This window comes from Balaenoptera physalus (assembly GCF_965194825.1).
Source record: "Balaenoptera physalus genome assembly, chromosome: 4".
Taxonomy (NCBI): Eukaryota; Metazoa; Chordata; class Mammalia; order Artiodactyla; family Balaenopteridae; genus Balaenoptera; species Balaenoptera physalus.
This window is the reverse complement of record NC_138891.1, coordinates 128748855-129037212: the sequence shown is the minus strand read 5'-3', so window position 1 is coordinate 129037212 and position 288358 is coordinate 128748855. Positions and strand designations below refer to the sequence as shown.

The 288358-nt window shown below is 35.2% G+C and overlaps 1 long non-coding RNA gene across 25 annotated transcripts; it reads left to right on the top strand.

Annotated features, from left to right (window-relative positions):
- The first annotated feature begins 84074 nt into the window (after positions 1–84074).
- On the top strand, positions 84075–271551 carry LOC309660117. Of its 25 annotated transcripts, XR_014263143.1 has the most exons (10): positions 84075–88596; positions 208277–209128; positions 212143–212264; positions 221243–221404; positions 226847–226943; positions 241630–241710; positions 250115–250200; positions 250831–250960; positions 252639–252898; positions 266409–271551. It is a non-coding gene; the product is annotated as an uncharacterized lncRNA (long non-coding RNA). The 25 variants fall into 25 exon arrangements; XR_014263144.1 differs by lacking the exon at positions 241630–241710 and having other exon boundaries at positions 226847–227012; XR_014263145.1 differs by lacking the exons at positions 241630–241710; positions 250831–250960 and adding an exon at positions 225874–225955 and having other exon boundaries at positions 266409–271550.
- Positions 271552–288358: the final 16807 nt, after the last annotated feature.

Below are 288358 nucleotides of genomic sequence, written 5' to 3'. Positions count from 1 at the left end.
GTTCGGGGGGGGCAGATATGTATATGTAAATTGTAGGTTTGTGTCTATTATTTATTTTTATAATTTTGTGAGTTATGATTATCAAAAAGGGGAGTGGTTTGAAACCAGACTTCTGAATGGTGGATCCCTGACCTCCTGCCTTTTGAAGGAAGTCAAAATTGCCACCTTTTTATACCTAGTCACCCTGGCTCATTTGTCTGAATACATCCCCTCAGGATAATTTCTTTCTATAAAAAAATTAATTCTGGCATAATATACATTCCCATTTTCCTTAGTCCCATCACACACACTCTCATACTCTCACACACACACTCACACACAAGTGATGAGGCTTGAGTGAGGCAATAGGATGTGAAGTTATACATATGCTGAAGCAATGAGGTAAGAGAGAAATTCTTTGTACAGAGAAAACAATAGGCAGAGAGGTCACCAATTTCAGGAGCACTATCTGCTGCCATACTCTACTTATTGTTGACTTTCCAAGAGATGTCTAGTATGTTTGAATTTTATTTGTCATCCATATCTGAACTTTGACAACATCTATTATCTAGTAAGCCATAGAATTCAACTAATTGCATTTAACATTTATGTACTAACCATATTTTTTTTAACTTAAAATGATAGATAAGAATGTTAGTGTTTAAAAATTATAATCCCGTCAGTGAAAAGTCATGGATTTCTTGGTCTCCATTATATTATTCCAAGGTAAAAGTTCATTACAATAACAACTGAATCATAATTTTTACAACACAAAGCTCAGAAACAAATTCTTTTTAACATAAAATTCTTCAGCAAAATTATGGTGCAAATACCCATCTTGAAATAATTATCAGAAAGCAAATTAATATGTTCATATACCTTAGAGCATGTGATTTTCATACTAATCTCATGTGATAAATAGGTCATTTTCTTCCCCTTTTAAGACTAATAAAATTGAAAATTTCTACCGAAGGGCACACAATAATTATGTGATAGAGAGAAACCTAGAATTTATGTCTCCTGAATTTACAACCAGGCTTCTTTTTACTACAGCTAACTGCAATTTTCTGGAGACTTACCATCCTTGACACCCAGAGTATGGGGTTACTTTATATGTGAAAACTACAGACTGGGATACTTCATAAATGAAACATACTTTGATTGGAATGTACAGTGCATTTTCTTCATGCAAATATTCTTATATAAGAAATTATATGAATTAAAGTTCATTTGAAAGAGCACAACATGGGGTAGAACTTCCAGAATGGTGAAGTAAGGGACTCCAAAAATACACTCCTCCATAAAAACAAGGAGAACATTTGCCAAAATTGCCAAAATCAACTCTTTCAGAACTCTTAACTAAAGGCTTAGAACAGTCCAAGGTTTGTTTATGTATTCAAGTAAAATAGTTGAAACTTGCTACTCAGGTCAACTATGTTCTTACCTATTTTTTGCCTGCTTGATCTATCAAGTAGTGATACAGAGGTGTTGAAATCTCCAACCAGAGAATAGTGGATTTGTTTGCTTTACCTTTCATTTCTATCAGCTTTGTCTCATAAATGTTAATGCTCTTTTTTCAAAAAAAAATTATTGGGGTATAGTTGATTTACAGTGCTGTGCTAGTTTCAAGTATACAACAAAGTGAATCAGTTATACATATACAAATATCCACTCTTTTAGATTCTCCTCCCATATTGGCCATTACAGAGTATTGAGTAGAGTTCCCTGTGCTATACAGTAGGTCCTTATTAGTTACTATTTTATATATATAATGGTGTGTATATGTCAATCCCAATCTCCCAACTTATCACTCTCCCCCATGACCCCCATTCTGTTTTGTAGATAAGTTCATTTGTGCCATTCTTTTAGATTCCACATATAAGTGATATTATATGATATTTGTCTTTCTCTGTCTGACTTACTTCACTCAGTAAGACAATCTTTAGGTCCATTCATGTTGTTGCAAATTGCATTATTTCATTCTTTTTAATGAGTGAGTAACATTCCATTGTATATATGTACCACATCTTCATCCCTCTTTTATTAGGTGTATACATGTTTAGGATTTTATGTCTTTTTGGAAAATTGACCCCTTTCTAATTATGTAACATCCTTTTAATTCTTGATAATCTTCCTGTTCTGAAGTCTGCTATGTCTGACATTAATGTAGCTACTCAGCTTCCTTTCGATTATTGTAAAATAACTGGAAATCAACCAATGTAATTTACCATATCAACAGACTAAAGAAGAAAAATTATATGATTATATCAGTTGAGGTAGAAAAATCATTTGACAAAATCCAACACCCATTCACTGAAAGAAAATCTCAGCAAAGTAAAAATAGACGGGTGGTCCTCAACTTAATTAAAAAAAAAAAAAAAAAACCTACAAAAGACCTACATTAACATCATCCTTGATAAGATACAGCATTTATTCAACTACTGTCAAGAACACATCAAGTTTGCCCTCTCCCATCACTCCTGTTCAACATCATACTGGAAGTCATAGCTAGTGCAAAAGATAAGTAAAAGATATAACAATATGAGATTAAAAGAGAAGAAATGAAATTGTCTTTATTTGAAGATGACATGATTATAGTTAGGACAAAATTAATCTACAAATAAAATACTGGAAAGAATATAGCAAGTTGAAGGATGAAAGATCAATATAAAAATGTCATTCTTTTCCAATATACCAGCAACAAACAACTGAAATTTGGAATTAAAAATAAAACTACCATTTACATTAGCACGAAAAAATATAATACTTAGATGTAAATCTTACAAAATACGTTCAGATTCTTTTGCAGTAAACTACAAAACAATGACAAAAGTAATCAAAGAAGATTTAAATAAATGGAGGGATAGTCTGTATTGTAGTATTGAAGACTCAACCCATCCAGGGTTTCCTCCTTCCATCCATGGCTCTATTATTTATCTTTGATGAAGGTCTTAAAAACCAAATCATATCTTCCCAACTTGATCTATACACCAATGGAATTCTAATCAGAATTCAAGCAAAATATTTTGAAGATACCAAAAATTTGATTTTAAAATTTTTATGGAAATGTAAAGGAGCTAGAATAACCAACACAGTACTGAAGAAGATCATGAAGCTGAACAATGTAAACTACATGGTTCAAGACATAAAGCTAGAGTAACCATGAAAACATGAAATTGGCAAAAGAATAGACAAATATATTAATGGACCAGAATACAGAGCCAAAAATAAATCCACACAGATATAATCAACTGATTTTTGACAAAGGAACAAAGGCAGTTCAATGTAGAAAGGATAGTCTTTTCAACAAATGGTTCTTGATCAATTGGACATCCTTACATGGAAAAGAAAAAAAGAACCTAAACACAGAACTTACACCTTCAAAAAATTAACTCAAAATGTGTGATAGACCTAACTGTAAAATTTAAAACTATAAAACTCCTAAATAAAGCACAGGAGAAAATATATGTGATTGTGTTTGGTACTTAATTTTAGGTACAAACAAAAGATGAAATCCATCAGAGAAAAATAGATAAGTTGAACTTGATTAAAATTAAAAAGCTTCTGCTCTGAGAAAGACACTCTTAAGAGAATATGGTTTCTAAACCATAGATTAGAAAAGACATTAAAAATATATATGTGGGAAAAGACTTTTAACCAAAATATACAACGGACTCTTAAAAATGAACATTAAGAAAATGAACAACCTAATTAAAAAATGGCAAGATATCTGAACAGACACTTCACCAAAAAGATATACAGTTGGCAAATAAATATATACAACAATGTTCAACATAATTTTTCTTAATGTGATACCACTGCACACCTACTGGAAGAGCCAATATTCAAAAAACCAACAATACCAATTGCTGGCAAGAATGTGGAGGAACAGAAATTTTTTTAATGCCAGATGGGAGTGAAAAATGGCACAGCCACTTTGAAAGATAGTTTGACAGTTTCTTACATAGCTAAACATTGTTTACCATACAACCCAGCATTTGTGCTTTTAGGTTGCTACTCGATTGATTCGAAAATGAATGACATATATGGTTGTTTATATCAGCTTTATTCATCATCACAAAACTGTTAGTGACCAAGATGTAGATTAATGAATAAACAACTGGTGGAAAAACTATACAATGAATTATTATTCAGAAATAAAATGAAGTGAGCCATCAAGCAATTTGGCCTATTAGGATAGATATGTGACATAGATTAATAGGGTACTTGTATGGCATTAAATTAGCAAATGTTAGATAATTTTATAAAGTTAATGTCTAATTTTAAGAAATTATTAAATGTCCTTTATAAGAGTATCCATTTAAAATTAAGCCTTCTTAATTAATTGAAGAATATTTAATAACATTAGAAATTCATACTAAATGATCTATTAAATGAAAAAGTTGAGGGACTTCCCTGGTGGCACAGTGGTTAAGAATCTGCCTGTCAATGCAGGGGACACAGGTTCAATCCGTGGTCTGGGAAGATCCCATGTGCTGTAGAGCAACTAAGCCCATGCAGGACAACTACTGAGCCTGTGCTCTAGGGCCTGCGAGCCACAGCTACTGAGCCCACATGCCACAACTACTGAAGCTCATGTGCCTAGAGCCTGTGCTCTGCAACAAGAGAAGCCACCACAATGAGAAGCCCACACACCACAACGAAGAGTAGCCCCCCACTCACCACAACTAGGCAAAGCCTGCGTGAAGCAACGAAGACCCAACACAGCCAAAAATAAATAAATAAATAAATAAATAAATAATAACAATAAAAAAAGAAAAAGTCAAGGTACAAAATTGTAGATATAACATGAAGTATAATTTGTAGAAAATATACCAATACATATAAGTGCACAGGAAGAATTCTGGCAGTGTTTTTGGGTTCTTAACTATCTTTAAACTGTGGGATTGCTCTTACATGTATTGTTCTAAGCTAAGAGGTCTTTAGCTTTTATTCTAGTTTCAGAGGGTTCCACTATCCAAAAAATTTAATGATTGCAAAAACTCTCTTCTAATCCAGAAATTCTCAAGTCCTAAAGCCAGGTTTCTTGCCTCCATGTCTAGTGTCTTCAACCAATTCCTGTTGCTGCTCAGCAGTTTAAAAACATGTCAAGTCATTTAAAATAATTTAGATAAAATTATAGAAAATTTATTTTTCTGTTGATTTCTTTCTAAAAATTAAGCCACAAGAACGTTACCCATTCTTACCTGTAGGATCACATTGTTTTACTTCAGTTTTCTCTTTAAATTTTATTTGCAAAATCACATCACAGATGCTACTTGCTGGAGGCCTTGCACATTTGTTTACAAATACAAATTCTCACTTGATTAAGTGGGCTTTCTATTATATATGGGTAGATAAAGAGATAGAGATGATATAGTTAATATAGATACTGATATAGATGATATGGAAATAGAATCTCACCTCTGAAATTTTGTTTATTAATTGGTAAATCTTGTTTTAATTGATTATGCAAACTTTGTCCTACCTTCTAAATGAATTATACTAATTGCAAGTGAGTTACTTCTAAGATAATTTGTATTTCTCATACATCTAAAAGAATACGCTGATTACCATTACACACAGGCTCATGCTGAATTAGGAGTTATTGGAATCAGATAATGTGTTGCCAGGAATCGATTTGGTTGTGAGGATAACACTCACATAACCAAATTGCTTCTGCTGCTTTTTTTTTTTTTTTTTACTGTGAACAATGGCTACACATTTAAGAGGCTTTTAGATTCATAACTTCTTGCAGAAAGCTTGACTACACATACAAATCATACTGATGTTTATTAATATTACTCCATGTACATACAGTGAAATAAAGCACAGGATTTGAGAGAATATCAACTTTCCATATTCTCTTTCTAAGTATTATGATGTAATGTGAAATTTCCTCATGAGTGAAATGACAGATGTAGTCATCCCTGACAACTGATTTTCAGTAAAGGTGCGGTTGTTGGTAAAGTGAAAGGGAATTCATAAGCCAATGGTGAAAAGCAACACGTGCTGACTGGCAGCAGCGTGTATTAACTAACTGGAATTGCCCCATGTATTCATTGAGACATTCCCCATATGTGTCATCAAAGAAAGTGCCACAAGCCACAGGAAGAACAGGAAATGACTAGGCACCAAATGTAGCATGTCATTAAAAAAAAAATTTAAAAACTATTCTGAAGTAATCATGCTGAAATTTAATCAACTTTGTAAAAGCAAAATTCTGTATGTTCCCTTGATATTTAGTGTGAACAATATGTCCTAAGATCAATGAACTTACCAAATATTTATTGTTCTTTATTTCTTATTTGGTATGTTTTAGTTTTCATGAGAATTTTAATTCTTACTCTTAGGTAATTGCAAAATAAAGAAAACTTCAATTCCATTACCTTTGGTCATTTCCCATGAAGAGATGAAATCATGATATAAGTCCAAACCAAACTATCCCTAACCCTGTTCCTTCTTTCCCCTCTCCTCATCATTCTTCTACCGTCTCCACATGCCCTCTGCCATGGAATATCTGGTCAACCTTACATCTCTGAGACAAGTTAGAGTGCCTTTAACCAACTCTGACTCCCCGATGCATATCTAGCTCCAATCCCAGAAGTGGTAGACTAACTTTTCCTCTTCAGTGTGGCATGGATATCAGCCAATCAGAACAGAGGTCAGCCAAAATTAACTGTCCCTCAGTGTGTATACTCTTTTTGGTTATATTCTATTTCATAGAGCATTTGATACAAGTGAGTCCTCCCACCTTCTTGAAATGTCCATTTCCCTTGGTTTCCAGTATATCAACTTCTTTTGGTTATATTTCTATCTCATTATGTGTTCCTTTTCAGATTCCTCTTTTCATTCCACCTTTTCTCCTATGCTTCTGGGGTAGTTCAAGGCATAATTTTCAGAATTTTTCTTTTCTCTGTTGATACTTCTTAAGAAATTTCATCTAACCTTATGCCTTTAGATACCATCCATACATTGAACACTTCTACAATGCTCACCAATTAAGTTTCTTAGGCTTAATTATACATTCATACTCAAAACAGTATCATAAAACATATTTGATATCAGTCTGCTCAGAAGGTTATCAAACAGGAACCACAGCATGGCAGCAGCTCAACATCAAACATTCCTTGCAGGAGTAGCTCTTTCAGCAGTCCATGAAACAGTCCACAGACTCGCCCAGAAGAAGTCAACTCAGATGACAGTTCAGGTTCATGGAGGTGAGACCACTTTGGGTAGCTGGGGAAACTTCTCTGGCTTAGAAACCTCAGGTCACAGAGGAGTTAATATCCCTATAGGCATAGCTTCCAGGGTCCCTGAAAGAAACATGCCAGTTCCAAGAGTCACTGACCAACGTATAACCCCAAGGAATATTCATAGTTCCTTATCCAGATGCAAATTTACAAATCAGGTGTAATTTCTGTTTTAAGTAATGTTGCCTGGAGACGGCATTCAACTCTTATCAGATTACCATGGGAACAAAGCCTGCAAGTTAACGGAAGGTCATATCCCCATGTAAAACTAGAAACTCTTGGCTTATCTTTGCCTATATCTCTCAAATTTCTGTCTTCTGCCTAGACTTTTTCTCTACCTCACATAGCCACAACTTCTTGCCAGTCATTGCAATAAATAAATTACTCTAAGGTTATTCTGCTTCAGAACCTCCTTCTAAGCTATTCACAATAGGAGTCTGAGTGATCTTTTAAAACTAAAGTAAAGGGCTTCCCTGGTGACGCAGTGGTTGAGAATCTGCCTGCCAATACAGGCGACACGGGTTCGAGCCCTGGTGGGAAGATCCCACTATGTCGCGGAGGAACTGGGTACGTGAGCCACAACTACTGAGCCTGCGCGTCTGGAGCCTGTGCTCCGCAACAAGAGAGGCCGCGATAGTGAGAGGCCCGTGCACGGCGATGAAGAGTGGCCCCCGCTTGACGCAGCTAGAAAAAGCCCTCGCACAGAAGCAAAGACCCAACACAGCCAAAAATAAATAAATTAATTAATTAATTTAAAAAAAAAAACTAAAGTAAAATTTTATCACTCATTTATTTAGAACTGTCCATTGGCTTCCTACCCCCTCAAAATAAAATACTATTACTTTCTTATACCTATAGATTCTTCATAATCTGTCTCCACCTGCCTCCCTGCCTTTAGCTCATGCTACTCTCAACTTGGTGGCCTCCTGGTTGATCACTGAATACCCTAAGCATGATTTTACTCAGAACCTTTGCAAAATCTGTTCATTCTGCCTAGAATTTTCTTCTCCAAAATATCCTCATGTTTGGTCCTCACAATTTTAAGTTCTTACTGAAATGTCACTTTATTAGAAGGCATTAGCCTGACATAAAACAGTACCCTGCCCTGAAATCCATATCTCCTTCATAAATTTTATTTATCTTCACAATAGTATTTACCTTCTAATATACCATGCACTTACATTTTTAGTTTGCTTGTAAATGGTATGTCTTGATCACTAAAATATGTTCCCTGATGTAAGAAATTGTGTGCGTGTGTGTGTGTGTGTTTATGGTGCAAATATTATATCTAAATCAGAATCTGGGACAAATAGTTTCTCAATAAATATGTGTTGAATAAATGATTAAGGAAATGAGTGAATAAGTGGTATGAAATGTTTGTGTGTCTTTATGTGTCTGTGTGTGTATCTGTTTTGAATTCATCACTAAGTATGAAAATATTTGACACAGTCCTTTACCTCAAGGATTATATCTCCATGGGACTGCAACCTCTAGATAATAAACACTTAAATCATTTCTTATACATCTATCTCATCTGGCAGCTACTTAATCTGGGCCTTTTAAGGCCCAAGTCTCCTTGCATGGTTCTACTGAGGTTAATTCTTAATAACATGGGTTGGTCATCTGTCAAAACATCTCCTGAATTCTTGAGCCTATAGTTTGTTTCTCCTCCAGGGTCCTATTATCTCATATTTTCTTTGTTAAATCCAAATTTCACATTTTTCTTTCAGAATTCCTTCAGAGGAACAACTTATAACACTGTGCCTTCTGAAAGTCTACTGGCAACATAGATATTGTTATAAATTTTCATAAATAATGGGTAACCCGTGATGGCATTTTTGGCTAGAAAAACCACAATTTGGAAGGGTGTACATTGGTTTCTGCCTTCTAAGGAATCAACATTTATCTTTGGAGTAGACTTACCTGTATTCTGAGAGAAGAGTTGCTTAATATCATGAACATATAAGGTAAAAACATAATTCGGGAAAGAACCCAAGTAGATGCTTTATATGGAGATGGTAAATATTCTACTTCATAATAAAAGTTGGGAGTAATAACTTGATCACATGATAGAATTGTTGGAAAAACTCAATTTGAAAAAAAAAAGTTACCAAATGCTTATTTAGAGTACACCGAGCACATAAAAATACATTTTTAGGAGTATTATGTATCTTATGTCCTTGTTTGTTTTGGCCTCAAAGTAGTGTGGGAGCTAAAAGCAGATGAAAGTGGGAAGTATTTTTAGGTTTAATCTTACCTTTATTGAATGCTAGAAGAAAAGCCATGCAAAGGAGATGCCTGAGTCTGGTTAGAAGATAACCTGGGCCAAAGGAGGATGATATACATACCGTATAATTAAGATGACATTAATAAACTTTGCATAATGTAATATCAACTACTATATTTGTTTTTCTGAACCTTGGATGCAGGCAATTTCCTGTTGGGAGAGACTCCCAAAGGGAATTGATTTATTATTCTTCATGAATTATGTAACATCTGGGGGCACAAAATGAGGTGGGACTTGAAATTGGAAAGAGAATAATGTTTTTTTGCTGTTGTTGAAGATCAGGAAGTTGAAAGAAAAGATTCCTGTTGATCAGGCTGAGCTGGGCACCTCTACACACAAACCTTCCAGAAGTCTAGGATTATGGGCGTTCAGTGTGGATAAAAGTAATTATAAACTACTTTTCCTTTTTACTTCCATTCTAAGTTTTATCAAATCTTATTAGAAGGTATAGTATTGTCTCTATTGTATTATGGAGGATTAGGGAAAATAATGATCCCTTCCCTCCATCAGAGGTCACTGGAGGGCATCAGATGGTCGCTAATAGCTATAAGTCACAAATGTGTGGCTATATCAAAAGGTTTGGCAGCATTGAAAAAATAGCACTATACCATTAAGATAAGAAGACCAGAGGAAAAAAGATTGAGTTCATTACATTTTTTCCAGAAAAAAAGAGGCAGATAGTATGAAATTAACAGAAATAGCTGGGAAGTCAGTTTTTAAAATCAAGGCCAATATGAACTCTGACAAAATAATTTGATATAAAACAGATGCATGAATTAATTCTATAAACATAGGTTAGTGAGGCTCAAGGACAAATAAACACCATTTCTATACAGATTCTATTTAATGACCTTCAGAGTTGTCTTACAGAATTTTTTTTTTTTCAACTCTACAGCATCAACTCTGCTAGATGTTACTTTACCTTCTTTGGTTCAAGAAATGAACTAGAACCCTTACCTAGGCTTAGGTATATATTCATTTCTATAAGGGCTGTTTCAGAGGGTCTCCTTGCACTACTTCTCTCCTTTAGGGAATTGCATTTTGGAATTTCCATGAGACTTGGCACTTTCTAAACATGCTCCCCTATAGGACCTTCATATTCTCATGCAAGATCCCTCTTGAGTACAGTCCTAGAAACCAGACTGCCCAAAGGTAAATAAATCACTCTAAACAATGACTCCGTTTGATAGTAAAATATGCAGAAATCACCTCTAAACCATTTCAGTGCTATCAGGATATATTTTTTAAAAGGTAATTAAAAAAATTTTAAACCCAGAATCATACCTGAACTATTAATTTATTTAATTGTATTAAATGCATGCAATTTTTATGACATTCTATAAAAAAGTGTTCAAGACTGTCATGTCCCAATATTGTATAAATGTGCAAAAATAAGAATTTGCCAAAGTTGTTTCAGAAATCACATATTAAATTAAGAATAAAAGTCAGATTAATAAAATTAACATAATTTGCCTTCCTTTCTAGTTTCTCTCTTATTAAAAATATCATGATGGTAGTTATATTAGTCAGAATTGGTTCTGAGAAAAAATACTTCAATGATTAGCGGAAAAAACAATGATCATATATTTGTCCCTGATTCTGTGGTTCAGCTGGGTGGTGTTTCTGGTCTGGGCTCACTTGGCTGATTTTTGCAGTCAGTTGGTGGCATAGCTGAGAGAGATGGAATGGTTGGATAGCTGGATCCTCCTTCCTACTTTTCTCTTATCCTTCAGGATTCTTGCCTGGACTTGTTTGCATGGTGGAAGAAACATTCTCAACAATGATAGGGCGAGTGCCACGCACAAGCACTTTTCTTTTGTTATTCTCCCATTGTCCAGGGAAGTCACATGGGCAAGCAAAATTCAGTATGGGAAGGTATTCTCCAAGAACATGTATTTAGAAACAGAAGTTTTGGCTATCAATTTGCAAACAATCCCTCAGTAGACATGTTTAACATAGGTGAGCTTCTAGTAAATAAAGAGAAACAGAGAAAAGAGACAACGAAAGTTTGAACATAAACACACCTTATGGTAGAAGATCTTCAAACTCTGAAGTATATTCCTCTCTTCATATTATTTCTTTCCATATTTACATCTAAGTATTTTTATGTAATAAAATCTATGGGTTCAATTTTGGCTAACATGCTCATTACCATACCCAGGGAAGAGTAATTCCATAATCAGTGGAAAAAATAATACTGATAATTAATATGTATAATTTTATTTCACTTGCCTTCCCATGAATCCAAAAGTAATTAATACTGTTACAAAATAATCATAATTAGTACATATATTTTAGACATCATTTGTATGATCATTATTCTTTGGCATACTAATAATACCTAACTGGTTATCTCTGAAGCTATCTTAGAAGCCAAATAAATCTGATCAGAAGAAAAGGTGGTACCAAAATCTATAATTTGAATTGGATATAATCACTATCACTGAAAATTTCATTGTTCTAGAGAGAATTCCGGGTTTCTTTTCAGTTATATTTACGGTTGATGCTGCTGCTAACCTTTGCTTAAGGAGACAGCGTTATGAAACAGATAAATACCATTAATGAAACCACAACTGCCAGAAAAAAATGAGTTAATAAGGGAGAGAAAGTTTGGGGCATGTGGCCGATTTTCACTTGTAACCACCTACATAGCTTGAAGACATAGCTGCTAGACTATGAATAATAAATAACACGGTCTACTTGGAAAACGATGTCAAATTATACCATACCATAACGGTTGATTGTTGGGATCCAATCAGAGTTTCTTAAGTACCATGAGAAAATTTGTGCTGGGGTGTTGTGTACTGCATTGTTTTTCAAGTTGAGTTTAGTTGCGGCATGAGGGCTGGCCTATACAGCGAATGTAAAATTCTATTTCAAAGTATTGAATTCTTGCAGGAAAATATTTAAGCAATGAATGAGGTATAATCCTGGCCAAAAGTATGCAGTATGAAAACAAGATTAAATTGTTAGCTAACTAAGGTTAAATCCATAACCTTGTCTATAACTTCTCTTGGGAAAGTTTACAACTTTTATGGTATGTAGTTTCAAAAAACAGAGAACATTTCATTTCAAGATAGCTGTAACATAAATTTAATGAACTCACTAGAAGTTTCTTCTGGGATTTCTAAATAACACTAATATTGCTTTGTCTTATTTCCACATCATACATTACAGGAATATAAAAATCTTTCAATTCCAACATGAAATGTAGAGAGATCTAAATTTTATTTGTGGACTACTGAAATGATAGTATTTTGTTATACTTCTGTTTAATAGAAGGCTTTGTATATATGAGGGAAAAGATCCTAAACTGTGTTACTTTAATATTTATTTAGATAAATATATGTGCATATTAGTGCATTTATATAAGTTTGAGTCATCAGAAATTTGGAGTCAAATTTTCAATTCTTTGTGATATAAGATAGTAATAACCAAACATTTTCACAAAAGTGCTTCATGAGTTATAATTCTAAAAGTGAAATATAAATTTACATACCAGTAATTGTACAAAACAATTCAAATATAGATCAAATTAAGTACAGTGTACTAGAAACAGTAGACACTTTCTTTTTATTTTATAAATTTATTTATTTATTTGTTTTTATTTTTGGCTGTGTTGGGTCTTCGTTGACGTGCGCAGGCTTTCTCTAATTGCATCGAGCGGGGGCTACTCTTCCTTGCAGTGCATGGGCTTCTCATTTTGGTGGCTTCTGGTTGCAGAGCATGGGCTCTAGGTGCATGGGCTTCAGTAATTGTGGCACGCAGGCTCAATAGCTGTGGCTCGTTGGCTCTAGATAGCAGGCTCAGTAGTTGTGGCTCACGGGCTTAGTTGCTCTGCGCATGTGGGATATTCCGGAATCAGGGCTCGAACCCATGTCCTCTGTGTTAGCAGGCGGATTCTTAACCACTGCGCCACAAGGGAAGCCCAGTAGATACTTTCTGAATGAATCAATTTAAGACCAAATATTATAATGAAGGGAAAACAAACAGAATAAGTAAACCTAGATTTTTCTGTTACCTTTATATGGATGCTTTAAAACTATTTTCTAATGTATAATTTTATTATATATTATATTATTAAGCTAATATATAATTTAATTTTATGTACATATATATGTTATTATATGATAGATATAAAAATCTGTACCTCTTTACTAGGTTTGATTTACTTTCTTACTACTGCTATAACAAGTAAACTAAGGTTCCAAGAGGGACTAGCTTTCGTTATTGCACAACCTAAAGTTTATAATTTTAAATGGGCCTAAGTGACCTGCAAGAATTCTATATTCTAACATAAGTACCATAGAGGATGTTAAGGAAAAATGCCTATTGGTAGATTGGTAATACCCTAAAATAAATGGGTCCCAAGTGTCCATTTTAATTTGTTCTCTTAATAATCTCAAAACATGCAATAACACTGGAATTCTAACTGTATGATTAAGAATTCTATTTTCATTTATTGACTTATATTAGCACTTGAAGAGTTTTCAAGTGCATGCCACATCCAATGCTTTATTTTGACATTTACAGTGTGGATTCAAAACCTATCCATGAAAGGCAAAGTTATGAAATATTTTAATGTAATTAAGAGAAAATTTTATGTCATTGTAGTATTAAAGGACTTCTTTCAAAAGGGAACAAAAAAGGAAACATTATTCAATTTCTGTATACCAATAAATATCATAAAGAATGTGAAGAGAGACACTGCATACTGTCCCAAAAAATATATGATTGACAGAGAATTATTATAGAGAATATGTAAGGAACTCCCACAAATTAGGAAGAAAAAGATGTAGCTCAACATAATAACGGGTGCTGTGTATAAACAGACATTTTGATGAATGTCTCATAATTGTATAAAAGGATTTCAACTTCTTTTGTAATTAGGGAAATTCCAATTAAAACCACAGTGAGATGCCATTTCACACTCATCAGATTGGCAAAAATTAACAAGTTCAAGAACATGAAGTTTTGGCAAGGATGTATTTAGAATAACGGGAACTCATACAAGGCAGATAAGCTGTACATCAGTGCAAATATTTTTGAAAGCAATTTGTCATTATCTAATGAAGCTGAGAATGTGAAGTGTGAATTCATAATCTTACTCTTGGGAATATAACCTAGAGAAATTTTGACCTATGTTCACCAGGAGTCATGTAAATGAATGCTGAATGCTCTTAAAAGTGGCATTGTTTGTACTAGCAAAATAAAGCAAGATTAACTAATGAACACATTAACAAAACACCGGAACCAAGATATGCATTGAAAGGAAGGTAGATTAATACACAGTATTACATTCTTATAATGCAAAACTGCTCTGTAGTAAAAAATGATGAACTGTAGCTATCAGTTACACTGTAACTAAATCTCACAAAAATTATGTTGGTTCATAAAAAGCAAGTTGCAGGAGGAGCAAAGAAATAAAAACAAAGAAATTCAGTTGCATGACCACTACCTGGTTTGAGGGAGAAGCAGAGAGCAGAGGAAGAAGGGATGGACGCTGGTGGTCCAGCGGTTAAGACTTCGCCTTCCAATGAAGGGGGTACAGTTTTGATCCCTGGTCGGAGAGCTGAGATCCCACACGCCTCGTGGCCAAAAAACCAAAACATAAAACAGAAGCAGTATTGTAACAAATTCAATAAAGACTTAAAAAAAAAAGAAATTAAGGATGGGCATAGAGGAAACTTGGTAGTATTATTTAAGTTTGATTTCTTGGGCTTGTTGGTGGGTGTTGGAGTTTGTGTTATATTTTTTAATGGCTTACATATGCAAATATTGACACCCATTTATGTTTTCAGAATTTAATAAAAATTGAGAGTAATGATAAATAGATGTTCCAATAGTTTCTTGCCACCCCTCTATGGTTTATCTTGCTCCATCAACATTTTGATTCACTTTGCAGACCTTCTACCATAAAGGAGTAAAAAGTGATTCAGTTATTAGTCATAATAAAAGAGAAGAAATGTTTAATTTCTATGTCTTTCTCTCTTCCCAGACGTTATCATTTCAGATTCGGTCAGGAAAGCAGCTGTCACTCTGCATATTTTGAGTCAGAAGAGATACAATACAGGGGAGTAGTGGGACAAATGATTGTTAAAAGAGCTAGGGAGCTATTACCAAGAATCTCCTATATGTTCATCTTTTCAGGAAGATGCTCAGAAAGTACTGACAAAATCTGCAGAGTCAAACATGAAGATTAGGGGGCTAGACTACCAGAGACTGTGGTCATTCTATATGAATCTTTAGTTTCCCACGTGATTCTGAAATAAACTATCTAAAGATAAATCTTTGAGAAACTCGGCTATAGATGATTTTTTTTTACTACCTCTGGATCCCTTCTAAGATACTGTAAAACAATGATAATATGAATACTAATACATAGCCTTCAACAGTGACACTAATTAGGAGAGTTTTACCAAAAATGAGTGTTCTGGGCTAGCTGACAACCACTCAGTCTTACTTGGCTCCCTTTATGTAAGGCCTTCCCTTCCTCTTACCTTCTTCCTGTGCTTGAGAATCAGAGATTAGGCTAAATTATTTTGGTTACCCTGACATAACAGATTTTCCACAGAACTTTCCTAGATTATATCACCCTAAGGGCTATATTCAACTCAGATTGGAATTTACAATTTTTCCAACACGTCTCTAAATAAGCTACTGAGAATATCATATTTACATCGAGATGTGGCTCTGAAGTTCCACTATCCATTACCAGGTATCAACTGCACTAGCCACTCTAAGGTGATCACTTACATTTCTGGAGAAAAAGAAAGACGCTAAATTGCAATTTTGGTGAAGTTCTATAAAAATTCAATCTGATGGCACACTGACCAATGTGTCCATGAATTAATAGAGTATTCATATTAAAAAGAAAGTGATTCTCAGGCTAACAATATCTTTCTTAAAGTCAGTGTAGTTTTAGCCAGTGTACACGTCTACTCATTAAATAGATTTAACTCAGCTACTTGATAAACTAAATTATTCTATTTATTAAGAAGTAACCTCTAAAGATTGCTCAGAACAGAGAGGTGGAGAGGATTCAGTAGAAAACTGACAATTTTTCTCAAAAACTATCAGCATACTTAAATTTTTGTAGTCTTTCTAAACTTTTTCTAATTTATTTTTTTATTGAAGTATAGATGATTTACAATGTTGTGTTAATTTCTGCTGTACAGCAAAGTGACTCAGTTATACACATATAGACTTTTTTTTAATATTCTTTTCCATTATGGTTTATTTCACGATATTGAATATAGTTCCCTGTGCTATACAGTAGGACCTTGCTGTTTATCCATTCTATATGTAATACTTTGCATCTACTAACCCTAAACTCTCAGTCCATCCCTTCCCACCCCATCTCCTCCTTGGCAACCACAAGTCTGTTCTCTATGTCTGTGAGTCTGCTTCTGTTTTGTAGATAGGTTCATTTGTGCCATATTTTTAGATTCCACATATATTATCTGTATTTGTCTTTCTCCTTCTGACTTATTTCACTTGGTATGATAATCTCTAGTGCATCTTAAATTTTTCTACCTTGAATTCTTATAAAAGGATGAGGAGAGGAATATGAATATTTAGCTAAACTTTTGCAAATCAAAACAATGACTATAACGACCTGGAAAAGCTCAGTGTTCTACTTATATTTCAAAAGATTTTTATGACTTTACCAACAGTGTTAGACAGGACCTTTATTATCTCCATTTAATAAATGATAATTAGCTTGCTTTAAGGTCTTATAGCTTTTCACAAGCAGAGCTTTAATTCGAATTATGTCCATCTAGATTCACAATAGGATATTTAGGATGCTATGTGAGAGATGAATCCTCTACTGTCTACAGCATATTTATCCCTGCCTCATCTGGGGAGTTGCACTTTGGGGCAGTTTCCCCATGTCCAGAAAAATTTCTCAAACCAAGATAGCCTTTGTTTAGAAATCATCTAGTGATACCCTGATAATGCAGCCTTGTAAACCCATAAACTTTTTCCAGACCCAGAAACCTCTGTTTTCCACAGTCCTGTCTAAACCCATGCCTACCTTCTTATTTTGGCAGCTTAAAAGTGGAATGGTGCATTTCATGATTCTTCACTTGGCTGGAATTCTTTCCCTTGTTCCTTGCCCTATTCTGCCCTCTGTGATCCATTTCCCAACCTGTAAGCCTTGACCATACTTCACCCCTACTCCCTTTGGCCCACTTAACAAACCCCAACCCCCCCTACACTCCTCCCCTCAACATTCCTTTGTCCATTTCTTGGCTACCCACCAGCCTGGCCTGACCTCCAGGGCTGAGTTTCTTGGCTTCGCTCCTCTGGTGGTTGTATTAAATTTATTACTGATATTGAAAGGATTAGTATTCTGGGAAATTCTATTTGCTATTTGAATGTCAAACACCTAATACATGGCTATCCTTTTTTCAAGTATAGTATACATTTTGTTCTTTTCTGAAGAGGCAATTTGGCTAAAAGATTAAACATAGAGAAAGAAACTAGAGTCAAACTGTCAAGGTTGAAACTCCAGGTCTTTGGCTTTCTAGCTGTGTAACCTTAGGCAAACTTTTTTGTTTCTCTATATAGCTCAATTTCTTCCTTTATAAAATAAAATACTAGCCATCATGTCATTGTTGAGATGATTAGATGGAGTTGATATACGGAAACCGTTTAGAAGTTCTTGGCATTGGAAAAGTGCTATATATATATTTTAATATTGTTTGGAGTACCAGAATGTTACAGTGATTTCATCACACATTTTTCATTTATAATTACATTTGCAAATTATATCAAGTAAGATTCTTCATAGCTAAATTCATTTGTCTGTGGTGGGCACCCATATACCATCTCTGACAAATGTACATATGCAGTGACTTAGTGGGATTTTTAACATGCCCATGTCTTTAATGAGAAGACTTTAACGTGACCACTTTGGTTAATGAGGAAAAAAAACTTCATAATTGCAAAAACTGAAATCTGTGTTTTTAACAAACAATGAATAGTACAGCACTTTGCCTTGGCAACCGTGAGAAAATCAGGCTGCCTGCAATGAAGTGTCCACTATGAGAAATGGCTGGAGGTGAGAGAGACTTCCTTGATAATCCAATTTTGACATTTATGTAAGGGAAATGGTGAATGGAGATGAGCAATGCATGATCATGTGCAGTCCAGTAATAGGGCCTCATTTGCATTTTAGGAATATTTCTCAGACAGTAGTGTGAGAATAGCCAGAGTCTTTTTGATCAGGTGGAAGTCATTTTCTGTAATATAGATGTGAAGCAATGATGGCCAGGAATAAGGTAGGGGAGAAATTATTAAGAAATGGAATCTGTAGACCTAGTGACTGATCCAGTGGAGAAAAGTGGATGATTTCTCAGAAGGACTGCTAAATGATTAACAGTTTCTTTTATTAAGTGGGAACTATAGGAGAGGAAACCATTTTTAATGTAAAGTAGTTGATTATGGATTTAGACATGTTGAGAAGGAGGTGACATATTCCCTGTTGTAGACATTCAGTACATTGTTACAGAAACCATTCTTGTACCTGGATGACAATAATTAGACAAGGGCATAGTAGAGAGAGCAGAATGTACTTGCAGAAGCATTTCTCTGCAATACTGAGATGAGAGTTCAAGGCTAAAGACCATGAATTGAGTGTTGTCAACCCCCAACATTTTGTGATATTCTAAACCAGCCCTAAGTAGCTGAGATGTTGAAACAAAGAGGAAGCATAGCTGGCTTTATCCAGCCATAAGATATTTAAAGAATAGGTTAGATACTGCTGGAGGAAGTCATCAGGAGGACATGACTACTGGTTGACCTGTGAGCTAGACCCTGGCAATTGGAGGCATCTCACCCCCTCCCCTGCCCTTGGAACGAATAGTGCACCCACTGTTTTCACAGTAGAAGCCATTTTCAAGGACATAGACTTGAGAGAGCAAGGTGTTTTTTGAGACAATCTATCTGGACTGAATACATGACTGAACCTAGTTGAGACATCTACATAAACTTTTAAGATTCTGGTAGGCGAGTGCAAAAATCTACTTGCCTTGCAGTTGGCCAAAACAAGTCTCCTATGTAAGCTTCCATATTTATTAAACCTGCCACCTACCAATCCAAAGTGGTCTGCCTCTTTCTTTGGTGTTGCCCTTCATGAACGAGGGCCAGTTTTTGAACCAATAGATACACAAAGGCAAGTGAGCCAGGGTTACAGTGAGAGAGTCATTGTAGTGAAAAGACACAAGGTGTGGCCAAGAAGCCACATGGTGCAAAGCAAAGCAGAAAAAGAACTGGCAATTTAGTGTGGGAATGTGGGGAACAGAGACAAGACATTTAAGTAAGCAAGGAAGAGGTCAATGGAGGTAAGAATGAGCCCTGAAGGACAGGAAGATTGATTCCAATACCAGCATATCAGAAGATTAAGATTTTCGATGTGGAAGCAGTTTCAGATTTTATGATATGGAAAGGACATGAAGCTGTATTGCTGAAATGAACAGGAGGATAAGGTCCCTGTCACTAAAGAGTGAATAGCACTGCAAGGCCACTGCTCTGAGCTGTGCTCTAGGAGATTTGCTGGGAGTATAACACTAAACTACTGAAGGTGAAGACACACTGTAGTTGTTTGAAGGTCTAGGGGGACACTGGGGCCACAGAAGATAAGGAGACTTTCTGTACAAGCCTCAGGGACAGTAGATGATAAGTGAGCAAGGTCTGGGCTTAACAGGCACATTTCAGTATACAATCTATAGCCATCAGCTATGCTGAGACACCAAACAGGCACCGAAGAGGGCTAAGCCAACCATTGACATGGTCTTTTAACTCAGATCAAAACTGAAATGACAAAAAAAAAAAAAAAAAAAAAAACTGAAATGACAGGAGACAGGTCAGGCCACATCTGATCTGGTAAAAGGCAACACCTTCAACTATTATTCCTAGAGACCTCAGTGACATCAGATGGCTTTTTCAGTAGTAGTTCACCTTTGGTGGTATTGCATAGGTTTTCTACAGCAGCTCTCTTCTTTGAGGCTTTCACTGTGACAGGACCACATGAATTCAAGAGAGAAATTCCATTGTGCCTGAGGCCAGTGACCATACTCTTTCAGTTTAAAAGTTTTCTGGGATTGGAACCAGAACCCAGTTGTAGAATTACTGGTCCAATTCTGATTAATTCTGCCTTCAGACTGGTTATGTAATCCCAGCAATGTGGCTACTGATCACTGGAATGTCTTGGAGCCACCACCAATATCATCAGTAGAAATCAAAGATGTAGGACCACTCTTCCAAGCAAGCTGCTGCCTGGGTCCATGGGGCTGATGAACATTCTAAGAGGATCCCTGAAGGATCAAAGGAAATAACAGAAGAGGTGACAGCATATGGGCACCATCATGGTACCTATATCATTGAGCCCACGTGGGGATGACCTCAGTGTATCTGAAAATGATGGTTATTTTCTGAGAACGGACACATCCACATTCTCCAAGCCATTTTAAGCCTTCCTGTAGAGATAAGAGCCCCAGTCCTCATTATCTACTTAATCCACTTAATGTACCAAATGGAGAAGGGAGATTTTGCTATTTGATCATTTATTTTTCAATACAAAATAACAGTATCATCTTTCTTTTTAACTCTTTCTGCTGGGCAAAAACCAAAATAAAATCGTACTAATATCTTTCAGTTTTTCTTAGTTGATTTTTTTTCATCAAACAACTCACATACCATAAGATCATGTAGAGAGAAGAAATGATAATTTCACATACACAGTTTAGAGTCTTTTGTATCATTTTGAGGCCATGTAATATAATGATTAAAAGCAAGAGCTCTGGTCTCAGATTGTTTAAGGTTAAAAATCTCAGCTCTATCCCTGCTAGTTACATAAAAAGCAACTTACTTTGACTTAATTTGACTTCACTTTCCTCTGAAGTGGCGTTTGCAATAATAGATCTAATTTGTGAGAATATTGTGACGATTCAATGTAAAACATTAACAATTGCGTCTGAAAAAAAGTAAGTATTCAACAAATGTTAGTCCTTAGGATCAAAATGAATACTTCTATATATTAAGCATATGTGTTTTAGCAACTAAAATTTTCAAGTGGCCACTCACTTTCTATTCATGACTTGTTATTCTTTCAGATGGGATGAATTGAATAGCTAACATTATATCAATAGACTGATTATTATAGAAATTCCTTTGATTTGTGGAGATTATAAAATTTTCATAATTACTGTTTCTCTGAACTCTCCATTTACGTCTGCTGAAAGATTTAGGATTTAAAGCTAAATCCCTTTGAAAGAGAGTTAGGCAGGAAGTTGGGATTAACTGTAAACACAGTGAATAGACTTCTCAATCTCTATAAACCAAGATTTTCTTTGCCCTCTATTATAAACCACAGGGAAACATTTCTCCTGGAGACTTTTAGAGCACTGCATAGTGTTGGACAGCTATGTGCCAAATGACTGGTGTGCAAACAGAAGACATGAGAAAAGCTGCTGGAATTAGTAGCAGAGTTAAAGGTCTTATAATTATACACAACTAAATGCTTCTACTCCTCCATAAATCCTCTCACAGAGATGCCACGATTAGTTTTTCTGGGCTAGGAAAAAATTGGGGTATTTTTTGAAAGATTATAAGGGGACTCCCAGATCCCAATGCAATTTGTGGAGACAGCTATTAAGAGAGGGTCTGGCTGGAAGAATATCAAAGGAATTGAAGTTATGCAAAGTAAGATAGATAATCCCTAAGGGATAGGTTTACAAATTAGAAACTAAAGCAAACAAAATGAGCCCATCAGGCAGAAATATATTCTGAGTTAAACGATCATTAACTATTACATAATTTTCAAGTAGTTTTTTTTTTTCTTTTTTTTCAAGTTGTTTTTATAGAAAGTTTTTCTTATAGATCAAACCCCCATTTACTAATGGGGATTTTTGGTCCACTGCCACTAGATGTAAAATTTTAAATTTTGCTTCTTACTATTGTCTAGGAAAGCAAGATGTAGCCATAGGGCAGGGCAATGATATTTGTTCATTCATTTAACAAATATTTATTGAACATCTGAAACACACCAGGTGCTCTTTTGGGTACTGATACTGGTTTGTATACATTTAAATTATTGATTTCAGCAGATATTTGGGGCTGGCAAAAATGATAATATTACTCATACTCTTTCATAGTAAGTGTCTCCTTAAGTAATTTTGACCTGAAAAGTAAATATTAAAATATATTTTAATTAAAAGAAGGGGGAATTGATAAGCATATTGGAGATAAGTTTATACTCTGACAAGGGGCTTTGAGTATGGGTGAATTTATTGACCTTCATTTTTTATTTATATAAACTATTCTGACCAAAGGAAAGATCTAAAGACAATACAACATCAGCAATAAAAAGTACCCTAGGGCATTATTTCTTCTTTAAACCAACTTGATTGAGGAATTAATAGCAAACAGTAAAATGCACAAATTTTAAGTGTGTAGTTTGATGAGATTTGAAAAATGTATATATCTGGGTTACCAGAAATATAATCAAGATGCAGAATATTTCCATCAGTTCCAAAATGTTTACTTGTCCCCGTTTCAGTCCCTCTCTTCTTCCTACCTTCTGCTGCAGGCAAACAATCTGCTCTCTGTCCCTACAGATTAGACTTGCCTTTAAAGAATTGGCAATTATTTATTGCATATGTATAAAAATTAGCAAAAGAGAAGACACTCAATTATTAAAGCATACCATTTTTAAGGTCCGATTAAGAATTCCAAATTTCATACAGAATGATTTCATGGTAACTGCAACATTACAATTACAAAGCGTGGTCAGTGACTTCATTCAAGAGATTAGATCTACTGGAAAGGCTCATGCTATGTTTCCCTATGGGATTAGCCATGCGAGACTAACCATGAAAAATACATGAGTGGGAGAACCATAGAATATTAGAACAGGAGGGCATATAAGAGAGCAGATTCTAAGTGTAGACAAAGAAGCTAAAATTGCGTCCCTCAAAACCTTACCTAAAGTAACCTAGATAGTAAGAAGAAATAAGTGGAAGAGGAAATTAACTCCAGTTAGAGTCCTCAAACTGCCAATGTGTATTTTGGAGAAGAAGTTAAAGCTCATTTAGTTGGCTCTAGGGCAGTGGATTTATATATATCTAATGCTTTGCATTTTTTTTCCTTAATAATCTGCCATCCCTAATTTCCCATTGTAGCCATTTGTGTAAACTTGAAATGTTTTACCTTGTTTATGGTTTGACCCTTTAATGTTAGGAATTCACACAGTTTATAAATGACTTACTATTACTAACTCTAGTCTGGATAGTGTTTATTGGTAGGCATACAGCCATTATGATACTATAACCCAATTTTGGTTTAATTCAACAAACATTTGTTAATAACACAAACCCCAAGCTTGCATTTATGGAGGACTTAAAATGTTACAAAGCACATACACATACATTGTCTCAAGATAATGTCTCTTTTTACTGAAATGAAAAAACTGAAGCTGGAGACTGGATGAAGGGTTTTCCTGAGATCATGGAGGTGTGAGAGATAGAATGGGGAGGACTAGAATCTCATTCTTCTTACTTCTGGTCTAGGACTTGTCTCAAGGTTCCAGTAGAGATTTCCATCACTGTCAGTCATGTTTAACCCTCCCTGTCTCCCCCAAATTTCCCTCTCTATGCATCAGCTATATAGCTTTCTCTTCTCCTCACATTTCTATGTAGTGACAAGTTGACCCTATGTTATTGATAAATACTTTAAATATATTTGAATAAGTCTTCATGGGTATCAGTCTAAACTTCCGACCATGCAAATATTTTTTCCCTTTTCACTCTGCAACCGACCTTTGAGATTAAGACTGTACTTCTTAGCCAAATATGGCATTTATTTATGTTTTTAAAGCCCATAGTGATATTTATGGCTCAGCGTGATCCAATTTTGATTTTAGGAGTAGGAGAGACTTGGACTAAGATCAGGGTAAGATTAACCCTGCCTGGCATCTTTGTCTCCACTTCTGCAGGGGTTAGGGGCAGCTTTCTGCTCTTATTTTCGTGAGGCCTCTTGAGTTCTAAGCGTATTTCATTTAAGCAACAAAAGGAGTTTCCCTCTGCCCCTGTCGAGAGACTATCAGGAACTTCCAACTTTCTGTTTGACTCTGTATTAACTCCTTAACTCTCTCTCTGTCAAATGGCAATAGACAAACCACATATTGATATAGAGTTCCTGTAATACTGTAACAGCCAAAAAAGACTAAATCAACCCATAGAAAAAAAGTTGTTCTGCAGAGTAGCTTAGACAACCAGCAGACTCTATGGGAGCAAAAGGTAAAGATAAATGTTAGAGGTCTAAGACACCAAGATTTGGAAGTCATTTTACTGTAGCTTAACCAATTCTGTCCTGATTAATATTCCTACTTTAGTGGATTGTTTTAAAAAATATGCTTTTAATTAAAAAGTGGTATATAAGATTATTTTCTTCTTTCTGATATATTATTTATATTAACATATTTTATAACATTGACTCACTCTTAGAAAAATTAATAAAGCTTTAAATATTTTGAATTGTCTACTTAAGAAAATATAATTTTGTCTTACCAGTTGAAGGTACTGTCATATTATGAGACCTGATTTTGGAGTAAAAACAAGATTTTTTAAAAAATAGAAGGAATGAAAGAACAAGGATGCTCAAACATTAAAAAAAATAGATACTGAAAGGCTTTTCATTGACTCTAAGGCATCAATAAATATCATTCAACAACGGACCTTGAATGATGCTGAACCCAAGAATATGGAACATACTTGTTAAAATGTGATTATCCTAGAGTCATATAATATGTAAAGTTGACCCTGGAACAACATGGGTTTGAACTGCTTGGGTCCACTTATGCTGAGTTTTTTTTTTTCAATAGTAAATACTACATTACTATGTGATTCAAGGTTGGTTGAATCAAGGATGCAGAACTGCGGATATGGAGGAACCACCTAGCAGGAAGGCTAACTATAACATATATGGATTTTCAACTGCACGGAGGGTTGGTGCTCCTAACCCTCAAGTTTTTCAAAGGTCAACTGTATATCAAATCTTTTTATTTTGCTTTAAATAAGATTCATTTCATTAATTTTAGTGTTTAATTTTTTTGGTTGTTTTCAAGAACAAATAATTCTATTGACATTTTCATAATATATGGTGGAAATCTGTTATTGTAGCTCATACATTCCCCCTCTGTCATTTGGTAGCAGCATACCTCTTTCTTGTGAAAATCATTGGTGGGACTGACCCTGTCCAATCTTACTTCTTCTGCAAGGTTTTGTGCATGATTCAGGCCTGTGTAGAGTATGACCGGACCATGGCCATAATACATGTTAGAGGGCAAGACATAACAGAAGCAACTGTAAGTAGTATTCTCCATAAAATTCTCAATTATAGAAAAAAGACTTGCTCTTTCTGCTGTGACTGTTCACTAGCTATTTCTTACATTTGGAAGTGGCTTCTGACAACTTGCCTATACTAGAAAAGAACTTGAAGAGAAAAAGAAAGACAGATTTCTGTTGAAACCATTGTAACTTTGATGAGTAAAGAAAACAATGGTGAGAAGGTCAGGGCCTTTCTAACATCAGTTGAATAATTGGAAGGAACCATAACTTAAACATGCTCTGTCTGAACTTCCAAGTTAGTGGAACCAAGCAACTGCTTCTGTCTTCCACCAAATACAAACAAATACTTTTGGCAATGGGGTCCTAATCTAGTGGAGATAAATTTTAACTGTTTGCTATGGAAGATGCCTAATTTATTATTATCATTATTACCATCATGATTATTATATGTTATCTTTATTTTGCACAAATGGGAAAAATGGGGAAACATTCTTTATTAAATCCTAAGCCAGAGATCAAGGAAGGAAAGTAAGGAATCCTTGGAATGTGGGTGATATAAAGTAAAAGAAAAACATAATGACCTAAAGGAAAATAAAATTTCAGTAGAAAATAATAGGGAATTAGCTTGGCAAAATATGCTCTCCTGCCTAGAGTGATGTTGTCTTTTTATCTCTACTGGATTCATTTTTATTGTTCAGATATGATTGTGTTGGGGTATATGTGCTTATACTCTGACATTTTGAGCTGTCATTCACATTATAATCCATTCCCTCCAAATACTGCATTTCTAGTTTATTGTGACTATTTCAGAATTCTGTGTAATTGGATACTGCACACATGTTTGAGACAGTCTTCTCTGAACAATGGGTAGGAGCATTAGCTCATGAATTTTGAAATATCTCATGAGGCTGGACGTATGTATTGTGGCTTATTTGCAGGTTGAGGAAAGGTGAGATCACCCAAGAAGTAGAATGTTCTTTGTATTCATGGTTTTATATACACACAAGAATGTGTGTACATTTATGTGCATTATTCTAGAACATTATCAACATATCAGAAGACCAAAAGTGTTTTTATACAAAACCAAGTCACAATTTTATTCTTAAGTTATTTCAATAGTTAAAATTCCTCAACTAACAATAAATATACGTCAGCTTAATCTCATTTTGTCACTGTTTTTCAAGGAGCACCTAAAAATATTGCTAAACTTTCTCTTTGGCTTTAAAATACTTTTAATATGTCAGATTTTATTATATTAGTCACTTATATTGTAGGTTTATCATAATCATGCTTCTCTATCTTTTCTTAATGTTATGATAGTGGTAACATTATTTCAGTAGTTCCATGATGGCACTAAATACATCTGTAGAACACTCCCTAAAGTTTGTTTTTAATTAAGATTCTTTAGGAATTAGATAACTGAGCATAAGCTCATAGCCTGGACATCTACCAAGAATTAACAATAGTTACGTTAGTGAACTATGTTACTTAGTAACAAAAGCAATAATAGGATTTTCACAACATTTTAATAATACATTCAAATTGTCCCAAAGTTCTCATAACCAAATATATGGCAAAAATACTCACATTTATTATGCAAACACCCTTGTGAAATATGCAGTTTGTCTTTTGTCTCTATGTTCCTTTTGTATATTTTGCCAGTTTTTCACTTCATCCTGGAAACTTGTTCTGTGCTACAGTAGGAACCAAATGGAGAAATAGAAACAATAAAAAAAGTAATTCTAGAATTGGTAATTTTAGAACTGAAAAATATATTTTCTGAAATAAAGAGATTTTCAAGGATGGACTTAATAGCTAATTAGACATGACAGAGGAAAGACTAAAGAACTTCATAATAAATCAATGAAAATTATGTAAGGTAAAACATGGTGAGAAAAAATCAATAAACAGGGAATTGTTTGATGATCTCAAAGAGTACAACATATGTAATTGGAATAGTACAAGGAGAGAGAATTGAGGACAAAAATATTTAATAAATAGTGTTTAATATTTCCCAAATTTGATGAAAAACATATAATTGCAAACATAGAATGCTCTATGGATATCAGGTAGAAAAAAGGGAAAAAAGCCCAAAATAGGGTGCATCACGTTCAAATGGTTGAAAGCCAAAGATAAAGAGTAGATATTGAAAGTAACAAGAGAGAATTAATGTATTATGCAAAAAGAGACAAAATTCCAATCAATGGCTGAGTTCTCACCAGAATCCTTGTAAATAAGAAAAGATGGAAACAACATTTTTAAAGTGCTAGAAGAAAAAAAAAAAAAAAAATCTAGCAACACAAGATTCTATATCCATCAAAAACATTCTTCAATAACAAAGGTAAAATATAAGAATATTTTCAGGGAAAAGAAAACCAGAGGAATTCATTGCCAACAGATCTGCTCTAAAAGAAATATTAAAGGGAAATTCTTCAGGCTGAAAGAAAATGATGGCAGAGGAAGGACTATGTTCTCAGAAAAGAAGGAAAAATATCTGAAATATCTGGGTAGATAGAAAATAATATTTTTTATTTTTGCCATTTTCTTCTTAATTTTTTGATAAAAATATATATACGTTTATACATCTATATCTATATCTACATCTATATCCATAACTATATCTGTCTATCTATGACTATATCTATATAAAACATAGTTTTGTAGGTTTATAAGTGTGTAAATTTAGTGCAACAACTGTCAGAGGATTTTAATGTTTTAGGCAAAGTAGTACATATACTATAAAGTATATTACAGTACATAAATAAAGATTTAAGCTTGTAATTTAATCCTTATTCAAGTCATAAAAAATGAAAAAGTTGTAGCTAAAAAGCCAACAGAAAAATATAAATGAAATTCTAAAACATGTTCAAACAATCCAAAAAAATGATGTAAAAGAGAATCAGAAGAATGAAAACAGATGAAAAGAAGAAAACATAAAAATGTTAATCACAAAAACAATTTGTTAATTACATTAGTTGTTAATAGATTAAGCAATCCAAGTAAAAGCAACATTTTCAGGATGGATTAAAACACAAAGCCAACTACAAGCTATCCACAAGGGACGTAGGTTTAAAGACAATTTTAGTTTGAAAGTAAATGAAGAGAAAAACATATAAAATTCAAGTTTTAAGCATAAGAAGACTGAAATAATTATATTAAATTTAAATAAAAATTTTCAAGACAAAATGTATTACCAGAAAAAAGAGGGAAATTTCATAAATGATAAAAGATAAATTCATCCAAAAGACATAGCAATCATAAATGTCTATGAACTCAGTAACAAAACTTTCAAAGGCATGACGGAAAAACAAAGAATTAAAGGGAGAAATGGGCAGTTTAATAATCATAGCTGGAGATATTAGTTTCCCTTTCTCAACAACTGATAGATTAACTAGAAACAAAATCACCAAATTCATAAAGATCTAAATGATATTTTCAACCCCATCAATCACCTTTACTTAATTGATGTTTAGAGAATAAAGGCAGAATATATATTCTTTTCAAATTCAAATGATACATTTACCAGGATAGACACTATTCTTGGACATGAAACAATTCTCAATACATTTTAAAACATTGAAATCATAGAATATTTTACTGATATCAAAGAGTATTTTACTATGATGGAACTGAATTAGAAAAAAATAAAAATAATAGGAAAACCCCTAATACTCGAAGTTTACTTATAATTAACCCATGGGTCAAAGCAGAAATTGTAAGAAAAATTAGAATATATTTAAAGTTGAATTTTAATGGCAACATCACATACCAAATTTGTGGGATACAGCTAAAGAAATGTTTAAAGGACTCTTTATAGCTCTATAATTCATGTATATTTATGTGGGTCTATATACATGCATATATATAAGTGCTTTTATAATTCTATAAAACTGTTGCTAAAAATCAATGATTGAATCTTTCCCATTAAAAGTTTATAGAACAAGAGCAAATTAAACCTAAAGTAATTAGAAAGAACAATATAAAGATAAAAGACATCAATGACAAAGGAAATGAAAACATAAAGAAAATTAAAAAACAAAAAGTACATTCTTTGAAAAGATTAATAATATTGATATTCCTTAGCAAGTTTGATCAAGAGGAGGTTATGTAAATAGAGATACTATATGTTTTTTAAAGGATTCTAACAGAATATCATTAACAACTTTGTAATATTAAATATGGCAACTTTGATGAAATAAACAATTCATTCAGCAAACACTGCTGTGAAAGCCAGCTTCGTATAGGTTACTGTGATCAACAACTTGCCTCAGGTTGCTTTCTGCTCCAAAGCTTTTTGGATGCTTTGGCTCTCCCACACTCCTGAAAACCAGAAAGTGCAAGTGATTCATATCTATAAGACAACTCTTGACCAGTGAGAAATGAAGAACAAGAGCCAATGGGTATATATTCTCCTTTTTAACTTTCAGGTGACAACTATGGGAGGCATTCTACACAAATTCTCAGATGCCTCAATGGATCTCAGTGGAATTAGGTCTCCATCACTCACAGCTTGATTAGAAACTCTTACATTGGCTTTGTCTTCTTCCCTCTCTTATTCTTCCCAGTTCTCCATTCCAGTTTCCTGGCATTACAAACATAAACAAATTATCCATAAGCAAGTCAAAGTCTCACATTCAGGTTTTGGGGAAAATATGACATCAGTGGGACCAGAAAATTTAAGAAATATCTGCAAAGTAGCAGCTGGGATTGAAAATGACAGGATTAAAAAAAAAAGGAGCAGAACAATCATTTGATGATGATCTCCAAATGAATGCTCACAACAAAAGGATATTTTTCCTTCTCACCTTTACGTACATCAGCACTCAGGTGTAGCTCTGACCCACATTATCTTCATTCAAGAATGTATTTGGAAGGAATATTTTCTCTCTGGAACAATGACAGGGGTCATATCACAAGGATAAGGGAGACATCACTTCCACTCACATTTTATTATACAAAACTTGCCACGTGGCTACACTTGAGTTCAATTGCATAAGATATATAATCCTCCAGCAGAAAGTGATTCCAAATGCTTATAAAAATTGATAGACATTCAATTGAGTAAAACTCAGGAAAAAAGCTAATGGTGGAACAATAACAAAAGTTAACCAACTATTTGGTCACAGGATTACTTTTAGATTTAAAAAATTGTAGATGTTGAAAAATCTCTCTAAATATAGTATGCAAAACTTTAATAAATGTTAAATAAAGTTACCTCAATTTCAAAAGTAAAGCTTTGTTTCCTTTGTGGGGGTTATTTTACTGTAAAAGAACTGATTTACAATGAAATTATTTATACCAAAAAAAAAAAAAAAAAAAGATTTAGCACTGTAAATTTTTCTGATTGTTTTAACAGTCCCAGGTTTTATTACAAGCTTGCTTGTAACATATTTTATTTTCCTAAACTCAAAATCTTCAGTTTGTAAAATGTTATTATAAAAGACATATATTTTTCACAGAGATAAATTGGAAATAACTTTTGACAAAATATGTTACAGTATTTGTGGGCTCCATAAATATCAGCTGAATGCTGAAAATACTTGCAATTTTAAATTGTAATTTATTTCATTGATGACAGTGGTTGCCAATAACATCTGCATTAGGATTTATGCATTCTCATAAGTTAACTAGTTTTCTGAGTTAGTCTAAAATGTGCTTATTTTTATAAAAGAACATTCTTGAAATTTTAATGACAGTTTTCACCCTCAAATTTGCAAAATGAATGATTACATTATTTTTAAAAGGAACTATATTGCCTATAATTCAATTGGTAGCTCCACCTCTAATAGTGCCAGAAAATCACCAGCCTAGGTTGACCTTAAAATGTCGACATGCCTTCATTGTATGAGATTAATTTTGTGTTATATATCCAGTACTGATTTTAGCCAAACTATTAAGGAATTATAGATGTCATCATACTGTTTGAAGACATGCAGCTTCATGTTCCCAACTAATTCCTCAAAGTAGCAACCATACAGATGTCAAATGGATGCAGCTTCAAGCACTTACCCAAAACAATCCATGGTATTCAATTAGTTGTTTCTCTTAATTTCTAACAACCTTGTACATCTACTGGGAAAAGTGAGTATTTATGTTAAAAAAAAAATAAGTATAAGGTTTGTGACTACCACCAGAGAATGTTGATTGAGGCAAGCGTAATGTTGCATGGGAATACATTTCCATTTAATTGTCTTGGGAGGCTTAAGGAACATGCACATTGAAGCTAGGTAGAGGTGAATACTTGGAGCGGAGACTACGAGCTTCTTTTGAGCCAGAAAAGAAGGATAATACGTGTGATTGCAAACCATTTATTTGAACACTGCACTTAATTATACTCCCCAGGGTAAGAGAAAGAAGCTTCCTGTCATAACATCTGCGATACCACGATCCGCCAAGCATATATTTTTATGTAATGGATTTAAGATGCCTTGCGGATATTGCATAACTACCCTAGTCCTTCTCACCAGGGTGGGCTGGTCTGAATTTGATAACAGCTACTGTTGGGATCGCTAAGCTAATAATTTAAGTTTAGCTGGTTGAAACCCGTTCTTTTGTTTTATAACTAAAGTCTGTTTTTCATTTGCATGTGTAAGTTGGCCATCTGCTTTGGTGACAGAGAGGAGGTGCCTCAGAAAAGGTTCTCTGACCAGGCTGCAGTGTTGAAAGTTTTATAAATCGATTGGATTCATATAAACATCCCTAATCCAGATCTGACATTATTGATAATGATTTATTATTATTATTTTTTATTTTCAACGCAAAAGAATGGAGAGGTTTGAAATCGTAATTTATTTTCTTTGCTTGCTGTGCAGTCCCATTCGTCATTGTATTTTTCTAAGTTTCAGGCCTGATTGTTCAGAGTGAGTGTGCCTGGTTAAAATATGTACTTTATTTGAAGATGGTACTTCTAACTCTATCACGATAACTGACCTCTGCAAATATCAGCAGAGAAGACTGTCAGCTGTATATCCCATCATTCTTCTCTCACATTGCCTCTAATTTTTACTTCTTTGAAAATAAAGGATCTAGGGAAGTTTGCCTACAGTTTGGGTGGAATTGTGAAGGATGTTCCTTTCAACTTGGAGTGGGTTCTTTCTCGCTAGCTTCATTTCCACCTGTCTCCTAGAATTGGCTGGATGTAAATGAAAAATAAAATGTGTGATTTCTTGCAAGGCGAAGATGTAATGCTATTTGAAATAATTACAGGTGTTTTCAATGCTCCTCTAAATGAATCTAAATTTAATAAGTTGAGAATCTAAGTCTGGGCTTTGTAAACATAATTGCCTGTCAATGTGTTTATTCCAATACTTTTATTAGATGAAAAGTAGGTTGGCCAAAGTAGTACACTATTTTAAGATATATTCAGTGTTTGATTTCTTACTCATTTACTAAAATATATTTTAGTAAAATAGATTTCAATGAAATGACAGAGCTAAATGTCAGGTGAGAAAAAATAATATCAATTAAATGAAATTTATAATTTATAAATCTATATAGTATATTGAACATTATTTTGTAAAAAAAAAAGAAATCATTATGCTTAAGTCAGCTTTAGTAGTGGGGAACAGAAAACATCAACTTATGGTTCACATTAATAGCAGTTTTCTTTTATTCACTTCAATTATATTTATTGTCTTCTGATATTAGTTTGTCAACCACGTTTTAAAACAAAATGGTACGTGTTAGAGATGGATTGTCATTTAAAAAAATTTTGCAAGAAATCACCTTGTCAAATAGAAGCACCTTAATTTTTATTTCAGTTTTGCTTTTAAGGAAGGAAGATACAAATTAAATTTAAATGTGATATTTGTGCAGCTTTCAAAATACTGAGCAGGTAATGATTAAACAACAATATTTCTGAGCTAGTACTACCAGAAGACCAATTCATGGTATGCAAAATGTTGTTCATCAGTGTAATAGAACAATGAGGAAAAAAATTACAGCTTGGGTCACACAAAGAAAGGAACACAATATAAATAAATTAAAATGTGAAAAGAATTTTAAAGTGATAAAATAGTATTTATGTACCTATTCTTTTATCTTTTGAATATTGGACATATTCAGTCTCAAAAGGCTTCTAAGTAAATTTGAACTTCACTAACAAAACTAAATCAATTACAATATCCAGATAGGGTGTTTAGGGTATTTAAAAATGTTAATAAGAGCAAGAAAGCGTTAAGGTAAGAAAGAGATACTTGAATAAAGTCGAGTGATGTTCTGGGTTCTGTATGGATATTTGATTAGATACATTTAACGTGAGAGGAAATAGGATTTTTTATGAGAATAATTTTTGGTTTAAAGTAAAAAACAGCCCAATACAAAAAGGCTTAAAGAATAGAGATATTAATTGGCTTTCACAAATAACAGTCTGGGCATGGCTTAATCCACTGGCTCCAGCTCTTCTCTGAAATTCTCTTGCCACTACCCTTCTGCATATGATAGCATCTTTCTCATGCTGGTACTAGTTCCAGGCCAATATTTAGGCAACTGCAGTGTACAGAAGAGAGAATTCCTTGCCAGTGGCTCTCCTGAGCGGGAGGGAAAAAAAAAACCAAAAAACAAAAACAAAAACCTAAAAACAAAAAGAACAGTGAGAACATAAAAATTATACTTCCCCCGAATTCCCAAACACACTTCTCTCACATGCCTTTGGCTAGAAGAGTCACATGCCTTCCTGCCTGATCCAACTCCTGTGACCAGGCTAATGCCATGTGCTGACTGGCTTCAGCCTGATTCCAGTGAGAACCAATCACTGGTAAGGACCATAGCATTATTTTAAGATAAATCAAATCATATAAAGAAAGCTGGAACATGCGAGGCTCCCCTAAAGTACATGATATGGTCAGGAGGCGTAATTACAGTTGATTTCTAATCTCTAAGACATCAATATTTAATCAAGTGTGGCCTCACTACACATGCTTATTTTTGGGGGGTGGAATAGCTCATCACTATGTTTTGTAACCATGCTTCTCTGGTAAATATGAATGTATAATTTTTCCTAAGAAATATAGGGACCCCAAGAAAAGTATAAAAATATGTATGTGTGTGTGTGCGTGTGTGTTCATGAGTGCATGCGTGCATCTATTTACACAGCTAAGAAGCTAATCAGCTTTTGTTGTGGTTTTCCATTTATTTCTCACCTAAATCCGTTTGAGGTAGGTATTGTTATTAGCCTAGGTAGATACCAAACTTACATGTAGAGAGACATGAACATGGACATGGATGTGACCATCTCTAACTATCCAGATTAAGTCTTTTAATCCAGCAAATTCCTTCTCCAAACAAGCTGAGTCATGAAAAGTTATTTGCTTCTAATTTGCTATAATTTTCTTGCTCTGGCAAAGCTTCCTAGATCCCACTGATTTACTGCTCAAAGATAAATTGCTCTTTGAATCTGTAAGATATTAGTTTGTGCTGATTTTGTTTGAAGTTGAGTCCATCACTGTCTTAACCTGTGTACTATGAGTTTGGTTACTGTCGTGGCCATGATTCATTCACCCTGTCTAGCTGTTGGCCAAGGCATTATGGAAACTTCTGAGTCTGTACCTTGTGATGACCCATGTGCTGTTGACCAGGTTTCCTGTGGTCTAGACAGTGGCCTGAGGGAAAGTTAATTTTTATTAATGTCTATTCCCTGAGCCATAGTATGTAAATATTGCTTATTTGGTATTTATTCAAAATTATCTCAAAAACTTCTTTTCAATATGTTTGTGAGTTATCATTTAATAAGTTACAACCCTGGATATTTAGTGTGTGTTTCTTATTTAGTAAAGCATATTTTGGAAAGCATTTAATTAAGTAAAATACTTGTCACTTTTTTATCTTTAGTTTTTATGTAACACAATCGGTCATTTTAGAAGTATAATTATCACTCAGATAATTCTGTTTGAAGCATATATAAAACCCAAATATGGACTCTTTTTATAAGATGGTAAAATCTGCTAGTGTTCATTGTGTGGGATTTTTTTATTTGAAATATTGTATTATTTAATGACATCTGTTTATCTGTGCATCTACCTATCTGTCTATCATTCTCTCCCTCTTTGTTTCTCACAGATCATTATAAGAAAACCTAAGATAAAAACTATGTACTGATTTAACAGCCATATTAGAACTGAATCATTCACTTTACAAAATAACTTATTGTAAGTTTCCCTAGTGCCTTGAACAAATAATCAAAGTACTGTAATTTCATTTAAGTAATTTCTTTCAGGAATATCTTAGTTATGTAAACCTTAGCACATTTAAAGATGCCATTAATATTTCCAAGGGGAAAGCAAAACAAATAAGTGTTTGTTCTCTGGGAGTGTAAGCTAGTTAGATCGATAGATAGTTAATATGCAAGTACATCTGTTCAAGTGAATTTTTTCAAGTAATTAAAAAAAAAATTGTGTTTGTCCTCATTACTGCTAGGTCATATGAAGACATGTCTTTTCTTTCTTTTTTTTTTTTTTTTTTAGTCAAGGGATTATTATAGCTTCCTTAATCTTAATCATAACTACTCTGAAACTCTGAAACTCCTAACAATCATATTAGAGTTGAATCATTCATTTTATAAAATAATTTATCGTTAAGTTTTCCTAGTGCCTTTAACAATAAATTTAGGATTTAGAAATTTCTTTTTCCTGTATAAATTCCTGTAATACTGTTGGGGAATCCCCTCTACCTCCTCCTTTTGCCAGGGGAATACCAGGAAGAAACCTCTACTTAACTGTTAGGCACACAACTTTTTCCCAGGAACCCATATCCATTCCTTGGAAATTGTTAGAATCAGCATGGGAAAAAGTAGTTTAGCAAACTAAATACCAAGCTAAGACAGTGAGTTATATTCAAGCCTCAGAGAGGTGTTGCAAGCCTAACACTGGAGTAGGTAAAATGCTGGCATTGAAGAAGAGACAAAAGTCCTAGTATCATCAAATAGAGTCTTCTAATGACATTGTAGCTTTAACATTTAGAATCAAAATTTATTGACTTCCAGACAGTAGATCAACATAGAGATGAGATTGGTTTCATTCAAACACTTGACTCCAAAGAATAGAGTAGAACATCCCACAGGCTTCAGGGCTTGGAGTTTTATCTTTATTTTATTTCCTGTCTATTCAGAGTACTTACACAATTTGATTAGGAAGAAGATTTGACCTAACTCACATTATCTCACTATTTCTATTCATAGTAATTTTGGGAGATAAGGAACAGTAAAACATATTTCTTTATTTCCTGTTTAGAGTTATAATATTTTGCCTTTGTGTTATCACTTCCCCCATTAGAACATTTTCTGCCAAAAGCTTTACGTTTTCTGGCATATAATTACCAATCTTCTCAGCCTCCCATAATACTTAATATTTTCTTTATATTGGGAGGCTTTGTGACAGTTACAGTATTTAAAATCAGAGGAATTTGCTCTCAATTTTATACAAAAAAGTGTCTGAGATTAGTTTATTGTTTTCCCCTGGTATTTCTTGTGAAGCAAACTGGCACCTACAATTTCCAATATCCAGTGGCAATTAGTCATGACTGTTTTCATTACCTAGAGGGAACAATTCAAGCCCCAGAAAGTTTTGTCTCTCCCACCTCCATTGCAATATAATTTATTCTATTGACAGTGTCTCTAAATATTTGATCATCTAGCTTGTGTGCTTCATCTTCTTGTTTCTGGGAAAATAAATCTTAATTTAGAATTTCTTCCTTCACTAATTTGAAATAATACAATCTCATTGATTATAAGCTGATGATGTGCAACTATAAATTATAGGTATAAAGCATTTAAAATTACTTTTTAAAATGTGTCACAAAATCTAATTATTAGAATTTGCATACAATGGGAATAACTACATAGCTTCACATTTAACACAATTATCCTGATAAGCCTGAGACTTCTGATTCAATGACATTATTTTTTTATCTTCTCCCACTATTGTGTGCTGGGTGTGGTAGGGGAAGATATCTTGTTTGTGCATGAAATGCAGTCATCCTGAGAAGACTCATCTGTACCTGGGCTTGAATTAGATCGAGATTATAGACCGTGAGCCTCAGCTTGATGATATATAAGGAGATGAGACTTTTGTAGGATCCCGGGAAGGAGTGAAAGTACTTTGCATGTGGAAGAAATAAATAGAAGTATAGTTTGTGGACAGAAGCCAGACTTTGGTGGTTTTAAAACATGACCACAAATTATTTGATACTGTTTAATCAAGAGATGGGAATATGTCCTTTTTCCCTGAATTTGGGCAGGTCACTGTCAAAGCCAATAAAATGTAGCAGAGGATGCTATACTTTCTAAGCTATATAGCAAAATGCCATGCAAGTTCCACCTTGTTCAGTGAAACAGTCTATATGGGATCGAGTAAGCTTCCATGTAGGAAGACCTGATAACCTAACGCCACCCTGCTGCAAGAAAGCCCAAGTCACATGGCACTTGTGACAGCAGTCCCAGTGTAGGAACTTCAATCGACAGCACCAACTAAGGCTGGCCTTTGAGTGTTCCCAGCTCAGTTTTGTCAGCATACATATGAAAAAGCCTCTAGATGACTCTAGGCCCCAGTTACTCCCAGCCTTTGAAGTCTTCCCAGTTACGTCTCCAGATATCAGACGTCAGAGACAATAAGCCTTTACTTCTGGTGCTTTGTCCAAGTTCCTCACCTACAGTATCTGTTATTGACCTAAAATAAATTGACTGCCAGATATTTCTCCAGCAAGGATGGATTTACTCAGGATCAGAAGAAAGAATTGCAATTTGGGGTCTGCAACCATGTTGCAGCATGAGCAAGTCCCCACATGGCCAGAGAAGGAGTAGCTGTCATTGCGCTACAAAGGAAGTTGGGAGACAGGGCTATAGTCCATGGTTTTTCATTGGCTGAGTTTTCACCAGTAAAGAAAAGGCATCTTTCTTCTTCCTATTGGGCTCTGCTACCCTCGTAGGGCATGAAAGCTCCCCCTTCTTGTCTCCCCACTCTATTTGATTGAGTTTTTTGTTCATTAACTTTTTACACCATGAACATAATAAAATGTTCTTTTCTTTATACCCCAAGTTTAGTTTGATTTGTCATGCAATACTTGGTAACTGGAAGACATATTCAGCATAAATCAAAAAAATGAAGTTCAGGATCTATTTATATATTTCAGCGTTAAAGTATGATTTGACATTTCAGTTATATCTATCACTTGGAAAATTTTTAAAAAAACACCTTTTTTCCTTACCTACACTTACAACAGTATATATTTCTAAGTAAATAGAGATTTTGAATTTTTATTTAATTGTTAAATAATAGTTGTGTATTTTGTTTTAATAATAAATATTTAATGCTAATCAATCATTTTATTTGAGTTTCTCAGGGTTCACTTACTTTTAACACCCAAAGAGTAGAAGTATCTCACAAGGTATTTAATATTCAATTATTTTACAAGAAAAAGAAAGCTGAACTTGAATAAACCTTTTCTCCTCTGTTCTCCCTATTTTTTATCTGACTTCTATTCTAACCCAAATCTCTAACATAAATGACCATAATCTGACATACACAATGTGAAGAATTTTTAAGGATTAAGTCCCAGATTCTAAAGAAAATGAAATATAGTCACACGTATTTATTTACCTCATAAGATTTAAAGAATGCCAATAAGTTCTTTCTAAGTCATTAAAGGCAATCTGAAATGAAATTAAGTATCAATAAATTTTGAGAGACATTAACTAATTATACAAATGTGACCTTATCTGAATATTTAAATAAACATAATATTCTAAATTTACTAGATTTAGAAACTTTTTATTATTAGTGACATTGATGTTTTCCTTGAGAAAATCTTCTCAAAGCCACACTACCCTTAGTAGGAGGAGAAATAGATTTAATTTTTAGCTCTCTTTTGCTTATGGTAAACAATCTGAGGCAACCTTTTTAAAATGACCTATAGATTTGACTGATTTTGTTGTCAACATCTATCTTCCAGTATAAGAACTGCAATGGTACTCAGTAAAAACATAGAACTGTCTTCAGTTAGCAGAGTATGAGTATTCAAAGACTGCTTTTGGAAATTACACTCAGATGGAAGAAATGTTATTTATGCAGAATAGGAAAAAAATGGAATTGCACAATGTTGAATCTTCTTCAGAACCTAAGTATTGGCATAAATAAAAAGTTAAATTCTTTTGGAATAATCAATTGTAATAACTCAGTTGTAATTATTATAGATTGATTTCACTTCACTAAAGCCAAAACTGTCTTCACAAATAACTTTCTAAAACTCACAATTAATAAATCTCATTGCCCATGGTAAATTTCATATCAGTTTCTTGAAACACTGTGTTTTAAAATCCATTATTTTACAGTGCTACATTTGTCACTGAAGAAAAAACACTAAAAGATGGTTGAGTTGTGCCATGTTATATTAGCCCGACTCCACTCCATATAAACTGAATAAATATGTGATATGACAGGCAAATCTTGTCTTTATAGAGACTATTGAAGGTGCCATTTTTTCTTTTTGGTCATGCCTCGTGGCATGTGAGATCTTAGTTCCCTGATCAGGGATTGAACCCATGCCCCCTGCATTGGAAGCACAGAGTCTTTACCAGTGGACCGCCAGGGAAGTCCCTGAAGGTGCCATTCTGAGTGGCATGATCTCTCTTAAGATTTAATATTTAAACTGAGACCTAAAGGTGAGAAGGAAGGAGCAATGAAAAGACTAGAGTCTTAGAGCATCCCTGGTAAAGGAAGCTACAACCATATAGCAACACCCCAAAGGTGGCAAAAACGTGATCATCTGAGGAAAAGAGCAGAACTATGAGGTTCAAATTATGTTGTCAAAATTCTGCCTTTGTCTCTCTGCTCCAGGTCCTGTGAATGTGTGTGTGTGTGTAGTTGACTAGTTGTCATTTCATGGCGGCCCCTAAATCCCCATGCTTACCTCCTTTCACCTTGACCACCCCAGTAGAATGGGGTTTTTGGTTTTTGTTTTCTAATAACTTCAGGAAAAGAACTAACCTGCTTCCCATTGATCAGAATTGATTCATGTAATTGGCTAAACATTAGCTATAGGCTGATGCTTGGAGCAGGTACAAGAATAAACCTAAATAAATCTAAATCATATGAGATGAGTGATGAAAAAGTGGTTCCCTAAAGGATAATGAAAGTTTTATCACTACAGAATGGGTGAATGGACATTAATCAATTAGTGTCACTACAAGAGTCTTAAAACATGAAAGTGTACATGTTAGTAGGCAATCTGGAACTCTAGTGTCTAGATACATACTGGATAATTTTTTTTTAAATGCCATCACACCATATACAAAAATAAACTTAAAATGGACTAAAGACTTAAATGTAAGATTTGAAACTGTAGGAAATCTAGAAGAAAACATAGGTAGTACACACTTTGACATCGGTCTTGAAAATATTTTTTTGGATATGTCTCCTCAAGCAAGGGAAACAAAAGCAAAAATAAACAAATGGGACTACATCAAACTAAAAAGATTTTTCACCATGAAGGAAACTATCAATAAAATAAAAATGTCACCTACTGAATGGGAGCAGATATTTGCAAACCATATATCTGATAATAGGTTAATATCCAAAATATACAAAGAACTCATACAACTCAACATCAAAAAACAAACAACCTGGGCTTCCCTGGTGGCGCAGTGGTTGAGAATCTGCCTGCCAATGCAGGGGACACGGGTTCGAGCCCTGGTCTGGGAAGATCCCACATGCCGTGGAGCAACTGGGCCCATGAGCCACAATTACTGAGCTTGTGCGTCTGGAGCCTGTCCTCCGCAACGAGAGAGGCCGCGGTAGCGAGAGGTCCGCGCACCGCGATGAAGAGTGGCCCCCGCTTGCCACAGCTGGAGAAAGCCCTGGCACAGAAACGAAGACCCAACACAGCCATAAATAAAATAAATAAATAAAATTTAAAACAAAAACAAAAACAAAAAAACAACCTGATTAAAAGATGGGCAGAGGGCCTGAAAAAACATTTTTGCAAAGGAAACATACAGATGATCAACAGGCACATGAAAAGATGTTCAACATCACTAATCATCAGGGAAATGCAAATCAAAACCACGATGAGAAGTTATCTCACAGCTCTCAGAGTGGCTTTTATCAAAAAGACAACCACTAACAAGTGTTGGGGAGGATATGAAGAAAAGGGAACACTCTTGCACTGTTGGTGGGAATGTAAACTGGTGCAGCTACTGTGGAAAACAGTATGGAGGTTCCTCAAAATTTTAAAAATAAAACTGCCATATGATCCAGAAATTCTACTCCTGGGTACTTATCCAAAGAAAACAAAAACATTAATATGAGAAGACACATGCACCCCAATGTTCACTGTAGCATTATTTACAATAGCCAAGATATAGAAACACCCTAAGTGCCCATCAACAACATGGGTGGATCTAGAGGGTATTGTGCTAAGTGAAATAAGTCAGAGAAAGACAAATACTGTATGACTTTACTTATATGTGGAATCTAAACAAAACAAAATAAATTAACATACATAACAAAACAGAAACGGAGTCGTCACAGATACAGAGAAGAAAGAGATGGTTGCCAGTGGGGAAGATGGATGGAGGGAAGAGATAAATAGGTGAAGGAGATGAAAAGGTACAAACTTCCAGTTACAAAATAAATGTCATGGGTATGAAATATACAATGTAGGGAATACAGTCAATAGAAATGGCAGTCATTAACAGATAGATGATACTCGAGAAGTGAGAAAAGTTTAAATAAAGTAGGAAATCGTATAGAGCAGAGAAAATAGCATATGACCTAGCACTATGGAACTCTAATTTAGAGGTTGCATAGATGGTATGAAGTTTGCAGTGCAGTCTAGAAAGGAGTGGTCTGCTCTTCTGTATAGCTGGGGTCTGGAGAGGTACAATAGGCTGCGCACTTCTGTAGATAGTTCTGCATTTGACTCTCCTTAGCATTGCTTCCTGTGCTTTGTGCATGTACACTGAGAGCTTTGAGATTTTCTAGGATACAGTTGGGAAGGATTCTCTCCTGTGTAGTTATCTTCTTGTGCCTATTTGGGATTACACTTACTTTACTCAGTTGCTCCTCCAATCTAACACCAATGCTACATTCCAGAATCTCCTCCAAGGTAGTGAAATGCATTAATAACATACTTCCTTGCTTTCCAGACCACGCTTTGCATTTACACGTTTCAAAATAAATGTTCCTTCCTCTCCACAGGATATTGGGAGGGAAGAAGGTAAATGTCTTTCCTCAGTCGGCCACCTTCCACTAGTAATCTAAACATCATTTCTAAAGTAATTTCCTGAAAGATTTATATATTAAAAAATGTCCTGCTGTGTAAACTAAGTAATAATTTTCCCCTTCAAACTGAGATTGGGAATAAGTAATTGAGTAAAATTAACACTTAACTAATGTGGTTTCTTTCTAATTTATTGTATATTTTAAAGCTTTTGAGGCAAGAGCAGCTCATTTATAATTTTCCAGAACACTTTTATTATAATCAGCCTACTTAAAGTAACACTCTGATATTCCTGGTTTTACCTCAAATAGCACTTTTGCCTTTATACCAAAATAGGAATAAATGATTTTTTAAAGTTTTATCTCTTTGAAAAAAGCGCATACATGCATCCATCCTCTTACTGACTGAGTAGTTTGCTTTTAAAATTCTGGGTAGGATACATCTCCTTAACTAAGTTTTCCTTTAAAACTATAGGAAAAAATTATTCAGCTCAGCTACAGCAGAAATTAGAATACTTGCTTCAAACAGCACTATTGTTAATGATTAGTTATAATTCTGTTATAAATGACTTCTCTGTCAAAAGGAGCTCCTTTATAAAATCTCTTCATAGGATTGTTGCTAGTTCTAGTGTTATAAAGAAGGAAATATATCACAGCAACAAGCACATAGTAGTTACTTAATCCCTGTTTGCTGACTCTTAAATAAAATCAATTTCACAAACAAATTCATGGATTTCTAGTTGGAATATTTTATTTATTATGTATTTTTCACACTCTGTGGAAAAACCACTTAAGAATCTGATATGAAACCAGCGTATATGGCTCACATTCATTTTAAAAACATATATTCTGTATTTCATTTTTTGTTTCTTTTCTGGCACTGCCTAAAACCAGATGATATTACACCATGAAAAATGAATTAGATACTGAGCTTTTCCAGCTGTGAAAAAAGGGAAGAAAAAATCCCACACTTTTTAGGCACTATGTATAAGAAAAACATTTTTATGGCAGGTAAATATATACCATGGCTCTTAACTACCTCCAGGTGAGGGGGTCTTATTTCAAATTATTCTTAAAATGATTATGACACAAATGAGAGTTCAGACAGTCAAGCAGGAATACCTTTTGACTTCATGACTGTTTCTATTTTGACTCTTATCCTTAATGTAAAACAGGAAATTTTTCTCTATGATAAGAAATGATGGTATCTGGCATGAACCTGGCACAATAGCCCATAGTCTGAGTAGAAATAGGTTAATTCTCATTTATTCAATACTGCTGTGTCATCGGCAAGTGCCTTCACCTCCCTAAACCTCAGTTTTGTCATCTCTAAATGTGAATAGTTACAAGCCCACCTCCTTATCGTGCGTGCATGTGTGTGTGTGTGTGTGTGTGTGTGTGTGTGTGTGTGTGTTAAAGAATTTGACCTAAGACAGAGAATAAGCTCATGGCATACGCTATAGCTGTTTTTATTTTTGTTCTCCTTCTTGTTCTATAAGAAAGAATCATGATTCAAAACCAAACTGTTTAGCTCTTCATGAAAACCATTTTTCCTTTGAACTTTGTCAGAATTCTACACTCCAGCTTTTCAAATATCCTATTTCCTAACTTATAGTTGCAAGCTCTTGGTGAAACAATATGTTTTTGCACGTCAAAAAAATAAGCTGTAAAGTTTTGATGAAGCTGAAGCATGCTGTTGTCTTGAAATAAGCCAAAGAAAATAGTAGCCTACAGAGGGAAGAAATTCATAAGCCTTCTGTGTTTTATTTTTGGTTTCTAGGATACAATATCTTCCTCTTTTGGAGTTTCCTCCTTCTGTTTGAAAGACGTATCATTCAAGGTCCTCCTGGGAAAGAGTACGTGGAATGAATTTTTGGACTCATTTATGTCTGAAATATCTTTCTTTTGCTTTCATGCTGGATTAATAGTTTGGATGATGTGTTAGTTCTGTAACACCGTTGTAACAAATTATCACAAATTTAGTGGCTTAAAACAATACAAATGCATGTGTATAGTCTTGGGGACTATTGCTTTGGAAAGTCAACCTCCTCAAGTGTTTTCTGGAAGGTGCCTGTGCCTAAACCTTTTACTGTGACTTCTAGGGAGACTGATAAACCTGAGAGCTTTATTCAAGCTTAAGCTTACATAGATGTTATACATATATATGTGTGTGTGTGTGTGTGTGTGTGTGTGTATGTGTGCGTGTATATATATATGTGTGCGTGTATGTATGCATGTGTATGTATATATATATATATAAAAGAACTGGACACTGGGCCCTGGAATGGCACTCATCAATTTAATCTGCTGCCTGTGTGATCCAATGTGCACCTTGATGCACCTTTTTTATGAAGGATGAGGGACTCTTCTGGGAAACCAATCTACTCACTCCTCCCATATATCAAATCTCCCTATTGAATTGCTGAGATTATTTGCTTAAAGTTTACTGTGAAATCCATCTAATAAAGTTTGTCGTGTTGCATTAAATTGCTGATTTCTGTTCCTTCTGTCTTATTTCTCCATCCCAGGGCAAGTGGAAAGGTGAAGGAAAAAGTGGCTTCGGAGATAAGGGCTAGGTTAGGGAGAAGAAACCATAAACTTAGTGGCTTAAAACAATACAAATTTATTCTCATACTATTCTGTAGATCAGATGTCTAAAATAGGTCAGCTGAACTACATTCCTTCTAAAACTTCTAAAGGAAAATCTGTTTTCTTGCTTTTCCTAGCTTCTGGAGTCTTCTATATTTCTTGGCTTCTAACATCATCTTACATTTTCAAAGCCAGCAGCAAACATCTTGTAATTTTTCTCTCTCAGCTTTCATCATCCCATTGTCTTTTTCTGACTCTCACCCTTCTATTTCCCTCTTATTAGGACCCTTAAGGTTATATTGGGCCTATCCACATAATCCAGATAATCCAGAATTTTTCCCATCTCAAGATTTTTTAACCTAGCACCTCCAAAGTCCCTTTTGCCATGTAAGGTTCCAGGGATTCAGATGTGGGCATCTTGGAGGGTCATTACTCTGGCTGCTGCAGACCCCCAAAGATTCACGCCCATCCTAACATGCCTGAAACACATTCATCCCATTGCCAGATCTCCCAGAGTCTCAAGTCATTATAATATCATCTCAAGTCCAGAATCTCATCTAATTCTTATTATCACAAAGGCACAAATCTCATTATCTAAATCATCTAAATTACATATAGGTGAAACTCACTATATAATCCATCCAAGGGCAAAATTCCTCTCTACGTGTGGATCTGTAAAACTAGAAAATATCTTATCTGCTCCCAAAATACAATGGTGAGACAACAGTAGGATAATAGTTATCAACGTGCCAATTCAGAAAGGGAGAAAATGGAAAGAAAAAACGAGGTCACCAGTCCTAAGCAATTTCAAAATCCAACTGGGCAACCAATCTTAGGTTCCAAGGCCTGGGGATAATCCTCGGCAGTGCTGGCTCTGCTCTCTGAGCCAAAGGCCCTACCTTCTGGCTCAAGCCTCCACACTTGGAGTCTCTTTCCTTTTTCATGAAGGGTAGTATGTGTTTGCAGCTGAGTAGTTTTATCAGCTTGTTTCCTACCAGCAGAATTTTAGTAGTCCAACAGTCTTTCTTCATTTTGTTCTGTTTCTTTCAGTCCAAGGTGGCAGTGTGACTGTTGGCATAGTATTCTCAAGAACCTTGTAAATCTCTCTTGAATGTTTCAGGGATTCACTCCATTAGACAAAAGGTTCATCAGCACATCTTTCTTGGATAATCCCATCTCTATTCTTGGCTTTTGCTTAGATGGCTGAGGGGATCTATGAATCACTAGTCTAATGTCTCAAAGAGCCACATGTGTAATTGAATACTCTCCTCTTTTGATTCTTCCAAAGCATTAGGAAAAGGTTGTCTAGTCACACCCTTGGCTTCCTCTTCAAAGAAGGCTTTCTTGACAGTGACTCTCCTAATGTTAGGATAGGCAATCTGAATAGGCGGAGAGTTTCCCACATCATAAAGTTCCATTTCCTTTTTCTTTAACACTGTTTCCCTCAATCTCACTCTTTCCTCTCATATGTTACTATAATCTGCAGGAAGGAACTAGGCTCTACTTTGAGCATATTGCTTAGAAATCTCCTCACCTAGAGATTCAGGTTCATTGCTTACAAATTCTGCTTTCCACATAACTGTAGGATATAATTCCACAGTCTTCTGCCACTTTATTATAAGGATCCCTCTTCCTCCAGTTTCCAATAATATTTTCCTCATTTCCTTCTGAGCTCTCAACTGCAGTGCCGTTAATATTTATATTTCTATCAACATTCCATTTACGACGATTTATGTATTCTCTAAGATGGATGAACATAGATTGGGTGAGAAATATTTTTTCTCAGGAATGTGCAATTAGTGTTCCCTGTGAGAATTACCATACCATTCTGATTTTTTTTTCTTTTTTCATATGGCCTGCTTTCCATCTGGTGGTTGTTACAGTGTTTTTTTTGTTTGTTTGTTTTGTTTTGTTTTTTAATGTCGTTTAGATATTAGGCCTCCTTGAACTGGAAACACATGTTCTTTAGTTATAGAATTTTTTCTTATATAATATGTTCGAAATACCCTTTTCTTCTGAAACTCTTTTATTTCTGAAACCTGTTATTCAGTTATTGAACTTCCTGGGTTAATCGTGTAATTTTAAAATCCTTCTGTGTTTATTTGTATATTTTTTTCTCTATTGTTTCCTTCTACATATTTTTGTTCAGATTTTAAGAACTTTTACTTATTGCTGTTTTTTAACTTAAAAATTATATTCTGTTGTTTCCTTTGGGTATATAATCTTCTATTTTCTCTCAGGGTATTACTTATATAGTTTTTAGAATTTTAATTTTTCCTACAATGTCTGTATTTATGTGATTTCTTTTAACCTACTTTTTTGGTTTGTTTTGATACATTTCACTTTAAGTTTTCCAAACATATCAGGTGATCCTTATCTGCCCAATCATAATTTAAAATGTAAAGCACTGAAAACACTCTTTGGACACTATGTGTATACAAACAGGGCTTGTTGATTAGTGATCTTTACTAAAACAATCAGGTAAGTTTAGTCATTTCATCATGGTACCTCCAAAACCTTAATATCAGTTTTCTTTTAATTGGAGACCAATTACTATCCCCAAAGAAGAATGTTCTAATCTGCTAGTGAGGCAAAGGAGATAATGGTGGACTTTTACTGGAACGCTTGTTTTTCTTTATGCCATCACATCACCTAAATTACAACCTTCAGCATGTTCCATGTTCCTGAGATGGGAGCTTCAATAGTCCAGTCTCCCCAGAAAGTAACTTTCCATTTTTTTCATGGGGATGAGGTTAGTTATTTGACTGCAAGAGGTTGGAAAGAGATGTGGGACTCAGATTCCCAGCATATATTGTCACTATAGACTTGATTTCAGTCCTATATCATCCCTTTATGTTCAGAGACATCTGGTATCTCCAACAGCTGATGTTTCCCAGAATCAGTGTCAGTTACTAGTAAATGTGATATGTTAGATTTTATGAGGTGTACCTTCCAATAGGAAAAAAAAAAAAAGAAATAGAATTCATTATTTTCTGCTTAGAAATAGATAATTGTTTTTTCCAATGGCACTAAGTACATTTTAGATGATGGCTCAATGACCACTAATTTTGAGAGTTCTTTTAAAAATTGTTATTGGAAATATTGAAATATAGATTGCTTCTACAAGTTAAAAAAAAATAGTGTTCCTGGATCAAAAGATTCAATGTGGTTAAAATGGAAATACTCCCTAAATTCATCTGTAAATCCCACAATATTCTAATCAAAATCCCCACATTCTTTACTTATATTGACAAGTCAGTTCTAAAATTTATATGGAAAATAAAGAACTGAGAAGAGCCAAAACCATTTTAAATAAGAACAAAGTTGGGGGAACTTGTAGTAAATTCCAGCTTCCTCCAGCATTCAGAAGGTAAATTTCTAGTGAGCATTGTCAATGTGTTACCAAACTTCTTTAGTATCCTGTGAGCTATGACTATCCCATCTCTAATGGGGTTTGGTTCTCAGCCCTAGAAAAGGGTAGCCTCTTCCTTGAGTGTTATATTTCAGTCTTGGTGTCATGACTTCTCCCTATGTGTATTGTTATATTCTTTACAGTTCTAGTTGCCTCTTATAAGTCAATCCCTCATTACTCCAATTCCCACATTAACAATTTTTATATTAAAATTATCCTGTTCAAGTTATCGTGTGGCATCTGATTGATACATTGCCAAAAAAAAAAACAAAACCTGGAAATAAACCAATACCATAGAATATTTATCAACAATAAAACAAAATACACTTCTGAAATATGCAATTATATTGGTAAATACCAAAACATTATTCTAAGAGAAAGACACCAGAAAAAAAGACTACCTACTGTAGGATTTAATTTACATGATGCTGAAAAATGGAACAGGGCAGAAATCATATCAATGGTTGTGAGGGGCAATTACTACAAATCCACATGAGGGTAGGTTTGAGGAGAAAGCAGATATTCCATAACTTGTTTGTGGTAGTGGTTCCAGTTGCATACATTTGTCAACTTCACAGACCTATATATCTAAAAAAAAGGTAAATTTAACATACATAAATTATATCTCAATAAACCAGAGCAAAAAGGAAAAAAATAATATATTTTTAGACTGTTAGAGTTAGACAAATACTATTATTACAGAATCAGAGAGTTTGCTATAAATTTATTTTGTTCTCTATAGTTCCAAATTTACAAGTCTTTTGCCCACTTTACAGGGACTATTCTTAGCATTCCTATACATTCTGCAGTGATTTTTCAAAGTTATGACTCATTTTAATTTACTTCATGTCCTCCTACAATTTCTCTCTAGAATTAGTGATTACCATTCTTTTTTCTTATATTTTGCTATTATCATATCCTCAATATATTTTAAGATTTTAGTTCTACCCTCCCATGGAATACCTTTTACCAAAGGCTTTGTTTTCCAGCCTTTGTCCTGATCAAATCTGGACTTGTCCTTTTGGGTCCTCCCTTTCTCTGTGTCACTGGATTCATTATCTTCTGCATCTCCTGTTTTACTTTCTATTGTTTGCTTTAATATTTTTGCTATAAATTCACCATTGATTTCCTAAAAATGGATGAATGTGAGCTAACATTTCTGAGACATTAAAATATCTTTTTTTTCGCTAAAATTTTTATTCATAGTATAAAATTACAGGATGACAGTAATTTCCCACAGACACGTATGTCTCCATTTTCTTTAAATTTCAGGTATTGCAGATGGGATGACTACTGCCAATTCACTCTCATTCTTTTGTCAATTAGCTGTTTTTTTGTTTGTTTGTTTGTTTTATTCTTGGAAGTTTTAGGTTGGAATCTCAAAATTATGTCTTAGGTGTCAATCTATGTATCTACTTTTGTTCATTTATCCAGAAGGTTGATTGGGTCCTTTCACTTTGAAGGCTTGTTTTCTGCTCAGAAAAATCTCCTGTAATGAGTTCTTTAACAATTTTTTCTCTTCTATTTCATGAAAGCTCTTTGTAATCCCCTGTTTTCTGGTAGCATTGCTCCTTTCTAGTAATTATTCTTCTCCCAACACTATCCTGTATTTTATTGAGTTACTATCATATGACGTGACTCAATATGCCCTGACTGCAGTTGGTAGTTCTGAGGGAGACATGTGAACCAAAAAGAGTCAATAAGTTCCTGGGAATTTTTCACACAGCACTAGAAAGGAGTCTAAAGCTGTTTTTATTTCCAGGAGCTGAATTTTAGTTTGCAAAACTCAGTGTTTACATTTATCACGATGCAGAGAAAGTCATGATGAGACATGGGTTATACCTATACCAACACTTTTATCTGTATCTCCATCTTTGTCTACATCTATCTACTTTTATCTATATCAAATCAATACCTATATGAAACACAGATCGATGTCTATATCTTTAGCAGTGATTTTCAACTAGGGGCAGCTTTATCTCCAGGGGACACTTGGCTATCACATTGAATGAGGTGCTCCTGGCATCGAGTGGGTAGAGGTCAGAGATTCTGCTCAGCATCCTACATGCACAGGACAGTCTCCCCTGACAAGAAATTATCCAGCTCACAATGTCAACAGTGCCAGGTTTGAGAAACCCTGATCTAGAGAGATCTTTAGAAAAATGAGATCCCCTAGTTATTTTCCCCAACTAAGTATTATTTACTTCTTATTCTTGTTTTCTGAAAATATCCCATTATTGTTAAAGTTCATTCCTCTTTTCTGCTTAAGCTAATTTAAATGATTTTTCAGTTTATTTCAACAAAGAACAACTGAACTGGCAGTGACTTTTTCTATACATTTTAGTGTGTATTAAATAGTGGCAGGTATCAATATATTTAAATGATACTGTTTCTTCTTTGGTTGCCTTATGTGCTTGTACCTGAAACAATACCAGTTTTTACTGGAATTGAGAAAATAGAGCTGTAAAATATTTACCTCTCAAGACACTGTAGTGTCACTTTAATATTTTGGGCATTCCAATACTTTACTTCAGTTATGATGTAAACATAGTGGTGAAAGAATATTTTTTAAAAACTAAATTAATAGTATACAAATATAAAAATAAAACTCAAACTGAATCACTTTACTGTACACCTGAAACTAACACAACATTGTAAATCAACTATATTTCAAAATAAAATTTAAAAAAAAAAGAAAAAATAAAGCTAAGTGTAAAATTTATAAACATATAAAACTCCTTTGCTTTCAGAACTCATGACTCTCAGTGTCTGCCAGGCTGGAGATATTGGTGGCTATTAGCAGCCAAAATGTGTTCTGAATCAGAAAATAATGTTTGATTATTTTTCCCTAAGATATTTTTCCATAAGAAGGTATTTCTGAACTTTCTACTTCTCTAGTAAGTAATAAACTGTCCCTGAGGTTAGTGAATACAGGATACCCTCACTGTCTGAACTGGAGAAGGCTACAAGCATGAGAAAATATGAGTGTGAGAAATGGAAAAAAGTTATATATTAGTAAGTAGTTCAAAATATTATTCCTCCCGGAATAAAAGAAAAACAAATATTCAAATGTTCTTGCACAGATTACCAGTGCATTAGTGTTATATTTCCTTTAAAATTTTCTACTAAAAATTTAGACCCTAATATCTGCAAATTATCTATTTTTTAAGTAAACACTTCAATGACTTATCAACTAACATGTGCCTTTAGTTGAAAGGAACAGAACTCGATTTGCCTCTAATCACCAGGAGAATGTATTGGCTCACAAAATTAAATGCCCTGAGGTGATGTTACTGAGCTCCTTTTCCTTTCTCACCATTCTAGATTCCAGTGTAAGCGTTATCCTAAGGCAAGGTCCCCAGTGAACTCCCAAGATAACTGCCAATAACCTTGTGGGATAAGGTATATGCTTCTTTGCACTAATACAGAGAGAAGAGAGAGTTCTAGAAGGTATCGCAAAGAGCAAGATTTCTTCCTTCTCATTAGCTACCAGAAAGAACAATTTAGTTCATATGATTACACACTGACTAGCATAGGACAGCCTTCTCAAACTTTTGTGTAAATATGAATGTACATACCAGTCACCTCTGGACCCTTCAAAGTCCGGATTCGTATTCAGTAGGTCTGGGTTAAGGTAGGATAATTTACGTTTTTAACAGGTTCCTATGCAATATCCATCTATGCTGCTGGTCCTTAAGTATTTCAAATGGCCCCTCATATTTTCTCTCTGTCAGAAATAATAGCTTATGATAAAATCTTCCAGAATAAAAATGACCATTACCTGTTTCAAAGAAAGAAGTCAGCATTTAATTCTGCTCTGTCTCCTGATGACTCTTTTTTACTTCTCCACTCTGAGGAAGAACCTTACAAAGTTACCATTAGACCAAGTGCTGCTAACCTAGAACATCTTTTGTAAGAGTTTTGAGAAAAGAGATCTTAAAAGACAACTCGCGCATTATTTCTTACTGTCATTTGTTTGAAAATCATTCTAGAGAAAAAGAAATATTCTGAGAAAATATAGTCCAAGATTTCAGAATAAAGTAATGAAAATGTTACTGTAAAATTTAGTGTTTTGAATAAATTACCTCGTTCTGGTATAACTTTGTAATGTTGACATTAGGAAACTATTTTGGACCCAAATGAAAACTATGTCATAGCCTTTTTAGAGTGCTTTATTTCAGTTGTGACCCAAAGAAGGAATTGAAGTCATTCTAGCACAAGATCCTTTAAGTTCCTCTTCAAAGAATGTAGAGGATATTCATTGTATTGATACGAGAATTGTAGATACTCTCTCTTTTCCAGAACATCATTCCATACAGTATCTTCTTGTATTTCTTCAAATGTTCCTTAATTATTGGCTCCTTTCCTACCACCTTTCTTAACCTCTTCTTTCTCTAACAGCCAAGAGTAATAGAGCTACAATGTGTGCTCAGAGTTTCTACCTCCTTCTTTCCCATCGAATCTTCCATATATTGTAACTTGGCTTGCACTCTAACAATTCCTCTAAACCTGCCTTAAATATCTCCCCAAGGAGCCTCTTTTTGTCAATTCAAGTTCTTATCTAACTTGGTCTCTTGGACAATTTTGCAATCCCTTTCTTATTTCCTCTGATTTTAATCACACTTACATTCATTCTGTGTCTCTAATCATTTATTTCTCTTTTTTCAAGCACTATTACCTCTCCCCAAGGCTTGAAAGTTGTCATTCCATAAAATTTTGTCCTTAGATTTTTCCTCTCCTCAATTGTCACACTTTCCCTAAATAAGTCCTACCATTTTATTTGTTTGAGCTACTATCTGCATCACAATGACTTTAATATTAAATTGCCTATAAAATTTTCACTTTACAGGATGCTCTAATCACATGGGAAGGAAATCCAAAAAAGAGCGGATATATGTATATGTATAGCTGGTTCACTTTGCTGTACAGTAGAAACTCATACAACATTGTAAAGCAACTATACTCCAATAAAAAAAAAAAAATCCAAAGCCAAATTCATCTCCCTCCTCATTTTCATTCTTTTATCCATTCATTCCGTAGTTATTTATTGAAGATCTTCTATACATCAAATATTATTTTTGTTATAAAAGAGCCATGAGCAAAAAAGTCAGAGCCCACGTTCTAATTGGAATGGAGTAGAAGAATGACTTGAGTAACTGAGAGAATAGAGTATGATGAGGGGAAGATTATAGGGTGTACAAGTTTGAGAGGGAACAGCCATTCAGAGTTTGATTTTGTAGAGGATAAACTTGAGGTATCTATTAGACAACCAAGTACAAGTGTCCCATAGAGAGTTAAACATGAGCTTGACATTCACAGGAGAGATCCTAGTTGTATGTAATAAATAAGAGAGAAAGAACTTAGATGTCAAGATTCATGGTATGAAATAAACACTGAGGAGCTGATTATAAATAGGGAATGTCAGATGCCTGTCTGAATTCTGAGACACACCAACACCTGGATGTTAGAAAGATGAGAATGTGGCAGTAAAACGACAGTGAAAGATAGGAGAATAAAGAAAGAATTGTTTCCTGGAAACCAAGTTAAGGAGGTTTTTCAAGAAGGAGGAAATAGGGGTTAAAGTTGGAAATGCAATTCACATTTTGAGTAAGGTAAACTCTGAGCATTTCTACTTGTTGGAAACAAGAAATTCACCAGTGTCCACATTATATCTGTATTAAGGTGGTTACAGTAAAATGTGGAGTGCTAGCCAGTTTGGAATATGTTAAAGAAAAAAATAGAAGGAAAAAATCCATCAGTTAATGACTACCTTTTTTTAGAAGTTTTGTAATTAAAAGGAGTAGTGAAATAAAGCATAGTCAGTAATATACCTGGGGTAAAGAGAGTGATTTTGTTGTGCTTTGTTTTGAAGATGAGTGAAGTACTACAACGATTTAATAGTTAAGAGAATGATTAGATTAACGGGATAAAAAGTAGTGATGCAGGAAAGAGAAGGGGCTTTGCAGGAGTGGTGTTCTTGAATAGGTAAGAGTGGATGATCTCTATCACATAAGTGGGATGGTCAGCCATAGAAAGGAATATGAAATATTCTTTAACAGGAATAGGAGAAAACACCAAAAATGCAGTGAGTTAGTGGATGTGATGGCGTGTGCTTATAGAATTTTACTTCTGAGTTCACATATTTCACCAAGAAACCAGTTACAGTGTCATCATGTGAGCATGTTAGTGGGAAACAGGGAGGAGGGAAGGAATGCTAGAACAGAGAGGTTGCCCAATAGTCGTTTAGGACAGTAAGGGGTTCTGGGTGAACCCAGTAGGGGAATGTCACAGGACTGCCCTGAAACACTAAGGATGCCCTTGAAATTAATGGTCATGAATTAACATGAATCCAGTTGGCGTTGTATTTTGCAGCAACAGACATCTTTCTGGATGTGACCATTGACTAGATATAATGTTAGATTTGACCAGTTTTTATTTTTTTTCCTTCTTCTTCAAGAAAACATAATAAAGAAGAAGTTTGGTAAGTAAGCTGAGGGTGTATAAAAGGAAGTGATGGAAATGTTCACTGCAGCGCTATTTAAAATAGCCAGGACATGGAAGCAATCTAAGTGTCCATCAACAGGTAAATGGATAAAGAAGATGTGACACATATATACAATGCAATATTATTCAGCCATAAAAAAATGAAATTGAGTTATTTGTAGTGAGGTGGATGGACCTAGAGACTGTCATACAAAGTGAAGCAAGTCAGAAAGAGAAAAACAAATACCGTATGCTAACACATATATATGGAATCTAAAACATATATATATATGGATTTGCAGAACCTAGGGGCAGGACAGGAATAAAGACGCAGATGTAGAGAACGGACTTGAGGACACAGGGAGGGGGAAGGGTAAGCTGAGATGAAGTGAGAGAGTGGCATGGACATATATACACTACCAAATGTAAAATAGATAGCTAGTGGGAAGCAGCCGCATAGCACAGGGAGATCAGCTCGGTGCTTTGTGTCCGCCTAGAGAGGTGGGATAGGGAGGGTGGGAGGGAGACGCAAGAGGGAAGAGATATGGGGATATATGCATACGTATAGCTGATTCACTTTGTCATACAACAGAAAATAACACAACATTGTAAAGCAATTATACTCCAATAAAGATGTTTAAATAAATAAATAAATAAATAAATAAATAAATAAATAAATAAATAAATAAATAAATAAAAGGACGTGATGGGACTTCCCTGGCTGTCCAGCAGTTGACTCTGCACTTTCACTGCAGGGGGTGCAGGTTTGATCCCTGGTCCGGGAACTAAGATCTTGCATGCCTCACAGCATGGGCAAAAAGAAAAATAAATAAATAAATAAACTTTAAAAAGATAAAAGGAAGTGATTATAATGAAATCTGAGCTCCGTAAGAAAGGAAAAAAAATGAAGAGGATATGAAGGGTTAGGAAAAGAATCGATGACCATCACTAAAAAACATGGGAGATGAGGTAATCTGGGATATAACAAGGAATAAAGAAGGTGGCAGTTGGAGACTAGACTCTTTAGTCTGAGATTTGGGTATCGTTTTTGGTGATGATACGTTCCAGACAAAGAGTGGAATTGGAGTGGAGAACAAAGTAATTATAGAAGAAGTAAAAGAACTGAGAGGCTCACAGAATAGAAGAATTTTCTAAGTGGATACTGATAGCAAAAGGAATTATAAAATGAACCATATTGATGAGCTTTAAAATAAAGCAGGTGGAGACATCTTCATGGAATGAGAGACAATGTGAACCAAAATCTATAAATAATTAGAGTAAGAACTGTGGTATGTGACACAGAATGATATTAGATCTAGGCAGTATATGGTTTTTTAAAATGAACTATGTTGGTTTACAGTGCTATATAATTTTCAGGTGTACTACATAGTGATGTGACATTTTTATAGATTATACTTCATTTAATGTTACTTTAAAATATTGGTTATATTCCCTGTGTTGTACATTACATCCTTGTACCTTAATTATTTTATACCTAGTAGTTTGTACCTCTTAATCCCCTTCCCTTCCCTTGTCCCCATCCCCACCCCACCCCTTTTTCCACGGGTAACCACTGGTTTGTTCTCTGTATCTGTGAGTCTGTTTCTGTATATGAGTTTTTAAAGTGGAAATTTGGGAGAAAGAAGGGAGTGACAATAGGGTGGAAGATATTATCAAGAGCAAATAAGACACTTACCTAGCATCTATATGTCCAGTCTTATAAAAACTGTGAGAGAAAAAAAGGAAACTGCTTTAAGAAATATATTTCCACAGGAAGGAGAAAGATTTCAATTAGTGAAAGAAGGTGAAGATAATATTCAATAAAATCTTGAGGAGATAGAGGCTTGCTAAGTCTGAACATCAGGAGGAACTAGTGTTTCAGATATGAAGCAGTCCACATCTATGGGTGAGATATAAGATTCCAGGTAAAGAGGACCCTGGAAATCTTGAACGTCTTGTGGCAGTAATATAAAAAGATAATTAAGGTATGATGGAATTAGTCTTTTATATTTTTAGAGATATAGTGGTAATGAAGCTGTGTGTTTGGAGGATAGGAATTGATGGGATTTCACTAGAAATAACCAGAGCTCTGGGACCTTACCTGATTGTATCAATGCTTAGGAAAAAACAAAACAAGAATAAAGCCGTGAATAAAACTCTGCCCTTCTTACCATTTCTGCAAGTAGCTTTCTAAGAGCTCAAAACATAACCTGATATCTTTATAAATTTCTTCCCCTTCCTTCACATTAAAACAACTTTCTTCTGAAAGTGTTTTTCACTCATCCAATAATTCTTGCCCAAGGTTATGCACTTATTCTATTAGCCTAGATTTTTCTAATTGCTTCTTTGGCTTGATCTTCCTTTAAGTCCTGAGCAGCATGTTCTCTGCTCACCCGAAGCCAATCTCTCCTTCATAATGCTAAAGGCGGACTTTTCTAACATGAAAATTTATCAATTCTATTCTCAAGTTCAACATCTTTACTGGTTAAAAAATCTAAATACCTTTCACAGTATTCAAAGCATTTAGTAATCTGGTCTGTACTCTCTTTAACTCAAGTTAACCATTTTCCAGTTCTAACTTTCTGTGGCTAGATGTGGAACCACACATGTACACGTCCCATCTTCTTACAATCTCTTCTTTCTGTTTTCCTCTAAAGTTAAATCTAATTCACACATTTATTCTCAAGTAAAGAATAAATCCTCTATGTGCTCATCCCTAAGTATCCAAACTGACTTAGTTGCCCTCCCTCCCTCTCCTACAGTGCTCCAGGACAGGAATTATCTCTTCCCCTTCTAATTTTCCATTGGCCTAGCTCCATTAATCAGTGTGCTCCTTCAGGAATGATTTCATTTGTTTTTGCCTTTTTTTCCCCCTTGGTAAAAAATGCAATGCTTGTCAAGTAGAAAGCTTACAGTATATATATTTTTTAATTAATTTTTACTGGAGTGTACTTGCTTTATAATGTGTTATACATATTTTTAGGTAAATGATGTACACAAAGAACAAGGTAACTTTAAACATTACCATGGGCTTCATTCAAATATAGGTTTTTATTTTTCAGAAGGAAATATGTGAATAAGGGAAAAAATTTAAAAACCTGGTTAGGGACTTCTAGTTACTTTGTTTTAAGGATAAACAAAAAAGCTACTATTTTTTAAATAGAGATAAATATCACTCCATCATGGCAAATTCTTTTAATTAATTTCAGGTCTACCATCATCAGTATGGAAGGGAGATTTGTCCCTATTGTTGGAAAATTGATTTTTGAGATCATTGTGCTTTCTGTTATTTCAATATTTGGTGTAGAGGTAATGTAGCTCATGGTAGGTATAGGGAATTACACTACTGTTCTCTTCTTTAGTAGATTGGTAGGTTAACCTGAATACAAGTGGATGATTCCTAATTCATCTGTTTTGTATAATTGAATTGGACCATTTCTTCCTGGTTTGTCTACTACATTCTGAAGAAAGACATACAGATAAATATGTGGACTAAAATGAGTTTTCTATGAATAGTTGCAAAATGTCCTTAGTAACTAAAGGTGCATAATTTTTTAATTTCCAGAAGATGATGCCTTTGACAGAGTTATTTTTTAAAATAGACACTGACAAGATTAAGAATTATAGTTAGAATTTATAGATGGTTAGGAGTGTCACTTGATAATTTAGTGTGTCAGGGACATTTTCATTACTTCCTTAACATTCATAACACTGTCTCTGGGTAACTACACTTTTTTTTAGTGTCCATGAATCCTTCACACAATCTGTAGTTTATGAGGGAACACGGGCGCCGAATCTGAGCTAACTGGCGTAATATTAATCAGTATCCATGGGACTCATCAAAGCTCAGCAAATGAGACTAGAGAAGATATTTTTAGAATAGCATGCTCTGTCTGTACCTTTCGAGGTGGTGCACGCTACAAATGTGTATACTGCTGTGGTTATCTTCTTTCCCAGAAGAAAGTCAGCCTTAGGATAAAGAAAGCTCATTATGGAAGGCAAAGTAGACTAATTAAAGAATCCTGCTTCCTGATGAGGTAGCAAAGCAACAAATTTAAATAAAACATGAGCATTTGAACTCTCCTGATAGATGAGCCAGTAAACCCACTTTATTGTTTGAACTAATTTGAGTTACATTCTCCATTACATCAAAATTAAAGACTCCTAAGTATTTTACAGAGGATTATTATAAATTGCCACAGCAAGGTTGTTGCTTTCTGTAGGCTGTTGCTTTTACGGTGTGTTTGAGGTGGTGACAAAGAACACTTTTTACCAAAAAATAAACTTCTTCTATTTGATCAAAGTGCAGAAATTCCATAAAGGCATTAAATATTTTGATGGTGAGCACAGAAAGCAGTCCTCACAGAATGAGGGCAAAGAACTGGTATGTTTTGGTGGGTGGGATATGCAATCTAAAAAGTTGTTAGTTTCACCAAATTCTGTAGGGATTTGGACAATGGGGAGTTGGGGGGTGTCTGAGAGAGATTATTTCTGGGGCATCCAGGGAGCTTTGGATGAAAAGGATGTGTGGGTCCCAATTCACACAGATTGTGTTTGCCTCAAACTCAAAAAGCAGCCCGTATGCCAATATGCAGTGCTTTAAGTTGATGTAGATAGGTGGAGAACAGAAACAGAATTTAACAACATGAAATATTTGTACCAAAATTAGTTTTTTGAGTGTTCATACTCTTTTAGATAGTGGAATTTTTGAAAGTAAGTTGCTATTTTTGTGTTGAGTAAAACAACATATATTAAGTTCTATCAACATTAAAAAAAGGGATTGAAGTGGGTTATAATTGAACCCCCCCTAATATTCTTGCCTATCTTTTTTGAAAACTCTTATTATGAGTTAAAATTATGAATTTCAGGAAGACAGTTACGCATTTCCAGGGGAGACTGAGTCGGGGTTGGAATTTTGATCTTTTTAAAATTCCTTGGGTTGTTTGAGTATTTTTTAGAGTAAGGCCAGACTAGTGAACATTTGTCTTCATAAAAGAGTGTTCTTTATGAATTGATCATATCCTGCCTATTAACTGCTTCCCTCTTTCAATCAATAAATTTTCACAGCATCCACCAACCTAAATAAAAACTCAAACTGCATGACAAGTGCAGATTGCTGATGTCACATGCTAGCTTGTTACAAATGAGGATAAACCCTAAATGACCCATGAGCTCAGAATTTGAGCCACATTTAATTTTTTAACTTTATGTGGAAAGCAGTATTCTGAAGTCCCCTTTCAATTTGTTTATTTATCATTCTGGTGCTTGGAAAGAAATCATACCAATAAATAAAATAAACATACCAATAACATTCTTTTCCATCTGTTAAATATAGTGAAAAAAATCGATATTTAATAAAGTAACACCAAAGTTCTTAAATCAAACTCTCTTGGCACACCATATTTGAAAAAAATTATTCAGTCTGCTTAATACATATTTAATGCTAAGGAAGGTACTCAAATGTTTTATTTCATGGAATTTAATATAAAACACCATGTGTCTTTAAATAACTGATATTAGCACTTTTTTCTTTGTTTTTGTTACATCTATTTTGATTAATTATTTATGTGCAATGATAAAGAGAATTTAACATACCATAAAACCAGATTCAATGTGCCAGTATTTCCTAGATTGATGAAAACGTAAATTACTTAAATAAAGACTACAGTATAATTATACACTTTTTAGCAAAATAAATATGCTCTCAGAAATTTCAAGTCTTTTTCCATTAAATTTCAATTATTAATTAATTAGAATATATTCTGTGGCAAAGTGTTAAATTCTCATATCATGTTGTGTTAAATCAGGATACATCTAGATAAATTTTTCTGCAGAGAAAGATAATAAATATTCTAGTATTGTGGTCCATAAGGTCTCTGTTGCAACTAAACTCTGTTACTTTACACTGGAAAGCAGCCATAGACAATATGTAAATAATTGAGGTGGCTGTGTTCCAATAAAGCTTTATTTACAAAAAAAAAAAAAAAAAAAGGCTGTGGGTTGGATTTGGTCCATAAGCCACGGTTTTGCTGACCTCTGATCTAGATATATAAAACATTGTTTTCTAATTTCTTTTTTTTTTTTAAACATCTTTATTGAAGTATCATTGCTTTACAATGGTGTGTTAGTTTCTGCTTTATAACACAGTGAATCAGTTATACATATACATATGTTCCTATATCTCTTCCCTCTTGCATCTCCCTCCCTCCCACCCTCCCCATCCCACCCCTCTAGGTGGTCACAAAGCACCGAGCTGATCTCCCTGTGCTATGCGGCTGCTTCCCAATAGCTATCTATTTTACATTTGGTAGTGTATATATGTCCATGACACTCTCTCACCCTGTCACATCTCACCCCTCCCCTTCCCCATATCCTCAAGTCCATTCTCTAGTAGATCTGTGTCTTTATTCCCGTCTTGCCACTAGGTTCTTCATGGCCTTTTTTTTTTTTTTCCTTAGATTCCGTATATATGTGTTAGCATACTGTATTTGTTTTTCTCTTTCTGACTTACTTCACTCTGTATGACAGACTCTAACTCCATCCACCTCATTACAAATACCTCCATTTCATTTCTTTTTATGGCTGAGTAATATTCCATTGTATATATGTGCCACATCTTCTTTATCCATTCATCTGATGATGGACACTTAGGTTGCTTCCCTGTCCTGGCTATTGTAAATAGAGCTGTAATGAACATTTTGGTACATGACTCTTTTTGAACTATGGTTTTCTCAGGGTATATGCCCAGTAGTGGGATTGCTGGGTCGTATGGTAGTTCTATTTGTAGTTTTTTAAGGAACCTCCATACTGTTCTCCATAGTGGCTGTATCAACTTACATTCCCACCAACAGTGCAAGAGTGTCCCCTTTCCTCCACACCCTCTAGAGCATTTATTGTTTCTAGATTTTTTGATGATGGCCATTGTGACCAGTGTGAGATGATACCTCATTGTAGTTTTGATTTGCATTTCTCTAATGATTAATGATGTTGAGCATTCTTTCATGTGTCTGTTGGCAATCTGTATATCTTCTTTGGAGAAATGTCTATTTAGGTCTTCTGCCCATTTTTGGATTGGGTTGTTCGTTTTTTTGTTATTGAGCTGCATGAGCTGCTTGTAAATCTTGGAGATTAATCCTTTGTCAGTTGCTTCATTTGCAAATATTTTCTCCCATTCTGAGGGTTGTCTTTTGGTCTTGTTTATGGTTTCCTTTGCTGTGCAAAAGCATTTAAGTTTCATTAGGTCCCATTTGTTTATTTTTGTTTTTATTTCCATTTCTCTAGGAGCTGGGTCAAAAAGAATCTTGCTGTGATTTATGTCATAGAATGTTCTGCCTATGTTTTCCTCTAAGAGTTTGATAGTGTCTGCCCTTACACTTAGGTCTTTAATCCATTTTGAGTTTATTTTTGTGCATGGTGTCAGGGAGTGTTCTAATTTCATACTTTTACCTGTATCTGTCCAATTTTCCCAGCACCACTTATTGAAGAGGCTGTCTTTTCTCCACTGTATATGCTTGCCTCCTTTATCAAAGATAAGGTGACCATATGTGTGTGGGTTTATCTCTGGGCTTTCTATCCTGTTCCATTGATCTATATTTCTGTTTTTGTGCCAGTACCAAACTGTCTTGATTACTGTAGCTTTGTAATATAGTCTGAAGTCAGGGAGCCTGATTCCCCCAGCTCCATTTTTCGTTCTCAAGATTGCTTTGGCTATTCGGGGTCTTTTGTGTTTCCATACAAATTGTGAAATTTTTTGTTCTAGTTCTGTGAAAAATGCCAGTGGTAGTTTAATAGGGATTGCATTGAATCTGTAGATTGCTTTGGGTAGTAGAGTCATTTTCACAATGTTGATTCTTCCAATCCAAAAACATGGTATATCTCTCCATCTATTTGTATCATCTTTAATTTCTTTCATCAGTGTCTTATAATTTTCTGCATACAGGTCTTTTGTCTCCTTAGGTAGGTTTATTCCTAGATATTTTATTCTTTTTGTTGCAATGGTAAACGGGAGTGTTTTCTTAATTTCATTTTCAGATTTTTCATCATTAGTGTATAGAAATGCAAGAGATTTCTGTGCATTAATTTTGTATCCTGCTACTTTACCAAATTCATTGATTAGCTCTAGTAGTTTTCTGGTAGCATCTTTAGGATTCTCTATGTATAGTATCATGTCATCTGCAAACAGTGACAGCTTTACTTCTTCTTTTCCGATTTGGATTCCTTTTATTTCTTTGTCTTCTCTGATTGCTGTGGCTAACACTTCCAAAACTATGTTGAATAATAGTGGTGAGAGTGGGCAACCTTGTCTTGTTCCTGATCTTAGTGGAAATGGTTTCAGTTTTTCACCATTGAGGGCAATGTTGGCTGTGGGTTTGTCATATATGGCCTTTATTATGTTGAGGAAAGTTCCCTCTATGCCTACTTTCTGCAGGGCTTTTATCATAAATGGGTGTTGAATTTTGTCGAAATCTTTCTCTGCATCTATTGAGATGATCATATGGTTTTTCTCCTTCAATTTGTTAATATGGTGTATCACGTTGATTGATTTGCGTATATTGAAGAATCCTTGCATTCCTGGGATAAACCCCACTTGATCATGGTGTATGATCCTTTTAATGTGCTGTTGGATTCTGTTTGCTAGTATTTTGTTGAGGATTTTTGCATCTATGTTCATCAGTGATATTGGCCTGTAGTTTTCTTTCTTTGTGACATCTTTGTCTGGTTTTGGTATCAGGGTGATGGTAGCCTCATAGAATGAGTTTGGGAGTGTTCCTCCCTCTGCAATATTTTGGAAGAGTTTGAGAAGGATAGGTGTTAGCTCTTCTCTAAATGTTTGATAGAATTCACCTGTGAAGCCATCTGGTCCTGGACTTTTGTTTGTTGGAAGGTTTTTAATCACAGTTTCAATTTCAGTGCTTGTGATTGGTCTGGTCATATTTTCTATTTCTTCCTGGTTCAGTCTCGGCAGGTTGTGCATTTCTAAGAATCTGTCCATTTCTTCCAGGTTGTCCATTTTATTGGCATAGAGTTGCTTGTAGTAATCTCTCATGATCTTTTGTATTTCTGCAGTGTCAGTGGTTACTTCTCCTTTTTCATTTCTAATTCTATTGATTTGAGTCTTCTCCCTTTTTCTCTTGATGAGTCTGGCTAATGGTTTATCAATTTTGTTTATCTTCTCAAAGAACCAGCTTTTAGTTTCATTGATTTTTGCTATTGTTTCCTTCATTTCTTTTTCATTTATTTCTGATCTGATCTTTATGATTTCTTTCCTTCTGCTAGCTTTGGGGATTTTTTGTTCTTCTTTCTGTAATTGCTTCAGGTGCACGGTTAGGTTGTTTATTCGAGATGTTTCCTGTTTCTTGAGGTAGGCTTGTATTGCTATAAACTTCCCTCTTAGCACTGCTTTTGCTGCATCCCATAGGTTTTGGGTCGTCATGTCTCCATTGTCATTTGTTTCTAGGTATTTTTTGATTTCCCCTTTGATTTCTTCAGTGATCACTTCGTTATTAAGTAGTGTATTGTGTAGCCTCCATGTGTTTGTATTTTTTACAAATCTTTTCCTGTAATTGATATCTAGTCTCATAGCGTTGTGGTCGGAAAAGATACTTGATACGATTTCAATTTTCTTAAATTTACCAAGGCTTGATTTGTGACCCAAGATATGATCTATCCTGGAGAATGTTCCATGAGCACTTGAGAAAAATGTGTATACTGCTGTTTTTGGGTGGAATGTCCTATAAATATCAATTAAGTCCATCTTGTTTAATGTACCATTTAAAGCTTGTGTTTCCTTATTTATTTTCATTTTGGATGATCTGTCCATTGGTGAAAGTGGGGTGTTAAAGTCCCCTACTATGATTGTGTTGCTGTCGATTTCCCCTTCTATGGCTGTTAGTATTTGTCTTATGTATTGAGGTGCTCCTATGTTGGGTGCATAAATATTTAAAATTGTTATACCTTCCTCTTGGATTGATCCCTTGATCATTATGTACTGTTCTTCTTTGTCTCTTGTAATAGTCTTTATTTTAAAGTCTATTTTGTCTTATATGAGAATTGCTACTCCAGCTTTCTTTTGATTTCCATTTGCATGGAATATCTTTTTCCATCCCCTGACTTTCAGTCTGTATCTGTCTCTAGGTCCGAAGTGGGTCTCTTGTAGACAGCATATATATGGGTCTTGTTTTTGTATCCATTCAGCCAGTCTGTGTCTTTTGGTGGGAGCATTTAATCCCTTTACATTTAAGGTAATTATTGATATGTATGTTCCTATTCCCATTTTCTTAAATGTTTTGGGTTTGTTATTGTAGGTGTTTTCCTTCTCTTGTGTTTCTTGCCTAGAGAAGTTCCTTTAGCATTTGTTGTAAAGCTGGTTTGGTGGTGCTGCACTCTCTCAGCTTTTGCTTGTCTGTAAAGGTTTCAATTTCTCCATCAAATCTGAATGAGATCCTTGCTGGGTAGATTAATCTTGGTTGTAGGTTTTTCTCCTTCATCACTTTAAGTATATCCTGCCACTCCCTTCTGGCTGGCAGAGTTTCTGCTGAAAGATCAGATGTTAACCTTTTGGGGATTCCCTTATGTGTTATTTGTTGTTTTTCCCTTGCTGCTTTTAATATGTTTTCTTTGTATTTAATTTTTGACACTTTGATTAATATGTGTCTTGGCATGTTTCTCCTTGGATTTATCCTGTATGGGACTCTCTGTGCTTCCAGGACTTGATTAACTATTTTCTTTCCCATATTAGGGAAGTTTTCAACTATAATTTCTTCAAATATTTTCTCAGTCCCTTTCTTTTTCTCTTCTTCTTCTGGGACCCCTATATTTTGAATGTTGGTGTGTTTAATGTTGTCCCAGAGGTCTCTGAGACTGTCCTCAGTTCTTTTCATTCTTTTTTCTTTATCCTGCTCTGCAGTAGTTATTTCCACCATTTTATCTTCCAGGTCACTTATCCGTTCTTCTGCCTCAGTTATTCTGCTATTGATCCCACTAGAGTATTTTAAATTTCATTTATTGTGTTTTTCATCATTGCTTGGTTCCTCTTTATTTCTTCTACGTCCTTGTTAAATGTTTCTTGCATTTTGTCTATTCTATTTCCAAGATTTTGGATCATCCTTACTATCATTATTCTGAATTCTTTTTCAGGTAGACTGCCTATTTCCTCTTCATTTGTTAGGTCTGGTGTGTTTTGACCCTGCTCCTTCATCTGTTGTGTGTTTTTCTGTCGTCTCATTTTGCTTATCTTACTCTGTTTGGGTTCTCCTTTTCACAGGCTGCAGGTTCGTAGTTCCCGTTGTTTTTGGTATCTGTCCCCAGTGGCTAAGGTTGGCTCTGTGGGTTGTGTAGGCTTCCTGGTGGAGGGAACTAGTGCCTGAGTTCTGGTGGATGAGGCTGGATCTTGTCTTTCTGGTGGGCACGTCCACATCTGGTGGTGTGTTTTGGGGTGTCTGTGGCCTTATTATGATTTTAGGCAGTCTCTCTGCTAATGGATGAGGCTGTGTTCCTGTCTTGCTAGTTGTTTGGCATAGGGTGCCCAGCACTGTAGCTTGCTGGTCATTGAGTGAAGCTGGGTCTTGATGTTGAGATGGAGATCTCTGAGAAATTTTTGCCATTTGGTATTACGTGGAGCTGGGAGGTCTCTTGTGGACCAGTGTCCTGAAGTTGTTTCTCCCACCTCAGAGGCATGGCCCCTATGCCTGGCTGGAGCACCAAGAGCCTTTCATCCACACGGCTCAGAGTAAAAGGGAGAAAAAATAGAAAGAAAGAAAGAAAGAGGATATAATATAGTGAAGTAAAATAAAGCTATTATAAAGCAAAGCTATACAGACAAAATCTCACCCAGAAGCATATACATATACACTCACAAAAAAAGGAAAAGGGGAAAAATTAATATATCCTGCTCCCAAAGTCCACCTCCTGAATTTGGGATGATTCATTGTCTATTTAGGTATTCAACAGATGCAGGCATATCAAGTTGTTTGTGGAGTTTTAATCCGCTGCTTCTGAGGTTGCTGGGAGAGATTTCCCTTTGTCTTCTTTGTTCGAACAGCTCCCGGAGTTCAGCTTTGGATTTGGACCCGCCTCTGCATGTAGGTCGCCTGAGGGCGTCTGTTCTTCGCTCACACAGGACGGGGTTAAAGGAGCAGCTGCTTTGGGGGCTCTGGCTCACTCAGGCCGGGGGGAGGGAGGGATACGGATGCGGGGCGAGCCTGCGGCAGCAGAGGCCGGCGTGATGTTGCAGCAGCCTGAGGCGTGCCGTGCGTTCTCCCGGGGGAGTTGTCCCCAGATCACGGGACCCTGGCAGTGGCAGGCTGCACAGGCTCCCGGGAGGGGAGATGTGGATAGTGACCTGTGCTTGCACACAGGCTTCTTGGTGGCAGCAGTAGCCTTAGCGTCTCATGCCCGTCTCTGGGGTCCGCGCTGATAGCCGCGGCTCGCGCCCGTCTCTGGAGCTCGTTTAGGCGGCACTCTGAATCCCCTCTCCTTGCGTGCCACGAAACAAAGAGGCAAGAAAAAGTCTCTTGCCTCTTCAGCAGCTGCAGACTTTTTCCCGGACTCCCTCCTGGCTAGCACCAAAGCCCGAGCCTCAGCTCCCAGCCCTGCCCGCCCCGGCGGGTGAGCAGACAAGCCTCTCGGGCTGGTGAGTGCTGCTCGGCGCCGATCCTCCGTGCGTGAATCTCTCCGCTTTGCCCTCCGCACCCCTGTGGCTGCGCTCTCCTCTGTGGCTCTGAAGCTTCCCCCCTCTGCCACCTGCAGTCTCTGCCCGCGAAGGGGCTTCCTAGTGCGTGGAAATCTTTCCTCCCTCACGGCTCCCTCCCACTGGTGCAGGTCCCGTCCCTATTCTTTTGTCTCTGTTATTTCTTTTTTCTTTTGCCCTACCCAAGTACGTGGGGATTTTCTTGCCTTTTGGGAGGTCTGACATCTTCTGCCAGCATTCAGTGGGTGTTCTGTAGGAGCAGTTCCACGTGTAGATGTATTTCTAATGTATCTGTGGGAAGGAAGGTGATCTCCGTGTCTTACTCTTCCGCCATCTTCTCTCAGATCCTGTTTTCTAATTTCTTAATTAGATAAATGTATTCAGTCTACCTTTAGTGCAACAAAATTAGTTATTACATTTTCTGATAATACACACACACACACACATATATATATATATATATATATATATACACATATATATACACAGGCATATGTGGGGAATATTGCGGGAGTGGTTCCAGACCACCACAATAAAATGAATAAATAAATAGAGTCAAGTGAATGTTTTAGTCCCAGTGTATATAAAAGTTACGTTTACACTATACTATATTCTACTAAGTGTGCAATAGGATTATGTCTTAAAAGTGTATATAATTTAATCAAAAAATATTTTACTGTTAAAAAACGCTGACCATCATCTGAGCCTTCTGGGAGTAGTAATATTTTTGTTGTTGGAGGATGTTTTCTCGATTTTGATGGCTGCTGACTGATCAGGGTGGTGATTGCTGAAAGTTTGAATGGCTGTGGAAATTTCTTAAAATAAGACAATGAAGTTTGCTTCATCAGTTAACTTTTCCTTTTATAACAGAGAAGAACAAACCTGACTCCATGTTGGAGCTATTATTCCTTTAGCTCTAAACTTTGTGCTCTGTTCTCTGTGCTTTGTCATGCTGGTTCTGCACCTTTGTCTAATAGAATGGTGCTTATAGCATGATATATACATATAGCCCTCTGTCAAGTCTCTGCCTCTAGGCTGGACATTTAAAGCCATAACACTTTTCATCCACATAGAGATAAAAATTTGCAAAACAGAAAATGACATTGGTCGAGTTGAAAGTTTACAGGGACATTGCGACTAGACCTAAGTGGACAGCTGCAAGAACAAAGGATTATCACATACCCTCTCGTCCAGCCAGCACCAAGAAATCTGCAGCAAACAGTTGCAGCCTCCCACCCACCCCCTTTTAGTATAAAAGAAGCCTGAATTCTAACTCAGGTAAAATGGTGCTTTGAGACACTAGTCTGCCATCTACTCAGTCTGCTGGCTTTCCAAATAAAGTCGTGATACCTTGCCCCATCAGCTCGTCTCTTGATTTATTCACCCATCCTGTGGCAAGCAGTACGAATTTGGACTCAGTAACACTTTCACGAATGATTTCTCTGTAGCATGCAAAGCTGTTTGATACCATTTTTCCCACAGTAGAACTTCTTTCAAAATTGGAGTCAATTCTCTTAAACCCTGCTGCTGCTTTATCAACTAAGTTGACGTAATATTTTAAATCCTTTGTTGTCATTTCAATAATTGACTAAGTTCTCCATTTTATATGGTTGCGATTTGAAGTGCCCCAAAACAATTACAATAGTGACATCAAATATCACTGACCACAGATCACCGTAACAAATATAACAATAATAATGAAAACGTTTGAAATATTATAAGAATTACCAAAATGTGACACAGAGACATGATGTGTAAAAATGCAGTATCTGTGAAGTACAATAAAACAAAGCACAATAAAATGAGGTATGCCTAAAAATATAATTTTCTAATATCTCTCAAAAGGAAAGTAATAGTACAAAGATTAGCCAAAATGTCCCCATTATCATCAAATAAAAGATAAGCAAGTCACTTATTTAGGATTAAACATATGAAAAAAAGGAAAAGCATATTTTAGTAGATTCATGAATTCCATCTTTATACTATTCTTGTAGGAAATCTATAATAAATTTTATATGGCATTTGATTTGATATTTTAAAAAATTTGAGGACAGCACATCTTAGCATAATACATGTTAATGCAACAAATGTGAATATATTCTGTTTCATTTTAAAGTCTTGTGTCCACTTGACTATTATGAAGTTTTAACTTTAGTCTTAAGTTTAACCAATATTATTATTATTATTAACATCAACTTGTATAAAAACTGCTATAATGGAAATATCTTAAAGCATGTAATATCTTGTTGTCTTCTCTAAAACATTTGCCATCAAAATGGATACTGTTAAAAAGTTAGGGTGTTCTCTTGCTAGGTGTAAAATGTAAGGAGCTTGGAAGTCTTCATTGCATATTTATAATAAGAAAAAGCTAAGTAAACTAAAAAATAATGGCTTTTTTTGGACTTATTAGAGAACTAAGATTAAAGGGCAAAACACCACCTTGTAATCTAAAGAGACAGCAAATTTGACAGTCATAGTGAGGTCTCCTAACCTGGGGTAGACACTGCTCAAGCCAAAAACTGGTAGGAACACTTGAATCGGAATTTTGACAAATTGCTGGATGCTGACTGTAGACTAGCATAAAAGTGAGAAAACCTCATGGACCACACTCTTTGGACTTTTATGGGTTCTACTACTAAAAATCTTACCAGATTCTTATAGTGAAGAGTCAAGAAAAATTGTATGTAGATCTGGTAGGGAGAAGGGATAGGAGCCATTAGAAATACACCCAAGACATTCTTCATAACAAAGCCAACTCTCCACTGAAGAGGATTTTACTAGAGCCTTGTCTGAGCTATGGAGTGACACATGCCTGACTCCAGCCCCTCTGCCCTTCCTGTTTCACTTAAGGGTGGGGTCGAGGGAGGGGGAGCTAAGAAATGCTAGTTAAAGTCACAGTTCAAGGTTGCAAGTCAATTTAAATACTGAGATTTAAACATAAGATTATAGAACACACCCTACTCCAACACCAGCAGGGCTCCAGGTTAATAACAGCGGATTACAGATGAAAAAGCTGCAGGATGCAGACTCTTTCTAAGAGAGTTCTCTTAGCAAATCCCAAAGACAACATGAGAGACAAAAATCTAAGACACTAGAGGAATTTGAAGCCTTTGCCACCTACACTGACATCAAACAATATACAAAGCAGCACTCCCAGCCAGATTAACATAAACCAACGCACCAAAAACCTATTTACTCAATACATCAAGTCCAGATTTCAACAAAATTACAAAGCATGCTAAAAGCCAAGACAAAAAAAAAAAAAAAAGCAGTCTGAAGAGACAAGGCAAACATCAGAAACAGACAGATATGAAACAGATGTTGAAATTATCAGATGGAGAATTTAAAATAGCTATGATTATCATGTTATGTACTCTAATGGAAAAAATTGACAACATAGAAGAAGAGATGGGTAATATAATCAAACAGATGGAAACTCTAAATAAAAATAAAGAGGAAATGCTAGAAATCAAAAACACTGCAACAGGTTTGAAGAATCCCTTTGATCCTCTCATCAGTAGACTGGACACAGTTGAGGAAAAAATTAGTGATCTGAAATATATGACAATAGAAACTTCCCAAACTTAAATGCAGAGAGGAAAATGAATAAGAAAAAAAAAAAAAAGACAGAACATCTAAGAACCATGGGACAATTTAAAAATGTGTATCTTGTGTGTAATTAGAATACCAAAAGGAGAAAAAAATAGAATGAAGCAGGAGAAATATTTAAAATATTTAGCCAAGTATTTTCCAAAATTAATGACAAATACTAAACAATAGCTGTAGGAAGCTCAGAGAATATCAAGCAAGCTAAATACTGAAAAATCTACAGTAGGCATAAAGTATTTGAATTGAAGAAAATCAAAGATAAAATATTTAAAAAGACAGAGAAATAACACCTTACTTATAGAGGAACAAAGATAAGAACTATATCAGACTTCTCATGAGAAAGCATACAAGAAGAGTGGTGTGACAAATTTATTTAAAAAAAAAAAGCTACCAATATAGAATTCTTTATCAAGCAAAATTATACTTCAGGAGTAAAGGAGAAACAAAGACTTTCTCAGAGAAACAAAAACTTAAGGTATTCATCAACAGACATGTCCTAAAGGAAATACCAAAAGAAAATTCTTCAGGAAGAATGAAAAATACATAGGTCAGATACTCAAATCTATATAATGAAAGGAAGAACGTCAGAAAATAAATGAGTAAAATAATTTTTAATTATTTCTATTCTTTTTTTTTAAAAGAACCAAGTGCCTTAATTTTTTTTTTATAATTAAAAAAATTTTTTTTTTTGATTTATTTATATTTATTTTTGGCTGTGTTGGGTCTTCGTTTCTGTGCGAGGGCCTTCTCTAGTTGCAGCAAGCAGGGGCCACTCTTCATCGCACTGCGTGGGCCTCTCACTATCGCGGCCTCTCCTGTTGCGGAGCACAAGCTCCAGACGCGCAGGCTCCGTAGTTGTGGCTCACAGGCCTAGCTGCTCCACGGCATGTGGGATCTTCCCAGACCAGGGCTCTAACCCGTGTCCCCTGCATTGTCAGGCAGACTCTCAACAGCTGTGCCACTAGGGAAGCCCTATTTCTATTCTTAATTATATAAAAATTAACTGTTTAAAATAAGAAGAAGAACAATGTATTTCATGCTTATAGAATATGAATAAGTCTACAGTTTAAGAGGCAGGAGAGAATCATGTTTAGGTAAAGCATGAGGGAGTTTTCAGGGCAGTGTAGCTATTCTGTATGATACTCTAATGTGGATACACAACACCATGCATTTGTTAAGACCCATAAAACTTTACAGAAAAAGCGTGACCCTTAATGTTTGCAAATTTTAAAAATGATTTAGGATATCATGGGATCCCAGGATAAAATACTGACAGTGACAAAATAATCTAATTGTATTACAAAACTCTGAAACAATGTCAATGAATGTGGTTGTGGGAAAGATGCCGACGTAAGAAATGCTGGAAATGAGTGAAATATATAATACTAAAAAAAACAGGGGACTGCAAAAATGCACTATAATGTAGTTGATACAGATGTTTCCCATTGTGGTATGCATTAGAAATTATGAAACCGCTGTGCATGTATACTAGCACTGAGCAATTAAGTAAATAGATGGGGATAGTGGAATCCAGATTTCTCTTTGTTGGAGGGGAAGGTTACAGATAACCAAAGGAAAGAGACTAGAATGATCCTTTTGGTAATGGGTTGCATTTGAATAAATCAGTATGAACTCATGTTTAGCTTACTATGGAAGTTTACATGTAGAAATATTTACAGATATGTGTATACACACAGGTTACTGTGTATGCATATATATCCCTGTCTGTCAGCTGAGAGGGCTTAGAAGCAAAGTCACCCCAGTAGCAATGAGCACACCTTGCTCCCAGATCTTCATTTCTAATACTAATCTCCAGTAAAAGAAACCAGCGTTCCTTAGATAAATGACTGATTTTAGAACTGCAGCAGGAAATATACAAGATCAATCCAGAGTATTTTGTAGTTCCAGAAAGTAAGAAAGTACTCAAAACACACAACAGACACATATCACAATGATGAAGTTATGTTAAAGAGACACAGGAATCAACTGAAAGATCTCCCAATGGACAAAGACAAAACAATTTGAACAATAAAATAAATAAAGTAGTATTGGATTATAATCCAAAGTATAAAATAATATCCATGAGCCCACAGTGCTATACATAAATGACTGGATAAATAAATGGGAGAGAAGAGAAAAATCTCTCATAATGAAGAATTTCAAATAATTGCTGTCGATGCACTGCCTCATGGAAGTATAGCATAATACCATATTTCTTAAGTAAAGGCTGTACATAGTGACTTCCTTACAAAAGGTACAGTATGGAAAGGGGAAGGGGGTAACTTTACAGTGAATACACCTGACCAACACCACCTCAGCCAGGTGATCAAGGGCAATATCAATACTGATAAGTCATGTTGATAGTGTGTACCTTTGATATGTTGGGGTGAAAGTGGCACTTCACCTCTACTATCTTCCTCTGAGACATCCCTAACCAGAGTCTAATTATAAAAAAAAAAATCAAATTACAGTAGAAGGGGTTTCAGCTACATACCTGACAAGTATTCCTCAAAACTACCAAGATCATTGGGAATTCCCTGGTGGTCCAGTTGTTAGGACTCTGCAGGGGGCACGGATTCGATTCCTGGTCGGGGACTAATATCTTGAAAACCACCTGGCACAGCCAAGACAAAAGCAAAAATAAAAACAAAAACAAAAAAAAACTACCAAGATGATCAAAACAAGGGAAGTGTGAGAAACTGTCACAGCCAACAGGATTTTAAGGAGACATGAGAGCTAAATCTAATATGGTAACTTGAACAGGATCCTGAAATGGATCGAGGACTTTCAGTAAAAGTTAAGGAAATCTAAATAAAGTATAGATTCTAGTAATAATTATGTACCAGTGTTGGTTTATTTATTTTAACAAACATACCATAATAATATATAATAATATAAAAAAATAATAATAGGGGAATCTGGCTGTTGGGTTATGCAAAATCTATACTATCATCATTTTTTTCCATATATCTAAAACAGTTCTAAAAAATAAAATATATTATAAAAGTAAAAATATTAAATTATGTCCTTCATTCTTAAACTAAGATTTAAGACTTTAAAATTTCAGGGCAACTGACATTCATAAATGTATTTGTTCAGTGTCATTTCTTAACTAGTCAACCACTTGGCATTTCTGCTTATCATTGATGTCATTTTCCTTTTCGATACATCTTATGTGTTAATTAAAATAAAATGAGTCCCAAAATTTAATGCTACCTCCAAAATGCTGGTTAATGATGTTGATGAATTCCCTTAGCATGCTAATGACCCTCTCCTGTATGTCATTAAGTTTCTTGAAACAAAACCTAATGATTTTTATTAAACATACATCACATTCTGATATTGCTATCTGAACTAGGTTGATATGTGTAATATTTATTTCTGTGCTTAAAAGTTAGGCTGAGTGCTGTTTTGTGGCTGTCAGTTAAACCTCATGTTCTCACATAGAGTAGATGTTGTAGTTTTTCTATAAAATCAGATCAGTAGGAGTGAAAAACAGCTCTGTTTAATTCAGGAATAAATGTTCTCCAATGGTTCTCCTTATGTCTTACCATCCCACTTGCTATTTTAATAGCCTAATGAAACAAAGACTAAATTTTTCACATTTGGTGATGGTAGGACAGAAGGCAGGAAAAAAGGAACCTTGACATTCTCAACAAATATTGCTGTTCTTGGGGAAATATAGCAAGTTAGTTTCTCATTGTTGGTGGTGGTGATGTCAGTTGTGATGGTGGTGGTGGTGGTAGTTATAATAAAGGTATTGGTGCTGCTGCCATTCTCGGGGTAATGATGTTAGTGGTGGTGGAGGTGGCAGTGTGGTAGTGGGGATGGTGATCGTGTGATGGTTCTTGGTGGATATTGGTAGTATTTTTGGGGCCAGGGTTGGTAGTGACAGTGGTATAATCAAAAATATATAACAAAACAAACAAAATTCCTACAAATTGTTACAGTCACAAAGGTTAAAAATCACTGAGGGATTGATTTTTAAGGTAAGTTTGCTGGCAAATAAAGTGGTCTCAGAACATGAGTATTGGGCATGGTGGTATTGCAAACTGGGGCTCTGGAAATTCTTTCTTATCCACGCATTGCTCTCAGTGACCTTGACCAATAATGGCCAACATAACTCTATAAGACAAGGTTCTTGTGTTCACATTTTCCAGGGATTCTCCTAGCTCCACTCTGGTCTTTGGCTTACTCCTCCAGAGCAAGACTTTAGATGTAAAAATTAAAGCATCCCACGATTGTTTTTAAATACACTTGCAGTTACATTTTTAGGCTTAGCATGTGTATCTTGGAGAAGAGAAAACAATCAGGCCACTCAGATGGCTGTTGCACATGAAATCCTTTCATTCTGAAGTGTTTCACCAGATGGTCACCACTTGCATGTGATCACCACAAAACTCGCAAACACTTGATTATACAAACATAGGGAAATCATCTGGCAATGTTAAAGCTTTCCTACATCTAATGGGCAGGTGGTAATAGAAGGTCACTATAAAACATGAGATTTAAATGGTAAATACAATGATAAAAGGAAGTGTAAACAAAAACAAATGATGGGACCAAAATTCAAGACCTAAACGTTTGAAAATCAAAAAGCCATTTAAGCACATAAATGCTCTGAGTCATCCTTGTTCCAACAGTAAAATTATTTCCTGTCAAATATGGATAATCTTAGAATACTTTTGAGGATGTTTTTCTGCCTCTTTATAGGATTTTATGGCTTAAAGTAAGCTATAAATAATAGCCAATAAATTGTAGCTGATTCTTTTACTTGCCAAGAATTTATTTAACCATCAAATAAAGTATATTTTGTACATTCTACTAGATTTTTATTCATTTATCAAATATCCAGTGAAAACTAACTATACGTAACTACATCCTAGAAATATGTTGCAGAGGGCTCTGACCTCCACCTGGCTTCTCATAAGTAGTAGCCAAGTTTTAGCGTCTGAAAGTTTCATATCCTGGACCCACCACTTATAAATCATTTGGTTGTGGGCAATTTGTTTATCCTTTCTGTGTCTCACTTTCCTAATCTCTAAAATGAGCCTATTCCTATTTATTCTATTAACTTGTTGGGAATCACATGATACAGCATAACTAAGGAAACTATTAAGACATCTAAACATGATATGCACTTTAAAAATGCCTATCCCTTCACCAAAAAAGAAAAGTGAAAGAAATTTTAAGATGAACTGTAATAAGTTGTGTATAAACCACTAAAGTTTTTATTCTAAAATCCAAGTCTGATAGAGTTACTACCATAATAAATATTTTTTTATGGCTTCTTCCTCATGTTTAAGATATGGTTCAAATCCATGCTCTGAACATGGCCACCTTCACTTCCGGTGATTTTTTTGGCACCCTTTAATCCAACTGCATTGAAATATTAATAAGCATTTGGGTCTCTGTAAAGATGATTCCCTTCCCTTTTCCTCTGAAATAGCTTTTATTCTCACTCATCTTTTATTTGGCAAATCCTTATTCTATAGGGCCCAGGTCTCTTGGGTTTCTTTATGAGAACTTTGTTTCGCTCATTTTTATTACCACTGTCCTTTGTGTATAAACATTTTAAGACTTGTTACACTAAAATACTACAATTTTTAAATGCAAAATAAAGATAGTAATATTTCAAAGAGTAGCTATAAATATTAAATGAGAAAGAGTTTACAAAATGGTTAGCACAATGCTTTGACATGGCAAGTGTTCAATAAATATTACCTAGCCGTATTTATGTGCCTATTTCACACTCAAGTTTGTATATGTCAGGCATGATGCATTATGTCACATTGTATAACCTCTACAAATATTTGAATTAGTGAAGTATAGCAAATATTAATTTATTCAATAAAATATGGAAAACAGCACATTTTATAAAAATTAAAGTCCTTGAATGAATTCCATGAATCTAAAAAGTCAGTTTATTTGTATCAGTACAATATTTAAAAAAAATGAAATGTCTATTTTAAACATATTTTATTAATGCTATTAGCCCCGGATATATTTTCATAAATTCAGTAGGTGGAAATTCTGTAGATTTAAAATATAACTGTTTTTGCTGAAAGGTTTACAGAATCTTTTCAAAATGGGCTTCACCCTGGATTTGGATGGCAGATTGAACACATACTTCTGCCTAAGTATGCCAGAAAAATATTGCATTTGAAATTATTCAATAATAGTGTTAAAACAAGAAACTGTGTCAAGAATAAAGAAGAAAGACTAAGATGTTTCTGGACCATAGGAAGCAGATGGGAAAAGAGCAAAAAAAACAGCAGCCTAAAATCCTTCTAGGAAAGAGTTACTGGAAAGGTATAAGCAGATGGAGAGAAACATATGTTCTCAAAGATGCTAGGATCAGAAGGACTCCTGGAGCCATTCTCAGGGAAAGCAATTAAGGCAATGCTTTCCTACTGGTTCTGTCTAGCTCCCTCCCCCATACCACACCCACCCCCTCAATAGGAATTTACTGGTTACTATAAAGAATAAGTATAACCTCCTCTCTCTACCCAGGTGGATTATTATCTTCTCTGAACATGTCCCACATATGCATATAAACACACATACACCTAAGAGTGTATGAAAACATATAATATTTCACCTAAAATAAGAGCTATGTGCAATAAATTTCAAAGTGTTGGGGAAATTAGATCAAAGCCCCCTTAGGTATCATAGATTTACTATGATTACTATGATTTACTATGATTACTATCCAAAGACAGTCATCTTGACTAATCTATGGCTTATATCATTATGTATGAAGTAAAGAGAGTCAATTTATGCTATTCCACTAGGCCTTCACTTATTTTTAATGAATAAAATATATTATGCTGTAAAAGAAATTTTAAAAAAAATTTTAGATGATAAGCAAGCTATTGACAGAGAATCAGAATTTCCATTCCACTCTGAGAATTTCATGTTTATGCTTACGCTGAAAATTATAACTTTGTGTGAGCTGGGATATTAACATACAGCTGAGGTATCCCCTAAAGTACATTAACATTGCATAGAAAGGCAAAAATTGTAAACAATTTAGAAGTAAAGGATTGATAAAACTAAATAATAATTCTCATCTGCAATGAGATATTACTCATTCAGGTTAAAAGCTTTTATAGTCTGTTGGATTTTATAGTCCTATCAAGTTTCTGGCAAAACAGGAAGAAGAGGAGAGGCCCCAGGCCCCAGATTATTTATTTTATTGTTGGAACAGGGTGTTTTGGGATGGGTAAGTTGTGGCTCAGAGCCTACTAGTGTGAGTAACCTGTCTGCCCACTCTGACCCTTACCCTCTGTTTACATTCATTGATTAGCATAGGAATATTTGTTTTGTAAGTAAGTGACCAAAAGAGAGATTTGTGTGTGTATGTATGCGTGTGTGTGTGTGTTTATGAGGGGCAAGAATAGCATAGGTGAGTGGGGGAGATTATATAACATATTTTCCTTACTTAGTCTCATAATTGGAATTTAGCTTCTTGAAGATAGGACTAAAAGTTTCAAAATATCCAGGGCAAGAGCAATGACCAGAGCTACTGAAGTTATTATGGAGAGATGATGTGAAACTGCAAATTAAACAGAGTTCTTGGCTGTCCAAGTGAGGCAATGTTTGGAAGAAGGCCATCTCTTCTTCCTTTGCATAGAATCTAGCAACAATTGGATATTCATGCTCCATTTGTAGAATATGGGTCACATAATAGCTGGTGACATCTATAACAGTTTTATGGCCAGAGGTATATCGAGATGGAGAGAAAAAGGAAATAACCAGTGGACATTTGGTGGTGATGGTAGTTATAATCCATCAGGATAGGCAACATTGTGTTGAAGTAACAAACACATTTCCCAATCTCAGTAAATTGACATAGCAAATGTATTCCTTACAGATCCTGAATATTCATACTGTTTTAACAGAGGGACTCTACATTTCAAGTTACTCAGGGTCCCAGGATGATGGAAGCTTCATTTTGATATGTGCTTCCATGATCTCTGAAGCACTGGAGACGGGGGGCCACGTGATGAATTGCCAACAGGCTCACTGCTACTTCCATATGTAGTAACATGTCACCTTTGCTCTTATTTCATGGACCAAATCAAGTCAAATGGCCACAACTACCTTCTCTGTGGAAAAAATATTGAAATCTTTTCATATACCTGCAAGACAAAGATATTGAAGTTTTAACACATATAAATTGTTGCTTTCAGTTTGTTCCCAATAGCTAAGAGTCTGGGTTTTGGGTACATGTCAGACCACAATTTTGGATCCCATATGTATATGGGATATCTGTTTTTTGATATATAGGCTCTTTGATAACTCATGCTTTATCTGTTCAAATTAGTGGTCTCTTGTCAACATATCTGGTAATACAAAGAAGTGTATAGTCAAAAATGAATAAGGCCTGGGACATTTGTATTTCATTTGCTTTTGAGATTTTGTCTGAATAAAGATTACTATAGAAAAAATAGAACATCTAATTCGAGAATATTTTCAGAAATGAAGATATTTACATTATTAAAGGATAATTGTGTACAGCATAATTCTACTTTTGTCTCAATATTGTCTTAGTCAAAACCTCAATAGAAAACAAATGGTGCATTTGTGTTGAATAAAGGAGAGGGGATAAGAAAAGGAGTTAACTTGGATCCAACTGAGCAAGATCTTAAACCAGCTATTTATTTCATTCACACTAAACTGACAATGTTTGACCAAGAACTAAGATGCAAAATATTAGGTGTGAAGTGATCAAGGGGGTTGTCATTCATGAAAAGTTATTTTTAAAGTGATGACTATCACTAAACATGTTAGAAGGGACTTATGACTACATCTCACTGTTGGGGGCTAGAAATACAACCACTGAAAAATACAGATCTAGCCATTGATATTAATATAACATATTTACAGAGTATTCTGTAAGCAGGACATATATTATTTAACTTTACAATGTACTTATTTAAATCCTCAAAGTTACTCTAAGGAAGAAAACTTTTGAAACAAACCAGCTTCTCAATCCTAAAATTTCCCTTTTCCTATTCATCTCCACAACACAGAGTCAGAAGGAAAGTGTATTGCCAACAGGTGTCCATTTCTAAGGCATGACACTGTAGAAACCATAGATCAGTCCTGGAAGCAAGTAGAAAGCTGCATTGAAACAATTTGGAAAACAATCTGAATTTCCCGTATTGCATCCTACCTAAGGCCAGAGATACATGGGATGCTGAAATATTTGGGGCAGTCAACAATTCCTTAATGTAAATGTAAATGTGATAACATCCTTATTTCACAGTTACTGTGTATTGACTGTATACTGATTTTTGTTGCTTTTGTTGTCCTTGTTCTGTGAATGCTGTTTTAGACTGTGTACTTTCTTTCTTGGAAACAGGAAGAGAGTTTAGGTTCATTTGACCTATTCACCTTGCTATGACTTGTGTTTGTATCAGAAGATTTTTCCAATGCCTGATTATTGTGGAAAATTTTATGAAGCTGTAAAACTTTCTGGGAACTAATTGGCTGTTACCACAATTTCTATATTTTTGTAACCAGTGTCTGAGTATTTTGTTATTATTATTTGGATGGAAAATGATGCAAAGAATATTAAATATTTCTTTATTTTGCTTAAATGACTGCCAGATATTAAGCAATGGTTAGAATGTATTTCCTTTGGAAAAAAAAAAAAAAAAAACAGAACACACCCCGACAGTCTTCAAGTAATTCTTACCACAAAAGGAAAAATATTACCTCCAGTACAACCTTAAGCAAACACATCTGAAGCTCAAATTTATTTTAGAAAATAACTACAATTAAGAGGCAATGCAGATCTTCCCTCTATTATTGCAATATGCCGATGATATGAATTTCTAATGTTTTTCAATGCTGCAAATGCTACTCTGTTTTATAGAGACATTTGTTACAGAAGTACTTGGAAGGACTTATATTCTCAGAATATATTCTAAAAGTAAATTTCCATTATATAGCAGCTGGACAGAGTCCAAAATATTGGAATCTGAAATTCTTCAGTAGAGGTCATCAAAGTTTATCCAAATGAAAAAGCAGAGATTTGGCTGATTCACTCCGTTACCTTTATAGAAAAATCACTTAGGAGGAAAAACTCCCTGGATACTTCAAAGGATTTTGAAAAGATGTTTAACTCTGAAACAGAAAGTCAAACTCCCACACTATCTCACACACCCTAATAGGAACTAGTGTGTAGCCAGTGGTTACACCCTTTCCCTCTACTATCTGAGGCTTTGGAAATGGTTTCCAGGGTTCTGAATATACTGGATCTCTTCCTTAAAAACTCAAAAGGTATCTCTAACTTTCCAAGGACATATCATGCATATGCTAAATAAGAGGAGAGCATTGAGGACAACTTCATTTCCTAAATATCAATCAAAAATATATGCAGAAGTTATAAAAATGACAGAAGACGCCAGAAAGATGATGTTCTGGCAGTGACCCCAGAAAACTCATGCCTGTGGCTTACAGGGTGGCCGTCTGCTGTAGCTTCCATGAGGTGATGAGCAATGCAAAAGTGTCAGCTTGCTTGCTCCCAGGGCTTCTGTAACTGTTTTCAGATGGGTGTTTGTGAAAAGTTCAAACAATGAACCCTCTTCTCAGAAACTGCTCTCACATCAACTTTCCCCTGAACTGTAGCCACTATAGAGTATTTCTTGGAAAACATGACAGTCTATATACTGGATAACTTACATGAAAAAACATGGTATTTGAAACACTAGAGGAGAGTTAATACTCTGGCCAGGGACTCATTGATGCATCAGCCTGGAGACCTCAGCTTCTTTCCAATATAAGCTGTTGATGAGAAGGTAGTAGGTCAAAAATGTCACAACACAGGGTAGTAATACAGGATGTTACTGGATCTTGATAAAGATCTTACAGGACAATTGAAGAATTCAGTTGGTGGGAAACAAGCCACGCGCTTTGGAAGGAGCCAGAGACCTTACTGTCTTAGGATATTGTTGTTATCATATCTATACAACTAAGCCATAAATATTTTGTTCTGAGCTTTTGTTGTAATGCATTGATAGGTAGAAGTATGGAATTATAGGTTAGCCATATATCATCTTGTCTTGAACAAAGTTCAGAAATGGAAGGCTGCAATTATATATCCCCACCTATTTATCTATCCATTCATTAGTATTACTATAGGACGAGATATAAAATAAATAAATAGGAAATTTTAAAAAGTGAATGAGACAAGTGACTAGTTCTAAGCTGGAATGAAGTGACATTGAATAGTGAATATACTTTATATTTGGTAGGCAGGATAGAACTCCTAGGAGGTGACAGCTAAATTGATTCTGAGGACAGCAAAGCAGTCACGTGAGGATCGGGGACTGTGTATTTCAGGAAGAAGGAAACAAGGTCTTAAAGTTGAAATGAGCTTGGTTTATTCAGGAAGCAGCAAGAAGGGAGAGAATAACAGGCAGAAAAGTGAAGGTGTTCTTTCAAAATAGTCATGAAAAATGGGAGCATCACAGATTTCTCACTATGATGCACTTAAAAATCAACCAAGCCATTACCACAACCAGTATCAGCAACAAAAGCAAACTATCTCCAAGACTGGAACCAACAAGCTGGATTCAAAACCATGAAGCAGGGAAGCAAAAAAGAAAGAAAATAACTATTTAGTGAAGGAGGATTAGAATCTACTCAAGCTAAACTATGATCTGGGCTGGTCAGAATTTTGATTGAAGGAACATCTTATCCTTTCTAATTTTCAAGTTTCTTATTTAGTTCAGAGATGATTTTTTAAAAAATCTGCTTGTATCAGGATGAACTCAGCTGAATATCTGCAGCTTGGAAAGGTGAATGAAACCAAGACTTGGGTCTCAACCTCTACATTACAGGGTAGGTTGCTTAGAATTTTCAGTTTATTTAGAGGTGAGCAGACTCCGGAGAGCTGAATTATTTTAACCATGCTTATAATTCATCTTTTAGGGCACAAGAATGTCAAATCCATTTGGGAAGCCAGGAAAGTACCATAATGATACAGTAAGATTAGAAGGATAACCTTAAAGAAAAATATCTCTAAATAAGATATGAACACAGAAATGCTTTCTTGACTGCCAAGGTCAGGTTCAACTACCAAGATGCCTACAGAATTTAAAATCCCCAAAGAGGACCTTCTAGACATTGAAACAGATGGGCAAATTCTTACCCAAATTGCTTCACATTTCTTTTTTTTTTTTTTTTTTTTTTTTTTGCTTCACATTTCTTTATCAGGCAGTTAGCTATGCAATTTTTCTAGACTTGAGGTATTTTGGTGTACTTATTGAAAGGTACACTATTCTCTTGATAAAATAAATATATTTCTTAATTCCTCAGAAACTTGAAAATGGCTGAACACATGTATTTTGTGTTCAGTGTTTTGGCTAAGACACAAAAATAAAATCCCAGAAAATTATGAGCTGTACCATACAAAAATTTTTGTGGCTGAAAGCACTTTTAAAATTGTAAAACAATATACCAGTGTGAATTTCTAGTATTATTATGCTTAGCTTCTAATAAATGATTGGCAATCACTAATTTTAGCCACCATGGAATCCTGTTCCACGCTGACTCTTCATTACCTCTAATTCCTTGTTGTAAAGTCTTCAGAATCTAAGCTTCATTTTTTATAACTCCTTTGAGGTTAGCCATAAATTTTTACTGTTCTATTCAGATTACTTGTATGACCTACATCTTTCTTGATTCCTCGGTTAGAGGCTCTATCCTCACAAATCAAGCCAAGTCTCCCAAAGTAAACTATTAGCTCCAACATTTCCTGTTTCTAAAATGTCTTTTGTATCTCATGATTTTTTATAAATATTCCAATTTTGTTATCTCTAGGTTATGACAATTTTTTTTTTTTTTGGTCCACTTATTCTAACATTCCTACCAATTAGTAGATTTGGGAATGTGACAGGCAGAATGGCTTTCTAAAGATATCCACTCTCTAAACCTGTGAGTATGTTATATTAAATCACACACACAAAAAAAAATCTGTAGATATAATTGAGATCAGTGACTTCTACATAAGAAGATTATCCTGGATTATCCAGGTGGGTTCAGTTTAATCCTATGAGCCTTAAAAAGTAAAGAACTTTCTCTGGCTGGAGAAAGAGATAAGAAGGCAGACAAGTTCAAAGTGTGAAAACAAAGTGATGTCGTGTCCCTGATTCTGAGAAGTAGACGTCCATGCAAAGATTAGAGAGAAGCCTCAAGAAACCAAAATCAGGACCCATATGACAGCCAACAAGGAGACTGGGACCTCAATCCTACAAGCACAAGGAACTGTGTTCTGCCTGGAACTAAAACGAGCTTGGAAGTGGATTCTCCTTCAGAGCTTCCAGATAAAATCCCTGGCTTACCAACACCTTGATTTTGGCCTTGTGGATTCAGAGTAGAGGATCCAGTGGGCCCACCCAGACTTCTGACCCTCAGAATTGTGAGATCATAAACTGGTGTTGTTTAAAGCTCTAGTTTTGAGGTGAGTTGTCACAGCAGCAATAGAAAACTCATGAAATAATTCACTGTTTCTAAATATCCTTGCTTATTATTCAACAGATTAACTGGATATGAGGGGTGTTAAAGCTACTCGCACTGATTGGAGGTTTTCTACCACTGTGTTCAGAAGAATGTTAAAGAACACAGAAAAGAAGTTTAATAAGAGCCTGAGTATTTTTCGGAAGTCATTTATATTCAGGGCAAAATGTCAAAAGCAATCACTCTTAGTATGTCTTTAAAACATATCTACATCAAAGAGGGTATTTGTTTTGTTCTCATTAAGAAGAATTATGGCAAGTTCATGTAACCTAAAGCTCCACCTCACTTGGTTCGATTTTTCTTTTCAGTAAATGAGTCATTGCTAATGCAATTCTTAAAGTCCCACAGGAAAATAATTAAGTACTTAGCTGACAAGCACTTTTTTTTTTTTTTAAAGTAAAAGGATAAGCAATTCTCTTCTTATTTCAACCTGAACTCCACTACTATGCTGTGTTGGTTTTTCTTTTAAAGCCATCAAAGATAATGATAAAGTAAAAGCTAAAAAACAGTATTTAATTGTTCATATATTTTGTAGATCTCTTCCTTCCAACTTCCTTTCTTTTCCTTATTTAGTCAGCCTCTAACTTGAGACCCTTCTCCCACTTATTCACTTTATTTACTTTTTTCTTTTTTTTTTAATTGAAGTATAGTTGATTTACAATGCTGTGCCAGTCTCTGCTGTACAGCAAAGTGACTCAGTTATACACATATAGACATTCTTCTTTTATATTCTTTTCCATTATGGTTTATCACAGGATATTTAATGTAGTTCCCTGTGCTATACATTAGGACCTTGTTGTTTATCCATTCTAAATGTAATAGTTTGCATCTACCAATCCCAAACTCTCAGTTCATCCCTCTCCCTCTTCCCTCTCCCTTGGCAACCACAAGTCTGTTCACTATGTCTATGAGTCTGTTTCTGTTTTGCAAATAGGTTCATTTGTGCCATATTTTAGATTCCACATATAAGTGATATCATATGGTATCTGTCTTTCTCTTTCTGACTTACTTCACTTAGTATGATAATCTCTAATATAAATTGTACCAAGGTTTTCTTAGGTCAGTCTCCCAAGGCAATATAAATAAAAACAAAAATAAACAAATGGGACCTAATCAAACTAACAACCTTTTGCACAGCAAAGGAAACCATAAAAAAAAAGAAAAGAACAACATACGGAATGGGAGAAAATATTTGTAAATGCTGTGACAGACAAGGGCTTAATCTCAAAAAAATACAAACAGCTCATACAACTCAATAACAAAAAAAACAAACAACCCTATAGAAAAATGGGCAGAAGACTTTAATAGACATTTCTCTAAAGAAGACATACAGATGCCCAGTAGGCACATGAAAAGATGCTCAACATCACTAATTATTAGAGAAATTCAAATCAAAACTACAGTGAGGTACCACCTCACACTGGTCAGAATGGCCATCATTAAAAAAATCTACAAATAACAAATGCTGGAGAGAGTCTGTAGAAAAGGGAACCCTCCTACACTGTTGGTAGGAATGTAAGTTGGTACAACCACTATGGAAAACAGTATGGCGGTTCCTCAGAAAACTAAAAATAGAATTACCATATGATCCTGCAATCTGACTCCTGGGAATATACCTGGACAAAAATATAATCTAAAAAGATACATGAACCCCTATGTTCATAACAGCACTATTCACAATAACCAAAACATGGAAACAACCTAAATGTCCATTAGCAGATGAATGGATAAAGAAGAGGTGGTACATATATACAATGGAATACTACTCAGCCATAAAAAAGAATGAAATAATGCCATTTACAGCAATACAGATGCAACTAGAGATTATCACTTTATTCACTTTTAAATGACTTTATGATACAACAGAAATTAATTAAAAAGTGAAAATTCTGGAGTCAACTGGGTAAATGTTAAATTATTTTTAAATGTTAAGGCAAATTTTATAAATAAAAAATGGATTTTGCCACCAAATGTAATTTTAGAAAAATATATTGGCATTTTGTCAATACCTAATTTTTCAACTTTCCTTTATATAAAATTTCCCATCCTTTTCACATTCCAAAAATACCTATTCTAATTAAATAATAACTTTCTTTTGCACTTCTGTCAAATAACTTTTCTGCTCTTGTAATGTATCTGAATCAATACATGTCATGAAAAAAGTATTAATAAATGCTTTATGAATCTTTAGGATATAAAAGTAAACAGAGCAGGAATCCTGTAACACAAATTCTGCAGACTCCTTAGATTGTTACAAGATAGCTTTGAATTTATGTAGCCAAAGAATGAATAAAAAATTCTATAGTATCATAAATCTATAGCTTCAATTTCTATATCTTTTTATGTTCTGATGTATTTATAATTCTTGCTTATTTAAAAATATAAATATAGTATATAGTATATATACTATATACTGTATATAGTAAAATCAAACTCTTGTTTATAATATTCTTGTCTATAATATTCTTGGACCATTATTTAATTTTTCACTTATTTGTTTATTCATTTATTCAGTAAATATTTATTGAACATCTATTATATGGAAGGTGCTTTTCTAAATTATGGGGATATAGTAAGGGTAAAAAAATAACCCCAAAAATCTTTTCCTCATTGAAGTCACGTTATAATTGGCAGGGAGGTTTCTAATGAGTGTTACAGCATAGCTCAAAAAAGATTATTCATGTGGATTTCTATATACATAATTTAATTTAGTTCATATTCAATTATTGAAAATTTTATTTGGCAACCTTTAGAAAATAAAATATCAATCCCATTCTGCTCTTAAAGTTGGTATTAAAAACCAAAGCAAAGAGACAAGTATGCAAGAACACTAACCCAGAGTACAGCAGGAGCAACTTACAAACGGCTTCACTTGAATGAGGAAATATTATTTTTTCCTATTTTACAGCTGGAAAATGAGGGACAGGCAAATGTGAAGTAACTTGCCTGAGGTCACTCAGTGAGGTTCAGTTGAGTCTGGGCTCTAACTCAGAAGTTCCTGATTCTCTGTGGTTGGGCCACAAGTTCATAGCCGCTGGCTCATAGCAGCTTCCGGAACAGATTGGAGTTTTCCTGTAAGCCCTAGAGAGTTAGGCTGCCACATCAACATGAGTGCCTTCAGAACTCGGGTTCCAAGGAAGGTCAGCGACGGCACGTTCTTATTGCTTTAACCTTTCTGCCCACATTGAGGAAATTCACAGCAAGGTAAGTCTTGCCAAAAGAAGGGAAGCAAGAAAGATAACTTGAGGAAATGTTGTGCCTAATAGCCATGGGTGAAATTTAGGGTTCACAAAGCCTGGGAAAATTAACTTTTTCTGCAGTAGAAGTCATGAAATTAAATTTAACACTCTCGGCAGTTTTCTGACAAATATTTTTGCTTTTCCATTAATCCCAAATGAAACAGTACTAACTCCAAGTTAAAATTAGAGCCAGGGCAGTGAACAGGCTGTGAATATTTATTTATACCTAAGAGTTTAATATGCTATAGACTTAAACAGTTAAGCCCTGGGAGTTTAAAGAATGATTAACTTGGATTCAGGTACAGCTAAATCAATTCCAAAAACTCTGGCGCACAAAATTCAGTTTCCTGCCTTGATGGATTGCAGTGCACTTGGGTGGGCTCAGAATTTATGAGAGAAAAACAAAATTAAATGCTTCTAAATTGACTCAAACCACTGGGCTGCTAACATTCAACACATAAAAATAACCATCCTGCAAACTTACACTGAAATAAAATGCAGTAAAACAAAAAACAAAACAAACAAACATACAAAACATAAAAATCATACTCAGATGACTCAGTCTCTCAATCTGTGGGGACAACAGATTCACCAATGAGATTACTTGGCTGCTGCAGTGACATTAAGAGAAATGGAGCAAACTTTCTTCTCCAAAGAGAGACGGAGTTGTTCAGTTTGCACCAGACCCTTACCCCCAGTCCTAACGTGCAATTACATGTCCAACATACAGAGATCCATTTAACAGCTATTTAAATGTTTAAATATTTAGATTTAATGTGTATCTTTGATGTGCTTAGCACTATTTAGGTACTGGGAAAAAAGTAATGCACAAAAGAGGAAGAAAACACCCCTGTTCTCATGGACCTTACATATAAATTGTACGTATATATGAAGGTTAAATAAGATGAAGCATATCATATATATAAAGAGAGTCAGGTCAATGACGTCTCTAGAATTTCTATATCAGAGACTCAGGGTCAATATTTGGTTACAGGAAGAGTTGGGCAGGTTATCTTAAAGCCGTATGTGTATAGTGACTTCATTGCTCCCCATAGGTTAATTGTGGAAGGAAGTTACTGATGGAGATAATTAGGATGGAGGGGGTTAAAGACCCCCTAAGCACTTCCCTGAATTTATCACTGAATATACCCAATCAGTCCCTTGGCTGGCTGTACTTACTATTTTGGATAAATTGTCATGCATGGGTTTCTTCTGTTAATCATATTGACAGAGAAGGAAAAACATCCTTTGGTCAATCACATCACATGTTCCCTGTGCTTTCATAAAAACAGAAACATTGTTTTCCAGGAGGATTGAAATAATGTGACTAAAAATTTTTTTTTTTTTTTTGGTGTTGTCATTGTTTTATTACTCATAGTTTGCAAGCAATATTATATACAAAAGTCATTTTTAAAACAGCAGGGTTTGCTAGAAAAGTGTCTTTTATTTTCTTTGCACTGTGGGTTTCTGCACCATTCACACCTGGAGCCTGCTACATTAAATGTATAATTTATGCAGGTGTTGGGCAAAAATGTAAGAACCTTTGAGTTTTCTACTCATACCCACCCCAAAATAAATCCCACCCCTTCTCTACTATATGGGTCGCTAACATTAAAAACACTAAGAAAATACACATTCATCTCGCTTTCTGTAAGTCCTTTTTCTCTATTTTTACATGACCAAGATGTTGGCTTGGTTATGAAGTCAAAAGTGTTCCCAAAGTTTTGATGATGATTCGTAGAGAAACCTCTCCAAGCTATCCTCTTCCAAAGTAATTTCTATGAATGTCTTTAGTTTTCTGTGAACAGTAGCTACAACACCCTTCACTTTTGAACTCTTATGTTTACCTTTATTAATAACCAAGATAATGTGTGCAACTATCATCTTTAATTTCTTTCATCAGAGTCTTATAGTTTTATGCATACAAGTCTTTTGTCTCCTTACGTAGGTTTATTCCTAGGTATTTTATTCTTTTTGTTGCAGTGGTAAATGGGAGTGTTTCCTTAATTTCGTTTTCAGATTTTTCATCATTAGTGTATAGGAATACAAGAGATTTCTGTGCATTCATTTTGTATCCTGCTACTTTACCAAATACGTTGATTAGCTATAGTAGTTTTCTGGTAGCATCTTTAGGATTTTCTATGTATAATATCATGTCATGTCATCTGCAAACAGTGAGTTTTACTTCTTTTCCAATTTGGATTCATTTTATCTCTTCTTCTCTGATTGCTGTGGCTAAAACTTCCAAAATTATGTTGAATAATTGTGCTGAGAGTGGGCAACCTTGTCTTGTTCCTGACCTTAGTGGAAGTGGTTTCAGTTTTTCACCATTGAGAATGATGTTGGCTGTGGGTTTGTCATATATGGCCTTTATTATGTTGAGGTAAGTTCCCTCTATGCCTACTTTCTGTAGGGTTTTTTTACCATACATAGGTGGTGAATTTTGTCAAAAGCTTTCTCTGCATCTATTGAGATGATCATATGATTTTTCTCCTTCAGTTTGTTAATATGGTGTATCACATTGATTGATTTGCGTATGTTGAAGAATCCTTGCATTCCTGGGATAAACCCCACTTGATCATGGTGTATGATCCTTTTAATGTGCGGTTGGATTTTGTTTGCTAGTATTTTGCTGAGGATTTCTGCATCTATGTTCATCAGAGATATTGGTCTGTAGTTTTCTTTTTTTGTGACATCTTTGTCTGCTTTTGGTATCAGGGTGATGGTGGCCTTGTAGAATGAGTTTGGGAGTGTTCCTCCCTCTGCTATATTTTGGAAGAGTTTGAGAAGGATAGGTGTTAGCTCTTCTCTAAATGTTTGATAGAATTCGCCTGTGAAGCCATCTGGTCCTGGGCTTTTGTTTGTTGGAAGGTTTTTAATCACGTTTAAATTTCAGTGCTTGTGATTGGTCTGTTCATATAAAATAATGTGACTAAAAATCTTGAAGTCATCATTCATTCCTTCATCTCCTGCATACAATCATCAAGTTCTTTTATCCAATGTTTGTTTTCTCAGCTCTCACCACACACATCACCTTATGATACAATGATTGCAACTAACTGCCTAACCCATCCCACTGGCCCCTTTACTACCTATCATTTTGTCTTCCAATTGTTCTTAAATCCTAATCTTATCATGGAATGTCTCTGTTGAGAAAAATTCTAAATGATCTACTGCTTTCAGTTTAAACTCTACTGTCTGGCACCAATCAACTAAACATGTACTCTGCATTCACAGCTTCAGCTGAACCTTGCTCATTCATTCACTCCCCCTGGAATATAACCTACTACATGGCTTTCCTCTCTCCCTCCCTCCATTCTTCCAGCTTCTTTCATTTCTTTCTTTCTCCATCACTCTCTACTTTCTTTGTTCCTTCTCTTCTCCTTTCCTTTCCTTCCTCTTTTCCCTTCCCTTTCCTTTCCTTATTCTTTCTTTCCTCCTTCCTTCCTTCCTTTTTCCTTCTTTCTTTCTTTCTTTCTTTCTTTCTTTCTTTCTTTCTTTCTTTCTTTCTTTCTTTCTTTCTTTCTTTCTTTCCTTCTTTCTTTCTTTCCTTCTTTCTTTCCTTCCTTCCTTCCTTCCTTCCTTCCTTCCTTCCTTCCTTCCTTCCTTCCTTCCTTCCTTCCTTCTTTCTGTTTGTCTTTGTTAAGGCTCACATCAGGTGCCAAGTCACTTTACATAGATTCAGCATCAATCACACTGATTAACATAGAGGAAAAGGTAATGAATACTGCCAGTTTTCCCCTTTTTTGCTTGGCCGAAATCAAAAAAACTGATACATTCAGGTGCTAAGAGTTTGAGAAGCAGGCACTTATGTAACTGGATTACAGTAGTGCTATTTGGTAAAACCTATTCAGAGAGCAATTTGGTAATAGCTACTGAAAGTAAAGATGCACATGGCCTATGCAAAATCAATGTCGTTTTTAGGATTTACCTTACAAGTGTATGCTCACACATGTGCAATAACGCATATAGTGGTTATTCATTGTAGGGTTTTTTTTTTTTTTTTGCTTTGTTTTTCAGTATAACAAAGATTTATACAGCAAGTATTCATCAAAAGAATCTTTAAATTAGTGAATTTCACACATGGAATGTTATCTGACTAGATAAATATGATGTATGTACTTAAATAACTAAGATTATCTTTTAAACAAGGTTAAATAAGATTTATTTATCTGTAAAGAAAAAAAAAAGAACACAAATATCTTTCTGTGTTAAAGTGGAAGGATACCTGAGTTATACTGATTAGAGAACTTAAAAAAAACAAAACAAAACAAAAAAAACAAGGTGCCACTACGGATATTTTACACTTTATTGACTGTACCATATTTACTTATTCCTGCAAACAAATCTCTGATCAGGTGGATATTTGTGCTTTATTTTTTACTTTAAGTTTGTATATTATATATTTGTACATTCAGTGTTAGGTTTTCAGTACATTCTGCTATAAGAAAACTCTATTACCTGACCATCTTAGAAGAGCCTATGAAGGGTATGTTTACTATTGCTAGGAACGTCATTTGCAATTTTGTAAACAACTGGAATATTATTAAAAATCTTGTATTTTCAAAATTCTAGAGTTCATTTTTAGGCTTTTTAGAAATAATCTTCCTGTTGAATCATTGTTGTTAAATCCACTGTATAAAATAAATTTGCTTAAGAGGCAAAAAAAAAACCAAACAAACAAACAAAAAAAAGGTGCCAAAAACTATATATATGCTGCAATTTTTGAAAAAAAAAAACTGAAGAAACTAAGTGTATATATAAATTTACTTGTATATCTGTAGATATATTATGAAAGAGTATGTGAGAAGTTGGAAACATTACCATTAAAGAAGGGGATTGGGGCAGGGTAGGAGGAAAACTTTTCACTAAATGCCTTTTTGAAATTATGAAATTTAAAAATGTAGCTTTGAAAAAAGAAGTTCTTACTGAACACTGCATCTAAACTGTTTTCTCCTTGTCACCATATGCTCCAATTACTGAAAATTAATGTGGTTTTCATCACTAAGCACTAAGTGTTGCTTCAGTATCATGGTGATCAAAGAGTCCAGAAACTACTAGGACTTAGTTCAAATTTCAAGTGTTATAAATTCTGGTGTCTGGGAAGTTTTTCAACGTCATTTCAATGATTCTTCACGTGGCTCTCGCTCTGACAGGATGTGGCATGCAATATGATGGCAGGCTTTCTCATGGACCATTTCATATCCAGGAATCTACCATTTGTCAGTGAATATTTCTTAATGTTGGTACTTTTATTTTTGAGAATTACCAAACACTGAAGTCACAATAATACCTCCGAAAATTCCAAAAATCCATAATGATTGTAAAGTGGTTTCCAAAACAAAATAAAAATAAACATGAAGAAGAAAAAAATGATGACATAGTATTCATAATATAATCCATTATGATTACGGTTTAAAAGTCAACATATACATTTCCAAGAATTACAAATTTCACAGATAATTAAACATTATTCTGGATATGAAGGGAGAAATTTGTTCTCTGGATAGTTTTCATTTTTATAAATACCCTTAAATCAAAAAGAAAGCTTCTACTGGATGAAAATTTTGTTTACTTGATTATTTATATTTTATATATTTTAAGCATGTATTTTTTTCAAGGGAATTTTAAAAAATATTTTCCTTTTGGACTGAAGGACTTAACCTAAATTTTCAATCCCTCTAGAAAATTTCATGGCATATCTTATTTTGGTTGGCATTATGTAAACACTGAGAATATTTACTGAATGGGAACCAAACCACAACGTTCTACAGCCAACTTCAAGACAAATTAACTCATAGAAGCTTCAATACAGCATATTTTGCATGTGATTTCTTTTGAATCACTTATATACTCTTGTTTTTATGTCTCATTGCAGTAACTTTGAATGCAAAAGTGTATGCATGCAGCAAAATAGAAAACAATGTTTTAATTTATATAGGAAAATATTTAAGAATTACACTTCTGTTTCATCAAAGACCAAATGACATCATACTAAGCAATATCTTGATCTTAATAAAAGGAAAGTTTGATAATATGCTGCCATAAATGATGTAAATTTTAAAAGTAAATCTTTCTGGTAATCTGATGATTTTACCATGAATTTTTGCTTTCCCCTTTGCTTGCTAGTGTTTAGAATAATTTTAAAGATATATATATATGGAATTATTTACCTTTTATTTCTTCTAACTAGCCATATTGAGAAATATAGATTAGCCTACCTAAAACTAATTCTTTTATGTCACTTCTTAATCCTAATTTTGTTGATGTTTAAAGTGTAATTTCAAAATGTCTAAAAATAGATACACACAAAATCATTGTTTTTAAAGACATACACGTAGTTCTTCTTTTAATATGTAAAACACGTTATATTTTAGAGGGTTGTGACATATGAGATTTTTTTTGCATGAGGTGGAGTGTACAATTATAGGAGGAGCTGAGTTCATGTACCATGACCAAATTTCAGGCAGCAGTCGAAGCCATGCTCTTGCGAATTGGAATTATTCCCCTTTAACATTGGGATTATGCTTCATTAGTCTCTTCTTAACGTCTTGAAAAAAATGTTAAGGATTGGTAAATCCTAAAGGTTTAATTCTCATAGGTGTATTTAAATAAAACCCATTACTTTAAATATTCCCATTGAAGGGACTCCCTTAGCTTTAATGGCAACAGCCTCAGCAGAAGATACAGACATCACTGTTGTATTTCTCTCTGACTTTGAGTATTAGCTTTGCCATTATAGCCAGAGTTTCACCTTCCTTTGTGTCTCCTCTTCTCTCAAAAAGACTCAAAATTGACTGTCTGCTTCTGCAACTGGAGACACCCAACCCCTGCCATGTTCTTCAACTGCCCTGCTTCATGGCCATAGCCTCACTCTGGTGCTCAGAAGCCCAGTTCACTAATGCTGAATATTCTCTACTCGCCTTGTAATTTGACAGATACTAGATACCACCGTATCCAAATATGTCTAGAATGGCCTGATGTCCAATGGAAATGGCCAACAGAAGGTCTGAAAGAGCTTCAACTCAGAGGTCATTGGTTGTTTGGCTAAGAGCATCAGGAATATAATAAGAGAGAGTGGTGGCCCATCTCCAGAACTGCTAGTATCTGAGATTTTCACCAGACCCAGAGAACTGGTACAATGTCTGCAGGGAATAATGGTTCAAAATCAATAGCTAGTGCCACTTTGCTCCTATTAGTACATTGAAAATGAGCCACTCAAGAAATTTGCATGTTCATGAAAATATACGCATGCAAATAAGAATGACATGGACTCTCTGAGTTAGAAGTTGGTGTTGATTATTAGAGTTTTAGACTTCCTATTCATAGCTGACACTCAAGAAAGCCGAGATGACTGAAACTTGTAGAGACAATTGCCAATTTGTCTGTTGCCTGTTGAAGCATCACAGTTGGCCCATTTATTCCTTCACATTTCAAGTGTCTTTATTTTAATCACAGACACCCCTTCCAGCTTTATTACGATATAATTAACATATAACATTGTATGAGTTTAAGGTGTACAATGTGTTTATTTGATATACTTATATATTGCAAAATGATTACCCCCAGAGCTTTTGTTAATACCCCCATTGGGTCACATAATTATTATTTTATTTTTGTAGCGAGAACGATTAAGATCTACTCTCTTAGCAATTTTCAAGTATATAGTACAAAATTATTAACTGTAATCACCATGCTGTACATTAGATTTCCAGACTTGTCTTATAACTGAAATGTTGTACCTTTTGACTAACATCTCCTCATTTCCCTGCCCCCACCCAGTCCCTGGTAACTACCATTCTACTTTTTTTAAATTCCACATACAAGTGATATCATACACTTGTCTTTGTCTGACTATTTCACTTAGCATAATGCCCTCAAGGTCCATCCATATCAGAAATGGCAGGATTTCGTTCTTTTTTTATGCCTGAATAATATTCTATTGTGTATATATACCTTCATCTGTTGATGAACACTTAAGTTGTTTCCATATCTTGACTATGGTGAATAATGCTGCAATGAACATGGGAGTGCAGATATCTCTTCAGGGTCCTGTTTTCATTTCCTTTGGCTATATACCCAGACGTGGGATTGCTGGATCATATAGTAGTTCTATTTTTAATTGAGAAAACTGTATACTGTTTTCCATAGTGGCTGTATTAATTTATATTCCACAAAAAGTTCAAAAGGATTCTATTTTTCCATAACCCCACTAACATTTATCACTTGTCTTTTTAATGATAGTTATTCTAACAGAAGTGAGGTGATATCTTATTGTGTTTGATTTGCATTTTCCTGATGATTAGCAATGTTGAGCATCTTTTCATGTACTTGTTGGCCATTTGGATGTCTTCTTTGGAAAAACGTCTATTCATTTCTTTTGCCTATTTTTTTAATTGATTTTTTGCTCTTGAGTTTTATGAATCTACATATTTTGAATATGAACCCCTTATCAGATATATAACTTACAAAAATTTTCTCCCATCCCATAGGTTGCCTTCTTATTTTGTTGATTATTTCTTTTGCTGTGCAGAAGTTCTTTAGTTTGATGTAGTCATCATTATTAATTTTTGCTTTTGTTGTGCTTTCAGTGTCATATCCAAAAAAATGATTGCCAAGACCAATGTCAAGGAACTTTTTCCCTATGTTTTGTCCTAGGAGTTTTATGGTTTCAGTTCTTACGTTTAGGTCTTTAATTCATTTTTAGCTAATTTCTGAAAGTGGTGTATGGCAGGGGTCCAATTTTATTTTTCTGCATGTGTCTATCCAGTTTTCCCAGCACCTTTTAATAAAGAGACTATCCTTTCCCTATCTAGTATTCTTGGCTCTCTTGTCAAGGGAGGGTTTATTGTGGGTTTTCAATTATGTTTCATTGGTCAAAGTGTCTATTTTTATGGCAGTACCATATTGTTTTTTGGGTTTTTTTTGTTTGATTGTTTGTTTGTTTGTTTTACTATAGCTTTGTAGAAGAGCTTGAAATCAGGAAGCATGCTGCCTTCAGCTTCAGTCTTCTTTCTCAGTATTGCTTTGGCTATTCAGGGTCTTTTTTGACTCCATACAAATTTTAAGATTTTTTTTTCTACTTATATGAAAAACACCATTGGGATTTTGATAGAGATTTCATTGAATTTATAGATATCTTTGGGTAGAATGGACATTTTAACAATATCAATTCTTCTTATTCATGAACACCAGATATCTTTCCATTTGTTTGTGTTTTCTTCAGTTTCTTTCACCAACTCTTGTAGTTTTCAGTGTACAGATCTTTCACCTCCTTGGTTAAATTTATTCATAAATATGTGTTGGTTTTGGTGTTACCATGAATTCCAGGCCTTAAAAATCGTCTCAGAGACATATTTGAATAACCGTTGGCCCCAAATCTCATTTTGAGTCTTTTATCCAATTTTGAGACTAAGGGTAAGAAGAAATTTTGCTTTCAGTCCAATTTGTCTTTCTAATTTCCATTTCTCTCTAATTCTGATCACAAACTAAATATTTATTTTAGAAGATCTCTCCTTCTTCATATCTTATCAAAGAAAACAAAGGAAATCTAATGACACTTTCAATATTCTACCTGGAAATTATCTTGGCAGGGTTCACAAGATACTTTTGCTAGATGTTTTGGTATATAGTAGTCTATAGTAGTCTTTTCTCTGCTGTATCAGCCTCCACTAATAAACTTTTTCTATCATTTTTCAGACCTCAGCCAATAGCTAGCCAATCATGAGAGGCAAAGCTACCTAGCCAATTATGTCAGCTATCTGCAGATATAAGCAAGCCCAGCTAAGAACAGCAGAGGAACTACATAGCCGAGCACAGTCCAAATTGCAGATACATAAATTTATGAGCTAAACAAATATTTTCTTAAACATTAAGTTTTCCAGTGATTTGTAACCCATATAATCAGTGAAAGTATTATTCTAAGTAAGCTATTCTCATCCCAACATTTCTAGTTCTAATACATTATTTGTTAATTTTACTTATACTTTCTTTTCTGTGGCATGACATAAGTCTCTGAAATCATGCAGATTTGAGTTCTTGAAGGTCAGTTCTATCAGTTATCAGCTATGGACAATGGGATATGTTAATTAACTTTCTGCTTTTTCAATATTCTTAACTATAAATTAGGGACACTACATGTCACATAGAGTTTTTACGATGATTAATAAATGAAGTAAGATATGTAAAATACCTGGAATATAATAGTCACTTAATAAATATTAGTCTCTCTTATCCTTTCCTCCTTAAATAAATATTTTATGGTAGATACAAAAAGTGGCCACAATTTTTTTTTTTAATCTCTGTATTCATACCCTTTTACAATATGACTTTGCTGCTCCTCCCATAAAATAATAGGGTCTAATTCTTCACTTTCTTGAATTCAGTCACACTTTTTGACTAATAATATGTGGTAGAAGTAATGTTGTAGGATTTCAATGACAAGCTTCAAGAAACCTTGCAATTAGCATTCTCACACTGTTAGAAGCCAGTCACTAGTCCAAGCTGGCCTTGAAAGAGAAGTGGAGTGACCTTGCTGACAGCATGAGGTAGTTTCCAGACATGTAGGCAAGGCCATCCTGGACCAACCAGCCCCCAACCAACCTGCCCCCTTACCACAAATGCATGAGTGATCCCAGTTGACACACATGAAGCAAAGTTGAGATGCCTCAGCTGAGCCCTACCCTAACTGCAGACTTACAGAATCATCAACACACACTTTTTGTTTTACCACTGACTTTAAGAGTATTTTTGTTTACACCAAAAGCTAACTGAAATATATTTACAGTACACATTGTTATTAAAATACATGGTATCATACTTTTAAAAATTAGACAAATGTAATATCCTTATGTTTGAAAAGGAAATGTCATACATTTTACTCTTTGAACTGTTAGAAAGATGTAAAATGATAATACACAGAAAAGTACTTTATAGACCACAAGTATATTCAACTATTTATCAATCTATTGTTTCAATCATTCTTTTTTAATACATATCTCACATAATTGTTCTGTGCCTATTTATATAATTGCTTGTTGGTGTTATAATGTTCAGTAAGAACATTGGTACCATGAAAAAGCTCCAGAGCTAGTAACAGACACAGACAATTAAAGAGTGAATGAAAATGTTGTAGGACAAATGCTCCAATATAGTACTGTGTCTGCAAGCAAGAGAGGGATCTAACCCAGTATTATAGGGATAGTAGAAGAATTCTTCAAGGTGGTAATAATAATCAAAAACCTGCAATGCAGAAAGCTTCTTATTTGGGAGGAAAAAGTCGTACAGTGGAGGGAGGTACATTATGCAAACACTACAGTAGGACATATACAATCTATAAGATATTAAATAGCTGGAGTGGTCATAATTGTGTAGGATTCAATGAAGATAAGTTAATAGTATCTATTTCTTCTCCTTCCCAAATCAAGGCCCATGAATTGACAGCTATAAGAGATATAGTTTGAAATAAAGTTTATTATTGATAGAAGCTGGATTGGAGATGTGATTTAAAAACCTGAAGAAATATTTAAGCTTCCCACTATATTACACAGAGTCTGGTCCAATCACAGGCAAAACTAAGACAATTATGGGTTTCTGCCACAGGGACAGAGCTCTCCTCACTAAGATTAATGCAAGACAAGAGAACAAATGCAAATTTTTGCCCCATAGATAGGCTGGTTATGAAAAAAGAGAGCGAAAGGGGTTGGTATGCTCAGTTTCTTCCCCCAAGCTTACCAATTAATTAAGTCATTTCATTTCCCATGGAGAGAAGTAAATGACAATTATAGAGAGAAGTCAGGAATGTTATTCAAGCTGAAAAGTCTTCCATCTATAAACATGAAGCTCAAGAAATAAAGATACCTTGTTAATAATAAACACATGGATACCCCAATTAAAATTAGGTCAAATAATATTAATTCATAAAATAAAGAAGGAAATGTTAACAATAAATGTAAAAGTTAGCTTAACAGAATTGTTCACTTGAAGATAACTACCACAAGTGTAAGTTTCAGTGTATATCTGTACTTGGTACCTTCAAGATCCCATTTCATTGGCTTTGAAGTTAAGGTAGATGCAATCCTCTGTTCAGGCTTAAGTAGTTAGCCTACTCCAAAACCTGGGTAGCAATCAGTTCTACCCAATCATGAGCGCTGAGAAGTAAATCCAAGTGTTACTACCTGATGGGAGAATGGATGCTAAGTGGTTCAAAGAATACGTGTCTACTAAATCATTCTTCACAAGAAATCAATTAAAAGAAAGCATATTCAAAATAGAATGGCAAATATATTAAAGATTGGAAAATATAATTATTCTTTGTAATAATCTATATCATAAATCAATGGTATTTTATGTTTTGATATTAAAATGCATATTTCTAGAATATATTCTTTCAAGAAAACAATTTTTTTACCTTAAATATATTTACATATATATATACATATATATAAAGAAATATAATCTCATATATAGTGTTTAAAAACTATTTGGTATTGAAGGTTTAAGAACCTCAGACCTAAGTGCATTTATATAGTTTAAACATGTGTTCTGATTTTTACAATTTACCCATATTTAGATGTCTATATGTATGCATATATAGCATCTAAGCTATATTTTGAAAGCTAGGTTGACTATAAAAGGTAAGTTTTGGAGTAAAAAAGAATCCTAAAGAATTGACTTCATTGAAAATGTTACTTTCTCAAAGTTTCCATGCTGCCTCGCTCTAAAGACATACCATTAAAGATGTGTCACAGACTTAGTTTCACTGATGATTGACAACAGTTATATACTTAAAAAGGAGAAGCACATTCACTGAATGCATTCTAACTCCACCTCTACTTTTTACATGAAATAGGAATTTATAAAACACCTTATAACTAATAGCTCTTTGATATAGATGACTCATAACCAACACTGCTAAGTAAAATACCACTTATAAGTTGAACAGTGTGAATCAGGAGGTGAAAATTTCATATGTGAAATTTCCTCTATAAATTAAGAATAGTATATTCTTAGGTAGAGAACAGGTCATATTTCCCTAATGGACGTTGTAAACTTTTAATGTCAGAGAAATGTGTGATTCTTGTCAGAAATATTTAGTTACATTTCATTAAAAATATGTGTGTATGGTCTTAAGATGTTTCTAAAAATACATATACATGTACACTAAAGCAGATGTAACTTATCAACTGGATTTTTTTTTTTTTACCTCCTCAATCATTTAAGTACTCCAAACAGTCATTTTGATGAAGTAATTAAAAGTCTAAATTAAATCTGGAGGAAAAAAAAATATGTAGACTATATAGAAACAGAATTCTACAAGGAAAGACAAATGGTTTATTTAATTGTAGTTAACTAGCACATAGTTGCGTTAGTACATATTCCTTTAAGAAAATATAATTACTCAAAGGAAAAAAGAAAAAGAAATGTTTGTTTTACAAGTCGTGATAGCAATAGAGAAAACCACCATTTTAAGACACCACTTTTAGACACTATGTCAAATTTTTACTACTTACTTTACTTCTCTGCTCTATTTCACAACTTTCATGTCTTAGGAAACAACTTTGCTTTACATTCCAAGGTGAAAACAGATGTCATACGCTACAGCATCCCTCCATTTCCATTTCTCCTACTTCTATGGTTACCTCAGTAGCTCCTATACTTAGTAGAACTCTTTCATATGTACATGTGGATCCATTTGCCTTTCTCCTTATATAATTTTGTTCTTCACCAAAGTCGTATCATCTTTGAATTTTTAATCTTTTTCTTCCTGATGACTTATTTCAAACAGTAAACATGCTCAAAAATCTTCCAACTGAAAAATAAAAATCTAATAAATAACCTTTTTATTAACCTACCCTCTGTTTCTTATTACAGTCTCTCCTGCCCCCCTTTCTTTTCTTTGTAGTCAAATTTCTTGAAGGCGTCCAGAATCAGACAGACGTACCCAGCCAATATCAGGCAGTATTGGCTTAGATTAAAGGTCTCAACCTATAGCAACCACCTAGACTACAGAGTTCATTCCATGGCCTTGAGCAACTATTACCTGTGCTATCTGTGGACAGACTGGCTCTCAAAACAGAAAGAAAATGGCAAAACAGAGCAAAGCTTGCTAATCCTGAACACAAACTCGTCAAATAACCCCATCGGGGGAAATATAACTGAGGGGTTGTGAAAAGCCAGAGATGTCTCACTATTGGAGCACCCTTCATGAGGAGGGAATGACCAGGAAGGAGGAAAACATCCCCTCCCACCCAAAGGAGTGTTTAAATTTGTTCTCATAAGACATTGGGCTTCTCTGCTAAAACTATGGTCAATTGAGTTTGTGGCTAAGAAGAGGTTTTATGTCCATGTTGGAATACCCATCCCCTCCATCTCCACCTCCAACTCCATCTCCATCTCCACCTGCAACTCCATCTCCAACTCCATCTCCATTTTCATCTCCATCTCCTTATTGTCTTCACCGAATTCTCTATATTGTTTCATGATCCCAGGCCTCTGAATATTTTATTCTGCTGTTTCAACATCCCTTTCTTCCTTTCCTCACTTAACCACCTTCTACAAGCATACCTCGGAGATACTGCGGGTTTTGTTCTAGACCACTGCAATAAAGTGAATATTGCAATATAGTGAGTCACACAAATTTTTTTGGTTTGCCAATACATATGAAAGTTATGTTCACATGATACTATAGTCTATTAAGTGTGTGGTAGCTTTATGTCTTAAAAAACCCAATGTACATACCTTAATTAAAAAATACTTTATTACTAAAAAATGGTAGCCTTCATCGTATCCTTCAGCAAGTTGTAACTTTTTGTGTGTGGAGGATCTTGCCTCCGTGTTGATGGCTGCTGACTGATCAGGGTCGTGGTTGCTGAAGGCTGAGGTGGCTGTGTCAGTTTCTTAAAATAAGACAACAATAAAATTTGCCACATTGATTGCCTCTTTATTTCATGAATGATTTCTCTGTGGCATGCAATGCTGTTTGATAGCACTTTACCTACAGTAGAACTTATTTTAAAACTGGAGTCAATCCTCTCAAACTCTGCTGCTGCTTTACTGGCTAAATTTATGCAATGTAATAGGGAAAAACAAATCTGACTCCATATTATATCTGTTCCCTTTACTTTAACCTTATTTTATCCTTTGTGCTCTGTTGCCTGTGCTTACTCATGCTGGCTCTGTACCTTTTGTAAAAGAATGTTGCCTATAGCTTGAAATATACAGAAACATCATGACCTGATTGTGACCTAACCTAAACAGAAAACAACATTTCTCTTGTTGGAGGTTTACAGGAACATGTAACCTGACCATGACCTGAACTATGTGGACAGCGGCAAGAACAGAGAATCTGGCACCAAGATGTTTGCAACAACCAGCCATGCCCCTCCTTCACCTTGCCTTTTAAAGGGCTTTGTTGAAAGCCTTCGAGGAATGAAGAGTTCGGGCTTTTTAAGGCGTGAGCCACTTGTCTCCTTACATGGCCCTGTAATAAACTTCTCCAAACTCTGATGTTTCAGTATTGTTTGGCCTCACTGTGTGTCGGGCACATGGCCTTGCATTCAGTAGCAATATCCTAAATCTTTTGTTGTCATTTCAACTGTTTTCACAGCATCTTCACCAGGAGTAGTTTCCATCTCAAGAAACCACTTTCTTTGCTCATACATAGAAGCTCCTAATCCCTTAAAGTTTTATCATAAAATTGTAACAATTCAGTCACATCTTCAGGTTTAACTTCTAATTCTAATTATATTGCTATTTTACCACATCTGGGGTTACTTATTTCACTGAAGTCTTAAACTCCACAAACCCACCCATGAGGGTTGTAATCAACTTTTGCCAAACTCCCATTAACTTTGATATTTTGACCTCTTGCCATGAATCAAAAATGTTCTTAATGGCATCTAAAATGGTGAATTCTTTCCAGAAGGTTTTCAAATTACTTTGCACAGATCCAACAAAAAAAATCACTATCTACAGCAGCTTTACCCTTACAAAATGTATTTCTTATATAATAAGACTTGAAAGTCAAAATTATTCCTTGATCCATGGGCTGCAGAATGGATGTTGTGTTAACAAGCATGAAAAGAACACTAATCTCATTGTATATCTCCATTAGATCTCTTGGGTAATGAGGTGCATTGTCAATGAGCAGTAATATTTTGAAAGGAATCTTTTTTCTGAGCAGTAGGTCTCAACAGTGAGCTTAAAATATTTAGTAAACCATGTTGTAAACAGATGTGCTATCATCCAGGCTTTGTAGTTTCATTTATAGAACACAGACAGAATAGATTTGGCATAATTCTTAAGGGCTCTAAGATTTGGGGAATGGTAAATGAGCACTGGCTTCAACTTAGTGTCACCAGCTATATTAGCCCCTAATAAGAGAGTCATCTTGTCTTTTGAAGCTTTCAACTCAAGCATTTGCTTCTCCTTTCTAGCTATGAAAGTCTTAGATGGTATCTTCTTCCAGTAGAAGGCTGTTTCATTGACATTGACAATCTGTTGTTTAGTGTAGGCACCTTCATTTATGGTCTTAGCTAGATCTTCTGGATAACTTGCTTAGCTTCTACATCAGCCCTTGCTGCGTCACCTTGCTCTTTGATATTATGGAGATGGCTTCTTTTCTTAAACCTCATGAACTAACCTTTGCTTAATTCAAATTTTCTTTTGCAGCCTCCTCTCCTCTCTCAGCCTTCATAGAATTGAAGAGAGTTAGCACTTTCTCTGTATTAAGCAATGTTGTGGCTAGTGTGATCTTCTATCCAGACCACTAAAACTTTCTCCAAATCAGCAGTAATACTGTTTTGCTTTCTTATCATTCGTGTGTTCACTGGAATAGCATTTTAATTTCCTTCTAGAATTTTTTTTTTTTTGCATTCACAACTTGGCTAACTGTTTGGCACAAGAGGCCTAGCTCTTGGCCTATCTCAGCTTTCAACATGTCTTCCTCACTAAGTTTAATCATTTCTAGCTTTTGATTTAAAGTAAGAGATACCTGACTCTTTCTTTCACTTGAACACTCAGAGGATGTTGTAGAGTTATTAATTAACCTAATTTCAATATTGTTGTGTCTCAAGGAATAGGGAGGCCTGAGGAGAGGGGGAGAGGCAGAGAATGACTGGTCGGTTGAGCAGTCAAAACACATACAACATTTATCCATAAGTTCACCTGTCTCATATGTGTGGGATTCATGGCTTTCCCAAAACAATGACAATAATAACACCAAAGATTATAATCATAGATCACCAAAATATTGAAAGAATATTTGAAATATTGGAAGAATTACCAAAATGTAACTAAGAGACATGAAGTGAGCAAATGTTGTTGGAAAAATAGCATAGATAGACTTGGTAGATGCAGGGTTGGCACAAACTTTCAATTTGTAAAAAAAAATGCAATATCTGTGAAGTGCAATAAAGCAAAGCACAATAAAACAGGAAAACGAAGTATGCCTGTATTTACTTTTTAGTTCCATCTGTGCAGTAAAGTTTTTCTTTTTTTCTCTAACCCAATCCTCCATCAACACATTATACTTATTTTAACTCTCCTGTGTCTCTCCTATGCCATGAGGTGTCTATAGCAGAGAACTGAAGATTATATTTGTTGACTAGGTGGATTTTATATTCAGTACAATTTAAATGTATACAATTTAAATGTATACTCAAAATGTTCAGTGCAATTAGATCCAGGTAAAGGCAATTTCATTAAGATAATTAGTGCTAATGCTTGTTTTTACATTTACCTTTCCAGTTATTATAAAAAGTTTACATTTTATGTTCACCTATTAGATGTAAGATGAAGTTGTACAAGTTTGGCATTAAATTTTAGAGAAAAAAATCAGAAACTCTGATTTGAAAGACAGATTTATAAATGCCAGTTGTTTAATCTTAACTTTCTCTGAAAATTATGATCAATATATGAATTTTGGCTAAACTCTTTTTTAAAGAACATTTGTTTATATTCTACCTCTAAGTTTTCTTTTATTAAAATGTAATTTTTATATTGATTCTACTCTCTTTTATTCAAGTTAATGTTATTTTAGTCAAAATCACATTCCTTTTGACAATAAGTAATTTCTCATTGATACTTTCAGTGTGGAAATCATGAGACATAAAATTTTAAATACTTAGCTTTTCTTAATGATTCAACAGATTATTCATTGGGGAAAAACCACTTTAAAAGTCATTCCTAAAGAATTATAAAATTTTCGAAGTAAGGATCTATGACCAAAGACATCCCATGATTCTCAAAGGGAGGTGGAAAGAAAATGTGATAGGAGTGGCTTGGAAAGAAAGAATTCTCCAAGGAAAAAAGAAATAGTCACACTGCTAAAGAATTGTTTTGTTGGTTGATGCTCCTGTGTCTATTGTCATTTGTGTATTTCAGGTGTTAGAACACTATGTATTTCTACTCAATCTTTGGAAAACACACACACACGCACACACACACACACACACACACTTTTTACTTTTTTTAAATAAACCATATGGAGAAACTAGTTCTTTTTCCAGTATGTGTAGCCTAATTGCAGAAAAAAACATAATGGGATTAAAAATAATCACAGTTATATATCCTGTGGTGAGAAAATTTCACCCAAGCAAGGTAAATCTATTTTGAAAAGGTTAGAATTTGCTATTAAAGCCAGGTAAAAACTATAAAGTCAACATGTTTTATCAGCCGACTCCTGCAAAGTGTGTCAGCATTTCACTTGGTTTGGAATGGGCCTGAACAGCCATTTTGATTGTGTGGGAACGATTATTTGCAAATAATACCCCATTATCAAGAAATGGTTCTTAGACAGTATCAGGTAATGTATAATAATAGTTACAAAGACCATAAGTAGCCTCGTGTTACAAAAGATTAAAGGATTTAGGGAAATTTTTGATTAAAGATCTATTGGTTTTAATCAGCTTCCTATCTCATCTTTATGACTGTGAGATGGAGGGTAATATCAATTGAAAAATAAACAACCTTGAAGTCATACAATGAAGGTGCCAGATGTTAAAGCATTTTGTTCAAGCTGGAATAGGTAAGTAAAGGCTAAACTTACATATTTTACCAACTAGACAAAAACCACAACAGCTGTGAATGAAACATTATTCACACATTTGAGGTTCTGCCATTCATTCTTCAGCAATGTGGAGTTTTCCACTTGTGTGAGCTTGTTTTGCTTTGTTGGTGTTTTTATCCAGGAGACAATTTGACTCACTGATGAAATACTCTAGCTACGCAGAGCCTTCTTCATAGGAGCCTTCTTATGAAAGTTAGTATATCCAAATAAAAGAAACTAATGTCATTCAGTGATACCAACAAGTCCGTTGTTAGGTTGATGATGACTGATTGTATCTACTGTAACGTTCAAAAAACTCCAAGAACTTTAGGGGGAATATGAATAATTGTCAATAGCGAGGAAAACTTAAACTGTATGAGGTGTTATTCTACAGAGTTAATCAGTAATAGAGTGCAAAATTTCCAATTGATAAGTATGTTCTATATTTACAGTTTTTCTCACACTGGAGATTGCAGAATTATAGAAAAGAAGATGTTATAAAAAGTCATAAAGAGAAGCAAAACCAATTAAAGAAAAGATTTTAGAGCTAGACCATTGTTTAAAACTTATGGGTTTTAGTCTTACCTACTGGTTTCAAACTTTAATCACTCTACCTGTGATCCTTAAAATGATATAAAATTTGATTTACCAGTCGACCTATTACTAGTAATGCTATCCTTCAATCCTTAAATTATGATAAATCTTTTTAAACTCATCACGCAAGAGAAAAATTTAAAGCTGTTCATTACTCAGTGATGTCAAGTAATCAAAAGGAGTCATCAAAAAAAATCTTATGATTCCTCTATAATCTTAATATATTTATTTTAACCAATTGATTATCAATACACTGACTTCTAGTAGATTGATAGGGAGATTATTTAAAACATTAGTTTCAAGAATGGTACATGTGACCATGGAAGAATATATTACTCCCCTGATGTTACACAATTTTACATATTTAGCATCAAGAAATGCTCTGCTCTTTGAATGTGTGACCCACAAACCCAGATGGGAAGACTATTAGCCTCTAGTAGGTAGGTTAAAGGTGTGGAGTGAGGCAAAGACATGACTTGGCATCAGGTTTCTTGCTGTTTGTTTTCATTCCTTACCTCCATTCCTGCATGTTAGTTCTCTTAGCCAATCAGCATTTTCTGCTGCTTTGGGTTTTCCCATTGTGTTCTGTGTTAGTGTCTTAAATCTGCCATTAAAAAGTACCATAAAATGAGTGGATTAAAAGAACAGAAATTTATTCTCTCATGGTTCTGGAGGGCAGAAGTCTGAAATCAAGGTGTTGGCAGGACCATACCCCTTCCAAAAGCTTTAAGAGAGAATCCTGCCTTGCCTCTTCCAGCTTCTGGTGGGTCCTGACATTCCTTGGCTTGTGGTAGCATAACTTTAATTTCTGTCTCTACCTTCTCACAGTCTCCATCCAGAATCCCTGTGTTTCTGTGTCCTCTCTTCATCTTATAAAGTCACCAGTCTTTGGATTTAGGGCTCATGCTAAGCACAGAATGATTTCATCACAAGATCCTTAACTAATTACATTTGAAAGTATGTTTTTTCCCAATGAGATCACATGAGATTCTGGTGAACTTGAATTTGGGGGGAACACTATTCAATTCTTCAACATGTTATTGTTTTCTTCTCAGTTATTTAGAATTAACTCAGCAGAATTCTCAAGATCCTTTGTGTAGCTCCAAGTCTGTGGAAAATCAACAATCCACCTTTGGCAAAAGACTGTACAGAGGTACCATTTTCAGTTCTCTCTCAGGAGAAATAAAATAAACACTTTCATTTATGCCACCCACACCACTGTTGGGATATTAAGTTGTGCCTGTAGCTGGTATTTGGATTTCACATCCTGAGAATTCTTATTGCACGATGGAATGTGCCAGTTGTCAGGCCTGCAGAATTGTAGCTCCTAGGGCAACAGCTGCATCTTGATGTGTTCCCCCAACTGGAAGAAGGGCTCAAGAGCAGAAATTCTTAACTGCTTCCAAGATAGACTAAAGGAAGGAATCAACATAGTCGGACACAAACATCTGCTCCTGCTGAAAGCAGTGAAATGAGCATGTGACTTGGCAGGGCATTTGTGTCTGTGCAGTGGTAGAAGGGTGATGAGTTAAAGCACCCCTAGAAAATAGAGCCAGAAACAGTTTATGTGGTAACACTGTGGGCAGGGGTGCAATTCTAGGTTACAAATGTTTGAGGGATAAAAAATCACATTCAAGGTGGCATGTTACTAAGCTGGCCACAAGAAACGCAGATGTTTGCTGAGTGTTGCTCAGTCAGTGGAAAGGCAAATTGAAATATTTTCCCCAAGATGACTCTTTGAGGATGAGGGAGGATGTGAGTAAATGTGAAGAAATTATATGTTGGCTTCTCCATTCCTCCTGACTCTCAGTGACCATATTTTATCCCAATAGTCTGAAATCCCCAATACTGCTGCATTGTGTTAACTAGTTCCCCTGAGAGTAACTGGGGAGGCCAGAGTCTCCCTGAGTTCAGGAAGCTTTGCTCTGGGCACTGGAGTTCCTACAGCTTCCACCACAGTGGGTAAAAATGATGCAGTGCTCTGTCTAACCCATGCCATAGAGGGGCTGAGATAGCCAGTGGTGTTATGAGATGAAGCATGGACACTGATGAGATTCTACATTGAACAAGTAGAAGAGGCCTGGGAAGAACAGGCAGGATTGAGCAAATACCTTGGAAAGTACCACCACCCAGGGATAAGAAATAAGGGGCAACTTCTAGTCAACTGCTCAATCCTTATAAGAAACAGTAGGACTTGCCATATGGAAGATAACTCTCCATATTCATGCTCTATGAACCAGAATTGGTCCAGCAGGTCTAGTTACCAACTCAGCCCAAGTCATTACTTTGAATGAATTTTTACACTGTTTACTAGATCTTGCTACTGGAGTACCTTTAACAAGAAACCTCTTCCCTAGAACCCAGCAAAGGCCCCTCGAATCAGATAGTGCATGGCTTAGTCAATTTGGGCTGCTATAAGAAATGAATGTACCATGGGTGGCTTAAATAATAAATATTTATTTTTCATAGTTCTGGAGGCAGGATGTCTGAGATCAGCGTGCCAGCATGCTTGGGTTTTTGGTAATGACCTTCCTCCCGGTTCACAGATAGCTAACCTCTCACTGTATCTTCACATGGCAGGGAGATAAAGAGAGAGAGAAAGAGAGTGAGAAAGTGATATAAAGAGAGAGAGAGAGAGAGAGAGAACTCTCTTGTCTCTACTTATAAGGTCACTAATTCCATCATAAAGCCTCCACCCTCATGACCTTATTACCTCCTAAAGGCTCCATCTTCAAATACCATTACACTTGGGGATTAGGGGTTCAACTTATAAACCTGGGGAGGACTCAAACATTCAGTTCATAGTAATAGTCTCTAGCATCCATGCCCATGTTTCCTTTGGTCATCAATGTCTCCTGGAGCTGCTACCTCTATAATACACAAACTTCATCTCCACCTATTCTTTTTTTCTTTGTCCTTAACCTTTTCTCCTTTCTGACTCCCAGCTGTGATGGACACAACCATCACAGATTGGAAGAGAATAAGATCTATGATGACTAAATACAACATAGTATCCTGTAGTGGATCTTAAAACAGAAAAAAAAGAAAGACATTAATGAAAGAAACAAACAAAAAAGTGGTGAAATCCAAATAAAGACTGTAGTTTAATTAATAGTGTTGTACCAATGTTTATTTCTTAGTTTTGATTAATGTACGATGTTAACATAAGGGAAGTAGGTGAAGAATAAATAGAAACTCTCTGTTCTATGAAACTCTCCTGTAAATCTAGTTATTTAAAAATTAAAAAACAAAGCCAAACAAAGCAAAAAACACTTCATTAGCTTCCAATGGCTGTTTTAACAAATGGCCACAAGCTTAGTGGCTTAAAATAACAGAATTTTTTTTTCTCACAGTTTTGGAGGCCATAAGTCTGAAACAAAGCATTGTACAAACTGTATTTCCTTTGTAGGTTCTAGGGGAAACTCTGTTCTTTGTCTCTTCCAGCTTCTGGTTGTTTCTTGACTTGTGACCACATCAGTCCAATCTCTGCATCTGTCCTCACACTGCCTTCTCATCTTCTACTTGTGTGTCTCCCCTGTGTGTCCCCTGCAAGGACACTTGCCATTGGATATTTAGATTTTGGAGCCACCTATATAATTCAAGAAGATATCCTCATTTTAAGTTCCTTTACTTAATTACATATGCAAATACAATTTCCCCAAATAAGGTAACATTCATGGATCCTGGAAGGCCACCATTCAAATCAGTACAACTCCCTATCCCATTGTGGCCGGAGTTAAATAAATTAATGGTAGAGTTATCTTTTAAAAAATGTTTTCTCTGTTGAGAATTATTGGTCCAAGGTTAAGCCTATGAGTCAATAAGAATCCTTTTCTTGGCTTCTCATACTACCAGTTCAGTGGAGAAAGCTTATGGAGAAAAGAATCAAGCTGACAGCCAGTGAGAGGTAGAAATGAGAGATGGAGAGAGACAGAGATCTGATAATGTTTAAGTATTTGGTTGCTGGTATCCCTAAGTTTAGCTTCCATCTGTCTTCCTCATCAGTTTGTTATGTGAGATGTGAGCCAATAGGTAACTCATGTTTTTTAGTGGGTCTTGGGCATTTTCACTATGAGTCCTGATTGATGAATATATATTTTGAAGGACATTGTCAAAGCAGATGATATATTTCTCTGTTAAAAAGCTGCCTCAAATTGGAAGTACAACTGGAAAATACACCTGGTAGATATGTCCATGCCATGTGTCATATTTATTCTAGGAGCTAAAGGCCCTTGGAATATACATGAAAAAATATTTCATGATGAGAGTGTATTTGACGTTCAACTTCCCTTGATACTTTTCTAAAGATTTAAAATAAATTACTAGATTTTCCAGGTTTATCACCGCTTCTATGAATAATAATAAGAGGCTTCTAAATGATTCCATCAACTTGAGTATCTGTACCAACTGAGACAACTAAAACTTGTGCTTCAAAATCTTATGGTAATATCTTAGACTGAATCTTGGCTGGCCAGTCCCTGTACATTCAAATAAAGGCCTATTTTCAGGATGGACTCTAGGAAATCTCCTGGACTCTGAGCACTGAGCTCTTGGAATGCTTTGTTTGATAAGGATGTTTTTGCATGCCTAAGGTCTTGTACCATGCTCTACCTGTTTGAGTAGATAGTTTATGCGGTCAGTGTGATTTATGGTGAATACCTGCTTTTTTTCAAGTTGTGAAGCTTGATATGAGAGCTCTAGGTCTCCATGATTGAACCCCAATAAAAACCCTGGACAGCAAAATTCAGGTTAGCTTCCCTAATTGCCAAAACTTCATGCATGTTGTCAAGCACCATTTTTGTGGGAATAAAGTATGTCTTCTGTGACTCCACCAAGAGGCATCACATGAAATCTTGCACCTGATTTCTTCTTGACTTCACCCTTTGACTTTTCCCTTTGCTGGTTTTACTCTGTATCTTTTTATTATAATAAACCATAAACATTAGTATAACAATTTCTGAGTCCTCTGAGTCCTTCTAATGAACCATAAAGTCTGGATGTGGCCTTTGGAATCCCAAACACAAAACCCAAAGTGGGGAAACTAGTCTTTTACATAGAATTAGACAAGATTAAATTCTAATGGTGGCATTGAATTTGCAATGATCCTTTCATTTTTCAGCCACCAGTTATAAGAAATCCTCATAGCATTTTGGTCAAGGTTGAAGTACCTGAATGACATTCTGATGTACTTGCTAAATTTTGATCGTTATGCACCCAAATGGTGGGCCTTCTTACATTGCCTTCAGCAACATCTCCTTTAAGGATATACTTTTGAAGGATGAGATATAGATTCCACAGTTGTATCCTGTCCAACAGATCATGCATAGAATGAAATACTTTCTGCCTGGCATAGCAAGGCTTCTGAACACCCGTAAACTCTCAAATGTTCCTAGATGTCACCAATTACAATACTTATATCACCTGACCCTTCTCCCACATGTCACACACATACAATTTTTCTGATTTCCTTTCTTCCTTCTTCTTGCCATCATCTCTGCCAAGAAATAAGTTCAGAATCAGGTAGAGATTTGAGTAAAATTAAAGTCTTGAGAATAATTTTCTCTATAATTCAAAGTACCATTATCCTCCTCTCCAAATTCTGGTTCACTTTCACATTGCACTATCAAAATAAATAAACAAACCTTTAGTGAGTCCTTCAGCTTTAATGAAATCCAGTCTTGGATAAGGGGAAGAAGCACCATTTGTGATTGAAATCAAGCATCACTGCTGCTTCTCATATTTAGAAACATCTACTTGAGAGGTTCTGTGGCAGTCTAACCTCTGCAGTCAGATTTTTGGACAACTAGAAAGTCGAACCTGCATGGAATTATCACTTTTGTTCCTTCTTTAAAACATATGTTCCCTTTTTACACCACATTGAGTAGCAGAAGATATCAAAGAGATCTTGTCGGGTCTCATCGTCAACTGCAGTTATGGAGCCAAAGCTGGTTTAACTCACTTGAACTAGCATGAGGAAGAAGTCACTTGTTATCCACCAGAGTATTTCCTCAAGATTAAGAGCTATACATGGGTGCTCCCAAAGGTGCCAAGCAATAAGTCTTATTCATCCAGAACGAATAGTTATGCACTGTGGTTAGACAATTTCAACTTCAAGTTTTGGTTCCTGAATATAGGAGATGCATTACCCTCTTTGTTTCTCATATACTAGGCATGTTCTTAAGTTTCTTTGCTTACTTGTAATTACTGATATGAACAATATATGGGATGCTTCAAGTCAAGAAATAATATTTTAACATTTTGGACTTAGTGAAAAGTCTTTATGGATATAATTTTTGGTCAAAATCTAGATTAGGTGTAAGCAAAATATTTAGGTAAAAGTCAATCATATGAGAAAGTCAAATAATTAAACTGATGAAAATATGTCTCAAGAATGTAAAACTAAGTCAGGCATAGATTTACTAAAACAAGCTTCACAGTCTTGCATATGTGCAGATGCTTATTTCCATCCATATTACCTGTAAGAGGCAGAGTAACTCCGGTTATATTAAAAATTGAAGATTCTTGTCTCTAGCTTGACAATCATGGCACCAGTGACTGCTTCTCCCAAACAGATTTTCCTACAGTTTTTAGTTCCTGCTCCTTCAGACCTTTGGGGGACTGTATTCTTTTCCCCAGCCACTGGACCTTTCAGAGGCCCATTCCCTTTGGGGTTTAGGACTTGCCTAGGTGCAGTTGTGGAATGTCGAAGCACACTTGTCAACTTTACATTCAAATTTTTCTATATGCATCTATCTGTGTTCTGCCCCCATCCTGTTCTGGATTTCTAACTTCTCATTCTCCCAACTCTTCCTAGCCATTCCCTTCCCAACTGAGAGAGAATTCCAGAATCTTCTCTTTCCAACTAGTGCTCTCTCTACCCTTAGTGAAAATCTCTTCTCACTGACCAGACAAGCTAGAAAGAATCTGACATTTAGTTTAATTTACATTGATATGTACTCATAAATATTTATTATACTTATATTTATTTTGTTTAAACCAAAGTTTTAATATATGTGAACTGTTTAATTTATGTATATGTATTCATCTAGAGATATTTATATATTAATAGAGTAAATTGCCTTTACTTAAATCGATGTTCCTCAAAGTAGTCTATACATCATGGATACCTGGGGAATTTTTTTAAACTACCAATGTCTAGATCTCACCCCTAGAAATTCTGATATAATTGTTGTAGGGTGTGGCCTGGACATGTACCTTGTATAAAAATAATCCTAGTGAGTCTAATGTGTAGTTAGCATTGAGAACACACAACTGCCCTAAAGAAATATGTCTCTCTAAATGGATTTTCTAAGCACCAGCCTAGGCACCTATCCTTTCATTTAAAGAATCTCTGTGGCTCTTCAAAGTAATTTAGAAAGTTGCCTCTTCTAGCAACACAGAAGATGAGCTGTACTGGGACGCTCCCAATTGATCTCCTTCTGTTTCTTTTTTCTACTTTGAGATGATGCCAAACGAATCACTGCTATAATCAAAACTACTACATTTAGCTTTTCTGCAATCCCATCACTATATGAAACAGATTTAAATAAAACTTCCAAGAAAGTATAGACAAACTTCTCAGTTCAAGAATCTCTGCCTCTGTCATGTCTGACTTCTTGTCTCCAGGACTCAAATTTGGCTGATAACAGAGAAGGAACAAGAAAATTTTATCCTGTAAAAGGATGCCTGCATGAGTTTCCTTCTACTATTTCAGATAATCAAGGTTACCTACATAGGAAAAAACAAACAAACAAAAAAACTATTCAAAGAACTTAACTTATTCATTAGTTTTACAAATATTTATTAAGCAACTATTATGAACCAACTATATTTGGTGCTGGGAAGAGTGGCAGCAATAAAGACACAGCCCCTGATCTCAGGGAGCTTACAGCCCAGCGCTGGAGGGTGGCCAGCTGGGTGGGAGGAGGTGAACATTCAACAAATAGGTAAGTATTTCAAAGTAAGTGTGATAAGTATTAGGAGAAACATAGGAAGTTGTTAGAGGAAGGTGAGGTGATCAGGAAAAGGCTTATTTGAGGAAATGACATTTAAATTGAGAACCTATGGGTGAGTATGAGGCAGAGGGCAGTATGGTGGGGAGGGGAGAATCACAGAAAAAATAGAAGATGTTTGGATTTGAAGGTGGGAACGAGCTTGGTGATTAAAGTTAATATATGGTAAAAAAAAAAAAAATCTAAAAGCAATGTGATTGGAACAGAGTAAACACAGAGAGGGCTGGTGAAAGATGTGACTGGAGAGCCAAGCCAAGGCTGGAACACGCAGAGCCCTAGAGGGCTCATGAAAAGTTATGCATCTTAGTCTAAGAGTAATTAGAATTAACTGCAGTTTTTTTATATAAAATATGACACTCTTAAATGAAAATAAAAGATTTTTAAAGGTCATTTATTCCTTCCTACCTTCCTTCATTCATATTTTGCTCAAATCTCACTTTCTCAAAGAGGATTGTGCTGGCTCCTCTACGTAATACAACAACCTGTTTCCACCCTTACTCTAACCTTCCCAAATGCCCTAACTCCACTGCATTTTTTTCTGCCTCTCACCAATCAAATGACTTACTTATTCTGTTTTCTGTCTGTTGCCAGTCCTAGTCACTAATGCAGGCACTAATACAAGGATCAGAGAGATTTACTGGTGTTTACAGCTGTGTTACAAGCAGCTTCTTAGGGGCACCTTGTCCATGGGAGAAAATGTGCTTGATAATTATTTACCCAAGACATGAATTTCCCTCTTGGCTAAATCACGTATTAAACTTTTAACCTTTCTCACAAATTCACACTAGACAGTTTAAACTTAATTGAGTAGTACATAAAATAAGCTGGGTATTTTTTTTCCCCCTTTAGATTTTTTGCAGTGAAAAATCTTGGCATTTGTAGCTTTGTAGCAGACATGGCTACATTCTCAGGAGAGAGGTCATGGACCAAATATTCTCATCCAAGAAGATATTTTCTTTAGATCAGACTCAAGAGGTACAATATTGGCAAGTCAGCATGTGTGATATTCTTCTGGGCCTGTTCTCACATATCCATTTCTGTTAACAGCCCACAGCATGAACTTCACATTTATAGGAGGTATTGTTTTTTAAGTTCACATAGCGACCCCTCAAATATGAGCTCAATCTGCCTATAGATTCTGTAGCAGAAACACAAATATTTTTTAACTCCTGAGATATCAGAACTGTCATTGCCCAGAAAATGGCAGGCTTGTATTTCTAAAAGGACATTGGCCTTTTCTCCAAAGGGTTAGAAATGTTGACCAGTAGAGGGCAGCTGCAACTCTTCAAAACTGGCTTCATGTCCTGACCATCAGGAGACACATGCTTCACTCGTTTATAAGGAAGTTATTATTGCTTTTAGCTTATGTTTATTCCTTTCCTAATCATACAAGATTGTTGATTTTTATACATGAGTCATACATAATAAAAATAATCAGGTATGCAAAAAGAGAAAAAGAAAATCACTGATATCATCATTATCCTGAGACAGCATAACAACTATTAATATTGATGTATTCTAATTATACATGCATATAACTTTCACTAATTTTCCAAAAATGAGATCATAGAGTGAACACTAATAATATCTTTTAAAAATAGAATAAATATACACACTGATGCGGCAATGTCAAAGGGACAGAGGAACCAACTGAAAGAGCTCTCAGTGTCCAAAGCTGAAACATTTTGGGAAATAAAATGAAATAGTATTGGACCACAATCCAAGGTATAAAATAAACTTCTGAGTCCACATGGATAGCAACAATGATTGAATAAATTAATAAATATAGAGAAGAGACAAATTTCCTTTGTAGAAAAATCCCAAATATTTGGAATAATTTCTCACTTCTTAAGTGTGAGCTGTGCACAATGACTTTCTTCTAAAGAGTACAGTTTAAGAAGAAAGGAAAAAGAGTAACTTTACAGTGGAGAAACCTGACATATACTACCTTAGCTAGGTTATCAAGGTCAAAATCAAAAAATCATGTTGATAGTATGTACCCTAGATATATTTGAGGCCCTTTACATCTGTGATTGTCCTCCTAGAACTTAATAACCTAGAGGAAATGAAGACCTGAAAAGACCAAAGGCAAATTTCAAATTGGCTGTGTTTATTGATTAATTAAGTATTGGAGAGAGGGCTGAGACAGTTGAAGTCTCTCAAAAGAAAGTTGACAATGGACATCTGGATGCAAGCAGATTGACTCTATCGACTTGTGAATGGAATGCACAGTCACATGCACATAAATGTTGGCTGTGATATATACAAACACCAGATTCCCTGAGAGACAATGCTAAGCCCATTTGATGGATAGAGTATTGGAATGTTCTAAGATATCACCCGAGTCATAGAATATCAATACTCTTGCTGTAAAAGATACACAATCACCTTTTAAAAAGTAGATATAAGTGAAAAAAATCATGGATTTTCAAATTAGAAAAACTTGGAGTCAAAATCCAACTCTGCTGTTGTAACTTTGGGCAAGAAAGTGAATATGCAAAGTGGAATAACACAAATTTCAGATTTGTTATGAGAACTGATGATATTATACAGAGAGTTATAAGAAATCAGATCTCCCTCCCAAAATTAGAACCAGAGAAGAAATCACTATGATTATTATTAGCTGTCAGGAATGACAAAAGGAATCTGTTTCTGGTTTCTATTAATATGCGATGATGAAAGATAAACTGTATCTCCAAGCCACCCTTCTACTATGGGTGATATTTGTATGTTGGTCCTAAATTTAATAATCTTACTTTAAATTCTCTGGTTACTGAAATATATCTTCTATCATAAAAAATTATTAAGGCTTCAGAGGGTATCAACAGTAGTCTTCTGGGCCTTATGGCAGAGAACAGAAAAAAAAATATCCTTCTAAGCTTTTGAAGGATTTTTTTTTTTTAATGACTATCTTTTATCTAGCCAATATCTGAAACCCTAGTCAAGTAAGCAAACATTTTCTATAGCCAAACCAGATTATTTAAAATAACATGGACTTCTTGGTCACTATGCCAAAATATCCATTCACAAGTGGCAGATATTCTAAAACCTGGCCATAACTGAACAGGCAGCAGGAGCATGACTGAGTGCAGTAGGTTCACATGTACAACCAAAGGTGATGGGAAAAAGAAACCCTGAGAAAAGTGTGATGGGAAATATCCAATCAGGTTACTTCTCAAGTAGGGTGCTACCCTTAGGCTGGTGCAAACTTTCTAGTTGCTATAGTAGAATTCAATGTGTGCGACCTATACCCTAGAGTCATTCTATTATATTTCTATAAGTAGGTGCAGAGTTGATGTGATACTATTCATCATGGGAAATGGGTAACTATTTCCAAAATTAATCTGGGAATTTGTTGTAGCCAGTAATGATTTCCAAATCATATTGGAAGAAATATGTCCTTAGGAGATGATAGAAGACTCTGGAGAAAATAAAATATAGGGACTAAAAACAGGTCAGTGGTGGCAGAGTTTGGAGAAATGTCGAGGGGCTTAATTATAAAAAGCTATTCCAAGAAGATTTTGAGGGTGATGGAACGCCTCTGTGTGGATTTTTGGTGGCAGATACATTGCTGTATGTATTTGTTAAAACAAACAGGACTGTACACCACAAAGGGTAATTATTACTGTATGTAAATGTTGAAAATGTATCAGTCAGCCTATGGAGGAAAGATGGAATGCAGATTGTGACAAATGAATCAAACTGTATTACAAGTGAATCACATAACTACACAAAAGTGGATGGGGAAGAAAGAAGCTCTTCATGGCAACTTTGGAAAATAGTATTTTGATTGAATATCATATGGTTAAAGGTAAAATAAGCTACACAACACTGTAGTTGGTAATGGATTAGCAATTTTTAAGCTACTTTATTTGTATACAGTGGTTGAAAAAATAAGGAAATATGCTGTTAATAATGACAACCAGGTTTCTCAAGAAGTTATAAATAAAATAGATGAAAGTTTAGAAGGAACCCTGTGGTGTGAGAATGAATTATGTATGTGCATGTGTGTGTGTGAATGTATGTATTTAATATACATGCATATATTTCCTGTCTCTGTTCACTAAGAGCTATTAAAAACAGTGACACCCCACTAGCAACAAGTACACTTAGCACCCAGTTCTTGGTTTCTAATAGCATTTTTAACAAAAGGAATCAGAACTTCATGGAGACATGGATGATTTTAGGGCTTGGGTAGGGAAATTATACAATGATCCTGGAGTATCTTGTGGTGCTAGAAGTTGAGGAAGTGCTCAAAGCAAACAAACAAGGAAACAAAAAAAGGGTAGCATCATGCCAAAAGGGCACATGAGCCAAGCTGAAAGACCAAGCTGATAGAAGTTTTGTTGCTCCAGCTGAACAACATTAATGACAAAAACAAAATGAAAAATAGTCCAAAGGATATAGCAATCATACATGATTCCATGCTGATACAAAGAAAACTGAATAAAGAAATAATAAGGGAGAAGGAACACCTCTTTTTTACAAAATAATTCTAATAATTGTAGAAGAAATGGATAAAATAGAAAACCATTATTAAAACACTACCATTGCAGACAACATCTACCCATGGATAATGAAATTGGTGGGCAAAAGTTTAAGTGAGAACAAAATACCTACATAGACTCAAAGAATTTTTCCCAAATAGTTAGTAAGTACAAAGGGAAACACAGTGATTTTAATTGTAGAACCTTAGCAAATATCATTTTAACCAAGAAATTGAAGTTAACATCCCTGTACTGTAATACATATTAACATTATGTGCCCACTGATGTGATGCAGAAGGAAGGACATATTACCTCCATAGTATCTTTCTCAATAATGCATGATGTCAGCATAATAATGGGAAAATATAAGGGAGGTGCAAATTGATAGACATTTTATAAAATAACTGACCAATACTAATTAAAAGTTTCAAGGTCATGAAAGACAAGGAAACACTAAGGGACTGTCATAGATTGAAAGCACATAGGAGACATAAATAAATACAATGCTAGATTGGAGCCAAGAACAAAAAAGGGGTATTAGTGGGAAAACTGGTGAAATCCAAATAAATCTGTAGTTTAGTTAATATAAGTGCACCAAAGTTATGTTCCTTGTTTTAACAATTGTATGATCATGTAACATGTTAATGTAAGGGGAAGTCCGGTAATGTATATACCAGACTTCTTTGTACTGGTTTTATAAATCTTTTACAAATCTAAAATTATCTCAAAATAAATAATTAAAAATATTTAAGTCCAAATTACTGGCATTTTAATTATTGTTTTAAGAAGTCAAGTGTTAGAAAAACCTTTGTAATAATGATGTGAAGCTTAGTAGAGTATCTTGGCAACTGTATTGAACATGAACTGGGCTTCAAAGGAATTCTTTAAAAGTATACTTTTAATTTCTTTTCCCAATTTCTTTTCTAGGATAAGGAGAGCAAAAATAACAATAAAGTTATAAAAGTGTAATGGCATTTTAAAAATATATTGTTAGTAATATATTCAACTAACTATGCAAATGATATTCAGTATTACTCTTTCCCATGGATTTTGTACTTACAGAACACCAGGAACATTTGAAATCACACCACAATAAACTTGTGTGATGAAGATGGTGGGGGAGAAACAGTTAATTTTTAAGGAGTCTAATGAAAAAAAAAACTGTACCTATGAATTACATCTCGTCTTGCTCTGGAGACATTTGAGTTCACTGTAATTATTAGAATGGCAATTTTCTTATATCCATGTAATGAAAAATAGAAAATGGTTTTAGAAACAAGTAGTATACTGTTGCAGACATATTTAACAAAGCTCCATGGAAGTATATTTTATTAGGGTGTTGCTCTATTAGGACTTACCCAGATCACTGTTAAATTACATCATGGAGCAGAAACAATTAAAACTGAACTTTTCATTCCAACTATTCAGAATATATACCTAGGGTACAATAAACTGCATTAGGAAGGTAGAGGGAAGAGTGCAAGGAGAGAAAGCAGCCAAGTACCAGAACAGAATGAAACATAGCAGTGGTTTTCAGCTTCGGATGGGTCAAAATCCATTTAAGACTCTAATAGAAAACATAGATCTTCTAAACAACCTTCCCACTCCCCCCCCCCAACAAAATATACACAAGCTTATCCCATCAGAATTTTGCAAGCATTCAAAAGAGTTCAGAAACACCCTGAGACTCATCCTTGGAATTAGGCTGAAAAACTCTTGGTATAAAGAAAGTTAGTATGTTATTAACATGTTAAATCAGCACTTTGGAAATATGCAATTTCACCATTTCACGAACATAGACAGCATGGCAATGTTTTACATCAAATTTTAAGCTGTGAGTGCTACAGTTTTTAAAAATGATACTCCAATAATCTAAAATGTTGATTCAGCTTGTCTGGCTGGCAAGATGGATGTTTCATCTTCATAATTCTTCTCACTGCCAAGTTGGTGCTTGACATAGAGATCCACCATCCCTAAAAGAATAGAATTGCTTTGGACAAAGATATAACTGTTCTTTTGTTCTCCCATTGTATCCTCCATTTAAACTTTGGAATTTTTGATGTCTTTCTAAAACTTATCCATGGTACGTGAACACTGTGGATATTTTAACTCCAAGTTTGGGAACAAAGATAACAAGCATATTATGGGCTTTGCAGATGTCTCCACATCATTAAAAGGGGGACTTTTTTTCACTGACCTCTAATATTACTAAGAGATAATACAGGACTTTGGTGTAAAGGTCTATTTTGTGATTGATGATACTTAATTTTATTATAGTATCCATGCTTCACTGACACTTGGTTACATAATTTTTTGTATAAATATGTTCTCTATAGCAAGACAATGCTTAAAGTCAGGGTTTTCAGTGTAATGAAACTATACTTGTTGAGATTTGGCTGAACAACATACACAGTTAAGGCAATCACACATTTGGCAAACATTCTAAGATCCAAATATAGCAGACATTTCAGCATAGTTTGGTTTATGACCAGATTTTCCTTAGACTAGGAACACTGCAAGAATTCTCTGTTTTACTTTATGACCTAAAGAAGACAGCTGATAAATATGAGATGTTTTGCCACAAGAGCCAAGGAGATATTTTAATATGAATATCACAAACAAATTAGGCTAGAAGAAAATATTTCTCTTTCCCTTTAATATTATTAAAACCACCTACTTAATGTTAAGTCCCTATAGTGTATCACAACATCACCGTTCTAAAATATTACATATTTATTGGATCCTATTGTCTACTGATCAATAATGAAATATTCAAACATGTAAAGTAACAAAACTTTTGATGGAGGAGCTATTACTCTGAACTGAGAAATAAACTGCAAAATCTGTAATCGTCCTCCTAGAGTTAATTTAAAATCATAAGTGAATTCTTTCAATTAAAAAATAATAATCTTTCAATATAGTACTTAGTGTGCAAGGGCATAGCTCATATTTTATAGATAAAATAATCATAAATAAGAATAAATAAATTTAACTTGTTTTTTGTAATATCATCTTTATACATACTGAAATCTGAAAATATAATACTTTGGGTTTCATTTTTAAATCAATGAAAACCATGTCTTGAGCATTTTGATGGTTTTATCTGGTTGAAGACCAGACATCTTTTTGTCACTTTATTTTTCACAAACAAAAAACCCTTTTACATACTTTCCTGACTTCACATAATGAGCTGGAAGATAACCTGATGCATCTCTGTTCTTGAATTCTGAAAGTAATTAACCAAAGATGAGTCACATGTCTTCCATTTTGAAGTAAGATGGCACTTTAGACCCACTAGTAACCTGCTATTATATTTAGACTACACATTTTCAGGTAAATATTAGATGATGGATTTGAATGCATAGTTCTTTTTTTAAGAGGTAGATAGTCAAGTATGAAGTCATTTGAACACTGTTGGAGGTTGATCAAAAGGAGTTTAGAGTCTACCTTTTAATAGGACGATAGTAAAACTACAACAGTAATTGATGACGGAAGTAGAGTGCTCTTTAATAAGTGTAAGTCACATTAATAACTAAATCTGAATCAGACAAGAGATGAATGACATATCCACCACTCTAGCAAACAACTTCCAAATAGGAAGGGTTACATAGAGATTAAGGAAATAAAATTATTCAAAGAGACAAAAGATATAATGTTCATTCCAACGAACAATGTGTCCTTTTAAACAATTTAAAATGTCATAATCTCTACTTTTTTCCAAAGTGAAGCAAAATTTATATTAAATGAATTTTTTTTGTTGTTGTCAAAGGAGTTTCAAAAATTCAAGACTCACAAGAGAACATATTTACCAAGAATACATTCATTTGTCCTTGGAAATTAAACCTAAATATTAATAAATAATAGAATATTATTCCTTTTATTGGTTATTAGCCTGTTTTACATAGCATATGATTTTTGGAGTGTGTGATGGAGGTGCTTTTATTGTGTTGTACATTATTTTTCATACTGGAGGAACACCACAAAGAGATGGTAAAAACCGTGATAGGGCTGTCCTAAACTGAACAAGTTAGAAAGAAAAACAAACTGGCAGTCAAAGACTGAATAAAGTGACATATAAAGGACAATGCCAGATGTCCTGATGGGGACTGCTTTTTCTAAATGTACTTGAAAGTGGGAACTCTGCAGACATCCAAGAATAAAAACCAACCAGGGCAGAGTTGATATCAACATGTAAACATTTCAGCTCATAAATCTGAACAGCCACTGTACATGAGTGGGACTAAGTTTTATACAGTCATAATCTAAACATAATAAGCTTTGTTCTTGGCATTTGGCTAATACTCATTTCTTCCACTTAGAGAGGTCTTTGCAGCTTTCACCACAGCACCACAGTCTCTTCTTAAACAGAGCTAGTAACCAAGAGGGAAGGCTCTAAATGGGATCAAAAACTCAGAAAGTATCTGAAATAAACCTCAGGAGTGAAAGTAATTCCCTGGTCTGATTCTATATTTGACCAGATGAATAAAGTTTTAGAAGTAGGATAAAGAAATTTTTACATATTTTATAAAAGTAGATGGACTCTTAATATTTTATTATGCCTTTAAACACTTTTAGTTGAACATGTTACTCTCAGAAACCAGAAGCAAATGTGATTTTATAAGTACAACTCTGCTGTGTCATTCACAAGCATTTGGTTAGGATGAATGCCAATCTGTGATCTCCTTCTCCTTTACCCACTTCTTTCCCTTCTCCCTTGTCTTCTTCTTTCTCTTTATTTTCTTCTTTACTCTGAGAACAGCAGGCATGGCTTTCAACCTTGTAATCTCAGCTTCAACGGTGGGCTTCATGAGGCTCTGTTTATCTTGCTTATTTAATCATACTGTTCCTAAAATCCACATTGCTATAAAAGTCAGAATTTTTTATTCTCCCTCTGGAATACATAACTACACATGATAGAGAGAAAATTCCTTTAATGTCTGCTCTATCCATCTAGTTCAGGTCTGAACAACTTCAAACCTCTAATCTCACACGATTAAAAAGATGAGATATGAAAGAAAATTTCAATCCCCTGACATATGCTTATTACTAGTATCCAATGTCTCTCACGTTCACTCATGATACCAATAAATTTTAGGGTGAACATAGATGGCCTAATTCACCAAGTCTTGACCCAAAGTAAAGATTTAATCCTTTAATGCACGTAGAGGACATGAGATAAGAAACCAGACAGAATAGAAGTCTTGTTAAATATATTTAGAAGACTAGAAGACAGAAACATGAACAAGGAATCACACAAACATGTACTGTTTTATCTCTCACCCTGAGTATGACTGTATGGAAATTAGATTCTGGTTTCATCACAGTACTTATAAATTGAATCTAATATTATTTATTCACACCAAACAAATGACCATGTTAAAATGTTCAATGTCTCTAAAAATATTTGGAGTTTCTTAAAATTTGCCCAGATTTTGAAATTTCTGAACTCAATGGAATGCAAACAAAACTTGCTTTATTTTTTTCTCCCTGCATTAATTCCCATGGAGTGATGTCAAATCTCTTTTCTCTGTCCCTGGATGATAAGAACCCAGGAGAGTCTCTGTGCTTTGGGGTCACATTCAGTTCAAAATAAAAGTTTGCTTTTTGATAATTACCTTTTTCTTCAGGGATTTAAATTGCAGATCTAAACCAAAACTTCAAACATATCTAATTCAAGGCTTCTTCTCTCTCCTGTCGTTGAGGTCTAAGCATTAGCTAGTGAACTCACGGTGGAGGATGTGTTAAAACCCTGGGTTTTGTTTGTCTGTAGGTTTTGTTTTGTTGTCTGCTTCTCCTCTCCTGATATTCTGGATCCTCCCAAATTGAGAGAAAAAGAGAATGTTTAAAGGAAAAGGGCAAAATTCTTTACATCTAGGTTGGATTATTTGCAGATTTTCTTTCATCGTCAATGTCTCCGAGTGTGGCAAGCACCCAAATGCTGTCTCTTCCAAGGGCAGTGTTAATGGATTCTACAAAATTTTCCCTGTGCAGATATATACACTGTAATTCCCTAATATGAACTCTCTGGTCAGTTCTTGTAACTCACCTTTAGCTTCGGCCCTCTGGAAATCTCCCTCCAGTTAAGAGTCAGCTCAGACAGCTAGCTCTCCTTGGTGAGATAACATTAAATGATGCCAGTTACATGCCATGGCATTTGCTTAACCCACAGGAAACACATGAGTTCTTGCCAGAGCGCAATTACTTTATAGCTTATGGGATTGGCTGTGCACTGAACAAGTTGAGGGAATGACCCTACCATTGTGTAACAGGGTGCTGCTTCTTGCCATGGCAATCACTGAGAATGAAGGCAGCTTCCTGTCATTTCAGGAAGCTCCAGAAAATCTTCCACCTGGACCCTAGGGAGAACTAAGAACAAATAGTTATGTTCATGCATAATCTAGAACCTCTTCTAAGGGATGAAGGAAGGTGGTACGTTGCTCTTTAATCGATTTAAGGAAAATTACATTTAAGTAAGTCCTGCGTATTAGTATCTAGCTGTACATCTCTTTAGAATATTGGTGTGCTTCTCTAATATTCTTGCTCTTTCAGGACTTTGACAGCCAAAACTTTGACAAAAATAACAAATACCCCATTCAGCACCCATCTATATTTATAAATTAATATTATAATTTTGGCAGAGTCTACTCTTGCTGCATGTATTATGTTTCGTTTAAATCTACTTTATGAGTTTAAAGCTAATGCTTCAAATATTCTGGCACTAATTATGTTAGCTTCAAGTGTCAAGTGGATGGTTTTCTCATATACCCCGAGAAAACCATAATTTAAAAAGAATCATGTACCACAATGTTCACTGCAGCACTATTTACAATAACCAGGACATGGAAGCAACCTAGGTGTTCATCAACAGATGAATGTATAAAGAAGATGTGGTACGTATATACAGTGGAATATTAGCCATAAAAAGAAATGAAATTGAGTTGTTTGTAGTGAGGTGGATGGACTTAGAGTCTGTCGTACAGAGTGAAGTAAGTCAGAAAGACCAAAGCAAATACTGTATGCTAACACATGTATATGGAATCTAAAAAAAAAACAAAAACAAAAACAAAAGGTTCTGATGAACTTAGGGGCAGGACAGGAATAAAGACACAGACATAGAAAATGGACTTGAGGACACGGGGAGGGGGAAGGGTAAGCTAGGACGAAGTGAGAGAGTAGCACTGACATATAGACACTTCCAAATGTAAAATAGATAGCTAGTGGGAAGCAGCTACGTAGCACAGGGATATCAGCTCAGTGCTTTGTGACCACCTAGAGGGGTGGGATAGGGAGGGTGGGAGGGAGACACAAGAGGGAGGAGATATGGGGATATATGTATACATATAGCTGATTCACTTTGTTATACAGCAGAAACTAACACAACATTGTAAAGCAATTATACTCCAATAAAGATGTTAAAAAAAAATCTGAAAAAATCTGCTCTTTTTTCAGATTTTAAAAGTTTCATTTGATTCTACTTTTCATTTTTTTATTATAAAAAGGTGTTCTTTTTTTAAACGTCTTTTCTACATCTATTGAGATGGCCACTTGTGTTTCAACTATTAGGTCTATTAATGTGGTGAACAGCATTTATTCATGTTAAAAAATATATCAATCAGGAGTGCTGTCAGTTGCAAAAAACCAGAAAACAAAACTAACAACAACTTAAGCAATTTTTTTTCTCACATAAGAATAAGTCAAGAGATGGCTAGTAGATGAAAGTGATTCATTTCTTAAACATGGAGTCAGGGATCCAGGCTTTTTTCACCTTTTCACTGTGCCATCCTTAGCTTACTGGGTTTCATTTTCATGCTTTTACCTAATAGTTCCAGGATAGCTACTAGAGCTTCAGGCATCATGTCATCATTCAGGAAATGAAGAGATGGAAAATGGTGACTTTGAAACCTCTATCCCTTTTCTTGAGAGAGAAACAGTTTTCCTCTCAGATGCTCCAGTGGATTTGATAACATTTCATTGGATACAACTGTATCAAATGGCATCCTTGCAAGGAAAGATATGAAAGTGAAATTTAAAGGAGAAATTACTTAATAAATAAAATTTTTATTAGCAAGCAAGAAGAGAGGAATGGATATTAGGGAGGTATATAACTAGTCTACAAATCCATCCTTGAATTATTAGGTTAAAACAAATTGGTTAGCATGGATTTTTATGTCAATATTGTTGATTTTTCTTGTATGTGGAATATTTAATTATTTTTCAGAAGTGAGATTGACCTCACTTCTTTTTAGTTACACATAGTTCTTTTCTGACTTGTGTATCAAGACTATACTAACTTTATAAAACAATTTTGGGAGTGTTCCTACAGTTCTATAGTCTCAAAGGCTTTAAATAGTCCTGGAATTTTACTTCAAATAATAAGTGAGTCAGCTTGAAATACACTATATCTCAGGGATGAACATAATGCATCCAACTTTTTATGGCCTTTTCTTTTTTTTAAAACTGTTTACTTTGTTCCCTAAAAATAAGGATACATTTATTTAACCTTCCATTTTTATAATATGTTCCAAAGTATTTGTTCACTTGCCTTTCAGAAAATTGGCTTTCTAGCATGGCTAGATAGAAAGATCCTCGGTGAAATAAAACATGTGGTTTGGTTTGGTTTGGTTTTCTCTAAAAAAAAAAAAAAAAAGGAAAGAAAACTCCACATTCCTCTCCTTGTCAAGGCTAGAATCATACAGTGACAAACAGTTCACAAGGCAATTTAATCAAACTCTTCATACTTTTCCACCTCTTTATGTCAACTAGCGATGTAAATACATCTTCAGTAGACAGGCAGGAATTACACTAAACGTAGCGCAGAAGCTAAAGACAGTTGATTGAAGAGGGGGAAACAAAAAAGGATACCCAGTGATTTATTTGTCATATGATCATAGATGTAGCTGTGTTATAATTCAGCAGAGAAAAATACTCAAAGCACATACAACAAGACCAAAACACCGGAGACCAGTTTCTGTCCTAATGTCATCACACTCTTTAATCTAAACCATACATTCTCACCCCTGGCTAACAAAGAACATGCCTCTGCACCTAATTCAAACACCAGCATTTTTAATTGTTCCCATGTTTTATCTTTAAGAAGGAATATATTTCTCCTAGGGGATATAATAAGGACTGAGATACCCATAGCACTCTTATTGAGTACGGATTGGGAGGAGAATATAAAGAGGACTACTGCTGTTCTTGGTCATATTTGACATATATTCATGACTGCAAAATAATTGCAAGGGCTCCTAATTTTCTGTTTTGTGCCTTGGCATCTTGTAGGCCAGTGTATTCTCTGACTGCATTTTTAGCTTTTTCACCTTCTATTCAATATTTGTCATAGTAGATGATTCAACCTGTCCTTAAATGTATGTTGACTTTTCACCTTTGCTTATTAATTCCCTTGAGGCTTAATTTAAAAAAATGCTTTCTATTTGTAGACAATTGAAATTGTATGTAGTTTTAAAGACCAAACTTAATGTTGCAGCTTTTCAAAACAGTCTTCTACTCTACCCTCTCTCTATGCTTATAACCTAAGATTTTTTCTGACTTGGTCTCTAGCCTTAGAGATCTCTAGCAGAAGAGATCGGTCTTGCCAAGGCATTCAATACTCCTTGGAATTCTACAACACTACAACTCTTTGTAAAACACCAAAAATGCCCTCTGGATCTCACATTTTGTCTTTAAGGGATTAAGTGTCCTCAGTTCTTCATTATTTCTCTGCAGGATGTCAATGTAACTTGTTCCCACCACACCCTTTAAATGCCTGAATCACTGCATCAGGAAGGAAGTTCTCTGCTCCTGGGGATATTTTTCCAAGGTAATATTTCAGCATATTTTATAGAATTAGGAAAATTTTTTCCAACTTTTCAAGCTGGAAGATGAGTGATCCATTTGCAAAAAAAAATCTCTTACTAGCTGTCTGGTCACTTTTGCTTCCAAAAGCATTAATTCAGGTCTTCCAGGAAGCAGACTCCACAATGAAATGAGAAATAAAAGAGATTTATCAGAGAGACATTTGTGAAGGGTCTAAGGGAGAGGGAGCAAGAATAAACAGAAAGTTCTATGTTTTATACGTAGTACTGTGTATATGTTAATCCCAATCTTCCAATTTATCCCCTCTCCCCTTACACCCTGGGAAAAGAATCTGAAAAAGCGTGGATATATGTGTATGTATAACACAGTCACTTTGCTGTACAAACACAACATTGTAAATCAACCATACTCTAATAAAAATTTAAAAAATAAAATCATAAATGAAAGAGAAAAAAAAAAAAGAATAAACAGAAATATGCCATAGGTCATGATGTAGACCTGAGACTTGAGACAGGAGAAAGAAAGAAAAAATCAAGGGTCAGTTTGTGAGAGTCTCAGACTGCAGCTCTGAGAATGTCTTGGGCAGGCTACTGCGAAGTGCCAAAGCAAATATTGCCCACTCCAGGAATCCTTAGTGGGGTAGAAATGGCCAGGTTCTTGCACCCCACTGCAGCTACATTGGCTAGGGGCAGCTCAGGCACCACGTGGCTTCAGTGAATGCTGGAGGTGAGGGTACCCAAAGGCAATCAATTGCTTACATTCTTCACAGTGGGGTTTCCTCTTAAAAATCTGAGCAGCATACTTTCATAGCTTCCATACTTCCTTACACAAAAGTGAACACAACGAAAGGAACAGCTCAGTGAATAATCAAAAAAAGAATGCTTGCAAAACAACTAGTTCAAGAACTAGAACTTTGCCAGTATCTGAGAAAATCTCCTGTGTCCCCATCCCAGCACTATCTTTTTATTCTTGCCCACAAGTCTGACTTTCAATCCTATGCATTTTTATCAGCTATTATGGGACTTTATACATAAAGCGTGCATTCTTCTGGGTTGGCTGATTTCATTTAACATTATTTTTGTAGACTCACATATGCTGCTGTATGCAGATATCATGGATAAAATTGCTATGAAAAATCATGCCAATGACTTGAGTTCATATGCCCACATTTCTGTTGCGGCTGTTCGTTAGAATTGTTGTGTCTTAAGGACTGTGTATCTTCACCTTCAGTGGCTAATGTTAAAATATTTTCCAAAGTGGCTGTGCCAGGTATACTTCCTTGGCAATAAGAGAACGGTTGCTCCGTATCTTTAGTCATTTCATGAGTGTGTAGTGGTGTCTCTTAGTGGTTTTAAATCATATTTTTAAGCTGGCTATTTGTATGCAGTCAAATCCCTCAGTCTTTTCCTTTTGACTAATTCAACATGTTTAGATTTTTCTTTAAAAGCCTACTATATGAAGGTCAAATCAATATCAATATTTTATTTTAATTCAAATAGCAATTGCTATTCTATTTTGATTTCTTAATTCTCCCTACAGTTTGTTTCCTACAGAGAAAAATACTTTAAAATTTTCTCTGAAATAGCTGACCAATTTTACCACATCATTTATGAAAATACAATTTTTACTCCTCCAAATTGTGTTGACTCCACTATTTTGTTAAGTTTTTATGTGAACTTCATAAGGTTTCAGGATTATTTCTTCTATTTCAATGATACGTCTATGATTCAAAGTCACGTAATTTTATTTATTGTAATTTTAACATATTCTTTAGTATTTAATTGTTGCCATTTAAGTAATATTTATTATATAGTCATACTATAACAACTGTCCTTGTTTTATTCTCACTTAAAAATAATTATCAGCTCTTTCACCTTTTTATTTTATATGGATGTTACGTTTTAAAAGTCTGGATTTCACTTTGAATTACATTAAATCTATTTTGGAAAGTGTTTCTAATATTAAATCCTCCAATCCAAGAAAATAGCAGTTTTCCCAATATTCTCAAGTCTTTTTTAATTTCAATCCGGAGGCTATAATTATTGATTTTGTTTTGTTTTGTTTGCTTTTAATGCGTATATTGAATATTTCTTGTTGGATTATCAGAATCATCTTGGCAAATGATTTTCTGTTTGTATAGTGGATTTCTACTGTCTGCTGTCCTCCAACTTCTTTTATTGAGACTCCAGCTGATGTCCAGAAGTTTTCTTGGCAAATGTTTAACATGGACAAACTGAGTAGGTCATCACAACTCAGTCTTTTATTACTACAAAATTACTTTGCATGGCTCCCGCAAGGGAAAAAAAAAATCACTGCAATAAATTCTAATAATAGTTAAAAACTACTAACTGATTATTGTGTACTAGACACTGCACTAACTGCTCTACGTCTAATAACTTATTTATTCTTCATTATCATGAAGTTTGCTATTGCCAGCCCCATTTTACAGATGAGAAAAATGAAGTACAGAAAAATTAATTAACTTTCCATGTTTCATACAGCTTGTAAATGATGAGGACAGATTTTAAAGCTAAATTGACTTGTGCAGTTTGTGTGTTTCTAATCAGTACACTGTATGTTATTTTTGTGCTTAAAAACATATACAGGATACACAGATTTTGTAGCCTTAAAATTAGACAGAAGAGGATAAATTCAAGCACAATGGAAAGTATGTCTGGAATGGTACAGGTTTCACTCAAAGAGGAGGTATCTTTGAGTGATAAAACCCATTATTATGGGTAACAAAATAATGATTAGTAAGAAATTAATAATTTCTTAATTCTTAAGAAATTAAACATTCTTGAATTGGAAAAACTCAGGATTGTAGCAAAATAAAGATCAGGTGAATATTGGGGAAATATCATGTTGAGAAGATTGATGTTCATTTCTATCCACGCCAGTTTTGAAATAAAATAGATGAAACCACGGATAGGTCATGGTGAATTACTTAGGAAAAAACATAGATGTATGCAAAATTGTAATAGGAATAGATAAAATTATTTTTTCAAAAAATATAGTTTCCTACCTGAAAATAGAAATATAAAAACAGGAAATATAATAATGTAATATTTAGAGTAGTGGCTTTCTCATCTAGACCAGAATCCACTGTAAAAAATCCATTTTACATCCTGATGCATGTCAACAGCAACAAAATAATGCAGGAGAAAATAATACAAACAAGAAAAAAAAATATGTTTGGAGTCTTAAGAATAGCAATTCAGAAGGCACAGATGTGTGTAACCCCAAAACAGTGTTTCAAGGAAGAGAAAGAGTCAGGGGCTTATAAAGACAAAAAGCCATGAGGTTGTTAAAAGTTGCCTGGCAAGAATTGTGATTGATCCTGATGTGAGTTAGAAAATATTCGTCCTTAAGGAATCATGAGTTATTTTAGGGTAGGGGTTCAATAAGGAGATAGAGTGTCACGGATTTCTGGCAGATGTTCTGGATGATGTCATTAGGTCAAAAGGTTAGATTTCATCCAAGCTGAGAGGTGCATAAGTCACATTTCCTTAATGGTCCTCCTGGCTTCATTTGAGAGAGCTCTCTTATCAATACTGACTCCATTTTGATTTTCCTTTTACATTTCTCCCTTTTGATTGAGATCTTTCTTTAGAAAGCATTGATTATTAATCATTTGGTTATTTGGCATCAGCGTCAACTCCCTTGTCACTGGGAAGGCTCATTCCCAGAGAGACATGTCCCAAGGAGGAGAGGAAGAGGTGGTTGTGAGAGAGATATGCTTTTAGAGAGTTTACGTCCACATTTGAGCAACAGGGGGCCATCTAGGAAGTGAGTCTTAGGCAACATTTGAAATGGCAGAAATTCATGGATCTTCATTAGGAGGAATCATATAAGGGTGGTCAATCATCTCCAGACATCAAACTCTCATTATTCCTGTGGAGGGTGTCATAGTATAGCAGCAAGAGATACAAAGTGTAAACTGTTTAAAAACAAAAAAGAGAGAACAAATTACAACAATGATTAGTATAATTAGTTGCAATCTGGATCACAATAAGCCACCAAGCTCAGAGGGGAGCCAGCTGAAGATTTCTGGATGTCAGGGTTGAACCCTCTTTTGCAATTTGAAATGTCTCTGACAACATCATCAAGTGTTTAGTTAAAGGGTGGTTTTAATTCTCAATGATTCCAATAAAAGAATGCAATGAAGACTGGAAACATTAGTTTGGAGAGTAATAGCCACATATTGAAGAAAATCTATCAGTAGAAGAATTCAGGATCTAGTCCGGTTTATAGGTAAATACCAACATTTTAAAGACAATTAAGAGTACTAGAACCTAATATCCACAAAGGTATATTACTAAAACATATTTTTTCTCTCTAAAATCACCCTCATTTTTACCAAATATAACCAAATTAAAGCTAATTCATTTGCAAAGTAAATCTGTTTTCGGTAAATGTGGCCTGATTATTTAGATAAGTGTTAGCAGGAATAGGGACTTATCATATAGGCTCTTTTAAATCTGCTTTACTGGAACTTTTCATAAGGAATCTAAGATTGAAATTTTAAAAGGCTTCTTGAAGCCAGGAAGCCATGCTAAAGACTTGCCATCGTATTCACCTGTAATACCAACAGATTTGGGTAAATTTCTCTTTTCGCAAGGTCTCCAAAGTATCTTGAGATTCCTGCACCTGCCAGGAAGTGACCACTTTTACTTAACTGGTAAGGCTATTTGGAATCCTGTACATATCAGGATATTTTTCCAAGGGTCTTCTTTGGCTCCATAACGTGTCTTAATTCCTTAAAGCTGTATGATCATATCTGAGTCTATGTGTGTCTCTCTCAAATAAAACATTCCAGTCAAAGCCTTGGTAATATAACCAATGTTTCCAAGTGTGTCCTGTTAAAAGGAGAGCAGATTCTTATTGAACTTACACAAATAACTATATTGCCATGAAAATAAGACAACTCACTTAGAGTTTCCAAATTCTGGAGGGATCAAGTAGGAGAAAAATATAAATGTTTAATCTTTGTTTACAAAGGTATACTTTATCAAATTCCTGCTTGAGAGAAAGGGTTTCCATAAATCAGGAAAAGCAAAACATAAAAGAACAATGTTTAAAATAAAAAGCCATTAAAATTATAATCATTCTCATCAGTTCATTCATTCCCATGGAATTAATTCTTGATCTTGATCATTTGTTAGCAGTTTATGAAGACATCAGTTTCTTCATTAGAGTTCTGTAATTCTCACCCAGTTCAATGATATGATTTGAAAGTTTATTAGAAACCTGTATTCTAGAGTGTCAGAGTCTTTTCCATGAATTTTTCTAAAGATGAAATATATTTGTAAATGCTTCAGAATAAAACAATAACTGTCTATAAATTACAAAAGACTTAAAATGGCATGGTTAAAGACCTGATTACAATGCAACTGACAAGGAAATTGCTATTTCTGTGACATACAACGTTTTGAGATAGCTATAATTAAGACTGATAATATTATACCGGGACATATCAGATTTCCAGAAATTTCACATAGTTTCTGAAATACTTACACTATATACCTATACAGATATAACATAAAGAAGGCTTAGTATTACCTCTTATTTGACAATGCTTCCTATGTAATTTAACCTATCAAATAACTCTGATTAGTTTATTTATAAGGACAGAAGCAAATCTTTGAGATATTTCAGGGGTATAAAAAGTTTTTGAAAATGCTTGGTTAAATAGGATTATAGGTCATTGTAAAACAATGCTTAGTTTCCCATTTTACCAAAGTAAAGATTAAAGACTTCATAGGGCAAATATAAAAGGTTATGTAGTTGTAAAAACCCTAGCTACAAAATATAGACTCTGTTTTTCTAGACAGATTACATTAAAGGCAAAAGAAAAAAAAAACTTTGTTTACAATTTCTCATTAAGACCAGACAAAATGTAAGAAAACTTTGTTCTTTTAACAGAGAGAAAAATGAACACTAAACTTAATTTTGCATTAGCTTACTTTTCACATTAAAATTCATTTACTTAATTAAATTCATTCCAATCTTGACCAATCCTGACAAAACATACAGTTCCTTTCTAAAGAATTCTTTTTCTCACAAGCCTTTTTCAACTTTCTATATCCATTTTAATGTGTTCCTTGTTATGCTTCTCATTTAGAAATAACCAGCTTTAGGACAAAATTACTTTATTTTCCATTAATAAAATGCATTTCCATTCCTTATACTTTTTAAAAAAATTTTCCTTGCATATGAAAATGATTTTCTTATTAATTTTAGCAGTATTAATGACATATATTAATGAAAAATTTTAGCACTTAGAAACCTTAATTTCTAGTGAAAACTAAGAAGTAAGCAATTATGAAGACTTTTACATTAGCAATCTATAGATTGGCAAACTTAAAAATACTTTTTATAATTTCTAAAAACAGGGTTTCTTATAGAAAATTTCTCAGTGTGGCACCAAACATATTTACTAATATTCCCAAATATCTTTAGTTCTCTGTAAAATGGAGCTTATGTTCAGTAATTAATCTCTCAGTACCTTATTTTACTTGGGAATGATCTAGATATTTAATAAATTTTCATCATTTAACTTAATTTATCAAAACTCTAAAGTTTTAATTTACCAAAAAGGTTTGGGGAAACTATTTTTAAATAAAACATAATTGTTTTTAAAGAGTTCACTTAAAAATTTGTTACATTTACATTTACTTAATCCATTTACATTTATTTAATTTACTTAGAAAAATATCTTACCATTTTTCTTGCTGACAAATTTTATAACAGAGATAATATGAACTTACTTGACTTTTAGTAAACCTAGGTACAATAAAAGTATTATACTTAATATTAATGCTTCTAAAGACATGCCTGTATTAATTAAACCAACAAATTAAATTAGCTTTAATACTGGATTCTAGTTAATACCTAATATTTCTCATTTCATGTGAACATGAAATTCATTTTTGTTAGTTTCTATTATATTTCTGAGAATTTATATAAGCACTTACTTTTTACGCCAATTAAATAGAGCTCTTTTACAAATTAACTTTGTTAATACCGTCTGAAAGTTGAAACATATCACATCTACAATGCACTTACATACATGCAGATAGACACAGACAGAAATCTCATAGTTTTTATTTTGAAACTTTAGTTATAAATCAGGTACAATATAAAACTCACTAGTTTATAAATAACAGTTGGAATAAATTAAGTCTACTCGCTCAGATGGCTAAAGTGTTTTCTTATTTATGGAAAAGCCATTTAAGATTTATATTTGCCCTTGACAAGCAATTTTAAGGAGGCAGTTTGGGCAAGAGAGTTCTTTGAGCAGTTTTAGTTTAAAAGGCTTCTTTTCCACTTTTCCTTTTTCAGTCTTAGGAATTAGAAATGATCTAGGTAAGAGTTCCCAGAGAAGACCAGGTAGAACATGTACATCTCAAAGGCAAAGAGAAAGAAATGCAAGCTCCTTCTCAAAGGACTTTTTTCCCTTAGAGTCATAATTTTGAAAAAATAATATTTTTTTCAGAATGGTTATAATAATCATAGACATTTCCATCAAGTCATCAGATATATTGTTACCTTCTGGGGGAGATCAATGTTAATGTTATATAAAGGTAATTCAGAGAAAGATGGATAGCAAGGAGAAGAGCCTTCAGAGGAACAGGAAAGAGCAGAGGAAGACAGGGAGAGATAGAGGTCTCAGAAACCTCAGAGAATTTTTCCAATTTGGAAACCTTTGTGATAATTATGAGTTAGTTTTTCTGAGGGAAGAAAATGTGGATTCATAATTATGTGTGTGGGCCTCAAAATACCAGTTGAAATATGTTTCCATTATTGTCTAATATTTTTTAGCTAATTGACTACACAGATAAACTAATTTAGGAATTTCAAAGGAGCCCCAAGTCAGCCAATTTAATTGTAAATCATTCCAGTAATCATAGTCCAACAAGACAAATACTTAAAGACTGGGGCTCATATTTCTTATACATAAAACCAGCAGAAAGTTCCAGAAGGAGACTGCTCTGCAGCCTTGCCTCTAGAGAGTGAACTTCCCATATTACAAGAGAAAAAAACTAAATAAAACAAGAAATGAAATCCTGAGAACAGAAGTTGGCAACAAAAACTAAATTGGAAAAGAAATCTCGAAGGCCACTCCTACAAAAATTGGAGGCTAAATCCCAAAAGCCACTTAAACAAAACGTACAAAATGGAAAGCAAAATCCAGAAAGCCATTCAAATAAAAACAGGAAGTGAAATCCTGAAGGACACTTAAACAAGACAAACAAAACAGGAAGTAAAATCTCGAAGGTCATACAAACAAAATGGGAAGTGAAATCCCAGAAGCCACTTAAACAAAAGAGACAACCCAAAGGACCTTTAAATAAAACAGGAAGCTAGATTCCAGTGTACAGTAGCCAGAAACAGAGGATACCCAAATAAACTAGAACCTTTTCCAAAGCAGGAGGTTTGAGAATAGGAGGACTCCAATGACACAGTCTGGGACCACTGAGGAGACAATATAGCACAGTGAACTCTTGTAGGTACCTTACATGAATCTAAGGTGGTGCCAGTGCAGGGGGTGGGGTGGGATGGGGGGCGGTACACAGAATGCTCTGTATCCCACTTCTGACACTATACAATGTTAACAAAAAACTAATGCAGAAGGGTGCAAATAAGAAAAGAGTTTATTTGTGGTCTTAAGAATTGCAGTTTGGGAGACGAAGACTTGGGTAACCCCAAAACAGTGTTTCAAGGAAGAGAAAAAGTCAGGAGCTTATAAAGACAAAAAACCACAAGGTTGTTAAAAGTTGCCTAGTGAGAACTGTGATTGACTCTGATGCAATTTGGAAATATTTGTCCTTAAGGAATCACAAGTTGTTTCAGGGTAGGGGTCTGATAAGTAGCAAAACTATCATGAGTTTCTGGCAGATATTCTGGATAACTTCATCATGTCAAAAGGTCAGCTTCTATTCAGGCTGAGAAGTCCATAAGTCACTCTTCCTTAATAGCTCCTTGGCTCTATTTTAGTGAGCTATCTTAGCAATACTTACTCAATTTTGATTTTCCTTTCACAACCAGTACACATAGAAACACCACACAATAGACCACACACACACACACACACACACACACACACACACTTCACAAAGCAATGATACTCTTACCATGTGCTCTGTATTCTATTTTGATTCTATTTTATTTTATTTTTATTTTATTTTTTTTATTTTTATTTTTTTATTATTATTTTTTCACTTTGAGTTGCAGTGTATTTTGCTAAAACTTTATAAACTTTACAAGGTTTGTTTTTTTTTTAACATCTTTATTGGAGTATAATTGCTTCACAATGGTTTGCTAGTTTCTGCTGCACAACAAAGTGAATCAGCTATACGTATACATATATCCCCATATTTTATTTTTTATACTAATCACACTCTATTTTACTGAAGTAATGACTTCCTAATGGTTTAAATGGCAGTACAAAAAGCTCTACAGGAAAATGACAGAAATAAAAGAAAAAAACAGGGGAAAAGCGGAAAAATATTAAGTGGTATTAAACTCAGTAGGATTGAAGATATACAGAAATCTATGCATTTGTTAAAAATCTTATGGGAAGTTTGCAATTAGAGCTGGACTGTAAGCTGGAGAATGTCAATAATAGATGATAAGAAGTAGACACATGAATTGTTATATTATGTACAAAATAATCTGACCAAGGACTGACACAGAATGGTAGATAATATCTTTAGAACTCTGGCTTTCAGCATTTTTATACCTTAAAATATTTGAGGGACAAAATACATGGTCTTTGCAACAGTGCAAGAGATTTATTAACTAAGCCAACAATTCTTAAGAGTGAGATGCATGAACACTTGGGAAATAGAGAGCTGGATGAATGTGAATAGAATTTTAGGGAAAACATTCCTTTAAGTGATCTTTTAGACGTTTAAAGGATATGCATTAGTTTCCTCTGAGGTCGCTGCCATAAATGCACCTGAATAGAAGCTGAGGTTGATTGAGGGCAAGGAAGTAAGACCAGAAAGCAGAGTTTTAATAAGCAAAACGGGACTTCAGCAACTATTATCTAAATTTTTTGAATATTTTCAGTAAAGACATTTTCTTTTTTTTTAATTGAATTATTATTATTATTTTATTTTTTGGCTGCGTTGGGTCTTCGTTGCTGTGCGAAGGCTTTCTCTAGTTGCAGTGAGTGGGGCTACACTTCGTTGCGGTGTGTGGGCTTCTCATTGCGGTGGCTTCTCTTGTTGCAGAGCACGGGCTCTAGGCACACCGGCTTAAGCAGTTGGGGCACGCAGTCTCAGTAGTTGTGACTCGCAGGCTTTAGATCACAGGCTCAGTAATGGCACATGGGCTTAGTTGCTCCGCGGCATGTGGGATCTTCCCGGACCAGAGCTCGAACCCACGTCCCCTGCACTGGCAGGCAGATTCTTAACCACTGCGCCACCAGGGAAGTCTCAAAGACATTTTCCAAGATCATTATTAAATGAATGACCTTTGGGGTTTTTTTTTTTTTTTCTGATTTCTTTCTCTTTAATAAAATATATGCCACAAATAATCATCAAATTTTTATCCTAAATGAGTCTGACCTGCTTTGTTTAACTTTCATTTCAGTTAACTCTATTTCAGTTAACTTTCTTAATGAGTAGGTTTATCTCATTCCAAAGGAATGTAAATACTATATGGAATTTTACTCTATTTTAGCCTCAGTTACCTTTCGAGGTAGTGATTAAATTTTGATTAAATGGTAATTGTGAATAACACCACTTCATGAAAGCAGCCACATGAGACTAGCTCCAACTACTAGCTATTAATAAACTGAAGGGAATGGACAGATCTTATCAAGCAGGGAAAGTTTTTGTGATTGTTCTCTGTGTTTATAAAATATGTTAATATTTCCTCTGAACTATTCTGAAATTACCCTTTTATAGTAAACTATGCATATTTAATCAGAACACCAACAGCAAAAAGTGCTGATTTTGATCAAGTTCTGAAATTCTTTAGACTACAGAAAAGATAAATAAATATACATTCAATGGAATCAAACTTTTACAATATGGAAGGCAAAGGGAAGTTTAGACTCTATAGTGTTATTTTATCACTGAAAACATGTATTATTGTAAATTATTTAAAGGATTATAAATGAATATCTAAGGAAATTCATGACGCCTTACTTCTTAGATTATCGAAGACTCAGATATAACAAACTCAAGGTAGTAAATCATTGTACTCAGTTTTATTTTTATAAAAATTGCTTCTGAAAAGCAGATTAGCTCCTTGGAGCTGGATATTTTTATATGGAATGGGACAACTAAATACATTCACACATCAACCTTAACTTTTTCAGGTTCAGAAGAGTAATGGAATCAATGGCTTTCTAACGCTTCTGAACTTGAAAAATCTCTCTGTGCAGTCTTGAGAAAGCCTCAAAGTGTTCAGCCATCAAACAATTTTAGGAAGAAATGAGCATAGTTGCTACATTAACTGTCACTAATAGAGATGCTAGATGAGGTAAGAGTTATAATACCAGAGTGTAAGTAAAGGATAAATAGTTTTAAATGCTGTTGAACATTTACAACATATGACATATTTTTTCCATATTTAAAATTTTAATAATAATTTGGTTTCACTATAAATATGATTATATATGTGGTACATTGAGAGATGTAAACTAAGTTTATAAACACAATGAAGTATAACTGTTATACTAATTCTCCTTATCTTATAAGCTTCTGACACTTATGGCTTTAGATCATGTATGAGGAATTATCTGTCTTGGCTGTAAAAGGAAGATCTCTTCCTTTCCTCTCACACCTCTTTCCTATTGAGAACTGTCTATGCAGTAAGCAAAAAAGACCACCTCATGGTTTCAAATAATATCCATATTGAACAATGTGTTTTTAATGTACTGCTACTTAGCTCCCCTTGAAGGGGAGGAAGAGAAAAAGTTTGATAGCTCTAATCCTACACTGCTTTTATATAACGTCTCTCTGTTAATGACTTCTATTTGCCTGGCAAATAAAATGCATGTCCCCACCTCTTCCACCACCATCTTAACATTTAAGGTCCTAAACTACAAGTAACTGCCAGAGGATTCAGTGTAGCCAGTGCCTTATGGGTATCACCACATTTGATCTTCCCAGCAACACACTGAGGCAGATACTCTTGTTATTCCCATTTTTCAGGAATCTGGGTCCCAAATAGGTTAGGAAACTGAGTTAATCATAAGCTTAGTGAGAGACACAGCTAGTTTAGAATCCAGATTTTGTCTGGTTTAGTTTCCTCAGGGTGAACTTCTTTGCCTTTATTCATACTGTTCTATTTCCCATTGACAAAATTTTAGCAACCACTCCTATTCATGATTTTCACGTGTTTTCTCTCATTCCTTTTGGCTCCATTGAGGTTGTTTCTCATCTCACTCTATCAGACATTAGGATCCAGTTTGCCTTAGTTATACCCAGGATGAGTCGGGCTGCAACTAACTGATATGAGTGGCATGAAAACTCTATTTGATGACTAGTAAAGACTATTGTGTTGGTTAGCAGTGCAATAATGACAACAAGTAACCAGGTTTTTTGGAGCTTTGGATGCTCCCATTTTTAAGGTATCCTTAATGCCTCTGCATATGTTTTTTTAAAAGCTACAGGGTTTCTAAGCATCATGCCCTCAAAAACCAATTTCTAAATGTAGGAGGGAAATGAGCTCTTTCATATTTCTTACATTTTATGATGGAATCCCTCTTCTCAGATTGCCCAAGATGTTCTATTGGCCAGTATTAATTAGTTCAACTAATTTTACATAGATTTACTTTAACATATATTTCTTAAGATCTTAGTATGTAAAAAATAAGTACTGTTATAAGCAGTGAGGATACATTCATTAACAAAACAGACACTCCTTTTTTGAGGTTTGAATTCTAGTTAGCAAAGACATACTAGACAACAACAAAACACATATATATGTCAGGTTGAAATAAGTGATAAGAAGGAAAAATACGTAAATAATAGGCTATACGAAGATGTTAGATGCACTAATAGTATTCAGACATCAAGTAATACAGACTTAAAATTTTAAGTGGAAAAATTGGGAAATTAAATGCACCAACAGTGGTGAGAAAAATTGTAAAGGAAAAGTAAATGCAAATTAGGTTTGGAGAATAAAAGGACACAGGAGGGTTCAAGGAAGAGTCCTTCATTCTGCAGTAAAATGCTTGGGGAGACAATGATACTATTGATGGGGAAAACTGGAGGTCTTCTCTCCAAAGAAATTGGAGGAATTCACTGGGATACACAAAGAAAACTATTATAGATATCAGTGCCCAGATCACAGCCAGCCATCATATGGCATTTGTCCTGCCCATATGCTCTCCTGCCCATAAAAATGAATTTTGACATTCGACAAACTCTTGTCATATAATTAGAACCCTGTTTAACCTTTACACCATCTCATCCTTTAGTCTGAAAGGAAAAAAAAATAATTCTTAGATATATGTGTTAGACTGTCCTCAGAGACCAAAATAACCTAACATGAAAATAATGACCCCAGTGAAAAAAGAAATAAGACAAAAGAAAATAACTCAAAATACCTGCAAATAATATCCAATAGAGGCTTCCCATATTAGTTTCTCAGGGCTGCTATAGCCAGTTACCACAAACTGAGTGGCTTCAGACAATAGAAATTTATTTCATCACAGTTCAGAAGGCTAGAAATCCAATTTCAAGGTATCATTAGGACATGCTCCCTAAGAAGGCTGTAGGGAATAATCCTTCCTTGCCTTTTCCTAGCTTCGGAACATTCCCAGCAATCCTTGGTGATCCTTGGCCTATGACTGCATCATTCTATTCTCTGCTTCTGTCTTTACATGGACGTTTTATCTGTGTATATATCTGTTTGTCCTCTTCCTTCCTCATAAGAACACCAGTCATTGGACCTAAAGACAATTTTAATCCTTTGTAACCTCATCTTAATTTAACTAATTATGTCTATAAACACTATATTTCCAAATAATATTCTGATCATTCTGAATTTCCAGCTGAACATGAGTTTTCAACTAATTACACTTGTGAAGGTAAATATAAGATCATAATAAGATGAAAAAGAACTATCAGAGAATAGAAAAGAATACATACATTTAAAATATAAATGATTAAACAAAAATTAAATGGAAAAGTTAAAGATAAGTACATCAAAATAGCTCTGGGCATGGAACTAAGAAATAAAGGAATAAGACATAGGGAAAAAATTATAATTTAATTAAAAATAGACAGTCATTCTAATGAATAGAAGTTCTTTTTTTTTTTAAACATCTTTATTGAAGTATAATTGCTTCACAATGGTGTGTTAGTTTCTGCTTTATAAAAAAGTGAATCAGCTAGACATATACACACATTCCCATATCTCCTCCCTCCCGCATCTCCCTCACTCCCACCCTCCCCATCCCACCCCCCCAGGCAGTCACAAAGAACCGAGCTGATCTCCCTGTGCTATGTGGCTGCTTCCCACTAGCTATCTATTTTACATTTGGTAGTGTATATATGTCCATGACACTCTCTCACCCTGTCACATCTCGCCCCTCCCCCTCCCCCTATCCTCAAGTCCATTCTTTAGTAGGTCTGTGTCTTTATTCCCATCTTGCCACTAGGTTCTTCATGACCTTTATTTTTCCTTAGACTACATATATATGTGTTAGCATACTGTATTTGTTTTTCTCTTTCTGACTTACTTCACTCTGTATGACAGACTCTAACTCCATCCACCTCACTACAAATACCTCCATTTCATTTCTTTTTATGGCTAATATTCCATTGTATATATGGGCCACATCTTCTTTATCCATTCATCCAATGATGGACACTTAGGTTGCTTCCATGTCTTGGCTATTGTAAATAGACCTTCAATGAACATTTTGGTACATGACTCTTTTTGAATTATGGTTTTCTCAGGGTATATGCCCAGTAGTGGGATTGCTGGGTCGTATGGTAGTTTTATTTTCAGTTTTTTAAGGAACCTCCATACTGTTCTCCATAGTGGCTGTATCAATTTACATTCCCACCAACAGTGCAAGAGGATTCCCTTTTCTCCACACCCTCTCCAGCATTTATTGTTTGTAGATTTTTTGATGATGGCCATTCTGACGGGTGTGAGATGATACATCACTGTAGTTTTGATTTGCATTCCTCTAATGATTAATGATGTTGAGCATTCTTTCATGTGTCTGTTGGCAATCTGTATATCTTCTTTGGAGAAATGTCTATTTAGGTCTTCTGCCCATTTTTGGATTGGGTTGTTTGTTTTTTTGTTATTGAGCTGCATGAGCTGCTTGTAAATTTTGGAGATTAATCCCCTGTCAGTTGCTTCATTTGCAAATATTTTCTCCCATTCTGAGGGTTGTCTTTTGGTCTTGTTTATGGTTTCCTTTGCTGTGCAAAAGCTTTTAAGTTTCATTAGGTCCCATTTGTTTATTTGTGTTTTTATTTCCATTTCTCTAGGAGCTGGGTCAAAAAGGATCTTGCTGTGATTTATGTCATAGAGTGTTCTGCCTATGTTTTCCTCTAAGAGTTTGATAGTGTCTGGCTTTACACTTAGGTCTTTAATCCATTTTGAGTTTATTTTTGTGTATGGTGTCAGGGAGTGTTCTAATTTCATACTTTTGCATGTACCTGTCCAATTTTCCCAGCACCACTTATTGAAGAGGCTGTCTTTTCTCCACTGTATATGCTTGCCTCCTTTATCAAAGATAAGGTGATCATATGTGCGTGGGTTTATCTCTGGGCTTTCTATCCTGTTCCATTGATCTATATTTCTGTTTTTGTGCCAGTACCAAACTGTCTTGATTACTGTAGCTTTGTAATATAGTCTGAAGTCAGGGAGCCTGATTCCTCCAGCTCCATTTTTCGTTCTCAAGATTCCTTTGGCTATTCGGGGTCTTTTGTGTTTCCATACAAATTGTGAAATTTTTTGTTCTAGTTCTGTGAAAAATGCCAGTGGTAGTTTGATAGGGATTGCATTGAATCTGTAGATTGCTTTGGGTAGTAGAGTCATTTTCACAATGTTGATTCTTCCAATCCAAGAACATGGTATATCTCTCCATCTATTTGTATCATCTTTAATTTCTTTCATCAGTGTCCTATAATTTTCTGCATACAGGTCTTTTGTCTCCTTAGGTAGGTTTATTCCTAGATATTTTATTCTTTTTGTTGCAATAGTAAACGGGAGTGTTTTCTTAGTTTCACTTTCAGATTTTTCATCATTAGTATATAGGAATGCAAGAGATTTCTGTGCATTAATTTTGTATCCTGCTACTTTACCAAATTCATTGATTAGCTCTAGTAGTTTTCTGGTGGCAGTTTTAGGATTCTCTATGTATAGTATCATGTCATCTGCAAACAGTGACAGCTTTACTTCTTCTTTTCTGATTTGGATTCCTTTTATCTCTTTTTCTTCTCTGATTGCTGTGGCTAACACTTCCAAAACTATGTTGAATAATAGTGGTGAGAGTGGGCAACCTTGTCTTGTTCCTGATCTTAGTGGAAATGGTTTCAGGTTTTCACCATTGAGGACAATGTTGGCTGCAGGTTTGTCATATATGGCCTTTATTATGTTGAGGAAAGTTCCCTCTATGCCTACTTTCTGCAGGGCTTTTATCATAAATGGGTGTTGAATTTTGTCAAAAGCTTTCTCTGCATCTATTGAGATGATCATATGGTTTTTCTCCTTCAATTTGTTAATATGGTGTATCACGTTGATTGATTTGTATATATTGAAGAATCCTTGCATTCCTGGAATAAACCCCACTTGATCATGGTGTATGATCCTTTTAATGTGCTGTTGGATTCTGTTTGCTAGTATTTTGTTGAGGATTTTTGCATCTATGTCCATCAGTGATATTGGCCTGTAGTTTTCTTTTTTTGTGACATCTTTGTCTGGTTTTGCTATAAGGGTGATGGTGGCCTCGTAGAATGAGTTGGGGAGTGTTCCTCCCTCTGCAATATTTTGGAAGAGTTTGAGAAGGATAGGTGTTAGCTCTTCTCTAAATGTTTGATAGAACTCGCCTGTGAAGCCATCTGGTCCTGGGCTTTTGTTTGTTGGAAGATTTTTAATCACAGTTTCAATTTCAGTGCTTGTGATTGGTCTGTTCATATTTTCTGTTTCTTCCTGGTTCAGTCTCGGTAGGTTGTGCATTTCTAAGAATCTGTCCATTTCTTCCAGGTTGTCCATTTTATTGGCATAGAGTTGCTTGTAGTAATCTCTCATGATCTTTTGTATTTCTGCAGTGTCAGTGTTTACTTCTCCTTTTTCATTTCTAATTCTATTGATTTGAGTCTTCTCCCTTTTTCTCTTGATGAGTCTGGCTAATGGTTTATCAATTTTGTTTATCTTCTCGAAGAACCAGCTTTTAGTTTCATTGATTTTTGCTATTGTTTCCTTCATTTCTTTTTCATTTATTTCTGATCTGATCTTTATGATTTCTTTCCTTCTGCTAGCTTTGGGGTTTTTTTGCTCTTCTTTCTCTAATTGCTTTAGGTGAAAGGTTAGGTTGTTTATTCGAGATGTTTCCTGTTTCTTGATGTAGGCTTGTATTGCTATAAACTTCCCTCTTAGAACTGCTTTTGCTGCATCCCGTAGGTTTTGGGTCATCGTATCTCCATTGTCATTTGTTTCTAGGTATTTTTTGATTTCCCCTTTGATTTCTTCAGTGATCACTTCGTTATTAAGTAGTGTATTGTGTAGCCTCCATGTGTTTGTATTTTTTACAAGTCTTTTCCTGTAATTGATATCTAGTCTCATAGCGTTGTGGTCGGAAAAGATACTTGATACGATTTCAGTTTTCTTAAATTTACCAAGGCTTGATTTGTGACCCAAGATATGATCTATCCTGGAGAATGTTCCATGAGCACTTGAGAAAAATGTGTATAATGTTGTTTTTGGGTGGAATGTCCTATAAATATCAATTAAGTCCATCTTGTTTAATGTATCATTTAAAGCTTGTGTTTCCTTATTTATTTTCATTTTGGATGATCTGTCCATTGGTGAAAGTGGGATGTTAAAGTCCCCTACTATGATTGTGTTGCTGTCGATTTCCCCTTTTATGGCTGTTAGTATTTGCCTTATGTATTGAGGTGCTCCTATGTTGGGTGCATAAATATTTAAAATTGTTATACCTTCCTCTTGGATTGATCCCTTGATCATTATATAGTGTCCTTCTTTGTCTCTTGTAATAGTCTTTATTTTAAAGTCTATTTTGTCTTATATGAGAATTGCTACTCCAGCTTTCTTTTGATTTCCATTTGCATGGAATATCTTTTTCCATCCCCTCACTTTCAGTCTGTATCTGTCTCTAGGTCCGAAGTGGGTCTCTTGTAGACAGCATATATATGGGTCTTGTTTTTGTATCCATTCAGCCAGTCTGTGTCTTTTGGTGGGAGCATTTAATCCATTTACATTTAAGGTAATTATTGATATGTATGGTCCTATTCCCATTTTCTTAAATATTTTGGGTTTGTTATTGTAGGTGTTTTCCTTCTCTTGTGTTTCTTGCCTAGAGAAGTTCCTTTAGCATTTGTTGCAAAGCTGGTTTGGTTGTGCTGAACTCTCTCAGCTTTTGCTTGTCTGTAAAGGTTTTAATTTCTCCATCAAATCTGAATGAGATCCTTGCTGTGTAGAGTAACCTTGGTTGTAGGTTTTTCTCCTTCATGACTTTGAGTATATCCTGCCACTCCCTTCTGGCTTGCAGAGTTTCTGCTGAAAGATCAGCTGTTAACCTTATGGGGATTCCCTTGTGTGTTATTTGTTGTTTTTCCCTTGCTGCTTTTAATATGTTTTCTTTATATTTAATTTTTGATAGTTTGATTAATATGTGTCTTGGCATGTTTCTCCTTGGATTTATCCTGTATGGGACTCTCTGTGCTTCCAGGACTTGATTATTAACTATTTCCTTTCCCATATTAGGGAAGTTTTCAACTATAATCTCTTCAAATATTTTCTCAGTCCCTTTCTTTTACTCTTCTTCTTCTGGGACCCCTATATTTCGAATGTTGGTGCATTTAATGTTGTCCCAGAGGTCTCTGAGACTGTCCTCAGTTCTTTTCATTCTTTTTTCTTTATTCTGTTCCACAGCAGTGAATTCCACCATTCTGTCTTCCAGGTCACTTATCCGTTCTTCTGCCTTAGTTATTCTGCTATTGACCCTGTCTAGAGTATTTTTAATTTCATTTATTGTGTTTTTCATGGTTGCTTTGTTCCTCTTTAGTTCTTCTACGTCCTTGTTAAATGTTTCCTGCATTTTGTCTATTCTATTTCCAAGATTTTGGATCATCTTTACTATCATTATTCTGAATTCTTTTTCAGGTAGACTGCCTATTTCCTCTTCATTTGTTAGGTCTGGTGTGTTTTGACCCTGCTCCTTCATCTGCTGTGTTTTTTTGTCTTCTCATTTTGCTTATCTTACTGTGTTTGGGGTCTCCTTTTCACAGGCTTCAGGTTCATAGTTCCCGTTGTTTTTGGTATCTGTCCCCAGTGGCTAAGGTTGGTTCAGTGGGTTGTGTAGGCTTCCTGGTGGAGGGGACTAGTGCCTGTGTTCTGGTGGATGAGGTTGGATCTTGTCTTTCTGGTGGGCAGGTCCACCTCTGGTGGTGTGTTTTGGGGTGTCTGTGGCCTTATTATGATTTTAGGCAGCCTCTCTGCTAATGGTTGGGGTTGTGTTCCTGTCTTGCTAGTTGTTTGGCATAGGGTGTCCAGCACTGTAGCTTGCTGGTCATTGAGTGAAGCTGGGTCTTGATGTTGAGATGGAGATCTCTGAGAGATTTTCGCCGTTTGGTATTACGTGGAGCTGGGAGGTCTCTTGTGGACCAGTGTCCTGAAGTTGGCTCTCCCACCTCAGAGGCACAGCCCTGATGCCTGGCTGGAGCACCAAGAGCCTTTCATCCACACAGCTCTCATGCAGTGGCCTTGCTTAAGCTCAAAGCTGACAAAGTTGATGGAGAAGCTGCAGAACAGAGAACCTCCCACTGAGGGCAGAGCAGGTAGTCTAGGAGAAGGTGCAGTTGGGTTTTCTTGAAGTCATGAGGTAACAGAGTTGTCGAGATCAGTGGTCCCCATGCTCGTCCGTTCATCAGAATCACCTTGACTCTGGGCGGTTTGTGGGAACCAATTCCTTTCTTGCCGCCGCTCTCTGGCTGGAGTTTCCCGGGGTCATGGACCTTACCCACCGGGGCCCTCCACCCACGGCCGGGCTCCAGCAGGGGAGCGACTCTTCCCCGGCTGACTTCGGGGGCAAAGGTAGGGGGACCCTCCATGCTTCCAGACCGGCTCCTGGAGGGCGGAGCCCACCCGAGCCTCAGGCAGGACGCCACCCAGACAGGAGGCACGAGGCTTGGGCTCCGAGCCAGCGACCAGCCGGGCACTGCCGTTCGCCCCACGTGGCCTCACCTGCCGCTCCCCGGAAACCCGGACGCCGCCCCGCCCTCCCCGCGTGCTCGAAGTCCGGGTCCCGGGCCCCAGACAGCAATGGCGCAGCCGGAAACTGGCCTGAATAGAAGTTCTTTAAAGATTAATCCAACCAATAAGATTTTTAGAAATGCCATCTAATAATTCCATATTGTAAACCTGTAATTTTAGAAAGATCAAATAATAGAATATCTCTAAAGATTAACTAATAGTTTTAGAAATCCAAATAACAGGAAATCTAAAGAGATGAGGAAAAAAAAGGAATATTATTAAATGAAATAAGAAAACCTCCTACAGCACCATGAATCTTCAAACATAAATATTCTACAGATTTATTGTTAGAATCAATAAACAAATTAATTAAGGAAATCTCCTAAACATTTTTTGGAGAGAAAACAAGTCAGCTACAAAGAAATGAGAAACAGATTAGTGTAAAATTTCTTATCATCAAACTGGATGCTATAATTCCACTGAGCTTTGCTTTCAGATTTCTAAGAGTAAATTGTTTTCAGTTAAGAATTCCATAAACCATCAATCAAGTGCAGGGATGGAATATGAAAGTTTCCCCCATGCATTTTCATTGGAAGATATTTGAGGATATACTCCAATAAAATTTAATTTGAATAAACATAAAAGTTTTCACTAAGGTGGCAACATTTAAGCTGAAATCTGAAGGACAAGACCTCAGTTATATAAAAATTCAGGGAAGAATATCCTAGGCAGAAGATATCTAGCTAGTTATGTAAAGAAGTTGTATAGCATGAGCACATGCTCAGAATTGGTGTGGATAAGGGGTAGAAGTTTCAGAAGAGTGGAAGTGCTTTGAGTGAGGATAAAATAAGAAAAACATGTCAATAAATTGGATGCTGAGAATCAGCAAGAGCTCATATGAAATTAATTTGCCACTGAGCCAATTTAAATGGTATCCCACTTCACTGAAAATAAAGTCATAAATACTCTGCCCAACTGTTAATTCAATCCACTCTTTCTCTAATTGGGATTAAGTAATAAGAATCATTGGTATAAAAACTATGTAAATAAAATCTTGCAAATGATTTCAATAAAATCCTTCATCCTTTTTTTTACCAACACAACATTCTAAATTACAGTTTAAAAATACCCATGCTTAAGATGGCACAGTTATTAGGATTACAATTTAATTCAATTTAAACAGAAGATATTAACTGATTTGAAATTTCAGAATCATTACTCCTAAATGAAAAAAAAAAAACGTGTTTGGTGGAATGGGGAAAAAAGAGCTCTCATATTATCATGACTCCATAAATACACACTTTAGAACAAACTCTGGATAAATGTACATTTTCTTCGATACGGTTCAAATTTTAGAATGACTTTCCCACTTAAAAGACAATGTTGAAACTGAGTAGTTTATCTCTTAAAATCCACCAGTTGCTCAGAATCACTGACAATTAATTTAACTATATATCTGGTCTATTCTACAATATTTTGTATTTTTCTTGCTTTCAAGATTTCTAACTGACTTTCTTTGCCATATTGGGAGAAGGAATGCTTGCTTTCTTAACCAAATTCTTAATATTATTTCATCTTAACATCAATTTTTTCCATCTCCTATCCATTCCATCTTTTCTTTGGAATTTATAGGCCAATGGGCTTCCTTGACAATTTGACTGATTCTTTAATTTTTGTATCATAACTTTCTCATTTGACTTCTTGGAATTTTTGTTTCTTTCTCTCTCTCTCCTTTTTTTTTTTTTTTAAGTACCTTTATGCAATGCTGAAGATGATTAGTTTTCAATTTTTGGAATCTTCTTTAAAGAAAGCATGGAAGATTTAATTATGCTTACAGAACACAGTGTAAATGAATTGTTATCAAACTTGAAAAATAAATTAGGTTCCTAGACCCAATTCCAGTGTTTGGAGTTGAACACCAGCAGGGTGTCTAAGAATTTAACTCACTTCTGACCCCATCTACCTGGAAATAGAACCAAGTTTTATAGGGTAAGGGCTCAGAGCCACAAGACTGCTCTCCTCCGCCACTTCAGATGCCAGTCACAATCCCAGGTTGTTACCCGTACTTCTGACCCATTGGCTATAAATCAGATCTTCCCAAGTCCCCCTCCTTGGGTTAATTAATTTGCTAGTGCAGCTCACAGAACTCAGAGAAACATTTTACTTACTAGATTACCAATTAACTATAAAAGGATATACTCAGGAACAGACAGATGGAAGAGATGCATAGAGCAAGCAGTGTGGCAAAGGGCTCATAGCCTACATGCCCTCTCCAGGTGCACCCCTCTCCCTGAATCTCCATGTGTTTACCAAGCCCAAAGCTCTCCAAACACCATCCCTTTGGGTTTTTATGGAGGTTTTATTACATAGGCATGACTCGTTAAATCTTTGACCATTGGTGATTGAACTCAATCTCCAGTGCCATTTTCCTCCCCAGAGGTCAGGTGTTTACCCACCCCAAAGTTCTCTAAACGCCAGCCATTTGGATTTTTATGGAGGTTTTATTACATAGGCATAACTCATTAAATCTTTGGCCATTGGTGATTGAACTCAGTCTCCAGTGCCTTTTTCCTCCTCAGAGGTCAGGGGTTGGAACTTTCAGTTCTAATCACATGGTTGGCTCCATTGGCAACCAGCCTCCATTCTTAAAAGGTTTCCAAAATCACCTCATTCACATAACAAAAGACACCTTTATCAACCTCAGCACTTAGGGAATTCCAAGGGTTTTGAAAGCCAAGAGCCAGGAACCATGGATGAAGATCAAACATATATGAGGAATATATTTTGGTCATCTGAATGACCAAATATATATTTCTTATAAATCACAATATTACAACAACAAAATGTCTACTTCATAGAAGTTGGAAAGAAAATGTGGGAAAAGTGGAAACAGAATTAAAGGACCTGTTATTTTCATCTTACAGATCTACTCTAGATTCTGTCTATAATTGATAGAAAAATATTTACATATAGTATTAACTTTTCAAAGGTAGTCACAAAAGTCTAAAATATGAATATAGATGCCTATGTGATAGGGCAATAGAAGATGGCAAAAACTGATAAATCATACACAGTGATAACAGCATATTTTTTAGCTAGATGGATATAAACAACAACAAAAGTGAAGTATGGATGGTTTTGTAGAACAGGAATAAGCATTAGGAAACTATTGATTTACTTACAAGCCATTCTGTATTATTGGATATTTTTGAAATTTTGTGTGTGTTTTGATTTCGTACACAAACATTTACACACAGGCACACACGCATAGCACAGGGAGATCAGTTTGGTGCTTTGTGACGACCTAGAGTGGTGGGATAGGGAGGGTGGGAGGGAAGCTCAAGAGGGAGGGGATATGGGGATTTATGCATATGGCTGATTCACTTTGTTGTACAACAGAAACTAACACAGTATTGTGAAGCAATTATACTCCAATAAAGATCTATTTAAAAAAATGTTATAGAGGTAGATTTTGGCAGATGAATGTATTACTTTGGATTTTCCCAGAGGTTGACAGAGTGGGAAAGAGTCCTCTATTAAATTAATAAATCAATATTTAGTAAATAAATATTTAGTGCATACATATTCCATATAAAGGCAATATATCAGTGCTGGAAATACAAATTTACATAAGCAGAAACCATGCTCTTAAGAAATTAATAACTGTGGATGAGTATGTATATTAACAAATGCCACACTTGTGATAAGCATATAATACAGTTAAGAGTGGAAAAGAATGAAAACATGCAACAGGCAGTGGTTAATTCCTAACATATATATTTTGAGGCTATGCATGGCCAAATTATCATGTCACTCTTTTAATAATTTCCTTCATTGCTCTCATAACTATCTAATATTTTCTTTGGTTTATTATTTACTCATTTATTTATTGTGAAATTTTTCTTAAAAATTAAAACTTTCTGACAGTGGAAACTTCATCCATTGTCGGTCTTCAACACATAGAGCAGTTTCTTTGGTAAATAGTAGGCTCTCAATAAGGCTTTATTGAGTGAAAAAATTATGTCAATTGGAAAATGCTATATATGCATGGCATAGTATGGTATATACAAATAGAAATTATATATATATTTATTTATATAATACATAGATTATTTACTTTAAAGATAATATCTTGTACATATATACATTATATATATATAGAGAGAGAGAGATTATTTATATTAAAGGAAGTGATTCACCCGACTGTGGGAATTGTCAAGTTCAAAATATGTAAGGTAAGCCAGGAGCAGGCTGGAAATTCAGGTAAGAGTTGATAACACATTCATTATACCCCAGTTTTATTGAGATATAGTTGACGTATATTATGTAAGTTTAAGGCGTACAACGTGATGATTTGTTATATGTATATATTGCAAAATGATTACTGCAATAATGTTAGTTAACATATCCATCACCTCACATAATTTTCATTTTGATTATTGTGGTGAGAATATTTAAGATCACTCTGAGCAACTTTCAAGTATAAACCACAATATTGCTAACTATAGTCATCATACTGTATTAGATCCCCAGAACTTATTCAACTTAAAACTGGAAGTTTGTACCCTTTGACCAACATCTTCTAATTTCCCCGCAAAGCCCCTATTCCACCCCTGGCAACCACCAATTAACTCTCTGTTTCTATGAATTCAGCTCTTTTAGATTCCACACATAAGTGAGATCATACAGTATTTGTGACTTATTTCACTTAGCTTAATGCCAAGTTTATCCATGTTGTCAAAAATGGCAGGATTTCCTTCTTTTTTATGGCTCTGTATTATTTTATATAAATATATGTATATACAATTTCTATTATATATAACACAGTTGTATATATGGATATAATATATATATAATAGACAAGAATATATTTATGTGTGTGTGTGTTTTATCCATTCATCCATCCACAGACACTTTGTTTTCATGTCTTGGCTATTGTGAATAATTCTGTAACAAACATGGGAGTGCAGATATCTCTTCAAGATTGAGATTTCATTTCCTTCAGATATATACCCAGCAGTGGAATTGCTGGATAATATGGTAGTTCTATTTTTAATTCTTTGAGGCGGCCTCTGTATTGTTTTTCACAGTGACTGTACCAATTTACATTTCCTCCAATAGTGCACAAGTGTTCTCTTCTTTCTATATCCTCTCCAGCACTTATTTTCTTTTGTCTTTTTGATAATAGCCATTCTAAGAGGTGTGAGGTAATATTTAATTGTGGTTTTGATTTGATTTTCCCTGATGCTTACTGATGTTGAGCACCTTTTCATGAACCTGCTGGCAATGCATTCTTGAGACAGAATTACCCAGGGCAGACCGAAAAGGCTAAAAAATCAGGTAAGGGTCCTACGTTGCAGTCTCTAGGGACCTCAGTCTTTGCTCTTAAAGGATTCAACTGATTAGACAAGGCCTGCTCACATTATGGAGGGTAATTTGATTTACTCAAAGTCCACTAATTTAAATATTAATTACATCTAAAAAATTTTTATCGCAGAAACATCGACACTGCTATTTGATTAAAAAAAAAAAAAATTGGGCACAATGACCAAGCAAAATTGACAAATAAAATTAACCATTATGATATATAATAGGAAAAATGCTCTCAAGTTTTAAAATTGAAATAAACACTTATGTAGAACAAATACTGTTCTAAACCTTATAAATATTAGTTAATTTAATCATCATACATCATATATCTCTATAAGGTAACAACTACCATTTCCCCCACTTTAAAGATTTGGGGGGGGGGAGTGGGGTGTTGGTTAATAACTTGTCCAAGATGAAAAGATAGAGCTGGGATTCAAACTCAGTCTTGCTTCAACTACCATACTGTATTGCCTCCTGGATGATCAAGCTTGAAACAACTGTCTCTTAAGAGCAGAAATAAAAATTAGAAGCGTTCTCTACCCTTCTCATTAAAGTATATATACACACATAATATTTGAATCTGTATGAGACTGACTCCACAGGAAAATCTATATTCCAAGGACATTTCCAGTTCGTCAAGAAGTTGAAGCACCAATGGTTAATCTAACTCACTCTGTTCCTTTTTACATATTTTAAATTGATAGCAGCATTTTAAAGTAAAAGGACATCCTTAAAATAGAGTGGAAAAAATAAAACCAAAGTGGCAGTCACTGAGGAGTAGCAAAGGGTTGGGACTGCATCAGTCTCCACTCCATAGCTTAGGTTGCCCAAATGTTATATATACTCTTGCTAAAACAAAGTTCAATTTGCACAATTTGTAGGTTTAAATCATTGTGTTCTTACTGTTTAGTATGAAAATAGAGAATTAACTGTGTTTTTTTCTTCTTTTAGGGGTGACTGACATTGCCAGCAATGCAATCTGTCCTCCTACAAAAGAAGGAAAAACATCAGATGGCTCTATATTTGGCTGCATATAAAGTTCACTGAATGTGATAATTTTTTGCTTTTCTTCTTTTATATTTGTTTTATTATGTGCCTGCTGTGTTCTCAATGTCTTGGACCTGGATCCTCTAAATTTAGAGTTTTTTTAATTTCAATTTATCTTCTGGGGGGCATTTCAACTCACACTAAGACAATCTAAACTTATGTTTCGTTCACTTTGACTGACACAACATATTTATTTTCTTTACTACTTTGGTACAATTTCTTGTCCCCCAAGTTTATAACATCAGAGGTGCTGGCAGGAAGTATCCAAAATGACATCACCCTCAAAGATCACTAAAGCCATATGTTATCTGTTCCTAATTGAAAACACTTTATCATGCCAGATACAGATTGAGTGTGCTCTGCTTCCCAAGTTTGATTTTATGTTTTCTGAAAGTCAGGTGCATCTGGTGGTTATATTCTGACAGAAGAGCTTCTTGTATTCCCATGTAGCATTGTATAGACATCATAGATTTACAGTGTATTGAAATGGACGCAACTGACTCTTGTTTTTGTTCAATGTTAAAGACAGTATGAGTAAAGCAAACTTTTCCAAGTGTTTATAAACTAGTAACACATGGCATGAAGTTGTTCCACTCATTTACTTGTATCAGCATGTTTTTTAGTACGAGATGGAAATTAAATAATGAAATATACTAAAGTCATTGAAGATACACGTTTCTTAATTTAAAATATCGTGAAGTTCCTGAGATTTCAGAATGAATCCTAGGAACAAAACAGTAAACAAATAATTAATAGCCAAACTTTCTCTTACTGAAAAGAATGGTGGGCTGTGGTTTTAGAATTTAATAAAACATGATTCTTTATGTAGACTGACTCTAAGGTTTGTTCCAAGGGTATAACTTAATAATGTTATACTTATTGCCCATTTCTCTCTGTTACCATTGAGACAATATTTTTAATTAATTTTTTTCTACATATTGTGTGTGCACTTTAATCAAATATATCTAAACAACAGGTAGAATATTTTGTCTTCTTTAAAGAAAAAACATCCTGATGATTTCTTATGAAGAACCAACTGCTATTTAATCATTTCTAATTATATGACTGATACTGGAAACTTTTAAAACGATCACCTTAGTGGAATGAGGAGTAGAACAATTCTCCCTTGAGGGACTTATCCACCCCTCTACTGTGCCTAAATTATTTCCTCGTAAGTGGCCTCCTATCACCTATTTTTGCAGTCTCGCCACATGTTCTCTGAATGCAGCCTGAGTGATCTTTATAAGAGAGAAAAATCTGATCATGTGACAGTTCTGGCAAACTCCTTTTATAGCTCTTCATGGCCTTCAGGATAAGAATTGAAATTCCTGACACACATACATGTTCTGATTCCTGCCCAAATCTCTAAACTCAAATTGGCACCTACTTTGCCTTCATCTCTGAAGGTTCAGTACACTGGCCTCTACTTCGCACTCATCCACAGTTCATTTGTATTAAAACTTCAAATTTTAGTTCAAATGTCACTTTCCAAGAAAGCTTTTTCTGACTCATTAGATTAACGCAGTGTTCTCAATTTTATGCCATTATTTTTACCTTCATATTATTTATCACAGTTGTCGTTAAGTTAAAAAAAAATATCGATTAAGAGCTAGTCATCTCAAAGGACTATAGGTCCATGAGGGCAGGGTCTCTGTCTGATTTTCGTGATTTCCTATAACCCAAGCACCAAGCACAATGATGGTCACATATAAAACACCTAATAAAAATGAACAGAATCACTATGCAGAAAGAATAGGAGGTTTGGGGATTCTAGGTGACTTACCCAAAGTTATGTAGCTATACATAGTGGAACCAGGAATTATATCCAGAACTACCTGACTAAATTTCTAAGCTAGTTAATGTGTGATTCCACCTCAAACACTAATTGGTCATGATGTCTTTATTTTAAAATGCTTTGGCATAGACATAGTGATTTTAATCTGTGCTCATTAATTGAAACTTCAATGCTAAAGTAATTAGTTGTCTAATTGGGTGTTCCCAATCTCAGAATAGACAATTAGTATTATATCAGAAACCCAACACACATGAAGCTTCAGCTACCGTATTCACATAATACTTCACATTTTACAGGAAGTACATTTAAAAAGAGCTTTTATTGTTGGTTAAAAATGTATTCAAACTATGAATTTTAGTTAAAATATCTTAAAGGCATTTTCTACTCTTGCATGAACAGGATAGCAATCTCCAATGTGATGTGTAGCTAGAACATTAGGGTTATGTCTCTAAGTTTTGTTTTCTTTTTTTTCCCCAAGTCATTGAATTACGAGGATTTCTGGATGCCTGATGCAGAGAATAAGGGTAATAAAATACTGTCTCTAGTGAACCTTTAATGTAAGGATATGGATGGAGCCCCACAGAAGGACAAAGACCTGTAACTTCATAGAGCTCACAAAACACATATTCTGAACTAGTTTGTGTATTAGTCTTCACATGAGGCAGAATATGGTCTTCAAGCTTCTTTCCTTATAACCTTCTAGTAAGGTTGTGGTAATCTCTCTCTCATCTCCAAAGTCTTTGGGGAATGTCATTATCTTCCATATAAAACCTAAGAGATGTGTACAAACAAACTGATTCAGATAAGTCTTAAACTACTGTGTCAAAAGCCCTGGGCTAAATGCATAATAGGACCATCAACCAATATAGGTCTTCACAGGGCAAGAATAAATTGGTGGGAGAGATTTAAGCTTGTTGAATTTTAAGTCTGTTTTGAAAATCTAGCTGAGAACATTTTGAGTTAGACATATGTGTATGGAACTAAAAACTAAAAAGCTCTATTTAGAGATTTGAAAAATATTAATAAACAAGTGGATACAGAAGCAGCTAGACTCTCCAGGGAAACTGCTAATAATAAGAAAAGATAATGGCCAGAGACCAGGGGTCGCCAATAAGATTGTTGTTTTCCCAAAGTTAAAGACCATGGTCTGTTTTTAATGGAAGCATTTTAAAAAGTCTAAGACATTTTTCAAAGTACTTAATAAATGTTTGTAATGAATAAATAAATAAACCAACTTAGCAACAATTAAGAGAGAATTAATTGGTCTTTATTACTAAACAGAAAAGTTTGCTGGAAAGTCTGTGTAGGTAAGGAGTCATTTTTATGATATTATATTGCTTTGATTATAAAAAGTCTTGATTTTGTATAGCAGCGAATACTTTTTAAAACCTTTTCATTTGTATTTAATACTTTACTTGTACTGTTAAAATATTTTATTTACTAGTTCAAGTGTATTTGAAACGATTTGTTATATTTTAAATTGAAAAAAATATTTCTCCACTCTGCATTTATTGTCCCAAAGCAGAATTCATGTGAGAAATCACATTTTAGTTCAGAAATATTAAAAGAAAAAAAAACTATGCATAAATCATTTTAACAATGAAAAGTCATTAACTTAAATTGTTGTGTATATTTCTTCCTAGCTAGGCATTTTAAAAAATATTATTGAAATAAGTAAATAAAGATGTATTTCTGATCTAGATAATCAGAAATGTAGAAGACCAAGAAGAAAAACATTATAAAAAGCTCAGGCTGTTATTTTAATTTTCAAATTATTAAAAATAATAATTGTTTTTTAGCATCCAAACTGCCTCTGTACAGAAAATTATACTTGCATGAGAGTAGGCAAAGTGTTTATACTATTCCCAGAGTAAAGTGGATTTATATATCTAAGATGCATGTGAAAAAAATCACAGTCTCTGTCAATGTCATGGACCTAGATCAAAGTATTTAATTATTAGTGTACCAGCATACCTCAGTATAAGTCGATCTCACATAAAAAGTTGTTCATTTGCATGAATCTCAAAGTTCACATTATTTTTAAAGCCTAAGATAATGAGCTAAATTTAAAATGTTCCTTAAATTGTAGAGGAAATTGTTATATTATTTTGCTCAACTCTTAGACTGTATGATTTTAGGAACTACAGTCAATATATATAGCTTAAAGGAAAGATTTTGATTTTAATTTTTACCACAGTGTGTGTATAATCAGTACTATTATTATTTGTTCCTGTATTAAGATTTTACTGAGATATACTTAGCACTGTGCTAGGGGACTGCAGTTTTAAAATTGAATAAAAAGAAATATATGATTTTTTTCCCTCAAGGAGCTTACACGTGGAAATGTCTTTAGTAGACTGGTTCTGTGTGATTTTAAACACAAAGCCTGTATACTGGAATTTCTCATACTCAGAAATCCACACTCCAACAGTTGCACAGTTCTGAAGAAGCTTGATGCCCCAAATGAATTAATATTTTAATGTCTGATCAAAAGCAAAACTTAATTTCTAAACACTGTTGAATAATTTTGATTTACAAAGGGTTGAATAATGGCTCTGGTTACCTATTGCTGTGTAACAAATCACCCCCTAACTAAATGGTATTAAAAATAATCGTATTTTGCCTATAGATTGTATGGGTCAAGAATTCATAGAAGACAGGCAGGACTTTGTCTGGAAGAAGATAGAATTTTGTCTGCTCCATAATGATTGGGGCCTTAACACAGAAGACTCAGATACTTGGATGTGGCTGAAAAAGCTAGAGGCTGAATGATCTAGAAGTTTTTTCACTCACATGTCAACTGACTGGGTTGGAATACTTTGAAGGCTGAGCTCAACTGGAACTCTTTACCATAACACCCATATGTGGTCTTTGCTTATAGTCTCCTCCCAGCATGGCAGCCTTAAGTTATTTGGATTTTGCATATCATGACCTAGGCTCAAAGAGTGAGTGTGCAAGTAAATAAGATAGAGCTGAATGGCCTTTGCCCAGCCTAGGAAGTCACATAATGTCACTTCAGCCATACTTTATTGGTTGAAGTTTTATAAGCCAAGCCAGATCCAAGGGGAGAGGACATAAACCCCACCTCTAGATAGGAAGAGTGTCAATTTCTGGCCATACTGTGAAACATACATACTCTTTCTATTCAACACTTGCAGAATATGTTATTTGTGAAGCTGATTAGCCCTCCAGAGCTGGAATAATATAAATTTTTATGCTGTGGTATGTGTTTGTGCTGTCCACCACATGAGTTGTTTTTCTGTCAAAGTTGAAAAATGTTTACTTTCTTTTGACATCTATTTGTGCAACAAAAATAAATAGCCAGATTACTTGGCCTGAAGGTGTTTTGGGAGCTGTCTACAAAGATGGAATAGCCATAGTATAGTGGCTATTTATTTGGGGTCAAACTCTCTGAGTTTAAATATCAGCTTGGAAAATAACTTGGAGAAGTTAAATTCTTTGTTCTTCAATTTCCTCACCATTATGTTGGAAGCTTAATTAGTACTAAATGCAGGGTTTCTGTGAGGATTAAATGAGATAGTATTAAAGGCACTTAACACAGCACCTTGTACTTGTAAAGAGCACAACCAATAGGGGCATTTCCTGGGTCAACAATACGATTCCCTTAGCAAGAGGAATTCTATTAATGAGCACAGATAAATAACTAGAAATCAGCCAACCTTGCACATTCTCTCTTCAGATTTGAAAGAAAGGAATCTATGCAGAAAAGAGCCTACAGAAAAACAGTTCTCTCACCTTAAATTTGGTTAGACTTTTATTTGAAACAAAACAAATTCCAATATCATTGAGAACAAAGTCTGGGCTCATGGAATGTCTTAGCTATTGGCTTTACTTAAAGTGTGATTTTTACATGTTTACTCTTCATTTGCCTCTGTGATTGAGTCTTGCTGGGTCAAATAGCTTCTCAATATGCATTTGGTCTACAGGAATCAGTGGCCGAGTATTTTCTTTATAATAGTTAACATATTGTAAAGTCTTCACTCCAAATATTCAGTTGGTTGAAGTTTACAGGGTGAATTTAGCAAATGTAGATCAGCCTGGTTGAGACTGTGCATACCTGGTGGGCAAAAGTGGAAAAGACTCCACAAATAGGCCGGCAGAGCTTGCCATTGGGAACTGTCTATGGAACCCGAATTTTTGAAATAGTGAACCACACCTATAATCAGCAAGTGCCTTACACTGTACTTTGGCATCATTGAAGTCCTTAATACCATCTGGAAAGGAAAGGAGCAAAAGGTTTCCTAGTAGGTGGCTTATAAAACTCTTAAGATATTTAGTGATCACATGTAATGTTTAAAATATTTAAGGCATATTTAAAGGAGCTATTTGAAGCACTCCAAATGATTACATCTCCTAATTCACCAAGCACTGGCAAGATTACGTTTTTAAAAAGCAAGACTGGTTTTGATTTATGAAGTGCAAAAAAGGCACCTGAAAAAAATATCTACTTGAAATTTTGTTTCTTTTTACAAAGACCTGAAAGACAGTTTTGTAAAAAATAAAAATAAAAAATAAAAAAACATAAAATAACATAAATTCTCTTGAGCTAATATTTTACATGCCAAGTAGAGCCCAGAGCTCATTTTTACAGCTGTTTTATGAGTCTTTAAAATAGTGATTTATAATGGAAAAAGTGACACAATCTTAATTATAACATGATGTACCAGGTATTATAATGAGCAAATATATTTTTCTCAAACATGCATAGCATTTAATTTTTGTGTTCCTTATGATTATAATTCTCAATTATGCCTAGATCCGTATCTGCAGAGTTTCTTTTCTTAATAACTATTATCTTCCCTTTAATTTTCTTTTTCTCAGTGATGAAAATGCTGCAGCAAAATATTCCTGAAAAAAATAAGACATCTAGTCTAACCACATCATAATATCAAAATATTATTAGGCAGTACAACATGCAAAATTCAGCAATTACACTATGACAATCATTTTCTGATTTTATCTTATAATTGTCCATTTTATCTACCAGTATTAGGCTCTGAGGTAGCACTAGCATACCCTTTCTAACAGCAGACATTGGTCATCTAACAGTGAGGTTTGCCACGGGGGGCATAAATGCTCTGAGAAGCCTTGATTTCCAGGGCCCTGACAAATACTGGGGACAGAAGGGCAACCAGAAACAGGACCCTGTTTCTTAAAGTAGAAGACAATCCCCATTGGTCCATCTACTTGCATAGGATCAGAACCAGCGAGGGAACTATAAAAGTATACCATTTGCATGGTCAGTATCTGCAGAGCATGTGTGATGTACTGGATTCTACAGTGCACAAATGTCTTAGTAACTAGAAATTGATTAGTAAATAGAAAAATCTTAGTAAAAGAAAAATGATTGTTAATGTGAGTGTCAGTGAATAGAGGCTTTATTTGTTGTGAAATTAGCAGTACATACTTCCATGATCTATAAATGAGTTAATTCCATAGTAATGCATATCCTACAATGTAACATTTTTTCCTTTAAAAGAATGCCATAATCACCATTCTTATAATTCCTAAAATAGAAATGGTTTTATGGAGTGCTTTGGTGTGAATATGGTACTAGTTTCCTTCTGTAGAATAAACCATTAAACGGCATGATTGTATATAAGTAATATGGTAATTCCCTCTGTGAGCCATCCTGAAATATAAAATAAAAATATGGTGTGCTTAATCATAACAAAATACAAACATTTAACAAAATAGAGGCATGCTTCTATGTATAAAACTCGAGGACTCAGAAGCTTATTCTTACAGATAAGTATTTTCTTACAGATATTTTCTTACTCAGTTTGGAAAGCAATGTTAATTGACAACTATTCTAACTTCCACAGAATGCCTCAGGTCATTTTGTAGACCATATCCTAGTTTCCTACCCACACTATTTAAATGTAGCCCAAAGCAATAATAACGCATTGCATAATAAAAATGTAAAAATATTTGTATAAAGCATCTTATTGTTAAAGCTACCAGCAAAACAATGGTCATATTATGGGTAGTCTGGATAAAGTTGGTTTGCAATGGGAATGCCCCTTAATTTAGTCATGTTTAGAGAAATGTGGGTAAATCAGATAGTTTTTCTGAACAATCTGTAATTCACTGAGTAGACTTTTAATTACTGATTAAGATCAGGAAATTACAAAGACTAGTTCAAATCATGGGAAAATATAAGAGAAAAAAAATCACCAATTTTTATAAGAAAAATTTGGATAAATATGATTTGAATTTTTCCATGGCAGTTCTATTTGCTGGTCTTCTGCAATTTCACTTCAAACACTAATACACTGTGGAGAACTTTTACAGTTTTTAAGTAGTGAATCTTTTATTTATTTATTTATTTATTTATTTATTTATTTTTTCCTTGATAGTACCTTTTTTTTTTTTAACATCTTTATTGGAGCATAATTGCTTTACAATGGTGTATTAGTTTCTGTTGTATAACAAAGTGAATCAGCTATACATATACATATATCCCCATATCTCCTCCCTCTTGCATCTCCCTCCCATCCTCCCTATCCCACCTTTCTAGGTGGACACTAAGCACTGAGCTGATCTCCCTGTGCTGTGCGGCTGTTTCTCACTAGCTATCTATTTTATGTTTGGTAGTGTATATATGTCCATGCCACTCTCTCACTTTGTCCCAGCTTACCCTTCCCCCTCCCTGTGTCCTCAAGTCCGTTCTCTATGTCTGCTTCTTTATTTCTGTCCTGCCCCTGGGTTCTTCAGAAACAGTTTTGGTTTTTTTTTTTTTTTTTTAGATTCCATATATGTGTGTTAGCATATGGTATTTGCTTTTGTCTTTCTGACTTACTTCACTCTGTATGACAGTCTCTAGGTCCATCCACCTCACTACAAATAACTCAATTTTGTTTCTTTTTATGGCTGAGTAATATTCCATTGTATATATGTGCCACATCTTTATCCATTCATCTGTCAATGGACACTTAGGTTGTTTTCATGTCCTGGCTATTGTAAATAGAGCTGCAATGAACATTGTGGTACATGACTCTTTTTGAATTATGGTTTTCTCAAGATATATGCCCAGTAGCGGGATTGCCAAGTCATATGGTAGTTCTATTTTTAGTTTTTTAGGGAACCTCCATACTGTTCTCCATTATGGCTGTATCAATTTACATTCCCACCAACAGTGCAAGAGGGTTCCCTTTTCTCCACACCATCTCCAGCATTTATTGTTTGTAGATTTTTTGATAATGGCCATTCTGACTGGTGTGAGGTGATACCTCATTGTAGTTTTGATTTGCATTTCTCTAATCATTAGTGATGTTGAGCATTCTTTCATGTGTTTGGTGGCAATCTGTATATCTTCTTTGGAAAAATGTCTATTTAGGTCTTCTGCCCATTTTTAGATTGGATTGTTTGTTTTTTTGGTATTGAGCTGCATGAGCTCCTTGTATATTTTGGAGATTAATTCTTTGTCAGTTGCTTTAAGTAGTGCATCTTAAATGTCTAATATATGGCAATATTGGTGAGAGGTAATAAGGACATACAAAGGAAAGAAAAAATTAGGCAAAATCTCTGTCATCAAGAACTCAGAATACACTGGCATTTCTCTCAACACATGACTCAACAGCATTATTTACATCTGTCAAGATATGGAAGCAACTTAAGTGTCCATCAACAGACTAATGGATTAAGAAGATGTTGTGTATATATATATATATATATATATATATATATATATATATATATATATATATATACACACACACAGTAGAATACTATTCATCTATAAAAAAGAACAAAATGTTTCCATTTGCAGCAACATGGATGGACTTGGAGAGCATTATTCTAAGTGAAATAAGTCAGACAGAGAAAGACAAATACTGTATGATATCACTTATATGTGGAATCTAAAAAAATAAAACACGCTAGTGAATATAACAAAAAAGAAGCAGACTCATAAATATAGAGCAGGGATCTCCAACCTCCCGGCCGCGGACCTCTATTGGTCTTTGGCCTGTTAGGAACCAGGCCGCACAGCAGAGGCGAGAAGCGGGCAAGCAAGCGAAGCTTCATCTGCCGCTCCCCATTGCTCGCATTACCGGCTGAACCATCCCTCCCACCTGACCTGTCCATGGAAAGTTTGTCTTCCACAAAACTGGTCCTTGGTGCCAAAAAGTTAGGGACTGCTGATATAGAGAAGAAACTAGTGGTTACCAGTGGGGAATGGGGGAGGGGCAATAGAGTGGTGGGGTAGTGAGAGATACAAACTATTGGATGTAAGATAGCTTACAAGGCTGTATTGTACAACACAGGGAATATAGCCAATATTTTGTAATAACTGTAAATGGGGTGTACTCTTTAAAAATTGTATAAAACTGCTGCAATAAGAGTAACATAAAAATATTAATCATAAGTAGAATTTTTTTTTAATTTGCTTACCAAAGAACTTCCACATTTAAATATAATGTAGAATGATTAATACCATGTCAATCCTTTGCCCTTATATTTTGACTTAAGACAATGACTTGTTTTTTTCTCTCACAACCTGTGTGTTGAGTGGACTCAGATGGGTATTTATTTGCACTTGGAGTCTCTCTCATGTGGCTGGTATCAGATGGCAGCTGGAATTGGGCTGAATGTCCAAGATGGCATACTCACTTGGCTGCCAGCTGATGTTGGCTTTGGCTGGGAGTTTAGCTCAGACTACAGATCAGAGTGTCCACATGTACTTTCTCCACATCACGGGGACTTCTCACGGTATGACGGTTAGTTTCCAAGAACTAGTATTCCAACAATCAGAGCCTATGGAAGCTGTCAGTCTCTGAAACTGTGCAGACTGGCACAGCTTCCCTTCTCCCATATTCTATCAGGGAACTTCCCAGATTCAAGGCAGGGGCATATAGACCCCTTCCTTTCAATGGGGAGTGGGGCATGTGAAAGGATTTGTGGCCGTGTCTAACCTACAACATCCTGAATCAAACATTTTTGTTTCCAATTCGGAGATGCTCTAGTTCACTTCCTATTCCAGACACCGATGTGCTGATTTGTTCCAGATGGGAACAAATCTAGTTTTTCACAGGCACAACCTGACAACATCTTGCTGTGAACCTCTCACTTCCTTCCCTGGGCTTTTGTGGTACTATTTTGTGGAAGGCTCATGAGAACCCCACTCAGCATGAACCCATGTTTAGCATGGACATGCAGGAGAATTAACACACTGCAGCAAGTCAGTGGGGGATAGGGGTCAATAGAAGCTTCCAGCTTTCTTCTCCCTTGGTTGATAGTTCTGAGATACACATCAGAGTGTCCTGTGGGATTAAGCAACCTGTTGCTCCAAGTGGTAGTGATAATGACAACTCCGTGCTTATAGACAAACCACAAATAAAACACTAAGGTCATGTCTGAATAAGAAAGCATGGTGCTATAGGCTGATGTGTGTCTCCCCAAAATTCATAAGTTGAAGCCCTAATCCTCAGTGTGACTATATTTAGAGTAAGGAAGTAATTGTGGTTAAAAGAGGTCATAAGGGTAGGATCCTGATCCTGTATGATTAGAGTCCTTTTAAGAAGAGACAGCAGAGAGCTCACTTTCTCCTTCCCCAACATGTGATGACACAGCTAGAAGGTAGACATCTAAAAGCCAGGAAAAGAGCTCTCACTGGGAATGGAATCAACTGGCTCATTGATCTTGGACTTCCCAGCCTCCAGAACTGTGAGAATATAAAATTCTGTTGTTTAAGCCACTCAGTCAATGGCATTTTGTTGTGGCAGCCTGAGCAAACTAAAACACACTAGCAGTAACAGTCTGCTTATATAAATGGTTTGAATGATTTTTTTTCCTTCAGTTAAAATTCTCTATCTCTTATTGTAAAAAAGGTATCTTTGTAAATTCTCTCTAGGTTTGTAGCATGCACTAGTACATTTCTTAAAGAATGATGGCATAAGCTGATCTTTTTTTTGAAATGGAGAACTGCAATGTGACATAGGGACTTGAAAGCAAGCCACTATCTTCTGCAAAAAAAAAAAAAGACTTCAAATATTTCTAAGTCACTAAAACTGACTTGCACACAAATCTTTACCTATCATCCTGTAATATGTGCTATTCGGTTTTCATTCTTCACCATGATTGATGCACCCACTGGCCACCTGAGCTAACCTTGTGATTCCCAGTGTCCGATATGATATTCCAACATTTAATCATAAAGCAAGATAAAATGAATAAAATGATGAGCCCATTGCAACTGTTGAAGTTCTGTAAAGTAAAAATTCCTCCTTCAGTAACCAAAAAAACACTTAAATGGGTACTTCCTTAGTATTTAACAGCACATTGTTGTTCTTAAAGCTTTTATAGAGTTGTGGAAAAAATATATTTTTCTCAAATCCTAAGTAGAGTCTCCCTAGTATGCTTGTCTGTGAAGCCTAACTATTTTCCAGCCACATGTTTGGCATATATTGCTGGTCATTATCAGATAATTCAAGTTTATAAGACAAGAAAAATAAAGGAAATCCCATAAATCCAATTTCTCCCTTCTCATCTGAGGAATCCAAGGCTCAGAGAAGTATGACCAAGTCATGGTACTAGTTAGTGACAGAAGCAACTTGGGTATTTTAAGATTAAAACCAATACTATTTCCACTGCACCATTCATTCCTTCTTCCACTGGCTAGGATTATATTTGGACTATATGAGAAAGAGAGAAAGAGAGAGAGAGAGAGAGAGTGTGTGTGTGTGTGTGTGTGTGTATTAAATGGCTACTGAAAGAGAGCATTAGCTCTGTGTGGAATTCCCCTTCTGGCTTTCCCTTAGGATTTGCTTCATTTTACCACTTGGATATCAGACTATTACATCAGTAAGAGTATAGACACACGTAGTACCATTTTCTTATATTACACTGAAATCTGTGTTTCTAGATTTTTGTGTCGTGTTTCTAAGAAGGAAAATATTTAAGAACAGACATAACAGACATTAACACTACTTAAGTAAAACAGGGTTTAATATCCTCTACAGTTCATATTCATCTTGCAAAAAAATAAATTTTTACATTTATTCAGTAGTTATAAACACAAAACAATTTTCTTACTGCAGTTGAACCTTGGAAAAACTGTTTATGTGTAAAAGTGGTGAATTTGCAAACTTATTTTTGCAACTATATTCTTTTTCCATCAAGAGTTCTATTCTAAAATAATTTAGAAAACTATTAATTTTTCATAGAAATCCAATCAGCCATATTCTAAATCTAAAAAATGTTTTGATGGTGGTGTGAGGCAGAAGAGTGAAGTCATTTGAGCTGTTTAGAATTAAATCTCCTGGAAGTGTCTCATCTTTACAACTTCTCCACTGGCTGCAGAGACTTTGATCAGGAAACCCCCAAGGCATGAGTGTAACCTCATGTATCCCAGACATACTAATCTTGAACACCAAACCATGTCTCTTTTGATCATTTATATTTGAAATTAAGAATTTTTACCATGTTATCATTTTACACCCACTCTAAAAATGAAGAGCTATTACCAACACTTGTTCCACCAATCAAATGTTTCATTTATTATCAATAATAATGTCTCATATCTTTTCATTCCTGTTAAGGCTGCTAAAAATAACACCACCATCAATCACAAGAAAACAGGTCATAAAAAATGAATATGCCAAATTTAGGTCAATACTAGGATTGGTTGAAAATCTATGCAATTATATTCAAATTTCTTCACAAATATTCACAAATTTCTTTAATTAAAACCTTTAACAATAGAACTATTAGATATAATTTGCTTTTGATCATATATTATTTGTATTTATGTAGTTTTCAAAGAAAAAATCATAAAATAATAAAGTCCTTAAGATGCTTTAATTTATATTTAGTATTTCGTGACTCTGCCTCTTTGAAATTAAAAAAAAAACCCTCTGTTTATAAAAAGATTTCAGATTATTGCTCATCATGCAGTAACTAAGTTGGACATGTTAAGACTTCATGTTTTAAATCTTCAAACAATTACCCAAGATTAATAACTAACAATTAATAGTAGTATTTAATGTACATTTAGATCACCTGAGAGATATTAAGTTATGCTTCAACCCATGGTTCACAGCTCCTTGTTAATCTTTGTTTCTGAAGCAAGCCCTGATTTACTTTATCCAGTCAGGATCTAACATACACCTAACAGTATCTGATGGCCCCTGGGAAGATGGAGCAGAATCAATGCTATCAAGAAGTTGTGAAAGTCACTGGGGAAACAAACACTATTGGGAATAGAGGAAAAATGTATCCATGAAAATAAATAAGAATCAAAATAACAGAGCAGCATAACTTAAAACTGAGGTAGGTCATCCTAAAGGGGTAGAATTTTCAAATCCTAGTTGAGGAGTTTCCAAAATGTACTTTGAACAGACCACAGAGCATAGCAAACCATATAATCCTTTTTGGTGAGATAGTGTTGGTGATAAACATCTATTCATCAGTGAAAATCATCTTTCAAGCTGGAAATCAGAAATTTACTTTTCATAGACTTAAGTGAATTATTTTTTCTTTGGTCTATTCAACAATAAAACAATTATTAAGCATTTAAGTGTATTTTTAACATTGTTTTTTCATGTCAGCATACTTTGTATGATAAAATAACACAAAAAATTTACCATAAATAATTTTTTCTTTATTGATGTATAATCGACATATAGTGTTATATCTGTTTCAGGTGTACACATAATGATTTGTACGTACTGTGAAATGATCACCACAATAAGTCTAGATTTCCCTGTCACTATATAAAGTTACATAATATACAACACCATATTGCTGACTATAGCCATGCTCTACATTATATCCCAATGACTTGTTTATTTTACCACTGGAATTTTCTACCTCTTGAATACCTTCTCTCATTTTGCCTATCCCTAACCTCCTTTCCCTCTGACAATCACCAATCTCTTCTCTGCATCTATGGGTTTTGATTTATTTATTGTTTGGTTTTGTTTTGTATTTTAGATTCCACATATAAATGAAATCATACAGTATTTGTCTTTCTCTGTATGATATTTCACTGAGCATAATACACTCTAAATCTATCCATGTTGTCACAAATGGCAAGATTTTATTCTTTTATATAGCTTAGTAATATTCTATTCTATATATATGATATATATATATATATATATATATATATATATCATATATATATATATATATATATATCTCACATCTTCTTTATCCATTCATCCATTGTTGGACACTTTGGTTGTTTCCATATCTTGGCTACTGTAAATAATGCTGCAATGAACATAGGAGTGCAAGTATCTTTTCAAATTAGTGTTTATTTTCTTCAAGTAAATACCCAGAAGGGGAATTGCTAGATCATATGGTAGTTCTATTTTTCAGTATTTTGAGGAAACTCCATACTCTTTTTCATAGTGGTTGCACCAATTTACATTCCTAACCACTGTGCAGGGGGGTTCCCTTTCATCCACATAGTTGTCAACACTTGCTATTTCTTATCTTTTTGATAATAGCCATTCTGACAGGTGTGAGGTAATTTCTCATTGTGGTACTGGCTTGCATTTCCCTGATGATTAGTAATGCTGAGCATCATTTCATGTGCCTCTTGGCCACCTGTTGACATTTTCTTTGGAAAAAATGTATATTCAGATCCTCTACCCATTTTTTAATTGGATCATTTGTATTTTTGCTATTGAGTTGCATGTGTTCTTTATAAATTTTGGATATTGACCTCTTATCAGCTACATGACTTGCAAATATCCTCTCCCATTCAGTAGGTTGCCTTTTTGTTTTGTTGATGATCTACTTAGCTGTGCAAAAGCTTTTCAGTTTGATGTCATCCCCTTTGTGTATTTTTGCTTTTGTCATCAGGCCTTTGGTGTTAGATCAAAAAAAAAAAGGTAGCAGTCAGGGAGTTTACTGCCTGTATTTTCTTCTAGGAGATTTATGGTTTCTGATCTTATATTCAAGTCTTTAATCCATTTTGAGTTAATTTATATGTATGGTGTAGGATAGTGATACAGTTTCATTTTTTTGCATGTGGCTTTTCAGTTTTCCCAACATCATTTATTAAGAAGATTGTTCTTTATTGTATATTCCTGCCTTTTTTTGTTGTAAACTAATTGACCATGTATGCATGACTTTATTTCTGAGCTCTCTTTTCTGTTCCATTTGCCCATGTGTCTATTTTTATACCAATACCAGACTGTTTTGATTATTATAGCTTTGTAATATAGTTTGAAATCAGGGAGTGTGATGCCTCCGGCTTAGTTCCTTCTCAAGATTGCTTGAGGTCATTCAGGGTCTTTTGGGGTTATATACAAATTTTTAGAGTTTTTTATATTTCTGTGAAAGAATGCCATTGGGATTTTGATAGAGATGGCATTGAATCTATAGATTGCTTTGAGTAATAGGGACATTTTAACAATATTAATTCTTCCAATCCATGAGCATAAAATATCTTTCCATTTATTTGTGTCTTCCTCATACTTCTTCAATATTTTATAGTTTTCAGTGAACAGGTCTTGCCTCCTTAGTTAAATTTATTCCTAAGTATTTTACTCTTTTTCATGCAATGGTAAATGGAATTAAAAAAAATTCTCATTGTGATAGTTGGTTTTTAGTGTATAAAAACACAACAGATTTTTGTATATTGATTTTAAATCCTGAAACTTTACTGAATTTGTTTGTTCTAACAATTTTTTGGTGGTGTCTTTACAGTTTTCTATATATAAAACCATGTTGGTCTACAAATAGTGACAGTTTTACTTCCTCCTTTCTAATTTGGGTAATTTTATTTATTGTTCCTGCCTAATTGCTCCAACATAGTATTACTTCAAATACTATGTTGAATAAAAGTGGTGAGAGTGAGCATCCTTTTCTTGTTCTTAATCTTAGCAGAAGAGCTTTTCAGCTTTTCAGAGTGTGATATTAACTGTGGGCTTGTGATATGAGGCCTTTATTTTGTTGAGGTACATTCCCTGCTTGGTTGAGAGTTTTTATAAGTGGATGATAATTTTTTAAATGCTTTTGCTGCATCTATTGAGATGACCATATGATCTTTATTCTTCATTTTGTTAATATGGTGTATCACTTTAATTGATTTGCAGATGTTGAACCATTCTTGCATCCCTGAAATAAATCTCACTTGATCATGGTGTATGATCTTTCTAATGTATTTTTGAATTAGGTTTGTTAGCATTTTGTTGAGAATTTTTGTATCTCTGTTCATCAAGGGTATTGGCCTGTAATTTTCCTTTTTCATGAAATCCTTATCTGGTGTTTGTATGAGGGTAATGCTGACCTCATAAAATGAGTTTGGAAGCATTCTCTCGTCGTTAATATTTTGAGAGAGTCTGAGAAGTACAGGTATTAAATCTTTGAATGTTTGGTAGAATTCACCAGTGAAGCCATTAGATCCTGAACATTTGTTTATTGGTAGGTTTTTGATTACAGATTCAATCACCATGCCAGTGATCAGTCTATTCAGATTTTCTAGTTCTTCATGATTCAGTCTTGAAAGATTGTATGTTTCTAGGAATTTATTCATTTCTTCTAAGTAGTCCAAAGTAGTAGCATATAATTGTTCATAATAGTCTCTTATGGTCTTTTGTATTTCTGTGGTATCAGTTGTAAGTTCTCCTCTTTTATCTCGATTTTATTTGTTTGAGCTCTCTTCATTTTTCTTAGTGATTCTAGCTAAAAGTTTATTAATTTTGCTTATCTTTTCAAAAAACAACTCAATTTCATTGATCTCATCTGTTGTCTTTTTATTCTCTATTTTATTTATTTCCACTGTGATCTTTATTATTTTCTCTTTCTACTAACTTTGGGCCTGGTTTGTTTCTTTTTCTAGTTCCTTTAGGTGTAGAGTTAAATTTTTAATTTGAGATTTTTCTTGTTCTTTGTGGTAAGCTTGTATCACTATGAACATTTCTCTTAGAATTGTCTTTGCTGCATCTCATAGATTTAGGTATGTTGTATTTTTACTTGTTGGTACTTGTTGATTTCTCCTTTGATATATTTGTTGTTTAGTTGTATGTTGTTTAATCTTCACATATTTGTGATTTTTCCAGTTTTCCTTTTATGATTGAATTCCAGGTCCATATCATTGTTATCAGAAAAGATGCTTGATATGATTTCAAACTTCTTAAATTTATGGAGACTTGTGTTTTAGTCTAATATATGACCCATCTTGGAGAATGTTCCATGCACACTTCATATGAATGTGTATTCTGGTGCTCCTATGTGGAATGTATTGCTTTGATTTCTCTCTTTAAGCCTGTTAGTATTTGCTTCTCTATATTTATATGTTTACATATTAATATCTATACATTTAGGTGATCCTATGCTGGGTGTATAAATATTTACAAATGTTATATCTTCTTGGTGGATTGAGCCCCTTTTTATTATGTAATACCCATCTCTGTCTTTTATTACAGCTTTTGTTTTAAAGTCTATTTTGTATGATATAAGTATAGCTACCCAGCTTTCACTTTGTTTCCTTTTGCATGAGACATATTTTTCCATCCCTTCACTTTCAGTCTGTGTTTTTCCTTACATCTGAGGTGAGTTCTCTTGTAGGAAAATTCTAGCTGGGTCTTTTTTTTTTTAATCCATTCAGCCACTCTGTGTCTTTTAATTGGAGACTTTTGGACACTTACATTTTAAGTAATTATAGATACATATGTACTTATTACCATTTTTAAAACTGCTTTCTCTTTTTTGTAGTTCCTCTCGGATCTTTTCTTCTTCCTTTGCTTTCTCTTCTTGTGGTTTGATGGCTTTCTCTAGCATCATGTTTAGATTCCATGCTCATTATCTTTTATATATCTATTGCAAGTTTTTGCTTTGAGTTTGTTCTCAAGAAGTTTACATATATCAGCCTATATATATGTCAGTCTATTTTAAGTTGATAGTATTCTAAAACTCTATATTTTTACTCCCCTCATTTTTTGTTTTTGATGTCACATTTTACATGTTTATACTTTGTGTATCTCAACTATTGGTGTAGCTATAGTTATTTCTACTTCTTTTGACTTTTAACCTTCCTGCTAGCTTTATAAGTGGTTAATCCACTATGCTTCCTATATATTAACCATTACCAGTGAGATTTTTACTTTCATATGTTTTCTTGTTTCTAATTAATGCCCTATCTTTTCAGGTTAAAGGAGGTCCTTTAGCATTTCTTGTAAGGTGGTTTAGTGGTGGTGAAATCCATTAGTTTTTGCTTATCTAGAAAACTCTTTATCGCTCCTTTAATTCTGAATGATAGCCTTTCCGGGTAGAGTATTTTGGGTTGGAAGTTTTTTGCTTTAAGTCCTTTGTATATATCATGGCACTCATTTCTGGCCTACAAAGTTTCTGTTAAAAATCTGTAGATAATCTTATGGGGGTTCTCTGGTATATGACAAGTTGCTTTTCTGTTGTTGTTTTTAAGATTCTATTTTTAAGTTATGACATATTAATTACAGTGTGTCTTGGTTTGCATATTTTTGGGTTCATCTTATTTGGAACTCTCTGAGTTTCCTGGATCTAGATGTCTGTTTCCTTCCCCAAGTTAGGGAAGTTTGCAGCAATTACTTTTTGAAATAAATTTCTGTCCCTTTCTCTTTCTTTTCTTCTTCTGGGACCCTTATTATTTAAATGTTGTTCCACTTGATGTCCCATAGGTCCCTTAAGTTATATTCACTTTTTAAAAATACTTTTTCTTTTTGCTACTTTGGGTGAGCTCCACTGCCCTTTATTCTGGTCACTGATCATTTCTTCTTCTTCATGTAGTCTGCTGTTGAGCCACTCTAGTGTATTTTTCAGTTCAGTTATTGTATTCTTCAACGTTTTGACCTCTGCTTGGTCCTTACATTTTCCATCTCTTTGTTGAAGTTCTGTCTGTGATCATCCATTCTTCTCCTGAGCATCTTCAGTAAGCATCTTTATAACCATTACTTTGAACTCTTTATCAGGTAAGTTACTTATCTCTGTTTAATTCAGTTTTTTCAAGGGGAGGGTATTTTATCATGTTCTTTCATTTGTAACATATTCCTCTGTTCCTTCATTTTGCTTGACTCTTTGTTTCTATATATTAGGCTAAACAACAGTCTCTTCCAATTTTGAAACAGTGGTAACAGAAACCCTGGGGGAGTGTGTTTGTCTGCCGTCTGTTCAGTGTTCTTGGGGTGGTAGCCTGCCAAGAACTGTCTCTCTTACTGTTTCAGTGGAATGGGACCCAGAAAAGTAAGCCCCTCTGGCCATCAGAGCCAAGCATTTGTGGAGCATCCCCTGGGTGGGCTGCCTGCACCCACTGGCTTTTGTGGGGCCTTAGGGGTGCACCAGGTGAGGCATGACTTTCAGCTGGATTTAGTGGGGCAGAGATGCAGGAGGGCACCAGGGTAAGGCAAGTGTTACCAGCAAAGTAGAAGAAGAAAGAAAAAATGGTGCCTGCCAGCACCAACACTAGCAAGGTGGAAGAACAGTCCAAACCTGACACTCACCTATGCCTCCATCCCCAGAAAGAGTTCCAACAGACCCCTGACCCTCTGGCAGATGCTTTAAGATTAGCTGATGAATCTATTTCACATATTGTCTAGGTGCTTTTCAACTTGCTGCTTTTGCACTGGGTCATAGGGTGAGTGAGTCTGTACACAAGCATTTTAAGATCAAGATCTCAGTTTCCTACAGCCTTTTGGGGCTCCTGGACATAAGCACTTTTGGTTTTCAAAGCCAGGCATTTGAGGGCTTCTCTCTGGTGCATGTCCCAAGGGTTGAGATGCCTGACGTGGGGCTCAACCTTCTTGCTCCTCAGAGGTATGATTTGCATTTGTGAGATCTCTCTCGTTTGTGGGTTGCTGAGCTGGAGGTGGAGTTTTTGGCAACACCACTTCTCTGCCTCTCTTACTCATCTTGATGTGACTTTTTATTTTTTGTTGTGGAGAAGCTGCTCAGCTAAATTTCAGATCTGTTTCAGAGAGAATTATTCTGTATGTAGCTCTAGATTTGGTATGTCCATGGGAGGAGGTGAGTTCAGGTTCTTCTTGTGCCGCTATCTTAAACCCAGATAAACAAATTCTTTATTTGAATATAATTATTACACTTTTTCAAGATTTATGTCTATTTATTTATTTTGTTTACTGAAAACATAATATCAGTATTAAAATTTTAAACATATAACTCAAAGCAGTTCTACCAAAGTATGTTTATTCCTTATTTTATGTATATATATTACATATATATGTGTGTGTGTATATATATATGTGTGTGTGTATATATATATATATATATATATATATATATATATATATATATATACTGAATGAATGATTTTGACATTTATGAGCTTGGACTACTTTAGCTAAAATATTTTAATTGTGCTCCCAATTCCCAATTTCAACTTCCATTGCTTACATTTCTTGCCAAATCCTAAAACTCACAGTGATTTACAACTACCACTTTATTGGCTAGTTTCAGTTTTCTGTTTCCAGTCTCATCTTCTTCTTTCCCACTTTCTTTCCTTTAAGCAAAATTTTTTCTTTTGATCCTAAAAACTATTTTTATTTCCAGCCTATTTCTATGGACTCCTTATTTCCCATTCATGTACATAATTAAGCCATATAGTTCACAACATCAGAGGTTTTCTAAGATTTATGTATACTATGTCAAATGGAAAGAAATTAAAAATGCTTCAGAAGTTAAGTCATTTTTCTCTTGGTAATTGCTATCAGGAATGTTACATATGTGTATAGTTTGTTTATATTTCACATCTCAAAATATATGGAGTCCATACAAATTCAGTGTGAATGAGAATTGATAGGTTAATTATTCCACAGGTGGCACAATGACACTGGTTCAAGTTTTCCTTTCACAATAACTTCTTGAACTTAGTTTGGGAAGATAGGAACAAAAATAAGTCACTGGGTCATCTTCTAGTTTAAATATCACAGTCAGAATGGATAGCAAATCATATTCTCTGAACTTGTGACTTCTTACTTGGGAAAGGCTTAAACTTGCAATATTTCTCCCTCAGTGTCAAATCCATTTGTTTATTTTGGGAAGAAAACATTTTCCTGCCTCTGAGTTTCACCCCAGAATCCCTTTGGAAAATGATTGGATCAAGATGATGCATTCTTGGTAAATAAAGCAAAGTCCATAGCTAACATACTTGGGGTTTGGTGTACATCCAAGTTTCAATAGCTGTCTCTTAAGGTAAGTCCTGAACTCATTTGTTCAGAGGCTTGGTCTTTTTGATGGCTAAGGGCAAAGAGTTATGCATAGCTGGCTAATGATTCTATGTGTAGGTGGCTCTACCTAGAGTTGGCACTAATTGGCAGGAAGGAAAGGATTCCAGAATTTAAAAGCGTTTTATTCACAGAGAACAGTTATGAAAAGAACATAATTTTCAGTACATTCAAAGTGATCCCCCTTAAACAACTCTATAGTAAAGAGTCTAGCAGACGGTCACAAATTAACAAATTTATGTTTAACAAATGAGACTGACTCTAGCACATGTATTATGTCACCGTAGTTAATTCTTTGTAACATCATTGCAAGGAATGAAAAATATGCCTTAGTGTTTTGATGTTAAATTGCACTGAATATTTTTATACCTTTTCCTTAGCATATACTTCTTTGCCTCTTTTCCTATTTCTAAACCCAAAATGGGTTTGCCACAGGGATCCTGTTTCTTGACCAGCTACAAAAGTGGTTCTATTAATGAATCAAAAATAAAATGACTGTTCCCTATGCCAACTGATGGGAAAGAAGGCAGATTTATCTGAATAGAGAGACCAGACATATTCCCTTTATATTTATACTCTTATATTACATATTGTTTTGGAGCACCTACTTAAAGCCAGGCAGTGGTAAGTGCTTTAAATGAATCAACTTAGTCTATCTTCTAGTAACTCAGTGAGGTAACTACTACAAATTTACAGCTGAAGAAATTGGAGCTTAGAGATGTTAAGTAATATCATGAAGTAACAGTGTTGATAAGTGTAGGAGTGGGATTCTGATGCCAAACCTGTAATTTATGCTGCAGCATATGTGCTGAGCTTCCTTTAAGGTTATATCACTGAATGAGATGACACAGATATTTTTTATTTTAACCATCACTTTTTAAAAATAGATGTATAGTTCAATTTAATTAGTCAAGATATTTCAAGTGAGCTATGTTTTGCTGTCCCAATACTTTTTTTTTCTGCATTCAGAGGCATTTTTACACTAAAATACTAATATCCTTTGAAATTCATTTTGGTAATATAATTACACATTTCAGTTCCTTGAGGTTGTAATTATAGGTTTAATTTTCTGGAGTAAGACAAGTGAAAATATGTACTTTTATCATTTAAAATGAGTTAATACACACTTGAAAATATAATTGTCACATCTTGAACTCAAAGTAACCATGAAGAAGATACATCAATATAAAGCATAACTTTTTCAGAAACTCTAATTTTATTCAATCAAAAATTTCCTAATGTTAGTCTTCATTTAGATTCTTTGAAGGTGCCCTAAGACCTCCATTTGGAGGCACACAAATTGTTTGAAAAGTTTGGGGGCTTCCCTGGTGGCGCAGTGGTTGGGAGTCTGCCTGCTAGTGCAGGGGACACGGGTTCGAGCCCTGGTCTGGGAGGATCGCACATGCCGTGGAGCAGCTGGGCCCGTGGGCCACAACTACTGATCCTGCGCGTCTGGAGCCTGTGCTCCGCAGCAAGAGAGGCCGCGATGGTGAGAGGCCCGTGCGCCGTGATGAAGAGTGGCCCCCACTTGCTGCAACTGGAGAAGGCCCTAGCACAGAAACGAAGACCCAACATAGTAATCAATCAATCAATCAATCAATCTTTAAAAAAAAAAAAGTTTGTTTGCCCTCTTCAGAGTTTTCAACCAACAAAATTATTGTAAATTTCATAAATATTTTCACTAAAAAAACTAGCACTCCATAATATTTTGATTACAGTTGCTTATGTGTAACAACAACACAATATTGAAAAATTCTTAATCCTGATCCAAATCCTATAAAAACAAAGATCAGTATATATAATATAGTAGGCTTCCCTGAAAATAATGAGAAATTAAGTGAGCTTCACCACCTTTATGAATGCTTTTACTGTATAAATATTTGTCTTGCTTGGTGTTTTTTCATTTGTTTGTTTTTTGTTTTCTACTCTTCTGGTTATAATTCATCTCATTAAGTAAGACCTAATACAGGTGTGAACATTAGATGTGAAGAAGGGTCCCAAGTTTGCAAAACAGGAACTAGCCACCTCTTTGGCGAAGATTATCTTTGATCTATTATGCTAAAATGGTGATAGAAAAGCAAAATGCTAAACTAAGTTAAAAACTACTTCACATAATTATAAGAAAACCAGGCTTTACCCTTAACTTGGTTGAAGTATTTTAATCTTTTTCAGTGTATAGTCAGATTTAAAAGAGAAAAATTCATTTCAGAGTTTAAGGATTACAAAATATTCTGTTTTATGAAATCAGATGTTGTTTGGTTGTATATATGTAAGCTTAAAATACCTTTCATGTTGAAGTCCAAAGAAATTATCCAAAGAAATTGAATTTAATAATGATATAAAAATAGTCTAACTACAAAAAATATGGTGAAAGGAATACATTCTTCTTGTAATGGAAAAGTATAGGCAGAGTGTAGCTAACTCCTCTGACACAGTGGTGCACTAGGGTATTTTCCAAATCTCTGTAAACTCCATTTATTTCTTTCTAGGACTTTAACATAAGCTATAGTGTATTAGCCAAAGTCATATTACTTTTTCATGCAAGACAGCATAATTTTTTAATTAAATTTTATTCTGAGATAATTATAGATTTATATTCTATTGTAAGAAGTAATACAGAGAGATCCTATATATACTCTTTACTCAGTTTCCCTTAAAAATAATATTTTGCAAAACTATAATATAAATATCTCTACCAGAATATTGATAGGATATAGTAAAAATACAGAACAACTTATCATCACAAGAAGTCCTTATGTTGCCTTTCTACAATCACAGTCATTTCCATCATGCCTCACTCCCTTCCCTCCATCCTTAACCTCTGGCAACCATGAATCAGGTCTCGATTTCCACAATTTTGTCATTCTCAGAATGTTATATAAATGTAATCATGTAGCACGCAACATTTTGAGATTTTTTTTCACACAGTATAATTCTCTGGAGATACATACAAGTTATCATGTATATCAATAGTCCAGACCTTTTTTTTTTTATTCTGAATTGTATTCCATGGTATGGATGTACCATATTTGGTGCTTCCAGTTGTCTGTTATGAGTAAAACTGCTATAAAAATTTTGTATAGGTTTGCGTGTGAATGTAAGTTTTAATTTCTCTGGAAGAAATACCCATGAGTGCAGTTGCTGGGTCATATGGTAGTTTCATGTTTAGTTCTTTAAAGAAGATTCCAAAGTGTTTTCTTGAGTTGCTGTGCCATTTTACACTGCTACCAGCAATGTATGTGCATCCAATTTCTCTGTATTTTCACTAGCATTTGTTTTCACTTTTAAAAGTATTGTTTTAAACATTATGATAGGCATATAGCAATAACTCATTGTAATTTCAATATAAATTTTCCTAATGGCTAAAGGTGTTGAATTGAATTTCCATGCATTTATGTGCCACCTGTATATCCCATGGAAATGGTCGCTCATGTCTTTTTCCTGTTTTCTAATTAGATTTTTTTTTTTTTTTACTGCTGGATTTTGTGATTTATATAATCTAGAAACTAGACTTTTGTCAGGTATGTGGTTTGCAAATATTTCTCCTAGTTTGTAGCTTCTTTCTTTATCCCTTTAACAAGAGCATTTTCAGAGTAAAGGCTATTTAATTTTCAGAAAGTCCAAATCAATTTTTCCTTTTATGTATTATATTTTAGACATCCAATTAAAAAAATTCTTCTTACCTCTAGATCCTCAAGATTTTCTCCTATATTTTAATAAAAGTTTTATAACATTATGTTTTACACTTAAATCCATGTTTCATTTTGAATTTATTTTGTATAAGGTATGAGATTCAGGTCAAGGTTCACTTTATTTATTTTGTTTTTTGTTTTGCCTATAGATACCCAATTGCTCTATAATCATCTCTTGAACAGGCTACCTTTCCTCCATTGAATTGCTTTTCACCTTTATAAAAAAAAATCAGTTAGGAATAGTGCGTAGGTCTACTTGAGGGGTCTATTCTCTTCCATTGACCTATAGGTCTATACTTTAAGTAGTATCATCCAGTCTTGATTACTGTAGCTAGATAATATGTCATGAAATTGGGCAGACTGATTCCTGCTACTTTAAATCTTCTTTTTCAAAATTGAATATTCTTCACATACCATATGTGTTTAACATGAATAAGTCTTGATATGTTAATCTTTGCCTATTTTTCCAACTACCTTATTAGATGTATTTTTTCAATTCAGAGCAAGCCATAGTGCCTCAAGGAGATGCAAGATTATTATGACAAGAATAATAAGACAACAATCATGGTTTTATGATTTTATTACTTCTGAAACAGGCTTAGGAGAAGGAAGGGCAAAATGGGAGCAGAGTAAAAATTCTATACCGTAATGTGGAGCTGGAAATAGAAGAAAGGAAGAATTAGTCCACTTCATGTCACCTGCCCCCCTGGGACCAGAGATGATGAATGATTTTCAGGAGGGAGGGATTACGAAAAGAGAAAATTCAGTCCGCAGAGACCCATGGTTATTTTCTTGCACAGTGGCAAGCAGTTCTGTAGCAGCCTACTCAACACCTGGACACTTTAGTCTGTATCTACAGATCATTCACCTCCATTCAAGGGAAACTTCAAAGATCCACATTAGCTGTTCATCTGTTCATTGTGGAGTATGGACCTTACATCAACCGCTGCCTGCTTATCGCCTGTGGGCTGTCCACAAAATAGTGTACATTGATGGGGCATACAAGCTACCTTGTGTAGAAATGTTTCTTTGAACAGTGAAAAGACACCCGTAGGTACATGAATAGAATGTAGAAAATCTTAACCCTCAGGGGTGTGTGACCATGGCTGGCACAGAAATTATTGTCCTAACAAGAGCCACACCTTTGGGGTTGGATGCTCTGAAGTTGTTGCATATCTGAAAAATTTTTAATAATTTTATCTTTGAATTTTTGTTTTGTAAGTCACATCTGATGGAACAATGAAACATTCCCTTAAGGCTTAGAGCCTCAGATCACATATTGTGCTGCTTCTTTCCACCTCTCTGCGGTGTGTTCTTGGAACACACACCGAAGGAAGAGCTTGTAGCCCTTCTAAAACGGCTGTTGACAAGGCTTTCTCAGTTCAGTCTTTTTTTTAATTTATTTATTTTTTTTTATTTTTGGTTGTGTCAGGTCTTTAGTTGTGGCATGCGGGATCATTCGTTGAAGCATGCAGGATTCTCTCTAATTGTGGCGTGTGGGTTTTCTCTCTACAGTTGTGGTGGGCGAGATCCAGAGTGCGTGGGCTCTGTAGTTTGCTGCACGTGGGGCTCTCTAGTTTAGGAACGCGGGTTAGTTTGCCGGTGGCATGTGGGATCTTAGTTCCCCGACCAGGAATCGAACCTGCACCCCCTGCATTGCAGGACAGATTCTTTACCACTGAACGACCAGGGAAGCCCCATCAGTTCAGTCTTTCTTTTTTTTTTTTAGCATCTTTATTGGAGTATAATGGCTTTACATTGTTGTGTTAGTTGCTGCTGTATAACAAAGTGAATCAGCTATACGTATACATATAACCCCATATCTCCTCCCTCTTGCATCTCCCTCCCTCCCACCCTCCCTATCCCACCCCTCTAGGTGGTCACAAAGCACCGAGCTGATCTCCCTGTGCTATGCAGCTGCTTCCCACTAGCTTTCTATTTTACGTTTCGCAATGTATATATCTCCATGCCACTCTCTCACTTCGTCTCAGCTTACCCTTCCGCCTCCCCATGTCCAAAAGTCCATTCTCTACATCTATGTCTTTATTCCTCTCCTGCCCGTAGGTTCTTAAAAGTTGTTTTTGTTTTTGTTTTTGTTTTTTTAGATTCAATATATATGTGTTAGCATACTGTATTTGTTTTTCTTTTTATGACTTACTTCACTCTGTATGACAGTCTCTAGGTCCATCCACCTCACTATAAATAACTCAATTTCATTTCTTTTTATGGCCGAATAATATTCCATTGTATATATGTGCCATATCTTTTTTTCTTAAACATCTTTATTGGAGTATAATTGCTTTACAGTGGTGTGATGCCACATCTTCTTTATCCATTCATCAGTCGATGGACACTTAGGTTGTTTCCATGTCCTGGCTATTGTAAATAGTACTGCAATGAACACAGTGGTACATGTGTCTTTTTGAATTATGGTTTTCTTAGGGTATATGCCCAGTAGTGGGATTGCCGGGTCATATGGTAGTTCTATTTTTAGTTTTTTAAGGAACCTCCATACTGTTCTCCATAGTGACTGCATCAATTTACATTCCCACCAATAGTGCAAGATGGTTCCCTTTTCTCCAAACCCTCTCCAACATTTATTGTTTGTAGATATTTTGATGATAACCATTCTGACAGGTGTGAGGTGATACCTCATTGTAGTTTTGATTTGCATTTCTCTAATGATTAGTGATATTGAGCACCCTTTCATGTGTTCATTGGCAATCTGTATAACTTCTTTGGAGAAATGTCTATTTAGGTCGTCTGCCCAGTTTTGGATCGGGTTGTTTGTTTTTTTGATATTGAGTTGCATGAGCTGCTTGAAAATTTTGGAGATTAATCCTTTGTTAGTTGCTTCATTTGCAAATACTTTCTCCAGTTCTGAGGGTTGTCTTTTCGTCTTGTTGACAGTTTCCTATGCTATGCAAAAGCTTTAAAGTGTCATTAGGTCCCATTTGTTTATTTTTGTTTTTATTTCCATTTCTCTAGGAGGTGGGTCAAAAAGGATCTTGCTGTGATTTATGTCATAGAGTGTTCTACCTGTGTTTTCCTCTAAGAGTTTTATAGTGTCTGGCCATACATTTAGGTCTTTAATCCATTTTGAGTTTATTTTTGTGTATTGTGTTAGGGAGTGATCAAATTTCATTCTTTTATATGTAGCTGTCCAGTTTTCCCAGTGCCACTTATTGAAGAGGCTGTCTTTCCTCCATTGTATATTCTTGCCTCCTTTATCAAAATCCATGACCATATGTGCATAGATTTATCTCTAGGCTTTCTATCCTGTTCCATTGATCTATATTTCTGTTTTTGTGCCAGTACCATAGTGTCTTGATTACTGTAGCTTTGTAGTATAGTCTGAAGTCTAGGAGCCTGATTCCTCCAGCTCCATTTTTCTTTCTCAAGATTGCTTTGGCTATTCAAGGTCTTTTGTGTATCAATATAAATTGTGAAATTTTTTGTTCTACTTCTGTGAAAAATGCCAGTGGTACTCTGATAGGGAATGCATTGATTCTGTAAATTGCTTTGGGTAGTATAGTCGTTTTCAAAATGTTGATTCTTCCAAGAACATGGTATATCTCTCCATCTGTTTGTATCATCTTTAATTTCTTTCATCAGTGTCATAGTTTTCTGCATACAGGTCTTTTGGCTCCTTAGGTAGGTTTATTCCTAGATATTTTATTCTTTTTGTTGCAATGGTAAATGCGAGTGTTTCCTTAATTTCTCTTTCAGATACATCGTCATTATGTTTAGGAACGCAAGAGATTTCTGTGCATTAATTTTGTATCCTGCTACTTTACCAAATTCATTGATTAGTGCTAGTAGTTTCCTGGTAGCATCTTTAGTATTCTCTATGTATAGTATCATGTCATCTGCAAACAGTGACAGTTTTACTTTTTCTTTTCCAATTTGGATTCCTTTTTTTTTTTTTTTTTTTTGTCTTTGATTGCTGTGGTTAAAACTTCCAAAACTATGTTGAATAATTGTGGTGAGAGTAGGCAACCTTGTCTTGTTCCTGAGCTTAGGAGAAATGCTTTCAGGTTTTCACCATTGAGAATGATGTCGGCTATGGGTTTGCCATATATAGCCTTTAGTTTGTTGAGCTAAGTTATGTATACTTTCTGGAGAGTTTTTATCATAAATCAGTGATGAATTTTGTTGAAAGCTTTTTCTGCATCTATTGAGCTTATCAAATGGATTTTATACTTCAATTTCTCAATATGGTGTATCACATTGATTGAGTTGTGTATATTGAAGAATTCTTCATTCCTGGGATAAACCCTACTTCATCTTGGTGTATGATACTTTTAATGTGCTGTTGGATTTTGTTTGCTAGTAATTTGTTGAGGATTTTTGCATCTATGTTCATCAGTGATATTGGCCTCTAGATTTTTTCTTTGTGACATCTTTGTCTGGTTTTGGTATCAGGGAGATGGTGACCTCGTAGAATGAGTTTGGGAGTGTTCCTACTTCTGTTGTATTTTGGAAGAGTATGAGAAGGATAGGTGTTAACTTTTCTCTAAATGTTTGGTAGAATTTGCTATGAAGCCATCTGGTCCTGGGCTTTTGTTTGCTGGAAGATTTTTAATCACAGTTTCAATTTCAGTGCTTGTGATTGGTCTCTTTATATTTTCTATTTCTTCCTGGTTCAGTCTCGCACAATTGTGTTTTCCTAAGAATTTGTCCATTTCTTCCAGGTTGTCCATTTTATTGACATATAGTTGTTTGCAGTAATCTCTCATGATCCTTTGTATTTCTGCAGTGTCAGTTGTTACTTCTCTTTTTCATTTGTAATTCTGTTGACTTGAGTCTTCTCCCTTTTTTTCTTGATGAGTCTGGCTAATGGTTTATCAATTTTGTTTATCTTCTCAAAGAACCAGCCTTTAGTTTTATTGATCTTTGCTATTGTTTTCTTCACTTCTTTTTCATTTATTTCTGATCTGATTTTTATGATTCCTTTCCATCTGCTAACTTTGGGATTTTTTGTTCTTCTTTCTCTAATTGTGTTAGGTGTAAGGTTAAGTTGTTTATTTGAGATGTTTCTTGTTTCTTGAGGTACGCTTGTATTGCTATAAACTTCCCTCAGAATTAATTTTGCTGCATCCCATAGGTTTTGGGTCATCGTGTTTTCATTGTCATTTGTTTCAAGGTATTTTTTGATTTCCTCTTTGATTTCTTCAGTGATCTCTTGGTTATTAAGTAGTGTATTGTTTAGCCTCCATGTGTTTGTATTTTTTACAGATTTTTTCCCTGTAATAGATATCTAGTCTCATAGCATTGTGGTCAGAAAAGATACTTGATACAATTTCAATTTTCTTTAATTTAGCAAGGCTTTATTTGTGACCGAAGATATGATCTATCCTGGAGAATGTTCCATGAGCAATTGAGAAGAAAGTGTATTCTGTTGTTTTTGGATGGAATATCCTATAAATATCAATTAAGTCCATCTGGTTTAATGTGTCATTTAAAGCTTGTGTTTCCTTATTGATTTTGGTTGATCTCTCCATCTGTGAAAGTGGGGTGTTAAGGTCCCCTACTATTATTGTGTTACTGTTGATTTCCCCTTTTATGGCTGTTAGCATTTGCCTTATGTATTGAGGTGCTCCTACATTGGGTGCATAAATATTTACATTTGTTATATGTTCTTCTTGGATTGATCCCTTGATCATTATGTAGTGTCCTTCTTTGTCTCTTATAATACTCTTTGTTTTAAAGTCTAATTTGTCTGATATGAGAATTGTTACTCCAGCTTTCTTTTGATTTCCATTTGCACGGAATATCTTTTTCCATCCCTTCATTTTCAGTCTGTATGTGTCCTTAGGTCTGAAGTGTGTCTCTTGTAGACAACATATATACGGATCTTGTTTTTGTGTCCATTCAGCCAGTCTATGTCTTTTGGTTGGAGTATTTAGTCCTTTTACATCTAAGGTAGTTATTGATATGTGTGTTCCTATTACTATTTTCTTAATTGTTTTGAGTTGTTATTGTAGGTCTTTTCATTCTCTTGTGTTTCCTGCCTAGAGAAGTTCCTTTAGCATTTGTTGTAAAGCTGGTTTGGTGATGCTGAATTCTCCTAGCTTTTGCTAGTCTGTAAAGGTTTTGCTTTCTCCATCGAAACTGAATGAGATCCTTGCTGGGTAGAGTAATCTTGGTTGTAGGTTTTCCCTTTCATCACTTTAAATATGTCCTGCAACTCCCTTCTGGCTTGCAGAGTTCCTGCTGAAAGATCAGCTGTCAAACTTATGGGGATTCCCTTGTATGTTATTTGCGGTTTTTCCCTTGTTGCTTTTAATATTTTTTCTTTGTATTTAATTTTTGATAGTTTGATTAATATGTATCTTGGCATGTTTCTCCTTGGCTTTGTCCTGTATGGGACTCTCTCCACTTCCTGGACTTGATTATTTCCTTTCCCATATTAGGAAGTTTTCAACTATAATCTCTTCAAATATTTTCTCAGTCACTTTCTTTTTCTCTTCTTCTTCTGGAACCCTTATAATTCGAATGTTGACACGTTTAATGTTGTCCCAAAGGTCTCTGAGACTGTCCTCAATTCTTTTCATTCTTTTTTCTTTATTCTGCTCTGCTGTCATTTCCACTATTTTATCTTCCAGGTCACTTATCCCTTCTTCTGCCTCAGTTATTCTGTTATTGATTCCTTCTAGAGAATTTTTAAGTTCATTTATTGTGTTGTTCATCATTGTTTGTTTGCTCTTTATTTCTTCTAGGTTCTTGTTAAACGTTTCTTATATATTCTCCATTCTATTTCCTAGATTTTGTATCATGTTTACTATCATTACTCTGAATTCTTTTTCAGGTAGACTTCCTATTGTCTCTTCATTTGTTTAGTCTTGTGGGTTTTTACCTTCCTCCTTCATATGCTGCATATTTCTCTGTCTTCTCATTTTGCTTAACTTACTGCATGTGGGGTGTCTTTCTCACAGGCTGCAGGTTCATAGTTCCATTTGTTTTGGTGTCTGCCCCCAGTGGGTAAGGTTTGTTCAGTGGGTTGTGTAGGCTTCCTCTTGGAGGGGGCTTGTGCCTGTGTTCTTGTGGATGAGGCTGGATCTTGTCTTTCTAGTGGGCAGGAACATGTCCGGTGGTGTGTTTTGGGGTGTCTGTGAACTTAGTATTTTTTAGACAGCCTCTTCACTAATGGGTGGTGTTGTGTTCCTGTCTTGCTAGTTGTTTAGAATGGGGTGTCCAGCACTGGAGCTTGCTGGTCTTTGAGTGGAGCTGGGTCTTACTGTTGAGACAGAGATCTTTGGGAGAGGTCTTGCCAATTGATATTACATGGCGCCAGGATTTCTCTGGTGGTCCAGTGTCCTGAACTCGGCTCTCCCACCTCAGAGGTTTAGGCCCAACACCTGTCCAGAGCATTGAGACCCTGTCAGCCCCATGGTCAGGTACGTGAGGAGTTTCTTACCTTTTGGGAGGTCTGAGGTCTTCTGCTAGCATTAAATAGGTGTTCTGTAGGAGTTGTTCCACATGTAGATGTATTTGTGGGGAGCAAGGTGATCTCCACGTCTTACTCCTCCGCCATCTTTAAGGTCCTCCCATCTACAGCAGTCTTTTACTATATCTCCTTAAAGGTACTACCTCCTCCATAGATTCTATGAATGAAGGATATGCAGGGAAAAACAAGTCTGGGACTATTTCCCTGTGAGAAAGGGATCCATCCAAGATCGCTTGAACTTCAAAAGAGTATTTTTAAGTGTGCCACGGAGGTCTCATGATACTAGTGGCAGCACTGCTTAGAAATTATCCAATAGTTACAAACACATTCATAAATCAAGCAACTGTTTGGGGAGGTTTTCTACAAAGAAGTCCCTTTACTTCATGGAGTTTATACAAGTAGGACACTATCTTAAGCAGTTGTCAATAGAAGAGTGAGAAACAGAAATAGTCATATTTTATTTGCCACTCAAATTAGTTTTTCTTCAACAATGATTTATTAAGGACCTAAAATAGACCAGGTCATAGGTTTTGAGGATAGAGCAGCAAACATGAATAAAAATTCTCCTCTACCACACACCCCATGGAGCTTATATTGAAGTGGGTGATAAACTTATATTTATGTTATAATTCTACCTAAGATATACTCCAAAAAATAATGGCCCTTATTAGCAACTCCTCATGTATAATCTGCATACAATTTGCATTAACATCATCCATAATACTCATTAAAATGACATATTTCCAACACACACCCTGGAGCTTCTGATTTCCAATATCTGAGAGTGGGCCTGGAAATATGCATTTGCAAGCCCCCATGGAATTCTGAATCACAATATCTGAGATCCTCTGGCCTAGGTAAAATGGTGAAGAGACAGGTTTAGATAATGATGCAGAAAAACAGGTGTGGCTGATGATGAAATGAACAAAGTGTGAATATAATTTTTTTCATTTTAATTTACTTTTAAACTATAGTTAATGATACTCTTTCTACATATAAGTAATTATGAGTGACCAAAACTATTTCAGATCAGAGCAAAATTTACTTTGAGTTTGGAACATTTTTAATATCTGGAAGATTTCTCAAGGTAAGTAAAATCTCCCAGGAGAAAATATTTTTCACAGGAAAGACAATGTGGTACTTAGTATTTCCAACAATATTAAGAAATGTGTTTAGAAATAGTTTATGGACATCCACATAGAATTAAGTAACACATTGGATTAATTAATATAAACAGAAAAATGTTCTTAAATTATTGCCTTAACTAACTCTATGTGCTTAAATAAAATAGAAAAAATTAGCAAAATTCAACTTAATAACAAATTAGATAAAGTATGTGGGGGGAGCAAAACTTGGATTGAATTGATATAATTTAATTTATAGAATGCAATTTAATTGGTAATTCATCATAAACTTCAGAGATTTAGAATGAGAAAGCCATCAGATCAACTAAAATAGATTTAATCCTTTTTCTTTAAAAAATAGAGATAACACATGAGTAACGTCATTTATAATATAAACACTATAATAATTTTCTGTGGTTTAAATTAATTACAGCTGCAAAGCAGAAAACAAACACATTAGCACACCACTTTTGAGGCTTTAGCAGAAAACCAATTATTTTGTGTTTCAGGAAGATAAATTGACCCAGATGAAAGGAAATTGGACTCCTATGCTATACACAAGCTGAAAGCAATCAGGAAGTCAACTGAACTATGTGATCAAATTCAAGGTCACTTTTTCCAAATGAATGTTAACCCTTCTTAATCAAGGAGAAACATGTGATGCACACAAACTACAATGTACTCTATCCATGAAAATGAGCAACACTCCTTCCCAGGACCTAAGAATAATCCGGGTGGGTCTAACAAAAATCAGGCAACTGGTTTTGTGAGGAATTCCTATTCTTTTAATTCCTTCTGAGTTACTTTTCATGGGAATCTGCATTTATTGGGAGGATTCTAAGGGTGTCAAATGCAGGTTTACATGTATGTTTTAAAATTTATTGATGGAGATACTAATAACAGGATCAGACAGAGTGGGCAGTGACAGAAACTCTTTTGTGAAAAGCTAATCTCAATTTAATGACCCACTGAAAACTCATTTGCAGGACTCTAAGGAAAGCATTTCCTTTTCCCATGTTTTATCATCTCAGTGTCATATCAGTGGTTTTGACTTCCTTTCCACAACATATCAAATCCCCTTGATGTCAAATTTAAGACTCACTCCCTTCTTCTAGATAAGATTAGGTTCTATATCACTATCAAATACCATTCTTCCTCCAGTCGTTCATTCAGAGTACCAGTCAAGTCCAGCTCAAATTTGTTCTTTGTAAACTTTTCAAAATTTTTCTCTCATATGTCAGGTGAAGATGTATTAACTACACATGTCATTAGGTTAGTATTTTACACATTGTAAGCAACTAGCAGTTGTAATCCTTTTTCAAACTCTAAAATCACATTAAAGTGGGTAAGAAAAACTACTAATCATTAGCAAATATATATAGAAAATATATATGTAGATATAAATATATATGTTTAAATTTCATTTTGAACTCTCAAACTTAGGAAAAATTGCATAAATAGTAAAATTGATCATCGTGTACTGAATATATTTTAACATATATGTATATTACATTTATACCCAAACACTGATATTATGCATGCATTACAATAAGAATGACAATAGATTTAGAAGCTAATATGTTGCTGTAAATGGTTGTTTTTCTAGATTCCTGAATAGACTGTTTAAGAAATTTACCTTAAATAAAAGTTTCTCTTTTTCTCCTATCTGTTTGGTAGTAGCTTTCCCTACAAAAAGTCATATATCATGCGTTGTCTTAAATTTAATATGAAGGAAGTTCCACCTGCCTATGATCAATAAGATTCTGGCAAATGACATTATGTTTTAACTATGTAAATACAATTCATGTACTAAAGGCATATTCATGTGCTTTCTCTATTCTCCCTACATAAAATCCATATACATTACAAGTATGTGTATATACAGCTCAGTGCTTACCACTAGTAAATAACTATTCACTAATTGTTTCTGCCAATTTTAAGGCCACTACAAATAAATATTTGAATTAAAATAAAAATGAATGACATGTTATCATATATTTTAGAATGTATTTGTGAAATCACTCATGGTCTAAAAATTAGCAAGACTTAAGATGCTCAAGATTGATATAACATTCACAGAAATTTTAAAAGCAAATACCATATATATCAATGATAAGACAATTTGTGTTAATATTGCATTACCATTTGTAAAGACAAAAAAGGAAGTTTGATCTTTTCACAAAGAACCGACAAATTTTCATGTTAAAAAATTATATTTGGAGAGAGGAGAAGATGGTGGAAGAGTAAGACACAGAGATCACCTTCCTCCCCACAGATACATCAGAAATACATCTACACATGCAACTGCTCCAATAGAACACCCACTGACGCTGGCAGAAGACGTCAGACCTCCCAAAAGGCAAGAAACTCCCCACGTACTTGGGTAGGGCAAAAGAAAAAAGAAATAACAGAGACAAAAGAATAGGGACGGGACCTGCACCAGTGGGAGGGAGCTGTGAAGGAGGAAAGGTTTCCACACACTAGGAGCCCCTTCGTGGGCGGAGACTGCAGGGGGCGGAGGAGGGAAGCTTCGGAGCCGCGGAGGACAGCGCAGCCACAGGGGTGCGGAGGGCAAAGTGGAGAGACTCCCGCACAGAGGCTCGGCGCCGAGCAGTGCTCACCAGCCCGAGAGGCTTGTCTGCTCCCCCGCCGGGGCGGGCGGGTCTGGGAGCTAAGGCTCAGCTTCGGTCCGATGATCGCAGGGAGAGGACTGGGGTTGGTGGTGTGAACACAGCCTGAAGGGGTTAGCGCACCACAACTAGCCGGGAGGGAGTCCAGAAAAAAGTCTGTAGCTGCCGAACAGGCAAGAGACTTTTCCTGCCTCTTTGTTTCCTGGTGCGCGAGGAGAGGGGATTCAGAGCGCCGCTTAAAGGAGCTCCAGAGATGGGCGCGAGCCACGGCTATCAGCACGGACCCCAGAGACGGGCATGAGACTCTAAGGCTGCTGCTGCCGCCACCAAGAAGCCTGTGTGCAAGCACAGGTCACTCTCCACACCACCCCTCCTGGGAGCCGGTGCAGCCTGCCACAGCCAGGCTCCCGTGATCCGGGGACAACTTCCCCGGGAGAACGCACGGCGCGCCTCAGGCTGGTGCAATGTCACGCCGGCGCTGCCACCGCAGGCTCACCCCGCCCCCTCCGTACAGCTCCCTCACCCCCCCCCCCGGCCTGAGTGAGCCAGAGCCCCCGAAGCAGCTGCTCTTTAACCCCGTGCTGTCTGGGCGGGGAACAGACGCCCTCAGGCGACCTACACTCAGAGGCGGGTCCAAATCCAAAGCTGAACCCCAGGAGCTGTACGAACAAAGAAGAGAAAGGGAAATTTCTCCCAGCAGCCTCAGAAGCAGCAGATTAAAGCTGCACAAACAACTTGATGTACCTGCATCTGTGGAATACCTGTATAGACAACGAATCATCCCAAATTCAGGAGGTGGACTTTGGGAGCAAGATATACTATTTTTTCCCCTTTTCCTCTTTTTGTGAGTGTGTATGTGTATGCTTCTGTGTGAGATTTTGTCTGTATAGCTTTGCTTTCACCATTTGTCCTAGGAGTCTGTCCGTCTGGTTTTTTTGTTTTGTTTTTTTTTTTTTTTACTTTAAAATTTTTTTTTTTCTTTTTTTCTTAATAATTATTTTTTATTTTTTTATTTTAATAACTTTATTTTATTTTATCTTCCTTTATTTTATTTTATCATATTTCTTTCTTTTTTCTTTTTATTTTATCTCCCTTTTATTCTGAGCTGTGTGGATGAAAGGCTTTTGGTGCTCTAGCCAGCCATGAGGGCTGTGTCTCTGAGGTGGGAGAGCCAACTTTAGGACACTGGTCCACAAGAGACCTCCCAGCTCCACGTACTACCAAACGACGAAAATCTCCCAGAGATCTCTATCTCAACACCAAGACCCAGTTTCACTCAATGACCAGCAAGCTATAGTGGTGGACACCCTATGCCAAACAACTAGCAAGACAGGAACACAGCCTCATCCATTAGCAGCGAGGCTGCCTAAAATCATAATAAGGCCACAGACACCCCAAAACACACTACCAGACGTGGACCTGCCTACCAGAAAGACAAGATCCAGCCTCATCCACCAGAACACAGGCACTAGTCCCCTCCACCAGGAAGCCTACACAACCCACTGAACCAACCTTAGCCACTGGGGACAGATACCAAAAACAACAGGAACTATGAACCTGCAGCCTGCAAAAAGGAGACCCCAAACACAGTAAGATAAGCAAAATGAGAAGACAAAAAAACACACAGCAGGTGAAGGAGAAGGGTCAAAACACACCAGACCTAACAAATGAAGAGGAAATAGGCAGTCTACCTGAAAAGAATTCAGAATAATGATAGTAAAGATGATCCAAAATCTTGGAAATAGAATAGACAAAATGCAAGAAACATTTAACAAGGATGTAGAAGAACTAAAGAGGAACCAAGCAATGATGAAAAACACAATAAATGAAATTAAAAATACTCTAGACAGGATCAATAGCAGAATAACTGAGGCAGAAGAAGGGATAAGTGACCTGGAAGATAAAATAGTGGAAATAACTACTGCAGAGCAGAATAAAGAAAATAGAATGAAAAGAACTGAGGACAGTCGCAGGGACCTCTGGGACAACATTAAACGCACCAACATTCGAATTATAGGGGTCCCAGAAGAAGAGGAGAAAAAGAAAGGGACTGAGAAAATATTTGAAGAGATTATGGTTGAAAACTTCCCTAATATGGGAAAGGAAATAGTTAATCAAGTCCTGGAAGCACAGAGAGTCCCACACAGGATAAATCCAAGGAGAAACATGCCAAGACACATATTAATCAAACTACCAAAAATTAAATATAAAGAAACCATCTTAAAAGCAGCAAGGGAAAAAAAAAATAACACACAAGGGAATCCCCATAAGGTTAACAGCTGATCTTTCAGCAGAAACTCTGCAAGCCAGAAGGGAGTGGCAGAACATATTTAAAGTGATGAAGGAGAAAAACCTACAACCAAAATTACTCTACCCAGCAAGGACCTCATTCAGATTTGATGGAGAAATTAAAACCTATACAGACAAGCAAAAGCTGAGAGAGTGCAGCACCACCAAACCAGCTTTACAACAAATGCTAAAGGAACTTCTCTAGGCAAGAAACACAAGAGAAGGAAAACACCTACAATAACAAACCCAAAACTTTTAAGAAAATGGGAATGGGAACATACATGTCGATAATTACCTTAAGTGTGAATGGATTAAATGCTCCCACCAAAAGACACAGGCTGGCTGAATGGATACAAAAACAAGACCCATATATATGCTGTCTACAAGAGACACACTTCAGACCTAGGGACACATACAGACTGAAAGTGAGGGGATGGAAAAAGATATTCCAGGCAAATGGAAATCAAAAGAAAGCTGGAGTAGAAATTCTCATATCAGACAAAATAGATTTTAAAATAAAGACTATTACAAGAGACAAAGAAGGACACTATATAATGATCAAGGGATCGATTCAAGAAGAAGATATAACAACTGTAAATATTTATGCACCCTAACATAGGAGCACCTCAATACATAAGGCAAATACTACCAGCCATAAAAGGGGACATCGACAGTAACACAATCATAGTAGGGGACTTTAACACCCCACTGTCACCAATGGACAGATCTTCCAAAATGAAAATAAATAAGGAAACACAAGCTTTAAATGATACATTAAACAAGATGGACTTAATTGATATTTATAGGACATTCCACCCAAAAAAACCAGAATACACATTTTTCTCAAGTGCTCATGGAACATTCTCCAGGATAGATTATATCTTGGGTCACAAATCAAGCCTTGGTAAATTTAAGAAAATTGAAATTGTATCAAGTATTTTTTTCTGACCACAACGCTATGAGGCTAGATATCAATTATGGGAAAAGATCTGTAAAAAATACAAACACATGGAGGCTACACAATACACTACTTAATAACGAAATGATCACTGAAGAAATCAAAGGGGAAGTCAAAAAATACCTAGAAACAAATGACAATGGAGACACGACGACCCAAAACCTATGGGATGCAGCAAAAGCAGTTCTAAGAGGGAAGTTTATAGCAATACAGGCCTACCTCAAGAAACAGGAAACATCTCAAATAAACAACCTAACCTTGCACCCAAAGCAATTAGAGAAAGAAGAACAAAAAAAACCCAAAGTTAGCAGAAGGAAAAAAATCATAAAGATCAGATCAGAAATAAATGAAAAAGAAATGAAGGAAACAATAGCAAAGATCAACAAAACTAAAAGCTGGTCCTTTGAGAAGACAAACAAAATTGATAAACCATTAACCAGACTCATCAAGAAAAAAAAGGAGAAGACTCAAATAATTCTTAGAAATGCACAACCTGCCGAGACTGAACCAGGAAGAAATAGAAAATTTGAACAGACCAATCACAGCACTGAAATTGAAACTGTGATTAAAAATCTTCCAACAAACAAAAGCCCAGGACCAGATGGCTTCACAGGCAAATTCTTTCAAACATTTAGAGAAGAGCCAACATCTGTCCTTCTCAAACTCTTCCAAAATATTACAGAGGGAGGAACACTCCCCAACTCATTCTACGAGGTCTCCATCACCCTGATACCAAAACCAGACAACGATGTCACAAAGAAAGAAATCTACAGGCCAATATCACTGATGAACATAGATGCAAAAATCCTCAACAAAATACTAGCAAACAGAATCCAACAGCACATTAAAAGGATCATACACCATGATCAAGTGGGGTTTATTCCAGGAATGCAAGGATTCTTCAATATACACAAATCAATCAACATGATACACCATATTACCAAATTGAAGGAGAAAAAACATATGATTATCTCAATAGATGCAGAGAAAGCTTTCGACAAAATTCAACACCCATTTATGATAAAAGCCCTGCAGTAGGCAGAGAGGGAACTTTCCTCAACATAATAAAGGCTATATATGACAAACCCACAGCCAACATCATCCTCAGTGGTGAAAAACTGAAACCATTTCCACTAAGATCAGGAACAAGACAAGGTTGCCCACTCTCACCACTATTATTCAACATAGTTTTGGAATTTCTAGCCACAGCAATCAGAAAAGAAAAAAAAATAAAAGGAATCCAAATAGGAAAAGAAGAAGTAAAACAGTCACTGTTTGCAGATGACATGATACTATACATAGAGAATCCTAAAGATGTTACCAGAAAACTACTAGAGCTAATCAATGAATTTGGTAAAGTAGCAGGACACAAAATTAATGCACAGAAATCTCTTGCATTCCTATACACTAATGATGAGAAATCTGAAAGAGAAATTAAGGAAACACTCCCATTTACCATTGCAACAAAAAGAATAAAATATCTAGGAATAAACCTACCTAAGGAGACAAAAGACCTGTATGCAGAAAATTATAAGACACTGATGAAAGAAATTAAAGTTGATACAAATAGATGGAGAGATATACCATGTTCTTGGATTGGAAGAATCAATATTGTGAAAATGACTCTACTACCCAAAGCAATCTACAGATTCAATGCAATCCCTATCAAACTACCACTGGCATTTTTCACAGAACTAGAACAAAAAATTTCACCATTTGTATGGAAACACAAAAGACCCCAAATACCCAAAGCAATCTTGAGAACGAAAAATGGAGCTGGAGGAATCAGGCTCCCTGACTTCAGACTATATTACAAAGTTACAGTAATCAAGACATTATGGTACTGGCACAAAAACAGAAACATAGATCAATGGAACAGGATAGAAAGCCAAGAGATAAACCCACAGACATATGGTCAACTTATCTTTGATAAAGGAGGCAAGCATATACAGTGGAGAAAAGACAGCCTCTTCAATAAGTGGTGCTGGGAAAACTGGACAGGTACATGTAAAAGTATGAAATTAGAACACTCCCTAACACCATACACAAAAATAAACTCAAAATGGATTAAAGACCTAACTGTAAGGCCAGACACTATCAAACTCTTAGAGGAAAACATAGGCAGAACACTGTATGACATAAATCACAGCAAGATCCTTTTTGACCCAGCTCCTAGGGAAATGGAAGTAAAAACAAAAATAAACAAATGGGACCTAATGAAACTTAAAAGCTTTTGCACAGCAAAAGAAACCATAAACAAGACCAAAAGACAACCCTCAGAATGGGAGAATATATTTGCAAATGAAGCAACTGACAAAGGATTAATCTCCAAGATTTACAAGCATCTTATGCAGCTCAATATCAAAAAAACAAACAACCCAATCCAAAAATGGGCAGAAGACCTAAATAGACATTTCTCCAAAGTAGACATACAGATTGCCAACAAACACATGAAAGAATGCTCAACATCATTAATCATTAGAGAAATGCAAATCAAAACTACAATGAGGTATCATCTTACACCAGTCAGAATAGCCATCATCAAAAAATCTAGAAACAATAAATGCTGGAGAGGGTGTGGAGAAAAGGGAACACTCTTGCACTGTTGGTGGGAATGTAAATTGATACAGCCACTATGGAGAACAGTATGAAGGCTCCTTAAAAAACTACAAATAGAACTACCATACGACCCAGCAATACCACTCCTGGACATACACCCTGAGAAAACCATAATTCAAACAGAGTCATGTACCAAAATGTTCATTGCAGCTCTATTTACAATAGCCAGGACATGGAAGCAACCTAAATGTCCGTTATTGGATGAATGGATAAAAAAGATGTGGCCCGTATATACAATGGAATATTACTCAGCCATAAAAAGAAATGAAATGGAGGTATTTGTAGTGAGGTGGATGGAGTTAGAGTCTGTCATACAGAGTGAAGTAAATCAGAAAGAGAAAAACAAATACAGTATGCTAACACATATATATGGAATCTAAGGGGAAAAAAAAAAAAAAGCTCATGAAGAACCTAGTGGCAAGACAGGAATAAAGACACAGACCTACTAGAGAATGGACTTGAGGATATGGGGAGGGGGAAGGGTAAGCTGTGACAAAGTGAGAGAGTGTCATGGACATATATACACGACCAAATGTAAAATAGATAGCTAGTGGGAAGTAGCCGCATAGCACAGGGAGATCAGCTCGGTGGTTTGTGACCACCTAGAGGGGTGGGATAGGGAGGGTGGGAGGGAGGGAGATGCAAGAGGGAAGAGATATGGGAACATATGTATATGTATAACGGATTCACTTTGTTATAAAGCAGAAACTAACACACCATTGTAAAGCAATTATACTGCAATAAAGATGTTAAAAAAAAAAAGTACATTCTATGCTTAATACTGAAAGATTATGTCTTATGCTTTGAAGTTAGCACCACCACTTTATAATGTAGCTTCCATTTATAGAAAAGCTATTTAATCCCAGACCTAAAGCAAAACCATTTCAATCAAAATTTAGTTAATTTAAAAAGAAATTAGGCATATGTGAAAATATCTGACAACCACACAGTAAATCTAAGCATAGCCTCTCCAGGCACAAAAACCTGGCCACCAACCAGCCAAACTGAAGTCCCTTGATGAAGGCCATTGGTAGTTTGCCCATTACAGCATCAATTTCTGCCTGAGATGCAGCTCTAAATGTTGCATTTTATTCTCTACAGAACCTGGTATAATACCACAACCACAACAAGTTGTCAGACAGTAGCTTCCCAGACATCTAGGACCGAGGAACTTGACTGTGAATCTATAGCTGGGATAAGAATCTGAAGGGCACCCAACTGAGCACTGGAATGCCATTTGGTGACTTTTTTTATTTCAGGAATACCATCCCTAGATCTCAACCAGTATGAGGAAATACCTGGTGTCTCAGAAACTCCAGTTCTGACACTATTTTACCAATTTTATCTGTAGCAAGTGAAATAATTTCTTGGAGATTCCAGAGTCTTTTTCTGTTATTAGGAATGTCACTCACCACTAGACTGGTTATGTACTACACAGCTTTAGGAGGTGCCATTCAAGGAGTAGCCTACATGAATCGTGTCCCAAGAATTGTACAGTGTACAACTTACACACCTCTACATTATGGCTCTGGTAACCCTCACTATTCTCTTAGAAGCATGATTGTTCTTGAAATTAATGGGCTGCCCCTGGGAATATTTCACATGCAAGGATATTAGCGTGTTCTTTATGTTCTCTTTTCTTTATTTTTTAACTGACAATAAACAATTACTTTGTAATGACTAAGTATTACTTGCTGGCTATAATAATTCAGGAAATACAAAGTATCACCAGTAAAAGTTTAGTCCTTCTCTCTTGCACTTCGAGTTCAAGTTCCTGAGGTAATAATTCTAGCCATTTGATATGCATCACCTTAGATCTTGTAATTTGTTAGTACACGTTTATTATATAGTTTGACCAAAATCAGGCACATTGCACGTTCTAATTTTGCATTTGTTCTATCCCTTTTTTAAAAAATAAAGTATATCCTGGGCTTTTTCCCAAGTCATTATAGTATATTGATCTGCTTTATTTTTTAAATTACTACCGTCTGTTAATATCACAGATTGAAAGGAGGTAAGGAAAGAAAGAACTTGGAACCAGGGAGTGGAAGTGTAAATTTGTACAGCCACATGGAATAGTCATTCAGCAATGTTTACTGAAGATGAAAAGGCCTAGAATTCTGATCGTGTGGGTGTGCCACGGAGAAATTTCCATATATTCTCACCAGAACACATCTTCAAAATAAGATCCATCATATAAGGTAATAAGCTACAGTAGTTAAAATGAATGAACCACATTCATGCTTGTATTTATTACTAATAGGTAGAAGGATAGAAAGCAGTGTTGATTGAAAATGCAAACTGCATAATTAATTTTATAAAATTAAACACGTGTATAAGAAAGAATGCAGTACTATTGATTGTCAATGGATGCACATATGCCCCCACCCACACACGCAGCAAAAATGTAAAAACATCACATGCTAAGTAGCTAAGTGATTCCAAAATTTAAATTGGCAAATGAATTGAATGTCAACATACCAAAAAGAAAGCAAAGAAAAAAGTTTTAAGTAGATATATATTAAATCCAACAGCAGAATGAATGTTTACAAAGCCACTCCAATTTATATTGATGAAATAATCAGGTTCAGAAATGGAAGCTAAGTGTTTTCTTGTTTAATTTTTATAAGCAAGAAAGGATAGTCTGCTTTCAGTGAAGGAAGAAAATAAGTGTTCTTACTCTATTGTCAAGTATAATATATTTAAAGAAAGGTAAATGAAACCTATAGCAATTATAGAACAATTTATAACATCAAGAAATCAGTCTCTCACCCACGCTTATGCTGTTTCTTCTCTGTACATAAATAAAGTAATACAACACAAGGTCTTTTTGCAAAAAATAACATCAGAAGAGAAAAATAAAAATCTTAAATGACTATTATCTAAACAGTAAATGAAATACACCTGAAGCACTTTTGAAAGCCATTTTAAAATTGTTTACTTTCCTACTTCTTATTTTTGTTTGCTTTTAAAATATGGGACATTTAAACATGTGTAGTATTATTAAACATGTGTAATACCACTAAACATGTATAACTGGGGTTTAGATAATTGCACATTTTTTTAATAAAATTTTACCTATTTTTTCTTATTCTTTTTATTGCGTGTTAGAAAGAGCCAAAAGAGAATGTGTGTGTGTGTATATATATATATGTACATATATATATATTCATTCAGTATACGTCTTATACATATTCATTCTGTACTAATCATGGTTATAAAAGTAAAAAATCCCTTCTTTCTTTTAACAAGGCTTGAGTGTCACTCATTGGAAGGATAAATGCAGAATGAGTTCCGAGGTAATATTTATGAGAACTTTATTTGTGTGTTTCTTTTAATCTGTTATGAATATAATTGACAGAACAAACTGCTAGATATATGCTTGTAGCAGGAATTTAGGAGTGTCCTCCTGCAGAATAAGGTAAAGAAAGGAGCTCAGAAGCATTTTAACAATATAAACTGGAAGGTTTGCTAAATGCATATGCAGTTTTGCTGTTGGAATTCACATGAAACAAGTTAAAGTTGTTTGACTTTTCTTTTTCCAGTGATGCTAGTGTAACTCCAATCTACCAATCACTTATCTCCTAAGTATGCCAGTAAAGGACATATAATGGAAAGCTGTTGATAAACATCAGGAAATAAAATACCATACATAACTATCTGCTCAAGAAGTAGAGTATAAAAGTTGTCTTCCAGAATATTTGTAAACCTTACTTAAGTCAGAGCATATATAAGAGCTAAAAGTCAAAGAGTAAGTATAATTTTTCATTGGCAGTTCTAACACAGTTGTGACATATTTCAAGTCATCTTTAGCTGAATGGGAACCAGATGATACTATATAGATGATTAAGAAAAACTATGTGTGAACAGTAATAGATTAGAGAACATACATTAAAATTTGGGACCTAATAGTCATCCTCCAATGAAAATAAACATCAGTGCACTCTCGGCTCTTTCTAAATTACACTTCATTGCTCAATTCAACTTGCCAATTTGGATTCATAGATAAACGTTTCCTATGAGTAAAAACTTTTAAATTAGCCTTTCAATCCAGGTACATCTTGTGAATGGAAAAATAAGTTTTCCTATTAATTACAATAAAGTTAGTATATGTACACACACACATTTTGGTGGTGGCTGTTTGCCAATCATGTTCTCTTTAAATAAATTCTATCCTCTTCATCATTTATGTCCCCGACTATAGATTCCATATGCCTTCACTGAAAATTATCATGTCATTATATATTGTTTAATTCTAATTTAACTGAAGGATAGGAAAAGGAAACAGGTCTGTGAACATATGTAAAAATGGATTTTGTATGTGTGGATAGACTTTGGGACTCACAGTCTAGAGAACAACACATTCTCAGCATGACAGCAGAGCTTCACTCAGTCATAGAGAAATTGCTAAGAGTTCCCTTTTTCTCAACCATTTGTCACTAAAGTCTAAGACCTGCACATGAGGAATATTCAAACCTACTGGATCAGAAACTTTCGGGGAAAGACTCAGAAATACACATTTTAGTAAGACCTCCTTATGGTGGCTTGTGCTCAAGTTTGGAAATTTCTGTCCTGAGCAACCTGTTTTTGTAAAAGTAGTCAGAAAATGACCAGCATATGGCAGTGTGTCCAGAAGATTCTAGATATTTATCTATTCCATACTCAACTGTGTTATACCTCAACTGCTTTGGAATACATTTCCAGACAACTTATTCTCAATGTCATTTGTTTTATCATTGAGTATTTTCCAAGTTTTCATACCTTCCATCCCCTGGTAGCTATTTTCTTGGCAGTCCCAAGTCTCCCTGTCTCTAATCTCTTCATCAGGTTAATGGTGAAGCCGGTAATTATAGATCGTTCAGAAAAGCACAACTATTACAGTGAACTTATCATTTAACTAACTTCTTTTAGATATCACCTAAAAAGGCAACTCCAAAATTCATCACATTAAGTGATAAGTTATTTGCCATTTTTGACATGAGTATTTAACATTTATATTTTGAACCAATGATATAAGGTAAGAACCTAAAAAAAGTGTAAATATTGAAAACAAAATAACATTTTTTAATTATTTGCAGACCATATAATTTTTACGAGGAACAGCCAAGATAATCAGTGAAATGTCAACTATAACAAAATTTACAATTGTTTTCAGGTACAAAACGGTTTAAAAATCTGTAGTCTAAATATAGACCCCAAACAAGCAATTAAAACATAAATTGGGAAAATCCCATTCATAACATCTAAAAATATTAAAACTAAATGACTGGGAATAAACTTAAGTAATAAATATTATTTAAATAAAGACTCAACATAATAAAATAACATAAAAAGATACAAAAATAATCAAAGAAAAATAGGCTGTCCTTGGATGGAACATTTTAATCTTGCAAAAGTGACAGTTCTCCTCCAAAATATTTCATGTTTTTAAAGCATTACAATTGACATTCCAAAGATTTATTTTTTGAAAGTTGACAATATGACTGGGTATGAGTTTCAGTTAGAAGACATGAGAATAGAACCAGGAGGATTACCACCAAGGACAGTGATGAGAATGGACTGGCTCCATAGCACTGGCTGTCAATCTTGGCTACACATTTGAATCATTTAGGGAACTTAAAAAAAATACCAATGCCAGAGTCTGTTCCCCAGGTTTTTTATTTAATTGGTTGGGGTCAGTATGCCCTGGGCACTGGGATTTTTAAAATCCCCCCAGATGATTCCAGTGGGCAGCCCAGGTTGAAAACTCTGCTCTACAAGAGTTGTAGAGAATATATAAATGGTGGAATAAACAATCAACCATTATAATTGAATATACATATATTGATTTTGTAGATTATAACAGTGGAGACAGAGCACTTTAAAGAATACACGGTTACAGGGTGTTAAAATGGAATTCTTCACATCTCAGGACTTTGGCAGCAGCTCACAACAGAACAAGAAGGGCCAAGGACAGAATCTTTTAAAAAATGTGGCATCAAGAAAAATGGTCTCCAGATTATGCCTTGTTTGCTAAGAATATTTGACCTTGGAACAGTAATGTAAGAGGTTCAACTGCCCTGAGTCCTTGCTGTTATAGCGGCCACAGGAAGGAACCAGATATGTGAGTGAAAAAGTGATCTGGGAAGTATATTCTGCAGCCCAAGACGTGGGCTATGCATGACACATGCTGGGTGCAAAATTTAAAATGTATAAACAAAGGTGAAGGGTCAAGAGAGACCAGGAGGTGCCATTACCCCCATTAGATACCTGCTACTGAAATGCCTAATAGAGACTTTTCTCTGAGTAACTTAAAAAGCATTTCATGAGAGAAAGACTTGACGTTTAGATATCTACTGCATTCAGTGTAACAATGACAGATTACAATTTTGCCTGTCAAGTGAGATCTTTTCTTCCCCTTCCCCTCCTCCTCGTCCCTCTTCTATTTTGAAGTAAGTTGCAGAAGCATCTGCACCACTTGGTATATTGGAAAAGTATAAAATTGAATGAGAGTAGAGATTTGTTAATACCTAAACTTGCTTCTTTAATACCTGGATTAGATTCTTTATTATCTGACCATATAAAGTGCTGTTACCAATAAACAATACAGAGTAGAAGAATTCAATAGAAAAATAGGCAAATAAAATGAATATGCTGTTTTAGTCAGTGTGAGTTGCTATCACAGAACACGATGTGCTGGGTGGTGTAAACAATAAACATTTATTTCTCACACTTCTGGAGGCTGGATGTCTGAAATCAGCATGCCAGCATGGTCTGTCATGATTAAGGTTCTCTTTCTGGTTTACAGTTGACTGTCTTTTGGTTGTATTCTTACATGGTGGAGAGCAGAGAGAGAGAGAAGGAGGAGCAAGCTCTCCCATTTCTTCTTGAAAGAGCACTAATCTGATTCATGAGAGATCATCCTTGTGACCTAATTACCTCCCACAGACCTCACCTCCTAACATCATCACACTGGGAGTTAGGAATTAAACAATATGAATTTTAAGGACACAAACATTCAGTCCATAACAATCCTAGTCACCGAAAGTGAATAAATTAGGTATTGAGTTGCAATTACTTTTTGGTAGTGTATTCACAGTAAGAACCTTCAGAAAATCTGCTGTGAATGTCCTGAAAGTGTGTGTGTGCCCTGAATGTTCACTGTATTTGTTTTTTAGAGGTCACTTGGTTATATAAACAGACCCTTAAAAATTATGGAGACAATTGGCTCAAATATTTTTGCTTTTTGTTCTTATTTCATATTATTTGAGCTGAGACAGTTTTTAAGTCTGTTTCAAATGAATTAAAATTATGTTGCTGCAATCTATTCTTTAAAACAATTTTTATGCAATAAAAGGAAGTATTTATTCTATCTTCAAGTAAAATATCAATGGTTATATCTACATAGATGTTATCAAAATGAGGGTAAAGGATATAACCCTGATTTTTAAAAATGTGAATGATGTCTTTGGAAATGAGCTGTTAATTACTAAAAATTAAATTGAGTTGTTTTTCTTTTAAGAATGTTTGACCATTTCACTCATTTTATACCAAAATACACAAATATACCATATAGATATGCTTAGAGGGTGTAAATGAATTTATTTTAACATTCCATAAATTTCCCCTGTTGCAAACAACAAACATTCTCTGGAACCACCAAACCAACATATCAGTTTCAGGGGTATCTTGGCAATACCTGTTCTGTACATCAAATAACATGATTCTGCCTGAGCTATGGGGAGCTGGTGCTCAGTTTTACCCATTCATCTTCTACCTCCCCAGGCATGGAACTCTCCTTACTTTAACCACGACTCACTCTAAGATGTTTGTTTAAACTCCCTCCCCAACCCCCACACCGATTTACCTCTTATTAAATGTATGATGGTGGAAAAAAATAAATAATGTTTTAAAAATTGGAGCTTTTCCAAGTGCAGGGTTGAATGGGAAATGGCACATTTCTCCACAAAGTGGAGAAAAACCTTCCAATAAATTTTCTGTGATTAAAAGGCAGGGGGCAGAGACATGAGAAGTGGTCAAATTAAGATGAAAGGTATTGCTGTGTCAAGTACAGATACCACAATAGAGAAGTAATCAACATCATCTTACATTTTCAGAGTGTTTGGAAATAAGTCATCTTCCTTAGCATCGTCTTACAGTCAATGAAGACACTAATTGAGCAGCTGAAGACTCATGGACTGAGAATGTCAACTACTTCAATGGCTCAAATACTAACAAGAAACCATTAACATCAAAACATGATACATAGGATGGATCTGATGACTGGTTTATCACGTTTTCATTTTGTGGGTGATGTACATGGATCATGATCTGAGGTGGAATCATTTAATCTCATCTGAACATTATTTTTTTCTCAAGTGTCCTTCCTTAAATCTTTTTTTTTTTTCTTCCAGATCAGTAGCACTTCATCATTAGTGAAGATATTTATTTTCTACTGTATTTTCTAGGAATTGGTTGGAGGGAGGTATGGAGGAAGAAGGGGAGGGCTATATAGGGAGAATATGCTGCCTCACCAAAATGAAGTAGCTCTCTGAAAACGGAGGGAAAGGTATCGACTTTTCTAGTGGATGTAATGCTGACACTGACTCAAGAATAGATACTGCAGAGCATGAGTGGGTACACTGTATTTTTACTTAATCAATATTTTGAAATTGTTTGATTCAGTCTGTCACATTATTTCCCTCAGCAACAATTTTTGCCAGTAACACATTGCCCTTTGTGGGATAAATTCATCCCAGAAAATAACTATTTAGCATCTTCTAAATGTAAGGAGCTTTAGACAATACAAAGATAAAACAGAACAGAGGTTGCCTTTTAAAAAATGTGTAGTGAGTAAAATAGCTAAGGCATCTGGCACATAAACATAAGGTGTTATGGACTGAAAGAGATGTTCACACTATATCAAATACTATAGCATTTCAGAGGACTGAAAAGTTTTCTCCAAACTGAGGTAAGAGATTTATAATGGAAGACTTCATAGAAATTATAACCTTTAACATTTGAGATATGGCTTGAGGGGTAGTGGAATTTGGACATTTGGTGATAAGAAGGAGAAGATTCCCTGTAAAAAAGAAATATAGAAATTTATGGTGTTTAGTCAGAAACACTCAAATCTAGGCCCATCCAAGAATGACAGATCCATGATATCCAAGGCTTGATATAGGGACACATGTTCTCAAAACTCCACAAGTAAATCTAAGATAAATCCAGGGTTAATAATTGTGACTCAGAAAGAGATATGACAGTGAGTATTTGGAGACTGATGCCAGGAGAAGTGAACCAATTTGTCTGAATGAAGTTTATATGGTGATTTTAGTGCCTTAGGCTGCCTCAAAATATTCTGCTTAATTGTATATACACAAGCTACAGCAAAATGTGTGGTCACTTCAAAGTCTAGTTCCTGATTGCCATCGAAGGTGTTTGACTGTTGGGAAGAAAGGTGATCTGGAGAAAAACGTAGAAATGTAGAATGGCTTGCAAGGATAAGACATGCGAGTAGGGAGAGAGGAGACTGGAGTCTACCTTTATAATAATGATCGGTCATGTGCCGTGGATACTTAAGATTAGGTGGTGACAACAGGAGAAGTGTAACAATTATTTGAATGTTTGAACTTAGATCTGATAGGCCTTAACTAGTATTTAGATTTAGAGAACAAGAAAAATAAAAGGAAAAGTCAGATATCCTTTCGAGGATAGAACATAGTTAATAATATAGGAGGAAGCAATTGTGTGAGTGGAAAGGTGAGAAATTCAATTTTGACATGTGTTAGAAAAATCTCATGAAGTCGCTGGTTACCTGGAGACTGTTTATGAAGAAATTAAATATTATTTTATTATATCAATAATTTATTTTCACAATTATGATACATTCTCCTTTGCTATATCAATTTTTCTAACACATCTAGGTAATTGGAATGAACAATATATGTAAATAGGCAGTTGGCTGGCAAATAAATAAAAATTAAGCAAATTGGCAAAGAGTTGAAATTTTGAGTCAGAAAGTTGACTTAAAATTTTTCTCTGTGGACATTCTTAATTTCACAAACCAAAAAGTCCTCAGAAGTCTGTGGGTTTTTTAGTTTTCCAGATGTTTTTGCACACATTGGAGAAGAACCATGATTGAAGAAAATGTGCCAAAATCAACTATAGGTCTTGCAAAAAAATAAATGAATAAACTGATTTAGCAATTTAAACACAGAAATGTAAGGGATGATGAATAAGATTTGAGCACTTATATTTAACAGTGAAAAATGGTTGTATTCTCACCTTGTCTGTTGGCAAATATATATATAAATCTAAACAACCAACTGAAAACAATATTAAAAATTAGTTATTTCTTTAATATGCATAATGTCAAATAGGTAATTTTAGTTAGTTTTTCCTCAGAGATGTAGTCATTGAGAAGAAAATTGACAATAATTACTTATGGCAAAATTACAGATAGTGAATTGCTTAGTTTTAGTTTTTTTTAGAGACATGGTTATTAATAATTATTATTTATGGTAAAATGAATTGCAGGATTATTGCTTTTATGCTGATCTCCTCTTGATTTCCTAGGGAGTTTTTGATTTAATTATTTAGCATTAAAAAAATTCCTTACAGAGTAGTAGTGACCTTTGCATGCTATTTTCCCTTCATTCTAAGATGCTCAGCTAGAATCTAGAAACTGCAATGTACTCAGCCAGAATGCAAAATATATTTTCTGCAAAATGTATGCTAAATTTTCATAAATGTGTGTTGGGAGAGCAAAGAGGAAATACATCATAGTTCACAACCAACAATTTTAAACTTTAAACAGAAAATTACAGGGTAAAAATCTGTAAATGGTCTTCATCTTTTGGAGGGAAAATGCTCTATAAATAAATAAAGAATAATCAAAGTAATTTAGTTTGAGAAATAGTCATAACTCTCTTGACTGTTATAGAGAAAATCAATTTAGACTTAGCAAACTTATACTGAAAAGTAAGATGCTACTACATTTTCCAAGTACTATTGTCTAATAAAAAGATACTACAGAACCTCTTCAACTTACAATGTGATTACCTCCCAATAAACCCATTAGAAGTTGAAAATATCATAATTTGAAATGCATTTAATACACCTAAACTATGGAACACCATAGCTTAGCCTAGACTACGTTAGGTGTGCTCAGAACACTTACATCAGCCTACAGTTGGGCAAAATCATCTAACTCAAAGCCTGTTTTACAATAAAGTGTTGAATATCACATGTAATTTATTATTTTTTAATACATATTTATTGGAGTATAAATGGTTCACAATACTGTGTTAGTTTCTGTTAATGGAAAAAAAAACTGCCTAAGAGTAAATATTTCTGGTAGCCTCTGCTTATATTAGGGCAGGGTCATTGGCTCAGCAGGTGTGGAGACATCTTTGATGATGATGACTACGCCAGAATCCAGTTCCACATTTTATATTGTCTCACTCTGAGATTTGAGCTCCTCTGGGGAATGGTGTTACCTCTGCAAGAGTAACCCGGTTGTGTTCTGACTTGTGCTTTATGCTGGCTTTAGAAGTATTTCAATATTTTATTATGAGATTTCATTTTGCACACTTCTTATATTCACCATCATTATGGCTTATTTATGTATCTATTAATGTGTTCATTCATTCATGTGTGTATGTATGAGTACATATATTTAGTCAAGCATGCATTTTTACTATCGTTTTAATGAATTTTTGGTTTACCAGGGGGACAGATTAATCTACTTGTTTAGTCTTTCATCTTGAAGCAGAAGTCACTTCTAGATTTTTTGAAAAAAGGAGGAAAAAAAGGTGGAGGCTGTCTTAGGTCTCAACCTTGGATGTACAAGAGATGTAATTTCTTTATCTTATGTTATTTTAGTGTCTAATTTGACCTTCATTATGTTGGGTGGCAAAAACTTTAATTTGAGTTAATTTAGGTCTCGCTGCCCCTTCCCTCTGGTGTCCATTGATGTTCTAGGTTCTACCAAGTACTCAGGTATGGAGGAGGAGGGTTATCATCTCGGGCATCATCTGTCTACACACTGGCATCTGATGGGACATCTACCAGCCCACCAGTCCTCACTTGCTGATTCCACAGAGGTCTGTGATTTGTTATTTCTTGTTCTCATCTTTGGCTCCAATTTTTTTAGTCTTGTTTTATCTTAGTCATTTTTATTACCATTTTAGATGGTACCGTAATATTTGGTTTGAAAAAGTCACAGATGTCTCAGGCTTTCTGTCTAGACATGTAACACAAGTCCTTTCTGGTATCACGTTAAGACCCCGGGCTTTAGCCAGAAAGGAAGACACAGCTACCTCTAACTTTTATCATCCACAGTAGGCTAGCCATTCATTCCAAGTTAAGGTTAAATCTGATGAAAAAACACTTTTCCCTTTTTTTTTTTTTTTGGCATTTTCTTAGTTTATTTTTATTTATTTATTTTTTGAACATCTTTATTGGAGTATAATTGCTTTACAATGGTGTCTTAGTTTCTGCTTTATAACAAAGTGAATCAGCTATACATATACATATATCCCCATATCTCCTCCCTCTTGCATCTCCCTCCCACCCTCCCTAACCCATCCCTCTAGGTGGTCACAGGAATGCTCCTTTGACTCAAGGAATGTCATGGTTTATGCTTGAAAAGGTATAGGATCAAAAAGTTTAGAAAATCTCACAAAAATACATCTGTTAAATTGCAAAAGATTATCCTGCTGCATGTGTAATTAGGTTCATCATGCATAAAACTTAACTTTTCTTGTGAACTCTTCATACTTTTATGTAAATATAAGAAATATAGCTTTTCAGGAACCAAGCTGGCAGAGTAGAAGGACGTGCTCTCACTCCCTCTTGTGAGAACACCAGAATCACAACTAGCTGCTGAACAATCATCAACAGAAAGACACTGGAACTCACCAAAAATGATACCCCACATCTAAAGACAAAGGAGAAGCCACAATGAGATGGTAGCAGGGGTGCAATCACAGTAAAATCAAATCCCATAACTGGTGGGTGGGTGACTCACAGACTGGAGAACACTTATACCACAGAAGTCCACCCACTGGAGGGAAGGTTCTGAGCTCCACATAAGGTTCCAAACCTGGGGGTCTGGCAAGGGGAAGAGGAATTCCTAGAGAATCAGACTTTGAAGGCTAGTGGGATTTATTGCAGGACTTTGACAGAACTGGGGGAAACAGAGACTACACTCTTGGAGGGCACACACAAAGTAGTGTGTGCATCAGGACCCAGGGGAAGGAGCAGTGACCCCAGGGGAGACTGAACCAGATCTACCTGCTAGTGTTGGAGGGTCTCCTGCAGAGGCGGGTGGTAGCTGTGGCTCACGGTGAGGAGAAGGACACTGGCAGCAGAAGTTCTGGGAAGTACTCCTTGATATGAGCCCTCCCAGAGTCCGTCATTAGTCCCACCAAAGAACCCAGGTAGGCTCCAGTGTTGGGTTGCCTCAGGCCAAACAACCAACAGGGAGGGAGCCCAGCCCCACCCATCAGCAGTCAAGTGGATTAAAGTTTCACTGAGCTCTGCCCACCAGAGCAAAAGTCAGCTCTACCCACCACCAGTCCCTCCCATCAGGAAAGTTACACAAGCCTCTTAGATAGCCTCATCCACCAGAGGGCAGAGAGCAGAAGCAAGAAGAACTACAATCCTGCAGCCTGTGGAACAAAAACCACATTCACAGAGACAGACAAGATGAAAAGTCAGGGGGCTATGTACCAGATGAAGGAACCAGATAAAACCCCAGAAAAACAACTAAATGAAGTGGAGATAGTCAACCTTCCAGAAAAAGAATTCAGAATAATGATAGTGAAGATGATCCAGGACCTCGGAAAAGAATGGAGGAAGAGATTGAGAAGATGCAAGAAATGTTTAACAAAGACCTAGAAGAATTAAAGAACAAACAAACAGAGATAAACAATACAATAACTGAAATGAAAACTACACTAGAAGGAATCAATAGCAGAATAACTGAAGCAGAAGAACGGATAAGTGACCTGGAAGACAGAATGGTCGAATTCACTGCTGTGGAACACAATAAAGAAAAAAGAATGAAAAGAAATGAAGACAGGCTAAGAGACCTCTGGGACAACATTAAACGCAACAACATTCGCATTATAGGGGTCCCAGAAGGAGAAGAGAGAGAAAAAGGACCAGAGAAAATATTTGAAGAGATTATAGTTGAAAACTTCCCTAACATGAGAAAGGAAATAGCTACCCAAGTCCAGGAAGCGCAGAGAGTCCCATACAGGATAAACCCGAGGAGAAACATGCTGAGACACATAGTAATCATACTGGCAAAAATTAAGGACAAAGAAAAATTATTGAAAGCAGCAAGGGAAAAATGACAAATAACATACAAGGGAACTCCCATAAGGTTAACAGCTGATTTCTCAGCAGAAACTCTACAAGCCAGAAGGGAGTGATATGATATACTTAAAGTGATGTTAGGGAAGAACCTACAGCCAAGATTACTCTACACGGCAAGGATCTCATTCAGATTCGATGGAGAAATCAAAAGCTTTACAGACAAGCAAAAGCTAAGAGAATTCAGCACCACCAAACCAGCTCTACAACAAATGCTAAAGGAACTTCTCTAAGTGGGAAACACAAGAGAAGAAAAGGACCTACAAAAACAAACCCAAAACAATTAAGAATATGGTCATAGGAACATACATATCGATAATTACCTTAAGCGTGAATGGATTACATGCCCCAACCAAAAGACACAGGCTTTCTGAATGGATACAAAAACAAGCCCCATCTATATGCTGTCTACAAGAGACCCAACTCACACCTAGGGACACATACAGACTGAAAGTGAGGGGATGGAAAAAGATATTCCATGCCAATGGAAATCAAAAGAAAGCTGGAGTTGCAATACTCATATCAGGTAAAATAGACTTTAAAATAAAGAATGTTACAAGAGACAAGGAAGGACACTACATAATGATCAAGGGATCAATCCAAGAAGAAGATATAACAATTATAAATATATATGCACCCAACATAGGAGCACCTCAATACATAAGGCAACTGCTGACAGCTATAAAAGAGGAAATAGGCAGTAACACAGTAAGAGTGGGTGACTTTAACACCTCACTTACACCAATGGACAGATCATCCAAAATGAAAATAAACAAGGAAACAGAAGCTTTAAATGACACAAGAGACCAAGTAGATTTAATTGATATTTATAGGACATTCCATCCAAAAACAGCAGATTACACTTTCTTCTCAAGTGCGCAGGGAACATTCTCCAGCATGGATCACATCTTGGGTCACAAATCAAACCACAGTAAATTTAAGAAAATTGAAATCATAACAAGCATCTTTTCTTACCACAACGCTATGAGATTAGAAATGAAATACAGGGGAAAAAAACGTAAAAAACACAAACACAAGGAGGCTAAACAATACATTACTAAACAACCAAGAGATGACTGAAGAAATCAAAGAGGAAATCAAAAATACCTAGAGACAAATGACAATGAAAACACGACAATCCAAAACTTATGGGATGCTGCAAAATCAGTTCTAAGAGGGAAGTTTATAGCTATACAAGCCTACCTCAAGAAACAAGAAAAATTTCAAGTAAACAATCTAACCTTACACCTAAAGCAACTAGAGAAAGAAGAACAAACAAAACCCAAAGTTAGCAGAAGGAAAGAAATCATAAAGATAAGAGCAGAAATAAATGAAATAGAAACAAAGAAAACAATAGCAAAGATCAATACAACTAAAAGCTGGTTCTTTGAGAAGATACACAAAATTGTAAAAACTATTAGCCAGACTCACCAAGAAAAGGAGAGAGAGGACTCAAATCAATAAAATTAGAAATGAAAACGGAGAAGTTACAACATACATTGCAGAAATACAAAGCATCCCAAGAGACTACTACAAGCCACTCTATGCCAATAAAATGAACCTGGAAGAAATGGACAAATTCTTAGAAAGGTATAACCTTCCAAGACTGAACCAGGAAGAAATAGAAAATATGAACAGACCAATCACAAGTAATGAAATTGAAACTGTGATTAAAAATCTTCCAACAAACAAAAGTCCAGGACCAGAGGGCTTCACAGGTGAATTCTATCAAACATTTAGAGAAGAGCTAACACCCATCCTTCTCAAACTCTTCCAAAAAATTGCAGAGGAAGGAACACTCCCAAACTCATTCTATGAGGACACCATAACCCTGATACCAAAAACAGACAAAGATACTACAAAAAAAGAAAATTACAGACCAATATCACTGATGAATATAGATGCAAACATCCTCAACAAAATACTAGCAAACAGAATCCAACAACACATTAAAAGGATCGTACACCATGATCAAGTGGGATTTATCCCAGGGATGCAAGGATTCTTCAATATACTCAAATCAATCAATGTGATATACCATATTAACAAACTGAAGTATAAAAACCATATGATCATCTCAATAGGTGCAGAAAAGCCTTTGACAAAATTCAACACCCATTTATGATAAAAACTCTCCAGAAAGTAGGCATAGAGGGAACCTACCTCAACATAATAAAGGCCATATACAACAAACCCACAGCAAACAACATTCTCAACGGTGAAAAACTGAAAGCATTTCCTCTAAGATGAGGACCGGGACAAGGATGTCCACTCTCGCCACTATTATTCAACATAGTTTTCAAAGTCCTAGCCATGGCAATCAGAGAAGAAAAAGAAATAAAAGGAATACAAATTTGAAAGGAAGAAGTAAAACAGTCACTGTTTGCAGATGATGTGATACTACAGAAAATCTACAAACAGCAAATGCTGGAGAGGGTGTGGAGAAAAGGGAACACTCTTGCACTGTTGGTGGGAATGTAAGTTGATACAGCCACTATGGAGAACAGTATGGAGGTTCCTTAAGAAGCTAAAAATAGAATTACCATATGATCCAGCAATCCCACTACTGGACATATACCCAGAGAAAACCATAATTCAAAAAGACACATGCACCCCAATGTTCATTGCAGTACTATTTACAATAGCCAGGTCATGGAAACAACCTAAATGCCCACAGACCGACAAATGGATAAAGAAGAAGTGGTACATATATACAATGGAATATTACTCAGCCATAAAAAGGAAAGAAATTGGGTCATTTGTAGAGATGTGGATGGATCTAGAGACTGTCATACAGAGTGAAGTAAGTCAGAAAGAGAAAAACAAATATTGTATTTTAATGCATATATGTGGAACCTAGAAAAATGGTACTGATGAACTGGTTTGCAGGGCAGAAACTGAGACACAGAGGTAGAGAACAAACATATGGACACCAAGAGGGGAAACCGACGGGGGTGTGGTGGTGGTGGTGTGCTGAATTGGGAGATTGGGATTGACATGTGTACACTGATCTGTATAAGTTGATGACTAATAAGGACCTGCTGTATAAAAAATAAACAAAATTAAATTCAAAAATTCAAAAAAAAAGCAATATACTGTTATGCTTAGGAAGTAGTTGAATGTCTTGAAATAAATCAAACGCACATAGGGCAAACTGTGATGCTAAGTGTTCTGTTTGCATGATAAGTTGATTTATCATCAACAGAACCATTACTCTGCAGAACTGACAAATATTGTGGTAGTTTTTCTAAATCTTGTCTCAAAGTTATTGCAATTGAAACCTTAGCCCAGGAGAGCAGCAGTCAAGAGGTGATAGCAGTCAGTAAGTGTTGGAAGATGGAGGGAACAAAAAGTGCCCACAAAACTGAGAAGGTATCTTGAGATCAAAAAAGAAGGTAGGCAGCTCCATATAATCAGTGGATCCATTTTTGATAGGGTAACTAACTCAGAGGGTAGGATTGGGTAGACGATAATCTGGAAGCATTCACAGCTGTGCTCTGCACCACCAAGGGGCCAATGGGATGATTTTATAGTTAACCCAGGGTATGGGGGCACATGCTTAGAGACAGGAAGTCTATTTCTAAGTCAAGATTTATAAATGGGTGGCTAGTCTCATGGGCTCCAAGAATGTGTCAGGGAAGGTCTTCATCATTGTTTGGAGACTAACAGAACAGAGAGGTCACCTGGACCTAATGATCATTAAACAATATCTATTAACTACAAAGCCCTTAATGACAGAAGCATTACTATGCAATATAGCCCTAGATAGGGTCAATGGAAGAACAGGAGGAACTGAACAGGCCTAAGATGGCATCAGTTATGCTAACAGCCATACAATAAGTATGCTTGGCCTACCATAACTTTCTCCACCCGCCTTCCCCTATGTAAATAAAACTATAAAAGGGAATAGGACTGGATTTGGTGCAGTTTAATCTTTAATGGACAAGGATTGTCCCACATTTACTATTGCTTAAGACTGAATAATAATATTATGGTCTATTTTCATTATTGTTGAAGCCACAGGGAAGAATTAGTCTTTGTTTGAGGGATAAGAAATCACATGAGGGTAAGAGATAATTCACTGTTCATCAGCCTGGTCCTGAAAGAGGGACAGAAGAATTTTGTCTTTTTTCTGGAACTGAAAAATCACAGACCTAGATTTCCATGTGTGGCAATACCTGCTGATTCCCACTGATGGAGAGTGAAACTACCAACCACATGAGGGACTTCCTGAGGTCAGGGAAGAAATCAGTGTTCTGGTTTGTTCAGAGCACCTAAAGGAGCAACCTTTTCTAATATAAGTTGCAGTCACTCTTGCTTATACGTACTTTATTCCTGTGCTTTATTAATGTTCTGTCCTCAGTTGTGCTGTGGGGAATTAGGGAAGGAATGCCCTCTTCCAAGCCTTCGGCAGCAACACTACTGGCAATGGCCAAAGAGACAGCTCTGTCTCACAACATTATCTCACAAAAGTAATCTGCATCAAAGACAGCCATAGGATTTCATGACACATTTGTCAGTTGCAAAGAACTTAGGAGTACACGTGATCTAAAAGCAAGGTGAAATACTCAGAGGAGTTGGGGACTTGGGTTGAGTACTTGTAAAATGACCTTCAGGCATGAAAAGGAAGTGACAAAATTGTTGGATATATACTGGTGAGATTAGGGAAAGACGGGAGCTATCTGTATGTCTAAATATTTGTGAATACATATGTGAACACATGTACACATGTATACACATACACATATCTATGTGGTTTAATATGAAGGATCTTGTACTATATATTTCTATTAACTTCTATGACCTTACATAGGCTATAAAAGTTATAAATAGAACCATATAGTTACCTTACAATCGTATTGTCTTAAAATATGCCCTGGGCATTATTACATGTCAATATCTAAATATATATATATATATATTATTTTACTGACTGTAGTATTGTGTGATTTAGGACTGTCTTGGTTGCAGAGAACAGAAATCTGTTTGCAATATTTTAAATAAAAAGGACACTTTTGCTTTAAAACATCATGGGGCTGCCTGATAGAACTCATTGGCTGGGGTGTAGCTTCAACTCTTAAATGGAGCAAAATCAGGATTCTTTCTTCATTTCCTGTCTAGCATTATTTCTCTGGAGTAAATAACCAAACTTCTGGGACTTCCCTGGTGGTCCAGTGGTTAAGACTCTGTGCTTTCAATGCAGGGAGCATGGGTTTGATCTCTGGTTGAGGAAATAAGATCCCACATGCCCTGCGGCCAAGACATAAAAATAAATAAATAAATAACCAAACTTCTGCCATACTTGGTGAAGGAAAAGCAGTGCCAGGTAGACAGAACAATTGTTAAGCACTTCAACAATATTCTTTCCACTGGTTAGAAATAACAAATTATACTAACACTCTATTAATGAACACTTAGATGTGTTTTTTTTTTTCCCTCCAAATTGTCAAAGGTTTAAGCAATGTTCCAAATAAAGCTGCATAAATACCTCTTTGCATGTGAGTCCAACTTTTCATTTGGAAAATTCCTCAGATTGGAATGCTAAAGAAAAGGATATTGATAGTTAAATTTTTAATAAGCATTGCTGGATGGCTCTACTGGAAAATTGAAACAATTTATTCCCTCATTAACATTACTCTTAAGTACACCTTATTCCTCACTCTTAACAACAATGGAAAATTTCGCCTTTTAATCCTCATGATCTCATTGTTGAAAAGTAATTCATAACATTAAATCCTTGGATTATTAGCAATACTGATGAATTATATTTCTCTGCTTTCCTCTGTAATTTACTGGTTCATGTCCTTTACTCGTTTTATTGGAGTATTTTCACTTCAATTAATAATTTATAAATGCATTTTTATATGTTAAAGATACTAAGCATTTATTTGTATACATTGCAGAATCCTTCCCATTCTTGACTTTTGCCTTCTTATTTGATTTGGTATGCTTTGACAAACAAGTTTTTAAACATTTAAATCTGTTGAACTACAATTCTCTCTCAGTTTGGTCTTTGGTGTTACATTAAGCAAAGCCTGCTAGTTTGCATATGGTTTCAGTTTTTATGTTTAGATCTTTAATCTAGTCGGAATTTATTATTTATAAAAGTTGGGAAACAGGGATAGAATTACCATGACATCTCCTCCCAAGTGTACAGCTAATTTTCACCACCCCATTTATTGAACAATCCATGCTTTCCTCATTTTTGAAATGCCACTTGAATAACTCATTAATTCAGATATATGCAGTTGTACTTTTCTGAATTCTTAATTGGATTATTTTGAGCTATTTGTCATTCGTGTCTCAATACCACATTGTGCTAGCTATTTCCGTTGGATCTGGTAAAAGATGTACCCCTTTAGCAGAAACAGTTTTAATAAATATTTGAAGCCCATCTCTATACAAGCCACTAAATCAGGGAGTAAATTATATATGCGTACCGTGTATCAAAGACTGTGTATACTTCACAAAGGCTTTGCCTTATGGATTTCACACACATATGATAGGCTCTTAATATCTTTATACTACTTTCAAGAATAACATTAATAGCTTCTCTTTTATAATTTTATAGACTCTTCCACTGGTTTCAAAAGATTTCTTTAATAAGAAGAGAATCCTCATTAAAAACAAAGTATCACTTATTGCTTTTTTCCTTAGCTAATATCTAATGACCCAAGAGAAAATAAACTCTCTTTTGCAGGCAACAAGATCAGCCACTAGAGGAAGTTAAGTGCTTTGCGGTGCTGGGCAGCAACACAGGAACTGACTTATGAAGGAAAGTCGCTGTTAAGATTTCTTTCTGCCTCTTAGAATGTCCAGAAGCTCTAGAAAACGGACTTGGAATTCATAATTTAGTAACCAAGTGGTATATATAATTACATGCTTTAAAATAACTACATTTGACTGAAGGCAGTTATGAGAAAGTTCCTCATAGTATGTAAAAGGAATAAACATCTTGTCATCTTGACTAGATTATACACCTTCAATTATTTAGTTGATAAAAGGCATTCAAAACTCTATATTTTCCTATTAATAAATTTTAATGTTCTTTAATTTAATTTTTATCCAGATGACTGTAATTGCTAAAAAGACAAAAGCCAAAACTCAAAACAATTTGCTTAACTGAAACTTAGAAATAGTGGATTTGCAGGAGAATGAAGAGTGGGGTCATAGCCTCAGTACTCATAACAGTTTTAACCAAGAAAGCATAAAAATAACCAATGTCCTTCTGATATACAACCTGGATGTGCAGCATCTATAGCAAATAACATAAAAAGAAAGAAAGGAAGAAAGGGAAAGGAAAGAAAAGAAAAACCCACCAAATCCCAAACTCCAGAAATTAACATTCACTTAAGAACACAGTGGTGATGACTTTTGGAAGTGAAATCTTTACAGTTCTTAAAAAGAGGGTCTTCTAGAGTACTTCTTCAAATTCAAAAGTTAAAAAAAAAAAAAAAAATGAGGAAGGAACAGTAACATTAGCTTAGAAGAGCTGTCTCCCGTCAGGAAGATGACATTCAGTCCTGCCTCCAAACACAGTGATAACTGGTGATATTTTTTCCTTCTTGGGAGTTCTATGGGAGCCTCCAGGGGAGTCTTAAGATGAGAAACACTTGGGGGCCCTGGGTTCCAGAGGCCCCTCTTGCCTATTAAAATATATAACAATTAAAATGGAATTTTATGAACTCACAATGAGGAAAATTGCTTTCACTATAAACATGACATGAATAAGTTGCCAGGAATTGAAGTATTAAGTCTATTTTTTTAATTAAAAAAATTGCTTTCTGGTCTTGAAGGCATTTAAATATGCATCAGGACACATGGATTTTAGACTGCTGCAAACTGAGAGAAACTGAAGAAATATGTGCTTCTTATTTGTGCTCAATTGTCTTTATTTACAAAATGGGAATCATGCTACAACTTAAAATGTATTCATTATTTATTAAATGATAATCACGCACAGTCTTTGATGGGCTGTCATGACTAAAAGGAAACTATGTTTATTCATTAATAAATACTTATTTAGTCACATTTAATGCCTCCCATATGCCAGCCATTGTGTTAAACATTTAACACATGGTCCAATGATATTCAAACTTTATTTGTTCACACACTGATTATGACTAGACACCTCACCTATTCCCTGCCATTGGGAATTCTTTTCCTAACTACTAAGTATTGAGCAAGTGATTCCTTTTGCCTGACACAATCCTTCCCTCGTCAATCACTTTGCTTGGTAACTCATTTATACTTGAGGTGAAAATTTCAATATTTCTTCTCCTAAGGAAATTTCCCTAGTTAAGCAAACATAGTTAAATGTCCGCTTATAAGATAGCACCCTCATTTCTGAACCATGGCATATGGTATTATGATGGCCTGTGTAATCTTCTACAGCCTTCCACTAGATTGTAAATTTCATGAGCGCATCATTCAGCCAAAAATATTTATTGAGCATATACAAAGTACCAGTTATCAGACTAGCTGCTGGGAATATGAGTAGAAATAAAATAATAAAATAAAATTAAATGAAAATAAATATTTATCATGTTTAACAGAGCATAAAATCTATTGCAGGATCTCTCACATTGTGTAAATGAACCACAGGCACCAGCATCTCTTAGAGTAGTTAATAAAAGGACACATTCCTGGACCATACCCCAAGCTTGTGGGTCAGAATATCTGATGATGTATCTCAGAAATCTACATTTTTGTAAAGTGCCCCAAATGGTCAGTATGCATGCTGAGGCTGGAAATTCACCAGTCCTCAAAAATGGAGAGACCATGTTCTGTTGCATATACTCTTGCATCCTCAGCATGGAGTAGAGTGCCTGGCACAAAGTGGGCTCTTATTAATTGTGAGTTGAGTGAAGGAATGAGTTGCTGACAGCCTCAAGTAGTTTACATAACCCATACACCACAGAGAACAGAGCAAATTCTACAGAAGCACATAGAAGGACATGACTAATTCTTTAGAGAGATCAGAAAACTTTCACAAGATCTGTGATTTATATGATGAAGGGCAAGAAGTCTGGGAAAAATCAGAGAAATAGTATTCCCAACAGAAAAGAGGCAAGAACTAAGGCAAGAGGATAAAAAGCATGGGGTGTTCAGGAAATGTTGAGTATGTGTGTGTTGCCTGACACTATGTGGATGGACACAGGAGAAGTTAAGATGAGTGAAAAGCCTAATAGGCATTCTGACCTCTACTGTATGCAGTAGTAAGACATTGAAATCAACAAATTTGTTTCTAGACAAATGAACCTTGGCAATGATGTACAGAACAGATTGTCTGTTAGGAGAATATAGGAGAAAGTATGAAGATAAATGGTCATCAGTTATATAAAGGGGGTGTCATAAGAAGGAAGAAGGACAGCATTGTGAGATATTTATGAAACAGAATCTACCAGATATGATGACTGTTGTGGGAATATGGAAAGTGTAACTGATGTCAATATTCATGAGAAGATGCTGATAATTGCTACAATAAAGTTGGAAATTTTAAGAAATTGCTTATGATTAACATTAAAATAAGAAAGAATTCAATAGTTGGAACTGAATAAATCCTCAAATTGTTTATGGCTCTAATATAGTTTTTGTTTACACTACTGGTAGCTTACTGAGTGGATACAACATAGTTATCACTATAAGGACAATGTTCCCCTACAGTTTTACTCCATTTTTTTCTAGAATTTTTTTTTTTTTTTTTTGGCTGCACCCCATGGCATGTGGGATCTTAGTTCCCTGACTAGGGATCGAACCTGTGCCCTCTGCATTGGGAGCGCCACTGGACTGCCAGGAAGTCCCTCTACAATTTTATTATGTGCATATTGTTGATTTCATTGAAGTGGCCAGATAAAAGACCAGCATCTTTGACCTTAGCTAGTAGTTTTAAAAATGGAAGTAAATATAGACTTTCAAAAAAGTTTCTTCTTTAAAAATCTCTTTTAAAAATTGCCCTTGTCAGCTCCATGACAACCTTGATAAAGTATTTTTATATAGGATGAAAAATCAGAAGTCTTTAGATGGAATTTTATCTCTGGTTTCTCTGGATGAAATACACAGTCTAAGTAATGTTCATTGATGGAAAATGATGTTGCACAAAAAAAAATACATCATTCTGTCCTCTTTGGAAGACAGAATTTAGGTGTTCTTGACTAGGAAAGAAGTCATAATCATATTTAACCAACAACAAAAATGGAAGCCCAAATATTGTCACCACCTCTTTCTGTTGCTTTTGAAATGTGTTGATTTCACTTTGCTATGCAGAAAGCACTGAGGACAAACAAGAGGAGAAACCACTTCAAGACTCAGTCAAAGAGACAAGTTTAACTTGTACTTTCATTGACATTTCATCAAGAAAAATTGAAAGTCTTGTTTGTGATGATTTTGTCTGACTCACTTCTTCATTATACAAAGCACTTTTAAACTATGGTTTTCAAATCTCAAGAAAAAAAAAATTGCTGGCTCTACAGGATAGTCTAATATTAGGAGAAAAACCTGAGTTCTAAAGAGAAATGTGAATTAAGAGCTCTCTCTTTATAATGCATATACATATACATGCATAATTTAAATGCTAATGAAGTTGCCCTAAAAAAGTGAGTGAATTTAGAAACATTTGACTTAGTGCTTTGAAATGACTTTGGTGACTTCAGAACAGACACTGAGAAGAAGATAACGGCACATATTACCAATTGTTCTTCTATCCTCTCTACCAGGACTGTAAAGTTTCATATTGACGTGTTGAATGAAACTCTTTCCCATCTTGCTTCAGATAACTGGTGCTTGCTTAGAACCAAAACACCCAAAGCAGATGGAGTTCCAACTGTTTACAATATACAATAAAGATACCCAAACCTCTTGTATACTATGTCTTTCTTTTATCTTAATATGCAGGTTGAAATAGATATTTTTAATGGTCATGTAAAGATGTGCCATGTTAGTAGTTCAAATTTTTAAATTCAGTTTTCATCTGATAGAGCCAAAATGTGTATAAGAAAGTGGATTTGGGTGAAAGTTTTATTTCCTCTCAAAGAATATGTAAAATGAAATAAAAATATGCTTATCTACACACTTTTTCTCTTTGGCTCCTTATAGAGTTCCCAATGGCTTTTCCCATGACTATTAAAGACCATTAATTTGGAATTTAGTTAAGATTGCCTGATATTGTGATAAATGGAGCAATACTGGAAATCATAATTTATTTAATGAACTATTAAGTGATTTAAGAGAAGTTTTCCACCATTAATTAAAAACAATTTGTGCTCATGGCATAAGATTGGTACTCCTTGCTTCTGCACTGTGTCAGATCCTCTTAGCTTTGCTTGTCTACAGGGACTTTTGTCACATGGTACTGCAGCCACCATTGAGGCCATGGACCCTGCAGGTTTTCCTCCCAACAGGGGCACAGTTCACAGTGAGTTTCCTTATGCCTGTGCTCCATGTGTCTCTACTCACCATCTACCCCAAAGCTTCCCATGATGTGAAATACCATGGGACCACCTTAGCGCCTACTCAAGAGCAGCCCAGAAGTGCTATCTTGTTAAGGCACCATAGAGTATAACTTTCACAAATGAGACACTGTAATAACAGGTAAATGCTTTCCCGTTGTCTCCCAGTGGAGAACCCAGGGATGCCACAGTACTCCAACTTCCTAGAAGATGGTCCCAGGAGACCAAGCACCCTGATGTGTCTGATCACAGATGGTAGTCAAATCAGAACAAGCCTTTTTATTCACTTGCCCTTCTTCCCTGCCTCTCTCCTTCTCTTTGAACACCCTTCCTTGGAATTATTCTCCCTAATGAAGTGTTAGAACATAAGATTTGCCAGGGATCTACTTTCTTCAGTTCCACACTGAGGAATTATATGAATTAGGGTCTGCTGCTTAATTTTCACCCTATAAAAAAACCTCACAGTCTGCATTATCAGAAAGACCACCCCATTCTGATGAATCTCTACCCACTTGATGTTCTCATCACTTGATATATTATATAATTCTTTATTATAATTGCCTGTCTCTTCCCATTAGAATATAAACAGTAGAGACAGACTATTTTGTTCATTATATATCCCCACAAGCTAAAATATGTTTGACTGTCAATAATATGTGTTAAGTTTTGCTTGAAAGTCACCTCTACCAGATCTACTCAGACCTTTCCATTTGAAATTATAACCAACTCCTCTGCCCCTCTGCCTTGCCCCCAGTCCCCTTGGCCATTGCTGTTTTTCCATCATTAATTTTAAAAACATCAATTAAAAACAATTTGTGCTCATGGAATAAGATCAGTACTCCTCTCTTGTGCATCAGATGCTCTCAGCTGCAACTGTCTTTAGGAATCTTGGCCACCATTGATGCCACTGACCTCGCAGATTTTCCTCCCAACTTCACAGGGACACAGTCCACAGTGAGTTTCCTCATGCCTGTGCTCCATGTGTCTCTACTTACCATCTACCCCAAAGCTTCCCTGGTGCAGGTAAGTTTTTCTAAGTTACTGTGTAATATACTTTTTTTGTGTTTTTAATTTATAGTGATCACCCCTCACCAGCATGCAAGCTTTACAAAGTCAAGTTTGCTTTGTTTTGTGTTCCATGCATCCCAAGTGCCTAAAACAGTGCCTGGCACATAGTAGGCCTTCTACTGAGTGGATGAGGAGTGCTTAGCCTCAGATGTATGAAAATAGTATATTGGTCATAGTCTCCACTGAACTAGAGAATCTGTGAGTTTTGTTCATGTAAATTGATTTGCCAAGACTAGACCCACACATACAGAAAGTTCAACTAAATTTAAGAAGAGTAGAACCAACTCAGTAGATGCTAGAAAAATACACCAAAATATAATGTTATTATCACCACCACCCCTCTCCAAACTACTCTCCAAGACTTTTCTTTGATTGTATTTTTTTCTTCTTCCCACCTCTCTCCTATGTTTAGTTCTAGTGTTTCAGCTCCTTCTATAAAATTGCCATACAATGAACATAGAACTGGGACTTAATCAATATTGTTCTCATTTATGAAGAGACTCTAAAATAGTCTAAGCTGTTTTCTTCTTTTACCTTGATATGTAAGTTGGAATGGATATTTTTTAATGGCAGCATAAGCTATGGTTTCAACCTATACAAGCTAGAAGTCTCCCTCCAAAGATTTTGATTATATCAGGCATAGTATAAATATAAAAAACTTCATAAGAGTATAACCAAAAAAATCCCAAAACATTAATTCTTCAATAGTCTGCTTCTTCACCTGTCAACAACTAGCTTCCTTTAGTTTCTGTTCTACTTCAAGTTGTGCTCTGGATTTCAAACACTACAAAGTTACTTGCTTCTCCTTTTGCACCAAGATCCAGTGAGGCTCTGATCTTAATTTTGTGCTTTGCTTGTTCTACTAACCCAAGCAGATGGGAGTTGGAGGTGCCAGAACACTAACTCAACCATGGGCAGGAGACCTGAAGCACCAAACTTTTTCCTCAAGCCTGTCACTGTAATGAAGGCTGTTGCCCCAGGATCATACCTTCTGTCCCTCCCTCAAATAGAAACCAATTACTCTAAGTTTCGAGAGGAAGCTGCAAAGAGGAAAAAAAAAAGAGGACTTGTTAGAACCAACTAAGCCCAAGATGGTGGAAGATTTGACTTCCAGTAGACCTTGAACCTCATTATAATGATAATACATTAGCATGCTAAATGACACACCCACCAGTGCCATGACAGTTGACAATTACCATGACAACAACTGGAAAAGCCCATTCAAGGACTGAAAAGGAGTGTTGCATTTCCAGGTCCAAACCACATCCCTGTTCTCAGATAACTCATGAGTATTCCTCCCACTCTTTCCAAATCCCTCTCTTTTACCTCGACCCTCCTATATATTTGGTGTTTCCACCTGAATTGGGTTGAGAAATTGATTTGTGAACTAGGATCCTGCTTCTCCGTTCATTGGCCGTTGAATAAAGCTTGTGCTGTTCTAGTCTAAGCATCAGTTTTGTTATTGGCTGCATGAATTCGATTGGAAAAAGAACTTTCCTAACTGAGACAGGTCGTCTTGGCCAGGACGTGGGTCAAGTTGACCAGTTCAGTAACATCACTTGCCATATGTACAAATAGCTCTGCTAAGGCTGACATCCTCTCTGAAACCTCTGATTAATCCTTGAGCGTTGGCAACCCTAACCACCCTAGAAATCCCTGCGTATTTCTGTTCTAGGGTGCATATGAAAATGTGATTTCATATTTTGAGTTCTTGTATCATTTCCTATATCATCCTAATGCTTGTGAGAGCAGCTCCCAGTTTTGTAACTACCTTCTCTTTAACACAAGAAGTCAACCATGCAATCTCAGTGTTCAGTTTAAATTGGTTTCTATTTCCTATCACTTTAATTAAAAACTTTGGGTCTCAAAAGCAGGGACCAGAATTCCATCTTACTTTTTAACCTCCTACTCCCAATACAGGTTGAGTGCTCTGTACGAATTGTGGGTGTCAGAATAAAGTGTTGAAAACTTTTCTTTCTGAGGATGGTTTGAAAACACTAAATGTTTCTCATATGATTTCAAATAATAGGGGATTTCATTTTTATTTGTTTCAGGATTAAATATCTATTGATAACCCGAAGAGGGGAGTGTTGCTAATGATATTTTTATGTTATGAATAGTTAATTGAGAAATGCAATACCAAATTGGGACATATATAGGACTCCTGGCATAATTATGAAGATAATCTTAAATCATACTAACTTTAAAATGGTATTCTAGAGTGTTTACTATGTTCCAGGAACTGTACTACAAGCTTTAAGTACTAATTATGTAATTTAACAAATTATATAAATTAACAAAACAAATCTTTAGATATTATCTTCACTTTATAGATATTGAAAGTGAAGCTTAGGGAGATTAAACAAATTGTCCAAAATCATACAGGTATAATGTGGCAGAGCTGAAGGTGTATATAGGGTGGGCACTCCAAAATCCTTGCCCTTTACCACCATTTTGTGTGGCACTATTGACCTTCTGAGCTTGAAAGGTTTTCTGTGGTGGGGGACAGTTCTGTGTCGTGTAAGATGCTTATCAGCATCTCTGGATTCTACTGCCTAGATGCAATTAGCACTGCCCTGCTGTAACAACTAAAAATGTCTCCAGACATTGCCAAATATCTCCCCTGTGTGTATGTCAGGGGGCAGTGAGGGGAGGCAGTTTTCCCCTTTGCCAGCTTGTGAGTCACTGCTCACTGGCTACCTGCATAATAACATTAGTGGCCTAAGTAATAAAACTTGATGTAGATTACAGAATTTATGTGTTGATTTGCAAATCTAGACTGAGTCCACAATAAGCAAAAACTAAAACACACTGGCATAAAAAATTAATAATGGAATAATAAATCATCTTTTCACTACAGAGAAAATCTCTGAAATTTTTATCTCTTGCATCAGACAAAAAAATGACTGAGGTGACTAGCTTTTTGGTATTTAACCTCATCTCAGCAAGTTTGCATAAGCGCTCTTTTCTAAACACTAGTGAAGTAGAGGACTAGAATTTTCTTACAGCTTTGTACAAAAGCATAGTTTCTCAACCCTGGAAAGACAAGCTAATCCTCATTTGGAAGACCAGGTGAGGGAGGATTATTGGGTGAGTGGTAGCCGGTAATTCAGACCAGATCACCAGTCAGCTGACCTAACTCTAACCCAGTAATTATCTGCCCTTGGGTCACAGTTTCCTCAGCTAGCCCTTGTGTTGGTTGTATTTATCATGTGTTTAAGTCTATAGTTTTGTAGCTGGCAAACATAACTCTACATGAATAAAAATCATGAAAAAACTTGACCATCATTTCAAACAGAGTAATACCAACCAAACCAGTAATTTTAATTTATTTTTTAATTTGAGTTTTCTATCTCTTGTATTTCGTGGATTTGTGTAGAAGGAAATGGGGTAAATAATGTTTTGAATATTTCAATATGAAAAAGAAACATCAAAAGTAAGGTGTTTCATAATCATTTATGTTATAAAATTGGTTCACACCTATAGGGATTTTCTGTTAACTCTTCAAAGTCATTTTTAAAAAATGTTTAAGAGTATTTCAGTATGTCTTTATAAGAGAAAAATATAGTTACATTAAAAAAAAATAAATCTTAGAAACTTAACACATGCCTATTTTAGGGAATACTACCATCTCAACAAATATTTATTGAGCTCATATGATTTCCAAGGAATTTGGCTAAATATTGTGAGGAGCTACTATGAAAAATAGGACACTGTACCTATATTCAAGGGATTTATGCTGAGATAAGACCAAAAGAGAAATACAGAAATGACGATGATACAAGTTTGTATAAGTGCCCTAAGATATGTTCAAACAGAGAGCATTGGGGTTTAACATCTGCCTCAAGAGACTGTGTTGAACTGGAGAACCAGAAAGACTTTATGGATAGAGTGGTACTTAAGATGCAATGTGGAAGAATCATAATAAGCAAAGATGAGTGGGAGGAAAATGTTAGCCTATGTGAGCAAATAAAAATGCAATGAGAGTACCAAGTTCAGGCTGCATTTAAAGAGAAGTGTGTAGATTGTGTTGGCTAGTGATTAAGGTATATATTTAAAAAAAAGAGGAGAAACCAGCACTACAAAGATAAATTAGACTCTACGAGGAAGGCCAGGTGACGGGTAAGTGGCCTAGGAGATAATTGTGGGCTCTTAACAAGTGAAATGATAAATCATCAAACTTGCATTTAAGAAAAATGATTCTGGTAGCAGGGAGTGTCCTGGATAAATTGATTTGAGGAGAAAGTTGCAGAGACACCAATGATCGGGTTTTCCTAGATTACCAGTAAAATAAAATGAAGTTGAGTTTGCAAGAGCTGTGGTGAAGTAAAGAAAGGAATCTAGTCAAGAGACCTTGAGGAAGTAGAATCCAGGTCACTTGTTAATTTGATTAACTATATAGAAAGGAAAAAAAGATTATCTGGCTGAAGAAATATGTTACTTGACAATTACTTCTTTCAATAAATATCAACTGCATAAGTTAATTTGTAACTTCATTAGAAATCTCCTATTTAAGGTAGACATGTTGAGTAATATATTTTAAAGTGGTTTCTTAACTACCAGTGCTTTGGCTATTTGGGAGTAAATTTCATATATATAACATATATATAGTATCTATACACAAATATTATGTATATATACACATACACATTATATATACACATATACATTATTCATTTATTTATTCATTCATTTATTTATTTATACATTTATTCATTAATGTATACAATCTACAATTTTAATCTCCACTGTTGTCAGAAACTAACCCCATTTTAGATACATTAGAAAAATTATGGTGAAATTGTCACTACGCTATGGGAAGATCAAACCTTGAAAATAGTACTTATGATGGCAATTTTCAAACAAATAGTATTAATAATAATACAAAGCATTTGCTGAATATTTTCCATGTGCCAAGAACTATTCTAAGGACATTATGTGGAATATCTCATTGAAACCTAACAGCAAGTCTATGAGGGAGAGACTATTTTAAGCCTCACTTTATAACAAAGAGAGGTTTAAGTAAGTTGCTAAACTCACAGTGGGTAAGAGAGAGACAATAAGAAATCAGGCAGTTGAATAGAAAATCTGTGCTGCTGATCTGACCAGTGGGCTATTCTAGGTATCGGTGTTTAAGATAAAGAGAGGTAATCCAGGGAAGACTCACAGAAGAGCTGCTAGCAGAGTGAAGAAATGACATAGATTACATACAGAACAATTAAAGGGAACTGGGAAGTTATGTCTGGGAAAGAAATGTCTTAGACAGTAGGACGGGTCACACTGTACATTTCTTAATACTTCACCTAATGTGTTCTGTCTTGCTTCTAGAAAACAGACAACTAGGGAAACTAAAGAAAGACAGAATTTGGCTGAATTTAAAATAGTTTTCCAACAGGTAAAACTGTTCTAAGATAGGGTGAGCCATATCCAGAGGCAGTTAGTTCCTTGTGCCTGAAATATTAAATTTGGAAGGGACAGTGTACAGAAGGTTCAAGCTTCACATTAGGGTTTCAGGTAGATGACCTTTATACTTTCTTTAAATCCTAATTTTCCATAATGCTATAATTATCAGTTAAGAGAATGATCTCAATAAATAGATAGGAATTTACATGTCACTGTCAAAGTAATTAACAGGTAAATTTACCTTTTAGGGATATTTTCAGGGATATGGGATATAATATGTGCAAAGCACTTGGCACATTGCCTGGCATATACTAAGTGCTCAATAAATATGGGCTGTTACTATACTTTTTATTAACTACTCATGTTATTTTGTGTAAGCTAATCTTTAAGAGGGTAAGGCTCTAAGACATCTAATTTTAAAATGTGTGTGATGCTATTTTCTTAAAAAAAATGCTCTTGCATATGTGATTCAACATTATTCACATGAATAAAAAGTTAAAATATAATCCTAAAATATAGGATATTTCTAAAATGGTGTACATGTTTTAAAATATATAAGTAAAGTGTACAAGTTAAACAAACAACCTATCTTTTTAAAGAAATAGAGATCACGCCAGTATTTAAAATTAACCAGATAACACCATGAAAAGCATCCTCTGTCTCTTCTTTTGATTTAATGTTAACTATTTATTAAACTTTATATTATTTTCCCCATAGTACAAGCCAAAGCACACATGTAGAGAAGGATTAAAGTGTTTAGACCATAGCGCTATTTTGTGGTGATAGATTGGTTTCAAGAACAATGTGTGCATTATTTCCAGCCATAAACAGATCAATCTTCGTGCTGTGATGGGAGTGACTGGTATTTCCACTACTGTTTGATCATGCCATTAACTAGCTGATTCACTCACTATCTAACATTGAAATCAAAATTATTTTCTCAGTGCCATGGGATTACTGTGCTTCTGTGCACATCTCATTCAACCACGCTAAGAATAAACACAGTAGCCAGAATTCACTATCATGTGTTTCAAAAACACAAATAAGTTAGAAGGTGTCATAGAATTACTCCTTGAGTTTAGCTTATACAAAATAACTTTAGAGTAATTAGTTTAAAATTATATTTTGAGCACTGTTTATATATCAGGCAACGTGCTAGGTGTTTTATATAGATTATTTCACGTATCCCTGAAAATAGCCTTATGAAGTAAATACTATTTTACACCTGGTAATTATGTAAATGTCTGTTTAGTTATTGGTGAGGGGGGAGTATAATTCTTTTACTGATATTACACAATAGTAGAAAATTAGAATTTAAACAAAATATAAAGATCATCTACTTGAAACCCTAATGTGAGAAATTTAATATTTGTTCAAATTTAATATTCAAGCATGGAGAACTCATTTCCTCTGGTGCCACATGGGACAGTGGTAGGTTGGTGATGATTTTTTGAATTAATAATTAGGAGTGAGGAGTGGTATTTAGTGGGAAAAAAAGGAGAACAAGAGATAAAGATATATATATATATAGATTTATAGATATATCTAGTGAGGATATTTACTGAGGAAAAATCACATGGAAAAGGAATTAGATCTTTTCTGCTTAGTTCCAGAAGAATGATTTAGAACTCATATATAGGTGTAGCTGTAAGGTTGATTCTTTGATGTCATAAAATATAATTGATCCTAAATTCTACTCATATAATCTGTAGAAAAAAAGGAAGGAAGGAAGAAAGGAAGGAAGGAAGGAAATGTGTCACCTTGTAAGGTACTGAGCTTCGGCAATATCCCAATTCATTTAGATGTTGAGAGTCTATTTAACTGACTGTTATGTAAGGTAAAGTTTCTTGTGGGGTTAAAACCAAGAAACTGATAGTGTCCCTTTGAAATTGAATATCTTATATGATTTTTTTAATAGCACTAAAAGCCTGAAGAATTTTTTGTAGTCAAACGAAAGAATTTTTTTTTCCTCTAAATGCCTAGGTCTTTTAACCTAGACAAATTAAAGGAAACTTTGCTAACAGTAAGGAGTAAGATTTAGAAAAATCATACTTAGTTGGCTTTGAAAGCAGAAATTTTATACATAGGTGAATTTCCAAGATATATAATATAGGATCAAGATTATGTGCCACCATTGTTGACTATCTCAGTATATATATATATATATACAAACACCATCACCACTACCACCACCAAGGACAACATACAGGGTGGGTACTCAGCCTTTGGTTATTTGGCCCAGTTATTTGTTTGTATATTTGTATTCTTCCGTGTTTCTGATGACTGCATGGTCAGGATGAGATTTTTCCTCTCCCTTTGTACCATCAGTTTACTACCGGGCTGCTCACTTTCCTTACTATGCAGTTTCATGAAGGCTTGGATATATGGAAATCCCCCTGTCTTTCCACTTTTGTGACAAAACGACTCTAGCTGAAGAACAGTATAGTAATTTAGTCTACCATTCAAAGACCACCTTTCCTCATTTTCAAGAATGTACTTTGGTCAAGCAGAATTACAATAGAATTTTTTTTTTCTTAGTCATAGGCTTATAACTATAGGTTGACCAGTCTGCCAGGATTTTCCCCAGGGGTCTATCAGATGGAATTAAAGAAGAAGCGTTTCCCATGTTTGATTGCTAGAACATTCATGCATGGACTAAGAACAAGAAAAACTCCTCACCAGCAACAGAAACCCCAAACCAAACAAGCCAAAACCAAATTTGCTTCCAAGTTCCAACTTAGCCCATGATCTCGGTCCAAGCAGTGTGCTAATCAGATGGGAAGGGGGCAGGGCACAAACTTTAAAAGAATGACATAGCCCGAAGACAGGACATAAACTGGTTAGCACCAACTAGGTCCAAGGTGGTGGACGAGTCAACTTCCACTAGACCTTGAGCCTCTGTATACACTCATTGTAACACATCAGCATGCAATGACACACCCACAGGCGCTATGACAGTTCCAAGGCTTACCATAAAAGGTCAAAAAGTGGGCAGTGGCTCAATTCCTGGAAATCCCCACCCCTTCCCCAGAATAGTTGGAATAATTCTCCTACTGATTAGCATATGAAATTACCCACGCCTATAAAAACTGACAACCATGTACCCTGGCGCCTCTCTCACTTTCCGAGATGGCCCACGCTCTGTCTGTGGAGTGTGTATCTCCGTGAATAAACCTTCTTTCACTTTACTATGGCTCGCTCTTGAATTCTTTCAAGAGTCAAGCACCCACACTTGACGGCCGTCCCAGGGACTCGCCTGAGACCTGAGACGTGACCACCCTCTTGTACCCCATTTTCTTTCCTGCAACACCTTCTAAATGGGATTCCCCGGAATCCCCCAAATAGGAACCAAGGCTTCCCCAAACAGACAGGGCCAAACAGGCCCTCAGAGTGCATACAAGGGACTTATCACATGCTGGCCAAGGTGTCCTAGATGCTACTCTTCTGCTTCCCCAAAATAAGTCCTTGGAGTACCAGGACGGTCCAAGCAGGAGGAAGAGAGGAACAGCCTCACGGCAAAGATGGCCTCAGCAGCTGCTAGGGTGATCCTTCTTCCGCCGTCTACTCCTGCCCCAGATTTCCAGCTGCTGGGATGGCGGACGGGGTATGACTATGGCTCGGGCTTTCCAGGCAAGAGTCCCAGGTGATCTGGCCTCTATAGGAGTTCTCCAACTCTCCACTCCCTAGAAAGAGGCTAGTGTGGAGAAAACATTGGAGCATCCTAACAAGCCAAGGGACATCCCCACCCCAGGACCTTCCCAAGTCGGCCCCACGTTGGACGCCAAAAATGATGCCGATAGCTTAGCCTCTCTGCACCGGTGCCAGGTGGAATCTTGGAGACAGAGTTTTGGGTGAAGTAGAAAAGGATAGCTTTATTGTTTTGCCAGACAAATGGGGACACAGCTGGCTCCTGCCTTAAAAAACTATGTGTCCCAACCCAGGAGGATTTGATGAGGAGTTTTATAACAATACTTCAAGGGTGGGGTTGATGACAAGATTAGGATGTGTGCAGGGTCTCAGATGATCAGTCTCCTAATTTTGATGAGCTTCTCTGGTCCCTTTAATCTTGCCTCAGGTGGTTTGTTGGTTGTTCCTCCCTTGATTAGAAACTGTTTAAATCTGCCCTTTGAAACTCAAGGAAGGTCATGGAGGCTGAACAGAAAGGCTCCTTGTGCCCAGGAGCCCCTACAGCAGTGGTCCCCAACCTTTTTGGTACCAGGGACTGGTTTCATGGAAGACAATTTGTCCACAGACAGGGGCCGGGGGGATGGTTCAGGCAGTAATGAAAGTGATGGGGAGCAATGGGAAGCGGCAGATGAAGCTTCGTTCACTCACCCGCCGCTCACCTTCTGTTGTGCGGCCCGGTTCCTAACAGTCCACGGACCCAGTACTGGTCCATGGCCCGGGCGCTGGGGACCTCTGCCTACAGGGTATGCTCTGTTTCAATTCTGGAATCAAGTACTCAAGAAAATTGAAGGGTCATTGAGACACACAGGTAGAATATCTTTTTTTTCCTGGTAGTATTATTTCAGCTGCAAGGTGGGTTAATAGGTCATAATGGTTGATCTGTGAGATCTAAAAACATTTCCAATATGTGATTTACTATTTAAAATGAACAAAGACATTTCCTAAGTGTTTCAAGTTCTAAGTATAAATTTTTCAAACACCTTTTTGTAATCACCTACTTATAATTTGAATAGTAAGATAAGTTCCATTTAACATATTTATTAAGGTGCTTATAATATGAGAAACTATGTGCTTGTCAAATGCAAAGGTGAATAATACAGAGCCTGTCCTCAAGGAATGTACAATCCAGGCTGCACAGCAGTCAGAGCAAAGACATGGAGAGACCAACGGCTGGGGAAAGTAATAATAGTCTGCTTGTGAATTTGAAGGAACAATTCCAAAAGAATGTCTGGGAGGCTACTAAAAGAATGAGTATAGAATCTTGATTGCCCAGAGCCAAGAGTAAATAGTAGTGAGGTTGGGAGAGTAACATATATTCTATTTTACATCTAACTTTATTATAGAGTACTGAAAACATCCTCTATGTAAGAATCAAAAGCAAATTTTTCTTTTTATAAATGGTTCAAAAAATTGTGTGTATGAATCCAAGTGTAAAGGTGCTCTATCTTCTACGTCACATATGGGACAGAGTTTTCTGGGCATTAAGAGCTACAGGTTTAAGGACCAAATTCTAGTATTAGTACTAACCGAGCTTATTCAGGTAGGTATCCTCAGAAAACCATGTCTGGAAGGCATTGTATGATTAACCATGACAGGAGTAAAGTCAAAAAGGGAGGTACAGTCCTGGTTCATCAGAAGTAATTAATAAGTCTTCCTGGGTGAGAAAGCTAGAAGGTAGGATTCAAAGTTAGAATGTAGGAGTTTAGCAGTAATATTAGCCCTACAATAGCTATTATTTATTGGGTACTACTCTATCTAGTACTGTGCTAAATATAAATATATTCATAGTGTTAGTCAATCTTCAATAATTTTATAAGGCCTATCTCTATTATAATCATGTCCATTTGAGAGATAAGTAACTTGCCCTAATTAGCATGGGCAAGTGATGACATATGAGTGAAGGTCTTTGGAACCCCAAAGTTCATACCCTTAATTAAAATACTTTATTGTTTCTCATACAACGAAGGTATTAAGTTGAACCATATGAAATTGTCAAACTGGTGTTGACCTAAAAAGAATGGCAATTTCATGTGGTATAAACTAATCAAAGCAGTCTCTCAGAACACTCAGTAATGTCTTGAAAGGTTACTTGCATTCTAAGATAATTTATTATAAGTATCTCAGAGTTATCTAGTCTGTCTTACTTCCAGAATGGAATTTTCCTGGATGATAAAAATCTCAAGCTAGCTCAGGCAGGTTCTCACTAGGGGAAGAGAGATACTCTTAATTCATCCAGGAACACTTAGAATACTGGAAGGGTGTGGACCCCTGGCTGAAATTGCAGCTCTGCTATTGTCCTATCAGGGATTTATTCTGGTTGATTTCTTTGTTATTTTTTCTTTTTATCATAATGTGAATAGACCCTAACTTACTTTTCCACCACATTTTTACTTTAAGCTTTTGATGTCTAGTTATGGAACACAAACTTTTGCCACACACACACACACCCAAGATTAGTTACTAGCAGGTAAAAAAAAAAAAAAAAATTCCAGGAGAGAGATGATGAGATCTTCTTCTTAGACTCCTAAGGTTATAGGTTTTGATAAGGTTACTGATGAAGTTAAGCAACATGTAATCCTTTATTTCCCAAAGTCATAACAGAACCAGAAAGGGTGACATATCGCTCACCTATCTGGACAAAGTTGTGGTGTGATAGGAAAGATTATACTGATGATAAGTCAGAAGACCTCATTCCTACTGCTCTGTGACTTAGGCTCAGGAAAATTGAGTGATTTACCATAAGTCTCCTCAAAACTAAATTAGGACTGATAGTAATAATACCTCCATTTCAATAAAGCTATGAGGCTCTTTGAAAATGTATAATGAAGACACGTCTTCAATGTGGCTGTAGTCTAGATCAACGGATGTCCATTATATAAGTAATAAAAGAATAGCATATGTTGAATTTCTTTTAGAATATTTATAACCTGCTATATTTCATTAAAGATTCAAATGTATTACATTTTCTATACATTTAAGTTGATCTGCTTAAGAAAGATATATCAAAGAATATAGATTTCCTTTGATAATTTCCTAAATGGATAGTATTTCATTTAAAACAGACTTAAAGGTAAATAGTTGTTGAACCTCTAACTTCTCATCTTCTGATCTGGTTGTGGTTCAAATTTAATCTGTAATAATTTGTGCATACACTTTAAGGAAATATTTTAGTTCACATCTTTGTTAGAAATGCCAGATACCTTCTTCTCATGATAAGTTTCTTTAGAAACTACTTATTGCATTATTTTTTGGTGTGGCTTAAATAAATATCCTTTGAACTCTCTGCCAAATGAACTGTATTTTGTATCACCTGAATTATCTGAGTAACATACTGATTAAAAATGAGTATTGTCTGAATTCAGACTTTCAGTCCCAGCCCTAAATTAAATCAGTCTCTTGTACCTAAGGGAAAGACATTTCGAAATAGCTCTACCTTTTCCTATAATTATCTAAACAATCTAAAGAAAACACATTTTAATAAAAATTTGTCATCTATTTCCAATCCCTCTTGCAAAAATGAGTCTGTTAGGGTGTGAAAAGTCTGAGTCACCAAGGTCATGAATGAGAGTGCAAATTCATTACAAGAACTAATAAGTTGCACCCATTTTATTGTTACGAGTAACATAGTTCACATTAAAAAGTTTACTCCTTCCAGAAGGTTTTCCTGATAGTACAAACAGATGTGTTGAACGTAATCTGTCTTGTGTTACAGTTATTTATATACTTATCTATTTTTCCCTAACAGATCTGAAAGCCTTTGAAAACAAGTTAAGTGTATGTCTCAGTTTAGAGTTCCCAACAAAATGTATTTAAATAATTTATATATATGATTAAGAAGTATGAACTAATATTCAAACAACAATAATTATTTAATTAATTTATTAATAATTTAAGTAGATGGGTTTTTATCCAATTAAATATTTACTTTTGCTATTAACAACAAAGGGTAATAGAAATTATTTAGTAAAAAATATACACTAATATTGGGAGAAGGTAAGCAAATATACTTCTATATGATACTGTATTGAATTATTTGCCAAGTAACACTTCTTAGTTAGTTCTATATTAATTGTAGTTTAGTTAAGCTGAGTTGAAATAAAGAGGGAGTAATTTTGAGAAATTCTAAATTCCTGCCTTCTAGTCAATTCCTTAGACTTTCTTTAATAAATTAATAACACTGTTTTCAGCATGTGGTCCTGGAACCACTGTGGGTTTTTCAGTAGATCTATGTGGACACAATTCTTTTTAAAATAATGCTAAGACATAATTTGTCTCTTTCACTCTCATCCTCTTACAAGTATATAGTGGAGTTTTCCAGAAGTTACATGATATGTGATGGTGTCATCACTTTGGCTGATAATGGACGGTAATGCTTGTGTATTTTTGTATTTTAAAATCATCAAGAGTGTAAAGGCATCTTCAGAACAAAAGGTATAAAAACCTACTGCTCTAGAAGAAAGTTTAATTCAATGAGAAGTATTATAATAGGAGGTTAATAGAACAACTATGTTACTTGACATTTACTTCTTACTTCTGAAGATGGAGGATCCTGGTCTTCTAAAATTACAGAAGGTACTTGAGAATGATGCTTTTCCCCTTTTTCCCCTTGTGACAGCTATAACCAAGAGTTGTTAGATGATGTTCACTAAAACAGTAGACATGCCTGATAAAAATTTGTCTGCCAAAAGAGAAATGCATGTGCTAAGGGAAAATTATTTTTCTTATATTTAATATAGATTATAACATTTTTAATTTCAATGCTTCATCTTTTGTTCTCAAACAGATGAAAGACAAACTTCTCATCTTGCCAACCCCAAACCAACAGAGTTGCATCACTTACCCCAGCCCTAATATTCTTTTAACTATAGATGTGTCATACAGAAATTGAAGTAAAATATTAATTTGTTTTAAAAACAAATCTGAAACCGCAGTTTCTTTTCCACTATTTAAAATCTCCCTTCAAGAGAAGGAAACATCATGTCCAAAGCACTGGCTTCCTCATAGTGAAAAATTGGAGGGATCACTTTATTCCATGGTGACAATATCCAGACCTCTATTACTTCATCAAAGAAGTGGGTCCCTTGCCATTAGCCAGACTTGAGTGTTCCAAGTATCATACCATGAATTTTTGACAGAAAAATCACTTCTTAAGAATATCTGAACATACTTGGGTACACTTTCAGGTTTTCAAGTTATAGTTATTGACTAATGAACAGGAATTATTTTTTCTCAAATGGGTTGTGAAATTATTATCAAAGAAAATAAAACCAAACTCACTTTTATTACTAAAGTTTGGAATCTAATTTCCTTTTATTTTATGGCTACCACTCTGCTTTAGTTGAAGCTTTCGTAAGTTCTAAGTCTCAAAAGTACTCTGCAGATATACAATTAATGAGCATTTGCTAAAGAATATTTCTTTTTAAAATTATATCATTGATTCAACCCAATCGATGGTAATCAGCATTGTTACTGGCCTTCCCAGATGTCATTTACTACCCTGGCCACTGCAAGTGCTGGGAATGGTGTGCAGTACACCTTGACCTCTTCAGAGAATTGCCTTAAGGTAATGGTTGTCTTCCTGGGTGGTCACATCTGTCCTTACTAGAGGCCAACATATGATGGTGCAAAAACCTTGCCCCCTTAGAAATTCCTCTGTGATTTATATCATACTAAATTCTGAAAGAAGATCAGGCATGGCTTACAAATATGGTCAGCTCACTAAGTTAGCCAGTTCACTGAGTATCTCTGCCTAAAGTTGCATTAACAGTGATACTAATCCGTTAATCAGCAGACGATTTCTTGAGCCCTTATTGTGTGTCAGACAGTGTAAGGTATTGGGGACAATAGTACAACAAACAAAAGACCTCTGCCCTTGTGGAATTTAAATTCTAGGGAGTGAAACAGACAAAAACATAGAGGTAAACAAAACGAATATCCATTGTGATGTGATGTGAAGGAATCTTAACAAGGGATTAAGTGAATAATAGGAAGAGAATTGCTTAAATGGGGTAGGCAGCAGGGGCCTTTCTTTAAGATGTCCTCCAAAAAAGAGGAAGAGTATATAACTCTCGAGCATAAAGCACAATTCAGAGCAGAAGAAAAACTCAGAGAGTGTCTGCTTGTAAGATTGAAAATTTACCTCAGCCAGACTTGGAAGGGCTTAGGATCATCAGGTTCATATGGGAAGGAAACTTCAGGTCTGAGCTCTGAACAAACTCATGCAATAATTGTATCTTAGTGATGATGCACTGATTAAAGAAAGGAAGAAAGAAAAGGTGCTCAGGCCAGCACAGACTGCAAACCAGATCTCCTGCAACAAGAACAAGCTAAATCCCACAGAAGATAATCCAGACCAGTCAAACATGTAGACTATTCTGTTTGTCATGCTTTATGGCATTATGATTAGAAACTATAGTCCTATATGATAAATTTATTTAGCCTTTATGTATGTATATGTGTCTATGTATATGTGTATATTTATGTGTGTATATGTATTATATATATATAAATTTGATCCACCTACTTAGAGTTTTTTCTTTCTTTGCTTTTTTTAAAAATAGAATGATGGATTGATCTTTCTCAGATGTTCTTAATCATAGACATAAATTCCCAAGTTAAAAAACACTTTGCCCTTGAATAATATATGAAGGCATTCAGGAACAAAACAAGTCTTACCAAATTACTACATTTCAATTTTTGGTGCCTACAGGGGACAAAACCTACAGAGGCAGAATTCACTTCTTACAGAATTTCATCCTAAAGCTTAATTCTGTCTTGGAGTATTAATTTTATTCACACACCCTTGCAACCACTGGCATTCATTTGTCATATCCTAGGCAAGAAGGTCAGCCTCATGAGCTGGCTTTGGAAAGAAGTTAATGGGGTTTCACAGAACTTCTTCTAAACTTTAATCCCACGCATTTAACAAAGGGTCTAGTTAATAGTGATGTCCACAGTAAGAATGGTTTATATGAATATATTAAATAAATTTACCTTCATGAGACATATAAAGTTGAGAACTGTGCTGGGGAATTTCAATATAACTTCCAGAGATAGTATTCTAATTCTGCCTAAGTGATATCTCTAAGGTACCTCCACATAGTAAATTTGTTTGTATCCCTCATAGTTATCTGTGATGATGGTTAACAAATCTGTTTAATCTTGATTGAAAAATGCATAACATACTTTTTTTAATATTCTATTCTTATACGTTGATGTTTAATATCTTGAAAATATGAATGCATTTCTCATTTGCATTTTATTCAATAATTTGGGTGAAGTGATGATTTCTGTTTATTGATTAGTTAATTTAACCCCTTCTCATTCTAAAGAAGAAATTAAAGCATTTGTCATGAACATTTTCCATTACATAGCAATGTTTCCAACTAGGGTTTATAAAAGTCACAGATAAATCAGGGTTAACTGTGTTTATTTTACTAATTTTGAATCTTACTCATTAGTTTTCCAGCAATTTTTCTCCACTTTCAATTTTAAAGAAATTCTAAAGGCAAAAATGCCTTGAATAGCTCATGTATTTCAGCAAGTATAAAAGAAACAATAGTTAATTTAGTCATCTATTCCATTTCAGCTGTGGAGATACCAAAACAAACAAACACAAAGCTTAAAGTACCATAAAGCACCTATTATACTAGCAATTCTACATTTCATGAAGGTCATTATGTGATAGAAGAAAGGAAAATCAAATTAAGTAAACTAATTTATATATCATCTCGCAATCTCATCATCAAAATTTTTCCTATATATACCAACTCATTTTTTTTCTATTTACCTCTGTTAATATTTCATTCTTATCCCTTCCTGGTGATATTGATGGTTTTCATTGTTCATTAACTATGCCTTTCTAAAGAATTGTTTTGAAAATCTTCTAATTGACAATTTTCATACTTACATTTACTGCAAGCTGTATAAATCTATAAATATCTTCAGGTAACCACAACCTACCTTGGATTCTACTACTATATTTCTTATTTTTAGAGACACCAAAACATTGTGAATAATTATTTGGCCCATTTGACCCCATATTTTCATTTATTTAGTAATCTCCCGCACATCACCTAAGGATCCTATTCTTTGAACAGGAGATAATAACTGATGAGACCTTGGGATGTACTTTCTTGGGAGAAGTTGAATGAGTTTCATATGTAAGAATAGAGAGCAAAGGAATATTGGAGACCTTAAGAATGTACCATAGAATAAAAAATCCTTAACAGACATTTCACCAAAGAAGATATATAGATGGCAAGTAATCATATAAAATATATGTATATAATATATATTAAACAAACAAAAGCACTAGGATTTAGTAAAAGACATTCATTCACATTGATTTCAACTTACAAATAGCTTGATCATGTTAAACCAATTAGCTAAATTTAAAGTACTCCATCTTCTATCATTCAATAACATTAAATGCCCATAGAATTTATGAATATATTCTTTATTTACATCAATACCATTAGCTGGAGACCTATTATTTAATTATGGGTCTTGGGAGAGAAATAGTTAGGCTTTCATAGTAGCTGATCATATTTCAGTAAAGAACATTTAACCCATGAGATGTTTCAATATTAAAATGTTCAATTTATTTTGAAGTGCCATTATTCACTGAAGTGGCTTTGGTTCCAAAGGGATATTTAATTAATTCCTTATTGCATCTGTACAAAAGAAATGGTTGGCATAAAAATATCAAACCTGTCACCTGTCAGCCTATCATTTTAGTTTCATTCCTTAGAAACTTGACTCTTTAGATAAAGTTTCCTAGTTACACTTAAGTTCTTTGAGTTAACATTGTATCTGTTACATGTCCACCTAATATTGTAGCAAGAATTTATGGAAATTTGTTACATTATAGGCCAAAACATGTGGAATAAAAGGGAATAAAATTGATATTGATAGAGCATATGAAAGACGTCCAAATACAAATTTTGACAAATCACACATTTGCCTAAACTTAACATTCTTTAAAACAATGTGCCAGGAAATAGGCAATTCAGAGACAGGAAGAGGTGGAGCCTGGCTCAGTCAGGATTCAATCAGAGAAACAGAACGAACAGAACGAGTAGGAGAAATAAAACATGTGTCTCTATGTGAGACAGGGAGAGGGAGGGAAGGAGAGAGAAAAAGAGGAAAAGAGAAAAAGAAAGGGCGTTTTTGCAATGAATCACTTGTGTGATTGTAGTGTCTGGCTAGGCAAGTCTAAAAGTTAGAAATAAGTAGGGCAGACTATCAGGAAAAGCAGGCTGGGACTCTCAGGAAGAGTCTGCAGCTACCATCCACAAGCAATTTCTTCTTCCTCAGGGAAACCTCAGCTCTGCTCTTAAGGTCTCTCAAGTCACTAAATCAGACCTACCCAGATTATCTAGGATAATCTCTCTTACTTAAAAATAAACTATGGACTTGAATTATATATATCTATAAAATATCTTCATAAAAACACCTCCATTAGTATTTGAATAACTGGGAACTGCAGCCTAGCCACATTGACACATACAAAAGGCCAATTTGTCCTGCTGAGGAGTCCAGGTCCCACAAAAAGGGGATCCGCTGATCAAGAAGGTAGAACTGGGCCACTTTGTGCTTTCATTCCTGTGAACAAGCAGACCCATGGAAGAGTCTGTCTCATTGCAGGGTAATGCAGCATGGATACCAAAAGGAGCCAGGGTTACTGCTACAAATGAGGGCAAGAAGAACTATGTTTTGAACACAGGGTACTGACTAGGGCATTTCATAGTGCTTTCATTTACAATGGTAATTGTAAGTGGACCACTGTAGCAACCACAGTTCAACAAATGTAAAGCAACTAAGGTCTAAGCAGACCTTATTCTGCTAACTCTTCAGCGTTAAGGCTTTAGAACAGATTGTGGCTGGTCTCTTCCTTGAGGGCTGTGGGATGCATTTGACTTAATGGAGCGCATTAGGACATCTCTTGTGTTTCCCATAATGGCTCACCTTTACTCCAGCTTTAGCAATCAGCTTCACAGAGCTGTACCTGAAAACATTTTGCTTCAGCTGTACCAAGAATCTCTTAGTTTCTTTGCCAGTCTTCTCTGATGGGGTGAGGAGAATCTATCTGTCCTAGGTGCTAGAAAGTTGGGGAGGTTAACATCCTTTGGTTCTACCCTTAACCATGGGGGATGGAAGCCAGTGGATAAAAGCTTTTCCTCCCCACAGGCAAACAATTTTAAGATGCCGACAGATGGAGCCCCTGTTGCTTAAAGTGATGATCAACTTTTTCCTCATTTCCTTTTTCACTTTCCTCATCTCCCACTTGACATAAACCAGAGAATCAGGAAATGAGATTAAACAATCTGACCATGTACTACACACTGTATGTTTTCTGTGGGAGAAAAAAAAAGAAAAATTATAAACCAAGGAAACATCTCTCTAGGAATGAAGAGCAAAATATCAACATTAAAGAATTTTATTTTTGGTGAAATATTTTTCCATTAATTTACTTGTAAGAGCCCACCATTTGAACAATGACCATAATTCACAAGTAACAGTTAAGTAGTGTTTACATATTCTAAATACCTTATTTGTAGGCAAAGAGGCAACTGCCGAATTCCTAGAGTCAGAACCTGGAAAGGTTAGAAGCTTTAGAACAGTTTGACAACATTACAGCATCAAGATTTAATCAAATTTACCTCCGTTTGTATGCACGCAAATCACCATTTGACAGAAAACTTTTATCTTTTTTTTGTCAGTTATTAGAAAAAATCATGTTTATTTTTGCCAAAATTTAGAATATATTAAAAATAACACAATCTTATAACAAAGTCTGTTAATTTTGATGTCTATTATCTAATAAGAAGCATATTTTCCATTGGCTTCAAAGAACAGCATTTTACTGCCTGTGAGAAAAAAAAAAAAAAAATCTCAGGCATAATACAACATTTTCCAAAACCAAATTACATTAGTGTTTTTCAAAAAGTATTCCTTCATCAAAAGGAATTAGTTCATCAGAAGAAAATTATTTCAATATATTTGCTTTAGCTTGTTTTAAAACTGCTTTGAAACCTATGTTATTTTAAACATTTTTTAAGATAATGTCTACAGATGACAATAGCTCATTTGGGATAGTTCTTTATCGTCAAACGTTGCCTTGACATTTTCTTCATCTGTGGCATTGTAGAAAAGACTACCCCTGAGGATATCTTACACTGCTCTGAAGGACAAAACACCCTGTTTTGTGAGGTTTAAATTCATGCATTTTTATTGTTCCTCTTTCATCTGTCTGCCTCACTCCTACCAGAAAGTTTAAGATGAGGCAGCCTGTAGAAAAAAGGCTAGCAGACTAAAAGCATCTGGAAGGGGAAAGAAAAAAAAGTTAGTGAACATATGAAATAGCATTTTATAGGCTTTCTAATTCAGGAATTGTGTCCTATTCTTGAAATTCATCCAATTGGATAAGATTTCCTTTTATGAGTCTAAACCCTGACATCTACACAAGGGGTAAGCATATAATTGTAAGATCTTCCTATTTCAGTAAAGGAAGGAAACTGCTCAGCCAGATGGACGTCAATTGCACCGGAATTGTTGCTGAAAAGCCGTTCACCCCAAGTGGGAAGGAAAATGTGCTGGTTGCTAAGCTACTGATAGGCTTTGCCCTTCCTCTGCTTAATGGGCAGTCACTGGGTCAAGGCACAAATGATGACGTTAAAGCTGACTGTTCCTTTTTAATTGAATGGTGACATAGGAAGTGGCTAAGTGTTTCCTCTAAATCAGCTATTACCCCTTGCTATTCTCTAACCTTCACTCCGGGGTGAAGGGTGGGAACACAGACACACCCTGGTGTAACGGGAGCCTGGAGATGCAAGGGATGGAAGATTTAGTAATGGTAAAATGAGCAAATATGAATGATACATTTAGGTGCTAAAACTATGAAAATAATATAAAAATAATAAGTTTTTCAATGTTTAAAGGAGCTTGTAGTAAAAATGTAGGGGCAGGGGAGTCTATATAAAATACACTGGTGTTTATGACTACTATTTGTCCATGTAATGTTTCCTAATGGTAAAATATTGGGCACACTTATCCTTGGGCTTTTGCTCAAATTTAGCATGCCATCTTCCCCTGGGATTAACAAGGTCATCCTCAGAAATTAAAAGGCACAGCCGCAAGGCCCAGGATAGGCAGCTGCAGCCTTCTGTGGTTAATTTCAATGTGTGTGATTTTTATTTCTTGTCTCTGCCCCACTCACACACAGCAGCATGTTCTTGTGCTTAAACACTGGAAGCCACTGCTATCAAAGTTCTAGACTTTGCCCTCACAATTATTAGCCCTGTTTTACCCTCAGGTTTTTAATGAGTTAGTGAGGATTTTAAAACTCCTGGTTGGAGGAAGATTTAAGATGTGTCCTTTGCAACTGAGTGGGACAGAAGGAAGAAGTATCTGTAATTTTGGGGTACCTACTGTGTGCGTATATTGTGCTAAGAGCTGGGCCCACAGCAGAGGACAAAGGAAACGTGTAACGGCTACTATAATGTTTATGGTCACACAAAATCTGAAACTGGACTCAGATTAGTGCCCCCAAGCTGATGTTATCACTGGGGTTACATTTAATAAAAGTTGGGGAAAGGTCATTATTAAGGTGTTAACAGAAGGTGTTAGATGTACTGAGCTCTGGGGTGGAAACTGTGTTTTACTTTTTTATTCTGGGAGAAAGCTGTCCATTGAAACTTACTAACTCTTTGTACTGGTGAAGACATTGTCATAGTGCAGTAGCTTTCTTGCAGCTGTTTTGGAAAAGTTACTCAAGTAGTTATTGTAAGACCATTAGTTATAAGACAAATATCTTTATAAATTCCTAAGAATGGGTGACAAGACATTTATTAAGCGCTGGACTTAGTGCAGATGAAGTTGGGTTATCTTCATATCCCTTTACATGCAGACCTTAAGTGTTTCTGTTTCAGGATTTTCAACGTTGTGTAAGCCTCAAGGAGTCACCGGGCTTTTAATGGATTGGAATTCTTTAACGTTGTGGTGTATAATTTTTAAAGTTTATGAAGATGACTGGTGTGGTTCTGATCTAGATCAAATAGAAGGGAAGACCAATAAAACCATTGAGTCCTAGCACACACACACACACACACACACACACACACAAACCCCAAGAGGGAGGAATGGGAAAGAAACACAGGGTTACTGCCTGTACCAATATGAGTCACAGGCAGATAGTTTGTTTTGGGCACCAAATAATGCTGATTTTTAAATGTCTCCTGATTCAGTCATTCTAGCACTCTGGGGGTATTTTGTGTGTATATAGGGGTAAGACAGAAACAACATTATTGGTAAATTAGTGGTGCCAGCTTTTTTTCTCATTTCTTTTTCTTCTAGGAAAATTGGGTGTAGTTACCTCTGGTTATACCCATCCCAAACATTCCCCACTCTTATAATGCATCACATCATATGATAAGGAATATATACTGAACACCTACTATACACAAACACATACACACTCAGAGATAGTCTAGACATTGGTAACAGTGACAGATTTGTTCTTTGTCTTTATATTCTAATAACTGAGTTCGACAATAACTAATAAATGATAATTGTGTGATAAAAAAGTCAAATGCTGTTAAGTACTCTGAAGAAAGTTAAAGCAGGGTAGGTGCAGGGAATGATGAGGGTATAAGTTAGATAGATGGCCAGGGAAGTCCTTTTTTGAGGAAGTGACATTTGAAGAGAAAGCTGAATGAATGCAAGAGAAGCTGCCATTTGAATGTCTCAGTGAAAATTATACCAGTGAAAGACCTCTCCAAGAGAGAGGAATCCAGCTAGAATATAGTAAGCAGAGGAGATGGTGGCTAGAAATGAGATCAGAGGTATAGCCAGGGATTAGATGATGGAGAACCTTGTATGAGTGTTTTGTATTTTCTTCCTAATATTATGGGAAGCCAATTAAGAGTTATATCCCTGGAAGTGAAACGATCTGATTTGTATTTTAGGAGAATGCTAGCTACTATATAAACAGTTCTTGAGGGACAAGAATTGAAGCAGGAAGCCCAGTTAGAATGCTATTTCAGCAGCTGAGGTAAGAGACGGTTTTAGTCTAGACTGGGATAATAATAGTGGAAATAGATAAGTGGTTGGATTCTGGACTTACTTTGAAGGTAGAGATCACAGGATTTTTGATGAGTTCATGCAAGGAGTACAAAAAGAGGCGCAGGCTCCTTTGGTTATCCAGGTATTACTTTGGCTTTGTGGTAGAAGAGGGGACTTGGAAATTGCTTGTATTTTAAGTTCCAGGTTGCTGGCCATGAACAACCAATTCAACTCTGATTCTGTTTGACATCATGGTGAAATGCTGGACTTCATTCTGGTTGAGTAATTGCATAGAACGAATGAGTGGTCCCCCATGGAAGATGAGGTGCATAATTCATAATTGAACAGCGTATAATGAATTTATGGGGAAAGGGGACAATGGCAGAAATAGGTACCTCCAATGGCTATTTTTCTTTTATCTAGTAGTAATAAATTATTTATTCTTAGCGTGGCCCTTGACCATGTGGAATAAAGGCCAAATTTTCCTGAGTTCCCTTGGAACTAAGTTATGGGCAGTTGAATGTGAGCAGAATTGATATGATGTGCAACTTTAGTACCATATCTTTCAAGGGAGGGGGACTTTGTTCTCTATTTCCTGCTTTGTCCGTCTTGTTGCTAGAGATGTGGACCTGAATTTAAGTAATCTTGGACTATGCAGCAAGAACATCATTTTAAGATTAAACAAACAAACAGAAAAGAATACATCTAAGATGAATATATATCTACAGGATACACAGCAGAGGCAGCAGGTATAGCCCACAACTGCTATATTTCTGTGTTTCAGCAGGAACTCTGTGATTTTATTTCTGTGACTTGTGAAAACAAGAATAAGGCTCTTGAACAGGCTTAGCAGACATTCCAATCCCTTGTCTGTAATACGGTAGTAACTAGTACTGATTCTTTGGAATTAATAAGCATCCCTAGAGTCTTTGGACATGAGGTTAAGGGAAAAAAATGATTATGTTTCTTGAGATTAGCAGAGTGAAAGTTCTAAAGTGTTTTACATTAAATATTAGAAACTGTTATTTTATTATGTGCTGGAATTTAGTACAACAGAACCCAACAATTACATGATTTGAATAGAGACTTTGCACCTAAGATTTTGAGCTTGAGTTAAAGTTGCTTTTTAGGCTATAAAAAGAGCCAGTCAACATTAGATTCCTGATTGATTAAAAAGAAGAGAATATTTCAGGGTGTTCATTGTGCTTGTGAAGGACAGTTGACAGCCAAAATCAACAAAGAAAATTGGAGGAAAGTTGTCAATAGGACTATAGACAAGATAAGTCAGGAATATCCTTAAAGGAGTTCTTACCACCAAATGGAATAAAAATAAGTAGACATAGCATGGGTTTTTAGGAGGGTTATATAGCAGGAAAGCATTAGAGGGGAGATATACTTGCAGAGGGACACTTTACATAAAAGGGTTGGGAGTTGGATATGCTCTATGGAAATGCCATTTATAACCACTACAGTCAGACTTAGACTAGGTAAACATAAAAAAAGCTTATCTAAGGTATTTATGTGATCATTTCAAATCCATCAATTGACCTTAGCTCATAAGAGGTCATTGCTATCAGAAGAAAGTGGGCTAGGATGTACAGTAATTATCATTATTCCGTTACTCTTGTTTCTAACAGATGTTCTCTATAAAGGGGACTAAGGTGTATTTATATCACTTTTAAGTGATATATATGGACAGATATGGTATTTTAAGTTTTACTCATAAAATACATTTATTTAAAATGAATTATAGATTCCTTTGTTGAATTCTTTTAAACATTAACATGTGTTTCTAAGGGTCACATGGAAAAAGACACAGAAGAAAAACTCAGAGCTGTAGTATTTCTGTATTTAATTTGCATTTCAAAAGATAGACCTAGAATTCAGATTCTAGTTAGATGAGTCTTTTTCCTTTAGTCATTTCAGTCTCAATCCATTTATTATATTTGTATCATTATAATAAAAATTAGAAAGTCTATATTTTCATTCTATTTTAAATTAAAAATATCTGTTACTGCTATTTAATCCCCAAATTACTAATTTACTAGTTTAATAATTGTGCAAGGGCACACATTAAATGTTTAATATATTTAGGGAAATATGCTCAGAACTTTAATGAATAATATAATTTAATTCTTAAAATCACTCTATGAAGTAAATGATATCACCAGTCCATTATACACATGACAAATTAAACAGAGAACTGAGATTTACCTAACCTAAATCAGACAAAATAATTCTACCTTAAGTTTTTTTTTCTGTTTGTTTGTTTTTTTTTAATGTTTAAGCATGTTTTATTTGTGGTACAATTTTTTTTTTTAATTTTTATTGGAGTGTAGTTGATTTACAATGGTGTATTAATTTCAGGTGTACAGCAAAGTGAATCAGTTATACAAATACATATATCCACTCTCTCTGTTTTTTTAGATTCTTTTTCCATATAGGCCATTACTGGGCATATACCTGGAGAAAACCATAATTCGAAAAGATACATGCAACCCAATGTTCATCGCAGCACTATTTACAATAGCCAAGACATGGAAGCAACCTAAATGTTCATCAACAGAGGAATGGATAAAGAAGATGTGATACATATGTACAATGGAATATTACTCAGCCATAAAAAGAACAAAATAATGTCATTTGCAGCAACATGTCTGGACCTAGAGATCGTCATACTGAGTGAAGTAAGTCAGACAGAAAAAGACAAATATCATATGATATCACTTATATGTGGAATCTTAAAAAAAGGGTACAAATGAACTTATTTACCTTCAGTTTTAAAGTATAACAAAAGCCTCAAGCCTCCCTAATCAAACAAGACACATGTAACTTGCAAACAATTTCAACTGCTTAAAACATGTTTGAACATCATACTTAAAATTATGGACAAAGATAAATAACGTGCAAGTTCTATAGCTCATTATTAGAATTACAAGTGGTTTCAATGTTTCCAATTTATTTAGCTTTACTTTGGTGTCATTTAAAATAATATTTTGCATGTTTGAAATTATTAAATGTCGGCAAGTATAGAACCTATTTTACTATACTTGAACTCATTGCTGCCTTTGCTGTAAGAGTACTTGTTTATTCTAACATAATTTTAAAGTCTAAAAAGGAAATTTTCCTGAACAGATTCTAGCTAAGAGGAAGCCATCACACACACACACAAAAAAGACAGGAAATAATGGCACTATTTAAAAACCTCTACATTCATAGAATATTGTCATTTATTCAATTACTCTTTCATTCAACCAACCATTACTGAACCCCCAGTAAGCACTTGGTTCAGTGCTAGACCTTGGAAGTATAATGGAATTAGAATTATAGTTTGTAAATTATTACAAATAATGTAAGAAAAATTATGACACTCAAAAGGGTATTGATACAATGCAGTAAGGAGATGTAAATGGTATTAGTCTAGAAGACTGGAAATTCTCCAAACATGCCCTGATAACCATGCCTTCTTTCTCTCCTTCCCTGAATATTTAAGGATATACATTCACAGAAACATTAGCAAATGATGCCATGTTGATTGAATCATGAAAAATAACCCATGTGAAACAACTCTAGAAACCAGATAGCAGCACATGACTTAGTCCCAAGAACCTAGCTATGCCTCTTTCCTCCGTGTTCATAGTCACAATGCTACCATTTGCAATCTTCTGTGAATGTAGTAAGGAACTTGGAAAGTAAGATAAAAGAAGATGGCTTTCTTGGTAGGGAGATGCTGGTTTGTCTGGAGTAGACCTGGATCACACGTCCATGTCCTGGAGTCTGAACAATCATATAAGAATCTCTACTCTGGAGAAGGAGTGACTGAGAAAGGGGAGAGGGGAGGAGAAGGGAAATTTCCAGGCTGAGGGTGTTCTTCCCAACACTCCTTGAGAGCCAGCTGGAAGGTAAACCTAACTTATCTAGAGTGGAAGGGAGAGCACAGATGATGGCTGCTAGAAGTTATGGAAAAGAAGTGATATATGAATGGAGTTTTGGGTAAAAATAAGCTTTGATAAAGCATTCGTAGATTGGGAGGGGAAAAGTGGCAGGCAGAAGGGGATTTAATTTTCCATGATTAGATCATAAAATGCAAAGTATGTGCACTTAAAACAGGAGAGGTAAGCTGGGGACAGACCATCAACAACTTTACATTGCAGGTAGAGTTTTATGCATCTGGTACTTTTGCAAACACTGAAAGAATTTAAGAATATAAGTAGCATGAGTCAAATTACTTTTCTTACATTACATTTAATATCTATATATATATTTATATAATATAAAACACTTTTATATTTTAAAAGATATAAAACACTTTTCCATATGAAATTATTTCTAAAATACACTTCAGCTTATAATAATTAAAGAGAAACTCCTTCAAAAATTTTATTAGTCACAAAAAGTGTCATTTTCACTGTAATTTTTCACCTATCTGGCATGATGATGAAGTTTATTTACATTAGAAATTTCAAGTGAGTTTAGTTCTTCCAAAATTCCAATTAAAGAAAATAATATATATCACTATTGAAAACATTCAAACTAAAATTTTCCCTTCCCTCCTTTCTTCCTTCCATCATTTTCCCCTTTATCCACCCATCTTTCAAGCAAAATTTCTGAGCATCTATTTGCATCAAATTGGGAAGCCCTTGTAAAAGACAAGTCCTTGATCTCATAGAATTTACAGAACTATAGAGGGTCCAGGAAATGAGGAGTTAAATGAATAAACAAGATAAGTATGGAATGTAATGAGAACTATGAAGGCAATAAAAACATGATAAGATAGCAGGTGACTAGGAAAAGAAGGATGCTGTGGAAAGCTGGGCCAGATAAGCTTCCACAGTAGATGTTATTCAAACTGAAACATAAAGAATGTAAAGGAAGTAATCTTAGAGACTGCCAGGTGAAGAGCATACCAGTTGGAGGAAACAGCACTTGCAATGTTCCAGAGGCAGAAATGTTAGTATGTTAGAACATCACAAGAAAGCCAGCATGACTGAGGTGAGTGATCAAATGAACATGGTAAAAAATTAATTCACAGATGTAGAAGATCGCCCTATCATGCTAGGCCTTGAGACCATGCTAAAGAATTGGGGGTTTCATGCTTTTGGACTGGAAAATTTAACATTGTTAACAATATTAATATTGTTAACATTTTGATAATACCATCTGGAGGTAAAGACATATATTTATAATGTACACACAGACATACATACATCTAGACAGACACAGACAGAGGTCGTACACTTTCCCTGCTTAACTTAAAAAAAAAAAAAAAAAGAATTGGGGGTTTGTTCAAAATTTGATTGGAAGTCACTGCAATGTTTTGAACTTTGGAGTTATATGATCTGAATTACATTTTTAAAACAATATTTTGCATGCAGTGCTGACCATAGACTTGTAAAAGGGTAAGAGTTAAATCATGCAAGTTATTTTGGAAGCTGTTGTAGTGACCCAAGTTAAATATGTTGTTTGCTAGGACTAAGGAGACGACTGAGAAAGTGATGAGAATTGAGAAACAGTTTGAGATATTTTGAAGGTAGTTCAAATGGATCAGATGTGTGGAGTTAGGGAAAGACTGAATATAATTTTATGGCTTAAATAATTCAGTGAATAATATAACCTTTCAATGAAATGATAAAGAATGAAGATCAGCAGGTTCAGGAAGGGAAAGGAACTGTTATCTTTTAAACACGTTAAGATTAAAATGTCAAATAGACATATAAGTGCCCTTCTGAAATATACAGATGAATATATGAGTTTTGTGGTTGTTAGGTGGAAAATAGAAATTTGAGAATCCTTAAAGTCATGAAACTGTATAAGTTTAGCTATGGAGAGATTTTAGCTGGAGAATAAAAATAGCACAACACTGTGTGCTATGGCACTTTATCTTTTAGGGCTCAGAAAATGAAGACTCTCGCAAAGGAGCCTGGGAAAGAGAAGCCAGTGATATAGAAGAAAAACCAGGAAGCTGAGACATTTTTGAAAGTCAAGTGTAAAAAGTTTTCAAGAAGGAAGTGATAAATGCTATTAAATACTGTTGAGAAGTAGAATGAAATGGGAATTAAGAGCTTTTTGGAAGAGTGGAAGTTTTTGACAACAACATTTTCAGTAGCATAGGAATGAAAGTGTTATTGGGAACCCTCGAGAAAATGGAAATGAAGTCAAATATTGCTAATTTGTTTTGAAGATTTTTACTATTAAGGTAAATAGAAGAATGGGGTAGTAGATCTAGAGAAGTGTGGAACCCAGGAGATATTCGCTGTTGTTTGGGGTTGTTGTTGCTTTTGTTCATCTGTTATTTGTATTTTTAATATGGGAGAAATCAAGGACTGTCTGTATGCTGTTAGAAATCATCCAACATAAAGAAAAACTTGACGATGGAAGAGAAGGAAGAGATCATTGCAGGAGTAAAGTTCTTGAATTGATGATAGGGTATGAGACGCAAGGAAACGAGAGAAGAAGGAAGTTGGCCTGAGATTAGAACATGAACGTTATTTTATTTTAAAAAGAGGAAAGACAATGAATGCAGGAATAGAAATATATAGGTAATCAAAGCTGGCAATCTGGTTTTCCAAATTATGGACAGAAAAATAGAGTTTGCTCCACAGAGGAAAGAATAAAGCAGAGACAGAGAGAAAGAAAGATGAGAGATGGAAAGAGAGACGTTTGTGGATTCCTTGCTGCCTTGATTCCTGACTCTAGTCCATTCCTGAGCCCCAGCTACACTCTGATCCCTGTGTGGCACCCCTATGTTTTATGCCATGTTCCCTTTTGTGGTTAATAAACAAACTCTAGGGACTGTCTGTTTCTTGCAACCAAAAAAGTTGTAACTAATATAAATGGGAACTGCATTTTTCATTCTGTGGATTTGATTATTGGGAAATTCTAAGTTCCTCACCTCTCTACAAAACCCCCCAACACGGTCCTCACTTACTCTGCAACGGGGGCACACATAATTTATGTCTAGATTTCTTTCTTTGGAGCGATTACTTGACAATATTTCCTATAACTTGTCCAAACACTGATTTTCTTTATAGTATGAACATAAAATTATGTGAGTCGGTGTTGTCCACAAGCCAATTTCCTTAAAGCCTTTATTTTATTTCATTTGACTTGATTCCACTTTTCAGAAGTGCATACTGACCTAATTACAGAAAAATGACTAACAAGGGCAATGGCAAACCAGCAGACCTATAGTTCTTAAACTCTTCAGTGATCCTAAGAATTTCCTTTCATTTCTAATCACACCAGTGAGATTTTCTTGGCCTTGGACCTATGAGAACTGGGTAGAATTTTGGCCACTGTAATGTCAGCACAATGCATTTTTATAAATCATTAAGTTCCTTGAAATTCTTCCACATGAGAGTAAAGAGGCTCTGTTTAGCATGAACAATGCAAAGTGAATAAGTATGGAGTAAGCTTGTGGTACACACTCTAAAATATATGGATTTTTCCCCATATCCTTAAAAGGAAGAATGGTAAAATCAGGTAATGTAATTTCTAGCTTGTATTTTGATAAAAACCCTCCTTTGAATCAATTCACTCTGGTGTATCAGTCCTTGCTTTGTGTTTCTGGCCAGTTTTCACTGAAAAAGGGATGCTATTTATTTTTTCCACATATTTGCACCCCCAAGGAACAGTCTCCAATTCAACTATCTGGCATGCCTTAAAAAGCACTTTAGGACTAGAATGTTGATGACAAAGGAAATCTCAACTCATATCTGGACACTAAATATGCAGCCATTAAGTTAAAGTTAGTACTGGTGACTATTTTTGGCAAATAATTTGTTAGATCTGCCTGAAAAAAATGATGGATGTGGAAAATAAGGGGAAATGCGAGGTCATGTGTAGCAAGTTTAAAAATATGTTTGTTTTTTTCCCCTTCTCCTAAGAGGTCTTGGGGAGGATCAAAACTCTTTTGGAGCAAGACCACAGGATAAGATTCAACCTAGGGTCTGTGAGAGAACACCTAACCTCACCTTTGAAAGAGTGGTTGTATCCAAGCCTAAATCAATGCAACCCATAGTAGGGACCCCTATTAGCCCCATTTCTAATTCTAAGGGTGCCTTCACTTTACAATCTGTTCATAGAAATCCCCTGTCAGAAGTTGAAGATGAGTAAGGAACTGATTTCAAGTTAGTAAATGTCAGTTTGAATTAATAGGTTTCATTAAAATATCATTGTACTTAATCAACATGTTTTAGCGTCTGTAGTTTCTAGCTGTGGCAGAATTAACCTAAGCCAAGTTGTTCATTCAACTTCTTTGGGCAAATAATCTAAAACTTCAGCAATTACAGATATAGAAACTTTTTTTCCTCCATCACCACAATGTCAATAACAGGTTATATGTGTTATAAATGCCACACCACAGGTATTTATTGGCAAGCAGGTTTGTACCTTCATCAGTCTACATCCATCTTTTCTCTCTTTGTGTTCTGACCTTGATTCTTTGATGAATTTCGTGCAAGAAAAGCCTCCAAGGTAGACTTGATGTTATTTTAAATGGCAGGATATAGATATCACATATGAAATATTTTAAAGAAAATTACAACACAGAACAACGTAACACTGACAAATCATAGGCACTCCATAGATATTTGCTGAGTGAACAAAAAGAAAGAAACATACACGTTGGTAGAAGGTATAAAACATTCTAAACAGAATTCCCTAATTCTTACAAGATAAACTTAAGGGCAAATAGAATATGAATTCACACATGGGATTTGTAGAAATGACTCAATTCTATGATGTGTACCACACATATCATGTACAATTTCCTATACTGAGTTATTATGAACTTATATTGAGTTATTATGAAGTACAAAATAGAGCCATCTTTATCCTGTTTTCTTCCATTCACTGTGATGAGAAATTTAAATTTAAATTTTTGGATTTGGGTTGACTATCCTTCTACTAAGCCTGGAAAGTTATGAAGCAAGATATCTGGTCTCTATCATAAAGGCACAAAGTTACGTTTAAGGGTCTGTCCTAAATTTTTCTTCCAATTCCCTGAAGTTCACTTCCTAAAATGGCCCAATATTTAAAGAAAATATGAAAAATAACATATATACATTATTATGTGTAGAGAGATTACACAAACTTTTATATGTATAGGCACATATGTGATATATATCATATACACATCATATATACATGTTATATAATATATATACCTTATGTTATATACAACATACTTATATGTAATAAGTATAAATATAATACTTAGTGTGTAATAATGTAATATAATAAAAAATATATATACATTTTATTTGGTTGGTTTCATACTAACTTCAAAGTCAATAGCCAAAGGAAATTGTGGTGGTTAGTTTCCTGAACTGGAAATAAGTAAGTGAATACAGGAAATAAAATGAAAGAATGGACATTTCTGAAAACCTGATGAGTGATTTGGAAGGTTAAATTTCAGGATTACCTCAAAACACAGTCACAATACAGAAATAAACAAACAAAAACTGGTGTTATAAGCAACAAGGTAGGAAGTACAGGAAATTCCCAAGAGACTTCATGCAGAAATAATCAAAGATCAGGAAAAGCAAAATGAGTAAAGGAATAAAAATTAATAACCAAATATACATCTTAATTCCCCAAAGTGAAGACAGACTGAGATTTTAGAACACAAGAATTCACTGAACCTCAATGTAAGACCGGACACTATAAAACTCTTAGAGGAAAACATAGGAAGAACACTCTTTGACATAAATCACAGCAAGATCTTTTTTGACCCACCTCCTAGAGTAATGGAAATATAAACAAAAATAAACAAATGGGACCTAATGAAACATAAAAGCTTTTGCAAAGCAAAGGAAACTATAAACAAGAGGAAAAGACAGCCCTCAGAATGGGAGAAAATATTTGCAAACAAATCAGTGGACAAAGGATTAATCTCCAAAATATATAAACAGTGCATGCAGCTCAATATCAAAAAAACAAACAACCCAATCAAAAAATGGGCAGAAGACCTAAATAAACATCTCTCCAAAGAAGACATACAGATGGACATGAGGCACATGAAAAGCTGCTCAACGTCACTAATTATTAGAGAAATGCAAATCAAAATTGCAGTGAGGTATCACCTCACACCAGTTAGAATAGGCATCATCAGAAAATCTACAAATAACAAATGCTGGAGAGGGTATGGAGAAAAGGGAACCCTCTTGCACTGTTGGTGGGAATGTAAATTGATACAGCCACTATGGAGAACAGTATGGAGGTTCCTTAAAAAACTAAAAATTGAATTACCATATGACCCAGCAACCCCACTACTGGGTATATACCCAGAGAAAACCATAATTCAAAAAGATACATGCACCCCAATGTTCATTGCAGCACTATTTACAATAGCCAGGTCATGGAAGCAACCTAAATGCCCATCGACAGACGAATGGATAAAGAAGATGCAGTACATATATACAATGGAATATTACTCAGCCATAAAAAGGAAAGAAATTGGGTCATTTGTAGAGATGTGGATAGACCTAGAGCCTGTCGTACAGAGTGAAGTAAATCAGAAAGAGAAAAAGAAATGTCGTATATTAATGCATACATGTGGAATCTAGAAAAATGGTACAGATGGACCAGTTTGCAAGGCAGAAATAGAGACACAGAGGTAGAGAACAAATGTATGAATACCAAGGGGGAAAAACGGGGGTTGGGATGAATTGGGAGATTGGGATTGACATGTATACAGTAATATGTTTAAAATAGATAACTAATAAGAACCTGCTGTATAACAGGGAACTCCACTGTGCTGTACAGTAGAAATTAATTCAATATTGTAAAACAACTATACCCCAATTAAAAAAAAATTCACTGAAGGCCAGAAATAATTAATGAAAAAGACATGCATTTTTATGTTGGCTAGTGACATTCTTGATCTTCAAGGATTAAGAAGATATTTTCAGGTTTCTAGGATTACTCAACAGTTTATTAAATCATGAAAGAGAATTAGGTTTATTAAAATGTTTCCTGTTCTACCAACATAGAAGCTAAAATTCAGTGGCAGAGCGTTTACAGTATTTTGGCAGACAAAGGTAGCAATCCCCAAATTATTCATATATAAAGGCAACAGAAACAAATAATTTCTGAGTATATTATTTGCAGAAGTAATACAATGAAGTAAAATATTATTTGCAGAAGTAATACAAGAAGTAGAAAATTAAATCATTTGACAACTTCAAAAGAGAGAAAAATGAGTTGTAGTAGAAACAGTCATTAGTGGAATGTATAGATGAATATTTATGAATCATAACAAAGTGATTATAAACTACAAAACAAATAGGATAACATTCTATCTCAGTACTTTAATACAAGACTGGAAGAAATGGTTATTTATAGCTTAATCATTGTCTGGGAATAAAATTCTGAATTTTTACACTTATTGACACATTTACAGTTATTGAAACTTGAAGGAGAAAAGGCATAGAAAATTATTGTTTATTTTATAATACTGATGAGAAATATTAAATATGACTTAAGACAAGAATGTAAAAACTAGTAAAGATGCAGCCCAAGTGACTGAGGTACTCGGTCAGATTTAAAAGTTCTACCATCATTGACAAGTGACAAAAGAGAAAATACAAAAATATACTTGGATATTAAATAATAGAGAAAAAATAATTCAAGAAATATTTCATCATTGACGTCAATGTGGCAGATTCTACAGTTCAAAGAAACCTCAAATCAGGTTTAAAAACTCCACTTTGAAAAATCTCAAAGAAAGACACTTAGAAGAATATTAAAAAGGTTGAAAATTGAAGGGTGGTCAGAGTTGAAGAGAGCAAATGTAAATGCAAATACAAGAAGTAGAGTACTATTACATATCTAAGAAAATGGAATTTAAGTCAAAAGCTTTACATGAAACTATGATGGATTTTTTGTAATGGTAAAATTTAGAAATCATATAAAAGATATAAAGAGCATAAAAAACAATGAGTTGAATAGTACAGCTTAAAAATACCTCAAGCATAAATACAGTTAGTTTAAAAAATTGTATCTCACATATTCATAATGATAATGACAATTACCGAAGCCTTCTTAGATATCGATAGATATCTTAGATATTCAGCATCAATGAATTTGATATTCTCTGAGTATAACATAGTCAGATTAGAAGTTGACAACAAAATATGGAAGACAAATTATAGAGATGAATAGGACAGATGGAGGGTTGATTGATGGATGAATGGTTATATTGGGTGGAGTGGGTGGGTGGATGAACGGATAGATGGATGGATAAATGGATGGATGGATAGATCGATAGATAAACAGATAGCTACAATTTCTATCAATTTGTTTTTAAAACAACACAGTCTTCCAATTAACTCACTGGTTAAAGATAAAATTAATACTATAAGCACTATTACAGAAAAATTATTTAGAAGTTAGTATGTTACATTTCAAAAACTGTGCAATGTGGCTAAGACAGTTATTAAAATAAAATTAACCTTCAGTATATTTATAAAGCACAAACAAAATGGAATATTATTGAATATAAACATTCCACACAAAAAAGTTATGGAAGCAAAAAATTCTAACATCTTTAAAGGTTTTCATAGATTGGTGATAAACATTTATTTTCAGTCTACCATGTTTCAACAGAAGTAATTTCATTAGATTAAATAAATATCATTGCCAAAATTTGTTACAAAAAATATTAATGGTAACCTAAATGTCCTGTAATATCACATGATCATGCTACACACACACACACACACACACACACGCACACACACACACACACACACACACACACTCTCTCTCTCTTTCTCTCTCTCTGTTTTCCAATGGCTTGTGAAATAAGGGCAGCATATTTACTTTCTACTGCATTGTTTTCATATGTGTTAATTTTCTTATAATTAGAACATAGTACTTTCATTATCAGGATTTTAGGGTAAACCTATTTATTATAAGGTAAGAAACTCAGTTGAAGAAAACAAATCTTTCTCGCAAAATGGGGAAATGCTGACTTAACTTTAGAAAAAAAATTTTTTTAATATGCTACTAATCTTAAGATCTCCTCATTTACTGTTCCAAGGTTTTTAAAGGCAAGATGAATTATCCTAATTACATGAATATTCTTTTCTGACTGATGCTGATGGAGGAAAGATGACACAAACTCAAGAACCATGTTCAGCCACTGCCTGCAGGGTCCTTCACCAGAGCCATGTACACAGGTCCATCTTGGTCCATTTATAATAATGTAAAACACCACACTCTAGCCAGAGAGTGGGATATTTTCAATTGGGTAAACTTTTTGAGTCGAATAAGGAGGTGAGCAACTTGCTTTCAGAGAATCTCCACACCTTCTCTTGGTTTCTTAGGAATGTAGTTTTCTCTTTCACCTATAAGCAGTATTAGAATAAAATAAATGAGATTCCCCTCCTGTTTTAATGCAGTTCCTTCCTCCTTCTTTTTTGGTTATTGTATTTTGTTTGTTCTTATTTTTACTTTTCCCCAGGGAGCACTTAATGCTTCCAAGGACCTATTGGTAAGCACATGAGAGAGAAATGGGCTTTTAGCAGAGTAACCCAGGTAAAAATCAATGCCATGCTTTCATTCACAGCACTTTCCTAATGTTTTTCACCATAACTTTGTGAAAGTTCCATCTGGGAATTCTTTTTGTTTAAACTGGATGTGCTTTTTCAGTGCCAAGAATGACAAAGGTTAAACTAATGCATCCAGCTGTTTCCCACATGCTAGGCTTAGAGAGGACAGTGTCCAGCTTCTTTCCCATGCTGATCCCGCCCCTGGGCTCTTATCTCCTCCCCCCCACAAACACACACACACATACACACACACACTCCCACAATGACAGGCTCTGGCTTGGTCTCAGTGACCTGGGGTAACTGCCATGAAGCAGGTTTTGATAAGAGATAGGATGTGTGATGGTTCCCATCAAACAAAATTGGATTCAAAATACACTGCCCCCTCTCATATATCAGGTGTAGCACTAAAGGCATGCCCGTGACCATCTCATCAATTTCCCAATTACCTGTTTAGGGAAATACATCAACAAGAGACAAACACAACTTTGAAAAGATAAAGAAAATCCCCATGATCAAATTCCCAGCAGGGTCACATTAGTAAACATCTGGTAGAGGAAGGAATTTTTGGAGTCAGGTTTTTTTTGAGCCAACATCGTATTTTTTTTAAGTTCTTCATACCATGTGTCAGATAGATATTAGAGAGATAGATAGATGATAGATAGATAGATAAATAGGATAGAGAGATCATTATATATGTATGAGAGGCTTTTGGATAGTGTGTTACGTTGAATAACTGCAACTCCCCCCCGCCCTGCCACAAAATACCTGAATGCCTAGAACCGGTGAATAGCTTATGATACATGGCAAAAAGGGGCTTTAAAGATGTAATTTGAGGCTACAGACATTAAAATTAAGGGAATTATCCTGATTACCTTAAGAAGCCCCATCTAATCAAATGGGTCCTTAAAAGCGGAGAATTTTCTCTGGCTGGTGTTGGAGAGATGTGGTGAAAGAGGAAGGCAGCAGAGAAAGAGAACTTACAAACTCCAGCATGCCTTTGCTGGTTCTGAGATGTAGGTGGCCACTATGGAGGGCTGGAAAGAGAACTCGAAAAGAATGGCCAGTCCCCAGTCGACAGAGAAGGAAGTGGAAACTTCAGATCTAAATTCAGCCAACAGTCTAAATGAGCTAGGAATTGGATTCTTTCCAACTGACTCAGGTGAGGAACCCAGATATCCTGATACCTTGCCTTTTGCCTGTTAGCCCCTCAATATAAGGAATAATGATGCAGAATCGTGGTAGGTAACTGAACTTGGGGCCCCAAATCAGACACACCCAAACCTAAATCTTAAAAATGAATATCTTAAATATGTCACTTAACATTCTGTGTGCTTCCTGTTTTCTCTTCACTCATGAAAATCCACATCATAATAATCCTTTGGCTAAAAGGGTGGGTATTCAGTAAAAGAAGAAATTCATGCAATTTCTCCTCTCTTACATTTTTAGAGTTTTGTTTTAAGGGGAAGCAAAAAAGATATGCAAATAACTAACTTGATAGTGACTTAAAAAATTCTGACATATAGCATCATCTTCTTTGAAAGCATCAACTATAGTAACATGATGTGAAATTATCTTTGTGTGTTTTGACTTCTCTTCCTCTGAGTAGACATCTTCCTCTAATCTAGGTAAATCTGGGAACATATCACAAGCAAGGAGCATTTCATCAGGGAAATCAAAGTTCTGGAAATGTGCAGTGGAAAATAAAATATCTTTGAATTGCTTTTATTTAGAGACTTCCATAAAGAATTTTTCCAGCCACCATCATTGATTTTAAGATGATTGAGCTAAGTTGAAATGTTCTGGTCAGAGCGTCAGAATAGCCAGGGTTGTTGTTAGGCCCCATCTGAGAATTCACTGTCTCAACATTACAGGAGAACTGAATCAGATTCAAAACTTGTGTCAAGCTGTCCCTGCAGCTCTGAGCTCATCAGCTGATTGCGGCTGGAATTTGCAGGCTGGTGGAAAGCCGGGAAAAGAGAGCAGTGAACTTCAGAGTGTTCTGTAGCCTAGAGGAGGCCTGCCTTTGATAAGGGTGGTGGCATGGCAAACACTTTGCTACCGACAATCTCGAACCAGCTTTCTTGCCATCATTCTGCAAAACGAGGCTCAAGGAGTTCAAACTGCACCATTCAGAATAATTAAGGTCATGGAGGACTGATTTTAGAAAGAGAGATTAAAGTAATTTACATGGGTTACTTGGCTCTACAAACATGAAATGAGAATATGAAAATTATCAACAGATACTTTAAAGGTCTAAGTTATGAGGAGGGACATGAGAACATTAAGTAATAAACAAAACATGATGATATGGCACTCTATGCCTAACTAAAGATAAATAAGTGTAAGAAGCTAAGTCATTTCAAACTTAAAACCACCTCAGAAAATGTACACAAAGCATTAGCTCTTTATTCTCCTATTAAGGAAAGGCTTAGAGTAAATAATCAGGCCCTTCTAATTCTTAGTGTCTCTGAGATGGTCTAAAAAATGCAAACATAATGCTGCTTTTGAGACTGGGAGACTCTGTGTAGGGACCAGACGTGTGCACTCAGCATGTAGCATGGGTAAGCCAGGATGCATTTTGAGGGAAAGCTGATTCATTATACCCATAGACACTCAGAGAACTCTCTCTTGGTATTTCCAGACAAGCTGAAAGCCGACCCTGTCAATTGGCATCATCATTAGCAAGCTACTGCCGAGAAAGAGATCATGTGTCCCTGGAAAGGGTGTGCTTCATCATTTCCCCCCAAACTGGATGGGAAAGAAGATTCATCTCCCTCCTCATTCTGTTCCAATGCAAAATTCATCCTTCTGGTGAATTGGAGGATCTGCTGATGTGAAAGTTTGTTTTGTCCTGACTTTCAATAATTTCCTCAGCATGCAAAAGGACACGTTAATGCTGGACAACAAAACCCAATAGGGGGTTCCCACCACAAAGCAAAGTTTCATGACCACATGTCCAAAAACAAGTTTTTACGTCTTCTCCCTCCTCCCAAGAGTACAATTCCATTGGTTACGACATAAGCCACTAGGGAACATGGTGGTTGTTCTCTTGGGTAATCTGTTTGCAAGAACTTGCAAAATGGTCCTCAAATTAGCATGTCACACATTATTTAAATTTCAAGAAAAAAAAAGTCTTTGGCTTCCAAGTAAAGATAGGAGATAGAAAAGAAATTGATTTTAAGTATATAAATGTTTATATAGGAGTATATAAAAATGTTTGTACTTTTACTCAGTAACCTCAATGTTTTTGATTTGGGTTCCTTTTGTTGACCCTTTATGCCATGTTTTATAGTATATGTCCTACTTGTGTAACAGTCATCAGACAAAGGGGCTTTGGACTACACAGCCAGTATCTAAGAATGTTATGTTCAGTTTAGCTCGGTGTTACACCAAGGGAATCCACATCCATCCTCAGTGCAATGTTGTTCTGAGGAAGAGAAACATATCCAATCAATGAAAATATGTGAACATACGGGTGAGTCATCTAATATAGCACTGACCTTAAAACTTAAAAATGAATTGTTTTTAGTCAAGACCGAAAATTTTGATAAATGGAAAATTGCCCTAATGACTTTTCAAGTTAGACTTTTTTGATTTGATAAAGTTGCTACAAATTCATTACCTTCCTCTGAGGTCTTCTAACTCTTCCATTTGGAGAGAAAGAAAAAGAATATTTCAGCACTTCAGAAAGTGGAAACTGAGAGTCACCCCTCTTTTCACAAAGGTAAATGATACTTCCTTTTGAAAGGATCATTATGGTCTCATGTTAGTGACACATGGAAGAGATGACCTCACACTTCACAAATTAATATCCATAGTAATTATAATAACTTTCCTTAAAAGTTACCTTTTATCATTAAACGTCACTGGAAACCAAATATACTAGACTTTATTTATTGAAACGTGTGACTCACAGCACAGGTCCTCATGACGTGTGAGCTCTGGTACTGAGCTTGCCCTGTATTTATTTTTCCTCCCCACCTACACTACGTCTTCATCGACCCAGTTTTTCCTGTCATTATGCATGGATTGTTTAAAAACTGCCCCAAGTTCTTTCCAAAGCCAGATGATTATCTTGTTTCAACATCAGAAATATATATTGTGATATGGTCAGAATTTCATTATTATGTCAAAATATTCTTACCCTGAGACAGAGAAAAAGTTTTGTGGAGATTACAAAATTTCCAGTTACTCTGAAATATGGTTCTTACTATTTCATTGCTCCATGAAGTTATTCATCTCCTTGAAGACAGCAGTTGACTCTCTTTTTATCCCCTGATTGCACCTGGCCCAGAGTTTGTCAATTGCTTCATTTTTAAGATTTGACAGTTATCACATAACACTTGAAATATACCTTTTTTTGTACTTTTAAGTTACTTTTTATGTTACATTCCAAAATATTAAACTGAAAAGAAAAGGTGCTGTACTAAAATATTTTTCAAGTCCTTCTTTACATGCCTTTGCTTTTGGTTACTTGACTTTGATGTTATTGTTCTTCATTTTGTATGTATGTGTTTTGTCTTTCCCAGCATACACATGCTACTGCCCTTCTTAAATGTTTCATGCTCTACTGCCTTTAGAGAATTTTGAATATGTTATGCATTTATATGTTTGAGTCATCACAACTACTATAGGTTAATATTCAAGAAACACATAATCAAGTTAAAGCTCTTCAAATAAAAATTATAATTCTAATATTGGAACTCATTTCCTTCATATACTAACATTTCTGGAAAAAGAAAAAGCTGAGTACATCATTATTCCAGAAAACTTTTACTGTTTTCCAAAGCTTCTTCTTAGAAGACATGCCAAAGATGTTTGGGGTCAAAGTTTGATAAATACTTTTTGAGGGTTGGGTCAGTCTAGTAAAGATTTAAGAGTAACAAACTGCAGCATTTTTGCCGAATTAAGGCAAACCACTTAACCAATTTGGATATCCATTTCCTCTGGTAAAATAAGAGATGGGATGCCTGACCCCTTTCTGAAATCTATTATTTAAAAATAAATAGATGCATGCACTGAGTTATTAAAGTAAGGCCATAATTCTTAAAGTACTTTTGCTTTGGAAGTTGTTTTAAATAAATAGTATTAACTTCAATGGAACATATGCCAAAGAGTATCATTACTATCTTTCAATATTAACCATATTAACAGATAGTTTTTTAATTATAAAATTTTGTGTATAGCGATTGAGCAAAGTTTAACACATTTTTTAAATCAGGTACACTGTTGATTCAAGGAGAAGTTTGATCAAAAATTCTTCCTAAAACAAAGAGAATTACAAATATGACCACAGTTTATCCAGAGATCCTGGGGTTCTAGGAAGCCTACAAATTTAACATTAACATAGTTTGGGGGTTTGGGGGAGGTGGAACAAATTCTTTCCCCAAATTCAAATTGGAAAGTAATTTTGGTAATTGTTAGTAAGTGATAAAATTTCAAAATACATGAAATCAGCTATCCACATTTTGAAATAGAATCACAATATTCCAGGTTTAGGAAAACAGCCATGCACAATAATATCTTAGGACCCAAGGTAGATGCAAATATGAGTCATCCCAGGGCCAAGCACTTTATTCCATGCTTTACAGTGTATGTCCTCATTGTGTAACCATCATCATCTAGAAGGCTCTGCATTACACAGACAATCATGAGAATGTTATATTAGATTTTTGTAGTAGTCATCAGGTTTTTCCACCTGTTACGTGCAAGATCTTGCTGTGTTTTCATTATTATAGTTTAATTTTAACCATCTGATTCCTGTTATATCAAATTACCCACCATTCCATTAACAAACCCCAAATCTGTGTTCTTGTTCACACTATTTGTCCCCTCAGAATGTCCAGATGTGTATCCTACTTGAAGTCTTCTTGACAACTAATCTGAGCATTAATAAATCCCCACCCCAGAAAAACTAATCATTCTTTCATTGATGATATCTTAAGACCTTAAGAAATAAAATCATTCAAAGAACAAAGACAATGCAATGATGTCCTGAGTATTCATTTTTTAGAGTAAACAGAATATTCATATTTTGGCCTCTCTTCTTCATATTATTAAAAATAGTGTTACTGAAGTCCTTTATGTTCTCCTCCCTTGCTTCATTCATATGTGTGCATATCTCCATAAACAATAGATAGTAATGTTTTATAATATTATAGTGATATTATCACAGTGACCTATAATCATCTACTTATACATCCAAAAACCTCTAAAGATTGAAGACCATGAAGTCAGGTTCCATTTTTTTTATATTTTATGCCCAGATACTAGCATATTAGATATTCTATTACAATCAAATAAAAGGATGGATGGATGAATGACTGGAGAATCCATTCATTCTTTAGGTTCTTTCTAACTATGGATTGTGCTAACTACCAAAAAGCCAGAGAGAGGTTATCAAATAACCATATAAATCTGTGAATAATAAATTAAACAAAAGAACTTACTGAAATATATGAAAACCTTAATATTTTGATTAAAACATTAATATTTTATTCATTCTAGAATTTACTTGCTTTATGTACTTTCTTTTTGAGAGACAAAATAGATATGCTTTCTAGATAAGTAATAGAAGTTTTATCATATCTTTATTATAAATAAGTTTCGATATATCTTAACTTTTCCACTAATCCTTTTCAAGTGTTTGGAATCACCATGCTCCTTCCTAAATGGAAAATGCTACTGAAAATTCCATATTGGTGTCTTGGGTCAGTTTCATTAGAAGTAGTTGTAAAGGGACTTCACTGGTGGTGCAGTGGTTAAGAACCCACCTGCCAATGCAGGGGACACGGATTTGAGCCCTAGTCCGGGAGGATCCCACATACCACGGAGCAACTAAGCTCGTGCGCCATAACTACTGAGCCTGTGCTCTAGAGACTGCGAGCCACAACTACAGAGCCCGAGTGCCACAACTACTGAAGCTCGTGTGCCTAGAGCCCGTGCTCTGCAATGAGAGAAGCCACCGCAATGAGAAGCCCGCACACCACACCGAAGAGTGGCCCCCTCTCGCCGCAACTAGAGAAAGCGTGCGTGCAGCAACGAAGGCCCAATGCAGCCAAAAAATTAATTAATTAATTAATTAATTAATTTTTAAAAAGTAGTTGTAAAGATGAAGGTTCAGTTGTAAGAGATTCATTCAGGAAGTGCTCCCGAGGGAGGTCTGAAGGGAGCAGAGGAAGCCCAAGAAAGTGTACGTTTTCAGGAAAATTCCTTCTCACCTTGATCCTACAGAGGGACTCTGGAGTGTGAATTATGCCTCAGGTTTGTCCTGAGTCAAGAATGTGGACTTTGTCCTTTCTGCACCAGTCCTTGATTGTACTAAAGATCACACCAGAGGGAAGCAAATGCCCAGGTCTTCAATTCACTCTGCCTGTGGATAAAGGGCTCCAGGAGCCTAAGAACTGTCCTCTGAGGAAGTCTGTGAGCATATGTCATTAACCCAAAACATACAGAAAAGTGCAGGGGCATATATTCCCAGGAGAGCAATCAGAGAGACCCAGTGTGGAGCACCGACAGTGTTTGCTACAAATGGTAGCCTGCAATTAGTATTAGGTTTATCATTTTTCTTTTAAAATATTTATTTATTTATTTATTTTTGGCTGCGTCGGGTCTTAGTTGTAGCACACAGGATCTTTCATTGCAGCGCACAGGATGCTCTCGAGTTGTGGTGCACGGGCTTCTCTCTAGTTTCAGTGTGTGGGCTCCCTAGTTGTGGCATGCAGGCTCCAGAGCATGTGGGCTCTGTAGTTGCGGCACACAAGCTCTCCAGTCATGGTGCGCGGGCTCAGTAGTTGCAGCGTGTGGGCTTAGTTGCCCAGCAGCATGTGGGATCTTAGTTCCCCCACCAGGGATCAAACCCATGCCCTCTGCATTGGAAGGTGGATTCTTAACCCCTGGACCCACCAGGGAAGATCTTAGGTTTATCATTGTTACTAGATATGCTGAACAATAGCAAACTGGTTATTTTTAAAAGGTACGTTCCTCAAGAAAGTACAATGCGAGTGTTTAAATGATAATGGAAAATTATTTGAATTGACATAAAATATCTTCATGATATATTGCTTGTAAAAAAGCAGGTTATAAAGCAATATGTGTAATACAATCATTAAATTTTAATTTAATGACATGCCAGGAAATTAGAAAAATATTACCAATGGTGGGATGACTTGCGCTATTCATTATTAATTTATTTAAAAATATTTGTATATAAAACGTATGTGTTGCAATATTTTTTATAATTTGATTTTGAAATCTAGCAACTTACATTGTAATCATATGTCATGATTTAGAAATAGATAAAGTGGACATGATTTCCACATGAGATTACATCTTTAAAGGAAGACAACACAGAAGGAGGTAATCCAGGCTTGGTCAATTCTAAGAAGTTGTGGCATAAAAGAGTTTTCCAATGTGTTTTTAATATATACAAAGGCATTAGGCAGTTACAATAAAAGTCACCAGCTTGAGCGATCAGTTAAAAGCTTAGAGGCCGTATATGAGCCCTTTTCTTATAAGAAAGATTCCAGTTCCAAGGATAAAGTTTATTAAATACCTAGCAGGACAATGTTTCCATTAATTTAGTTCTAGAACTTGTTCAGTCCTCCAGTCTTAAAGAAGAATAAATGTTCTTAGAAAATACCAGTGGATACTTAGGAGAAGGTTCTGTTTACAGACACAGTCCTACAAAAGAGGTAAATACATAATGGAGAGAACTATCTTTATAAAGGAACTGGTGTCATATCTAAGGGCATCAAGCCTTTTGGCATGAAGAAGCTGGCACAATCCTGCCAGGTTTTCCAGTGTCACTGGGATAAGTGATTTCAAGTTTTTCAAGTTGAATTAACTTGTATGTTAGGCTTCCTTCCATTACAATTAATCATCTTAAGAAAAAATCAACAACAAAAATAAAGGCAGAGTTTATCAAGACAGCTGGAGCGAGGGGGGAGGGGCAATTAAGACTTTCAAGCTTCAGTTTCTTTCTATGTCTTGGCTCTACATTGGGAACCTTTTCTGTTTGCTCCATTTTCCTGCAGGCTTTCCATTCCTACTGACAAGATTCCTGTAAAATGAAATACACTCTAACTTTTTTATCATCTTTGAGTAGAAAAGATAATATTCTTTTTCTAACAGTTCTCTAAAGTCTAGCAATTGAGTCTCCTTGCACTATGTTGAGTACCATGTCTATTTCAGAAAAATCACTGTGATCAAAGGGTTGCAAAGTGCTGATGTCAGTGTCAGGGTCACATTCTCTCAAAGGGATGCTCTGTGGAATCAACTGCATGCAAGTCCTGTGGACTGAGGATAAGTGGGGGTGGTGAGCAATGGAGGCAAATCAGGATGCTTTGTCCAGAAGGGCAAATGAAACAGCGTGAGCACATATTTTTCAAATATGCTTCCTTTCTCACATGAAATTGGAATGACACTAAAATTCCTCGTGAGGAACATCAAAGAAACAAGTTGATGAGGCAAGGAGTGAGACAATAAGGCATTGTTGATGATAGTTTCTGTTATTTATAAATTTCTAAAAAGAGGGTTAACTATTTTGGGATCAGGTAGACAAATATATCTTTTATTGCTGTTTGTTTGTTTGCTTTAAGAGTCCTGGAGTATGATTCATCTAGGATGCTTTTGTTTAATAAATGTAAAGGAGTTTTCTTTATCAAACCTATCTTAATCTTCATTTCTAAGTTTAACTTAAGAAGTACTATACTTGAGCTCTTGGGTGCTTATTGTAAAGAATAGGTGAAGCATACTACTTAGCACAAGCCCAATTTTTTATGAAATTAGACTTTCAGCGCCACTATTTTTATTATAATTATGTTTTAAAAGATACACACTTTGCCCTTCCATAACTTTTTTCATATATATTCTACAATTACTTGAATACATTGTTAGAGGTTTAATGTTCTAATATTAAAATGATTATTACCATTTGATTTATAATAATTTAGTATATATATTGAGTTTAAATGTGAACTCCAATTTTAACATTATTCTTCCTGTCATAACCAAAAGCAGGTCATAACTGATACCTCGTCCAGACCCAGGTAGAGTTGGCATTAATGGAAGAGTAGAATCAGAGCTACTATTTAACAACATTGAACGCAAATACACATAAAATGATACAGTTGCCCCTCACCTTCATCTCTAGTTTTTTCTTTAGTGGATTAAATGTCAACCTGGCCACTTTCACATCAAACCTAAGAAAAGGGAAGGCAGTTGCTTACTGACTAAAGAAAGATGTTTGATGAAAATATGTTTTTATCCTATAGAGTGATAAAACGTGTATAATTATACATTTCATTAATTGATTTAAACAATCTGTCATATTAACCAGAGGATGTTTCAATTACATGGGCGACCAACATCTGTTGAGAGCTAGATGTAGAACGTGTGCTTGGCTTTGTGTAGCTCTGATAAGAAAGATGTGTAATGCAATTCCAGTGAATTCTTCCATGAAATTGACTATTGTTTTAGGTGATTGAAAATTCAACATAAGGTAAAATATTTAATAAAGCATACATGAATAAAAATATAGTATCAGTAATTCTGAGTGATACATGTGGATGGTTTGGGAAGGAGGAAGATTCATCCATTTAATTCTGTCCAGCAGGAGAGCACTGGGTAGTTAAAATGGTCAGAAGCTATATCAATTCAATGGTAGTTAAAGGAACTGAGAATACATAGCCTAGAAAATAACAGGGTTATTCTACTATCTTGAGATAACCCCTACTGACCTATAGGAGTAGACAGAGACTACTTCTGGGGAGCTCAAAACCACACTGAGAAGCACAGATGAGAAAAAAAAGAAAGGCATACTGTAAAATTTTAAAAAATAAATAACAACTTTATACCAGTTCAGCAATAGAACATGCTGATTTGAAAGTTAATGGGCTTCCCAGAAGTGGAAAGAGTAGATAAAGAAACTTGTATTAATTAATCAACTTGTGCTGGTCTCCATAATCAGGATGTTGTATATACTACATCATCACACTTCCACAAACATAAAGACATGGCTAGTATTACCCTCATTTAGATGAGGAAAATAGACTCAGAGGGTTGTCAACACCCCAAAGCTGGAGAGAAGTACAGTCAAGATGTAAACCCAAGTCTTTGACTTCAAAGACTATTTCAAGCAGAGTTAGGGTGAACACCTGTCAGAAACATCATAATGGAGATTCTTTCCCCAGCTGATGACAAGTAGATTATGGAATCAATAATGTTTTTTCAAACTCTGAAATAGTATGACTTAGGAAGAAGCAGAGGTTTAAGTTTAATTTCAGGCCAACACACAAACTTTTTCAAAGTCTATCTTTAACCATCCCCAGCACTGGTTAATAAAATTACTGGTAAAACATACAGAGAAAATATCAAGTACAATACCATCAGTATTATATACACAATATAATATCACTTATATTGCACAATACCTTGTGAGATATATCTATATAGAGATAGAAAAAGAGAATGAGAGGGAGGGAGATCTCGCCAAGGCTAACCTGCCTGGCATGAACAGGACAGCTTTGATAGGGTTTAGCATTCTTTGAAGGAAATTTTCTTTCAAATGGAAAAGCCAGCTGAGCTTTACTTCCTGGGCATCATGGTTTATAGCTTTGGCATCTTCATATGTAATGACCTCTAAGCTGAAAAAGAATACTCAGAATCAATAAGCCATTTCCTCATCTGGGAATTGACAAGAGGGCAAAATGGTACCCACGCTAGTTAGGATGCACCACTCAGCCTTCTAATGGTGATTGGCAAGGTTCCATGCAAGCTGACTATTGCACCAGTAGAAAGTTGTTTGTTTTGGCCTTTTCTGTCTCATTTAGAGATGGAAAATTCTCATATTTAAGCATATGTAAATGTATGTCATAGACAGTGTTTAAAATAATGGATATTTGCATGTGCATGTGTAAAATTATTTTTCTTACAAGCCATTGAAATCATACCATTTTTAGTCTTTGTTTTGAAATTTAATGAAGTATTTTTCCATCAAACAACTTAATTGAAATTATAATGTGCTCGGGTAACATGTTGGGCAGGGTTAACTTCCTAACAAGGCATTGGGTCTAAACCTGACTGGTGTGATGAACAGTGTATACGGGGAGCCGAATGAGCAAAGAAGGGGACGTTGAGGAACTTGATTAGAAAGGATGGTAAATATTTTAATAATAGTTATATTAATTCTTCAAAAATTTTACTAGAACCTGATTTTTATTTTTCTTCTTGTAATATTTTCTCAACTTAAGCAAAATGTATTTGGGAGGTGTGGAGAAACAAAGAAAAGAAGTAAGGAAAGAAATAAACAGGGCTATTTTCTAATAGCATTTTATTTATGCAAAGACAGGAAAAACTCAGAAATAAGAAGTCTCAGGAACACAAAAATGAGAAGGAAGGGAGTCCAGGATGCCTCAGAAAGGGGAATGTCACTTAAAACCTTTCTCTGCTACTACTCTGATTTAAACCTTCTTTAATGCATGAAATACAATAACCTATTTTCTCAGTGACCCAGCTACATTTATTTTAATTTGCGATGTAATCCTTGTTTATTTTTCAACTGCATTCACAGTGGTTAGTGTCAAAGGACCTCTCAGCATTTCTTCATGTTTATTCTCTCAATGAATATATTAGAAATGGCCAAGCACATATATCTGAGTCTATCTTTCTGGCATGTACATCTCCATCCTTTTTTCTCTCTTATATGCAGAACCTCATTTTTTCTTTGCCAGGGAATAACTCCGCCCTTGTCTAAGTCAGAACATCTGGATCCTGATCTCATGGTCCTTGGAAGATAAGCAAAAAATAAAATTGTTCTGAATTCCCAATGCCTTCTCTAATAAGCATTTTATGAGAATAATAGTCTCTTTGGGGAATGGAAAAATGATTGAAACGATCGCATTCAACCCCGGACTAGAGCTCTAATTAGGAACCATCTGAGAAAGGGGGGCAAGATTGCAAACAGTGCGGGGGTCCTGCCATTTGTGCACAGACTGAAGGAGGGACAGAAAGAATGTCACAGAAAGATGGAAATTTTTGGCACTCAGAAAAATACTTCTGGCAAATTAGCTAAAGTTTTCGTCAAATCACTGAAACAAGTCTATTTGGAAAACATGAAATGCTGCATGTTATAAAATTTTAACAGATCCATTTTACATGCAAACAAGAAAACATCTGCTCAGCAGAAACACCACGGCATATCTTAAAAGTTAGAAAACATGGCTATACAAAGTTGGTATTTTTCCATTTAGAAGAAAAAAGGCAAATTATTGTAGTAACTAGATATTATAAGTATCTAAGCTAATCTAGCTGGTTCAAACCAAATACATATTCAATGCAGTTTCCTTCTTTTAAACGTCAAGCCAGCCACATTTTGTGAGAGAAATGCAATCTGTTGCAAAATGATATGTGCTTACTCTTAGGTTTTTCCTCATTAACATTTCAGCCTTTCAAGTAATCTATTTAGACCATATTACCATGAAACGTAATAAACTTTACACACGTGCGTAGACTACTACTTCTCTTTAGGTTGCTACTTCTGTTCTCTCGTATTCTTTCCAAGAAATGAAAACTTGATAGTAAATTTGCAAGAACAATACAAAAATATCTCTCTTATCTCCTGCACCCAGATTCCCCAGTTGTTAAGATTTTACCATCTTTGCTACACTACTCAGTTTCTCTGTCTCTCCCTCTTTATCTCTCACATACACATATACATACACAGACACACACATGCACATATGCACAGCCTTTGTGGTCTTTTCTTTCACATGATTTATGGCACCCTGTACTTTATGTTTTAAGTACAAAATATTAAAATTTAAGCTTTTTAAATTTTAAATTGTGCAATTCAGGAGCATTAAGTACATTCACAGTGCTGGGCAACCATCACCACAGTCTAGTTTCAGACTATTTCATTCCTGCAAAATAAAACCATATATCCAAAGCATGCACTCCCCATTCCTCCCTCTCCCAGCCCCTGACAACCCCTAATCCTCTTTCTTTCTCTGTTTCTTTACCTATTCTGGATGTTTCCTGTAAAGGAAATCATACAAAAGGTAGCTTTTTGTGTCTGCCCACATATTTTAAGAGGGGACTAGTGAATTTTTGTTTTTATTTGAAATGGCATTTTTGTTATTTGAAAGAGAAATCCAAATGGATTAGAGATGTACAAAATGGAAAAAAAAAAAAAAAACAGAGGCAAGACCCATATCTCCTTGGGAGAGGGGAACAAATTAGGAGTTGGGATTAACATATACACAATGTGGTATATAAAATAGATAACCAACAAGGGCCTACTGTATATCACAGACAACTATACTCAATATTTTGTAATAACCTATAAGGGAAAAGAATCTGAAAAAGAATATATATATATATATATGTATTTTATATATATATATATATATATATATATATCACTTTGCTGTACACCTGAAACTAACACAACATTGTAAATCAACTATGCTTCAATAAAAAAAAATAAATTTTAAAAAACAGCAGAAGCTTATGTTTTTCAGCTGCAGGTAAAGTCAAAATAAGTACAGGGCAGTTGGTACAAATTAACTGAGCAAGTAATGTGGAGTGAGGTCTGGACAGGCTCTGAGCCGTACTAGAACAAATTTTGGTTCATCTTTACTGGAGAGCTCAAAAAATTCTCTCACGGGAGTCTATATCCCTTTAAGACAATCTGACAAAAAGCCCAAATGAGTTTCTGCATTTCTGTGTGCCTGCATGTGTATGTGTTAGTGTATTTGTGTGTGTTTGCATGAGTGTGTGTTTGTGTATTTGTATGTGCATATATGTTTGTGCAGTTATGTATGCATGAGTTTGTACTTCTGTGTGTGCATGTGTGTATGATGGTGGACTTCTGTTTGAGTGTGGTTTATGTATTCACGTGTGTATATGTTTGTGTTTTTATTTATTTATTTTATTTATTTATTTTTTGGTTTTATCATTTTGGTTTATGTCCTTCTGGATATATTTTTATGCATACACATATATACAAAGTTATTACAAAAATACAATCATACAATGATGTTGTTCAATAAGTGAATTTTTAACCTGACAAAATTCATAGATATTCCTTGTTTGTGTTTTTAATTTACAAATCCAATACTCTGTTCCCCTAGGATTCATTCTGATTAAGCCACACCAAGGTGGCTATCATTATCATGAATTTCCTCTCAAAGTACTGACACTTATCAAATACAACAAAAACATCAGCACAAAGTATTTCAAAAAGAGAAATAACATCAAACATTGAAGGTTGAAAGCCACAAGTACAGGAAAACACATGTTTTCTTAAATTCAAGGTTTTGGACTGTTTGCATTTTCATTTTAACATGCTCTTCCCCCTCACAAGAATCTTGAAAACCCCTATGATACGATACTTTGCTGTTACAGAATTTAAGATATTAAGAGGTTGAAACTCTCACACAGAAACCTGTCTGTGGCCTGCAGACCTATTTCTTTGGCTTACAATGTGGTTTAAGAAAATTGAATTCTTTTTTTTTTAAATGGTGCATTTTCTCTGAAGTTTATCAGAATCTCTGTCACTCTCTATCACACTCCAATCAAGGGGAGGAGGAATCCTTCACTTGGTTTCCCTGGCTGAGTCAGAAGGCGCCCAAGTTTGCAATAGTTGCCTTAAGAGTGGCTGGGGAGAGAGTTTCCAGGTTAACCTCTTTAATGAAGGTTTGTTTTAAAATTTGTACTATTCATGAAAATAAAATTATACAGACTACATATCAGATGCAAAGAATAGAAACATTATTTGATGCACCTTACATAGGCAGTAATTAATATTCTACAATTAATTTCAGTTCACCATCTTTCCTTCCTCCTGTGGTTGAAATGAAATGCCTAGAGATTCTGCTCTGTTGCAGACAGTGTGCGTGAATGAGCTAAGAAGCTTTCTCCTCTGCAGAGTCTGACCTTCCATGCAATTATTTACTGTCTTTTTGATGATGACTTCAGCATTTGATTCTATTGAGACATAATGTAATTTGAATACTCAAGATGAAAACAAGTTTCCTGTAGCCATTTTTAACCCATTTAGTCTGCCACAGTGAAGTAAGTGTTTGTCAACGCTCCTTGGCTAATAGCAGGGATCAAGGGCCTTAACTTTCCAGTCTAAGGTCTCTCATGCCAGGAGAGTGCTGTGACCTGGCTCTACCAATCCCTTTTACAAATGTCTTAGCTTGCTTCCTGTGAAAGGATTCTGAGCACAGGGCCTCCTTTATCTCTCCACGGCTGCTTTGGCAAAATCTTTTGTCCCGCTGTTTTGCCTCCTTTCCCCTCCCCATCTCCTAGTTCCATCTTTTTCTAATTATCCTCAACCAGAATGACCCAAAATCCACATACACACAACATGAAATTCTTGTGGTCAGGGACAAAGAATTCAGAAGTTAATGTGCATGTATTAAAATGTCATGTAATGGTAACTTGAGGCTGGGGAGGTGCTGCTGACCTAAAACATACATGACAACACAACCAACCCAGCACAAACTGCCTGTGAATTAATGTGCCACTTTGTCCTTACTATTGTTTATCCTTGTAAAATATCTTTCCCATCCATCAGCACATGAATAAATCACCCACCGTCTCAGCTCTTCCCTAATTTCACCTTGTTCCCTTCCCAGGCTTCTCCTTGGTTTTGAATTTGCTGAAGTGTGAATTCACCTAGGTGTTTTTAAAGTGTGAAACCCACCTTTCTTCCTGTCTGGTTTCTCCTCAGTTAAGTTTTATATCTAACGGTTCTGTGTAGATTTTTAAAGTAAAATTGGTAAACAAATCCCTGTGGCATTACTAGCTCTGAATACTGTTCACTCACAGATTAACTTCTTTTTATCAGGTGGGTTTGGTGTGTGTGTGTGTCTGTGTGCGTGAAATCCATCTACTAAAATAATACAACTGATTGGTGGTATTTTCAGGTAGAACATGCCATTGGAGAAACACCTTAAGAGCCTATGAATTTTTGACCTTCCTCAAATGATGCTGTGCTTTTCTCTGCTTCCTATGCAGATGATGAGAGGCAATAATAATTATATTTCTTCGGCCGCAAAATAGAAAATATATATTTGCCTCTAAGCTTCTGAGTACTCTATTTCTACAACATTTCATTTTTCTAGCCTTTGGCTGTGCTATGTAAGTGTGGGCTTGGACATTAACCTCTACATCAAATTCTAACCAGGCTACTCTCTTTCCCATAGTGTGAATACCATTGGTATTTGTGTTGGAAACAACCCAAGCGGGGTGTGTGTATTTTAGTATAGGCCAACCACATGTGGGCGGGATAATAAAAACAAAACCTCAGCACAGCATACCTTGAGAAAAAGGTGGATCAAGAGAGATAAAGTGTGGTGTAAATTAAAAATGACCTCAGATGGAAATTGTGTGGATATTATAAAAACATGAAAACAATCCATCTGTCAGGAGAGAGTTTACTATAATGGGGAACCTCTCATTCTTCACATCTTACACGGATCTCTTCCTATCATTCCGGAGCATAACTCACATTTGTGACATTAGTTGTTTATTATCTATGGAACCAGGGGCACCATAAAGAAGTTGGTATTAATCTTGAGTGTCTTTGCCATTTTTATAACATGGACAACCTTTTAGGGATCAAAACCATCAAACTGCCAAATATTTTGAGACCAGTTCTCCAATATTTCAGGTTAATGAAAAAATTGTTAAAAGAGAATTATATGCAATGGCTATGTTGGTATAAATTACATATGTTTTATTTCTATGTTCAGGAACAGAGAGGTAGATAACAATATCCTGCAGAAAGCAGTATGGACCAGAGGGAAAGAGTGATACTGTGGGACAATGCAGCTCTGGTCCAGATGCCTGTTTCGGACAATTACAGCTAGGTGAACTGGAAAAATTACTTACACAGTCCAGATCTCAATATTGCTAACTATAAAATCATGTCATGAGATCTATCTTGAAGGTTTGTTGTAAGTGTCAAGGCTAAAAGAATCCTTTGGTTATTATAAATCTAAATGTGTGATAGATGATTATTATTCTTAGTATTATTTAGTTTATGGAAAAATCTATATAATCAATTTATTGATTTTATGAGAACCACCATAGGACATTTATGAATACAATTACATGTGTAATTGTATTCATAAATCATCTGTAATCTCTATTGGGAATCATCTGTAATCTCTTAAACAGTCATAGTAATACCATGTCTATTTCAGTAGAAAGGCATCATTTTCCCACATGAGTTCTCTGACCTTTTTTGGCTCTCACGGTAATTGAACAGCAGAGAGGCTTTCAATCTGCCTTTCCAAATCCTTGCCCCTCCTTAGAAGGCTTTCCAGTTTGTGGTACTCAGTTTAGCCAGACCCTAGGAATTATCTTAAGCCATATCTTGTTTTCAGACCTTTGATCATGACCTTCATGTCTTTTGATAACTGAGACACTGCTTTTATATTTTATCAGATTCTACCAAATTTACCTCTTTGCCTAAAGATTGTGTTATACCACATTAAATGTAAAACTCTTATCACAGCTCCAGGCTCAGAATAATTGCTCAATAACTGACATATATTATATTAATTATACCATCATCATTGATTTCTTTGTTGCCTTTTCTCCTTGATGACTTATATTATCAATGGACTCCCAGTTATCAGTTTATTGTCTTTAATCTTCTCTCCCTATGTGCTTAAGAAAATCACCCACTCACTTGATCTTATATTAATGATATTCAGATGTAACTCTCTAGCCCCAACTACTTATTAAAGCTTCAGTTTTATAGTTCTATCCACTTCCAAGATCTTTACTCAAATAGAATATCCTGTCATCAATCCCCAAATGAATATACACACACTGACCTAGATTCTCTTCCAAACTCTTCCATTTGCTTTCTTGTCCACCCCTCACTCACCTGGCTATCTTCAGCTCACCACTCTCCTTTCTCTTTCAAGAGACACTGAGTCCTTGTATTTCTTGGATTTGTCCTTTTGTCATTTCTAGGGACATTCTCCCTCTGAGGAGACTCAAAGCTTTATAATTAAATCCATTCAATTGCCTTTTAATTGCCCTCCAATGGAACCTTGGTCTTCTATTCCACCCAACCTCAATTCTACAGGGTACATTGCTATAGGAATGATTTGGAATATCTGATTTTGTTTGTTTGTTTGTTTGTTTCAGAGCCTCCAAAGATACTTTAACACCATCTATATTACATTAAAATTTATCTACTGTTTTCATGTTAATAATGTCTGCAATAATGCTTTATCAATCCCAAATTTTTTTCCCTAAAACTACTCTGTATGAACATTTAGTCTCAATCAGTCTGGGTTCTACCATACCACCCCTAAACCAGGGTGGTAAACTGTTAGTTCTGGACCACAGTCTGATGCTTTGACTTCCTACATGGAAATTCTTCCACACATTCTATTGACTTATTTTTGTGTTTCATTCAAATCCCAGCTTAATTTTCATTGCTTTATACCTCTTTTTCTTAATAATCTGGCTATTTTACCTGTTTTGGGATTATCACAACTTTTTATGTACCACATATGTTCTTTGTATGCTATCTCTATTAAAGCAATATCTAGGCGAAGTGCTTATATGGCCTTTGTACGATGTACTTTGTATTACCTCCACATATCATCAATTATCTCTTCCTTCTTTGTAATTCCCATTGCTAATACCAGAGTCCAGGTCCTTTTAGCTTTTTCCAGAAACCATCACCTCTGGCCTCCTTGTATTCAGTACCTGTTTTCTCTCTAATCCATCCTAAATGTTACTGATAAATTTCTGTTTCTAAAACTAAAACTATACCATTTTAAAAACCTGTCCATAGAAAGACTTGTCTCTTACCTGTTTAGGAAATACCTGCTTTGGTTATGAGCCTCAGATATTTTTTAATGTTCTGCAAATGCCTAAAAAACCTTCCCAACATATATCAAAGTCTTAGATTTCCAGTCTTTAAAATCATCTATCAGCAAGTTTCATTTAATCCTTTTTTTTTTAACATCCTTATTGGAGTATAATTGCTTTACAATTACATGTTAGTTTCTGCTTTATAACAAAGTGAATCAGCTATACTTATACATATATCCCCAAATCTCCTCCCTCTTGGTCTCCCTCCCACCCTCCCTATCCCACCTCTCAGGGTGGTCATAAAGCACCGAGCTTATCTCCCTGTGCTATGTGGCTGCTTCCCACTAGCTATCTATTTTACATTTGGTAGTGTATATATGTCCATGCCACTCTCTCACTTCGTCCCAGCTTACCTTTCCCCTTCCCCGTGTCCTCAAGTCCATTCTCTATGTCTGCGTCTTTATTCCTGTCCTGCCCCTAGGTTCATCAGAAGCTTTTTTTTTTTTTTAGATTTCATATATATGTGTTAGCGTACAGTATTTGTTTTTCTCTTTCTGACTTACTTCATTCTGTATGACAGACTCTAGGTCCATCCACCTCACTACAAATAACTCAATTTCATTTCTTTTTATGGCTGAGTAATATTCCATTCTATATATATGCCACATTTTTTTATCCATTCATCTGTCAATGGACACTTAGGTTGCTTCCATGTCCTGGCTATTGTAAGTAGAGCTGCAGTGAACGTTGTGGTACATAACTCTTTTTGAATTATGGTTTTCTCAGGGTATATGCCCAGTAGTGGGATTGCTGGGGCGTATGGTAGTTCTATTTTTAGTTTTTTAAGGAACTTCCATACTATTCTCCATAGTGGCTGTATCAATTTACATTCTCACTAACAGTGCAAGAGGGTTCCCTTTTCTCCACACCCTCTCCAGCATTTATTGTTTATAGATTTTTTGATGATGGCCATTCTGACCGGTGTGAGATGATACCTCATTGTAGTTTTGATTTGCATTTCTCTAATGATTAGTGATGTTGAGAATCCTTTCATGTGTTTGTTGGCAATCTGTATATCTTCTTTAGAGAAATATCTGTTTAGGTCTTCTGCCCATTTTTGGATTGGGTTGTTTGTTTTTTTGATATTGAGCTGCATAAGCTGCTTGTAAATTTTGGAGATTAATCCTTTGTCAGTTGATTCATATGCAAATGTTTTCTCCCATTCTGAGGGTTGTCTTTTCATCTTGTTTATGGTTTCTTTTGCTCTGCAAAAGCTTTTAAGTTTCATTAGGTCCCATTTGTTTATTTTTGTTTTTATTTCCATTTCTCTAGGAGGTGTAACAAAAAAGATCTTGCTGTGATTTATGTCATAGAGTGTTTTGCCTATGCTTTCTTGTAAGAGTTTTATAGTGTCTGGCCTTATATTTAGTCTTTAATCCATTTTGAGTTTATTTTTGTGTATGGTGTTAGGAAGTGTTCTAATTTCAGTCTTTTACATGTAGCTGTCCAGTTTTCCCAGCACCACTTATTGAAGAGGCTGGCTTTTCTCTATTGTATATTCTTGCCTCCTTTATCAAAAATAAGATGACCATATGTGCTTGGGTTTTTCTCTGGGTTTTCTATCCTGTTCCACTGATCTATATTTCTATTTTTGTGCCAGTACCATATGTCTTAATTACTGTAGCTTTGTAGCAGAGTCTGAAGTCTGAGAGCCTGATTCCTCCACCTCCGTTTTTCTTTCTCAAGATTGCTTTGGTATTTGGGGGTTTTTGTGTTTCCATACAAATTGTGAAAGTTTTTGTTCTAGTTCTGTGAAAAATGCCATTGGTAGTTTGATAGGGATTGCGTGGAAACTGTAGATTGTTTTGGGTAGTATAGCCATTTTCACAATGTTGATTCCTACAATCCAAGGACATGGTATATCTCTCCATTTGTTTGTATCATCTTTAATTTCTTTCATCAGTTCCTTATAGTTCTCTGCATACAGGTCTTATGTCACCTTAGGTAGGTTTATTCCTAGGTATTTTATTCTTTTTGTTGTAATGGTAAATGGGACTGTTTCCTTAATTTCTCTTTCAGATATTTCATCATTAGTGTATAGGATTGCAAAAGATGTCTGTTCATTAATTTTGTATCCTGCTAATTTACCAATTTCATTGATTATCTCTAGTAGTTTTCTGGTAACATCTTTAGGATTCTCTATGTATAGTATCATGTCATCTGCAAACAGTGACAGCTTAACTTCTTCTTTTCTGATTTGGATTCCTTTTATTTCTTTTTCTTCTCTGATTGCTGTGGCTAGAAATTCCAAATCTATGTTGAATAATAGTGGTGAGAGTGGGCAACCTTGTCTTGTTCCTGATCTTAGAGGAAATTGTTTCAGTTTTTCACCATTGAGAATGATGTTGGCTGTGTGTTTGTCATATATGGTCCTTATTATGTTGAGGTAATTTCCCTCTGTGCCTACTTTCTGGAGGTTTTTTATCATAAATAGTTGAATTATGTTGAAAGCTTTTTCTGCATCTATTGAGATGATCATATGGTTTTTATCCTTCAGTTTGTTAATATGGTTTATCACATTGATTGATTTGCGTATATTGAAGAATCCTTGCATTCCTGGGATAAACCCCACTTGATCATGGTGTACCATCCTTTTAATGTGCGGTTGGATTCTGTTTGCTAGTATTGTGTTGAGGATTTTTGTGTCTATGTTCATCAGTGATATTGGCCTATAGTTTTCTTTCTTTGTGACATCTTTGCCTGGCTTTGGTATCAGGGTGATGGTGGACTCGTAGAATGAGTTTGGGAGTGTTCCTCCCTCTGCTATATTTTGGAAGAGTTTGAGAAGGATAGGTGTTAGCTCTTCTCTAAATGTTTCATAGAATTCACCTGTGAAGCCATCTGGTCCTGGGCTTTTGTTTGTTGGAAAATTTTTGATCACAGTTTCAATTTCAGTGCTTGTGATTGGTCTGTTTATATTTTCTATGTCTTCCTGGTTCACTCTCAGAAGGTTGTCAGTTTCTAAGAATTTGTCCATTTCTTCCAGGTTGTCCATTTTATTGGCATATAGTTGCTTGTAGTAATCTCTCATGATCCTTTGTATTTCTGCAGTGTCAGTTGTTACTTCTCCTTTCTCATATCTAATTCTATTGATTTGACTCCTCCTTTTTTACTTGATGAGTCAGGCTAATGGTTTATCAATTTTGTTTATCTTCTCAAAGAAACAGCTTTTAGTTTTATTGATCTTTGCTATCATTTCCTTCATTCTTTTTCATTTATTTCTGACATGATATTTATAATGTCTTTCCTTCTGCTAACTTTGGGCTTCTTTTGTTCTTCTTTCTCTAATTGCTTTAGGTGTAAGTTTAGGTTGTTTATTTGAGATGTTTCTTGCTTCTTGAGGTAAGACTGTATTGCTATTAACTTCCCTCTTAGAACTGCTTTTACTGCATCCCATAGGTTTTGGGTCATCGTGTTTTCATTGTCACTTGTTTTTAGGTATTTTTTGATTTCCACTTTGATGTCTTCAGTCATCTCTTGGTTATTAAGCAGTGTAGTGTTTAGCCTCCATGTGTTTGTATTTTTTACAGATTTTTTCCTGTAATTGATATCTAGTCTCAGAGCGTTGTAGTCAGAAGATACGTGATATGATTTCAATTTTCTTAAATTTACCGAGGTTTGATTTGTGATCCAAGATATGATCTATCCTGGAGAATGTTCCATGAGTACTTGAGAAGAAAGTGTATTCTGTTGTTTTTGGATGGAATGCCCTATAAATATCAATTAAGTCCATGTTGTTTAATGTGTCATTTTAAGCTTGTGTTTCCTTATTGATTTTCATTTTGGTTGATCTGTCCATTGGTGAAAGTGGGGTGTTAAAGTCCCCTACTATGATTGTGTTACTGTCAATTTTCCCTTTTATGGCTGTTAGCATTTGCCTTATGCCTTGAGGTGCTCCTATGTTGGGTGCATAAACATTTACAATTGTTATGTATTCTTCTTGGATGGAAACTTACATCATTATGGAGTGTCCTTCTTTGTCTCTTTTAATAGTGTTTATTTTAAAGTCTATTTTGTCTGATATAAGAATTGCTACTCCAGCTTTCTTTTGATTTACATTTGCATGGAATATCTTTTTCCATCCCATCACTTTCAGTCTGTAAGTGTCCTTAGGTCTGAAGTGGGTGTAAGGAACTTGTTTTTGTATCCATTCAGCCAGTCTATGTCTCTTGGTTGGAGCATTTAATCCATTTACATTGAAGGTAATTATCGATATATATGTTCCTATTCCCATTTTCTTAATTGTTTTGGGCTTGTTATTGTAGGTCTTTTCCTTCTCTTGTGTTTCCTGCCTAGAGAAGTTCCTTTAGCATTTGTAGTAAAGCTGGTTTGGTGGTGCTGTATTCTCTTAAGTTTTGTTTGTCTGTAAAGGTTTTAATTTCTCTGTCGAATCTGAATGAGATCCTTGCTCGGTAGAGTAATTTTGGTTGTAGGTTTTTCCCTTTCATCACTTTAAATATGTCTTGCCATTCCCTTCTGGCCTGCAGAGTTTCAGCTGAAAGATCATCTGTTAACCTTGTGGGGATTCCCTTGTATGTTATTTGTTGTTTTTCCCTTGGTGCTTTTATTATTTTTTCTCTGTATTTAATTTTTGATAGTTTGATTAATATGTGTCTTGGTGTGTTTCTCCTTGGATTTATCCTGTGTGGCACTCTGCACTTCCTGGACTTGACTGACTCT